The 288,358-nt window shown below is 38.6% G+C and overlaps 5 protein-coding genes across 11 annotated transcripts; 2 read left to right on the top strand and 3 right to left on the bottom strand.

Annotated features, from left to right (window-relative positions):
• Positions 1–3,555: 3,555 nt before the first annotated feature.
• Positions 3,556–17,725, bottom strand: wdr43 (WD repeat domain 43). Its single transcript, XM_067479631.1, has 18 exons — positions 17,465–17,725; positions 16,444–16,578; positions 16,019–16,140; positions 13,206–13,326; positions 12,874–12,992; positions 12,661–12,763; positions 12,401–12,465; positions 11,733–11,892; positions 11,432–11,518; positions 11,155–11,280; positions 10,610–10,759; positions 10,196–10,282; positions 10,026–10,057; positions 9,773–9,836; positions 9,198–9,311; positions 7,662–7,731; positions 4,454–4,512; positions 3,556–4,362 (listed from the first exon to the last, which is right to left on the bottom strand). The coding sequence occupies exons 1-18, from the start codon at positions 17,669–17,671 to the stop codon at positions 4,222–4,224; spliced, it is 1,962 nt and encodes a 653-aa protein (XP_067335732.1). The 5' UTR covers positions 17,672–17,725; the 3' UTR covers positions 3,556–4,221.
• Positions 16,590–22,270, top strand: trmt61b (tRNA methyltransferase 61B). 4 transcript variants are annotated; one of them, XM_067479634.1, is made up of 8 exons: positions 16,590–16,808; positions 19,088–19,865; positions 19,993–20,095; positions 20,913–21,103; positions 21,265–21,356; positions 21,681–21,886; positions 21,975–22,058; positions 22,139–22,270. In XM_067479634.1, the coding sequence occupies exons 2-8, from the start codon at positions 19,122–19,124 to the stop codon at positions 22,171–22,173; spliced, it is 1,455 nt and encodes a 484-aa protein (XP_067335735.1). In that variant the 5' UTR covers positions 16,590–16,808; positions 19,088–19,121; the 3' UTR covers positions 22,174–22,270. The 4 variants fall into 4 exon arrangements, with proteins under 4 accessions (XP_067335735.1, XP_067335733.1, XP_067335736.1 ...); XM_067479632.1 differs by having other exon boundaries at positions 18,738–19,865; XM_067479633.1 differs by lacking the exon at positions 16,590–16,808 and adding an exon at positions 18,397–18,948.
• Positions 22,271–22,290: 20 nt separating this feature from the next.
• Positions 22,291–27,018, bottom strand: spdya (speedy/RINGO cell cycle regulator family member A). Of its 2 annotated transcripts, XM_067479636.1 has the most exons (7): positions 26,849–27,018; positions 26,000–26,274; positions 25,846–25,907; positions 25,675–25,760; positions 25,396–25,567; positions 24,866–25,211; positions 22,293–22,885 (listed from the first exon to the last, which is right to left on the bottom strand). In XM_067479636.1, exons 2-7 carry the CDS (start codon positions 26,250–26,252, stop codon positions 22,827–22,829), a joined length of 978 nt encoding a protein of 325 aa, XP_067335737.1. In that variant the 5' UTR covers positions 26,253–26,274; positions 26,849–27,018; the 3' UTR covers positions 22,293–22,826. The 2 variants fall into 2 exon arrangements, with proteins under 2 accessions (XP_067335738.1, XP_067335737.1); XM_067479637.1 differs by lacking the exon at positions 26,849–27,018 and having other exon boundaries at positions 22,291–22,885; positions 26,043–26,182.
• Positions 27,019–31,447: 4,429 nt separating this feature from the next.
• Positions 31,448–35,198, top strand: pcare1 (photoreceptor cilium actin regulator 1). Its single transcript, XM_067478656.1, has 2 exons — positions 31,448–34,803; positions 35,075–35,198. The coding sequence occupies exons 1-2, from the start codon at positions 31,448–31,450 to the stop codon at positions 35,196–35,198; spliced, it is 3,480 nt and encodes a 1,159-aa protein (XP_067334757.1).
• Positions 35,199–136,144: 100,946 nt separating this feature from the next.
• On the bottom strand, positions 136,145–276,688 carry LOC137101787 (leucine-rich repeat and fibronectin type-III domain-containing protein 2). 3 transcript variants are annotated; one of them, XM_067480613.1, is made up of 6 exons: positions 275,670–276,688; positions 229,299–229,430; positions 203,674–203,810; positions 180,395–180,476; positions 144,586–145,981; positions 136,145–140,532 (listed from the first exon to the last, which is right to left on the bottom strand). In XM_067480613.1, exons 5-6 carry the CDS (start codon positions 145,959–145,961, stop codon positions 139,551–139,553), a joined length of 2,358 nt encoding a protein of 785 aa, XP_067336714.1. In that variant the 5' UTR covers positions 145,962–145,981; positions 180,395–180,476; positions 203,674–203,810; positions 229,299–229,430; positions 275,670–276,688; the 3' UTR covers positions 136,145–139,550. The 3 variants fall into 3 exon arrangements, with proteins under 3 accessions (XP_067336714.1, XP_067336715.1, XP_067336716.1); XM_067480614.1 differs by having other exon boundaries at positions 275,733–276,688; XM_067480615.1 differs by lacking the exon at positions 180,395–180,476.
• Positions 276,689–288,358: the final 11,670 nt, after the last annotated feature.

Raw genomic sequence — 288,358 nt, 5'->3', positions numbered from 1 at the left:
CGCATTTTCTCCAGGAAGAACACATACTAGAGTACGGTCTTTGCCTGGAAAAAACATCTCCTAGAACCCTGCAAAAGGGCAAGAAAGTAATGCTTGGGAATATCTGGAAGGAGTTAGTTAGTTAGTTAGTTAATTAATTAATTAATTAATTAATTATCTTTTTGGTAATATACTTCAAAAAGTGAAACTCACATGTTCTACATTCATCACACATGAAGAGGAATATTTTAAGCTTTTTATTTTAATAATTACAGCTCATGAAAATAAAAAAATCTAGGATCTCCAGTTAATAAAATGTTTACTAGTAATTCCTATTCGTACAGTATAATCTCGTTCTAGTTCAGTACACACAACCACAATCGTAGGAAGACTGCTGACTTGACAGTTGTCCAGGAGATGAGCACCGACACCTTCCACAAGGAGGTTCGGCCTCAGAAGGTCATCGCTAAAAGGACTGGCTGTTCTCAGAAAGCTGTAATGAAGCATGTTCTTGGAAAGTTTACAACTGCTGTAGTCCAACTAGCAAGCTACCATGAACACTACCAGAAGTGTCCTACCTGAGCCAAGGAGATAAAAGAACTGGGTCTTTGAGAGGCACAGAGTCCAAGTTGCTTAAAGTCCAGTGTGAAGTTTCCACATACTGATGATGATGGTTTGGGCTCATGTTATCTGCTCGTGTCGGTCCACTGTGTTTTATCCAGTTCAAAATCAAAGCAGCATCAACCAGGAGACTTTAGATGACTTCATGCTTCTGTCTGCTGACAGGCTTCCTGGAGATGCTGATTTCCTTTTTCCAGCAGCACGTAGGAGCTGCCCACAGTGACAAAACTCCCACTAACTGGTTTGCTGACTATGACATTACTGTGCCTGATTGTCCAGGCAACGATCTTTGACCATACAACACAGATGAGCTAAAGGCTGCTATCAAAGCAACCTGGACTCCATTAACACTTTATCAGCAGCGCAGGCTAATAACTTGGACATTTGTTGTATTGCAAATTCTTTTTTGAGCGATATTTCAATTTACAAGAAATAAACCTAGAATATGTGAGTTTCACCTTTTGAAATAAATTCCAAAAAAAAAAATCTATATTTTTTTACGATATTCAGATTCTTTGAGATGCACTAGGACATAAATTCAAGAGCTACTTCCCCTAAACAGGATGATATAAATACGCAACCCAACACATGGCTGCACAAGTGCTCTCATTACATGAGATGGGTGGCATTCAGCCTGAGCTCCTTCACAGAAGAACCAAACAACAACTCCAGGAGATTGCATGATAGATATTTGTCCTGTGCTGGAGAAAGCGAGCAAGATGAGAGAGGCACTCAAAGCATCCTGCCTGTCTTTTCAGCCTAAATCACAGAATGGTGCTGCAGCACAGCGGAGCGCCCTCCTCGCCTTTCATGCAGATAACATAAATTTCCTCCATTTGCCAAATGAAATTCTGATACTGATGCTGAAATTGGATTCACTTACAAGAAATAATCAGGTAAAATGTTGGGATAAAAAAAATAAAATGAAATAAAAACCTATGGCAAAAAGACAATTTATATATTAGATTCTGTACAAGCGTATTCATTAAAGTCAGTCTCCAAAATCCAAAAGATTTTTTCTGTGTACATTTGACATCAAATAAATACTTATGTCTTCACTCCTTGATTACTTGTCTGCATTTTACTCTTCTAATATAATAATACTTAAAGCTATAGTACAAGTTATGTACAGTATGGTCAATGCTGCAAACAGTAGAAAACGGAAGCCATGTTGCCCTCACCCACTCTTAACATGAATTTTGGACCAATTGTAGGAAATTGTACAATTTTTCAGATTAGGAAAAACCAAAATTGCTTTAAACACCTAAAAAATTGAGTTGTCACAGAAGGCATTTAATCTGTAACAACTGGAAAAATACAGAAGCCACAAAATGAAATGCTGAAACTATACTTGGTATTAGAAGGTCTGTGTTATCTAATGTGTTGTTTTTTTTTACGGGGGAGCATGAGTTATTCTGCCAGGGGTTTATTTAGCACTGTTTAGAAAGCAGGAAAGTGGCTGGTTGTTGATTATTTATTTTTTTATCGGGGTGTGTTAACCAGATGTTAATCAGACGGACATTTACTAATGCAACCGAAAGGAACATGAGAGACCGTTCACCAAAAAACAATATGCCACCAGCATATGATTCACATCATTTTAAACCATGGGGTGACCTCCTTGTGCCCCTGTGGATGTGGGGCACTGTCATCCTGCAAGAACCCACGACCATCATGATGGAAATGTTTCATTGCAGGATGCAGTGACCCTTCATTTTAAGGACACAAGGGGAACAAAACAAAGGCTGCACAATGCACTGGCATCACAAATGTGCACTGTTCATACAGATGTCACTTCAGTCACTTTTCCTATTGAAACATCAGCCGGTTGAGCAGTGTCTGTGACTGAAGCTGCCATCTGTGCCCCAACAATAACTTCTTTTCCAACATCGGAATCAGCCTGCTTTGTACCATGCAGGGCACCTGTGTGGAAGCATCAGCATTTATGTCTTTCCAATCATTTTACATATTCCTTTGCCACCTGTACATATCTGCCTCTGCTGTACAAATAACCTTTAACAAAGTCATTACAGTGAAGGTAGGAACAGTCACTAGTGCCCCTAGTGTCACATACATGACAATGTGTGCTGTTAGATTAATGTGCACACGTAATATTTATGCTTTAACTGAAGTGTTTTCAATCAGCATTTTCTTGATGTTAAATGACAGAAATGAGTATGTGGCATGTTCTTACAGCCTACAGTTCACTAGAAACTAAAATAGAAATGTCGGATTGTGTTCAAACCCCTTAAGTCTTGTGATCCTAGACAAGATAAAATGATCAAACAAGAGTTTTTTTTCCCACACTATTCATACTAAAATATCTCTAATATATACAACAGAGTTTAGTCAATGCAGCAAATCCCTGCACAGAACAGCTTTATGGGACTTTTTTTGGAGGGCGGACATTTGTTTTTTGCAATTGAATGCAATTCAGTATTTAATTTAGCATAACCAAAAATAGGCATTTATGAATCTCTTCTCAATTTCCCTAACAATATCTCACAACACCAAAATAATTAAAATTAAATATAGCATTTATATTTAGTATATTGTCCAATCTCCCCCCTCCCTTCTGGCCTAAAACAGAACACTTACTTTTTTAATTAATTGCCCAGAAGCCCTCAGGACATATGGTACAGATTTAGCCATCATGCCCAAATATGACAAAACTAACAAATGCAGCAGGTGGTTTCAGCATTTTGGTACCACAGAAAGTCTTCATTACCTTTCAACCCCAGCAAACACAGTAAATGCATTATGAAAACCCATTTATTCACCTGTTAGAGCAAAGTTAACATTTTCCTCTTCTCAGCTGCCCCTGTGACAATGAGTTTAATGCAAGGGACATGAGAATATGTCCAAAACCTAAATGCACAAAATGAACTGTTAAAAACAAAAAGGCTGCAAAAATACAGAAAAAAAAAAAATACAAAAACAAACCCACACATTCAGGAGACTTTACAGTTCATTTAATCCCATGGGTTTGAGGAGGGAAAGCTGTAGAAGGAAGAGCTCATACAAACACTTCACTGTACATACAGATTTACTCTGAGTGGGGACATGACGTGTGGCACTGAGCAATAATTGGTACAACCAGCCAGAGCCCCGCATCTAAACTCCACACTTATGTTGCGTCTGAGGTCTTTCCTGCTCGACAACCTGTTCCAGATGACCTACAGTGAACAATAGTCAACCAATCAAAAGGCAGAGTCCTGTTTTGTCTGCTGTCATGAGCAGACAAGATACTTTATTTCTTTGTATTTAAAAATGAGACTTTGGAATGCAGACTGTTGTGCACACAAAAGGGTGCACTAATTTTTGCTTGGATGCAAACTGGTCTAACAGCAGGAGAATCTTTTTTTTACTTTGCAGAATGTTTTTACTTCCTTCCCAAAATGTTGCCCATGTTCCTCTGAAGGGGAAAGTATGACATCACCGACGCCACGTGTGGCTCAAATATTGGCGAGACTGGGGGCAAGGAGCCCAAATTGAACATGTCCCTTTGACTTTGTAAAATCATACTTTGTTCTGATAATAAAATCAAAAGCATGAAAATAAAATGAAAGTATATATAAACTCTTTCAGGTCCATTTTGTGTGTGACATTTCTTATTTCTCCTTATTCCTCTTCACTCTCGTTTTCATGTTCAACATCATCCTCGCCATTAGTTTTTAATTCTGTTCTGTCGGGATTCTCATCTTCCTCCTGATCTTCTTCCATTGTCTCATCCACCAACTTCTCTTCCTCCTCGTCCCAATTCTAAGGAGAACACAACAGTGAGCAGTGCTCGATAGAGTATAAAAGACTACTGGTAGATCAGTGTCATCTTTCCAACAGTACAGTAACTTACATCAGAGTCATCATCATCAGGAAGCCCATCATCACCTGAGGCCTCATCTTCAGATGATTCTGTGAAAGGACAGTTAAGAAAAACAAATCCATTGGTGTTTTTCGGATGCTAAACTTTTTACTACATCAATTCTGGTAAAAATAAATAAATAAATTCTCTCGAACAGAAAACGTGATGAATAAAAACATTGGGGCGGGGGGGTCCATGCAGAAGGGTGGTATTTGCATTACAATACCACTGTGCTACAAAAACACACACTGCCAGACAATAGTACAATTACTACTTATTTTTGTATGTGTTCAATATAAACGTTTATATGCTGCAGAATAAGAATAAGCCTGTTACAATAATAAATGATCAAAACTAGAATTGGGCAACACTGAAAGGATTTATGCCTTTTTTTGCTATATCTGTTAATGGCCTTTTTATAGTTTTATCACAACAGAAAGCCTTAGTTTCAGCAAAGATTCACTTGGGACCATCTTTAAAAAGACATGAGAAATTAACAAATGTTATTCTAATGTTTGATTCTGTCATTATTGCTTAATATGGAATTTATTTTCAACGTGACATCTCACATGCATGTTGTATGACAGTAACATAAATAATTGAATTCATTTTTAGCATACTGATTTCAATACTCAATATTGAATTAATCCTAACCACTGTCTTTGATGCAGGTATAAATTTAGATTTCTCGAAAGGCTGGAACTTTGTGTAAAACAAACTCTTAAATGGCAAGTTTTTATTTTTTTGTCCACTGCTTATCCAGTGAGTTCAGGGTTGCCACAACGGATCACTGTCTGCATGTTGATTTGGCAGTTTTTACGCCAGATGCCCTTCCTGACGCAACCCTCCCCAATTTCTACGGGGCTTGGACCGGCACTGCACAGCTGGGGAGGGGAATGGGCTGTTGGGGGACCATGTGATCTGTGGATGACTGCCTTACAAACTGAGCTACAGCCGCCCCCTAAAGTTTTACATTGCAATGCGTTGGAAATAACTTTATTTCACGATCCTGTTTTCAGTGGTTGACGGGTCTGAAATGCAACTCTTACTACTGAGCTATGTTGTTATATAACATGCAGAATGAGGTTTGGTATTGTGTTGCTGAAATAAACACAGCCCTCACTAGGAAAGACCTCATCTGGATGGCAGCATATATATGTTGCTCTAAAATCTATGTATGCCGTATGCACGGAGGTGCAGTGGAACTCTCCCCTGCCACACACTCTGAAAATTATATTGGCGCAACACTGCCAGTACTGTTCAGTTTAGGTGATTCTTATTTATTGAAATTTGATAACTGTGACTAACTAAAGGACTGTGTAGAGCGCGGCCAAGCAAAACAAGTGAAGTAAAGCTGTCTCAGAGCAGGCTAAGAGACCTGGGCAGAGCAGAGGAGCGATACTTGTTAGCATTAGCTTAATTACACATTGTAGCTTTCATCTAAACAAAATTGACTTGAGTTTAAAAAAAGCTGAAATCCTACTTCAAACTCACCACTTGTGTGGCAAAAAGCAAACAAGCAACATCTTCTGTACTTTGTTTTAAAAGTTCTTGTAGCTGCTGACCGGGTGCTTTCTTCACCAACACTGTTTCTTCTGAGGAAAGACTTGTGGTGTTTGTGTGTAAATCTCCATCTACCTAGTGTAGATGGTATGTACACAATGCAATGCTCGCATTTTAGGAGAAAAAATGGCAGCTGTGTAGCTCAAACAACTGTTAGTGATGAAGGACAGCAAGTGTCCAAATGCCAATTTACTGCACAGTATTAAGTGAACTACTTAGTGCACTTTATATAGGGAGTAGGGAATGAGTGAGTGGGGGGGGTTTGGACACATCCTCAGACTGTCACCTTAGCTGTGACGCTGACAGCAATGAGCGGTCCATTCTCCAAGACCAGCACAGGATTTGTTAGAAGTTATTGCGTCATTTCTATGTGAATGCAAACCAATGTCCCTCAACACTTCCAAGTTTCACAGGTTTTTTGCATTTAAAGGACATTTTACTAACAATACAAGGTGGATAAAATGATGGGACTGTAACCTTCTTTTTAAAAAGGAGGAGAGCCAGGACCACACAAGTCAACCGAAAAGCATGTTACCATTATTACATGTATCCATCTACGGTATTCCTAAGTGAAATCATTGGGAATGAGATTTTATTTGTGTGCAGTAGGACGTTTAAAAAAAATAAAAACACCAGTGTATTTGTCTGGTAGTGCCATTATGTGTATTAACTCTGGGTGGTTGCTGCGCATTGATAGAGGCCTCAATCTGTCCTACATTCTGAAAGACAGTTGACATTTTTGCAGCTACTCTAATTAAACCAGCTCATGCAACAAAATAATTAATATGTAATAAATGTTACCCATACCAGCAACAACTAGCCTCCTTACGGCACACAACTGTTTAAAACTGACATATCAATTAATAGCACCCGTTTTAACTTCACAGCCTCCCCAGTCAACCTGACCAAACTATGATTCACTAACAAGCCTGACAACTGGGAAACCTATTTATAATAATATGCACAGGACAACAACCACCTCCTGCTCATCAGCTCACTTTGATTTATTTTTTTAAAATTGAACCTCCACATCCCAGAGCCCTGACAGGAGTCCTGGAAGTCAAGGCGCAGTTTAATTATTTCATGAAAGCCTATTTTTGACGTGGTTCAATAAAGTACCGTAATGAGAAATGAGAGGACAGAGCAGGGCCTTGTTGTTGTGCTCGAGAAGGGGAGGGTCTGAATGGTGCCGGTCAGGTTGCCAGGCAACAGGAGTCATGTTTGCGTGCGGTGCATTGTCAAGAGTGGCTGCATGATGGGAAGTGTTGCCTTCATCAATGTGAACCAATTGAGTGCAGTCTCCATTAAGAGTCCCATGTGACTGGCATTCAATAATGAATGCCAGTTAAAATAATTAGAAACAATATACTAGTATGGGAAAGGTGTCAACAGGGAAGCAGTGTTACCTGTATTACTCTTAGGGACTCTGAAGTCCCTCTAAATAGTTACGCATCTGATAAGTTGGAGGCTCACGCAACATTATATTCTTTTCAGCTGCCTATCAAACCTTACTGAATCATCATAGATAAACCAGAGCTGAGATGCTACTCATGAGAAGTGAAGGGCCCGAGTTATAACTAATAAGACAACAGCTTGGAAGCAGAAGGTTAGAAATACTAAACACACAAACACTTACCGTCCTCATATACCAGCTTAGCTGTGCGGTCCACATCTGCAACTACGTTACTGTTGTCACTGGTCGCCACCTAGTGAGAAAGAGAGGAATTGCATTGAAGAGGAAATTGAGCTGTGCATATTTGTTATTTGGTCGTTTATTTCAAACGAAATAGGGGGCATGTGTTACAAACCAGCCATGCACAGTTTGTCTTTAGGCCTACTGCCGAATACCTTATCCACTTAGAGACTATAGACATTACAGATCTAAATGTGTAAGAGCCAAAGTGAAAAAACTATTCTAGGAAAAAAAAAATACCTTGTGAGATCACATTCCTCAGTGACTTCATACAGATGGATACTGTAAATTACAATTCCCATCATTTAAAATCATTTAGAGCTGTAGTGTCATGCAAACGGTTAAAAGAAGCCTGTAGTGGCACCATTTCAAATCTGACAGAAAAAATCTTGTGGATGAAGTCTCACACAGAGGCTATCTGAGCCAAGCAGTCGGTAGACCATCAGCAGATCATCCCGACTTCCTAATCAATGTCAAAAATAAGCAAAGGGCCCATTTAAAAGAAGTTGCTAAGTGAGATGCTGAAGTCAGTAAACTCACTGCTCCATCTATGGTAATGTGAAGACAACTTTCTCCACAAGTATCGGCTTTGTATCTACAGAAATAAAAATGTTCCTTGTTGGACGACAATCAGCTAAGGGTTTTTGCTTTATTTAAACCTATAAAAATAGAAATCAAACCTAAAATACAAACCCATCTTTACATGTGTAGAATGTATCCATTCTGCAGATGCTCGGTAAACAGGGGCACAGACCCACTGAAGTGCAACAGGACTTTTTTCTTTATTTCAATTGGTTTTAATGTAATTTGTTTTTTTTTTAGTCATAGTATATTTTGTTTTTAGTTTTATTTCAGTTTATACATTTTGTAAATTGTTTCCAATATCCTCATCAGCCCCTCCCCAGTAGTACAGAGTACAGGCCGAATTTTCAGAAAAGTTGCTTGTACGAAAGTGGCCTCACTGAATTCACCTGAGCAGGCAGATTTTATGTTAGCTGCTAACATATTTAATCTTAAGACAATTTAGAGCCATGCCTGTATGAAAACATCAGAGAGCATGGCAACTCCATGGCTGCAACAGATATGACCTCACAAAATTCTTGCTGCGAGGAGACGCTGCTAAAAATAGATCCAAATGGTATAATGGTAAATTTATTCTATGCACAAACTACTAAATATTCAAAGTCTTCTCATTTTTGTCAACATTAAAGAACTGACTAACACTTTTCTGACACCAGCTACTCACTGCTCCCTGCTAATAAATGCATACTGATTATCTCACAAATGCTGTTTTCATAGTTGCCCTTATGTAGTCCATTTACAACCAGCAAGAGTGCACAAGGTCACTACGTTACCATCAGGAAAGTAATCTATAAAAAAAGGGTCTTTGTCCAGGTCATGGCTCCAACACCAGAGTCCAGACATTTACCAACACTGAGGCGAAGATATTGCATAGTCTTTGCACATGATGATACCTACCTGTGTCATTAGAAGATACAGTTTCCCATGCAGCTTTGTTAGCTTGTGGAACACCTTCACTCTGCTCTCAATCATGTGATAAAGTACACCAAGCTGGGCAACCAGGTCTGGCAGCTGGTGGAAACAGATTGATCATTTCAGCAGCAGAAAACACACAAGGCGACACGTAGTGATAAGCAGACTTTTGGAGAGGCTTAATCCCTTTTAACTGCTTTCAGAGAATATATACTTTCCGAAAGCCAGTTGTCGTAATGGATGGATGGGTAGTTACATATAGGGTCAAGCCCAAAAATTATTAGAGCTCTTAGAAAAATCAACATTTGCATAAGGAGGACATATCTTAATAGTCACACAAACAGATGGTCAAAGGCAATCGAAATCTTGGCTGTGTGGTGGAGGTAATCTAAAATTAAATAAAAGATCTAAACACAAATAGAAAGGAATAAACAAACGAGGCGATATGCACAGAAGGCTGCACAGCCACTGTGTGTGTGCCCCCACTCTTTAACAACTGGAGTCTGGTGGCTAAACATCATCAGCAGAGGCAGAACGCAATGTCAGAACAGCTGACTCACCGATGCCAGGTATGATGTGTGGTGCATTAGAACAGCTTTTAGCCACCGCACCATTAGAACAGCCCTGTAGGAAAGAACAAATAAATATCCTGTCAAGTGTGGAGCAAAACTGGCTGATCAGCATTTAAAAACAAAACTAATTACAAATCAAGTAAAAAGCAACAGTATCTAGCGTGTACAGCAAAATATGTTTACATCCACTAAGCTGAAGCCAATTTAACGCTCTGAATTCATGTGTCAAGCTTGCACTTACGTGAAAGGATGCCCTTGGAGCCTCTTTGTGATCTACAGAAGGTAAGACAAAATGCTGATTAAATGATAGGAAATCAGTTGATCAAAAGTAACTTTTGGAGGTAAACCTATGTGACAAGAACCAAAACCCGACACGTGGTAATGAAGAATATGTACAGAAAACAAACTCACCTCTTCCACCAAAGGTAAAACAGCAGGGAGTGGTAACCTAGCAACTGTCTTCTTAATCACCATCTCTTTGCGAGTCTGAAAAACTTTCTATCAGACACAAAAGGAAAAAGTGATTAGAATTTGACAAATTTAAAGCAAAGCTGTATATTTACACCTAAATGAGCTGAATATTCATGGCATTCACATCAATTTGCTTAGCTGTTAAAACTTTTACAATTTCCACTAAGACTAAGTTTTAAAGTTGTGGTGACTGGTGGAGAATTTAAAAATCAATTTATGTTTGGATATTACATTTTCCTCTTAACTTTCTAAATGAGACATGAGTAAGCAAAACAAACTTTAAAAATTCACCTTGTTTTTTTTTCATCTAACTAAAGTGAATAATTTATTTCAGACTCTGAGATGAGGACTTACATTTAGGATGCTGGCATCATTGCTCTCCAGGCCCTGCACCAGCAATACTGCAAAGTTGTCCGTTTGTAAAGAGGCCATTCCTTTAGCAGTCCCCTTCTCTGTGGAGACTGCAGACAAATTGATTTCACCCAGTCGCTCTGCTATCGACATCTAGAGAAGAACCCAGATATTTTAGGTAAACTGGAACTGGTTAACTGACAACACTGTGTTTAACATGTAGAATGAGTTTATTATTCAGGTTTACTCTAGCACATTCAACTGCTTCTAATCTCAAAATTAACTACACAAAATAATTAATATGCAAAAGTAAACTGGCAAGTAGATAAATCAGCTCTATTTAAAAAGGTAGTAGCGTTTTTGATCACATATCATTGAATCAGAACAACTTCTGGCTAATCAGTTTAAATCGTGGGCAATTGGCGCAAACTATTAATAAAAAGTAGTTTGGAGTGAGAGCCAAAAACTCGAGTACGAGTTTCCTCTCATTTAATCAGAATGAGAAACAGAATAATGCAGTGATCATCACAGTCAACATTGATCTTCACCTCTTTGGTGTCTGTGTCTTTTTTCCTCTTCTCTGATCCAAGTGACATTCCCTTGACTGGGGCTTGGTGACCAGGAAGGCCTGGGACAAGGACTCTGCTCTTGGCATTCACAATAGGAATTTTCACCTGGAATAAAAAAAAAAGTTTAGGTCCGTCTGTTTATAGTTTACATTCATCTCCATTGCGCTAAAATTGGCAAACAAAACCAGAAGCACATGCCCAGGACACATTAGTCTAGTCTAACAAGTGTTAAAGAAAATGAAAACAGGATGTTTACCTTGGAAACAGAAGTTTCCATGGAAAGGGACAAGCTCGTCTGTACATCCCGGGTCAAACAGACATGTCTCTCTGCTGTGTTGATCTCCTGCTCGGGTGGGACATAAAGAATTAAATATGAATCAAGACCCTAAGAGTCTTCATGTATCAAGACCTATTAACATAATTCTGTAACTTTTCTGTAAATTTTACAGACAGCTGTAAATCACATGGCTTTCCAATCTTATCTTCACAGTAGTCTGAAAACACACATGTACTTCAGTCTGTAAAAACAGACTCAACACTTCCTCTTGTGTACTCACCACTTTCTCCATCACTGGCTGTAAGTAGTTTCCATAGGCCACCAGCATGTTTCGAGTGTCAGCGCAGAGGCCTGCAGCCAGCAAGGGGATGGGTGCGGGGGAGTCCTTTGTATCCGTCATCTGCACTGTACACAAGGGTGACAGGGGCTTCCTACAGGGTCTGCAGGACAGTTAATAAAAAGATATGAGCACAGGAAGTATGCATCATTGACTAAAACGTACTTGGTCAGGGAGCAAAAAACATTATAATCATCTTTTTAATACAATACACTCCAGCACCCACCATGGCCTCAATAATAAGCACACAGTAGAATTAATCACTTTTCAGACAGTTCCAGCTTAGAAATCAGTATAAGTTGTGAAACAAAGCCGATTGCTGAGCTGCCATATTGGATTGTTTTAGAGGGTACAGGTTTACCTAACGAAGTGGCCAGTAAGTTTATTTCTTAATGTCTTAAGGCTGTGCAATTTCTAATATCAGCCAGTAGGGGGCAAAAACCAATTGTGAAAGATGCTGTCTCTTAATGTAAATCTAAATTTTTGTTTAGAGTTGTTGAAAAACTAGTGGACCACAAACTCAATGTAATCCCCTACCACGCCACCCCCACCCCAAAGAGCACTAATTTCATTACAGCCATGTTTCATGGTACAGTGTTTTAGGGACTTACCCATTTAAATAGTGCTCAAAGAGATGCAGCTGCCCATCCTTACACACCACTGCTAGCCTCACCGCCTGCGTAAACGAAAGTACATGTGAACATTTTCAGCTGGTAACAAGTGACAAAATCACAGTGGACAAACATTTTAGCAATCAATGTTACTCCTCTTTTTCGCCCTTTTCACGTGTTAAGGCAGTCTGCACTCATTTCAATCATGGGAAATAAAGGCTTCATTCCCAGCACAAGTTAAGGCATTTCTCCAATCTGACCTCTTCCTTGCTGTTAGAGGCGACAAGGTCAATGTTCTGGGGCTCGTCCGTCAGCGTAAAGGACACTACTGAGTTCTTATCTTTTCCATCTTCTCGCACTTGCCTACAGAAAGAAAATGTTGGGTCAGTACAATAGCATAGCTGATTTAAAAGAGCAGAAACCACGTTAGATAATGTGAAGTGATTCTCCAACAACTCAAGACAAGCGCTCACCAAACACTTAGCAATCGATCATGTGCAGCACCAGACAAGAAATAGAGGCCGTTGCTGTCAGGAGGACGCGTGGTGGCAAAGCGCAGGGTCGTCACTGCCGTGGAGTGGCCTGTGAATCTCTGAGAGCAAACAACAAAGTGCGAGACGGCTTATTTGACTGGGCTCTAAAAAAGTCAGAGCCACATTTGATTTCACAGTTTCTGTGATTAGGCTAACTGTGATTTAAATAATTCCCTTAATCAGGCTGGGTTTGAAGATATGAAGTTTATTAGTTGACTTTGTTGTAAAATTAGCACATAAATGTTAATGAGCAGATTAGAGCAGACACTCACTCTGTAAACCTCCTTGGTGGCCAAGTCCCACATCTTGATTATCTGTCCAGCTGACAGCAGCAGTTTGCCATCAGGGCTCACACACAAACTGGTCACTGCTGCACGGTCCGCCTTCCACTTACTGTATCAACAATGAATAAAGAGTGCATGCATTTATTCATCTAGTGGAGCATTTTCTCTTTTGACATTGTTGAATTATCTGCTTTGTTCTCCATTACCGTTGGATGCAAGAAGCACTTCCTTGGTTATTTTTTTCCCATCACTGAATCTTTTTTGTTACATTACTTTTACACCTACATCCTGCAGTGCACTTTAATCAATTCAGAGCTACACTACACCTGATGGCAGCAGGAATTGTTCAAAACACTCTTTCCACTCTCCAAATGCAGTGTGTAAACTATAAACGGGGCTTGGCGAGCATCAAGTGAGTGAGATTCTAGCACAGTAATATATAAAAGTGTGACAGAACAGAACCCTAAGACATTGCCACTGGCTTGTGAAAGTGACTAAGAACCACTTTCACAAGCCAGGGACATTCAGTCACATTTAAGCCAAATGCAGAGAATCTGACCCAGAAAGGCAATAACATGTAATTTAGGTGACAATCTGCTGTATGTAATAGAATGAACCTGTATGTAAACACAAGTGTGATGTGTTAAAGCAATTAAAACTTTGCAGCAATGATGACTGAAAAAAATGCCAAGCTGAGCGCTAGTATAAAAGTTGGTCAGTAAATAAATACGTAAACAAACCAGACATGCTTGTGTGAAAAATTAAGATAATGACAGAGGCGACTTTATTACTACAAACCTGACATAATGAAAATCAGTGCCTTAACAGGGACTTAAGCAGCCAGATTACAGTGATGTTTCTGGGCACAGCTAATTTCTTATCGGTCACGTAAATGTGAAAGTTGTTTTTAGAAATCTGGGTAGTGGATTAGGGAAACCTGGTTTCCCCAGGTAGATTTCTGAAAGAGAACGCAGATGGCTTTGCCATGTATACATGTAACCAGGTTTCCAATCAGCTTCCTCCAACTGTGCATTTGAGTAAAGAAAGACTGAAGACAGGAACACAACTGACTGAAAGGAGAGATTTACTGGGAGATGGCACCTATTGTTTAAAACAAAGTCTGCCTAATCCAACACAACTAACTAACTAACACTAAATGTTTCCCTTAACTCATTTTTTGGTAGACCTCTGGTCTTTGAACTTAACATATCAGATTGTTCTCCTGCACTTCTTAGTGGACACCACTAAAAGTGGTACTTTATCTTAAACAGACTTAAAGAGTTGGTTGAGAGACTTTCTAGACAGCCCATAGTCTCCATCCAACTAAGGTAAAACCATGCTGCAAAATAATCTAAAGGCTATATAGTTTTAAGTAATATTTACAATATAGAATTCATTATGTGATCTTTAGTTTCTTGTGATCTTTCTTCTTTTATCCTGCTCTCTGCAGCTCAGTATTCTGCCTGACTTCAGTCAGACTTAAGTATATGTATGAGAACATGTAACAGCACTTGATGTTTCTTAATTGCATTTCCCCTTAAATACATCTTTTTCACTGTCTTGAGGGCATCGTGGCTTTCCCTATGACCTCAGTTATTGTCTGAATACATTCCTGATGGTGGTTGAATTTTTATCAGTTTATTCTGATGCACATTTAATTTTTTTCTCTTTAACTTTGTCCATTTTTGTTTACTTCCTTTCCAGGTTTTATATCATGTGTGTGAGTACAGGTGTTAACAAATCTCTAAAATCAGCAGTTAAAACATTTTTAATAATTGTGCAGTTTTGAGATTCTTAAAAAAAATTGTTAAATTGTGATTCCCATCACCATCAGTAAGACTAAGAACAGTTCACACTATAAAAGTGAGTTAAGAGCTGCAGTACATTTAAAGTAAAAAAAAAAGACTCCAATAAAAGTTCAGAAAAACAATTCTCGATCCACATGTATTAGACAAAGCTATCCAAGTTTAGAGTTTCCTAACGAGGACTACACTGAGGGAACTAATAAAAAAATACAAACAAACAAATAATATTAGTGTTGGGGTAACCAAGTAAAGAAAGAAGGGCCACAAACTGAAGGAAATCTTTGACACATGTATTGGGATCAATCTAAATCACCTCACGACCTGACTGAAATGTCTTCTTACAACCCACTTACCACAGTTTTTACAGCGATTAGGACACTCATGTTTTGATGAGCACTTAGACAACTGACACGTGTGCTGGTCTATAAAGTTGATTAGAAATCTGGTTACATGTGTACATGGCAGTAAAATAGATCTTTCTGTGAGAAGCTTCCAGAGGGGAGGGAAAACATAAAATAGAAAAAAAAAAAACAGGTTTCCCTCATTTTCTAGCACAATTATGATCATGTTTCCCCATTATCCTGACAGTTAAGAACTCAGCTCTCCCAAGAAAAGTAAAGTGCACTTTACAAGCCAGTGTATGGCTGTAAAGACCTATAACTATGTCCTGACTGTGTTTTTGTAGTTTAACTTCATGGGAAAAAAAATAATGACATGTGATTTGTTGCTTCATAAATATAGCGGAATTTATTTTCATCTTCACAGTCTGAAACAGACTCAACTCTACATTTTAAGAGGGGTTTAACATAATAAAATGTGAAACTGAAACCACTAATAACATGTTATCTTACTAAATCTCAGAGAACTCCAATAAGGGCTATAGGAGGAAAAACCAACAACAACAAATAAAAAAACACTACTTCATGTGTTCTGCTTGGTCAGGTCTAGTCTCATACCAAAATCAAATCAAAGGGCACTGACATAGTTCATACTGACCTTCGCGTTTTTCCTGTCTGCAGGTCCCACTCCATAATGTTTGTATCATCTGAGCCACTGTATAATAAACTGTCTTCAGGGTGCCACTGGACACAATTCACTCCTCCACTATGGCCCCCATCCTGCCAGACACACACACACGCAAAAAAATCAAAGTTAGCAGTGGTAAATAAATAGTTATAGAGTGCTTTTTCTTAGGCCCAATAACTACAGCATGAATAATGACTGTTCACTTTAAGAAAAACAATGTTTCTTTATTAACAAACAGGCAAGTTACAGGCTCTACATACCAATAAAATATTTAAAGAATTGAATGAGATAACAAAAGAAGTTTACTCTTTGGTAACATGTGCATACATGTGCTTCAGTGCTGAGAGAAATACCAATGAAAATACACAACTCCGTGTAATAAGTGCCAAACTCACCAGGGTACAGTGCAGTGACCCCTTTGCTGTACTGTAGATCAGCACAGTTCCTGCTGCTGTGCCCATCGCCAACAGGTCAGCCTTTTCCTCCACCTGCACTGCCTCCGATTTCCTCTTCTTCCTCTGAGGACCCTCCTGAAACATGTATGTAATTTCAATCCACCTATACATCACACTTTTTAGCATTTGCTTTTAGTAGGAATTTAGTAGGAAGTGGACTTTGTCTTTGACGTTATCTATTGTACAACCTGTGCTCATTACTTGATATTCCTCACCAGCAACCTGACAGCTGATGAAAACAAACACTATCTGACTAATTTTTTCTACATGACATTTTAAATTGTTGCTTGCTGATCAACCTACAGGTAAGCAGTAACGTTACACGTCGCTATTATAAAAATATTGCGGACACATCCAGTGCAGAATGAGGAGGGTTAATCTTGTTCTAGCATTTGACGTTTTATCCTAAAATAATCCCTTTGAAATGTGTGGAAGTATTTACAGGCTGCCACTAGATCCACTCTGGCAAAACTTTTGAACCTCTCCATCTTAAAAGTGTCATGGTGGCTCTTAGCTTCGTTGTGCTAAAGCTAACCAACTAACCATGAAATGTATTTGCACAAAAACTGTTTAAACACTTTGGGGAATCCGTGGGTTTACTCCGTGTAAATATTTTAAGTATTCCTTAGACATAGTTCACCGTTAAACACAAAATTAAGACATTGTCTATGTTTTCTGGTACTAACGTTACCATGTGGGACTAACATGTGCGTCCTGCGCAGCTGTTCGCTAGCTAACGGTTAACGTGGCTAGGCTGCTTAAACTGTCAGATTACGTTATAGAAAAGAGTCCGCTTTTACACACAGTCGAAGGCACCGAGCTTTAAGCGTACTCTCATTCGTGAGCAACATTTTTATTTTAACTTGCGCGGCTCAATAATAAAGTTCATCTACATTGACTTACGCAGGCCTCGACAGTTCATGTAGCTAACAGTGAGGGATTTCAAAGCAGCCTCACGTACCTTCACTGTCCGGCATGGTCCCCATGCTATGCAGGTACAAGTGGCACTCAAATGGGCTGAAGGCACATATTCTTGATGAAGCGTTTTACTGTCTGTGTTCCAAATGCGAAGTCTGCCATCCTGAGCACACAGTGCTAAGTACTGTCGTGATTTGGGAGAAAAAACGCAGGGTAGCTGCAGCGAAAAACTGCCACCGTCGGCCGCCATTTCTGAAGCGCTGCTTGCGTCTGCGTAGCTCGTTTACACAAACCACGTGTTGCCCTGCCGAGGTCCTGCGCGTTGGCGCGGCAGGAGCACCGCCCTTATTCGTGATGCCTTCCATGTTCCTCGTAATAGCGGGCAATACCACACCAGGAGCCGTAAACGTCACATTTTAACAACCAGTCGACGCATTTACTGACCTTCGAAAATAACAAAAAACGGTCTTCACTGTGCGTTTACTTTTTAAAGTAGTGCCCACAATAATATCATTTAGCTCTGCATCACTTAGCTCAATATTCCATGGAACTATACATTTGCGCTCTGCTTGTAATTAAAACGTTTTACAGCGTCGGGATGCAGCAGCAGAAACACAGCTCTAAAGAAATCAGTACATCTTTTAGGTTCATTTTCTGATAACATATTTGCATTTAACACAACCTTAGAGCATCACGTTATTTGCAATTGTATGAAAGAAACGGTGTAAGGTGCACGTCAATCATGCGCAGCATCTGAATATATTATTCTACGGCTCTAATACTCTTAGCCTGATCTATACAAATGTAGAAGATGGCATTTTATATTCCTTCAACCCCCCCAATTATCTATATTACAAACTCTTTGTGTCAGCGTCAGGCCAAACATCACGCTGCAACAATATACATCCATTTATTCATATGATTTAATAAACAATACCTAAATAAATAAATAAATAAATAAATAAATAAATAAATAAATATTAATAAAAACGAAAAAATATAAAGAAAGAAAGCGGTCTAATCAGGCATCTACTGTATAAAATGAATATTTAATACATATTTAGAGTTTCTTTACATTTTATATTTCGTTTTGGTTTTTTTTTGTTTTGTTTTTTTTGTAATTCCTTTACAAAGACCAAAAATAATGGCTCGACATCTGTGAATATATTGTTTGGCCAAAATAGTTAAACACTTAGTTTAACAACAAGGTATCTTGGAACAGGTAACTTTGGGTCCTTTTAATACATGTTCCTATGTTTCAATATTAGTATCACAAAATACCCAGTTTCTTTCACATTAAAACGTTGTCTCAACAGTGCATGTGCAAATGTGTGGTGATGCCGGCAGACCTCGATCCTCTGCTGGTGGACTTACATTACTACATCTGTCGCTCACCTATGACGTTGTTCACATGTGTTGTCCCAGCATGGTGACCTTTTTCAGTGTAAAGGAGGTCTCCTTAATACATCCGTGGTATAAGCATCCGGCGGGTTTAGAGGAAATAAAAGATCAGTTACTGTTAACGGAGTAAGTGACATCAACGTTTCATTAAGGTTTACTGTTGTATACACTTTGGTTAACTGGCATACATATTGTTTTAATAAGTGCAGCTCTTATTTTCAAAATTTAGCGTGATTCTAATTGACAGTGTCATCCTTACGTTTAGGATATAAACGTGTGTTATGTTGTAAGCTCTAGAGATGGCTGTGCAAATGCCTTTTACTGGACTTCTGATGGTGCACAGACTGGTGCGGGTTTGCACACACAGTCAAAGACATCTCAGACACAGGGACGTGCTTTTAAAACTCACTAACTGTCGGAGGGAGAGGAGAACGTTTTCAACGTGTTCTATGAAATGTACAGAGAAAAAAGGAGATGACTCTGACTCGTCACTCGTGAGCACCGAGCTGACACCCGGACAAGAACTATCCAGGAGGAGGAGACCTCTGTCCCCTCTGGAGAGGATCAGCAGTCTGCTGCCTCTGGATGCCTTGAGCCCAGAGGTGATGCAGCTGAGAGACCAGGACCAGCAGGTACCTAAAGATGCCAATATCCAGGTATCAGTCACACACTGCACACAAGAGGATAGTGGAGGTATAGAAATACCTAAAGAGGACGATGCAGAGAGTCCTCTTGCATCTGATGCTGCAGTGAAGCCAGCCACTTCACCCATTCTCCCCGGGGAGAGCTTGCTTACATTTGGGGAACTGCTCATTGCTGAGTATCAAAGAAAGGGGCGGGCGGAGTTCAGGAAGATGTTCCAGCTTCAGGCGGGGACTCGTCTGCAGAGCAGCTGGGGGATCATTCTGCATGACAGCATAGCCGGCCAGCCTGCGGGTCAGTTCCTGAAAACGACCAGAGGGGTTCCCATATTTATACGTCGTGCCAGCCTGGAGGATTATGTACTGTTTATGAAGAGAGGGCCGGCTATCGCATACCCAAAGGTACATCATTTGTTTGACATAGTCCCTAATGAATTCCAGTTTCTGACTGTCTCATAGTTGTAATCATTATTTGTCCTTCTTACAGATGTTGTGTACTTTGTTTCTCTCTGCAACCTTTTTTTCTCAGGATGCAAGTACCATGCTGATGATGATGGACGTCACAGAGGGAGACTGTGTGTTGGAGTCGGGCTCTGGGTCAGGGGCCATGTCTCTGTTCCTTTCCAGAGCAGGTCTGCTGTCAAAACACTGTCATTTTCTTACTTTGGCTTTGTCTCTATAAATATTGAAGCCATTAAGTTTCAGTGCCTCAAAGATTCGACTCATCTGATCTTTAGATGCAGCAAAGCATCGCAAAGGAACGTTAAAGCTCCTTTCACAGTTTATAGTACCGTAGTTGTGTAGTCCACCTTCAGTGTTCTTTATCATCTTCCGTTTCACAGCACACACATTATTCTAGGTGAATTAAAGTTGATGAGAGATTTTATCAGCATGTTAGACCATATTAGACCACATTCAAGGATAGGTACATGTTCATTTCATGTCTCAAAACATATCCATGTGTACCTTTTAAAGGATAATTTCAGTCATTTTCAAAATTATTCATAATGTTCACAGTCACCCCACTGATGCTAAAACCAACAGTGAAGAATCTCTAATCATGTTTAGTTAGTTGTCAGCCTCTATCCTGGATTAGCTGTTCATCTGTGCCATAGATTTCCATTATTGTCCAATATATTACATTAAGAAATTGACTAAAGTTATTCCAAGTAGTTGCTGTAGTATTTACACTGGTTTCATTAAAGTGTGAATGTGAAAGGAAAAGTTGCCTAAATTGGGCTAAAGGCAGTCTGACAGTTAAATACTATACAAAAAACTTTCTCTGCTGTGGTGGAGCCATCATAAGGCAAACTGAGGATTACTACTCACATTAGAAGACTCCGATATGATTTTTCACTGGATTTCTGCCAACTAAAAACTGATCACACAAAAAATAAATCAAAAGACGTAGCTTTCAGATTTAACTGTGACAAATTTGGGTTTTTGCAGTGGGTTCTAAAGGCAGAGTTGTGAGCTTTGAGATCAGGGAGGACCACCACAGGAGAGCTGTGTTGAACTACAAGCGGTGGAGGACGTCGTGGAGCCTGAGACGAGGGGAGGAGTGGCCCGACAATGTCGAATTTCAAATCGCCGACCTCTCCGTGGCTTCGTCGCTTCTTGCCGGTCAGGGATTTAATGCGGTCAGTGTCTGGTTTAAAGATGGTGCTGCACAGGAACAATAAAATAGAAGCTGAGGTATCATTGAGACTAGTAACAGCATTTTACAAACATACTGTACACTAATGCTGTTGAAATCTCATGGCATCAACCTACTCATTAAGATGGATTGTATTTATTGCAGGTTGCACTTGACTTGATACACCCTCATCTGGTTTTACCCACCGTGGTTCCACATCTGCACCCTGGAGCTGTGTGTGCCGTGTACCTCGCCAAGTATGTACATTCAATATGAAACCGTGCGGTGAGTTTAAACAATATGTAGTTTTTTCCAAGTAAATAAAGAGATGGTTAACAAAATGACTTTCTTCCTTAGAGTTTGCCCAGAATCACCATTCTCCTGAGTTTGCAGCTAGTTAGTTGGAAAAACATGCCAGTGGTGTCAGTTGTATTTCCCATATTGGTCAACCTGTTTTAATGTGTCTTGACCATGGAATGATCTAACATGTCAAAATGTGTGTTTTTAATGATTAGAATATTATGTGCATAAACTGAACAGAGAACCTAACTGCTTCTTGACTCTCTTCCTGTCTCACTCAGTATAACCCAGGTCACTGACCTGCTGGAGGGTGTTCGGTGTTCGGCACTCCCTTTATTGTGTGAACGCATCATTGAGGTGCCAGTTCGAGAGTGGGTGGTGTCACCAGCCCTGCAGAAAGATGGGCAGTTCTGCACCAGAAAAGCTCCTATCCTGCATAAAGACAGCATGGTGGAGGAGGAGGAGATGTCGGATCAGTTAGACAAAGGTGATTCAAAATAACATCGTTGGCCTGCTTCATCACTGTCTGATGTGGATCCTGATATCGGAGTTTAAATTTAAATGAAATATTTTAGCAGAGCTGAGAAGAGAGGAACATCCACCTTTCGGGAGCATCCCCTACATCGCCAGACCTCACCCTGAACAAATGAGCCACACAGGTCAGATGTCACCACTATTTCCAGTACAATGTGTATATATGATATACAGCAGTAGTCATTGGCTACTTTTGCATTTTCAGCATTCCTGGTCAAACTGAGGAAGTGTGTGTCCTAGCTGCTGAAGAGCCCTAGATGATGAAGAAATGATGGACACAGCTCCATTACCATCGTACGTTAGATACCTTGGAAAATAAAAGTTGGGAGTCACCATTCATTTCTGTGCATTGTGATTGCATTCTAGTTTACAACACAAAAATGACTCAATTTTAACTTTTTATTGAAAACTCAAGCATCAGTGTTGGATCATTAAACAAGCACAATGGCAACAATACTAAAAGCACACCCAGTAGACTCCCAGTGACAGACCATGCCATGGACATATGTCTTTCATTCAGCCAGTATTTCAGAAACTCAGACATTTCTGTCTAGAAGTGGTTTTCAAAAACATTTCAAAAGTGCTCAAGTAAATAAATATATAAATAAATAAATAAATAGCAGGAACAAACCTTTACAATACTTTGATATCAATCTTTTTGGACGTTTCCATTGGAGTATGGCATGTAAATGACAAAGTTCATTCTTTCACACTAGAAAACATAACATTTTTTTCTGACCAGATAATGAAGGGAAACAGAAAGCAGAAAGTTACACATGTGACTCAGACCTTTTACTTCAGAGCACAAGTGACATTACAGAAGAGAGAAGATGACATAAGAACTCCTCCACAAAAAATTAAGCAGGAAAACTGATTGAGGTGGTTTTGAGGCTCTACTCTTCACTGATCCAGTCCATGGAGGTGTCATAGCAAACACAAGATGACTCATCCCCTACACAGAGAAAAGCAAGTTAGTGTCAGTCATGCAAAATTAAAATCAATCAATCAGTAATACTCTAGAAACTAACTCTCCTTTGCACCTCACATTCTAGTTTCCCTTCAAAGTCTCTCGACATTGTTACATTTTTTTTAAAAAACACTTTTTCCAATGCAGCACTTATACATTTATAATAAAAGAAATATGCGCTTTAAATAGCTTAGTATGAAAAAGTTTATGTGCATAACAACTGTTGATTTTACATTAATCAACAGAATGTAATTCTGAGTTTTTAGTTTGACCTACTGTTTACAAAAGTGGTAAAAAAGAAAACATTTGAAATATTAAACACATCCAGGGCCCCATTCTTTGTAAGTGGCTTAAGAGATCCAAGATCAGATAAGTAATACAGGATACTCTAATTGTAGAGGGGATCTTACTCATAATCCGGTGGTCCAACAATTATCCACTCCAGAGAGTGCTGCATGAACAACCCTGAACATTTATTGAATTCCACATTTTTCAACTTGATAACAGTAATTCTACAGTACATGTTTACTTATAGTAATTTCACAAACACGTTCAAAAATCAATTCCACCGAACAAGGTAAGCAACAGTGTGCCTCCACAGCTACACACTGAACCTTTCACTTTCACCTTTGTAGTCTGTTCCGTCAGCCTTAATAACTGACCTTAAATCTCTAATAGCTGGAACGTTGTAGCCCCAATAGCTGTGTTCTTTTCCAAAGGCTGAGCTGAACCATCTTTCATGTAACAAACTTTTTATAACATTGTTTCTACGACAACTAGCTAAACAAACTTAAAAGCTAAACTTCAAAGGCAAACTTCACAGGCTGCTATGTGACCTCATTAATGACACAATCAGTACACTTGTACATAAGCTTCTTAATCTAACCTTTCAATACAATAATTTAATATATCAGTTCTTTTCACATTAGAATTGGATCATATACGCTGGAATAAGTTGTGGTTGCTGACTAGATCCATGATCAGGTTTCCCATCGGCTATGTGGTAATGATAAAGACTCAGAGAGAAAGAGAGAGAGAGCAACAAAGCACATTTTTAACCTCAGCAGAATGGTTACTAAGAATTTATAGATGCTACAAAAATGTTTGAAACAGAAAATGTGAATGTAGCACCACAATGGCATGTCCACAGATCTGACTGAATCATTTGTAGAATCTATGCTAAATATTCAGAGCAAGTACAAGCACACCATAGACCTAGGATCAGATTAAAGTAAATTACAAGAATATTTGGCAAACTGCTGTCTGTTACTTTTACCACTATATTAGCATTGACTGTTGATTGTGGGTTAATTAAAAGGAGACATTTCTTTACTTGTTAAGTGTTATCTTGTTACACACATCCAAAAAGTGTGTGTGACCTATTCATACTTGGTAATACTATAGCTTTTTTCTGGTAAATGTCATCAGACTGCAGCCACTGAAGGAGGAGTGTATTGTGGCACAGCACAACACTTTATAATCTTCCTTTATATCATCACCCCAGTCTGAATTGTTTTAATCTCATCCACATAGTGGAATGAAACTCCTGGACCTACGCCATTCAAACCCGTAAATTTATATTGTTTATACTGACTAAGAATACACCTGCTCCTGGGTAGGTTTGAGATTGTAAATATGTTCTCAAGATAAAAAGATTTTGGAAGAACTAACTCACATCATGTCAAATCACAAACGATAAGTTCCTAACCTGCTAATTCATGTACCAAGAAATCGGGCTCAGATCAGGGTTACCAAGCACTATTTGTTACATTAGCATTCTGTGTAGCACGTGTTATTCAGTCACACCATTTTTCTTACACAAACTTTGTTTGGGTTTGTGGCATGGTGACCGAACAAATTATTGAGTAATGTACATGGTGCTGAGCTCAAAACTAAGGCTGGTTCAGCCTTTTGAACCAAAAGCTGTGACAGGAAGAGAAGCGATCCTGTAATAATGATACCTACTGGAAATCTCCTGAGCACAGCAGGAATTCTGCTCGTGGCTTTTAGTCTCCACTGCCTTCTTGCAAGAGAACGTAGCTCTGGGGGGTGTGCTCCCCACCGTCAGCAAGGAGGTTAAAGAGTGTGGATAGGTGGTGTTTGGGGTCTGTGCAGAAGAGCTTCTACAGGACAAGGATGAGCCCTGGGCCTGATCCAACCCACTGTCATGGTTACAAAGGCCACAGGAGACTGGAGAGGCAGAGGGCCCACGGGGATTACGTGCGTGGTCACTGTACTGTCTCTGGGCTCCACTGTGGTGCTCTGATCTCTCTCGTTGCCACACAGAGTGAGACGGCACAATGGCCATCACCTAAAATGTTGGAGAGTTAAATAAAGTACAGTTCAGAGAAAAACCCTAAAACACAATATAGAAAAACTTCAGGCTTTAAAACAAAGTAATAAAAACTGCTCTTTGCAGCAAAAACCAAGACCTTTAAATAAATTAAAATAAATTCCACAAAAACACCATTTATCAATCTCCTTAAGTAATTAACCTCTTCACAGCAGCGCCTGCTGACAGCAGCTCTATACTCAATGCGGTTCCACAGCTTGTCTCTTTGCTTGAGGAAGTGAGGAAACTGCTTCCTCCATTTCTTTCCCAGTGCCCATGGAAAAATCTCATACTTACTCTCCTCCTCATCCTCCTCCATGGTGTTTGCAAGGTACCTACAGACAGATAACAGGGGCTAAATTTGTTACGGCTGGCAAATCCACAGTGGTGGATTATATGAGATATAATCTTTTCTCTAAAAAAAAAAAAAAAAAAAACTTACAGTGCAATGAAAAAATTCTTCCTGGTGTATTCAGCAATAGTGAAACTGGCCCTTTTGAAGTACACAAAGGTCATGGCTAGAAGGTACTGGTGAATTAGGCAGAAAGGTTGGAGTCAGTTGTACACAGAATTCTTCAGAAAGTTTAAGCTTTCATATAACTAATTGCTTTACCTTGTCTGTAATTTTACGGCAACAGTCCATCCACAGAAAGTCTTGAATAAGGTCATCATTATCTGTAACCAAACATAATTTTAAATGAGCCTTTCAGCTAATCAAAGGTAAAAGTATAATGCAACTGACTAAAATCATTGGGGTATTTGTTGACCAAAAAGTCTGAAGTATGATGCCATTTCCTGCCGTTGGATTACAATAGTTGGAGGCAAAGTCATCCTGGAATAGAGCATTTTATCCTGCCGCTGGCTGGGCTGGCTCTTCCCCGGTGGGCCCTGGGTGTCTTGGGTGTTGGGTCTTTTTATCCTGAGACCTCTTCTGGTTTGGAGGGACTGAGCAGTGTTCGGTTTTCCCCGCACAGTAACCGAGGGGGGAGTCTGGCACCACCTGTGTGTGTGCTTCATCATGCTTCATCTGTGCTGAGGTGGTCTGTCGAGTGTTCCAAGGGGAAATAGACAAGAGGTTTAAAGTTGAAAAATGAACAACGGTTGAGTACTGAGATCCAAAATCTGAGCATGGATCATTCAGTGGCTGTACATTGGTTTAAATTGATTTAAAACAGGAGACCTTAATAAACTAAGGAACCTAACTTTTAATGGATTACATTGTTTAGAATGTTACTTTAGATCTAATGATACCTGGGGCACAATAAACTTGAGAAATTACTCTTAAAATTTAGAAAGTCTAGCTTAACGGTACTATAAAATAACAACGGACGTTACTACAGAGTAAAAGCTTACTTTGACCTAACGTGCAAATTGAACAAACTTTTTTTTTTTTAGCTTCGGTGAATGTAGCCGAGTTGAGCAACAAGCTAGCGGTGAGAAATTAGATTTTACAGTAAGTTTGCTAACGTAACTACGAGCATAAGCTAAACATATCATACCTAACTAGCTCTAAACGCTGTAGCTCAACAAAGTCCTCGAAACCAGGGAATAATATTCACAATTAGCACATTTAAAACTGTAAATGCGAAAATAATGCCGACATTTCAATTACTAACCCGAGAAGATGATTAAGGTGGGAACGTGCGTCTCTATCCGCGCCAATTGCTCAGTAACACCTGCACGCGGAAACACTCACGTCCCGCCCTTTCTTCTTCTTCTTCTTGCCTTTCAGTTGTTGTTTTTTTTTTAAATAAACTTTATTTATTGAAAGTGATACAAAGTCCATCTGGGTAAATGAATGTAAAAAAACATCCCCAACAAAAACGGCACCAAGAACAGCAAACAGCAAGAGTAAAATTAAGACTTTAATTTCTGTGATTACACAGTAATGTGTGAATCTTCTGTGAGGAGGAACAATGGGTCACTTATTCCTTAACTGTAAATATGAATTTCTGAGATATATCCATTACTGGTTATTTCCTAAGATGGCTGCAGGAGCCTGTGGACCACAACTTAAAGTGGTCATGGACGGAGTTGTCATACTGTGGATTTTTAACGGTTTCTTCCATTAAAGGGAGTTGTTCCTCTCCACTGTTTCCTAGGGCTTGCTCAATGGGGATTTGTTGGGTTGCCTCTACATACTTATATATTCTGGAATTTATTCTGTAAAGTTCCTTGAGATGACTTTGTTGTGAATTGGTGCTATGTAAAAACAGTTGAATTGAATTGGACATGCTGTTGGAGTATGATCTGACTCCAGATATGAAAAGAGAAGTCAGGGGCACTTTTTGATAAGAGTCAAGCTTGTGAGATTTCAATTGTAAACCTTTATACACATTTTTCAAAACATATTTATGATGGTCGGTGGTGGATGTACTTTAAAAGTATACCTAAGTAAAAGTGCAAGTACACAAACAAAAATATGCTATAGTGAAAGAACAAGTGCCCCATGACATTTCTAAAGTTAAAAGTATTATAAATAAAAGTACTTAAAAAAACTATTTATGTTGCAACATCACATATGACATAGTTTCAAGAATAAAACACAGATCACTGATAAAATGTCAAGAAAACTGAAAATAATGTCAGGATGCTGAGTATTAATGAGCCACAGAAACCATCTAAAATGAGTGTAAAGATATGTGGTTATCTTGTAGTATTATCTTGTTATTTGCACCTGATTTAACAGTGGTTGGTTATGCATAATCCTATGTGCTAGCACACGTGCCTTCAGAAGGAGAGAACAAAAATCATGTCGGTAAATCAGTCATACTAATAAACAGGAACTGCTCTGCCCGAGTTCTCAGTGCAGTAACAACAAGAACTTGATTTGCAACAGCAGCATGAGAGAAGTTCAAGGACACCAAAGACTAAAATTACTATGTATCAACCAACTTTGTCAAACAAGTCTGATAAGTAAGACCATGGAATGAGGGCTAACTGCCTGCGCCTCCTTTAGTGAAGTGATTCTTGTTTCGCTATTGATTCGGTTTTATAATAAAACTGGGAATTGGTACAATATGAAATGTGTGAATTAAATGTGATTGTAACATGTAACTCAGCTTTGATTAGAAATGTAGTGTAATAAAAAGTATAAAGTGATAAATATTAAACACAGAGATACAGAGAAATGTGGCTCACGTCTGAGTTGCTTTCCAGTAAACTGCTGTTTCTTCTAGAGAAAGAGAAAGACTTAAGGTGAGTCACATTGTCAGATGCCATGTGATATCTTTTGGAAAAGATTATGTCTGGTGTAGTGTTCAGGTACCAGATCAAATTGCCCTCCTGGCTTTTTAGAACTTTAAAACCTGAACAATAAACTGCAGGTGGTCATTTAGGCAGAGACTGATTTCTGACCCCAATATTAGGTTTTAAAAGAGTCATAATCATGTTTATCTTGGAAATTCATAAAAAACAAATAAACAGATCAGACTGTTTTCCCATTGTTTGTTTTTTATAGGCATCTGCAATGTTGTCTGTGTTTCTGTGTATTCATCATTATGTCTGTTTCTCTGTTAATTTGTTGTGTGTTGTCGAGCTAAGGTGATCCCACAATGCACCTGTGCAGACTGAACTGAAACTCTGCTTCTTCCCATGCAGGATACAGATACATGCAAGGAAATGTGTTTAAATCACTTTGTAATCCAAAACATTGGTTAAAAACTTATGAAAGAATACTGTTTCCATCATAACATACTGTTGCCTGTTTTGAAAAGATTTTGACAAATATGCCTAAAAACCTTAAGTAATTTAAATCCAATTTAGATTCGATTTTTTTAAGCACAATCTTTTAGACAATTTCCCCATGTTCTATGGTGCAGATTTGTATAACATGTAGTTATGTTATGAATAGTTTCATAACAGACATTCATCTTTTGTGTCTTTGTTGACTTTTTGACACGTTCACGTCCTACAGTGCCATCTAGTGGACACGGGTCGTCAAAGCAGCTTCATTAGTCATTATCTGTAAGAACCTTCTGCCCAGTACTTGTTCATCTTCACCTCACCTTCATCAGTGGTCAAAGGAGCAAGAAGGGGCAGATCCACTATTTGAATTTCACAAGGCAGTTGAGCCTCTGTAGGAATTATTTTAGGGTTAAAGTCTTCTAGGATAAAATAAATATTGTGATTAAATATACAAGTAAATGTCACAACTTTGCATCTCATCCGGATGTGTGACACTTTCCACACTGAAACCCAACCCAGGTGCTGTAGCCTACATATACAATTATGAGAAACGTAGGCTATACATGAATGTTACCTTACTCCACTACAATTCTAATTTTTAATACAACATCTAATGAACTAATTAGATATTGGATTAGCCGACTCCCAATACAGAAAGAACAGCACTTGCAGCAAAGCAGACATTCATTTCTAAACGTTTTTAAGTGAGGCTCACTCTTCTAACAATCAGGGATAATTTAGTTACCCCTACCTTTCAACGTTGAAAAAAAAATTAAAGGTCACAATTTCCAAGGCAGGTGGTTCTTTTCTGTATACACAATATTTATGTATGCGTGTATCTCTGTACACATATTTTTTTCATTTTATCAATTACTATAACTCTATTCTGTTGTGTGACACGTTTTACTAGTTTAACAATACACTAATAAACCTTGACTTGGTATAACATCTTATCTAATAAGGTAATTGGGCAAAGGATCAGTATATTGACTGGGTAAAAAAAAAAAGTCCAGGAGTTTACCAGTCATTGAAAGAATACATGTTTAGCACTTCAAGATAAATCTACAGTTCATAATATCATTAAAACAGAGAATCTGGAAAAATGTCTGCACAAGTGGAAAGGCCAAAAGACCCAACTTATTACTCCTTGCTGATTATGACATGTTTTAAGTTTGTATTTACATTTGCACTGTGTTTACATAAGGTAAAGTAAAATTATGAAGGCCCAGTTACTTCATATTTGTCAAATATCAGCTAAACACAATTTTTCCTGTATTTCACGGTCACATACAGTCAACTCCAGATGGGCAGACTGACTATATACTTTGTATGTAACTAGAAAAAGGTTTTTGCAAAATTATCAAGGGAGGATTTTACACACAAGATATTTTTAGTCATGTGAGTGATGTGCCACTGATTCAAATAAGAAAATTCCATAAAAGGAGAAAACTAATGCCCCAAACCATCCATCACCACTCATGCAAAAGCCTCCATCTACCTCTGCCCGTCTCGAACCTAAGAAGAGGTAGAGAAAACTAGAACTACTGTTCAGTGGCTGATCTTTAATATAGAAGAAGAACAGCAAATTACAAAAGATAACTTAATGCAGATTTTCAGGCAATTTGATCTGTCATCCATCACCTTTAACCCCCTTTCCTTATCAGGATCATTGGGGGGTTCGCGTTTATCCCAGCTGTCATTGGGCAAGAGGCAGGGTACACCCAGGGTGCAACCAATTAGCTTAACATGTACGCCTTTGGACTGTGGGAGGAAACACACCAACAGTCCTACATGCAAACTCTACACAGAAGGGCTGCAGCGGGGACCAGTGATCTTCTAGCTGTGAGGCAACAGCACTAACCACTTCACCACCGTGCTCCCCACATAGTGACATGATTAAAGTAATTATGTTGTGCTATAAGCCTATGATATAACCAATAATAGACTAGAACTGTTAGCGGTCACTTTCTAATGCATTTGAAAATAAAACAATTTTCTTTATTGAGTTGATTTCTTTTCCCCCTTTTTGCTGTGGAAATGGCCCAAAGCCTGATGAGGGAGATATTGTTTTCCAGGCTATAAAAAGCTACATGAGGCCAGCCCTCATTCCGTAAATGAGCTTATGGTGTTACAAGTAGGTGAGTTTTATATGGTTTAACGCGGCATATGCGCACATGGAGGAGTTCAGTGAGAGCCCCACTAATCCCCTCAGTTGCTTGTCCTTTATAAAGTAAGGACATACATGTTTTCAGAGCATGTTACTGGGATTTTTTTTCTAAACATGAAGACCACCCTGTGGATATATTTTGCCAATCACTGAGTGCTGGAAGAGATTTATACAAATGGATTTATCAATATTTTATCTTGGTAACATCCTTGTGGAAAACTATCTCAGAGAGAGCTACGTCAGCCAGCTGAAGATGACAGATACAGCAGGTGGCTAAGGACCTTGGCTATTCTTTGCATCATTCACTGAAGTGCGTCCATACATTTTTTGGTGTATCCGAGAAGTCATAACATCGTCTAAAATGGGTTGCTCCCCATCCAAAGGTAACAATTTTGGGATTCTGAGTCCCATGAGGCAGGGGAGAATGCTACCACCGGCAGCCCAAGAAAACCTGGAAGATAACTGCGAGTCAACTGGATCTACAGATGGGGATACAAAAGAAGGGAAGGCAGCTGGAAAAACCCAAGTATTTCCGAAAGAGAAACATGTGACACCTCAAAAAAAGACATCTGCGACTGAGCTTGGCCCAGATGCAGTAAAGGTGGATAAATTAGAGAGTCAAGAAATGTCCAAACCAACAGTGTCGCAAAAAAAGGAGAAACACGCTGACAAGCAGGATGTAACAGACAAAAGGTCTGGCAGAAAACCAAAGAAAAATACAAGAGGTACAAAAGTTCTTAAAAAGAAAGACAAGGATAAATTACCCGTTGAATCAAAAGTGGACTTCCCTGAACCCCTAGTTAAAGCTCACCAAGCCGCTTATGCCTTTTTGAATCCTAGTATAAACAAATATGATGTTTTACTCGAACTTTTGGAACAAGCAACCCAAACTCAGGTTTCTGTGCAGCCTATGGTTGCCTTTATGGCTCTACGCTATGAGGAAATAATTCAGGAACTGGAAGACATGGCAGATGAAGGGGAAAAAGTTTTAAAAGATAATGGGGAACATCTTGCTTGGCCCAGCCAAATGAAAAATCTCTCATCTTCCACCCCTCTGAAGTCTGGCTCTCATAATATTGAGCCCCCACCGGATTTGTTGCAGCAGCTGCTTCAGTACACCACACAGAGAATGCAAAATGTGTGTCAGACTGTTGGTGGATTTGGGGACTCTGCTTTAGAAGAGGCAGTGGAGTACTTTGCGTCAGTCTCAGAGCTTTTAGAAGAAAAACTGAAAGTCAAACGTGCAGTGGAGACTAGAGTAATGCAACTCTTATCTCAAATTGAAATGGCCTCTTTGCACAAGCCTAGGCCAGAGGACTCTGCTCTGTTTAGTGAGGATAGCGGTATTGGCGCTGAAAGTGAATCCCTCGCTGGATCTGAAACACGCCATCGACGAGAGAGTTGTGAGTCGACAGGGACAAATAGAACTACTCCTGTCAGTCCTAAGGGATGTGGCTCCATGAACATTAGACAAGGAGTGTCAAGGAAAAAGATTACAAGTCAAATAAGTCCAAGTGTTTCCCTCACTTCACTCAACTCACTAGGTTCTACGTGTACCGTAATGGCTAATGAACCAACAGACTCCTTGCTAGGATTGGTTTCCTTAGATGATGGTGAGGAAAACAACGATGATGATGGGGAGGAGATGGATAGAGGCATGGAACAAGTAGGGTTTAGAAAAAGATCAAATTCTTCTCCTGTAGCCCATCTACAACAAAACCCTGGTCGCCTACCCACAAAGCGCATAGAGAATCCCCAAAATGTAGAAATGACCCTCAAAATGAAAAACGCTATTAGTGACAGGATACAGTTTCTTCCTTCACAGAACTTGAGTACCAAAGTAAAGGTAGTGGGCAGCCCAAAAACCAGTAGACACCAGTGGACAGATGAGGATGAACGATCTCCAAGGAGACCTCAGACAGCAGCACCTACTCAGAAAGGAGTAGTTAAAAAAAACCCTGTGGCTAAAGGGCGACGTTCACAGTCTGCAGAATCTCTACGGAGCAAGGGTGAAGATCCTACTCTCCTTGAACTAGAAAGGACCCAGAAGGATTTAAACCAGAGGCTGCAAAAAATGAGCAAAAACAAGGCTGGGGGAAGCATAAGAACTGTTCCAGGAAAACAACATCAAGGAACCTCTCCAGCACAATCTCCAGCAATAAATCGCAAACATCTCTCAACACAGAGAAGCAGCAATCTCCAAGCAACTAAAGACAAAGCAGATGTGACAGGGAGCAACAACACAAAACAGATGAGAGCAAGTGATGTGAAAGAAGATAAACAGGACAAAAAAGCATCCAAGGGTCCCATAAAAGCCACCCCACCACCTAGCCCTCCTTCATCACCACGACCATCTGCGGGTTTTTGCAGAGGCAGAAATTCAGTTAAAAAACTGATAGATACCTTCAGTCAAGGAATAGAGGAGCTAGAACGGCCTAAGGTTCTGGGGCCTCTCAGAGGAGTACGTAAGTGTGGAGTTCCTGTGTTACCTGGTTTAGGAAATGTAGAAGCTGTACTTAGTACTGGAGTAACTAGCTGTAGACCTGAATCAATGTCATCTGTGAAAACTGAGGATTTAGATTTGGATACTCTTCCTCCGCCTCCACTGGAAGTATTATTGGACAATTCCTTTGAAGGGGCTCAGTGTCTTTCAACTGGTTTAGACGATGGGCCTACAAAAGTTGGCAAATCGCCTGTGTTAAAGAGGGCTGTAGTATCGCAACGTCTGAGGGCCTCAGTTCAGTCAGTAACAGTGTTGCCGAGCAAAGGAGGTATGCCACAGGCTTCCAAGTTTATTTCTATTGCCAGAGCAGATAAACAAGACACATCTGCTCTGTCAAAGGCCACTCAATCAGATGTCCAAATCCAGACATCCACAGATCCTGGAAAGGAAAAGGAGTCTTTGTACCAGCAAGCAAGAAAGGTCTTACAACTAGGGCACTCTTCAGATTCGCAGTCAGACAATTTGTCATCAAGTTTTGTAGCAGCAAATTCACCTGAGAGTCAAGAAGAATCAGGAGATATACAAGACTGTGGCAACCTTTCAGTGCCTGGACCTAATGCTTTAATATCTACAGTGCCTCCTTCTTCAGTAGTCAATAACCAATCACCTCCCACCCTCCCTATGTCTAGAGGTCGAATGTTACCCTCCACACCATCTACACCAAGCAGCTTACATCGAAGACTTCCCAGTCCGCACAACCTCAGAAGACAACCTACCCCACCATCTTCAGCTACTCCCCCTGCTAACAGGACACTTCCCACTCCACCAACAGTTCAGAGGAAGCTTCCTAGCACACCTATTGCAAAGCAGACCATCCTAAACTCAAAATCAGCCTCTTCATACCCTTTTAAGGCACCGTCTCCACCAGCCTCACCAAAAGTGCAACGTTGGTCAAGAGAGAACAGCAGTGAAGACTCATCCAGCCCTCGGACAATGAGTAATGCACGTTCCGTCTTCTGCCCTGCATCCCCATCCCTGTTTGAATCCCAGTCCTGTTCAGTTCCCCAACCTCCTCAAGCATGGACCTCTACTGGAGTGTCCTTTTCACATCCTTTGGGGAGTAGAGGAAGGTTTCCTGTATCTCTTCAAGGACCTCGACCATTCATCCGACGTAGTCATTCAGACCGAAGGCCAAGTCTGACTCTGCCACCAAGATCACCAGGCATCTCAGTGTCTGAGACTTGTGGGAGTGAGCCAACAATATGTTCAAAGGGGTGAGCACTTTTTCAGTGTTTTTATGTCACACACTGTAAACTGTCTTTAATATGTCTAGATTTTCCATCTTTGATAATTTCAACAATACATTTTGAATCTTTCATACTTGCATACTTGCATATGTTCTAGTAAAAAAATCAATAATTGGCCTTCGTTGGCCTTACATGATTTGTTCCAGAGTAACTGAATAAACTTCACAAGTGATGCATCATTTCTGTTTATATAGTAAGTGACACACAACTGGACAACATTCTCTTTTCATTTCTATAGGTTGGACAATGACAAAAATGGGGATGATGAACTTTGGGATAACCAATCAGACCTCAGTGTTACACCTCGTTCTGTATCACACCCGGACCTGTGTATTGTTGGTCATGCCTTGTACAGAGACTAAACGGCCCAGTGAAGGGCCAGTGGGATTATAGCTTAGTAGGGTTTACCAAGGATTAACATTAATGATGTTTATTCCACAGGGAAGAGAGGATGAGCTAATTTTAGCCACTTGCTACAATTGGACACCTCCCCACCGTTTATTTTTAAGGGTGTTTTCATTGCTACTATTTAGAGCATGTGTGCCTGGTTTCACATAATTATGTTCTTTGACTGCATAAAAAAATGTAATGACACAAAGTTATGTTTACAAAATGCGGAACTCATCACCCCGGGACACAACTGACACATAATAGATAGGATTGCATATTGTTTTTATGTATTTATTTACTTCAGTGGGATATCAGTTCTCCATTTTTCTACATTTCTGACACAAGCTAAATGTCACTGTTGGTCAGTATTTTTAAAGAAAAAAGTTCTAAATCAAATGTGATTTTTCTGTGTTTTTTTTTATAAAATCCTTTCAACCTCTTATTTAATAGAACTTTATACATCTACTCCATGTCTAGAGGGTAAGTTACATTTTACATTTAATAGATTTTGTTAAAACTCAGAGGGCAGCTGTTAGGCTATTTGGCTGAAGCTTGATATTTTTAGCATTTTGTTCTTCCTTTAACATTAGACCTTAAACACATCCACACAGAAACAAAGCACAGTGGCCTTTAACAGCAACCTGTTAAATTACTGTGACTGTTACAGAGAAACGATGAATGTGTGAGTCATCTAATAGTACTACGCAAAACAATAACTGAACTGAGGTCTAAAGGCCGACTTGGTGATAACTGTGGTGTAGTCCTTTAGCACACTAGAAAACCATAAACTCAAATGCAAGATGTGTAGTTGAAACATGGAAGATGCTTTAAAGCTGGAAATTGGTTATTTTAAAGTGTCATGTGGACTTTAGGCTGCTGCGTTCACTTCACACACATTGAAGCTTAGCTACAGTATGCCTCAATTTACTCAACTCCTGAGATTTATTTTATACCACCTCAGACATGCAAACCGCTTATGGATTGGACAGTCTGGCAATAATGTCTGCATTTTGCTTCCCGATGAGCCCATGGTGTAGCTACTTCCTGTCCAGCACCTGTGACTGAGGACTGGGCTGTAAATATTTTCTGCTTTGCCCTTTTATAACCCTGCAGTAATTGAGTAAACAAACTGAAAGGGCACAATATAAAGTATGTACTTGTTTATCACCAGGGTTGGTAATTTTGTTTTTATTATTATATTACAAACAAATGGAACCCCGAGATATGTATTTATGAAAAACTCACCTATATCTAATATTAAAAAAGGCACCATTGATCATTGTCTTTCTTCAGAGAAGGCAACAAACATGACCTGCTGAAAACAATCCTGTTTTTGAAATTAAAGCTGTCAGATGCTGTCACCGACACGACGAACATGCTCTGCCTCCAACGTCCCTGCTCTGCCTCCAACGCAGCAAAGCTGCTGTACAGTTTAATTATGATTTTCAAGTCAATATTGAGATCTTTAATTCCTCATTCTAAGCATTTTATCTATGTATTGTCCATACTCTTGTAATTTTAAATTTTCTCATTTTCACACATAAGGTTTGCAAAAAGTATATATTATAAAATCAAATGTGAAATGTTTTCAAGACCCTTCACTCAGGTCAGCTTAGAACAACAGGTCTCCTCACAACCAAAATAGAACCTTACACAATATGTGCTCTGAATATAGTAATTTGTCCTCTTAATTTATCATCTTCAAGCTCTGTAACTTTGGGCCTGCAGCTACAGCCCATTTTTATTAAGTAGTAGCTTTGTTTGACGTGTAAGTGAGGATGAGTCAGAGGTTACAAGCAGCTCTACGGTGCTAAAAACAGAAGACAACAAATTAAGAGCACACATTAGATCATTTGGGAGCTTACTAATCTGTTTGCATGGTTGGCATGGCACCTCCTGGGCTCCTCTCTACTGGCTTTGATTTAGCACAAACCAAGGATCCTACACGGAATGAACCATCATACCATTTCTTACATCCTGTCTTCGGTCTTCGTGCTTTAATTCTGTGTGTCCCTACTTGTTTGTTTGTTGTTTTCTTCTGCTGCTATCATGTACAGTATGGTCAATGCATCATTGTTAAAAGTGTTGCCACTGATCAGATATCAATTATCTTTGTGGTCATGATTGTACTGAATTAGCAGATCTTGCACCAAGCCACTGGAAAGCTGCTCCTATATTAGGTTTTCCAATAAATTGCTTGCTTTTTCTTCCACTTCCATCATTTCCCCTGCTACTACTTCTTCTTTTCCTTTGGGCTGTTCCCTTTCAGGGTTCGCCACAGCGAATCATGTGCCTCCATCTAACCCTGTCCTCTGCATCCTCTTCTCTCACACCAACTAACTTCATGTCCCCTCTCACTACATCCATAAATCTCCTCTTTGGTCTTCCTCTAGACCTCCCACCTGGCAGCTCCAACTTCAGCATCCTTTTACCGATATATTCGTAGTCTCTTCTCTGAACATGTCCAAACCACCTCAATCTGGCCTCTCTGACTTCATCTCCTAAACATCTAACATGAGCTGTCCCTCTGATGTCCTCATTCCTGATCCTGTCCATCCTCGTCACTCCCAAAGAGAACCTCAACATCTTAATCTCAATGTTGTATCTCCAGCTCTGCCTCCTGGTACCCTGTAAGTCAACAGCACCGTTGGCGGTCGTCACTGGCTTGTGTCCCCATGCGCTTGGATACCTCTTCCCATCTTAATTAAATTTGAAACACTTTAAAATATATTTTTGTCAAACAAAACCACTGTAGCGGGCGCAGGTAAAATGCATAGATCATAAGATGGCGCTTGCATCCCACAACAGTTCACACAGTGTGACATAACTTTACAACTCTATACACCAAGAAATGTGTCCTTTAAGCATTTCTGATCCATTCAGTCTTGTGCAGATTCGTCTGGATAACCAGCACTTATTGTGTTCAACAAAAACATCTGACAACTCATGTGACAGAGAGAATCCTTTTTTAGAAAGATAGAGTGGAATGGAAAGTGACAATAAACTGAGAAGAACAAGAAACATTCTTATATCTTGACAGATATCAAAATGTATTTATTTCCTTTATCCAAACTATATAAAAATAAAACGATTTGATGTTACTACAGCAACACTCTACAGTAAAGGAGCTGCAGTAATCTGATTTTAACTATCAGGGCAAGTTGCATGAAGCCATGCCTGCAATGAAATCTGTTCTCCACCAGAGGAGTATCACAGCTCACAACTGATATCCCATCATCCCTTTGCAGCCGAATGGAACCTGATTTGGATCGAAAGACACACTAGAATATAAATGTATGACAATCTAATGTAATTTCTTTTCATTTAATATATATAGGATATGACATAAACATATTCCAGCAGGAAATTCTCTGTGTCAGACAATAATTCTGCATCTGATTCTGAAGCCAATTATCAGATAAAAAAATGATGACATGATGGAATGTGATAAATCTGCTGCATCTGAATGCTTTTCTGATGTGCATCAATCAAATAATAATTCAAGATTCAAACTAATATATTAATCCCAGAGGGAAATTGCTTTGCCTTGTTACAAACACCTTTTTGTTAAAAATAACAAAAAGAACACAAAGCAAAAACCTTCTACATCCAAAACTGAAAAAAATATGTTTGGAATAAATGATCTTCACATAGATTTCTGCACAGTAATAATAATGCAGTTTGTATGATTAATATATATATATCTCTATATATAGATATATAGAGATATATTATATATTATAATAATATTATATACGTGTGTGAATTTATTCTCACACATCTTAAGTTTATCTTGATTTGTTGTGAAGTGTGAATGGCCTCACAAGTACTGTGCTGTGATAAATCTATTGATCTATCTATCTATCTATCTGTATGTTCACTTATGACTGACTGCCCTGAGGAATGGATATGGCATTTAATTTCCGATGCACAGCAATAAGCCAGTACAAAGTATGATTGTTATTCTGAAGGGTAAAGGCTTGTCAGCAGCTGCAGGACTACATCCAACCTGCTGTGAAAGCCACACAGTCTGAGAACTAACTTTTTTCACCTCCTGGGAAATATAATAGCCTAGTGTTTGCACCCTCTGCATTATACTAAACAATTTTCTACTTATCATAGCAATCAAAGGACATTTTGGACCTCAGCTTGAAAGCATCATGGTTTTTGGCTTAAAGATTACAACACACATTTAGAGTGTTAAAACGGCTGTAAGATGCACTGAATTATGCCTTTATGGTCCGTTTTAGGGAGTTTAGAATTGTCATCCCACAATGTGCCAATATGAGAGGACGTCCCTCTTCCCATAATTTTTTAGGAAGCCTTAAACATTTGCCTAGTGCATCAGATCTACTTATAATTGTAATATACTGCATTACATTTCCGATTGCGTATACATTTCTAAGCAGATGTGTAACAATAAGTATCGGGGTGGTTTATGTATGTACTCACCTTTTTTAGCGAGGCTAAAAAGCTAAGATTAATGAAAGTGTAGCTTTGTGACATGACAAACAGCATGCTTACATAAACAGAAAGTTGGGGAAGAAAGTATATTTATATGTATATGAGTATATGTACACATGGGCACCTTTACCCATCTGAGAAAATGAAGAAGAGCATTTAACTTTTTGGCACTTAGGCCAGTCTATAGAAAGTTTAGCAATCACCATCACACAATAAATGCAATAAAATTGTGGAAATGTAGCAAGTTAATCATTGAAGGTACAGTAAATGATGAGTTAAATGATGTATTAATGTTGTTCATTATTGTGGTTTATTTCACTGTTAATGAGATGGAGCTAAAGTGATATTTACTGAATGACTTCCTCTTATAATTGCCTACTCCACATTGTTATTGCATGTTTGCACAGTCTGTCAGGAGGTGAAATCAACATTTGCCTTCCTCTCTAGCTCTTCAGTAGATGTCACAGTTCCAACAACTGCATTTATTGTGTGGATCTGCCTGCTAACACCAGTTCACATAAAACTGCAGCCACTTTGGCAAAATAAAGTAGGCACACAGACAGCATGGGCACATGGAAAAACACATAAATAATGGCATAACTGCTGGTTAATTATAGTGATTGTAAAACTAAAGACACAGTATACAGGCCGCCAGGTGATTTTTGGCTAACGTGATGAAATGGTAAATGATGGATGATTTTAAACTAATTCCCAACAAAAACAAGCTTTGCAGCCTGAAAAAGTACCTTATTAAGCTTATTATGATCTTATTTAATATATATGCAGGGCCATATATATTTTCGAAACATATTATTAGTATGTTCCCAAACATTATCGGGTATTGAAAGCTACATATTGCAACTCTAAGTAACCAAAACAAACAAACAAACAAACAAATTGCAAGTTTCAAAGCTGTGACTGTTCCACATGCTGACAGAAGAGTCATTATTTTTACCTGGTATGCCTGCTGCTGGTACGTCTATACAGACAGTATATCTATACATCCATGTAGGTAAAAGGACAAAACAATATTTGAGTATTTTCTGATCTGATCTGATCTAAATGTATTACATTACAACTGCTCGGTTAATTGTACTGCATGTTCAAGATTCAAACAGAGTCTATTATCAAATTTGGAAGCTTTAAAACATTTTGTGGCACTAACAACATCATTATTTGTGAAGGCATGTAAATGAAATGAATTGAGTACGTGACCAGAATGACTTCTGCCGATTATTAGTTAACAATATCTTATTGTTGGCAACTTTGAGGCTACATGTAACAATTATTTTAGAAAAGATCACTGACTTTGGGTAAGGTGAAAAAAGTCAAACATAGTGATCACTTACAGAAAAGAATTAGCTGTAGTTCACCTTAGCTATACCAGCAGTTGTTGCATATTTTGGGCGTATTGCTTTTCTTTTTCAGCGTAAACATTAGTTTTGTTTTACAATTGAAAAAAAAAAAAATCTAATTTTGCTACGTGATGCTAGATGCAAGTGCTTTTAATATAATTTTGCTTGTTAATAAAATAAATGTTAATAAGAAAAATAAAACAATAATTTAGCTCCATATTAAACAATCTGCATCCTGGTTTTTACAGGTGGGGCTAAAGCATTTTTAATCCTTATTATCCATTTTGTGTTCAGTGTTATCATTTATTTTTTCTTACAAAAAGGTGCTAAAGCTTTACAAATATGACTTTTACCAAATGCTTTTATGACTGTTGGTGATGTTAAACAAAAATCTAAACGCCTTCAAACTGTAATACTTTTAGAAACTAATTAACAATGTTGTGTTTGTGCCCAAGACTGGATTAGATTTTTATTTGGACTCAATGAGCAGAAAATCTTTAGGATGACACGACTCTTCAGGACACCATGATAAGATTTCTTTGGCAACAGACACCCTCTGTGACTCAAATGTAACGGTAAGACACGCAACCTGGGGCAACCATGGGTGGAACATGGAGTTCTATATTAAAGAGACAAACTAAAATGTTTGGAATTCACACCCCAATGAGACCTTGAAGATGGCACCAGATGTCATTACAGGATATATCTCAAACAACAGTAAACCAAACTATCATTATTTAGGACTCTAAACATATTTCCAAGCTGGCCCAGATCGTACTCATTACACAAAATCCAAGACCAAAGCAAACACATAACTCCACATTGTCCCTCTTTATCCCATTTACACAGCCTCCATCCTCCGGCCGGCTTCCAGCTATTGAACTCTGTGGTCCGGCGAGGCTGAGGAAAAACATGACCCACCAGCTGCCATGGCTGCTTCTTATCAGGCCCTGTGTGTGCCCAGTGCTGCTCTGGACATGGCAGCTTCCAGATAATACTCTCTGATAACCGTCTGTGTTAAATGGCCTTAACCTGAAGGTGAGCTCTAGTGAGGCTGCACTGATGCCGATGCAGACATGCAGAAAACATGGCCTGATGGAAAGTGCAAGTGCGACAAGCATGCGCATGTGTATACATGTGCTGTATATTCACATAGTGAGATACATGTCTACAACTGGTGATGCAACTAGAAATAGAGTTTGGAAGTTTATTGAGTTTATACAGTGGCTGTTTTCTGTTGTTATCACTACGATAGGTGTGGGTCAGTAGGTACCTGCTTCACATGCTAGTAGGCTCAGTGGGTCATAACCATGTTTTCAAATGTGCCCCAGTGTCATTTAGTTTTGACACAGAATTCATGCCTTTGGTATTAGGCACAAAGTGTTTAGTACAATTCCATTTTGTCTCATGAAACAGCCAGAGCTTTTATTTCTAAGCTGTTGTGCTAAGGTACAATGCCATTAGCTATATAAACAGCAGGTATATTAGTCTATCTGAAGAGAGAACACTTGTGAAAAACGCTTCATTTATGTTGAGCCGGTCTGGTTGCATAATTATAAAAACAACAAAACAAACCCTTCTGCTGTCTTTTTTTGGGGAAAGAACACATTGAGGAACATAAGCCATTTTTGCAATTGTGCTGTGGTTAACGATATAATTAAATAATGAAACAAAAATTACGAAAGCAAGAGCCAAATTTAATCAGGATTTAATGAATTTCCCTGAAGTACTTGGCAGATACATATGCAAGCTCTGCTGAAACCTGCACATGAAACCAAACCTGCATATCTGAATCCTATGGTGGGAAATGAGGATATATTAAACGCCCCTGTTAATAAATATGTGCAAATGATACTTTCTTCATACATAGAGAGAGGGCAGAATGGTAATGTGATGCAGACTGCAGTGATGTGTAACATAAGAGGAACCGGTTAAAATCCAAGCCAATAAATTTCTCATTCTGTCAAAACATCACTGACAGTATTTATTTAATCGTTACAGAAATTAGGAGTGAAACTGATTCATGGAGCATATGAATTCACAAATGTCAATTGAGTTTAAGTGAAACACAGAAGAACCTTAGTTAACAAGAGTAGAATAAAAGTCACAACACCAACAATCTTAATTTTATTAATAAGCTTTACACTAATGTATTCACTACAGGCCTCTTCACACTTGCATAGAGAGAACCACCGTCTTTCATCTACAAGATCAGCTGCTTCTTGTTCTGCTCTCTGTGTGCCCTCAGGCCCAGACACTCTTTCATATCTTAACAATGTTGCTCACACTGAGTCTTTGTGCTGATTGTTTGCTTAAGGACTTTCAAACTGGTTGGACCATGTGTTGATATTCATGTAAATGACTTCAGATAATTAGAATGTTTTCCTGCAAGTGACAGGTAGCAGACGCAGGGAGAGTAAATGAGTGTTAGGGGCCAGACACAAGTTATTATGGGTGGAGTGGAGGTTTGAAGAAAGGGACCAATTTTCCTTTTTTTTATTTCTAAAGGAATGTAGACTGCTTGGAAACAAATTTTGCTTACAGTACTGATATATTCAAGCCTTTTGGAAGAAAATATAAAATAGTTTAAGTAAATAAAATGGCCCCTTCCATCACAATTTAATATTTTAGAACAGGCAAACAAAGAAACGTTTAAACCCAGTAACCAGAAACAGATTTTTCAGTCATGGTTTGAAATAGTTCAGTTAATTCAGGACTATGCTAAGTCTAGGACTCACTTCCTAAAGGGAAGAGACTAACTACACCAGGACTGAATCGGATCTGGACCTGTGAATTAAAATGACCAAAATGATACCTTAAACCTTAATCCAATTCATTTTTAGCTAAATGTAGTAGAGTTTCTATTAACTGACCATATTGTGATTCCAAACATTTTAAACACAAAAAGCTCAAATATTAAAGTGTAATTTCCTTGTAGATTTTACTGAGCCCATCATGTGATTTCATGTGGGGCATTTACATGCTGTGCTGTGATTTGTAGTGTATGTGCACTCCGATAGCCCTGGGTATCATAAAGCTTCAAGCAGGGGAAGCAAGGCTGTGCACATTCAGCAGCTAGGCAACTGTAAACACACATTTTGGCTGTGGCTGAGAAGTATTATTGCAGTTATGCAAGGCTGCTGCAAATATAAAAACAATCTAACCCCACAAAGCTCCTTTATAACTTATTGAATATGTGACTTGTTTTTTGAATAGGTAATTTTAAGTTTTACAGTTTTGTTGGCACATTGTTCACAACGAAAGTCTGCTGCTTTATAGTGAGTCGATGCTGAATTACATGGGTCATTTGCATATAGATAGTACAATCAAAAATCCTGAAATGACGAGATTTATTTGGGATTGCGCAAGTGTCAAAGTAATGACTGGATGAACGCTGATGATCAACAGAAACAGGTTGCCTGTATGCTAACGAGTATTAATGAAAATAAACGATAGAAACATGAAAGGGACGGGCAAACGGGTTAGTGTTATTAGAATTCAGGGCCGGGAGGACGAGGAATCGGCATATCGATGCAAAAGCTTACAGACGAACCAACATCCTTAAAGACAAATAGTGTCTTTGTACTGTATAGACTGAACTATTAGTTCAGAGCGTGCGCATACATCTCTGGGCTTTGTACTCGCTCACTGCATGAAGGCTGGGGTCCCAGCACAGTGTTGACATGCTCTGCATATCAATAATACCATTAGCATTTAAGGTCTGTGGACCGTGCAGGACATACTAATAGCGTGTCTGAATACATAAATGGATTTAAAATACTTGTTTCTCTGTCTGTTTTTTTCTTTGGATAATGTCTGTCGTTACTTGTATATATGCATTGTGTGTTTTTCTATTGCCAATTTAGTACTGAAAAGTGGTATTACCATGCAAGAAAATGAGGTGTAACAATTCTCTGGTGCACTGGGTGGCACTGTTAGAAAAGGGATTCTAGTCACGGTGCCTTACACTTTAATGTTGGTGATTATCTCCAGGATTTTGCAATTCCTTTTACTTACTCATGCTACAACTAAATGCACACGTTAACCTGCTCCCTGTGACGGGATAGAACCAAGATGAACATTTTAACAGGTGTAACACACAAGAAGCTGCTTTAAAGATTCTTAGTTACAATAGTGTCATTCATCCGACTACTGTAGCTCATGTTTGGTTTCAATTTGACTATGTACAGACAGGCAGTAGTTCCATGTTCAACATCATTACACTGTTTAATTGGGATCACAAATTGACGTCTTGTTAGAAATCACCATGTCCACAAATAAAGCTGGGAGCAACTCTGCAGTTCCTCCAAAGCACTGTTGCAGAAGCTTCTGTAAAAGGTCAGGTAAGCAGCTGTGACATTGTTCTACTCATCAAATGTCACGATGGCCCAGGGGTCAATGTGACTGACAGGGGACCTTATCTGGTGGGATAACACCTCTGCTGGTGAAGGGGCCTTGCAAGGGTCACTGGAAGTGAAGTGGAAGATACTGTAACAGGTGCTGGAGTGGGAAGAAGTCAACATGGACAGCAGTTTTATGGTTAAATCACCACTTTTTGGGTAAACTCTAATCATGCTGCAGGCATTTATGCATAGTTTCACTTTATTCAAATTATATCTCTTAACAGCTTCAGGCTCTGAATGTGCGTTTCCAAGTGGCAACAGACAACCCACATCTTACAGCCCCACAGCCTAAAGCGATTCTGTCAGTGTCTGAGGCTGTAAACTGCATTTACAGTAGCCTAATGGCAACAAGGCCCTTTCTTTTAGCAAACCTACATAGCTCGGACGTTTCACCAGTAGTTACTTAAGCCATTTGTCCGTTTATCACTGTAAACAATGAGCACCTACTGTTTATTAACACTAATCTAGACTAATTTGGCTGAATGATTCCCAGCAAAATGGTACCCTAAGCTTACTTCATCGTCATGTTCTTTCAACACCTGCTGAGTCACACTTAGTATCGCAGATACTACATATAGATTATCTTCTTTATATGAGAAGCACCTGGCTGCAGATTGGAGATTGGAGAGTGCTGACAAAATGGAAAACCTTTTTTAAATTCGTCAACTTTAAAAAGAGTAGTAAGCTATTTGTAGACAAACACAATCAAGAGATATGTATTAATACATCTAGTGCTTTGAACGTTTATCTGGAGGAGGCTTGGGTGGGGTAGGGGCCTTCTTCACAGCACTTTCTCACAGGAGCCCAAAGTTTGAGTCTAGTGTGACATTTAAGCTGATATTTAGGGCAAATCATAACGTTTTTTGAACACCAAACATTGGAAGTTAGTGCCTAACCCTAACCAAACTGCTGTGTTTGTACAGTTTGTATCCCACAGTTTAGAGCATTAAACAAGTGTGAAAGTGACCACCGTTTGGCTCCATTTTAAGGCATTCACCATTTTGTTGCCCAACTCACAACAGGTTGAGGAATCAACAGATGCCTGCCACTCTATATGGCAGCACTGTTTTAACTTTTAAAGGTGCAGGGGGTCGTATGAGAAGCTGGGGAACAATCCCCTTTATGAACATCAAGGTTTGAGGACAAGTTATTTTAAAAGATTTTATGGGGGTTAGTGCCTTGACTGTTGGCTTTCTCTAATCATAATAATGTTTGTCTTTAGGGGTATCTTTCACAGATGTGGTAATCCACCATCTTTGTAACCAGATACTCCTACATTTTATCCAGTTGGGGTGACAGCAAATGGCCAGACTAACCAAGGATATTAGGCTACCTGTACCTAGCCCCCTTTTTGATTATTTATGTACAGTTCTCAATAACAAAAAAAAAAAAAAAAAAAAAACCTGTAGCCTACTGATTTTCTAGCAGTACTTAAAGTAGACTTATAAAAATATACAGTATATGATATAAACAGTCAAATATATCCACAGTCAAAATCGATTTCTACAGCATAGAAACGAGCTGTGAAAGTTGCAGTAACATTTGATTTTTAGAAAATAATTGTTTTTTATTATGTAATGTGATGCAATACAAACAATTTGTCCTTAGGGGACTGCTCATTCAAGAATTCCATTATTTTGGGTTGGAATTGAAAGCTTTAAAGCTCTTTGGTTGAACAATTTTAATTCTTAAAGGTCTGTTCAGTTCTGGGGACCTCTGTAACCCCTGAAAGATGTTGTGTTATGAAAATGCTAGAATTAAAAAAAAAGATCCTCATACTAGCAAATTATAAGATCTACTGGCAGCTTCAATAAAAGATAAGCAGCAACTGTACTGGTCCTTGATTGAACCCAGAAACGCATTAATGAACAGGGATTGATCACCAGCGTGTCCTCTCCCTCCTTCGGTTTGTCTCGTCTACTTTGCAGTAGCTGTCCAACATTTGTGTTAGTTCTGTTTCCTCTCACTTGCAGCGGAGCTAATAAAACAATGTACTACGTCTTCTTCAATTATTCTGTCTTCCGTTTGACACAGTTATTCAAGCTTTAACTGTATGGCTTCCCACTACCCTTTGGGCATATAATTAATACAAAGTTGTTGGGAGGTACACAGCATTTTAAGGTTTTATGTCCCCTCTGTGTGATATTAATGAGACTAGCTGCAGGGCACGCAGGGCTTTCTGCTAATCTGGCTGGTAGATGACTGTTATTTCACTCATCATATAAAAAAGACTGAATGTGTTGGTGTGATCAAAATTTTATAAAATGCCTATAGGAAACTTGTGGGGCTAAAATAGAAACGTTGTGGACCACAAAGCCAATCTTTGTGTTCTCCACTACAAGTCACCGCTTAAACATTAAACGCAGTAACATGACCAAATGTTACTATGATCAAAGAGCTTTAATATGTAAACAATGTTCACCTGATACCCTTATAAGGAGCTATGCTTCATTAGGTCACATTTGGTGGGAAGATATCATGCATGCAGATTTTGCAGTCTATTTTTACAACAAGTGCTGCTGCATTCGAACTGTTTTCACTCACTCACTCTTTTATTTTCAGCTTTGTGAATCTGAAATGCATCATGAGAGGAGTTAGTGAGGATACCTGTCCCTGCCAACTTCAGATGGATCCATTATCTTTGCAAAAACTTTTAATTAGAATTGGCTTACTGTTCCTTGTATCACCCATGCTTCCATACTACACCTTAACCATTCTCCATGGAAATCATTTTTCATTTTTCATCAATCGTTGTGGCAGCATTTCCACACTTGAATAGAATGTGGTCATGTCTTAATTCTACACATGCAAGCAAACACTGAAATATTTGATCTCTGTAAAATCTAAGACATAAAAAAAAAAAGAAAATATGATATTAAACGCCCACTATCAGATTTTCATATGTATGAATTAAGTCTTTAAAAATGATTCCCATAAAGATCAACAATCCATTACTACACCCAGTTCTGCAGGTAAATGTTAAATATATTATGAGGCTATGGAATATTAATAAATGTGCTGAACACATTAAATTAAAACAGTGCCATTAACAGAGAAAGACAACCACATTTTCTTCTGACACATAATGATTCTGAAAACCCTCCTCTGTGTTCAGCTCCTTGTTTTATGTCAACAGACTTTTCTCTTTAAAAAAAAAAAAAATCCCTTTATAACAAATTAACCTCATTAGACATGATTAACATTTTACACAACAGGATTTCTGGGTCCTGTTTAGCATGCACGTCTTGTGACCTGTGATCCACCTACAATCCCTCCACTTGATACAAACTCCCTGGACAGTATCTCTAGATATCTTCAACTAATTAGTACTTGCCACTAAACCAATGCCGTCTATTCTACTCTCTCAATGCCAAGCTCATTAGGGAGCTCCTTTACAACAGTAAGGCCCCCTCTGTTCACTCCTTTTAATACTCGCCTCTACTCTGGGATTGTGCCCTCTGCATTTTTAAGAAGCAAAGATTAAAACCCTGCTCATTCTTGTTCCCCAAATCCCTAGCAATTGCAGGTCTCCTTCATCTGTAAAGTCTCGGTATATACTTGCTTAACTGATGATCTATCCAGCAGTACAAGGTCTTCCAAAGACAAGGCGATTAAGGTGTTGGTGGCTGTACAAAGTTTACAGGAAATTGTAGAGAACATGTCAAGTTGCTGCTTTATAAAAGATTATAGTGAAGACATGAAAGGCTTTTATTTAATAAGTGGCGCTTTAAATTAATTTTTCCTAACATGACCCATTCACATTCATTGAATGTTTTGGGCCAGTCAGAGACCAGTTGAATAAACTGGTGAAAAGGTTGCCTAAAAGGAACTCCACCTCATCCTTATATCAGTATCTATCAAGTCACAGTTCATTTTAGCCTTAGGACTGATTATAGCAGGGAGATAGCACTCAGCACATTAAAAACAATTGCTTCATCCTATGTAGGAACACATATTAGATCCTAACAATTAAAATAATGATTTAGAGCTGTGTTTCTACAAGGCTCTGTCGGATTATTAACCTAGGTTTACCACAAGGCTCAATATTGGGCCCAACGTTATTGTTGTATTTATGGTAATTAGTCTGCACTTTGCTGCCTTACTGGTACCCAAGGCACTTCACACTACTTTTCATTCACCCATTCGCACTGACACACCCAATTGCCAAAGTTTTATGATTGGTCCAAACTGTTTCCCAAATATCAGTAACAATTTAGGAAGAGAAGAGAAGAAGAACAACAAGGTGTTCTTTTTTTTTTTTTTTTTTTTTACATTTGACATTTTTTACAGTCTGGAAAACACATTTCATTAGCAATCACCCATAGGTTTGCTACACTGCTACGGCAGCTGGATTATACTGTATATGCCGGCATGGCAGCTTATACATTATAATGAGCACGAACACTGTTCTACACTGAAATAGTCTACTTTCTTTCTCTTGTTCAATAGAAGCAATTGAGAGGGAAAGCACAGCTGCAGTCTCTCAAAGCACGGAAAGTGACAGAAAGGCAGGGTTCAGATTCTTGCACAGACTTTTCTCACATGAAAGAGTCAATCTGTTGTCATCCTGGGACTCTGACTTGGTTTTACTGATGACTTGGATGGTGAACACCAGTGCATTCTCGTATTAGTAGACTATACTCTTACTGTTGTTGTGAATGTCAAGCACTACCTCACACCTAACTTCAACTCACTTTACCAGTCCCATTAAGGCAACAGCTACCTTCCCAGAATCTAATACACCCACGTTAGGGTGCCATTCATTCTCATATGCAGACAATAATGCACTTAATTGCATTCTCTGCCCTCAGGGTTCAGCCTCCAGGCAGTGTTTTCTAATGTTCTTCCACATTCGGGAGGTAAAAAAGCTTGAGAGTTTGACTGTTAACCAAAGTGAGTTTTTACCAGCATGTCCTCAGCAGCCAAACAATCATGAATAATAGAGGATGACGTAGCCTTCCCCAGGACACTAATCTGTACAGCACATATACACACAAAAACAACTTTAAGTTTTGAGCCTCTACTTGGCTCCAAGCTTTAACTTAGATGTGTTTTTAAATAAATTGACACCCACTGATCTACAGTTTTGTCAACCACATCCCTGGAAGATATGACTGTTTGCTGTTTGTTTTGTGTCCATGGAGATATTACTTCTTTTGTTGGAGCTGACTCTGAGCAAGTGGTTACTCACGTACAAATAAATGCTTCAAATCTGCTATGAAATGATGAATTAATGCATGAGCGAGTCTTTGGAGAATTCTGCTTTTAATCAATATGAGTCAATATGAGTAAATCAGTCAGTTGATTAAACTATCAAGCAAGTTTACTTTAGCTTTATGGCTCATGTTGGTGTAGCAGGTTACCAATATTTCAAACTGTGGATGGAACACAGCAGAAAGCCCAGTCTGAGATGCCAGATAATCCTGCCGCAGAGATGGACTGTATTAGTTACAGATAGCATGTTTCATTTCTCACTTTGGCACTGTATACGAATGGCTGAGAAAAAGACTGGCAAGCTCTTGTGGCAGGAGCTGCCAAAATGACTCCCTGTGTGACCTCACCGTGCGAGACAGACATCCACTGCCAAATCTAGAGGTAGAGTCCTGAAAGAGATGACAGCAAGCAGCAATAGAGGCATCAGCAGGAAGACATAACTATTACACATTTGGAGATGACACTGTTTAGTGAGAATATGAATTTATTTTATTTTAGAGACATTTAAACATTTTTGATAAAATTCAAAGTCAAAAAATATAATATTACACTCAACTTTTAAGAGTCAATCACTTATGCTTCTGTCATATTTACTATGGCTGCTTGTTGGATGCTAGATGCCTCATTATCAGAGCTCTGGAGGGTAGAAGGTCACATATTGTAGCACAAATATGAGCTGATAAGAACTGATAATAGTATGTAATTAATAAACGTGTAACATGGTTACAGTGCACAAATTCAACTACAGTGAAGAGACATTATGGAAAGAGCCCAACATCATAATACTAACTACCTAAAGGATATTAATTAAGGTAAAGATAAAGTTAGTTAGATGATAGTGGATTCAATAGATACAAATAGATGATTGTTAAGATGTGATATATATACAGATATAGAGTTTGTTTCTGGGAGAGAGTTTCATGGTTTTCTGAGCTGTAATCTCCATTTTAACCTCTTTAAGTGTTGCCATGGGTTATGTGTATGAAAGTGGACATTAACTGTTTTCAATCAGGGATAATTAGGGCTGAGTCTGGCCCCTTGTGGCTAACCTTTCAAATCCTCCTGATACACAGAAAGTATGCAAGGTAGTATGGTAACAATGATGCTGATGATGCTGGATTTGTCTATGCCTATGCGTTGGTACACAGGAACCAAATCTCAGGCCTTAGAATGCTAACTTGTTTCTCTTTGGTTAGCAGTTCCTATTGACTGACATCTGTGTAAGAACAGTGGAAGTAGTATTTATTGCCTTGTGAAAGGCAAAAGCTGTGGCTTCTCTTTAGTGACAAGCACAACAGAGTAAACTATCACCAGAAGGAACTAGTAACAGCAGTGATTTCAGATAGAGAACTGGTGATGATGATGCGGATGTTAAATCCGATCTCTAGACAACATTTTCTCTTACCTGCCATACCAGTCTTAGCTGTCAGATAACTGTTTCCTCCCTCTACAGTGTAAAAGAAAAAAAGTGTTTTTTTAACGGAAAGAAACTGGCAGGTGTGTTTGCAGAAACAATTCTGTAAAAAAAACACCTTTGTAAACACCTTTACAGGAAAAAAACTCTACTTTTTACAGTTTAAAACATTAAATTCTGCCTAAAATTTACAGCCCTTATCTGCTGCTTTATCATGACCATGCTGTAAAAACTACAAATTCTTTCAGGAAGATTAACATGCAGTTGTCCCTTATTTTACACCACAGCAGCAACTTTACATAAATGGCCATTTACATTGTGCTTTTATCCAAAGTAGAATATTGCTTCTCATTCACCCATTTACACACACCAATAGCAGTTGCCATGGTCGGCCAGGGATGTGAACCCACAACCTTGTAGCTGTGAGATGACAGTGCCAGCAAGTCATACTGCTGCGGTTCGCTACCCACTCAGACGTCGTGCTGCCTATTGTGCCTAATGTAACACTCAAATGTTTAAAAATATATTAGTTATAGCTACTTGTGAGAGCCATTTTTAGGAAGTATAATATATCTTAAAGGTTATATAATGCAATCTTTTACATACTTGTACTGTAATTTTTCATATTCGTATCTGTAAATTTTGTAAAATGTAATACAGTTTCTTTCAGAAACAAAAATCCTTACTTTACATCGTCTTGTTGTAATTTTACCTGTATTGTGTTGGTTTTAATGTTACAGTTCTTATGTGTTTAAGGTACAGTATTCTGTCAATTATGTTAGAAATATGATAATTTTTACATGTTTACTTTAAAAGTAATAGCTGTGTTATGTTCACTAAGTTTTATTGTAAATTAAACATTGCATTAGTGTTTTCCTATTTACAGTTTTTGATGTATTGAGTGTACAGCAATTTACTGTTAATTTCACAGACATTTCTTAACGTGTACGTGTATGCAGCTCCAGTCCATGGCCATCAGCAGACTAATAAACACGGTGGAGGACATCACCCCAAAATTTCATCCTACCAGCTGATAAATTATGGCAACTTTTACAATTACATCATAAATGTCCTAGAAACCCATGGCTGGCATCATCACTGAAGTCCATATCTGCTTTCTGAAGTCTTGTCAAAATGCATTCACATCAATTTGTTTTTTGCATTGTAAACATCTGCTGTTTATTAAAATCCCAAAACTAAATTATTTATTTTACAGGAGTATTTAAACCCTTTGCTGTTGTTTTTGCTTCTTTAATTGGTTCTTTTTTTTTTTTGCTTCTTTAATATTTAGAAAGTTCAACATGTATACATACAGTACAGTAAGATCCTACAGTTCACTATGCCTTTCAGGACAAAAGCCAAGCCATGAAATCCCAGGAACCATGTGATAAACTTGTGGTCAGTCTTGATTCAGAGTGTGAGTTTTCCCAGAAGCACAGTGTCCCCAATAATTTAGAGGATCTAAGACTTATCCTAAAGCCAGATAACAGGATAAAAATAAACAGGTTACTGGGGAAGAGATGACTTTGTCGTGCTGAAAGGTCAACAATATTTTAAGCAAACAAGCAAGAAAACACTGGAGTGGCCTTTGAGACAGTTCTCTGACTATCCCTGAGTGGACCAGCCAATGCCCACATTAAGGAGCTGGGCACGTTTTATGGGAGGTTAAAAGCCCCATCTCGGTACCATGTGATAGGTGAATACCGTTAGCTAGTTAGGGGGCCTTGATTGCCATCTTTGCACGGGGACCCCAGAGTCTAGGATCACCACTGCCAAAACAGAAACAAATACCTACGACATCTGTGGATCCAATCTAACAGAATAAACAGGCCCAATCAAGTTGAACCAAGCTTGTAGACACTTCACAGAGAGCTCACAATGTAGTAATTGCTGCCAACGAGGCTTCTACACAGTAGTGAATTCGTTTGTGAATACTGCAAATTGGATTTGTTTGGACAGATGTTGTAAAATGTCTAAAACCATTTCTTCATTGTGGGTTATTAAGTGTGGATTGATAGGAAAATGTCAGTTTTATTCATTTAAAGTAAAACATTTCTTTTGCATGTAATGAAGCTTGTTAAAGTGGTTTGTGCACATGATTAGGATTCCTCCTGGACACCTCCCTGAATGTGGCTGCAGGTTATTCCGGGCATGAACAAACTGGCAAAGAAACCAAGGCAAACTCAGAAGCTGAAAAGATTAAATTTGCCTTCTGGTGTGGGATTTAGAATCTCACAGGTGGACCACGAGTACATGTGTGGGAAGAACCACATCTGGACTGGTGGGGATTCCAAAATCACTTGAAATTACTAAATTGTACAATTTGTACTAGTAACACAGTCACTTTTTCCTGAAGCTGGAAGGTCCAAAACAGTGGCCAGTGAGTGCTTTTAAGTCACTCGAATAATCTTTTCCATATGCACTGCTGCACTCATCAGCATCATAACCACTGAAGTGGAAAAGGTTCTCACTGTAGAGCAAAACAAAAAGTGCAGTCGTATTTTTCTCATGGTTGTTCTTTTTTTTGTCTTTGTCCTTCTATCTTTCTGGCTCATTTTGTGTTTCTAAAGACATCTTGATTGTGCAGACTATTTAAAAATGGATGTATGCAGCCAAATAGTCACAGCAAAACATAAACGTTAGGTGCCACACATCTTAATATTTAACATGTGACTTAAAAATGTAATGTAATTTGACATTAAAAACACATCTGCCCTTACGACCCTGCCATTTATACTACACATGTAATAACAGCTTTAAATAAACAACCAAACACAATATAGTTTTATTAATTATTTGTTGTCTTTTAATACCAAACAATTTTAAAATGAAATTCACAGCAGCCAAATAAACCAAAATAAATACATTATTGTCAGTGTCTGAATTTATAGTCTGTGCCTGTTCACTACTGATACACTGTCCAATAACTCTGAGAGAAGGGTGGGCTTTGACCAGGATAATGTAGTCATGAGTTATGGAAATTGTATGAGGTTTTGAAGCGAGATGAAGAGAATGACAATTGAAGCAGAGAAAGCTGGAAAGGTTTAGAAAGGAAACTAAAGTTTCTTTAGGAGCACCAACAACCAGGAAGTCAAGAGCTACATCCAATCAGGGTCGAAAAAAAATAATCCTTTCAGCCCCCTCTGGGGATCACCACACTTAAGTTCCAGACTGCAGATATTCAGAAATGTACAGGAAATTCAGCCAGTTCACAGAACAGCTGCCACCATTTCTCTTTTCTTCATGAGGGTCAGTCCCAGAAAGTGACGTTTTTAATCATCTCATCTCTGTCTTCTCCTCCTCCAGCCCACAGGTGTGTGTGCTATACCTCCTTACACCTTGTCAAGGTAGTACGGGTTTCTTCTCCATGTTTTCCAGTTCACCTTTCTGCCAAAAACCCTCCTCCTCCTCTGCTGGGCTCAGCTACACCATTAGACTCAATGAAATACAATTAAAAAGAAGCTACAAAACTTCTTCCTCAAGCAGAAATAAGTGGTGTTCACTGATTGGTTAGACTTGAAAGGCTCAGAAGCGACTATCTCTGCTGCCAGAAGCCTTTGACAGCAACTTATAACAATATGATTTACAGCATATTTCTATTAAGAAAGAAATATTAGAAAATTTTTCTGAAAAGTACCGGACTTTTCATAGAATATGAATAGATTAAGATGCAAGCAAAGGAATTCAGGAAGATGATGGTAGTGTAAATTAGGGATACCATGACTTCCAAAAACCCCAAGGAATGAGGAAGGAATAGGAAGACGCAGTAGAAAAGTAGTAGAAGTATAAGAAGAAGAAAAAGAAAGAAGCAGCTTTTGCTCTGGCCCAACAAGATTCAGTATAGCAGCATTTTCCAAACTGAAAACGTATCACATCCACATTAATACAACATAGAGAAAACTCAAACTAAATGTGTCTGTGCAAATGTTTGCTACAAATAGACCTACAGTTCTGTCAACCTTATCAATGAAACGTACCCCATAAAACAAAGCCTGTGTGGTTTATTATCAACTAAAATGTAGTGTCCAAAACTTAAGGGCATTTATTTAAATGGTGTTAAACTTCCTTTTACGTTGTAAAGCTGAACATTTCCTACAGATGACATCTACAGGAGCTCTTTTTTAGTTTTGGTTGCTCATACCGTACTACGGCCTTCATCAGCCTCCTCCTCCAGATGACATCATGAACTGAAAACTCTTCTGTACCGAACTAAGAGGATCTTAGGTAAATAAAGTATCCACCTACTCCCCTTCCAGCCCAGTCAGTCACATAGTGGTGCTATTGACACTTCTTTACCTTTTGTTCTCCTTCAGTAAATGTTTACTTCATTCTGGGATGCCAGCTTCAAGAAGTGTAATTAATAAAGCTAATTCTAAGAGCAATTATACCACTGACGTACTGTAGTAACTGTGAGATTGGGCTAAACGGGAACAATGGGTGAAGGGTGTATTGACTTTGCATCAGCAATAGCATGCTGGAGTATCTTTAAGTGGGTAATAGGTGAGCGGGATTAAGTGTGTGATATAATGGAAAGTGGGCAAGTGTGTGCGGGCCTCTTTACACCTGCAAGATCCAATCACAGACACGGGCACATTTAATGGGCCTGAACCCTCTAAACCAGAGGGATGATGAGATAAGTGATGGAGTACAGAACAATCATATTCACATTAACTGACTTTGAGCCTGTGACTTTTTGGGTAAAGTATAAAGTAATGTTATGCATCCACATCTGTCAAACCAAACATCCCTAATCTTTAATAATCCTTGATAAAAAAAAAATAATCTGACATTTATTACATTAAACATTGTTACATATAAGCCGTTTAGATTTTTCCTTTTCTCCTGACATCCAGTATATATTATTAAATAGATTGCTGTTACGCTGTGCCCCTTTATAGTCCCCAGAGGCTGAACCCTGCTGACATTGGTAATGTTCTGACAACTACTGGATGAGTCACCCTGAATATTGATATAAAGAGTCATAGTTCTCAGAGCATAGCTCTGGAAGCCTTTGATGTTCCACCGACATTTACTTATATCAGAAGCCTGTAAACTATTCAGTAATTGATTTCAAATTAAATGATTCAGGTCATTTTCTAAATTTTCTTATTGTGTTTTTCATATTTTTTGAATGACAATGCAGGTCTATGGCACTAACCAAAGATCAGTGGAAGAGATTCAGTGTAGATTAAGTTTTTGGTGATTTTTGGTTATTGTGATTAAGATTATGGTCATTGTGGACATTATGATTATTTAGAAAATGACTGGAGTTATTCTTTGAAAATGTTTACCACTAAACCAATCATACTTTAACTTGCTGCATGTTTATATTCATGTCTCCATACTGTGGTGAACCGTATTTAATCCTTTTAAATAAAAAGTAAATTATCAGTATTTTCAGCACAACATGGGCTAAATATGAAATATGTTTTTTGTTGCATTACCTTATAAAACAATACAGGACTAAGTGTGGAAGAAAAAGGTAACTTAAAGCAACTTGTCTTTTTGTTGGTAATTGCTTCTATTAGGAGAAAAAAATAGACATCACTAGTCTCAGATACACAACTGTGAATGTGAAACACACACCAGAGAGTCAATGACAGTTACTGTATATGTATTTTTAATAAGAATTATTATTATTATTAACTTGCGATATTGGTTCAAAATGGTTCAGAATAGTTTATAGACGACAGTTTAGAATTCAAACATCTCTCCTTGAGGAAGACCAAGCACATCCCTGGTATTCAGATAGCCGGCCTGCTTTGTGTCAGGCTTTTGGTTAAGGGATGGATCCAAGAGACGAGACAGTGCGAGGGATGAACGAAAAAAGGGTTTAACAGATACTAAAATGGTGAACAGAAGTCGCTTCTAACAGGAAAATACTAGAGCCCGGATTCAGAACAGAATTAACTAAAAATATAGCTAAGACTCGGGCACAAGTTAGACAAGGAAATTACTGAACAAACAAAGGCTACTAAATGAATAAGGGACAGATAAACGTTAAACTACTAAAGCATATAAACACAAGGGTAAGGCTAAGGAGACCAACAGAAATATAAAAAGACAAACTACTGAACAAAGGAACACACGTAATAATGATTCAAGTAAAACAAGGCACAACTTAAATCACACTGGAAGGGTAAGATACCAAAGTAACAGAGGCGGGGGAGCACATAAACACACGAACTAAGGGGAGGCAGACATGAACAAACTAAGCATAGAGTTCTGGCAAACTAAGAACACACAAGCAAACCTAAACGTGAAAAAACCAGGTCCAAAACTAGGGGAGAAAACTAGAGACTAGGCAAAACACTGAATTAAACAAATGCAACCCTAAAACACAAAAACCCGGGAGCAACTGGCGGGGAAAACAGGACTAAAACAAGAAACACTGATTGAGAACTAAAAGCAAACCAAAGACCAAATGACACAGATGCACAGAGTCCAAGAAAAATGTCCAAGAAACTAGAGTCCTGAATGCAAGGGTCCATGAAACATACATACAGATGTGGGGTTGACGAGGGTAATAATGACGACGGTAACAACAGCGACACTGAAGACAGGAACCATGATGGCAGTGACCACGTTAACAACGACAAGGATCTGGCAGAGGAGTGAAGGGAACTGAGCTAAAATATAGGAGGGAACAGGTGCAAACAATGAGGGACAACGAGGGTAAAGCTGGGTAAACAGAACCAGGGACAGGAAGTAAGGAGAAGGGGCCACAAAATTAAAGTCCATAGACAGAAAGTGCAGCGAGACCCTGACACTTTGAACACTAACAGTTTTTAAAAATTACTGATTCGGACCATGTGGGACACTGAGGGGGTGAAGAGAAGCAGGGGGAACCACCAATACACAGCATTCTTCACAATCCTCTGATCCGAGTAGCCCTCATTGAGGGCTAGTAGGGGCATCAATACTCATTGAGGGCTAGGTGGGGCAACATCAGGGGATTTCACATTGTCTGGTAGTTTGTTTCAACTCAAAACCTGTTCTTCTGCTGATTGTCATGTTTGAGTGTCTGCAAACTTAGCTTTGCTTAATTAACATAGTAGTTTTCTATCAAAACACTTAAAGGTGGAGAGTGATGTCAGTCTTCACTTCAGAAGTACAAATGATACAAACGATATTATTTTCAAAGAATCTTTTTAAGTGCAACCAATCTGAAGATAGTGTATATGCCAAAGTCTCCAGAGAACATAAAAGGGGAAATGTAAAAACAGGTATGACTCACAAATTTGAAAAAAAAAAAAAGAAAATTAAAAATCTGTTTGTGACAGCTGTTGCTGGGCATTTTCTGACAACCTGCAACAAGTGCCTTTTTTTAGCTTTGGTTAAAAATGCAGCGAGAATATTAACAGCACTATTTTGTGGAAGCTCACTGAAAGTTGTTAAATAAGTTGTCATTGTAACTGTCTACAATTAAAGTTGACAGAAAGAGAAAATTATGGCTGGAGGCAAAGGACTTCATATCAAACCTGATGTCTCACCAAAAACTTTAAAAAGTGTCTGAATCTGTAGCAACTTTTAGGAAGCAGGTAAGAAGAACATCACAGACTTCTATGACTCACCTCCAGCTGCTTTATTATTTAGGAATATTTTTAGAAAAAACAAAGCTCATATTCTTATCTTATCTTATCTCATCTTATCTTATCTTATTCTTAACTTTTGTTTGCCAGTGGCTCAGGTCCTGACTTAAAGACTACATGCAAAGTCTGTGTGCAAGCCTATTTTTACCTCCTTTCTACTTGTTAAAAGTCAGTTTTTTTTTCTGAGGTATTTCAGGAAAGATGTCTGGAACACACACTGATGTCACAGCACCGTCTTTAATCCAGTGCCTTCAAAACCTCTCGCTTCTCGTTGTTTTGCCTCACAGTAAGACTCGTTCCTGGGAAACAATTCAGATCTTTGTCCAAAAAAGTAGAAAACAGTTGTTTTATCTAAAAATGCTTTGAGTTCTGTGAAGCTTATGACTCGTCCTTTTTCATTGTGTCTGTCTGCTGTTATGTGGGCGACCTACACTCCCACTTTACAGATTTAGAAATGTAGTTTGCTGGTTTTTGCTTGTTTTGTTTCCTAAAATAATGCTAGACACAGCACCTGTCTGCAAGTAAACAACTTCTATCTGGATGAGTAGATGATAGAGTATGTATCCAACCCACATATACATTGTTAATTGCTGTCTCTCTACTATACTCACCATTATGGTCTGCAAAGATTACTTAGATTTGTGCTTTTGGAAATTAACCATTAAATGTGTTATGTGATGTACAAATTGAAGTGTAAGTTTTGTGACTGATAATAAGAGCATCTATTCTATCCTTGTAGTAATTCACTAAATCTGTAACTGCATTAGTGCTTTTTACTGACAGAGCCAGAAAGATATGAGTTATGAATATCACAATTTCTTCTTTATAGGGCACCAGATTACCACTTTGTTAAAACCAGTTTAACCATTGATTGTTAATCATCGATTAACCATCCGTTAATCGATGATTAACTTAAGTTAAGCTTAAGTTATATCTGCTCTCTTGTTGTTAAAGGGCTTCAGAGAAGGGAAAACAGAAACTTGACTCTCCATCCCCACTGAAGATTTTTGGGGAAATATATATAATATATATAATATAATATAATAGCTCCCTCGATATTATCAGCAGAGGTTGTAGTGAGAGTTATTTACTGTTGACTGAGTTAAACAGCCGCCATTTGCAGTGTTAACCCATATTATAAGGAGTATAATATAAATATAAATATAAATAAATATAACTGTAAGAAAGAATATTATTATTAGAAAATGTATTCTTAGAAAATAACAAAAACAATATGAAAGGAAAATGGAGTATACTAAACACCATTATAAGAAACAACACTAAAGAAACTAGATTTTCAAATTACTTTATTATTAAAGATAATAAAAATTACAAGATGGAGGATGTGGCAAAGAGCTTCAATCAATTCTTTGGATCCCAGTTCCAGGGACATATGGAGAAAATAAAGAAACCCTGAGAGAAAGAAATCCCAGTTCAATTTTTCTTACAACTGTCACTGAAAAAGAAATATTAGATATTGTTAAAAAATGCAAAAATAAACATTCTACATTCAACACTGTTAAAGAGGGCAATTGAGGGGATTTCAAAACCACTGTCATATATTTGTAATTTATCATTCCAGACAGGCTCATTTCCAAACCAAATAAAAATAGCGAAAGTTATAATTCTGTATAAATCTGGGGACAGATGTTACTTCACAAACTACAGACCAGTTTTCCTATTCCACAATTTTCTAAAATACCAGAAAAGCTCTTTGACAACAGATTGAACACAACTATAGTAAATTACAAAATATTTATTGATAGTCAATATGGATTCAGATCAAACAGATGGCAATAATAGATAGAATCAAGGAAATTGCAAATGACAGAAAATATGCAGTTGGAGTATTCACTGATTTAAAAAAAGCTTTTCATAAAATTAATTATGACATATTATTTAATGAATTAGAATGATATGTTATCGGGGGAATAGTATTGGACTGGATACAAAGCTTTTTAAACAAGAGAAAACAGATTCAGACCATATTTGGACATTGCTTGTTCTGTACATTAATGATACGTAAAGTATCTGATGTGCTCAAACTAGTTCTGTTTGCTGATGATACAAATATTTTCTGTTGCTGGGCAGGACTTCAACTAATGGAGGATATAACAAAAAAAATGGGAAAACTTAAAATATGGTTAAATAACAACAAATTATATAATTTAAACAAAACTAAAATAACTAAGTGCGGAAAAAACACAAAAGTATGTATTAAGATAGATGCGGCATAAATTGAAAGAATAAATGAGAACAAAGTTCTTGCTGTAATAATAGATGACAAAATTATTTGGAAATCACATTTTAAACATGTACAATCTAAACTGTCAAGAAGCATCTCAGTATTAAATAGAGCACGTTTTGGACCACAAATCACTTTGCACTCTTTTATTCACTAGTTCTACTGTGTTTAAATTACTGTGCAGAGGCTGGGGCATTTTTGAAAAAGAGCAATATGGATCATTCATAAAGCTGAATGTCTATATCACACTAACACATTATTCCTAGAGTCAAAATTGTTTAATAGATCTGATGGAATTTCATACAGCACAAATAACGTTTAAGGCAAAAACAAACTTATTACCAGGTGGCATTCTATTTTCAAAATCAAGCAATTGCATCACTAGAAGATAATTTTGTGTCTTCATATGTGAAGTAAAACTATAGAACAGTTTGGAAATTGATGTACAAAAGAGCCAAAATATCTATCTATCAGTTTAAATTTTTTCAAGAGGTACAGAGATTAAGAAGGAGTTGACAATCCCAGGGTGTTTTGAAGAGGTTTCATTTTCTTTTCCTGATTTGGATATGAGGGAATATGTATGTGTGTGTGTACATTTACAAATTTTTCAAAAATAATATATATATATTTGCAAATTTTGATAATTTTAACCAGACTTGGATCAAATGTTATAAAATCGCTTATGGGGACTTATTATTTTAGTTTCATGAAGCTAACAAAATAGTTAGCTTCAAAGTTCATCCAGAAATTGGACTTAAAATAATGTCAATCTTATTTGGTCATTAATGTTGTTTTATAATGTAGCTGTGCAGTGCTGGTCCAAGCCCTGGAGAAATTAAGGAGGGCTGCGTCAGGAAGGGCATGCGGCGTAAAAACTGTGCCAAATCAACATGGGATAAACCGAAAGGACAAAAAAAATTATAATAAAATGTTGTTGTTTACAATGTCTCCGTCTCGCATAGAGGTAGAAGAGAGTCTTTCATCCAAGTCAGGATCCCTGAGTTAATCTTGATAAGGAGTACGCAGTGTGGTTGATGATCGACCCCGTGTGCCTGTTTCTGTCAGGAAGTGCACTCGCCTTCCTCACAGAAACAGGTTTAGGGTCAGGAAGGTATCTCTGCAACCTTGTGTGTGCTATGCATATTATACACAGTTTATGAAAGCATGTGTTCCAGGTTTACATGAGTACATCCAAAAAAACTTTGAGCGACATCTACTGGCTGTAGAGGACATGACACTCCTGCATAATGTTAATAGTTTAGGAGCTTTGTTGTCATCAATGAGCACATTTACAGCAAACAATGAAATTCTTTCTCTGCATTTAAACCATCCCCCTTAGGAAGCGGTGTTTCACTAACGAACACATCTGGAGCTTGGGCCTGGATTTGATATTTCAGACTTCTGTATCCCAGACCGACACTCTACCCATTGAAATACACACATCAGAGTTTGACTCCACCATGAAAAAACTTTCTGTTGTTATCAACAGGTCCTTCAACCTAAATGACCATCGTTTCCTCTCATCTCATCGCATTACCCACAGAAGCACTGGGTTGTGAGAGAGTGCCCCACTGTCAGCAGGTTGAAATTGCACACCTATGGCACATGCCGTCTCTTACAATAGCAGCAAAGTGGTGATTGGCATCAAAAATTTTTCCCCCCAAATTGTCAAAAACACTCAATTACAACTGTGCAATCACAGCACTTTGATGGGATTTAGAAAAAAAAAACAAAACATCAAGGTTAAATTTTGGCAAAAAAACATGTCACTGGTTGCCACTGGAAAAAAAAAAAATCACTGCTTCATTAACATTTTGTGTACATGTATGTAATGTCTTGTTTATCAGGTGTGGTGCCAGAGAGATGCAATTTGAACAGACAACTGCTGGCTGGGGGCACTTCAATGAGAGAATAGAGACGAATAATGTATGTGGACATTTAGGTTAGAGGACTTGTTGATGCGCAAACATGTATTACAGATTACTGTAGTGGCCGTTATCCAGACACGTATAGCTTAGTTACAAGAACAAATATGGAAGAATGCATGGTATCAAACAAGTTATTCATTTCGAATCAGGAAATTACTGGCTCTTGGCCTTTTCATTATTAAAAACATAGTTGGAGAACAATGAGTATAATATGTCCTTGTACCAGCATTTGTCTGTATAGAGTAAAAACTGGCAGAGTTCTCCATTCAGGGTGGTAAAATATGAATTTGGCCTGAGTGGAAAAGACACGTGACCATGCAAAGCATTTGCCCATGAACATAATTTTGATGGAAGCACGGCCTTTTCTCACTGTGCTGGTGTTGGCTGTTTCTTTTCATTTTAATGAAATTTTCAATCCTCCCGTTCTCTCCCCAGAAGCTTTCAATCTGTGCTGCTGTTTGTATGAAGCCCTGTGCCACAGAGTGTTTTTTTTTTTTTTTTCCTTTTTGTTTTTGTCAGGTAGCATCTGGCTATCTGTGCTGTTTCATGGCCGAAACCAGCCTGTGCATCTGCCTCCGTGTTGCTTTTCCTCAGCAAAAAAATATGCTTTACCCCCGACTTGTAATAAAATGTAAAATAATTCTTAATATCATCTGAACACACGCTGACCAAAATGCCCATCTTAACCCTCACTGTTGAGCAGGTAAGTGCATCACTCTGACATCAAAAGAAATGAGGAGACATTGGAGAAAACGTGGATTTCCCATCACCTCTTCCTGAAAGACACTGACTGGCACTGATTTTATTATTATTTTTTTTTTGAGATTTATTAAAATTCTGCTTGCACATATGCTGCCCCATGTAACGCCAGGCATCCGCTTGTCAGCTGGAGTTTACAACTTAAAAACACTGATGCCTGTAAATACAGAAAACTGGGATCAGTGCCAGCTCTCAGCAGGGATTTCAGCTTATTGTTATGTTGCTATGAGCCCCTGGCTATATGAGCACTGCATACAAGAGGAGAAATGTGGTCTTTATGAAGTCTGCTGGGCATGTTTGGTCAGAGGACGGTATTGATGGCCGTCATGTCTCGCTTAATTGACAATTTATATAAACTTTTTGAAATTCATGTTCAGTGCACAGACAAAAATTCATATTAGCAAAAGAGTGCAGTTAAATATGAAGGAATAATGGATGATAATGTGATTATTGATGAATGGATCAATATAAAAAACGAAACACAAATTCATACAACTGGGCACTAACAGTACAGTCGCTTACTTTGTGATAACGATTTTCCCATCCATCTACACTATATAATGATTCATAATGACAAAGTGAAAAACATTTTTTCATTTCCAGAAAGTTTAAAGTCAGCATGCCCTATAAAAACTGTTTGTGAACTGCTGCATAAGTAAACCATGAAGAAGTTTTTATTCTTTTTGAGAAGGGTCAGTCTAAGCAAAGATGAGGAGGTGAGACTGACATATCACACCTGTTGAAAAAAAGAAGAAGAATTCTTAACCTACAATATATGATAGGTACTGACACTATTTTTCTGACCAAAGAGGGAAGGTCATTTTACCACTGGGGAGCCATTATGCCACAAAGTAGAGACCAAGTGTAGGAGGGAGAACCTGTGCTGGCTGGAGCAGAGCTATGGTTATGTTTTAACTTTTGAGTAATTCTGTGTATCAACAGGACCATGTTTAAATGGACAGGCTATAGGACAATGGGCCCCTGGGCACTGACGGGTAAAAGGACCCCATCCCTCCTAAATAAAAGCCCAGACTGATGGAGTTGCACCACAGCTAAGGCTGTCTTTGCTCATCGTTTTATGTCCCTCCTGGGTCAATGGTTTGTCTTTTTTTTTTGGATGTCTTGTATCTCTTTAGGATAATAGTCTCTTTTTGGTCTGTTATTTGGTCATTTTTGTGTCACTGTGGTTACTTTGTGCCTTTTCAACACTCAAACAAGAAATATTAACACTTCACAAAGAGGCTCTGGCCCACGGGGCCCCGAACCTTCTGACCAGATGAATAATACATCTAAACCTGCAAACATTATGTCGTTGCTTGTAAGAGAAACTCTTTACAGTTTAAACAAGGTGTAACTTCTGCCAGAAATAGCAGATTTTTTTTAGGGAAACATGCACCTTTGATGCTACGGTCTTACGTTGTTCAATTATTTAGTATGTTCTCCCTTTGTCCATTTTGGGGTAAATTTCTGCATTTGCCACACTTCTATTTTTCACAAGTTATGCAAGTACTGCTGACAAAAAGCAACTCAATGAATCAAAATCAGCTTCAACATTAACACCAACCGGTTGTGTTATTGTTGTATTGGACAAGAGTCATTATGTGAAAAATTAAACACTGCAATCACTTTAGTACAAATTTTCATCTCTGCTGAGTGTTCCCATTTAAACAATTCTTTTTTGTTACATTAAACAAGAGCACAACATTTCAAGCCTCAACTGGCCCTTCACCAGGTATAAATGGCATCACATTCACAGGTGTGTCAAATAGCTTAAATACTCCTGTGGGTGTAACTTCCAACACAGGAATAAAGACTTGAACCCATTTTTCAAAATTAAACACCTGAATAATTTGTTCTCCAATTATCCTATATAATCAGTAATTAAATACATTATCAAAAGCACAGCGTCAGTATACAACTTTCTTATATCCAGCTTAAAATGTCAAAATACAACCATCAGCAGACAACTGTAAACACAGTAAAGGCAATTATCAAATATGAAACATTTTGTTACATTTCAGTTTAAAAAACCCTGCTGTCAGTATCAGCCTATGATTCAGTAGGTAGGTTAAAGGACATGGTTTGAAAATCGCACGTACCTCATGGCCGACACACACTTGAGTGCAAAGTATGGTTTGGAGTGACTTCGGCAGAGTTTGCTCTGGCATGTTTGTGGCCTTGCGAGAACTCACAATTGAGGTTTCCTGTGCCCAGTCATTCTAGTATTTCAGGAGTAATTCCTGGTGTCTGCTCTTGTAAATTTGGGTATTTATGTGACCCATCAAATACCAAGTTTCCATGCAAAGACATACTAGTCTTTTTTTATATTCCAAAGGTAACCTAGTTATGAAGGCCATCCCACCCTGTGGGTAAACTTTGTATTCATACTTACATCTTGCATGTATACTTACTGTCCAAACCATGAAAAATTGTACCATTGGTAAAAAAAATTAAAGGTTTCTAGTTGCTGCCATGTCGGTTTTCTCTCATCAACATGCAGGAATGTCCCATTCTCACAGAATCTATCTCCATTACATCCAGTTCATAAGCAAGGACCACACACCAATAAATGTGATATGAAGGAAGATTTTATTGAAGATGAAATTTTTAAGTAGCATCAGCCGAATGGGGAGGATGGAATGGGATGACGGGCATCCAGCACCAAAACTCTGCCAAATCAACAAGCAGACAAATGATCCGCTGTGGCAACCCTGAACGTACAGGATAAGCCGAAAGGACAAAAAAAAAAAAAGACCTGCTCCCGAACTTCAATCTCAAACCATTTTAATCTCTATTCAATCCCAACCAGCCTTCATGTGTGTTGTCCACAGTTTACTCAGTCGTCTTCATGCGTGAACTGTCTGAAAGTCTTGGGTAGTCTTCAGGCGCATCCCCAGCTTTAGTTGTTCTAGTATTAAACAGCCATAGACCAACTGAACAAGGTCTAGTTGTGCCAGTTGGCTTTTATCTGGTTAACAGGCTGCTACCATGAAGGGGAACAATGCAACAGAGTTGAAGTACCCTAGAGATATTGAAATGTGGAAGGTGCAAATCCTTTTACAGAGTTGCATATTCTCACCTGGGATTTAGAATTAAGCAGCCACAGGTTCTGATTTGAGGGAATAGAAAAATATGAGTGAGATAGTGTGTGGAGAAGGAAGTGTAGGTAGCCTTCAAAATTAGCTGTAGGTGAGTGGTTCAGGTGACAATTCCATTTCAAACTGAACATAGCAAAAATATGGGTGAACTTGGATTTTGGATGGGCAACATTTCAAGCTTTGCCTGGTAGCATTGTAGACATAATGATTTAGGGATAACACTACGTGGGGATATGCTGCTGTGTGGGATCCAGTTAACCAACAGCAGAGGGAGTTTAAAGCAGGACGGAACATGGAAAGCATGAGCAGAGAAATGAAACTCATATGTCAGCATATTAATTTAGGAGCCCAGAGTAGTGACATCAGGATTTGCTATCATCAATCTGTGAAACCATTACAGAGCAGTCACCTGATGCTACAAGGCTGAGTGCCTGAATGTACTCACATTCACATTCTGAAGACCCCTATGAAATACTCATTTCATAGGGGTCTTCAGACATTTCAGTTTCAGATTTAGATCAATGGTGTCTCCACTGTTGGCATGTGTTTTCTGGGAGGAGTGGATAATGAGTCAAGAGGTGGAGCAGGAGTTATGGGCTGAGGACTGTTAACAGCTCTGACGGTTTCAGGAAATCGGAAGTTTGTATTATATTCTGTGTGTATGAACACAATGCACTTTAGGCAAAATCATGTAACCTACAATGTCAAATGGGCTCTGGAGGATGTTAAAAAGGGAAGTTACTGTTATCATGTTGTTAAAATATGATGATAATTACTGACAGAAATTCCTAATGCAGAAGCCTTTCATAATACTGTAGCTCAAAAGGTTAGAGGGTAAATTAGCTAAGAGAGGCAGGTTTCAATGTGACCAGGCTTCTTCACAAATTAAGTGGGGACAGATGGAAAGGTCTTTACGACCGGGGGGAGGTGGAAAGGGGCAAACTGCTCCGCCCTATTGGGATGGCACAAAGGTAGACAGCCAGGAAGAGTTATTAGCAAAGAAAGTGGGGAAAGAAATCAACTGCTAGGTGGTAAACTGAAAGGCAAACAGCTGGAACACCTGTTACACACACACATTTCTCTACTCTGACACACTCTGTCAGGGCAGATTATTTCTTGCTCGGCGCAAAGCACAGTCATTATTTCGTTTATTTTAGAGTTTCACAATAGCTGTGTTTTCACTCAGACATGACAGAAATTGGTTTTGTTCCCAAACAAAATAATGTACTCATTTGTTTTTGATTGCTCACTTTGCCAAGATGAAAAATCACATCTCTTTGCAAGTTGCTTTGTGATTATTTGAGGATTATTTGTGCGAGGAATTTGATTTGATAAAGATTCTTTGTCATTTTACTTTTAACAATGTAAATTAATAGGATAATGTTAGTACAAATAAGACCTTAAACAGCAATGAAGACCTGGACTGAGATTTTTTAAAGGTCTAAGATTCCATCATATGAACAGTTTGTTTTTTTTTTTTCCTGACATCCCTGACATCTTTCTGACATCTCTGCTTGAAAACATCTCAGCTCAACCTCTCTGAGACTGAAGTTGTAGTCTTCCCTGCCCGTCCCTCAACACAGCACTATATTAACATCAACATTGGGTCTGCAGTGATTTTTCCCACTAAATCAACCAGAAATCTGAGGATCGTGATCAATGATCAACCGAGCTTCATAAACCACATTCAGTCTCAAGAGCAGGCAGATTTGCCGTCTACAACATCAGAAATATCAGACCCTGCCTCATGGCATAGACAACCCAACTCATTGTGCAGGCACTGGTCATAACTCGGCTCGATTACTGCAATGCCCTTTGGACATTGCTACCAGCAGCACAATCAAACACCTCAAGATGATCCAAAATGCAGCAGCATGTCACTTCTTCTTGTTGCTGCCCAAATTTGGTTGAAAGCTCTGTCTGGAGGAACGGAGGTGTGGTGGAACGAGCTACCAATCTCTGCACACTTAGCAGCATCACTCCCATTATTACGAAAAAAAAAATAAAATTCAGCACCTTCCTACACACTTAATTCTTTCAAGAAAAACAAAAAAAATATGTGTTCATTCTTGCACTTGCATCTGACGAAACAGAGACCGTTCTCACAGCACTTTACTTTGATATTTTCTCCTTTACTTAGATTTTTGCTTGCCTTGTACCTGACTTGTAAGTCGCTTTGAATAAAAGCGTCTGCCAATGACTTAAATGTTCCAATATCTTTTAAACATCATGTTTATGTGTGGAGGTTGCCAACAGGACAGGACAGCAGCTTGGTGTGAGTATGCATGCAGAATTCTAGGAAAGCCATGTAATTTTTATGACCAGAATCTGGAAGCTTAAAGATTTTCTGAGTGTATGTGCAACTTTCACAGGACTGAATTGCCTCTTTTAGATGTTATCACTCCATTCATTCGCTGTCAACTGCTGTCATTACCTTCATAGCTATGTGCCAGTAGGTACCTGCTTCACATGCTGGCAGGCTCAGGAGGCTATTATGTTGTGATGATACTGTATTTGTTGTTTGGTTTAGTTACAAAAAATACACGGTTGAGGTTTTGTTGTGGCACCATGTGGCATGGGGGACTTCTCAGCAGAAGGAACCGGAAGACTGGTCAGAACTGAGAGAAATAAAAATGCAGCCAAATACACAGAGACCACTGAAGAAAACACAGTGTGAGATCTGAGAGGACAACATAGTTCACATCAGCATTAGAATGATCTCAAGGAAGCAGTCAAGATGAAGCTGGAGTAGCTTTGGGACACGTCTGGTTGTATTTGAGTGGTCCAGCCAAAGCCCAGACATCTGTAGAGAGACCAATTCCCAGACACTTCCCATCCACTCTGTTGGAGCTTGAGTGGATCTGTCAGAAAGAATAGGATAAACTGCCCACAGTCCAGGTGTGAGAAGCTTGCAGAGACTTAATCCAAAAAGATTCAGAGCTGTATTGCCAAAGGAGCTTCTAAAAGTTACTGAATGAAGAGCATGAATACTATAAAATTGACAGGTTTCAGCATTTTCATTTTTAGAGAATGCTCTGTTTAGTGTGCAGGGTCAAATATGGTGATAGCATCTATAAAATCAAAATCTGTGATACAAAGAAGTGAAAATGAAGCAGCCGTATCTACTGACATTGTTTAGGATCAATTCTGTTATTTGCAATAATAATCCACCTCATTGAAAACTGCATTAGAGCAACTTAACAGGTGTGTCTCCACTGAGAATATATATATTTTTTATCATAACCATGACTCCTGTCATGTGCTTGCGTGGGCATGGGTTACCGCCTTCATTTTTAGCTACCAAGTGCTGGATATAATTTTAGATTTCTAAGATAAACCTTTTCTAATGTTTTAAGTGTAGTTTTTCCAGTCAGTGCCTGATAAACATGATTTAATGACAATTATTGTTCCAATTCAATTTCTATTATGATCGCACATAGCCTGAAACTGAGCACCATACAATCAAATTGCACCTCCATGTATGGTGCACAGTCAAGCTCACATATACAGTAAAAGCCTCAATCAGAGCTGAAGCCTCTATACAATCAGTCATTTCCAACCAGGGAATATTCACCTACTAGCTTTATTTCTGCTGAAGCACTTCTTTTTGACAGCACATTTTAATAAAAACCTGAGGATAATTCAAAGCCTTGGGAGTGAATCACCACCATGACAAAATAAAGAAATCCCACTAGAAATGTCCTGGTTTTATGTGCATGCTCAGATTTGCTTCTAATACAACAAGCCAGTTGGGTGGAGGGTTGGAGGGAAGAACAGGAACGCTTGCCGAGATGGCTGAGTCACAAGGGACGGCCAAAACATCTTCCGCTCACCATTAGTGGGCAGATAGATTGAGTTGGAGCACAGGCTCAGGGGGGATGTGGGATGATGTGTGAAGGAATGGAAAGGTGTTTAACCCATTTGCCTACGAGGGATTTGTTCCTGCTGGGTGAAATGAAGGAAGTATACATCATAATGTTGTTCTTGACCCGTGTAGGAAATATAGCCTCTTAAAATGCTGGCTCATAGCCTGAAACTAGTGTGTGTGTGTGTGTGTGTGTGTGTGGTTGTGATGGGCAGGGGGGGTTAATATCTTGTGTCCCTGGGTGCACGTCTCTGCCCACAAGCCCCTGAACCACCCTGCTGCTTCCCCTACCACACACACACACACACACACACACACACACACACACACACACACACACACACACACACAACACACTAACTGGGATTAACTAACACTTCTCCTGCTCTGGAGGCTTGTCACCTAAAGAAGTCACCGAAGGGGAACCGTGAGCGCCGTCTCCAATTTGCTCTGCTCCTTTTTTTTTTTTTTTTCCACAGTTGCCACATGCTGGCTGCAGTAAAAAAAAAAAACTGAGGAAGATCTTGGAAAAAAATGTCAGGAGAAAAATACATCTGCTTCTCCCCATTCGCTCCCTCGTTTTTTTCATCCCATGTTCCATACTTGAGCTTGGACAAATCCATCACATGTCCAGCCATCACTCTTCATCTCTTAGTGTCCTCAAGTGACTGTATCACTGCACAGTGTTAGCTTAGGAACCAAAGTGAAATAAATACCTAAGGCTTGTAGTGGTAGAGCAGAATCTGCAGGTGGTTGGAGTCATAGTGGATTGCAGAATTGGATAGATGCACAGGTGCCAGACATAGAAATCACAGCTTTTTTTTTTTTTTTATTATTATTTTTTTTTCTTTAGCAAGCCTTCTGTCAGAAAGCATGAAGGATTAGAGCTGTGCAAATGATGCAGAAAAGTAATTTGGTGAAGAAACAGACAGCCAGGGTGTGATAAAGAAGAAAAAAAAAATCTGTTAGCACCTCATATTTCAGTGCGCAAATCAAGACTGGAGAAGTAACTCAGCCAATACTTTTTCCTAATGTATAAATATTGTAAACAAAACCAGATGATTCCCAACTGCAGGCTTAGCAGGGGCTCACATACACAAGCCAACCAAGACCACACAACATGTACAATAAACACTGTTACAATAAGCACTTTTCTCCCCGACTGCTCACACCTTCAGCCCCTGTTCCAGGTGTTAAACAATATCATGTTATTAATGTATACTATATTAAACCTACTATTTATAATCATGTAACTGTGCACAGAAATATAGAGAGGAGAGTACAAGCACTGGCCACTACAATCTGATACAATCCAACACAGCAGCTCTGCCATGAGTTCTACTATTACAAGGTTCTAATTTCTTAGCTTTTAATTTAAAACTGCAAGAAATGTGATAATTCTACTTTGTTATTATTACTGAGGTCTCAGTGGGTGGTGGATTCGTCCTGGAGTGCACTATATTAAGGAGTGGTTCAATTGCTTTGGCCTCCTTATTTATTTTAAATCGGGTGAAAGTAGATCATTCATAATTCCAAACGTTCCTTATTACTCTGGGCCTTTACGCAGTACATTTTCTTGTTCCAAATGCTTTGTTTTAGCTCCTGTCTCTTTAAGGGTCCACTCTGAGTCCACTCTGTTCTGACTGGCTAACCTGAGTAAACCTACCAACTGTTGGAAAAACACTAGTGAGTGAAATACTCAAAAACTGTACTTAGGTAAAAATACAAATATACGCACCAGTGATTACTAGTAGGCTGACAAAATGACCCTTTAACCATGGTGGTAATAGACATAAATATTATTATTTGGCTTATTTTGGCTTTATGATCTGATCCTTTGTTTGTTGTGCATCACGCAGTGGCAGTAACAGCCTACAGCAGGATCTACAATGTAGTTTCAAGAATAAAAGACAAACCAATGATAAAACGTCAAGAGAGCAGGAAATAAGGTCAGGATGCAGAGAATTATTAATCCACAGAAATCATGTAGAAATGAGAAAACATTAGTGTAAAAGTATGTGGTTATCTTGTAGTATTATGTTGCACCTGATTTAATCCAGGTAAACATGGTAGATGGTTGTGTAGAAATCTCACTGTGCACTAGCTCATGTGCCCTGATGCCTCCAGAAGGCGAAGAGAAGACTAAATCAATCATATTAATTCATAAATTAGCAGCAATGCACTTTAGGTTAGAAAATAGACAATTAATCCAGAGGTTTTAACTTCAGCCGTTAGGATTAGCACTGTCCTTTTGTGTAGTGAATGCAGATCATGACAAGCAGGTCAAACCTTGATATATCACCAGCGCCTTGTGAGAAGGGCCAGTACATTAACGAGTACATTTGCTGTGTACCGGTCCACTTTGAGCTCTGTTAAATGTCAAATAAGTCATTTAAATATGGCCATGCAAGGAAGGACTATCACTATACCTGACTGCGCCAGTTTAAGTGAGGTGATTCTTGTCTTGCTATAGATTTGTTTTCAGAAAAAATGGAAAGTGTTATATTATAAAATGTAAAAAGTAATGTCATTGTAACATGTAATGCAAATTTGATCCAAAATGTAGAAAAGAAAAGGTTTAAATATTTGGAAGTAGATGTAAAGGAATAATGTAATAGATAGGCTAATTTGGCTTAATTGTACTCATCACACACACACACACACACACACACACACAAAACAACAACAAAACAGCACTGGAACAAGCCTAGTAAGTAAAGCATTGCAGCCAACACTGCATTAGAAAGTGGTTATACACCCTGGACCTTTTGAACAGAAAATGTATCTAGATATACGTCTTGTTTATGGTCGAACCAAAGTGAATTGAAGGATAACTTCTCACAGTTCACAGCTCATGGCTGATCTACACTGAGCTCATCTATTCGATCAGAATGTAAAAAGGAAAAAAAAAGATTCATAATTAGATACTTTGGCTCCCTGTGTTAACACAGGAACTCGGCAGGTCCTGTGTTGAAGATTTAATTAATTTAGAAACAATTTGAGTGCAGGGGGGAATCGTCAGGTACTCACAGGGGAAATTTCATTTCACCGGCTCACCTGGCTGAATCCTGCACATTCCTGTATCATAAATGATTTGATGATGATTATCAAGGCTTGACTTTGGGATTATTATTCATGAATCAGCGAAGTAACATTTTGAAACAATTGAAAAAAATTGAAAGCACATTAATTTCATTTATTTAAAATTCCTTTGATATACCCATAGAATGAAAAAAAAAACATGACATGACTTCAAGTCACTAAACAAATCCTTATCTAAACCATTTTGATAATCCGGGACGTATTGATTAAATTACAGTCTCCAGGTTGTTGCTATAGAGATGATGAGTCAGTGATTTTATCTTCTGCTAAGCCAGAAAATTTTGTACTTTATAAATGTGGACTGTGCTGCACAACTTAGCACTTGTTTTTGTGAGGTGTCATGTCTGCAGGAACAGATGTAGGCATTTAAAGTATCACCTTCTGCACTGATAACTGGCCACTTTTACCTTGAGTGCTCATCAGTGGAGCCACAGCGTCACATGTGATTACAGAACAAAGACTGTAGGTGGCATCTGCTTGCACAACGTCAGAGCTGACCTTGAATCTCTGAAATGAAAATAAGGCTCTTCATTCATTCCATAAATACGTGGCAGTGGGATATAATCCAAACATCAAATATGTTCCCTACAAAACAAATTTGTTCTTGCAGTTCAGTGGACACTTAGACAGGGCAACTCAACAAGTATGAAAGGGTAATATAATCTTATTAAAACCAATAAAGTTTGAGACACACAATATGTCTTTCACATCATCTGACAAAGTCCACTTTTACACAGGGTTATGGCTGCAACTGTGTGATATATCAGATTTAACATTAGTGTTTATAAAGAAGTTAAATTAATTATAAAATACTATAGCCTACATGGTGTTTTCTATTTCAGTGACTTACAGTGCTGTGTTAACAAGGCAAAGATAAGAATTCCAATGTAATAGATTACAGTTATTCATCTGGTGGAGTACCTGTGTAATAAGAATATGGTCAGACAATTCACAGACATTCACACAAAGTAGTAGGCTGTAGGACAGAAGTACTATGGAGTGAGGATGAAAAAGCAACGTTGCGATGCTGAAAGGAAAAAGGCAGGTTTGGTTTTATGAGCCCGCTTTAGGGTTAAAACACTCATTCCTACATTCCTGATGTAACCAGTTGGGTGCTGTATTCTACACCTGTACAATCCTCTGAAAGAGCACTAGGATTTTAATATCAGGAGAAAACCATGTAAACCTCTCAGTGAAAATGAGGTTGCATCTCAATGAGACACCTTTGTGCGATTTCGATTGTAGATGGGTTACTGTGTAATGAAATTCCCTTTGATTGGGTCCTGATGATTATCTCACAGATTGGCAACATTATTGGCTGGAAGGGCTTCAATTTGATTACATTATTTATTCTGCAACAACTCACACAACCTTTTACCAAACTGACAATAAATGATAAAAAATGAAAATTACAGCAGCAAAAGATATAAGAAGAAACCAGTAGAGATTACAGTTGATAAGCAAACTAAGGGGCCACTGAGATCATTACTTCTTTTGGGGGACAACAACTTGTCTCATCAAAGCCATTTTCAATCTAAAAGCGATGGAAAAGCTGGTAATTACAATTATCTCATCTTCAGAGAGTCTTGGCTAATCAGGCTGAAAAGAGCTCTGAGTGGACTCCCCAAGTCCAACCACAACAGCGGCTAAATGAGCCAGAGGTTCAACTGTAGAAGCACATCTGCCTGTATGTTATAGATGTACTAATGGTGGAGAGGGGCTGGCATAGAGCAGACTGCAGACTGGATTTTAATTCACCCACTTTACTCCTATGCAGCTGCTGCACGGGCTAAAATAACTTAAAAATTCAGACAGAAATTATCCGCTACGACCATAAACAAAGCACCAGAGAGAGGAAGGTTCATTACAAGTTCACTGACCTGACAGAAGCTCACGCCATTACATGTTCCCCTAATAAAAATACAATATGGAAGTGAAGAAAACTCCAGAAAAAGATGCACATTTGGCTGTGTCTCAGGTGGTATCTTGTAATAGCTGCTTAATATGAAATAAAATAGTGTAGAATATAAGTGTGGTAATGTAAGTAAAACCAGTAATAGGATAGGTGAATGTATAATATTGTGAAGAGTATAATTTAGAAGTAAGAGAGTCACTTTTGAATGTTAATTTGTTAAACCTTGATGCTGCCTGGGTTGGGAATAATTAAAAGGTGAATTAACAGCAGGCAGGCTGTACAAATTTACTGCCAGTCCTTCGGTGTTAATAAACAGGTAATGGAGGCCAGAGGGGATGGAAATCTTTAAAGGTCACTAAGTCTAATGTGTATGGTAAAGTCAAGAAGTACAACTGAAATCTAAATGTACAACCGTGTGTGTGTATCAGAGTTATTATCATCAACAAAAATGAAAACTTACTGGGAAATGAATGACTTTAAAACCCTTTTTTAAAAGCGAAATTAAATAATTTACCCACAAAAAATTAAAAACTAAAACAAAAAAAATATGTTTTAATATAATATGTTTTTGCTAGAAGACTAACAAATAAAGTAATAAAAGAAAAAACAACTGTTGTTATTTTTTTGTATATTGTTCCATTCAAGACAGTAGAGCGGCCAAGTGCATTCCTTCCACTCCGGATGTGAGATGTTCTGTGTAGCTCTTTACTACAGGCTCTGCTAGAAGCTACAGGGTAACATAATGCATCGGGGTCTAAACTCAGGCCTCAACACGTAAAGAAGTGAGGTCAGGATGTCAGGGAGAAAACATGGGGGACCTGTGAGGGACTAGTTGAAATCAGTCACGGAAAAAAATGTAATGTCATGTGTGGTTTGTGTAGCAGAATCAACTGTTCATTTCAGGTAACAGCATCTGTAGCATAGAAATCAAAGAAAAACCCTGACAAATGTTAAAAAAAATTAATTTTTAAAGTCATCATCCAAGGGAACATACGTCGTTGATGGGAAATGTACGGTGGCCCTGAGAGCTCAAAGCACTGCAGTTCGACAAAACACATGAAAATAGACAAAACACAAGCAAATACACAAAAACTATTTCACCAACTTGACAACACAGGTGCAGCATTAAGAAACACACTGAAAAACGCCACAACACAACAGAAATGGCTCTGGGAGCAACTCAAAATGCAAATCTAGATGTCCGTCACTTTTTAGTGTCCCTCATTGCTATGACGGTAACTGCAACGGTTCCACCTTCTTATTTAATTTGCCAATTGTATCACGCTTTGCTTTTACCAGCTTGTTTACTACACTAGGCAGATTAATTATATACATGCTCTGTAAATCACACATACGCATAGAAAAGCTCAAAGCATCGTAGTAGAATAGGGAACAGCAGCACTGCATTTTACCATGTATGTGAAACAAATAAAATGCTGCTTTATTGGTTTGTTATTTGCTATTCATAGCTAAATATGTGGATTTTTAAACTTCCATGTAAGACAAAAACGTGATACAGTCAACAGTGACCAGTACCATCACTCCACTGTGTTCACACACACAGCTAAAAGTGCCAGATGCTACCACACAGCGAGTGAACTGCTTGTGAGCAGGTGTCCAGCATGGCATTCCTAAAGAGGTAGATTCCAAGGTGAAAGGTCAAGGTTTGTTATGTCATATGCCCGACATAATACACCAGGCAAAAAGCATGATCCAGTTTTTTTCCTTTTAAGACGCTGTAGTAGTGTGACTGTAAAGATTATAATGTTGTCAGTCAGTAGGTCAGTTAATCTACCATTTAGGTCCAGACTAAATTATTGCTGCAATTATTAGATCGATTGTCAGTTCACTTGGGCAAAAATATCTGTAAAAATAGCTCTTCTGCCTCTTAAGCTAACATTTGTAGTAGTGCTGAACATTTGTGGCAAAACAAAACAACAAGGTAAATCGTAAACCACTGTAGACATAATACGCTACATGTCAGACATCAACATTGCCATTATGATGATGTAAATGTTCCTTCTACCAAAAAAAATAAAATAAAAAATTATTTGTTCATATAATATCCCATTCAAACATTCCTAACCTGTTTGTGCCTAAATGTACCAAAGCTGTAGATCTGTGTTTAACCATGACAACAAAAATCTGGTGAATGTTAAAGACTACTGTGCCAATTGGCAGGTAGAGTGGGGACATGCTAAGACTTAAGTATGGGCTGATAACAACAGATAATGGGCTAGATACCTCTGTATAACACCAGCTTTTGATGTACGTATTCTATAATTTTTAATAATGTGGTTAGTTTTTTTAATTATTGTTGCCTTTTGCTTTACATGCATATTTTGTTAATTACAAAAAACAATTAACCTTTTAAATAACTTTACATTTATTTGTAAAACAGTACTATACGTTGTACCACGGAGGATCTGGTTACAATATTGTTATTCACCCAAATGTTAGACTCTTTGCTGTTATTATCTTATCACTGGTTACCACACTGTACTGCACCCGGACTTTTGTCGGGATTTGGCTCCAGTTATGACCTTGGCAATTCTGCTCCGCATTTAAGCTGTTAAAAATGAGTGCAAAACTCGAAAGGCAGCACATTGCACTGGAGGTTATGGCTCTTCAAAACTGCCCTTATGAATGATCATAAACATAACCTCCATCTGAACAAACAAGCCTTGCTGGGGGCTACAGCAGAGCAGCCATTAGGCAGGAGACCTCTGTTGAGCAGATCTTTTTCTTGTGCGGTCAGTCTGCCAAGAATAAAACTCAGCAGTCCATATAGCAGAGGGCTATAACAACCCTGAACCAAATGACTCCCCTTGGTCTTTAATGGAAGCCATGGTGAATAGAGTATGAATCAGGAGACTAACATGCAAGTCGGGAAGAGCGGCGCGGACAGGGATACCACTAGGGCTGGCTCAGACAGCAGCAATAATGCAGCCCTCCAAATCCTATTATCATTGTAATGGAACGGATGGCGTGGGAGGAGAGAAGATGGGTGTGTGGGAGAGAGATGAGGTGGAAGGGTGCTTCGTCTTTCTTTCTGCCTCCATCCCCTTGTCTCAAGAAAAATGTGTGAGCACACACACATATATTCCTCTATCTCATTGCCAATGTAACAGAAAGCTCTGAGGTGACACCTGCATGTTAAATAAATGTGTCCCATGATAGGAAAAAATGCCTGAGGATGTGAGGATTTCTGATACAATGCCAAGCTTTAACTGAAAACATCTTTCAAGACTCAGATAGGTGCAATTCAGCAAAAATTTGCACCTATCAACAGCAGACAAGATATGTATAGCATAAAAACGATTATAGCAGTAATAAATCAGAGACTTTTAAAAAAATCTTAAGTATCCATTCACGACAATACTGCAGACGTTACATCATAGAGGAAAAGTTCATCACATCTTATTTGATCTAATCCATCAGAAAGCTGAATACTGCACACAATAGGATGTTGTCTGTAATACGCATCAAAAGTACTGTCTGATGTGAGTGATATGTTAGAATGGATCAGAGAGGCATGAAAATCCCATCGACTGTAGCTCTAGTCCTCATTAGGTGCTTTAATAAAAGCAATTCATTTTGAAAAAGTAATGGAGGTGGTCAAAGGTCCAGTAAATGACTTGTAGGGTTCACTGTCTCATAAAACACACAATACTTGCAGAAATAAACCCTGGGACCTGTTTAGATAGGTACAGTATGCAAACAGCTTGGACACCACACCCACAAAGTGCTTAGTCCAATAATGCTAATGCTAATGCTAATTACACTTGGTATTTTTTGATACCAGATCTGCCAGATAATAAACATAAGAGCTTCAGTGAAGGGTAATCGGGGAAGGGAAATAGTGTGTTTGCACCTGGAACCAATCGGTGCAGTCAGTGCCGGTTAATATGAAAGGTGTTGTATTGGCTGTCAGGAGTGGTTAACCTTAATGTTTTACAGTGATCAAAGAAATATGTTGGCTTAAGAGTTGCTATTTCATCAAGTTGACATAAGTTGGCCAAAGATCACACAGAGGTCCCGTGGTAAGGGAGCACCCTGAAGAGGTGGGCACATGGTGATGCATGGTATAGTGCCTTTAGGAGACGTTTAAGAGATTTATATTTGTTAGTAAAATTTAACAATACTAGTGGCAATTTTTGGCCCATGTTCCCATTTTTCTGGGGGGTGGGGCCAAAAATTTGATTGCCTCTCGTGATGGTCCTCTTTTGTTTACTAGCACTTCGCTGTAGCTGAGTGAGTTAGGTATTAGATAAGGTAATCAGATTTTACCCATGTGTTACATTTCTGTCTACTCGTCCATCTACTTTCAGCAGCTTATCTGAGGTCAGGTCACAGTGGTAAAATGGGTGCTGCAAAGTAATTCAGATGTCCCTCTTCCCAGCAATGTTTTCCTCCTGGGGAATCCCAAGATGTTCCCAGGTCAGTTGAGATGTCATCCCTCCAGTGTGTTCTTAGTCTTCCCAGGAATCTACTACCAGTTATGCCCAGAAAACCTCTAATGTGAGGAGCCCAGGAGCCTTTCTGATTAGATGCCCAAACCCTCTCAACTACCAAACTCAGTCTGAGGTTCAGTAAACCTAGGAAACCCAATTTGGCTGCTTGAATTCATGATCTCAATCCTGTCCTGCACCTGTCAATCTCACGCTCCCTTCTCACATCCAAGCATATTTCTGTAGGGACTAAAATGGTGGATTGCAAGTGGTGTCACAGACAGGGGAACAAGGGGACTAAGCTACTGTATGTTGGCCCAATTATGGACAAACTTTTACATCTACTATTTTTAAATAAAGCTTCTTGGCCACCCTAACATGACATTGTGCAATGCAGACAACAATAAAACATTTTTTTTGTGCTTACCAGTAAGACAATATTCAAATGTGAGTTGGATGTGGCACTTGGTAGAACCTCTCCTAACAGTTTCCAGAGCAAATATGAAAGGCATTTGTTTACGTGGGAAGCAAGAAACAAATAGCTGAAGTCCCAGAGGTAACATTCTGTTTTCTCCACAGTTTTCTCTACAGTTAATTGTGTTGTGGAGAAAACTGGAGAAACTGTTTTCAGTATAAGTGGTGCTGCTTTCTGCTGTACAATTGTCGCTGAAAATGGTGATGACAGCGCAAACACTTGTTGTTCTTGTGATAACAGGGATGCTGTTTACTCCAGAACCTGTGAAACTTCCATCATGCTATACAACACAGTGCATATATACTACATTTTTACCCAAAATGCCATATAGGGAAAAGTTCATGTCAAGTTCAAGTCAAGAAAGGTATATGCAACCTGTGCCTGGGAAGTTTAGGATTGCTAAGCGGATGATGCCTTCATTCAGAAGATGCATGGCCAGAGCACACACAGCATTTCCCTTTCTCACAGATGAGATATGGGAAATCCACCAGACAGTATGTGTCTTGGAAAGCTTTGCAGCAGATCATCAATTCAACAGTGCAGGTCTCCGTGTCTCCGTGAAAATATGTGATACAAGCAGGTCTGATTGTGAAGACAAATAGGGATAGAGGAGGGCAAGAATATAGGATTAGGAAAAGCGGTGGGCTGAAGAGTGTTAGTCCCTCAGGTCAGTGTATAAATAAAAGACAGGACAGAAAGACTGAGGTGGCAAAGGTTGGAGATAGAGACTGATTATTTCCATTTGACAAAAGGACACAGAGTGGACTGGAAAGGTTAGGAAACAATGGAATAGGGTAAGGAAGAAGAGAATTAAGATCTCCTGTCAGTGAGCTTTTTGGAAATCACAGCAAAGAACAGTAAAACCTATTGGTGTAAAGTAACAAAACGCTTTTTGGGAATAGAGCAGGCATAAGATTTCCTCACTATCTTTTGTAGCAGTCGTGTCAGTCTGGGTAGAATAAAGAATCCCACTGAGAATATAAAGACATGTCCTAACCATTAAATACTATATCACAGCAGTGATTGAAGCAAGTGAGAGTGGAAAGCACCTAAATTATTAAGGTGAACTCTGAGGATGAAACATTTCCCACAGGATAAACAACACACAACAGTAGTCACCTGTTCGGTTTTAGCAGACGTCTCTCACTGCATGTAGAAATCCACTGTATTTATACAGCTTAAATCCCTGTATACAGTTATACAGTACAAACATATTCTATGTAATAAATCCAGATGCTCATAGCTGTGGGTTAGATCTACGCAATGTTCAGGGGAAATTTTGGATCATTCTTTTTTACAAAACTCTTTCAGCTCAGCCATATTATTAGGGTGTCAGGTGTGAACGGCTCTCTCGAGGTCCTTCCACAACATCTCTGTTTGGTTGAGGTTGGGTTCTGACTTGGCCTCTCCGAAAGTCCACACTGATCTGCTCTGAGTTGCTCTACACTCATTCACATTAGGATGAGAAGGGACCGACTGTGTCTGTCGATTTATGCCTCATTTATACACAGTTCTGAAAGAAATATCACAACTGACAGATGTAATACATAGTTTAAACGCTGTGTATTAGGCACACAACAAATTAAATATTCTTCAATCGACGTGACAATTATTGCAGACGGGTTCATTTGGCAAACACTATAATTAAGGTATGACCTTAGTGGCATCCATTTTTTTTTTACTACCTATACATAACATATAAAAGAAAACTGAGGTTACTGTTGCTCTCTGGTAATTAACGAGATGAGCAGCACCCAGCAGCTCCACCAACGAGTTTTTCTTCATTATGTCATCCAAGCAAAACATCACTCCCATTTGTAAAGCAATGCATTTCAGGAAAGCTAAACATTGCAGGAGGGAACATCCATCAACTCTCAACAGAGGGCCGAGGGGTCATAACCAAGGACAAATCCAGCAGTGCATGAAATTGCAGTAATACACACTGTTAAATTAAAAATGTCTGTTATCAGAATGACAGGTTCAAAGTAGCTCTACTCCGTTTTATTAAACAGTAAATTGAGCACAGGTGCATTAATTGACACTTGAGATGACAGGAAATTTGCCTGTTGATGCAGGTGTTACATTATTTCTCACACATTAACACACTGGAAAGAACTCTTGCTTCTGTGGGAAAGTCCTCTGCTTTGTTGACACATCCATCCACCACAACCACTTGCTTCCAAACTTTCTGAACTGTCTAAATACTAGGTGACAGTGTTTTATTCCTCACAGCGGCTAAGAGTTGGCCTCACTGTAACATATTTAAGTTGGTCTTTTATTTTTTGCTTGTACAAAAGGTACTTTACTAGTGGTACTTTACAGGAGGACAGTCTCATAAATGCCACACCAAGTACAACTTGAAGCTAATTAAAGGATTTAAGTCTTCAGACTCCTGCCTCCAAATCTACAATCTTAAGCCTGTCCATTTTAAGAGGATGTCTATTGATCACTGCTATCATTGTCAGGTGTGGAGCCACCCTGCAGATGCAATCAATTCTGATATAATGGGACCATGTATTTAATTGGGCTTGGCCTCTATATTGATTAAAGTCTCTGGACTAAACTCCTAATCAAGCTCCACCATCAGTCACACTATCACTCCATGACAATGGCATATAAGGGGATTTTTATGACAATCCTCTCATAACAAGGGAACTACTTCAAGGTCTTAAAGGTCAACTTATTTGTTGGTATTTTTTGAGCTCTATTTATTGACATCTGTAAGAATCAATACAAATATACTTTTGAAGTATAATGATTAAAGCACGGGAGGGTTAAACTAGAAGGTAAATGAAAAAGCACTGAACTACAACACTGTGCTGTGTAGTATTAAAAAGATGGAAAGTTGGGAAATGGGTTAAACACAATACAAACTACTTTTAAACTTGCTACTCGACATGGTCCTAGTTTGTGTCTATGATGTATTATATTACATTCAAGTCAAAGAGAAAACCAAACAGTTACCACCAAAATCAATAGATCAATTCTAAATCGATTGTTTCAAAATGCTCAGGTTTAAAGGTTTTGTGTCTGTTTGGATTGAAAAATAACCTGCTTTGGATAAGAAACACATTTTTAATCTGTTTCTCAGCTACTGCAAATTTTGAAATTGCCTGGCACATTTTAAAAATCGAGCAGTGGTCGTAATTGAAACACTGGCTTTTTGGATGCTATTTTGCCATTCAGAGGCTGTTATCTCTTTTTGTCACCACCATAGATATGGGCCAATAGGTTCCCGGTTCAAATGCTAGCCAACTAAATAGATTGATACCATGCAATATTATGTGCCAATATGTTGTTTAGTTTAGACACACACAAAAAAAAACCACACATATGATAAAGTTTAGGCACAAACACGAAATCATTAAAAAGATCATTGTTTGGGTTAAAATCATTTAAGTTACAAATTTTAGTTTCAAATAGGAAAGTGTTTTGTCATGCATGCATAAAAAACCCTGACGTCCTTAGAAAATTACAAAAAATTTAAATTGTGTCTTTGACCGCCAGTTTTGCACCTATCATATTTATTACGGCTGTTAGATGTCACTATTTTACCACACATCTGGGTGATCATAACAATACTGATAAGTAGTAGGTGGCCTACTGAACCATATCTGTGTCTGTCATAATCAATGATAACTCAGCATTTACTGATATGATATCAATCGATTTGACTGATCGGAAGAAACGAAAGACAAAAGGTATTGTTTTTGTGAAGCTTTAGCTTTTTTTTTCACCATTATCCTTAGATGCGAATTTTGTCAAAGTCAAAACTAAAATGAAAAGAATATATGGGTAAAACTACCATGCCAACAGAAAGAAACCACTGCAGTAACCAAGTGACAACTAAACAAGAACCTTTAGGGCCCAGAGGCTGGTTGACAATGACTTCTTGAGGTGGAAGAACCTCCAGGTAGAAAACTTTGTGAGGTTTGCTGACTACAGTACTTCTTCCAAAGTTTCCATTCAGATAGAATACCAAACATATATGATTATTGATCTTTTCTCTTCCTCTGGGATTTAGGTGGACTCTTAATAGAATCAAAACCAATTTAGCTGTGGCCATTTTCAAAGCCTTTATCTTGATTGTTTTTTTGTTTTTTTTAAAAAACAACTATCACATCTCATCCTCCAGGGAAGCATCATTGTCCAGTGTGAACCTCTGAAGAGCAGAGCAGATACAACATAATTGCTTGCAGTGCACAAACTCATAATGTGCACTTTAACAAAAATAAAAGTCAGGTAGTTTATTGAGCATAGAAAACAATTACACCACAGTTGCCCGCAAGCATGCTATATGAGTGGAATTTGCTTTGAATTCACAGAAAGTGTATCTATTTTTCATTAAGTACAGGCTTTCACAGGTTTATTTAGTCATTACTCTGCGTATGCTGTTTTTGCTTGGGGCACACTAATGGAACGTTTTAATAGTCTAAGTAAATCACAATGAAAATCTTCTATATGTACTGTTTGTTTGCTACTGCATTTGGAGTGACTAGAAAGTAAATTAGCCTGGTGCTGGGAACTGTTAAAAAGCAATATCAAAAATATGACACATGGAGGTTGGAAGCAGCATAAACAAGTATGAATATTTTTGTACTCTACTCTGGACACTCACAACAGGCGGAAGCAACTGTGTTGTGCTTTTACATCAATTATTTATCAGTACATTGATGTAAATAATCCTAAGTGACTTCTTTGAAGCAGGATTTGAAGAACATTACATTTATTTGTTGGATGAGCCATTTTATAAACCTTTTTGATATTTTTCAGAGATGTCATGACTTGATCTGGGTACTGCAGAGAATTTATCTTTAGAAATATTCATCTGGCTGAAGATCAAGCACAATATGATTTCATGTCTCACGCCATTTCTCCTCATGCTGGCTTCACAGAACACTGATGCAATCATGGTTTCTGTGGTTACAATATTTATCTTTCAGCAAGACGCCATTTTAAAATTGAGTAACAAAATCAATACTTCGATAAATCAAGAGCTATTGCTTGGTGCACCTGGTGATTATTTTTGTCATGCAGGAGGGCTACTCTCAGGTCAGCATTTTATTGTCCACCATACATTCTGAAGACAGGCTCGAGAGAATCATTTGTTATCATGGTTGCATCTCAAAAATGTATTAAGGTCAGCATTCTTTCCTCTTTAACTGGGTTGACACCTCACATTAGTCATCTTGAATTAAAGTGATTTAGGAAACTGTCAAACTTCTAAAATGTTATGTGTTCTGCTAGTCCCCAAAAGTTGTAAAAGTGCTAAAAGTGAAAATATTGTGGCATTTTACATTAACATTCAATAATAACCAAGTATTGTGGTGTTATATTTTTTTACTGTAATAAAACGGGGAGGGGGGTGGTGGGGGGTTTCTTTTATGTAATAACAAGGTAATTGGGGAGGTAATGTTCTATAATAATATATAGTAATAATATCGTAATATTTAGTCAAAAATAATATTATAGAGAGTAAAGTTTTGTAATAATATGTAATAATGTGACAAGGCTAATATTTCAGTAATAACGTGGTAATGGGAATGGCTCCCATCTGCTAACATGGAGGGGTTGGGGGATTATGCGTTCATCAGATAATGATCGTTGCTTCTTTACTTCCTGTGGTGTATCATATTGATGCCACAGCTACCCTTTGGTGATACTATTGGATGTTGCAAGAGCGACGCCATTTGACGCCATGAACTGTGTTACGGTTAGAGAAAACAACTTTAGAGTAACGTTACATTAGAAGATAAATTACATAAAAACACAACGCTGCAAACCGTGACAAAGGGACACATACTTCCTTACTTTAGTAACCATGTGGGCTCGTACTAGTGTTGAACCCCAGTCTCCTGGAATTTTAAAATGTATATTATACTTCATTGCTTTAGGTGTAAAATATTGAAGTGTCTGGGTTTTCACTGTGCTGCACTGAAAGCTCCGAGCATTGAATACAAACACAGATGAGTACCCTAAGCGTCATCATGTAACCCAGAAGAGACTGGGGCTTTTTGACGCCTCAGTAATGAGAACGGGCAGGTGTGTGCTGTGTGGCTTCACTTCTGGGTAATTGTTGTGTTGTCCATTTTTACATAGCATTTGTGGCTCTTACACACAGTCTACAAAGTGTGTTCTCGGTTAATTACTGTAGCTATTGGTGTTTAGCCCTTACGAGGTCCTTTAAAATCCTAACACTTTTGAAAATTTATTATATTAACATTTTTTTTCCACTTTAAATGACTGTCTTTTAAAACTATTTCAGCCTGAAATATATATCGTATAGTAATTCAAATTTTGGGGTTTGTAGCCCCTCAAAACCATTATGTTTAACGTAACTCCATAGCTTTTTTATTTAATTATTTTTTCTATAAAATGTATTTGAAGGAGTGTTTGATTATTTAATATTATTATTATTAATATTATTAGGCCCAGCAAAATTTATTTTAATGCATTGTTTTTTTTTTCCGTGTCAGATAAAAAAAAATCACATTTGTCCCTAATGACAAGGCCAAAATGAAATCCTAACCTGAGGGTATGCTTTAGTTTATGTTATAAATCTGGGATCAAAATGACAATTTTTAATGTGACAATCTTTGTCGCTGGGATCAAATCTGACAGTTTTTGTGTAGCTTAACCATTTCTGCCAAATTTGATTCATATTCATTCAACACAGCCAAAATGGCTTGAGAATAAAAAAACTGAATGGCAAAACATGTCTCTTAAGGGTTAGTTTGATTAATACCATGAAATTAAGTCAAAACTGTTAATTTAACATTTTCTTGCTTTGTTTTATGTATATGCATAGAAACGAGCAGGTGTGTTCCCAGGCAACTAAAAATATAGATATATTCAGATTTAACACCCAGCTGGTAATTACAAAAACTACTTTATTATTACATCATTAATTTCTAACCTCCCCAATTGTCTTGCACTTTACAGAGCCCTAATGTAAAGTGCCCTATTACAACCCAGAAAAAAGTAAAGTCTCAGTATCCAGTCTGTTGTATAACTGCAAAGAAAAGCAGGAAAAATTGAAATTCACAACAAAACTGTGTAGAGCACGAAAATGCAATAACATTAAATGCTATCAAAGTATGGCAGACTTTGCTTTGAAGTCACCATTGAACTAACTAACATCTCAGCACAGACCACTTCTATGATGTTTACTGGCAAATATTACTGTCAAATCCAATAGAAGGACAAAAAAAATAAAAATAAATAAATAATCTTTTGGTGGAAGAGGATTTTCTGTTTGCAGGGACTAAAAGGATCTTCCCCAGTCTTTCTATGGGATATTTTTAACTATGAGAGTAAAAGCAGCACACACCTTTCCGTGGTAAAAAAAAAATCCTGCTGCTTATTGACTAAATCTGTCGAAGGCTGTATACTTACCTGTGTTTACTACCTGTCATTTTTATTGTTAGGAATAGAAATTTAATGTTGTTGGCTTTACATTATTGTTGTTTTTGAAGCATTTTATTGATTTTTTCTCTATGTTGCGCTTCTCTCTAGTGCTTGAATTGTGTTATTTCTGTGACCTGCACTGACATCTTGCTCTCATACTGACATATTCCTGTTTAACATATTCCCTAAGTGTGGAAGAGCACCTTGAACCTTTCATCCCAGCTGACTCATACATGCCTCTGACATAGCTGTCACCCCCGTTGACACGCTGTCTTCAAACAAAGTGTGCCAATTGACCACGTGTGTCTGCAGAAGCTGCTCTTTAAAATAAATTATAAATTATAAATTTGAGATCAGGGAGGTCGCCTCGTTTTTGCTTCCTCTATGCAATCTATGCCGGAGAATGACACTGGACTTTAAGCCAATGGACACAAATAGGAATGTATGGCTTGTGTGCTGCCTGGATCTAAGGATGTTTTCATTTTCTAAAGAGATCTGCCTAATTTCCCTTGGTGACATGGATCTGCCATTTTGATGCAATTTGAATCTGTGACTTTCTTACAGCAACATGCATGTTAGGTTAGTTGGTCACTCCCCCAACTCCGACAGTAAAATTTACAAAAGATAAATATATTTGACATGGGATTTAACCACTTATAGTAAAACAAACAAACACAAGTTATATGGCTGCAAATGTTAAATCTATTTCAATTTTGTTTTCAACTATTCCTAAAATGACACTAATACTAACAATGAATTACCTCTGTTCACATGTAATATTTCTGTCAATCTTCAACCCTAACCTACAGAAGAAGGGTTTTTAACTTGGCCTTTACTGATATCATGTGTCGTGAAAAAAACTGTAAGGCAAGTTAAGGGTCAAAAAACAGCTCACAAGTGATGTTTATGGTGAGTTTAATCAGCAAAATGGAGAAGCGGCAGCAGAGCAGTTCACTCAGAGTGTGCCATCAGATTGAGGTTATTTGTGCCTTTTAACCACTCAGCTCAGCAGCTGAACTCACACAAAAGGACAAAGGAATGACTCAATGCAAATCAACCATACAGACAAACAGGTGAATACGCAGTGGTCAGGAATCTATTTAGCAAGTCTCTGAGGCAACTCATCTTCTATGTGTTTCCTGCTGGGACAGCTTCCTGATGAAGCTCTGGTCTAAAGATACTGCAGACAGAAGGTCTGCTGACGTGCAAAAGCAGCATTTGGTCACCATAAACAGACATTTTGCATTTGTAGGAACATTTCTTTCACATCATGTTTTCACTGAATAACAATAGAATGAATTAATAATTGTAATTTAATTGGTTATGTACAAAAAGAATACATGTGTGTGAATGAGAGGGGCCCAGGTGGAACGGTGAGGTTATAGGGAGCAGAGATGCATCATGATGGGAGGGAGCATGAGATGTATCAGCGAGAATGAAAGGAAAGGTGAGACCAGCAATGTTGTTCGGCTTAGAGACAGTGGTACTGAAGAAAAGACAGGAGGCAGAGCTGGAGGTAGCAGAGCTTAAGATGTTGAGGTTCTTTTTGGGAGTGACGAGGATGGACAGGATGAGAAATGAGGACATCAGAGATACAGCTCATGTTAGATTTGATGGAGATAAAGTCAGAGAGGCCAGATTGAGGTGGTTTGGACATGTTCAGAGGAAAGACTCTGAATATATCAGTAGAAGGATGCTGAGGTTGGAGCTGCCAGGCAGGAGGTCTAGAGGAAGACCAAACAGGAGATTTATGGATGTAGTGAGGGAGGACATGAAGTTAGTTGGTGGAGGCACATGATTCACTTTGGAGACCCCTGAAAGGGAACAGCTCAAAGAAAAAGAAGACGAAGTACAAACACTGTAATATACCTAAATTACATATGACTCACTAATCATAAGAACTTAATATTTACGAACCTTATTTCTAACTAATACTGAAACTGCATAAAAGGACCAGGAGCTTATTGTTTTTAGGTTCACCTTACTATTGTATGACATTTGTGATTCTTCTGACTAGGTCCAGATGTTGTTGTTTGGAAGATGATCTTACGCTTAGTGCAGTATTTTTCAGGGCACTCACATTTAGACAACCAGATAAAGTGATGGACAGTAAATCTAGTGCACTATATAGTAATAAAGAGTCATTTTCACTGTGGGCAATGATGCTTTCTAGGCTGGAAGGGGCAATAGTGGTGGAGAAACAGGCAGAGATTATGACAGAGCATGTTTAGGAGGATTGGAAATGGAAACACCGTTCTGTTCTACTGTCTTTAAAACCTCCTTCATCTAAGCCATATGTCCTCAATGAAGGACATAACAAGCACACTTCTTCCAAAGAGGAACAGTTTATTATGTATGATTTAATTTAACTATTTATATAGTGCCAGCTCACAAAAAAATCACCTCAAAACACTTTGAAGAAAAAAATGAATTGAGGTTCTTAGACGAGGTTCTCGTCTAAGAACCTCTAAGTCGTACAAAGTGGAAATTTTACTACCTGCATTTAATCTTACAAGTCAGATCTTAATCTTCAAGTTACATGACTGAACAAAAGTCCTTGTACTTTGCTAATGGCACACAAACCATCATGTTCACCCATATTTGAATACATCATTCAAACATACACAGTACGGGATGAAAAATGTTCCCATTAGCTAATGATCAACAACTCATGTGATGCAAGACTGCACTTGACTTATGATCAGGTTTACAGAATAATCTCAGAGCCTTTAGTTGTTGATCATTCTACAGTAAGACAAACTATCTATAAATAGACCACTTAGCACTGTGGCTACTCTCCCTAGAGCGGGCTGACTCTAAAAGCCCAAAGCAGAATGCTCAGCGAAGACAGAATCTCAGAGTAACAGTGAAAGGTGTAAAAGAATCATTGCAGTTCACCATATGCAAAGCATGGTGCACCATAAGGTCACCGAGTGCCAGAAAAGCACCTCGGCCCACCACACTACTATTGTGAAAGTGTTTGTGGACTAATGATTTCAAAGATGTATTGTTTGAACACACAACACTATGTGTGGCGTAACACAAAAACCTCTTTCCACCAGTGAAGAACAGTGGAGGCGGCGTTGCTCGACAATCGATTCAGAGCTGCTTTGCTGCATCTGGGCCAGGACAGTGTGCCTTCAAATAGGAAAAAGGTTTACAAAAGAGTCTACAATTAGTTATTTTTTAATGATAAAGTCAACCTGGCTTTCTGCTGCATGAGGCTCACGAGAAGCTCAGTGAGGCAGCATGACAATCACCACTGTGTGTATGTAGACAGTGACATCATTTTTAGGGTTTTGGCTTCACAGTGGATTTGAAATGAAACAATCAAGACATGCTTAAAGTGTTGCTGTCAGCTTTAATTTAAAGGCTTTGTCGTCAGTTTGAATTCCTTGTGGACTTAAAGTCTAGAACCCAGAGACATCTGCAGATCCTTCTTCCCTGGTCCTGCTCTGACAGGCCTTTACTGCAGCTTTCTTCCGTTTCAGTTTATTTAAATGAAATTCAGCTCAAACTTATTCAGAATTGTTGTTTTCACCGTATGCTTCGGTTCATTGTCCTTCGGCACAGTAAAGCCCCCGTCCAATGATCAGAATCTGAGAAAATGCCGCGCCTATCTGTACTTTTGCTTTATAATATACATGCAAAATATACATGGCAGCCATACATGGCGACACCGTAACATCCACCATAATGTCAGGTAGTGAAGTCTTGATCTTCGTGTCATCTGTCCACAGGATGTTGTTCCAAACCTCTACATTCTTTTTTACGTTTTCTGCCCCTTATCTGCTCTTTGAAATTGAAAATGTTTTACCTTTGATACACTGCCTATTTACTATGAGGTGATGTCTTACGGTAAGTTGACACCGATAGGCCAGCTTCATGGAGGGTTGTCTTTATCTGACCAGCTGTTGTAAAGAGGTTTTTTTCTTACCATAACATCCATAGCAGTTGTTTTCTGTGCTCTTCCAGTCCTGAGCTCCCCAAAGGGTTTTTTTTTTTTTTTTAAATTGAAGAATGTTCCTGATTTAGCTAATGTGCTTGCCATCTCTGATGGATTTGTTTTGATTCTTTAGAGTAGACTTTATATCTGCTTACTTCTCAGTTAACAAGAGAACAGCACAAATCCAGCCACGGCTGAGACAGCCGAGTAGCCAGCAGTAAGAGAATGTCCAATATTTTTTCACCAAACTCTTAAACTAAAGCAGGCAGCCTCACTTAAAGCAAAAATACATCAGGCGATTAATGTATAAAAAGGTCATTTCAGTTTTTCTACATTTTTCCCATAAACATTGAATTGATTTCCTCTCTTAAAGATTGCTGTAGCATTAATTCATGTCCTAAAATCACTACAGTGGACACAGTAACTGTGACTGGCATACTGTACTTCAAATTCACACTTTTGCTGTAAGGGTTGTCACGTCCCAACCATTTGTCCTCTATTCTTCAATGTCTGTGTTTTCTCTCGTAGCTGCACTTAATCGGAGGAGACAGGTTAATAGTTAGTGGCCTGTGGTCACACTAATAGCTTCACATACATGAAGAGCCATTGTAATGATTGCAGCTTCACGCCTATCAGGTTCGTACACTTTACTAATAACCTCCCCCTTGGAATTGCTTGATCCTTCCTGCTTGATGCTTTAGGGGATTCACAGTGGTTCCACTGTATATAAAGAGGCCATCAATGTGGAGATATATGTTCTGCATCTTCTTAAATGATATTCAATGAGGTCAGGCTCAGTCAAGTAAGTGCTCTGCTCATCTATAGTGAATGCAAGTGAACCAAATGCACTGTAGTTGAATAATGAAGATGAGATGTGTTTCTGAGGTGATCAAGACCCAAAGGAAAAATTCATTTGTTTCTGTTGAAACTTTTTTCTTCTCAGGTCATGCAGCTGGAATCGGGTTACAGCGACATCCTGTTAGGTTGAAGCAAACAGCAGAGAGTTTAGGAATAACAGCCGGCAACAGCACGTGCTGATACTTCAAGTTCGATGAAACTATCCTAGGAATATTATTGACTGGTCCAGGTAATCAACAGCGGGTGGCACAAGCGGGAGGAGGGGGCCATGGGGACCGGGGGTTGGGGACCCCTGATCTATTGTATTATATGCTGCTGTATGCTCTACTCTGTTTCACTGTTGCAGTAAAACGCTCAGAACATATTATTTGCCAAAGAGCCATCAGTGGGCCATTTATTAGATCATACAGGGTGCAGAATAAATGTCTTGCTGGGATGGTGATGGAGGGTCCTGAGCAGAGTGGAGGCACCTGTGGTATAGAAAGAAAAAACACAGAGAGGCAGGTGGGGAAGCATTTCTGGTGGCCTCAGTTTTCTTCAGCATCACAACCGGTGTATGGATGGAGAGTAATGACAGGGAGCAGTTGAGACACTAATTTATCAAACTACCACTGCAGTCTTTCTTTCCTCTTATGCTCAGAGTGACTTTGAAGCCAGACTCAGAATCATATCAACTGATGATTTTCATTCAAGTGGGCATTGTTATTTTATTGTAACATGTTGTGTGGAGTATTATTATATTTATTACAGTGTCATACAGAAATAAATCATTTGGTATCATATTATATATTGTAATTAACCATCTGTTTGAAGCTTTTAATTTCTCTTCATACCAAGGCAGCACCGAGCCTCGGTATTTGGTGCCTCGACAGTATACAGTGGGGTTCCTTTTTTTATTTGTTTCTAAAACTATAAACAAGTGCATGGAAACTATTAATGAATTACAATTACACTCAGTCATTTAGCAGATGCTTTAATCCAAAGCAATTTACAACCAAGCAACAGCCAGAAGGTCTCTGGTTCGAATCTCCATGGATTTGAATCTGGGTTTCCTCCGGGTTTTCTTCCCACAGTCCAAAGACATGCATGTCAGGTTAATTGGTGACTTAAATTGTCCATAGGTGTGTGTGTGAATGGTCAAATTGTAGAAATAGTATTTTTTTTTAAATTTCATTTACATTTACTCCTTTAGCCGTGTTTTTTCTTACTTTTTGATGAGTAGTTTCTACTTGTATTTGTTTATCGTCTTTGGTTAGTTTTTTCCTTTCTTTTCTACATTTAACACGGACAGCCGCTGTATCAAGGCTGCATCCGTTATCGGTTCATAGATTCCTATGGGATCATAAAGTTATTAAAATCTTGTTTGATGCGTGACTTAATTTTTTTTGTCTTGTTTTATGTGTTATTATTGTAATCAGTTTTTCACCGTAACATTAGTCCATAGTCCAAGTACTGCATGGTAACGGCTTAGCTGGAATAATACAGTAAACCTGAGCAGGTGAGGATATTGTAAACTCCCCTCACTGCTGCGGTGCAGAAATGCATTATGTAGATGTTACCATTTCCCCAGCTTAAAGGTATGGAGAAAACAAAGACATAGACAGATCATGCTATCAGCACCACCTCTGGTTCCTCAGTGAGCAATATCCCCTGGTAGAGAAAAACAAATGAGTCTGCATCATTGACAGTGGCAGTGTGTCCATAAGAGCAGGTGGTGATAAGGAAGACGCTGAGGCTGGTTGGCTGAGAGGCATTGTCTGGGAAAACAACTGAGAAATCGCTCAATACCCAAAGCCCAGATTCTAAGCGAGCGCCTAATAATGAACGTTCTCCTGATAATACTCTGCAATGCTTACACTCATTTTATGAGAGCAGAGAGGTTTCAGCAAATTACACGGGCCTGTATTATGCATGCGAAGCAACAAAGTCTGATGACTAAACAAATGAACACAGAAGTTTGTAGTCTCTCTCGCTCACACACCAAACTGCTGTCTTTCTTTCCTTCTTTGACCTCTGTTCTCCCAGATACACCTGTGTCCTCTGTTACCTTAATCGCTTCCACTGTTATTTTGTCCAGATTCAGTACAGCTCGGGGACATATTGCAATACTACAGCACCATCGGTGTTTTAAATCGAGCCGCTAACTTAATCAAAGTCAGAGCCATCTATTGTACTTTAAGCTGAATATCACGGCGTAAAAGTGTGTCAAAAGCAAGTAACACCTAGACAGGTTCTCAGTCCATCATAAATACAAGTACAAAGACACACACACACACCCCCATTCTCTATGGGCTCTTTAAAGCTGCAATACAATAGAAATGAAATGGTTGACGTGTAGACCACTGAGCCACTTGTCTCCCCTTATCCATCTGCTGCTCAGAAAAGACTTTATATGATATATACTGTATATTAGTCTCTCTAGGAAGGTGGGTAAATTGTGTTCATAAAGGGATGGACATGGTCAGCAACAACACTAAGGTAAACTTTAGCATTTAAATGATGTTCAATAAGTAGTAGAGGGTCCAAAAAGTGTGCCAAGAAATTTCCCTCCACAGAATCACAGCACCAGCAGCAGCCTTTACAGAAGATACAAGGCAAGATGGAGCCATGCTTTTAGGTTGTTTATGCCAAATTCTGACTCTATTCGAATGCTGCGGCACAAATCAAGACTGGATAAGACTAGACAACACTTTCCAGTGTTTTTTGTCCAATTTTGGTCACTTACTTCCTTGTATCCTCAGTTTCCGGTTCTTAGCTGACAGAAGTGGCTCACTGTGTGATCTTCTGCTGCTGTAGCCCATCTGCTTCAAGGTTTGATGTGTTGTGCGTTCAAAGATGCTCTTCTTTATAAGTGGTTATTTGAACCAGTCAGGCCATTTTCCTCTGACCTCTGTTATCAACAAGGCATCAAGGCAAGACCTTCCACTCACTGGATATTTTCTCTTTTTCTCTTTCTCTGTCAACCCTAGAGATGGTTGTGTAAAAATCCCAGTAGAACAGCTCCGTCTCCTGTCTTTTCTTCAGTGCCACTGTCTCTAAGCCAAACAACATCGCTGGTCTCACCACCGTCCTAAACACCTTTCCTTTCATTCTCGCTGATACTCTTTTATCACACAACACACCTGACACTTTTCTCCACCCGTTCCAACCTGCTTGCACTCGCCTCTTCACCTCTTTTCAACACTCTCTGTTGCTCTGAACCGTTGATCCTAAGTACTTAAAGTCCTGCACCTTCTTCAACCTCTTAGCTAACCTCTTTCTCTGTATACACTTCTGAACTTCCTTGTTCCACTTTCCTCTTTCCCGATGACACACCGAGTAGCCTCCTACCTGTCTCCCTGATCACATTAGCTGTAGTTGTGCAATAATCTGGACGCACTTCCTGACCACCCAGAGCCTGTCTGACCTCCTCCCTGAAAGCTTCACAACATTCTTTTAACTTCCACCCCTTTGTCCTCTTCATCTTCCTCACCGCCAGAGTTATTTTACACACCTCCATCCTGTGTTGTCTGTCTACACTCTCCCCTGCCAACACTTTACAGTCACTGATCTCTTTCAGATTGTAACATTGACACAAGATGTCGTCCACCTGAGTGCTTCTACCTCCGCTCTTATACGTCACCCTATGTTCCTGCTTCTTCTGGAAGAAAGTTTTTACTACAGCCATTTCCATCCTCTTTGCCAAGTCTACCACCATCTGTCGTTCCTGTCCTGAAGACCAAACCTGCCCATCACATTCTCATCACCTCTGTTCCCTTCACCTACATGTCCATTGGAATCTGCACCAATCACCGCTCTCTCACCTCTGGGGATGCTCTGCATCACTTCATCTAACTCACTCCAGAATTTCTACTTCTCACCCTGTAAGTCAACAGCACTGGAGGTTGTCGCTCTTAACCCGGGCCCCAACCGATCTGGTTTGGAAGACAGATTGGGTGTGAAACTCATAATTTGCATGTTTAATTTTGCATGTGTCTTACATTGGATGCCGTTTCTGACACAACCCTCTGCATTTATCTAAACTTGGGACTAGCAAAGGAAGACACTGGCTCGTGGACCCATGTGGTTGAATTAGTATACGTGTAATTAAATCCCTGTTGGAGTTGTTTCAACCTCCATTTCTCTCACTTTCCTCACCCATACATAAGTGTATATGTATAAGTGTGTGTGTGTGTGTGTGTGTGTGTGTATATATATATATATATATATATATATATATATATATATATATATATATATATATATATAAAATCAACCAAAAAACTGAAGCTGGATGGTAAATAAAGAAGCATGATGAATGGATAAGTCCTAGAGTTAATAGTCTAGTTATTAGGAAATGATACCTTAAATTATACTCACTGATTAAAATCATTACACATTGCTCAATAAACATATTTTTCTGTGCTCTACATGCTTTCCAAAAACAGACCTAAACAAGAAAAATAAATACATCTACAAAACCCACAGTCATTGAAGAACAAGTTCTTAAAAAGGTATTTAGTGCAGAAACAGCACTGTACATTTGGTTGTTGGATGTTATGAAATATTAAATCTTTAAAAAGCTGTGCTTCAAAACAGGGTTTAGTATTCGTAAATGTAGTTTTGTGAGCTTTAAAAAATGTTTTTTTGAGTGTTTTTATTCCATACACTGACATTTATATAAATGACATACACCAGTTTCACTGCTAGATGTAGCATGACATCCAGGGCATCAAATTCTGAAACTGTGATTGGTTAGGAAGTGCTTCTAGTGCTTTTCTGTCTGTGTCAACAGCACCTTTCCAGACTAAGGTCAGTTATGCACATTACCACTAAATGTATTTTTTTTTTAAGTTATATACTGTAACTTTAATCCCACAGTACCTCATTAAAGCCACTATAATAGTTTTTTGCTAGACATTCATTACCCCCTGTTAAAGCAAGTATTAGCGATCAACCAGAGGATGAATTGGGCAACATATTTCTGTTCGAATCCAACCTGAGTCCGCCAGTGTGAAGCCGAACCCAACGAGCATATTATAATCATCTGAGCTCTCCAGCTGTGTATTTGTTTGTTATAATCATATTTTTAAATGGCCAAACACATTATGATATTCATCAGCCTGGAGCAATTAGAACATTTCTAAATTTCTTTCCAACCCAAGCCTCTGGGTCCCAAGGGTCCCATTAGGTTCAATTTCCATCATCTAGAGGTAGAATTAGTATTAGAGTTAGAAGTTTTAATGGTCGTCATTGAGCACCTTCAGGCATGTGGAAATTGTATCCAAGGTTGAACCAGACTTGTTGAGCTGCCCATTTCTGTTCCTGATATTTTGGCTGTCACAAAAGGAAGCACGGTGTTTGAGGTGTGCCCTAAAAATACAGCCACAGGTGAGCCTCCAATTAACTCAAATGTTGTTAATTAACTTTCAGAAGCTTCCAAAGTTATGACATCATCATCTGGACTAGATAGTAATCTTTGTGTATGTAAACTTCTGACTTTGAAGAAAGTAATAAAACATTCTGTAAAAAAAAAATATCTCTCATTATTCTGGCATTTAGCAAATAGAAATAATTCTAATTATAATTATAATAATAGTAATTCTTTTAAAATTTTAACTGACCTAAAACAGTAAAGGTGTTGTCTAATTCAATGTCAGCCAGTTAGAAAAAAAAAAAGGTTATCTATCTTTTTACATAGTGTATGAAAACATCTGGTTTCAACTGTACATTTGACAATGAAAGTGGTTCTCTGCGTTTAACCCATCCCCTTGGAGAGACCAGTGGGCAGCCAAAGGTGGCGCCTGGGGAGCTAGAGCTGAATGTCTCCTTCATGGACTCATCTGGTGCGTGGGCTGGACTTTGATACTGAAGCCTTCTGTATTCCAGCCTGATGCTCTACTCATTGAGCCACAAGGTCGCCTTTAACCAACAGTCTTCTCAACAGAGAAGAAACAATAAAAAGGCTTCACAATAAAAAAATGTTCAACAGGCTTCCCACAGAAGGCAAACCATAGTTGTTGAACCTCTTCACATAACAAGTGGACAGTTTCTTCAGATTAACTTTAGACAGGAGATACAATGTGTATTATTCAGCCTTAAAGGTGCTGTTTGTCTTTTTTCCCACACACAGCCAGTTTAGCTGTTTCCCCCGTTTACCCCCAAGTCTTTTTGCTACAGTTAAGTTACCTGGCTGTTGGATTTATTTTCATATTTAGCCTACATATCGGGCAGTAGATCTTTTTACATAACAAAAGCCAATACTCATTTTACAAGCTGTTTTACAAAAAAAATGTTTGGCAGATGAAAAAAATTGTAAAAATCTTAATACAATTTTTTAATTGTAAAGGCATATTCATATGAAGCTTGTCTTACAGAGAAACATGGTTTAATATAACTATTAAATTACATTTGCATACATTTATAAAATGTTATTCCTACATTTAAGCTGGTATCCTTATATTTATACAGTTCCTGATCAAACTACAAATATTCCTAAAAGTACTTGTTTTCTCTTTGCACATACAATATAAGCTACAGTATGTATGAAAACCGCTTGACTTCCCTCGGTTCATAGCCTTTAGACCCCTGGGAGGCAATTAGAAATGGTAAGACTTCACCTGATTGCTCTTTAATTAGCTCCCCTGAGTCTGTTCCTTGTTAAATGAGCCGAAAGCAGACACAGTCACCACACAGGACTTTAGTGGCCATTCTCAGTGGCAGCACAGGACAATAGAGGCCTGACTCACAGGTTGGCAGCATTAACTTGTGATGCCTCATCCATATCACATGGGTCTAAGTGGAGCATTTTAACCGTCACTTCTCCCTATGGAGTTCTTCTTGAATATTTCTCAAGTAAACTCAGTCAGATTGAATTAGCAGTAATGAGGAAATATTCAATTGCCTGCGATGCTGGCATGGAAAACTTTTGGATGGAGCTCTTTTTTATGAACGTATACTAGACCAATTTTTGTGGTTGAGCTAAAAGGCCTAAAAAGGCTTCAGCTAAACAACTGAGACAAGTGGTAGAAAGAATAATTGCACAATACAGGTTAAAGCCAGCAGTCTGAAAATGATGGATGGTGTTTCTTTCTTGTTTCAAATAGTAGCAAGAGCCTACGGTTAAAAAATTCCTAATGAACAGTAGGAAAAAGCGAGTGCTGCATCAATCTGCTTTCAACCTCTGACCCTGTCATGCTAATCACTGTACTAACAGTGATGTCTTCCTTTTGCTCCCTTCTTCAACTTGCTTTGTGAAAGTTTGTAAATCTATTTCCGCCATGCAATTCAATATAGCATAGTCTGGCAGTTGATTAAGATAGATGTGTGAGAGGAAGGATGAGAGGGAAAACTAATAACCACCTCACTAGGGACATGCTGAGAAAATTATTAACTAAATATATATTTCTTTACGTTTCCAGCAACTTAAATGAGACATGCGCTATATTTGTCTTTAAAGCCATGTACCCATATCAAAAACATTTTCTTCATTTTACAGGGATGAATCTGTCTTTTTAACTTAACATCAACTGAGCAGGTTTTTATATATATCATGCAAATGTTGCTCACTTGAATGGAAGCTGTACGAGTGAGGAATTCTTTATTTTTGACTGCATCCTGCCAAGAATGAATGACACACTAATCCTTACTAGATTTGCTGTCAACAGTTACAGCTTGAACATCAGCGAAGTATCTGAGCTGTCATTTAATGCCTGCATTTGGTTTCAATTCACAATTTATTAGAGTTTACTTACAGCAATATTTCATTTATATATAATAATTTCATTCTATGTCAAAATATAGTGCTTCCACAGTAACACAAAAACAACAAAAATATTAATTTTGACATGGACAAGTATATAATGGTCATCTGTATATAGATATGTATCACCTTTTAGCAACAGCTGTAGTAAACATACTGTAATACATCACCTAGTATCACCATTCATTTTCCAAAGGAGACCAGTAACCATGTAACATTAAGCAGGCAGTGAGTAGGCAAACTGCAGCTTTTACACTAACCCTAACCAAGTAAACTTAGTAACTAAAACTAACCGAATGTCTCAATTGGAATCCATTGTTTTGGACAGTATAGGGTGAAAATTTTTGGTGCCATTTTGGTGCTGTTTTAACTTATGGCAAATGCCATTATGGTGACTAGTGTTAAAAGGCATGGGGGTGATCTTTCAACAAACTGACGTCTTGCTCATATGAAAGGGTAGGGACAAACGATCTGAGCTATGATAGCCTCTTGGTTCAGCCGTACTTGGTGAATTAAATGATTGGACAAATGCCACTTGATGATGGTGTTATTGCAAGCCATCGTATTAGAAACATAAATGTCTGGTCATGACATGGCAATAATTATCCAGACATTTCATTCCAAACCAAAAAAGTCAACTTACTGGTGGTGCTAAAGGTTCCCACCCCCTGTAACCTGAACCAGTACCAGGTCAAAGGTCATTCCCTACCGGGCCCACAAAACTTACATTGGGGAATTGTGACTGTCTGCAGTATCATTTATGACTTTTTCTGAAAACCTTTATGTGTTTACAAGAAATTCTGCATTGATAATTTCATTAAAAATGTCTAAAAGGTCCTTTTTAAAAAAATGAAAAAATGCAATTTTATCTCATTAAAATGCATGCATTCATGTTGCAGAAGCCTCTGAAATCTACCACTGCAGGGAAGGCAGGCTGTTGCATGCGTGATAAATAGAAAGATTAAAAATGAATAAACTGTCTACATTAGTAAGTGTTTTGACTGGGGTGGCTAAAAAAGGCCAAATAAAGATAACGATGGCAAAAACCAGCAAAAAAGACAGCAAAACCACAAAAACATCTCTGAACCCAAAATATTACATAATATATGCATTTGTTGCCACCAGGGAAACGGGGCATGTTTCAAAGATATGTCGACCATCTGAGAAAAGGAATACCCACATTTGACCGCCTTCATGTGGGACTCCCTGTATGTGCTCTTGGAGGAGTTTGAGAAGTATTTCCTGGTTGTGACATACGCAAGTTACCACAGGGAATGAATATGTGATCCCTGTATTGCCGAACAGACAACTGGATCTAAAACACTTTGGGGAATTAAAGTTAAGGTTTAAAACATTCCACCGCAACATTGAGGGAACTGCTGCCTTTTTTAGTTACATAATTGTGCTGGATTTTCAACATTAACCACCACCAAAACAAGGCTCTGCAACAGACTGGATGATATAAATCTAACTGCACTTGTCACTCACAGATATAACATCATAGGGTCAAAGTAATTATGCCATGTGAGATAGCCTCTGATTCACTAGTTTTAGAAAGTCAGTGCGATATCCATGTATTTCAGCATGTTTTATTGTTCTTAATGAAAAAACAACCACTTCTTTTCATAATTTCAACTTTTAAACCATTCACCACAACACAGTTGAAAACATCCAAAGTTTAGGAAAATCAACTAAAAACTTCCATGAAATAAAGGTAAAGTGGGTACTTACTTAATCGTTCTTCCATCCAGATCCAAAAAAACCTCTAAATGCTCTCTTTTAAACTCATTTTTTTTATATCTAACCTGCAAACACTAACAAATTTTCTAACAAACTAAATAAACTAGGGCAGGTTTCAAAATTGTACCATAATTATCTTACAGCACTAAGTTATACAACTTACTGTCCAAAAAGGCTGCATTCCAAAGCCGGATTGTCGGTCATTGGGTTATGTTAGAAATCTCTAAGGGATTTTCTAAATTAAGTTTTGAAATTTCTGTTTATGCTGCCGCCTCACAGCCGGAAGGTCCTCGTCTTTGAATCCGCGTCCATCTGCAGCGTTTCTGTGTGAAGTTTGCATGCTCTCCCCGTGCTTGCGTGCGATTTCTCTGGTGTCCTCCCACAGTTCAAGACATGCATGTTAGATTAACTGATGACTCTAAATTGTCTGTATGTGGGAATGTGAGTGTGAATATTTGTCTGTCTGTGTATGTCTCGCTGTGTTGGCCCTAAGATAGACTGGAGACCCACCCAGGGTGAACCCTGCCTAATAAGCAATTACAGATAATGGATGGACTGATGTTCCGTTTATGGACTGATGAGGTAGAGACCATCTTGAATGTGAGCCACTGAAAACCTCAAGAAAGTTTTACAACAGAGTCAATAGAGCAGACAGAGACTTTCTGCTTTCATTCAGCTCACAATTTGGAACTTGAGTGTTTTTTTTTTAAATATTGATTATCACAAAAAATATGTTACAAATAAAGATGCAATAAAAAAAACCCAAGATGTCATCTTTGCCGCCTGTGGGTGTGTAGGATCCGTCCCAGAGGTTTGAAGTTTGAAACCTGAGAACCTGGAAACCTATGCAGGCACAGAAGGAACATTCAAGCCCCACACAGAAAATATCCCACCTAACCACTTCACCAATCTGCTGATGGACAGTGGTAAAAGATGAAAATTCCCAGTGATACCACGACCCAAATCATGTCAGCCTTGCAGCTCACTGTCGTTTCCAATTAGTCCCCATCACTGCATTGGACACCCCATCTGCTCCTCTGCTCACGTAATATGGCTCCTGTCTTCACATTACTGTTCGGACAGTAGTGAAAAGTACTGCCAGCGTGGCCAGTCAAAGACAGGAGCAGCTGGTATTTTTATCTGTTTCCAATAGAAAAACGGGTCTGAATTGAGTGACACAATGGCAGCGCCACCCTTCTGTTGAATGTCAGCATACCTACTGTCGATCAATAATTTGGTGATAATTATATTAGGTTTGAAAATTAAATTAGAGCGTTAAGAGAGATGTGGATGTCAGGTAAACCTTTTAGAGCTAATTAACAGCTGCTGTGTGCACCTTCCAATCAGTACAGTAATCCACTAGCATACAGTCCATTATTGGCTGGATTAATTGGTTCGCTGAAGTCCTGAGGCATGAAGGGTTCAGATGAAATTCACAGAGAGAGAGAGAGAGAGAATAATTTGATTCAAGATTAACTGTTTAAACTTCACTCACACACTTCAAGAAAGATGAAGTGTGGCTTCTTTTCACTTATAATTCAGGAAGTATTTGTACATGCATTCATACCCCCATGGCTTCCTATGGACACTCACTATAGTCGCTGATGAATATATTGTCACACAGACTGCTTATAGTTTTTTATGTGGAAGCTGCCTCATATGACAAGCACACACTCAAAATTAATTTCACTGCTAAACTGCTCAAATCAGCAAGAGCCAAGTCTCTAACTACTGTAGATGTTCAGAGCTCTAATGCTGCTCTCAACTGAGTGTATCTAACAACACTGAATGAAGTTTATTATGTAACTGAGGCTAGTGCTAGACTTAAAAACCATTCCACTCTTCTCCCCTTCATGCTCCAGTCAGGTTTAATAAATATTAACAGTAAAACACATTTTGTTTGAGAGACAAATAGTGTTTTTTTGTTATTAGAGCATCAATCTGCTATGTTAACTTAGCATTACTTTAATAGTTACAGTAGATTTCAGGCTTGAAATTACTTGATTATATTCCTGCCAGTATGGGATGCATTTGTTTGCCTTAATGTTAAAAACACATTGGTCAGTTGCTTTTTGTAACATTCCCTGAACGCATCCCATACTGACACATTGACTGAATCATGGCAGGGAGATAGGATGAGTGACAAGTCAAGTGAACGGAGCATTTGCTGCAAACGTTCACTCTGCATTAAAACAACGCTCACATTCCTGCTCTTCAGTTGCAAAAATGAGTCTAAAATTCGGCACATTTATTTTATCATCATCATGAATGACATTGAATATTACTACATATTACTGGAGCACAAATATCGTGAAATTCCAGGTGAAACAATATTTTTATATTTGCCGAAATAAAAATGCAGCAGCTTTAATGCTTATAGACTCATGCTGCACATAACATAATGCCAGTGTACATGGCACTGCTATGCAGAAAGGCACTGACTTTGCTTCTCAAAACATATATGGTTTAAAAATGAGTGTAGTTACCATTGTGCCACGTGTAAATGTACTGTGTATACTAACATCAAAGAAAGATGCTCCATTCTATTGTTCTATTGTTAGTCAGTGGGTGAAAACCAGGATGTTTAAGACAATAGTGTTTGGATGTCAGAAACCTGTGCAATTTAGACAAAAAATTTAAAAAAACTGAGAACAAACAACAACAAAAGAGACACTATTGTGTGGCTCCTCGCGTCCTTTTGCAGGCAACTGTAGATTTCACCTATGTCAAAAGCCGACTCTGTAGCTTGAAAAGCACAAAGAGGTAACGTTCTACTAAAAATACCTCAACTGGAATACAACCCCAGTTAAAAAAAAGTTAGGACGACATGTAAAGAAACTGAGAAATTTCACCCTTTCATGGAAAATATTTGCTCATTTTGAATTTGATGACAGCAACACATGTCAAAAAAGTTGGAACGGGGTGATGTTTACCATTGTGTAGCATCCCAGCTTCTTTTAACAACTGTCTGTAAATGTCTGGGAAGTGAGGAAACCAGTTGCAGGAGTTCTAGGAGATGAATGTTGTCCCATTCTTGTCTGATGCAAGATTCCTGCTGCTCAGCAGTCTTGGGCCTTTGTTTTTTTCTTTTGTTTGTTTGTTTTCTGATGCACCAAATGTTTTCTATTGGTGAAAAGTCTGGACTGGAGGCAGGTCAGTTCAGCACCCAGACTCTTCTCCTGCAAAGCCATGCTGTTGTGATGGATGCAGTATGTGCTATAGCATTGTCTTGCTGAAATATGCAAGTCCTTCCCTGAAAGAGACCTTGTCTGGATGGGAAAATATGTTGCTCTTCTTCTTTCATGATACAGCTTTAACTTACCTTTTTGGAAAACGATTTCTGGAAGTGTTCCTGAGCCCATGCAGTGATGCCCAGTAGAGAATCATGCCTGTTTTTAATGCAGTGTATAATATATATATATATATATATATATATATAAATGTAATGCACATCCAGTTTTGACCTTTGGCCTTGTCCCTTGTGTACAGAAATTCCTCCTGAAGTCTTTTGATGATATTATATACTTTAGATGGTGGGATCTTCAACGCCTTCACAATTTTACACTGACAAACACTTCTGAAATTGTTGCACAATTTTAAGATGTACACTGATTGGTGAACCTCTGCCCATCTTTAAATTAAACAGGCTCTGTCTCTCTGAAATGCTACTTTTATACCAAGTCATGTTACTGACCTGTTTTTTAGTTGTCAATTTTTTGAGATGTGTTGCTGCCATCAAATTCAATATAAGCTAATATTTTCCGTGAAATGGTAAAGTGTCTCAGTTTCAACATGCTATATGTTGTGTTGTGAACAAAATATGGGTTGATGAGATTTGCAAATCATTGCATTCTGTTTTTATTTATGTTGTACACATTATCCCAACATTTTTGGAACTGAGGTTGTAATTAACTCAGCTTTAGAGTAGGTACACATTGAAATCCTTTTGGCATAGGACTGCGGATTTTGTCCCTAGTGATTTACATTGACAACTGCTTTATCACTACCTCCTTCCTAATTTGCTGCTCGAACTCTTTTGCCATTTTCTGGCACTGCAGGTCATTTTAACCCTGCTCTCTGCATCTACCCAAGGAGGGTGAGTTAAACATGCTGTGTTTCCAGCAGTAGAATCCATTTCCAAGGTGCCTTTCATTAAAACTCTGTTCAGCATTATGAAGGATCTTGAGTGCAGTACAAATGAGTGTCATTCCACTTCTGTTATATCATTTCTAGTGCTCATTCTCTGTAACAGAGATAATACAAAAGAAAATGTAACAAAAGTAATTGTAATTGGAAAGCTCTGTCTATTCTCTTGCTGTATTGTTGAATTAGATTAGGTAAACAACCCCGAATAGAACGAATAGCAGTGACGGGGGAGATTGGACTTTTAATGACCTGCTGATAGGGACTGTGGCTTGCCGATGACAAAGAGCTAATTACATTTCCCATGGCAACAACGTGAAGCTGCGTAATGATGGAAAAGAGGAAAATTGAAAAATTAACTAATGGCACCTTGTAACACTGCAAGATTCCTTGAAAGTAATTATGGGAGTACATAAGGAGGTCTCAAACTGCTGGGCTTGTCTCTCTCATACATGGCTACAGCCTTCCATTGTACCAATTGTCATGCAACAAGAAGGGTTTGCGTGGAACAAATTGCTTTTTCCAATTCAGACCTTCCTCAAGCTCTGTTCCCTGCAAGGTCCTCATAAGCTTGAGGTCACTTATTGCATATCTTTCTTTTCTCTAAAAAGAATTACAATGACTATGCTCTCTTTGTTTGGCTCCTTATAATTTATCCAGAAATCCAACTTTTATTTGTATTTGAGGGAGTGTGTGCTTGAATATGTGTATGTTCTCTTCTGCTGTCCTTATGTGCTTCTTAATAACTGTTTTAATTCCACATAAACCAGATAAAGATCACACAGTAAGATGTCAGCTTCAGAAACAATAACACGGAGAGTTTTTCCAATCATTCTTTCTCTTGTGCTTTGATAATCATTTAACCTTGTGGCTTTTTATGGCTTTCATGATATTTTTGTATTAAAGAAGATTCCCCAGTAATCATTTATGGTCAGATTACCTGAATTATCTCTGTCTTACTGTCTGCTTTCTTGGTTTCCATCTCTTCTATTACACGACTGCAGTATATACAGTGAATGAGTGTTTGGGAAAAAGACCTATAATTTGCCGATTTGCTTCGGGTACTCTATAATTTGTTATGCACGGAAATCATTTATGGTTAAAGTGTATAATACAAGATATTATGTTTGACCATGTAAGAACTACAGCAGTATTTATCTTTTTCAAAACACCTCAGAGTTGTCATGTTCTATACGCTGTTGCATATCCTTGACGTGCACTTACCCATTAAAGAATGTAATTCATAGACACAGACATTGTGGAGGTCCCTTCATTGGTTTACCTCTTTGTGCATATCTAACACTTTCCACAATGTTATACCGCATTTTGGGTCCAACTTTAGTGTTTTATTTAGTTTTTGCTCCATCTCTGGGATTTAATTTACTCAAAACACACAGCTCAGCAAAAGTTCTCTGTGTGTCATGCTGACCCTACAATCTTAGCCATGATGCCCTTCTCTTTCAAACACAGTCAGGAGTGAAATCTGAAGCTCCAGCTAAAGAAACTGCAAGCTGAAAAGCCACTCTGGGCTGTTCCCCTTAAGGCATAATTACAAAAGAGGAAAAAGAAAAGTAGCTGTGCGTACAAGGGCCTTGGATGATGCTCAGTTCTGACCATCTGTTCCCTCTCCAGGAGCGTCTTGATCCATTACCTTAGAGAGTGAAAATAATGGAGCCTGAGGGAGGGTCAGTGGCCCCATTGGAGGGCAGGTCTAAAATGAGGAGAGGGTCGTTGGTGTTATACCGTTGTCTCCTGACTCTGCAGGACTCAGTTGACCTCTGCTTGGCTTGGTGTTATAATGCAGTCTAAAGCAAGAATCACAACCTCTCAAAGATTTTCCTGGAGAGCGTCGAGTGTTGTTTGTGTGATACGCAGTGCAGGCAAAATAAAGTAAGCCCATCTTGTCCTTGTGAGGGCAAGTTATAAATTCTAAACCCCATAGTCAATTCACTGCTGTATTTGCATCCTATAAGAAGTATGGAGCAACAGACTGACTACAGAGATCTGTCTAAAAGTTAGTCTGGATCAAATAATGGCCCAGCCAAGTGATTTTGCCATATATAGAAACCCATGCTGCTTTTGATCAGGTGTGTGAGTTGTCATCAGCCAATAAGTATAGTGCAGTGGGCGGCCTACTACCTAGCACAATCTATCTATTTTAGTATATATGAAATAAACAGGAGTGACTGTTGATGACCTATTTTAAAGGTAGAGAAAGTGTAGAGAGGAGGACAGAATGGATTGATGATCTTTCAAACTAAGATGTTCAAGTAGGACACAGTAGTTAGACACAGTAGTCCTACATCTGAGAGTAGATGCTCCAACAACAGTTGCAGTTTAAAATTTGCAGTGCATTAAAGTGGATGAAAAACTCAGTTTCAAATGTATTCCACAAAAAAAAAAAAAAAAAAATAGCTAAGGCTGTAGATATACGTGTTTTTAAGTGCATGTTGGCAACTTCTCGTATCCTATGTTCAATTAGAGCATGAGTTGTGCACATGGTCAGGAATCAATTTGCAAGATGCACTTCCGCACATGATCTGTGAGGCAGTATCACATATTTACAGATAATCATATCAAGCTTGTCCACACCCACTTTCATTTACTTAACTACTATTTATGTCATCATTGCTTGCATGGAATTTTCTAATGATCTCAACATTGAGCTTTTCTATGTCTGGCTATGTTGGGGTTCACAAGGAAGAAATTCAGTTTTTGGTCAGGGATTATTGGGGTAGTCTATGGCCTCACATTTTACCTTAAAGAAAGTGACTCATTTTATCCAGAGGGAGTATCACACAGGTGAAACATTCCATACAAGTGAAGCTTTCTTGGTGTTGTGCATAAACAATCATGACAGCATATACAAAAGCAGGATTTAATGCCAAGTAAAATGATTTGCACCAGAAGATTTTCACAGCACAAGGAACCTAAAACACACACACACACACACACACACACACAAACAACCTTGTCATTGTGTTTCTTGACAACTGCAGACAAAGTTATGGCCCTGTCTAACTTGATTCTTCTCTGTATTGTTGAATAATCTCTCACTTGAACATGTGCCTAAAGGGAAGGTCACAGAGAGTACTGCAAAGGTCTGGAGCTGTGCCTGGCTGTAACGTCCTGGCCACTGGAGTCAGCACAGGAGCCTAGTGGTCGGTCAGATTATCCTCCTTCTGTTAAGGACTGGAGATTTTGGCCTTGAGAGTGACTTGGGAGCAGTCAGACAAGATTTATTAAAGCATGTTTGATGTGGTAACTCCACTCTGGCCCAGTATGTGTGGTACAAAATAGTCCATCATTCACTAAAATCTAGGTTAGTGTGCAATTCTCGGAGAAACACACACAACTATTATTTAGTTATAAGCTGTAGTTGATGTATTTAATGCAAAGTAGGAGGAAAGCAAAATCCTATAAATGACCTGTAACATCAATACATGTATTTTTAGTACGAGCTTATATGAAATAAAATATGAATTCATTTGTAAAAATCAAATATTTAATACTTCTTCCCCATTTATGATGTTTGTATGAACACATTCTTAATAGCAGCATTAGATGATTGGCCTTTAAATGCCCTGCCTGAGCTCATTATGCCTTTGGATTATTTTGTTGTCCCAAACAATTGACTACTGATTTATTCTTGCAATAGTAAGCTACTGAAAGAAACAGGTCCATTTGGTGTTGACAGCTGCCTCAGAACTAGAATCAGAGAGACAAAAATATGTTAAAGTTCAAGCAAACATCGGATGAAGCTGTTCTTATTTTCCAGTCGGCTAGACAAGGATTAGCATTAATATAATTCTATTGCAGTCATGAATAAAAAGATATTACTGTATGGAATACCGTCCAAGCATGTGTCCATAAACTCAATTGGGTAATGATTTTCTCATATAACCTACACCGGTATAGCTTTGATCATCTTTCCCGTGTGCAGCATAAAATATTAGAAATGCTGTATATTTTCCAATCATGTATTGCCCAATGTATATCACAATCTTTTTCTTCCTCTGCTTGCCAACAAGGGTAAAATCTAATGCCATCAGGGCTTTTGGAAGCTCATAACTGGACTGCTGGTGGTGGCCTCCCAGGTTTCAAGCAATATAGAGTAATCTTCTTTGCAATGCAATAAGCAAATTCTCTCCAGTCCTCACACATTCTAATGAAAAACGGATATTGATTTCATGGAGGCAAGGAAACTAAAATAAGGTCATTGCCAAAATGCAACACACTCTACCTGCTACTCATATTTAGAGTATAAGATGCTAATATGCTAGGGCAGAGAAATCATTGTAATATTCAAATGGCATAATGGACATTTATACTGTAGCATATGCTCTCACATGTGAAATCTAGTCTGTCTGCATAAATAACATGCATGAGCTCTCAGGGTTAAATTAAGAGGCGGTAAAAGAGAAAAATAAAGTTTGATTGATGATTAATAGATGTTGTCAAAACTGATCTCCTGAGGTGCACATCACCCTGCAGAGTTCCACCAGTTTGACTGACAGCATGGGCCTTCATTAGTACACAAGATAAACACACTGCACGAAGCCGACACCAGCAATCTGCCATTCCTGTGAGCGCATACACACATGCACACACATGCGCGGACACACACACACACATACATAGATTTCCTGCTAACAAAGCATGTGCCATGTTTTAAGGGGAGAACGTCTTAAAGCTGTCCATATACCCATAGCATCATGTCCTAGAGCAAATTAACATGATCCTCAGAGCTTTGTCACCTGGTTCAGTCCCCATCATTATGACAGCTATGAGCTGTGGCCTCCCCTTAATGGGATTATCCCACATGTTCACTACACGGGATGTGTAGGCCGCTGGGAATTATCTGTGCACTCTGCTACCACATCTGTTGGCATCATCACCGTACAGGCTGCGTTTGCTGACAAACTGCACTGAAAAGAGTGCAGTTTGAGAATGTGTCTACCTATATAACTGGACCAGTAGCCTGAGGAGTTATGTTTATATTGGATAGTTTGATGGCTCGTTATTTATGACAAATGCCAATCTTTGGTACCAAGGCAGAAAAAAAGCACCGCATCATACATTTTCACTTTGCAGAGCGAGTCAGACAGGCTCTTATTAAAGACAATTCCTTTGATTGCCTGATTCATTCTGATCATAACATATTTCTCCTTTCTTCTTTCTGAAAAAGCAAACCAAACACTGTGTGTGGGCAGCCTGTGGCTCAGAAGGTAGTGTGTTAGTGTGGTATAGTGTTGTTCCATGTGTCAAAGTGTATCTTATTGACTACAGCTGCTGAATGTCACCAAATTGGACATAATACAACTTTTTCACTCACTGGTAGGTGGCCTACTTGACCATAACTATAGCTTGATAAATTAGCCTAGCCTTGTCCCCACAGCCATTTACATGATAAGCTGTATAGATAATTGATAAATGGATATAGCCTATTTTTCCTTCTTGATAAGGAAATCCCATAAAAAGATCAAAACTATCAATGTGTTTGTCCGTCTTTCAATACTTTCCTTCTCTGTATCCGGATTCTTATCGAAGGTATAAATGTTCCATATTTCAATCAAAAAAACTAAACAAAAAAAACACCCAGTTACTAGTATTATTTTGCAAAGTACATTTCTAGCAGTTGTTAAACAGGAAGTAAAAAGTTTTACAATAAGTCCATGCATCCATTATATGTACTGCAACCACTTATCCTGTCACCCCTGAGGTCAAAGTGGGGTTGGAGCCCATCCCAGCTGTCATGAGGTGAGAGGCAAAACACAGCATGGACGGGTCACCAGTCTATTTCAAGGCAGTACGACAATGTAAGCATTTAAAAATGCATATGACCTGCCAGGTGAAAGAGAGAAAGCTCAGCACTTGTAATTTGCAATTTCATTGATATTGATCAACAACCCCATCTGCTCCTGCAGATATTTTATGGTCATTTGTTGCTGCGGGGCAAACCCCTTTTAATACATGATTCCCTCAGAAGATTTATTATATGAAATTATCTAAACATCCTGCAGCCACACATCCAAAAAAAACCACAGGAGTTTTCCCCCTGATGTCTGAAGGGCCCCAGGGCGTTGTTTGTATTCTCATCACACAGTGTTGAACCTTGTCTCTTTTGTACGTGGAAAGTGACACTGCTGTCTCCATTCACTCTTATTTAGTATTCCAGTGGTCATCCGGGCAGCAAGAGCTCGTCTGCAACTTCTTGTCTTTGGCAGCAACAGAGGAGGTTTTAATGCCAAGGGATGGAGCAGGCAGTGACACAGTCTCCCCAATGACTCTTTATGGAGTCTTCCTGAAAAATAAAGTCAATAGGACTTGGGATGCTGAGCCACAGATATTGATTATCTGTCTGTGACTATGAGGCGGGGGGTGATTTGGCAAGGACGGCCGGGAAAAGGGAGCGAGAGAGAACGGGGAAAACAGATAGGAAGGATGTTTTGATGTTTTTGGGATTTCACAGACAACAGTGAGATGTAGATGCTTGAGGGGGGAGGCGTGCTGCTGTTTTCAGTTATGATCGTGGGAGAAGCAGAAAGGAGGCAGGCTGCAGCAAACCAGAGCACAGCGATATACTGTACACAGAGTGAAAAAAGAAAAACCCAGCATATCACAGCAATGACTCAACCCAAAACCAGCTAATTGATGTTTTGCATTTGCTGCTCTTTCTCTGCCATCTTCTAAACGCCCTCTAAAATTGCTTCTAAGGCTGCCTGTTCTGCTCTGTTTGTGAAAAAGTTTCTTGCATAAATGTCAACAGTGAAAACAAAACTTTCACACTTTGGAGCTTGCTCTCTGCGGTGGGTGGAAGAAACATTTAGCACTGTCAATAGTACAACCGGTGACACTGCTAAATCAAAGCAGCGCTGTACTCTAACAGAAATAAAGTGGAGATAAGCTCTATGATGGGTGGTCAATTTGACGATGATGGAGAGAGAGCGTCCTCCAATAAGTACTGCTAGGACTAAATGTGCTCACCTAAATATAGACCTCACCTTCTCTCAAGTCCCTCCTGTGTCAGAAGAACTTGTACAAGTGGCTCTTATTAGAGAACCACTTTGTCAATGTGGACCATCAACTGTAAGCTACATCATGCAAACTCATGCCCCAAACTCATTTTAAATGATCTGAGGCAAAATGTAAAACTATTCTGTGGTCTGACCAATTGAAACTTAAAATTGTTTTAGGAAACCATGAACGCCCTGTTCTGCAGACTAAAGAGGAGAGGGACCATCCAGCTTGTTATCAGTGGACAGTTCAAAAGCCTGCTTCTCTGATATTATGGGGGGGCATTAGTGCCTGTGGTGTGGGCAGCTTACACATCTGGAAAGGCGCCATCAATGCTGAAAAGTAAATAGTGGTTTTAGAGCAACATATGTTCCAACCAGACAACGTCTCTTTCAGGGTCTTGCATATTCCAGCAAGACAATGCTAAACCACATACTCCATCCTTTACAACAGCATGGCTTCAGAGGAGAAGAGTCTGGGTGCTGAACTGGCCTGCGTGTAGTCCAGGCCTTTCATCAATAGAAAGGATTTGGTGCATCATAAAAGGAAAATCCGTCAACAAAGGCCCAGAACTATTGAGCAGCTAGAATCCTGCATCTGACAAGAATGGGACAGCATTCCTCTCCTAAAACTCCAGGAAATGGTCTCCACACTTCCCTGACATTTACAGACAGTTGTGAAAAGGAGAAGGGATTCTACACAATGGTAAACATCACCCCGTTCAAACTTTTGTGTTGCATTCCTGCTATCAAATTCAGAATGAGCTAATATTTTCCATGTAATTCCATGAAAGTGTTTCAGTTCCAACATCTGATATGTTGTTTATGTTCTATTGTGAAAAAATAATACAGGTTGATGAGATTTGCAAATCATTGCATTCTAACTTGATTAACATTTTACACATCATCCCAACTTTTTGGAATTGGGGTTGTTCTAACACCAGACTAGGGACATTGCTGGCATAGTCTCTTTGGTCAAAATAGGGCCTCTATCAATGGCCCATAATCTGTTTCTATCAGATTATACATATGACTTGGTAGGTCCAGATTCTACCAGCCAGTAGGCACTTTTGTACTTTTAGGCACAAAAACAAGATTTATAATTAGGCCCTAAATGTTTTGTTAAAATAGTGGAGCAAAATTCACTGTTGCTTTTAAACAGGAAATATACTGATGTCTTTAAATAAAGTTATCTGTTGCTACTCGTGTACCTGTCATATAGCCACAACATGTTGCAAATTATTTGGTTGCCTAAATAGGCACAATAATGACAAATAACTGACCATCGGCTAGCATGACAACAGTCAGTTGGATTTATTTTTTAGCATTTCATCAATGCTGGACATTTTCTTTTGAGGAAAGTCTTCAATAGCCACAATCCATTTGATTGACAGGTTATCTTTTGAATGTCCCATGCAGACACATGACAGGGGGAAGAGGTGAGCCGTAAACAGCACGTTTTTCTCGGAAAAAGAGAAAATCAGACATAAGAAGCAGAAGAGGAGTTGCAGTGTGTTCTTGGTGAAGAAGCTGACACTTACAGGCTCATATTTTTCATTTTGGAGGAGCTTTTTAAAAAAATCAGTGTTTGTTCTAAGCGTAATTTAAAATTTGGATAAACCCAATTTTTTAAAACAAATACTCTGCAGCCTGGTGCATAGTTAGCAGCTCCTTTGCAATTCCCTGCACATTTTTGCCTTATTTTTCACATCACCTCAGGCGTTTTATGAGCTGTGCTCATTTACTGTGAACTGTGGTGATCAGCAACAGGAAAATACAAGATTGTGGATGTATGGGAATATTGAAATGATCATATATTTAAACCTTACTCCCTTTAAAAATGTGGATATTTTTTCAGTGAGCATTGGTGAAAGCTACAAAAAAGCACTCACCTTCTTGTCTTTGTCCTGAGTTGTGTTAAACTGTAGTACTACTGCAACAACAATGAAATATAATACCAAATAGTCTTAAATAAATACTGCAACTTGTTTACTTAGCTAGCAGGCTCCAAATAATCAGTTGATTCAGACAATACTTTTTCCTATGGTAAACTGGTGAAAGCTGTGTTCAACTAAGCTAACTCTCAATCTATGAATGCTGTTATGAAATTTATGAAATTAAAAGAAAAGTGTAGTATAAATCCCTACAGCGTATTACTGTAAGTTATTGTGCGGTGTGGTGTGTATTTTATTGTATTTTCCATATATTAAGGATGGTGATGCATCAATCTTTGCTTAGGGCCCCAAACAGAAACTTCAGGATGTCTCCTCTAAGTGTTGAAAACCTCACCATGCAGGACATTTCTATCTAAATCACGATAACGAGCTGAAGTTGTTTTCTCTGTGCTGTGAAAAAAATCTCATAGATTGAGAGAAGCTGCACAAGAAACACAAAAACACAAACCAGTCATTGATGCTCAAGCCCCAGTGCAGCTCCAATCCACCGGAAGTCTAACAAGACCCTGATTAAAAAGCAGACTTCCTGTCATCCCTGGAGATGTGAAAGTGGAAATAAAACGCTTCTACTGCCCATGAGGTGTGAAATAAGAGTCAGGTGAGATCAGAAAAGTGAGCTGATGTGAAAACGATGGGGAGGGGAAAGGGGGTGGGATGAAACCTTTATCCTTGTCGATTCCCCGCAAGATTAATCTGTAGTGCTCAGCAACTCGGCAACTTTATGTGTCTCGGTGTGATTTAATAAGACTCAGGCTTCTCACACTGAAAGGCTCCAATCCAAAGTTTTCAGAGGAAAACATGGACATCTGCTGTACAACAGAGTTTATGAATGTTTTGAAGAATTATATGATTCAAATGAAACAAACTCTAAGTTGATTTTATAATAATACACTATCTAGCTAGAAATCCACAGGAATTATAAAATGGTACACAAACCTGCGTTACTGTAAAACAAATCTGGAGCCCTATAATAATCACTTTGAGCTTGATACTTATGTAATAATTCACTTTGATTTTTTTTCAGCCATTAATATTTAATTTCTAGACAATTATTTTTCTGTATGCTGGGGGTCTATCTCAATGTAAGCCAGTTGTGCTTGGACTGCCCCCTTCCAACACAGGTCATCAAACCTTTAAGCTTTCTCACCCTATTTATTAGTATTATTACAGAACAACACTTGGATGAAAATGTTGAAGCCACAATAAACCTAAAGCACTAACATGAAATTCCAGTTCCCTTTACACTCTGCACAACTCATTATTATCAAATTACAGTAGATTAGAGTTATAGACAATTTACTTAGCAAGCAGAAATTATTGCTCTGATTGGTCAGTAGAATGAGCCTTTAGAACCGAGTCTCTCATTTGACAGGATTTCTCCAAGTTATGGAGCATGTTTTTATGCTGCAAACGTTTTGCAAATGTTGCATACTACAGCTTTAATATATATAGATTTATATATAGTCTCGATGATAAACGAATATCATTGTTCTTTTTACAATACATTAGTTTCTGGTTTGTTATTAGGGAACTTTGAAGTAAAGTTCAGAAACTAAAGTGCCTTGAGATGACGTTGTTATGATTTGGCATTATGTTAATTAAATTGAATAGAATTGAACTACTTATGTATTCCACTGCAAAACCTCATTTTAACTTGTCATAATTGATGAGTAATGAGGAACTACTTGTATTTGTGCAACTTTAATCAAGGGTACACAAAAAGCAACTAATGATTAAGTATCAAATGAGTTGTTTCTTCTTTGTGCCAACAAGCAGCAGATTCAAAGTTAATCAAGAACGACTTGATGTATGAAGGAATTTATTGTTACTCAATTTCACAGATAGACCCACAAAGGAGGAGGTTGGGGTTGATAGATGGGTTAACAAAGATCAGAACTTTCCCACAGTAGACTGCAGTTTTAGTCTAGTGTGAAACTATTTTTATTGTTGATATCGAGCCACATGAAACATGTGACATTAAGGAAGCAGTGATTTTATTTTTATTTAGCGCATAAACCCAAAGCCTTATGTTTTCATGTCTACACTTAATTAAACTGCAATCTTTGCACAGTAATCCGGTGTTTATTGTAGAAATTACTGTTAATCCAGTTGTCATTTTGGTGCCTGGTGCTAAAAAGGTGCAATTTCAACTCACGCCTGCTTCCTTACATACTCTTTTAACAAATGGTTGTTTGAGAGAAAAGAGACAAATGGTGTAATGGGGGTAAAGGCTGGAGGACTTGTCTGTTAAGTAGCTGCCTTGCATCATATGTTATAATTTCACATCAATCCTGAGTTGTGGTTGTTTCATAAGAATCTAAATGTGTGCTTACAATGAGTTTACAGGAGAAAATCACAACCCTATAGCTTTAAGTTCTCTTGCTCTCTTTTATTCTTACCATTACTGAGCAACCATTGAATCAGTGTCCTTAGCCCCAAGCCAACGTGAAGACCGCTAGTTAGCTATACATCTCTAATTGTGTGTATATATATATATATATATATATATATATATATATATATGGATACACAAGTCAGAAAGAGGAGGGATCATGGGGAGTAGCTCATCCAGGAGATTTGCTTCCTGGCTTAGTTTAGCATGAGTCAGGATAGTTTGGTGCTTAGTCATTGAAGATACTGTGCTGGTATAAAGTATGATTACATAAAGTAAACAACAAACACAAGGCTCGATTCAATTGATTTTATTGTGGGGCGGTGGCTCTACAATGACCTTATGGGTTACTATTAAGCTCTGCTTTGTCCTTTTGTTTATGCCTCAATTCCTGTGCAACATTTGCAATTCAATTTGATAATGCTATATAGAAAAATGGAAACATGCAGGAAATATAATTTAATATGAAGGTCTTAGATCTGCCTTTGACCCTTTTCAAATGGGCCTCCAGACTGAGTAATAAAGTAGCGCCCATCCTAAGGCAGCACATGCTGTGGTGCAAGCAAATGTTCATTTCAAATAGCAGCAACCAGTTGACACATAGTAAGCCCGGAGCTCTCTTTTCTATTACCACTCCCTGCTGTGCCAAGCTTGTTGGGAGTGACAAAGTCAGAGCTTAGACAGCAAATATCTGCACTGCACAAATTCTGCTTTCACACAGAGACTCATTCTACAAGGAGTTGACTGACTGAAATGTGTTTATAATATTTTTAATACTGGGAACTCTATTGGCAAGGTTACTTTTCAAAATTAATGTTTTAAATAAAAGGGAGATTTGTGGCTATCTCCATGGAAACCCATGTCCGTGTTAACTCCAACCAAACTGCTACAGCTAAATAGTGTGGTGTCAGTATTTTTGCCATTTTGGATGCATTTAAAATCAAAAGAAAACACATGGACCACATTTATTTAAAGTTTATTTTTACAAACCTATTTCAAATGAAATTGTTTTGAAAGTTTGTCATAGAATATGAAGATGGTTCTAGTCAATTTCTTTTCTAATATGTCTCTGGAACTAAATTTATATAATTTAACAATAGTTTTAATTTAATTTATGATGCTATTATGATGTTATTAACCAAGATGGATGCGGAATATTTGCAATTAAACTGGTTCCATCTCAAACCACAGGGCATTTTTATGTTTACACTGGTAAGCATGTTCTCATTGACATTCATTGAAAACCTTCTATCTTTGCTCTCCTATCCTGCTCTTGCAAGACCTGACCTTTTGCAACAAGTTAAGTAATACACCAAGGAGTTACAGTATATGGAGAAAGCAATATTTTTCCCCCACTGCACCATTACTGGGCATGGCTTTGAAAGGGCTTTAGCCTGCGGTTCAATTTAATCTTATTTGATAAAGAGCAGTGGTGGAGGAGAGCCTCTGAGGATGAAACAACACGCACACTGCTTGATCTGGGGTTTCTGCACTGTGGGGATCATGGACAGAGATGCTGAGACACTCAGGAAGGAATGTTACTGTTTGATGCATGTTGGTACACTAGATTCAGCAGCAGGTAGCTCAGTCATTGGACGCCAATATTAAACAGTAATCACACTGTTGAATTCTGCTCGAAGCCTCATGTAGCACTTACGTAACCATTCTGCAGAAAGCAGAAAGCTGCTGGACCCGTTCAAGGCTCAGAGGAGTAGTTAAAGTAGATAAAATGTGCAGACCATAGCCCACAGTTTACTACTGTAGCAGCAAAGCACACAACAAACAAGTTTTTGTAGTGATCGTTAATAGTTTTATTAACCAGTTTTCTTTAATGCAAATAGTTTTAGTTTAGTAGTTTGAGATGTTATTTTATTCATTAATTCATTCCTTTATCCCGGTTTTCAAACAGTCCTTGCTTTGAATGAAAAGATAAGTATTATCGAAGGAAGTTTTTGGTGATGTTCCATTTTATTCCTGTCTCAAACAAGGCCAGTGGAAGCTGCTGCTGCAAGTGAACATGTTCAGCGATTGGCTGTTGCTGGTCACAATTACAATTTGACATTGGGGAGACTCTGAAAATGCCAGGAGCATTAAGACTGTGTTGGAACTCCCCTCACACTACATTATGAGTACATTTGGACGATAATTGATTCCGACTAGCCTCAAGTCAGGAACAGTGGCCAGTTTCACTCGGTTTTCTTTTGCAATAATACTGAAAACAGTGGGAATAAAACTGTTCAATCCCAGCAGTTTAGTTGGGGTAAGTTAGGTTATAGAGTCCAGCACTAAATAAAATTGTTAGGGTTGGAAGAAAGTTGTGCTCTGTCTTCGAAGTTGATCATTTCAGGCGGCCAGTAAAAACACATACTTTGTCACATTTCAGAGGAGAACGGTGTCTGTGTTTTACAACTGCTGATTGCCTGGGTCAGGTGTATTCAATCAATTATTGGGAGACACCATCCTAGATGAGGGTGAGGTGGGGTAAAAAAAGTTGGTTTCTTTCAGCTGGGTAGGTCGTAGTAGTTTCTAATTTGCACGCTCGGTGGAATTTTTCCTTAAGTCTTTACAGTTTTGATGCGAGTGTTTTTGGTTTTGAAAGTCCTAATAAAAATCGCTAATCCACTAAATATTCAGTCATCAACCCCATCATGTGAAAACTGCAAAGCCTGACAGGCCTGCATGCCAATCACTGTTCAGGTGAGGGTTTAGTGAGGAATCAGATACATTTTATGATTTTGTCTTTTTGATGCCAGACATAATCTTATTAAACCTCATAGTCACAAAGGAGTCATGTGACTCCAAATTAACTCTTAATAACTAAATTAACATCAGCATTTTGTAGATTCCTTTTCATACTCTATAATCGCCCATTCCCATCGCGCTGTTTACTTACATATTAATTTAGCAAATACACATACATAGGCTCAGCCAGGGATTTCTCATCGACTTTTAAATTCTTTGCTCATTAGTGTTTCCTATTTGCCATTTTAAGACCACTCCAACTGCTTTATTGAGAAATTGATTGTTTTCTTCAACAAGCTCAAATATATGGTAATTTGTCATTGATTTTTTTTAAACACCCCTCAGAAGAATGTCTGGATTGACCTTTTGATAAATGACCTAGCTGACAGAGCTAAGTAGCATCATTTAGGATATAGATTTAAGTTGATCCTTCCAGGCCTTTTGTCATTTTTTGAGGAGGGGGGTCTGTAAATAGCACCCACTCACTGTAGCATTAATTTAGTTTCCTGGATTGCTCACACTATGCCAAATACATAATACTTTTCTCTCTGTTTGTCCCAGTTCTGTCAGGAAACGCTGAACTTCTACTTGAGAACATAATGCCTGGTTTTAGAATCCAGAATGTGACCTGCTCTTTTCAGTTTGGAGAAAAAGTTATCTGAAATACCCCACTATTTTATGCATCACTGAAAACTGGTGGAAAGAAAAGTTGCTTTGTAGAACATAAAGGCACCGCAAGTACATCCACAAAACCAAGCTATACGCTGCACACTGCTGTGGGAAAAAACTTCACAATAAAGGCATTCGCTGTCCCGCAGCCCCCCTGTGGTTTCAGCCCTGTGCAGTTTTTCCCAGCATGTGCTGTTAAGGCTCATCTGCTGGGGACCAGTGTCTACTGGTTCCAGAGGAAACGAGATTAAAGCCAGATGTGTGGTGCCCACTCTAATGTAAGCCATTAGTGCTGTCAATCAATAATTTAATATCAGAGTTTCAGACAGAAAAAAAACCATGAACAGCTGGATTCCCAGGTTCAAGTCAAGTTTATGAAAGAGGCTGGAGAATAGAGTTTTTGTTCTCTCTCACATACTTGTTACACACAGTCAAACTTTGCGTAGACACACTGCAAATATTACATATTTAATACTGAACTTTGCTGTGTTCAGTATTTCCTACAATATTTGCAGGAGTGTGGTTTTTGCTGCTGAAGTGTTGCTATAGACAACTTAGTGCAAAGGTGGATGAGGGAATAACAATGCTACAGTAACAGTACTCTTTTATCCTAGTGGCAGTGCTCAGATCCTTTACTTAAGTAAAAGTATAAATACAACTATATAGATGTTTTCAAAGCAACAGGAATATCAGCAAAGTGTGTATAGTGATAACAAACATAGCTGTTATAGCACCTGTGTGAGTGCCACACTTGACATTTTGGGAATAAAACACTACACTACTATAAAACACAAAACATCGTGCTAAGACCTGACATGATGCTGATATCCATCTATATATTACCATTTAGTGACTTAAGACAACTGTATTAAAGGTCGAATCATTAAGTAGTATTTCGATCATAAGTTCATCGGTAGGACTTTGGGATTGTGGATGGGTCAGAAAAAAGCCCAGGACTTTCTCAAAGGAGAATGGAGTCGGAGTTTAGCGTGAAGGAACGAGCATTATCTTTGAGTTGTATGAGAGAGAGGACACAAACATCCTATTTGGGGGTTAAGGTTGAAGAACTGGTTATTTGGAAACCAGTGAAGATGATTCAGAGAACCTTGGATTTTTTTTTTATTAGGAAATAGTACAAATCTTGACCATCTATAAAACTGTACAATACTTATTTAAGTTAAAGGAAGTTGGGTTAGTAAAATAGTAATTTTTTACAAGGTTTATTTCAATTTTACAAAAACAAGTATTACAAGGAACTGTTTCCAAAGCTAAACAGAGCTTTGTAAATGTAAAGCATGTGTAGCTGTTCATGCATGTTTATAACCACAGTACCGAGTGATTCCATAAAACTGAAAGCAAATCACTCACATAAATTGAAAACAAAAGCAGCACTAAACAACTTCCCTGAGGCACACCACACTTTATTACTCTCACCTCAGAAGAACTCCCTATAACAGAATGTATCGTATATTTCCTTACAGTATTATAACTTTCTATCCATGTATTTCTAAATGGTTAAAAGCAAAAATAATTGAACTTCTTCAATAGCATCTTGTGATCCACTGATATGAAATGCTCCACTTAAATCTAACAATAAAACTCTAACCATCTGTTTCTCATTATTCTCTTTCATCTAGTAAACAGCAGAGATGTTAATTAACACTAACAATAATAATAAGTTATCATGGAAAGATCTTGATCATAGCTCATTTAAAAGAGATGATGATGATGGAAGAGGTAGAAAATAATTTCAACGTATCCAGGCTATTACACTTACTTGCTTGAACAAACTCCAGAATAAGATGACCCTGAACTCCAATTAGCATGCATAGAAAATGAATGAATAAGCATTTAAGGGGGGGCTTATTTATAAAAGTACTATCATATGTCCTTGACGTCCTCAATGATGCACAAAAACGTAGGAAGCTTCCCACAGTGAATCTCTGAAGATGATTAAGCATCTCCCTGCCATGCAGTCCAAGTTACACCATGTCCGCTTTCTGTCATTTATCCTCCGTGTTTGTAAGCATATTCTATGAGTAGTCCAAAGGGATTTGAGACATGGCCAGAGGGTAAACCTAAAGGACAAAGGAAGTACAACTTTACTCTAAACCTAGCTGCAAATCTCCGCAACTGTATCAGGGGGCTGGTCGATCTGGCGGCTGGTGGTGGGTTGATAGTGGATAAACACTGGCCAGGCAGATGCAGAGCTAATTTTTATTTTTTATTTCAATTTGTTAAAGTCATGTCTCTAGCTCTTTTCTGTATGCAAAACTTTGTAGGTCTTGGGGGAGACAGTTTTAGCTCCTGGAAATTTGCCCCACGTGTGTTCTGGAAATCACAGTATTTTGTATGCTGAATGCTCTATTTTTGGAATGATTATTCATGTATACCCTACTGATATGCTCATTACCCCATGCACCAAGACTTCCTCTATGCTACTGTATCTCTAAACAGTTGAGGGTGAAAAAAATGGGAGTTTTCTGGTGTGCTTATCTAAAAATACTGTCTGTACATGAGAACGTATACTTATTCATATTGTGAAGTTTACATATATAATGTGATGCACTGTGACTTGAAAATGAGCAAATATAAGCCTGCTAATTACCTTTACATACAGTTTAGATGCCTGCTGCAGCTAAATGCTGCAGGTTAATGACGTGAAGAACAATACTAAACAATGGCCATATGGAGCTACAGTGTGTGTTAATATCCTTCTGTCTTTTATCTTTTCCAATGTGAAACAAACTGTGTTATTGCTGCTCGGTAAATTTTTCATTTTACTGCGTACAAAAATGGCTCGTTAGGTATTGTTTGTGTTCCTAACATGATCTCTCAGTATGGTTTGCCCCAAGGATGCAAATAGCTGCATTAAGTAAACATTTTAACTCGTTAGACTGAAAGCAAATGTGTCTGATTTGAAGATGTAGAAAGGCAACATTATTACATGGTATAATGGACTTTGGCTATCGTGGCAGAGAACAGTAATTACTGAATTTGAACGAGATTCCTTTATTCCTCAGGCCATCTGGCTAAGAGCTTACCACATGAAAAAGTTGTAATAACTTTATGTCTTGGCATAGACCACACATATAATTCACAAAAACATAATAATAATAATAATACTAGTAGTAGTAGTATTAATAATAATACAAAAGCTAGGTGCAAAAGTTTGCATCTCCTTATTTTGAAATAACAAGTAATTGCACAATAAAGTTTATTTTTTTCCACAAGTTAATATTTAATGAATAAATGCTTCATCAGGAATTACACCTAATTAACATTAAAGGGGATGCAAGCATAACTCTGAAGCATAACATTATTTTGTGGAGTTTATTTAAGCACTGACCCTTTACTGGATGCGGTCTCGGCCCAGTTCCAATTAAGTCTGAAGTGGTTATTTTTGAGAGAATGTGATTCAATCTCAATCAGGCCCAAAAAAGCACATTTTTCTTAAAAAGGTTTGTGAAGGTAAATTTTCTGTAAAATTTGAAGGGGTGTTGGATTTTCAAGATCTTGTGACTACATTTAGTTTCTGCCTTTTTTAGTCATGTTGGAAAATACACTGAATTATTAGGATTTCGATTTGGAAATTACTTACTAACTTTCTCTGGATAAATAAGAACGGCACCAACATATTTCTCCTGTTTAGTCATCAACATTCCTATAGATTCTTATAAGGGGGTAAAAACGCCTATGACCAGCAGGGACATTTGAGCAAAGTTGTTTGCATAATCTTTCATGTGAAGCAACCTCATCAATGGAAGCCCCATGTCGGACCCCCAAATCAGCCACAACTTTTGAAGCTACATATGTACAGTTAATACAAACAACCCCCATTCGACTGTTCTGCGATTTAACTGAATGAATGGCAGAAAAATTTGTGATGTTATGTTTGAAGCAAACTATTGCACAGAGTCAAGCTTTTGAAGTACATGTATAGTTGGAAGATGTTTTGAAGCATCAGTGCACTAAGGGAAGAAATCATGTGACTATTTCAAATGAAGCTTGGGTGAGAGGTGAAGTTTCCTGGAGTGAAGATCAAAAAATGAAAAAGAGTATTCAACAAAATTTCGAGCTTTTATTTGCTAATTTTGTGTCTTTTATTAAACACCACCTTTTTTACTACATCACCCAAGAATTACTATAATATATGACTGACAGGTAGCCCCAGACCGTTCTCATTCCGAAGATGTCAAAAAGTGCTGCTTTGTCCAGTCCGTTCTGCTTTGCATGCTGATGCTCAGGATACCTGTTTGGATCAGCGATCGATGCTCTGAGTTTTCATTTTACTGGAAACCCCAATGCTTCAAAGTGTGACACCTAAAATAATGATGTAGAATATAAAGTGAAAAAGTCTCAGGTAGGTTGGACGTGGTGGTGAATGGTACGAGAAGACATAGGCCTTTTTCCACAGAAGACACAGGGTTTGACTCTAGTTCGAGACGTTGTGCGCTTTAAAGATGATCGTAACACAACGTTGTGCATGTAATTTATCGAGTAACTGAACCTTACTCCAAAGTTTTTGTGTGTCACCCTAACCCATTTCCCTCCTAAAGTAACCACGCATTTCTTGTTTTTCCTAACCCTAACACAGTTTTTGTCTGTATATAAAGTCATTCCCAGAGCAAAAAAAAGTCGGCAGTGTCCCTGTGGTGTCAATGCCAGATGTGATTGTGTCCAGGGTGCCAAATAGTGGTGCTCCTGGATTATCCAACTAAAAATTTCAGAGTATAATAAGTCTCTGAATTTATTCTTTTAATAGCGTTGTTATACTAAAATACTTCTTATCATTAACGCGACTTATCTTATCTTTATCCAAAGTCGGCAAAAAGTTTCTCGGCCACATCAAGCATGAATGTTTTGGCATTTTCCCCATCTGTGAATGGCTTTCCATTCCTCACTATTGGCAAAGAACCAGCAAAGCTACCGAATTCCAGTCACCTTGTCGGGCCCATACACGGAGTTGCTGCTGACTAGTTTGCACTCTGCATATTAGCGCTTGGCATACGTTCTTCCTGCTGTCTCCCGCCGGATATTTCGATGTAAATGTAGCCTGGCGTGTGTCGAAGTGTCGCTTTATATTTGACTATTTCATCTGTGAAATTTTATCAGTGCATATTAGACACGGCGCAGAACCTGCTGTCTACACAAAGGCGAATTCCTCTGTCCATTCATGCTGAAATGTACGGTACTACTCATCTTTTTTTCTTTTCGCCATCTTCTTTGTCAAAATGGCTTGCTTTGCATAAAATAGCTAGCTGACCATTTGATTAAGAGGAGGGAAGTTTACTTCTTGACCTCACAACGACCCATACAGGCTTCCTCATTATCCAATAAAAATAGAGCTTTGGCGTAGGACCCTCCTGTAAGGACAGCTGGGATTGGCTCCAGCCACCCGCAAACATGAACAGGTGCGGTAGAAAATGGATGTATGGATTAAAAATCATTATTTTTTTTTTTTTTAAGGGTTATTTTTAACACTGTGATTTCTGTTCTGTTTTAATTTAGAATATCAGCGGAAATATTAATTACTTACCGTGTTAAGAAATGTCAGCTAAGATTTATCTGCGAGCCAGATGCAGTCATGGCTCGCGAGACATAGTTTCCCGACCCCTGGCTTAGCTTCATTATCTGATGCTGTGAGATGAGGATGTGTTGGTTACCCAGGTATCTCCTGTGAGCTCTAAATGACTACACTTGGATTTAACCTTACTTTTTACTAATGAAGGCTGTGTTTGTTCTTGAAAAGCATAGAAATAAAAAAAAGGATAATTTAACATGACTTATCTTTTTACATGTGACCAGGGAGCTGTCTGTGGAACAAATCGAAGAAAAATGGAATCCAAGGCACAAACTACACAATCTTTGGCCATTGGCCTTCTAAAATGGTAAAGCCAGTTTGTGAAATTGGGGTAGGGGGATTAGCGAAACCCAATTTCCTCAGGTAACTTTCACCTGCTGATTTCTCCGCCGATTAGGTGCATGTAAACTTTGTTCCAAGTGTACCAGAGAAAGTTGTTTGCCACAGATTCCCCCTGAGAGGTCCTGCAAGGAGCAGGTTGTGGCTAATAGTGATCAGAATGTACATAAATACACTGTTTGCAGACAAGTACATTTATATACTATTTCTCAGAGGATGGTGCTGTGAGGAAAAAGTCCTGTAACACTACCAAGTAAAAACAGCTGACAAAGGGGAAGGAGAGAGAGAAAAATGTGGTCTGTTGTTTTTTGCTGAAGCTTTATATGAGTCTCGGGTGAACTTTGAAGTGCATTTTTAGATGGAATGAGGGTTGTAAACTGTGGCCCTCATATCTTTCTTCGGAAGGAAACATTTGCCCTGTGGAAAGAAGGAAACTTTTAATGACCAACAGTCGGTTTCATTTGCATAAATAGCACTCAAATTTCTATTAAGATCACCTTAAAAGATCTCAAACTATTCCTTTCACATGCATTTGACCTGCTTAAAAACAGACTGAAAGGAGAAACTCACCAAAAGAAACTGAACCCCTGATGGAAGCCGTTGTGCGTCACATGCCGACCCTTAGGCTACCCGTTTGGGTTGGTGGTCGACGCTCAGCGTGTTCAGTGTAGTACAATGGAAACCCTGACGCTTCAATGTTTGATGCCTAAAGCATTATATAGTACACAAAGTGTAAAAATCTCATAAGTAGGTGGATGGTACAAGAAGACTTTTCCACAGGAGACCAGGTTTCCACTCTAGTGTGAGATGTCGTGCACTTTAATGATGATCGTGACCCAACGTGGCGCACGTAGTTACTGTAGTAAGGAAGCAAATGTTTTGGTTTTTTTATGTGATTTTTCTTCCAACGTAAGTTTACCCTAAAGTTTTAGTGCCTAACCCTAATGCAGTTTTTGTGTGTAGATAAAGCTGTATATAAACCTGTCGCATCAAAAAGTGAGACCTATGGGTGTCAAGACCAGACGGTATTGTTCCCTGGGTGTCAAATAGTGGTGCTGCTGGACTAATAGTAACACCAAAGGGTACCTGTAGCGTCAATATGATACATCAAAGAATGTACAAATTGGCACAATTTGACTCTTTAGGAAGCATCAATGTATGACGCTGTGGGGTGAGGATGTGTTGCTTAAGGTTTGGGAGATTCAAGACAAAAAGATGATATGCTCTAGATGTAAATACCAGGAAATAAAAGCTGAATTTCTGAACTTTTATGAGTAAAATAAGCTGATGCTGTCGTTCCAACTACTGTAGCTTTTACTTGGGATGGCAGCAACTCTCCTATGTTAGCAGTTTTGTTGGCTGGCTGTTTAAGTACAGAGTATAACAACTTGCATCGTAGCTATGTTTTGTACTTATCCGCAGAGATGATATTCTCCTGTGGCTAATTTATAAGCTAAAGAGACACGTCAGTTCAGACAGAGTAATAATTAGTACGATTTGGTTTTACTATGCTATAAATCAACACAGTATGCTTATTAATAACAGCCTATAGAGCAACACAAATAAGGAAAATTACAGAGACAGAGAAACAGAGCAGTATATTTGGGGCTCATCTCACCTGAGCACAACAAACACACTGGCTCAAATTCATTTTCCTGCTCGTTTTCCTCTTTGGGGAATATCTGAAAACACGAGAATAAATCTGAATTGTCGTTGCTCTCAGTCCAATTTCCACAGTGGCGAAGGCAAACAAAATAGATATAACCTGAGGATAAGTGCTTACCTGGCAGATAGGCCTGAAAATAAATAAATAAATAAATAAAAATTCAGTTATTATAATTTGTAGATGGAGCTTATTTCCTAGAGCATTTACAACTTGAAAGTGTGCTATAAAATATTCATAACCAGAAAGAAAAATCTCTCTCTTCAATTACAGAAGCTATTTTTATGCAAACATATATACAGCACCTGCTACATGTAGTTGGAATGATTTAGTCACATTTATTATCCAAACCAGACGGATGACACACGGTTGGATGGCCTGGTGTTGGGGATGGGAGCCACTGAGAGAAATGGCTCAAGGTTACACACACTTCCTCTGCTCTATATACTGAGTGATATTTAAGTTCTACCAAGAGGTGAGCTGAGGAGATGCATCATGCTGTGCTTCAGAGGTCACACTGAGATATGTTACAGTGGACTCACAGTTTGAGGTGCAGCCCAGACATGAATCAATACATAACACTGCATTTCCCTTCCAAATAAAACTGCACAGAATATTAATTTGTGTCACTAGTCTGTCACATATCAGCCTGCTACTAGAATCAACTACTAATATTGCTAATACCTGGTCACATACTTGAAAAGAGTGGCTGTATCTGAAATCACCCTCTGCTCACTATATAGTGTTTTTGCCATTTTATAGTGGTGCTCAAATGTTGAGCCTGTGAATCTATTCACTATATCGTTCCCTAAAAATATCCCACAATGCAATGCTAAATAGTCCTTAGTATTATATAGGGAGTAGGAAATGAATGAGTAGGGGGTTATTTTGGACACAGCCAGTGGGTTTTTTTTTAATTTTATTTATCTCTTTTTCATTTATTTATTTTAACAAAACAAGCTGACAAAATTCTGATATGCAGTATTATCAAATTACCACAAGTATTCATTTGGATACATGTTTTTGCTCATTTGAAGACTTTAACAATTTAACAACCTGTGCTGCAAAATCAGGTGCCAGTTCACTGTGGAATTGTCACTATGAGTGGCTCCTCTGTCATTATGTCTAGGTTTTCATCTCTAGACAATATAAATATACTGGTTAGTGGAGCTTTAAGTAAAATATTAAAAATATATATTTTTTGCCATTAGGGCTAAAATTGCTTTAAATTACACATTTTACATTTTAATGTCCATCAAGTCAAACTTTCAAACATGCTTGAACGATTCTTTATCACTACCTCTATCAAACATGATGAAACAAGGCTTCGCCGCCTTTACTCTAACTTTAGTTCTTTTTTTTCCCTTCAAAATGAAACATTCAATTAAATTGTGTCCAAATGCTGTTTCACTGGGACTCAGACCTTTCAACCCTGCACGGCAAAAAATAGATTTTGACTTTGACTTTATCACCCCCTGGGTACCTTCAGTAAACACTTTTAGTCAGATTGTTTTGATCAGCTTTCAAGTTAATGATGTTTTAGGAAAGAATTTATCAGTTGATTTGGCAGGAGCATAACTGCAACAAGGTAAAGTTTCAAACCCTATACACAAACAGACATAAATGTATTGAAATGTGTGTTTCTTGATAAGGATATTTATGTTTCAGCTTTATGAAGATACAAGTTTTGCCAGTTGCTTATAAGTGACCTTTACTGGGTAGTATTGACCTGCTCAGTGGAAAGAGCTATCTGTAGCAAACAGGGGCCATTTCAGTGCCAAATCTCTCATCACATATAGGGTGAACATGAGGTCAAACTCAAAATGTTGCAGGAGTCCTTGAGCATGGACATACTTTTAGGAGAGGAGATGAGAAGCTGGAAGTGGTGAAAGAAGAATCAGTCAAGGTAGAGAGGTGTTGATGCAACGCGAGGCACACCACTGGCTATTCGAGAAGTGAACATCTCCCTGCAGGGAAAGTTGCTGAAATGGAGCTGCATCCCAGGAGGGAAAATGGATAAGTCACGAGCATGAACCGTCTCGTCCTGATGCTCCAAACTCACTCACTCTACGTAGCTAAACACGATAGTTAAAAGGACAGAGTGTTATATACAAATAATTCTTTCTAACATAAAGGGAATGCAGTGCAAAACAATGCAGTTTGATTAAAATTTAATAAAACAGTGGGCAACATAATACAGTTACATTAACTGTTAGTTTCCTCAAAATAATTGTGATTGGACGGCTAAAGGAAAAACATACTGTATTAGGAGCTTATAAATATCATTCACTACAGAATATTATAGGAAATAGCCACTTAGTATCTACTATATTAGTGAAGTAGATATTGTAGTGGTACAGTGTATCCCCACATGTTGTTATTATAAAAGTGTTTTATATAGATTCTTAAAACTACAGTATGTAACCCCCTTTTTTCGGGGGGAGGGGGGAAATTCGAAATATGCTCTTAAACTTCTGACATTGTGGAAAGGGGCTGTCAACTCTTCTCTAAAGTCAAACTTGGCTTCAGCAGCAGTACAGATATATTCACTTCCAAGTGTCTCAGCCTGCTAACTGATCAGAAATTTTTAGTAATGTTTGTTTTGCAGCATTCTTATTTACTGTAATTTAATAATGACTGACTTAAAAAATGCAAATAAAGCCCATTACACTCATAGGCAGATCCAGGCGCAGCCAGACTGTGGCATAAACCCAATAGGGTGACAACTGGAGTAACTAAAACCTTTTTTGAAATTAAAAATTGTACTTTAATAGGCTAAAATTGTGTTTAGAAAGTGTTCAGTGTCAGAAATGTCAAATACCAAACGTATCCACCAGTTGGCGAGAGGTAAATTCCTCCTTTTGCAGAATTTATCTGCCTGGTTGCACTTACTACAAAACTCTGTAAAAACATCCATCAAACCACCTTAAACTTAAATAATAATAAAACAATATTTATTTACATTGATAATAAACTACTTCAGTTCAGTTTTCAGTTTGTCTGTAATTGTGGGGCAACTGGGGCAGCTAATCGGAGTTTTGGGAGTGGCCAAGGCCACAGTTGGCCGCCCGTCTGGCCTGATTGTACCGTCAGAAAAATGAGAAAAATGCTGAATAAGCTCCGGCCAAAACGCTGCTAGAAGCAAGTTGTCATGAAGTTAGCAAACAGTCCCCAGTTTATTCCTCCAGAAGCCCAGAGCTACTTATGCATTTATTTGAAAGCTAATCTCTTACCACCTGACATCAGCTATTTCTTCTCATTTTCACACTGATCTACTCTCCAACGAACCCTGAGAAATATTCAGCTGATCATCCAACAGCTAGTTATTGATGTTATCTGCGGTGGATTGTCTACTGCTGGAGACAATACTGTTGAAAGTGATGGGACTGTAGAGCGGAAAGACATTAAAACCCCCCAGAAGGAATTAGAATATTTACCGAGTTCTTTCCCTTTTATATAATTATGTGTCTGCTGTTGATGTAAAAACATTGAGTAGAGCAGCTTAAATTTAAATACCGAATACTTAGCAGAGATTTTCATTTTAACATTAGAAATCAAATCAATCAAATACAGGATACAAAAATTACTAATATTGCAATGCTATTTATTCATAAAACCAGACATAAATATGCCAGGATCAGAATTACTGCAAATCATCAGTTAGAAAATGAAGAAATTTGATAAATGAGAGTTAATGTAATAATGTGGTGATGTGATTGCATTTTCTAGCCATCCAGAGGAGCATTTAATTGCATTCTGACATGTTAATATGCTATGGAGCAGATATCAACTAATTCCTTGTTACATTAAGAGAGAGACAGAATGACAGCAGATGAAATACAAATTAAGACTGAGTGAAAGGAAACCAACTCTGAGATAAGACGGAAGCAACTCTGGCAGGTTCAGATGTCACTCACCAATCTGGATGTAGAATTTTCTCCCCACAGACAAGTTTGTCTGAGAAATAAACAAACCCAGTCAGCTTCTCTACTGCTTTAATATTAAGGTTATTATGATAGGTTTCAGGAAATAAAAAAATACCCACTATCTGCACTTATATTATTTGCTTTCAGAGAGTTCTTTGCGGAGGACCGTCAAATTTCAGGGGATATGGGAGTTCTACATGCAAACATTTAGTCAAGACCCCAAATGTTGTCTGCTTTGCTTCCATAAAATGATAGAATCCACATCTGTAGGCTGTATTCCGGCATAAAAGATGATGGATATATGTGATTTTTATAAAACCTAAAAGGGGTCACTGCCCTGCAAAACAAAACTTTGATGCAGTGTTTTGGAATAAAACAACAACAGAGAAGGTCAGAAATAAGAGAGGAGTGAAATAATTAGTATTAACACTCAGTAAATCAGCAGTGATACTCATCAAATCTACTGTTTCTTTTCTCCGCGTGTATCAAACGTCTGCTGTAAACAAAGAAGTACCTGCAGTCTTTCTTTTTGTCCATGCAGACAGGACATCAAACCAGTGATTCGAAACAAGAGACAACACTGACTCTGTATTTGCATCTACAAGAGTCCTGTCACTTTATGCCAGAAATAGTTGAGGGTTTGTTTTTTCTTGTGCACTATATTAAACTTAAAAGAATTTCCATGTTTTCTGTTGTGCTAACTGCATGGATAGGCTCTCAGGATGGGCTGTCTGTCCCAGGGGCAGATATACAGGAGACCAGTTTGACACAGCTGCCCCATGGGATGTAACTTAGAAAAAATGGTGATCTCCTGACTTTTCTTCTACCTTAAACATGCAATTGATTGTGTTGTTTATAGAGATATATCTCAAGAACTACTGCATGAATTGCCATAAAATCTATATTCAGTGACATCAGTTACCTTCTAGCGCTGCTATCATGTCAAAGTTTTGTATATCCTGTAAAACGTCGCAACATCTATGGATTGTTAGGATTAGTGGCCCTTTTATGGTTGCAAGGGTCAAATTGTTCTCACCCTTACTTACCAAAGTAGCAAGGCTTTTTTTCTGTGTAATACAGCTCTACAGTTCATTTGTACCAGTAACATTACATACAGTAAGTTAAATGACTTAGTGTTGTCACCTGACGTGTGTGACATAAGAAAACTGTGAAGCCAATACTTAACATTTTCCTAAATCATCTATGAAAACTGTCCAAACCATATGTCATTGTGCTTAAACCTAAACAAACTGTTTGTCACAGTTGTAATCCAGTGTGTTTGAATGTTTATATTAAAAAAATCTGTAAGGATACAATGATTTTGGAGCCACTGTACAATATGACAGCTGCCATTTTGAACAGGGTACAATTTTAATAGGCGCTTGCTGACCTGTGGGCGATCTTTCAACGCATGCTCCTGTGGTTTGAAAACTAAGGCAGGGACAAACAATAGTACAAACAAAAAGTATATAGGTGTTGTTTGGAAGACTTGTTGAAATTTATGAATTCAGTGTTTGTGCTGGTGAGGGAAAAAAAGTAAAGCAGCTGTGCTAACATGTCCAATATCTTCTCCACTATGACAGCACAAATCCTTTCTTAGGTTTAGGCTATACTAGCCGTTTATGCAAGTGTATGTGTAGATAACGGCAGCGTCACTGGCACAGCATCGCTAATCGATGTACACATAATTCCTTACATAGTTTGTGTATGTCTGAAGAGTTTAAAAGCTTAGCCCCAAGGGACATTTCTTCCTCACTAAAAGAGCTTAATTTTGAGAGAAAAAGCAACAACATAAATGGCAGGTATGTAGATGCAGGTATTTGTGGACAGTCTCATTACGTTTTTTCCAAAAACCTTCCACAGTTGGTGTTGTGATTTGATGCTGCTGAAATCGTGCGATACTGCCCTTCCTGTATGGGGGGGGGGGGGGGGGGGGGGGGTTGTATCTCAAATACAGCACTTATCATTAATCCCTGAGGACTTGCACAACTGATGCTCCAAATCAACACAGGCTACGGAGGGCTTCATTTTGCATGTGTGTACGTATAGTTAACAGTATGCTTCAACCCTTATTACATCCAGTGGTCATGTTCGTCCTGCATCTCAGCAGGTGCATATCTCTGTCTTATCATGGAATGCTCAGCCCTTGTAGCGATTATATTTACTCTGTGCTGCCGTAAGCACCTTTCCTGACAGATTATATGAATTAAGACCTTATTATGGGTGCTGACCAGGAGCAGGATGTACCGGCCATTTGTAATAAGGGCAGAGCTGGGGTGAGTCAGCAGCTACTGGCCTGATTACAGCAGCTGGACCTCAGAGGAAAACCCATCGCTCATCAATGGTAAACAAAGAAAGAAAAGGGTGAAGGAAACTCCATCAACTACTTTCTAGGTATCAGTAAGGCAACGCTCACCACTCTTTCAGGATGAGCACCAAAAATGTAATTGCAATTGTAATCCAGGGCACATAAAATAATTGTGAGGTGTTGTAAGAGAAAACACAGAAGAGTCAAGCTCAAGGGAATTAATCAATATTTTGTATTTTTTGTACCAAAATGTTTTCACACAGAAACAGATTTTTATTCTTGTTTTTGTCTTAGAACCTCGGGTGAGAATCAGGACTATGTCAAGTCAAGTACACACTTAAATTGGATTCTTAGTTAGCAGAGTAGAAGGGGATGTTACATAATAGCACAATTGGAAACAGCAGATTAAAGGGTCAGTTCCCCCAATTAACTCTAGTAGCATTTAGGTATGCAGATAGGTTTGGTTTTGTGTGTTCAGTTTTTGAGACATCCACTTTTAGGTTTTTTGCCTCCACTTTAGTGCAAACAAAGCTCAGCATTATGGAAAGTCGTATAATGTACAGTGCTGAACCAAAAAGAAAAAGTTGTGTTTAGCCCTCTTGTGACTGAAAGTCTGTCAGAACTGCTCGTACAATACTAATTTCTCAGTTGACTTCTTTTTCACTCAGTTTTACCATTTTGTATGATCATCACAAAGATTGTACATATAATAGTTTTAATTAAACTGCAAATGATCTATTAGAAAGGTACCAATCATCAAATTCAACCAGCCCTCATGAATTCAGTGCAACTTTGTAATTTAGTCCAGCCACCGCATCTTTTGTTAAGGAAAATTTGACCTACACTCTGTGCAGTCCCTGAATGCCTCACATGTACTGTGCACCAGAGAGCATCTGATCAGGGCTTGCTAATGCTTTGTGATTTTACTTTATAAAAGTAAAACTCATGCACATGACACATGAGACAAATAACAGGCCTAGTTATGACAATGAGAGATGAATTATTAGATTTGTGGGCATCAGGGAGTCACTATTAATGTGCAAAGGACTCAAGAAGCTTCTAGGAGAAATGGGATGTCGCCAGAAAGTACTGCAAAAGACAATTCTCAGATGTTGTGGACTAAAGTGGAGTAAACTGTTCAAAAGTCACAAAGTCATCAGCATTCAGCAGGTACTGAACAGTTTACCGCTGTTATTTGATGCAAGTTAGATGCAATACTGAGGTTTTCCAGGAACCTTCCTATGAATTTATAGTTACAAATTAGTTGATGGCAATTAACAAAATTAACAGCAAACTATAGATTAAGTTATATTGATATTCATAAAACCACCAACATATTTTATGGATTTTGTGAAGAATTCAAGTTATTAAATAAACCACTATTAAGTAAACCAATGCAGTACCTGTATTTGCCATAATCACAAATCTTTCTCTACCTTAATCATAGTGCAGTGCACATATAGTGTAATACAAAAATGGGATATAATTCAGGATTTTACAGAAATATTCATAGTAGATATGGGACAAAAGTGTTACACACTAATAGAGAAATGATAAACAAACCAATACTGCAACGAAGCAGTTCTAGTCATTGATTTGCATCATTGGTTACAATGGGCTAATACACCAGAGATGTTAAAGAGAGTGGACAGCATAATCTAAAGCAGTCAAAGTCTTTTAATCCTCAAACTGCTGAGTCCAAACTCATGATACTGGAGTTAAGGCAAAAAGATCAAAACCTGCCCAAATAAAAGCTGAACCTGGTGAGATACCACTAGAGGTAAGTCGGGTTGGGTTATTTGAGTGAGCTGACCTTTTAAGAACAGCCAGTCCTCTATTTCCCTCTTGCATGAAACACATAACATCCCCTTCCAGTGACCCAGCTAACAATGACCGAGTCAGTACACCACGGTAAAGCACCTTCTCACTGTTTGCTTCACATGAAAATAAAAGTACTACTGCACAACTTCCCCCCGTTACATTCTCACCCAGTTATTGTACAAAAGAATGCCAATATACAGAACAGTACACCTACTGTAGGGAACAAAACAACAAAAAAAGAGATGATCATCCAACATCTTGAAATGCAACAGAGACCCACGAGATGTCTTGGTTGACCACTAATCTGATTAGCCACTGATTCAAAGTATATAACTGTAATGCACAGCCCGGTATGAAGATACGACCATTTTAATGATTGCTTTAAGGAACCAACAAAGGTTATGTATCATGCAATTTGGTAAAATAGATTTCCAGGGAGTTTATCAGCCATGTGACCCATAATAAGTCATTCTTCTCCTCCATTCCTCCACTTAATACCCTCTTCTAAGCAGCATAATGACCTTTATCAGGATAATAAATGTCGATTTGGACTCATTCCACCATTTAACCTGGCTAAACGAGTAACTCTTATAGTCTAATGTTTGTGTTGCCTAAAGAGAATTACAGCCAAGTAATACATCCCACTGTGGCTTTAAGCAAATGATTAAGTGAGCCTGATGGATTTTAAAGACCTTTAATATGTGCTGATAGCATCTGAAACTCGTACCCTGAGGCAAACACTCTGTTTACATCAATGGTCTTTTATCCTACAGGGACCTCTGTCACCAAAGTATTCAAAAGGACAGTTTGTCACAGCAGGATTTCAACCTGAGCTGGAAACGCTTTGAGTCTCCACACTATTAAATGGTGGCAATTAGCATTTGTACCCTTTGCAAAGAAGCACAGGCTGTTTGCAACCATCTTGTGCATTTGGTTTTGTTGTGTTTCTTTTCACTGTAATATCGAACTAACCTCATATGATACATAACCTGAGGGAAAAATACAAGACTGGCTGTTTGGGGCACTGATATCTAGAACACTGTTATAATCACTGTTAAAAAAAAAAAAAAAAATCAGATCATGTTTTTTAAAACTTGACTGAACATACTGTTAGATGATATGATAGGGCTGTATATGAAGGGTATCGTGTAGCTTCTGTATGTGCACTTAATCAAAACTGAGGACGATGACCTAATTACTGAGTTCTTCCTCTGCCCTGCCGATGAATCATCTCAAATAATAAATAGTAAAAATGATAGAAAAACTCAAAATAAAATAAAAATGACTGTGTTTTAATTTTCTGTTCACTCTTCGGGTCTTTCACTCTACTTTTGCAGTAGTCCCATTTCATACTGAGGATTGACAACATTGTGATGCATATCCATTTCACCACAGTCGAAGCAAATCCTCTTGGCATTTTGTTTCTTTTTTGTTTTGTTCTGTTTTTGTGATAAAGACATACAGTAGTAAATCCATTTTGAATTTCTCATCTTTCTTTCCCTCCTTTTTTCTTGGAGCCCTCTCGATTGGGAAATATTTCATACAGGTCGTGTTTCTGCACAGCCGTTACAATAGGGACACTTTTTCACATACAGTTGAAGGCTGTCAGAAAGTTGAGAACATGGTCCAGGAATATGTCAATTTTACTTTCTTTTTGCACGCAAGTATTCACATGGATGAACTTCATGCCATACCCGAAGGCAGTTTCCCTGCCTGTGTGCTCACGTTCCTTTAGTTCCTGATATACTCTAGATTTATGTTTGGCCATGGAGCTCACAGTTAGGTGCACTGTACTCAAACTGTGCTCTCCATCACCCACTCAGAGCTCTCGCAAGTGGGCTTCTCGTCCTCACTGTCATCGTACTGCAGCAGCATGCCGTTAACAGACAGACTGCGTTTAGTCCAGATGTTACTGATCCTGCGAGGTTGGCTGCTGCGACACTGTGTGGCACCCACATGGCCCATGTCAAACGAATGGCTCCTTTTGGGCTTCACCTCCTGTGGCAGCCCTAGGAGACGACCCAGCATGGTGGTGGACTCGGCCCTTCCCAGCAGGGGTTCTTTATCGGACAGGGGTGCCGTAGCCACCATAGCACTGGAAGAAGTGGAGGGACCAGAAGTCCCTTGGTGGTCCCTCGCTACCCCTCGCAACTCCAGTGAGGTGAAGGCCCCTAAAAGATGGTCCAGGTTGGGCCGTGCTTTGGCTCCATGCCCATGCCTCCTGAACTTACTGCTTGGCAGGGTGCTGCATTCACTGCTCTGAATGCTGTAACGGTCGCCAGCCGCTTTTCCTGTGTGGCTATCTAATGAGTTAGAGGAGGAAGAGGAGGAGAGACTGCTTTGGAGAGATCCACACTTGAACTCTACCATTTCCTCACGCATTACCACCACGGTGGATTTGACCTGTGGCGGAGCGCCGTTGAACCTGTTCAAACCCCCATTGGTCTGCGAGTATGTGTTGCTCACAGTGGGCAATTTATTAGTATGGATGCTGCTGGTCACCTTATAACGCACCATGAGGATGATGATGAAGACCAGGAGCGTGGCCACAATGATGCCTCCAATGACCAAGATCATGGTGCCACCAAGGAAGCCACTGTGAAGAGACTGGCATTGCGCGAAGTCCTCCCTGGTAATGAACTGGACACAGCCGACAATATTGGTGGCAGTGAGGGTGGTGGCAGTATCATCCCAAATGGCCAGGACACACAGGTCATACTGCATCCCTGGAACAAGATTTGTGACTACAAATGCTCTGCTGGCTGTTGGAATCATCCTGAAAAGACACACAGAGAGAAACAGCATCAAACATAAAGACCTCTTTATATGTGAGTTAAACACAAAAGACCTTTAGTGTTAAAATTATCTGTGATCTGGCCCAGCATAACAGATTGAGTCAAAGAAATAGTCAAAAAGAAGCATGTTAAGTCACTGGTTACATGTATAAAATAATTCATAAAAATGACCAAAATCCCATTTGATATGCATGAAGCAATAGTAACGGGATAAGCGTTCAATGACCACTTTTTGAATATTGTTTTGGCTACAGTAAATGAAAATGTCTTGCACATTCCATTAAACACACATTAATGTTAAGTCACTCCTTAAAATTAACAAAGCCTCACTGCTTTGGACAATGAGGCTGTATGTTAGTTGTTCGAGATGTATTGCCAATCAATAAAATGCTGAAAAAACCCTCTGTTCTTGTTCTATAAACAGGCAGTCGAGCTTTTATCCAACAAACTTATCCGTCTATATGAAGAGACAAGTAATTGGAACTGGAGCTGTAATGCAATGTAGGTTTTGGCAACTGTCAATAATAAATTACAATAAATATTTAGCATGCTGATCCGTGTCGGACGTTTTCTGAATGTCAACCACATGTTTTGGAATGAATACATATGTCTGGATGAAGTGCTTTCAAATAATACTGGAACAAGCTAATCTATGCTGCAGACTGGCTATAAGCTATAAAACATGAGAAAATTCAATATTGGTTTAAATGTCTGTATGGTAACTGTAGACAATACAATCAATTCAAACAGACCAAAGTTATCATTAGTTATCCCTCACTGTATAACATATGGGTAGAATTAACATTGAAAACTGATGATTGTTCAGTCATCATGTTATTGATGCCTTGCTTTTCTCCCACAGGAAAGTTTTGTTCCTATACTAAAGTGCTTTTCACCAGAGAACCCAGACACCAGTGGGGCTGCAGGTCATTGCTCATCTTTAGTTGCTCTTTTTTCCACATAAAAATGCAGCATAGTCTCATGTTTTTCGGGGGGCTAATGCATTCTTTATTCTTCCTTATGTGGCTCTGATGATTTGGAAACGTGTCTTCGCTTGAGTGTGGACAGTGCCCTAGGAAACCGTGTTGGCAAACCAGACAATAATGTCAAGTCAATATCAATTTAAAACCAGTAGTTTGTCTGTGCATGTCATTTTTGCCTCCTAGTTAGTCATTTGTTTTCTGACATGCAACCGACTGCACAGGTATTAAATAAGTATTGTGTTATTTTTCTCAGGTTTGAGTGATTACGAAGCATCGATTAGTAAATAGCTATCGGCTAAGCAGTGAGGTTAGACTAAGAAAATCATTATAACCATATTTTCAAAAATATCCCCAATATCCTGTGAATCCCCACAGTGTCACCTGTGATCGTGTGCATGTAGACTTGACTGATTTACTTACTACTGCTACTAACTACAGACTATTGTACACAGCCATGGCAATTTAGAGCATTAAGGGCAATTTGCATTTCATAAAAATATGTTGACCAAATGTTTTACAATTAATAAATATGTCACCAGTGGCTTTGTATGTCTGAGTAGTGTATTTCTAATACATTTTGGACAACAGCACAAACAAATAACATAATCCACTTTACAGACTGACACATTCACGTGAGACAGGGATTTTTGAAAACACAATAAAATATAAAAATGACCAAAGACTCTTGGTTCTCTTGCATAGTAATATTCCAATAACTCCCTATTCTCATTTCTTGTCCATGAATGTCTGGTTCTTGTTCTAGTAGCCCATTTCTCATCGGGTTCCCCGGGTTCCCCAACATCCAAGCCTAAGTGTCCACACGGGATATTGACCACACACTAACCAGGAATCAAACCCGCAACCTACACAAAGTCAGTGCCGTGAACCACGAAGCTATCCAACTATATGGAGTATTCCTTCCTTCAAGCCCGGGTCCTCTGCACAGTATCTTAGCTGTTCCTAGGACTGCACACTTCTGGACAAAGGTCTCAGATGTTGTCCCTCGAATCTGCTGGTGCCACTTTCCCAGTCTTGGGGTCACAGACCTCAATGTGTAAAATGTAAAGTAAATGATAAATGTGTATACTTTATTTTAAATATTCTGAATTTCCACAGTATCAGGCTTTTCAATAAAAATAACCGTTTTTTAAGGGAAAATAATTTTTTGCTCAAAGTTAGTGAAAGGAGTTTAAGTACACACCAATGTTACATTTGGATTTCATAGACAGAGAAAAATCATAGAACATTTTTCAGGAACACAGGTTGGTTCATCCAGTTTTTCTATCACCAGGAAGAAAAAAAGATATTGAAAATTCATATTGTTCTCCTTTTCTCTGGCATGACAAACTGGCACAGAGTGCGCAAGCAGGGAAAGCAGATAAACACCTTATTATTGACTTCACAAGATGATGAGTTGCATTCACAGTGTTTGAATAAAGTAATATCTTTCTTCAATACTCTGTACAGTTCTAATCTCATATTCTCAACTAATAATCAATCTTTGTTCTTCCCGTATTCTGTCAATTCTCTTTCATTTAACACTTTGCTGGAATGCACAGTACAGGTATGACGTGTAGGACCACTGTGCACACAAACAATTACTGGATAAGGTGCTGCTGAAGCACTGGACCACCAGTTGTCAGTGTTGGAGGAAAAATAAAACTACATGGTATTGGAAACCAGCCAAGTCAGCAATTTTCACACTCTTTTGATACTGTACTGTAAATACAGTAATTTTAGGGATAGCCACTCTCTGGAGCCATCCATAAATTAATTTACAGTATACAACCAAACTGAGAACTCCCTTGTGATATACCACTAATTGTTTACAATACTTGTATTATTTTAGAGCTGAAGTGTAAAGTAAAACTGTAGATTTTCTGTATAGTTAAAAACAAAAGCGAGTGAGTAAAAGCTTAATTGCAGGTAGAAAGTTTAAGTAACCTGTAACCATGACAGCTATCCCAGTTTTGGTCTCGGTCACAGCAAGAAAAAAACTGTGGAATGGGTACAAGAGGGTGCACAACTACTGAACATAAGCCATGCTTAATTAACCATCTATGCCCCCTTACAATGAAAAACAAATAATTGCTGCAGACTTGGCACACGGAGTGACTGATCAGACACTGGGAAGGATGCTGTATTAGCTAAACTATTTGGATGGCATAAAAAGAAAATGGGTTTGGCAAAAATGTGCATAGAAACCTCCTTATACATTTGGCTGCACAATCTTCTGTCAGACGAAACCAATATTAATTTGGCTTGGATCAGATGACATCCAGAGTGTTTGCAGTGGACCTGGCCAGGACGACCGTAGCTTAGTGTCAACAATGTAACATGGGAGGTGGGAGTGTGCTGATAAGAGACTCTATGAGTGCAGAAAGTGCTGGGGGAGGAATTTTCCAACGTTGGATTAATAAAAGAAGAGAATCTCTGATATACGGTGATATGATCCATTAAGTTATGGTTCAAATATTAAAAAGCTGTCAGACAAAACAGATTCCCATACGTAAATTATAAAAAAACAATCTTACATCACATACCAGTATATTTAGCGATTTTTCATTGTCTTCCCCAAAACAATTTAGTGTGTTTTTTTCTATGTCCAGCTCAATTATCTTGGTTGAATGTCACGGCTGTCACTGCCTCATTTAATATATAAAATTGATTTCACAGAGCCCAAAGATTTCCAGCTGCTGTCCCCAAGTTTACAAAAAAAAAAATAAAAAAATTCTAATTAATGCTTCAGGGCAAAAATTTCTCTTTGGTTTCCCTGAAAATATGAATGCAGGATGCCCACCAATTTCCAATTAAGGGAAATAAGACAAAAAAGAAGGATTAGGAAAAAAATTAATGTTGATCTTCAAGCAACACTTGAACGAAATTGAGTGTCTCAAATACTCACCCAGCAAACAATTAGCAATCGACTCAAGAAGCTGAGCTGTGAGCTTTCTGAAGTGAAAGATTATTCCTCTGGCTTAATTTACCACCTCGTTCAGAAAGGTCTCAGCTCCTACTTTGATGTAATCGAGTTTCATTAATCATTCTTACCTGTAAATGAGGACTTCATCCTCGGAACAGTTGTACTGAAGCTGATACATTTTGACCTTTGGAGTTGACTTGCTAACTGTCCACTTGATCAGAGCAGAGACAGCAGTCACTTCTGATACAGATACCACTTTCTCTGGCAGAGGTTTAGGCTCCCCTTTGCTGATCTTCGTAGAGCTAGTTATGTCTGAAAGCCCTGATTTGGACTGTGTGGTACGATTTGTACCATTACTCAGATGGGGGAGTTGAATGATTGACAGCTCAATGGAGGCCGTAGATTCCCCAGCAGCATTAGCAGCTATGCAAGTAAAGGTCCCATAATCCTTGGATGTGGCAACGGTTATATCCAGGGTGCCATTTTCATATACCGTTGCTCGAGAGGAGTTGCTAATCAAACGGTCATCAGGAGCAACCCAATGCACAGTGGGCATTGGATCACCAACAGCCTTGCAGCGCAAGCTAGCCGTTTGCCCCTCTAGCACTAGGAGCTTGTGCGTATGTTGCGTGATCAAAGGGGGCTCACACACAAACTCCTCCTCACGAACTGACCAAAAGTAGCGCCCCTTTAGACTTGCAGGAGATGCACAAGTTTCCATATCATCCTCACGTTCGAGCCTTCGAAGCCAAAGCACTTCACAGTTGCAATGCAATGGGTTTCCACCAAAGCTTAAAGAGAGTGGAGGGGCATACGGAGTGCTCATCACTACATTGCTCTGGGAACGTGCAAAGATTGGGTCGGGAGGGAGCTTCTGCAGACGGTTAGAGGTGAGGTCCAAGCGAGCCAGTTTATCCAGATCTATAAATGTCCCTTCAGCAATGAAGAAGATCAGGTTATGGTCCAGACTCATTTGATGAAGGTTGACCATCTTGCGGATGGCCTCCCAAGGCACACTGCGCAAGTTATTATAGGACAAATCCAAATCTTCCAGCGTCAGTAACAAGTCATCAAAGGCTTCTTTTGAGATCCGATTTAGCTGATTGTTGTTTAGTATCAGGTGCTGCAGGTTGACCAGTCCCCGGAGATCATCTGGCCCTAGTTCGGTCAACCGGTTACTGTCCAGATGCAGGGATCTCAGAGTCTCCAGGTCAATGAAGGAAAAAGGCTGGATGGTGCTGATGGTGTTGCGAGACAAAGTTAGATCCACCAGACCTGTCATGTTGGCAAAGTCCTGAGTGGTAATCTTGAGGATGAAGTTGCCACCCAACCGAAGCTCCACAGTTCGTCGGTCAATGTCTGGTGGTACGAAGAGCAGGCCTTTGGAGGGGCACAGAGTTCCCAGAGACTCTGAGAGGTTCTGACAGACACAGTATTTGGGACATGCATGGACCATCGTAACTGTGGTTCCCAGAAGTAGGAGACTGATGACCACTTTGTCCATGTTAGTTTATGCAAGGGGACCTATAAAAAACAGAAAACATGGAATCAGTTTAAACCGGGTATGATTGCACATTGATTTTAACACTTATTTGCAGCTTGGTGTTTGATGCTTCATGTTTGTTTAGTCATGCTAGATAAACATGAAACCATCCTGGCATGCAATACACTTTTTGTTCCTAATCAATCTTCATACGAAAAATAAAAATGGCTATCTGCAAAAACCCTCTAACACAGGTCAGAGAAATTCTTCAATGGTGCTTAGACCAAAGGAGTAGAAATTGCACAGTTGATGAGCTGGTCTGATTATCATCCTTGAGAATTTTTCACATCAATTAATTTTCACATATTCTCCAAGATTCATATGCATGTATTTTGCAATGCAAAGCAGGAGTGAGAAATCACATGAGAATTGTCTGAATGAAACCCACGATTAAACTGTGCTAAGAAGTTATTTTTATATAAGCTCCTCTTATTGATGTACTTACATGCATGCAGCAAAAACTACTTCAAGTTTGCGACATCCATGCATGTTTAGGAAGTAATAGATGAGTTCCTAATTGAAAGGAGTGTTGGAGTTGACTACATTTTGAAGAGTTCTTGACACTGCCTTCCTGCTTCTGCATTTCTTTGTTTGTCTTTTGACTTTAGTCTGATTCTTTCCTTTTGCCCATCATCTCTGCACTGGCTATTGGGAAAAGATAATACAATTTAGAAAAAAAAAAAAATTCAAGCCGCAGGTGACTCAGACTCACTCCTCTAAATGGATGGACACATTTACCCCCATCCAAATAGCTATTACTTCCCTGAAACTTATCATTAATTTCTAAAAAAACAAAACAAAAACACAAACTAATAATTTCAATTATTTTTGTTGGTGCTTTCATGAGCAAAATATATTAATGGAAAACTGCCTCAGAGACTGAAGTTTTAATTGCTATCAGAGATGTTTGTAAGGTTCTAATGTTAGTTAAATGTTTATGCTACTATTTATTAGTATGCATAAAAGTGTGAGATGACAGCCGCAGCATGAGGCTGTTTGGCAATGTGTAGACCTAGCACTTTAATAACTCATACTTATAAAAGGATATGTGTATAAAGAGAGGAAAGACAAGACAACAAAAGGAAAATGTTACATTTTCAGAAAATGAGCCAAATTTACAAGTGGGAGCAAAAAGTGTATGCAGTAACGTAGAACTGTTTAGCCACAGAAATGCAAAACTAAGTAACTCAAGGCCAAATACAAAACTAAATGAAACATATCTAAGCCAAAAAAGAACAAGCAGAATGTGTGACAAAGATAAAAGCATGAAAGTAAAAAGGGTATCAAAGTTTTTTTGAGGCAGTGCAACAAACCGTGTTTAATCTAATAGTTTTTTGGCTGAATTACCTTCCAAAACTCCCAACTTGAAACTTTTTGAAATGTAATTGCGTACCGGGTAAAGAAGAGTGATAAAACCAACCTCAGTAAAGTCCACCACAAATGTTAGAATGTATTGAATTTAGCAAGGCTGCATATGAGGTCATCTTTGAGGTCAAAGGTCCCCCCCCCCTCATGCCATGAACTTGTTTGAATAGCTTCTCACTGGTGAGCTAAATAGCCCAACCTGACATGAGTAATGATACTTTAGACCTTTTTGCTTGGATTTTATGTCAACATTTTATAAGCAATCATTAGTTTTTGCACACTAAATATTAAACATATCAGAAATTATTCTAGCCAGTTGTTAAAGGTGTCTCTTTAATGGCCCCAGTGTAGTGATGGCAGAGACTCAGGGCACCAAGTCGTCTTTTATCCGCTGTGAGGAGTACGTAAGGAATGCAAATGACAAAACAGCAGATTATAAGGTGTGATAAAAAACTTTAAACTGCAAACATTCTACACTCAAATATTATTTTCCTCTCAGCTGTCATGTTTCTGAGTAGCATATCATATTAAAATTCAATCAGCACTGCAGAAAAGGATATGAAACTCAATGTGAAAAAAAAGGTGTTTATTTCTGCTGAATAATTGCAGACTTGATGCATGTTGTTCTGACCCTCTCAGCACTCTGGAGCTAATCCCCACAAGGCCTCGTGGTGAGAGCTGTCAGTGATGACAGACAGTTTCTCTCACGGACACGTTTTAATGGATCGCATGTAGAAACAGAAAAAAAAAAAAGGCAGCTTCTTTTAGGTTTGCGGGGCTGTTCAGTTTGTTTTGATCTTCTTTTCCCTCCGAAAAAAGGCACAATTGTGGCAAAGTAAGCGTTTTCAAAAACTGGGGAAAGATATTTGCAGAAATGCACATCTGCTGCCTGGATTCAGCTGAAAAGTTCAGTATAATTTCCAATCCTGCAACATTTCTCCAGTAAATGGTTTGGTATTTGTGGGGAGTATTGTGGTTGCTGGGCAGACAGAACGAGGCCAAGGAGTTGCAGCAGTGACCTTTTAGGGATAGAAGGTTCAGTCACAGATGGGGTTTAAGGTCCACATCCATTTACTCATGGCCTTTACCAAGCCTGCAACACCATCGACAATTCAATGCAAGGGACAAAGATGCTGCTAAAATACCAACTGGTATAGAGTTGCACACTGCATTAGTCGTGATGACATACAGAATTTATTTATTTTGAAATTATTTTATTTTGATTATGATTTTTACTCAGTTTTTTCCTCGTTGCAATTGGGCTTTTATATTTTATTCTTAGCATTTAATGTAGCACAGCTTACATCTTATTTTGATAAAATGCTATGTATATTTAACATATACTATACAATATAGATGTTATTCACTTGTTCTGTTCCTGCTGAGTTTATCACTGTGGTTGACCGAGCACTAAGTGCATTATTGATGCTCAACTAAAGAGTGTTAGTTTTCTTTTTAACTGATTCCAAATCACAAGAGGAATAAACTTTAATGTATTAAACTGTGGCTAACTAGTGTGCTACCTACATGTAAAATGCCCAAGTATTAGAAAAGTACATCTTATGTGTTTGTATGGGCTGACAGGTTTGACCTGGAAGTTGAATTTTACACTAGGAACTCCAGTTAGACTGACCAAAACATCCATCCATCCATTCATTTTCTGTAACTGCCTTTCCTGTTCAAGGTCGTGGGGAGCTGAAGCCCATCTCAGCTGTCACTGGGTGAAAGGCGTACACAGACAGACAACCATTCACACCTACAGGCAATTTAGAGTCACCAATTAACTTAACGTGCATGTCTTTGGACTGTGGGAGAAAAGGTCATCGAAGCACGGGGAGAACAATCTGAATCGTGTCTTCTACGTGGATCATCAGCTGGTGAACATGTTGACATTTCTCATTGGAGCTATCGGCTCCTGCAGCCTGATATCATTTACAATAAGCTAGGGCAGAGGCACACATGCTCAGTGATACATTTAGTCACACAGTCGCACAATGAAAACTATAGTGGCTGTAAAATTGTAAAATCCATTTTTTTTTTAAATGGTTTGTTTCTTTTCTGTTGGCCTTTTTCCATTTTGATAACAATTCTAGTGAGTCAATGCACTATGTGCACCAGTGCTTTGTTCCAACAAGAGACTTAAAGCCTGATTTTTTTTCTGCCTCAGCTACTGTACATGTTAATTGTTTTAATTACAGTCATTGACAGTACATCATGCTGCAGTGCTGTTGTATGCTGTTGTGTACAATGCATATTTTCATATTCTTAATTTACAAAATGTACATGTGGTTTAATTTTGGTGTTATGAACATTTTGCCAAAAGATTGTAGGAATGCTAGACTTGCTTTTCCATTGCTATGGTGGTTTCTCTCACTGGAACTTGGAAAATGCAATGATACAAGATAGATTTGGCATCAAAGTCTTTAAACACTTTTAGTGAGAAAAACATATTTAATACAGTCTATGGGTAACACAATAATCTACCACAATCACTGTCATAATGCTGAGCTGCTGCTGCTGCTGCTGCTGCTGCTGCTGCTGCTGCTGCTGCTGCTGCTGCTGCTGCTGCTGCTGCTGCCAAGAACCCTGCTGTTCCAATTGCAAACTATCTTCAACTCCTCTTCTAATGGACATCTGCTGGCTGAGGGCTTACATAAAGTCGTTGATGAGCTGATGCAGAGCAGGTGAGTGAATGGGCGGAGTTACGTGTGCATGGAGGGAAAATTGAACAAAGACATGGGGAGGACCTGACTAAGTGGGTGACAGGTCACTGAAAGAGCAAGATGAAGGCTGGTGATTGGGAGAAAGAAGAACCCAGGAACCTGGGAGCAGAGCTGTGACAGCTGAAGTCAAAGAAGTAGTGGCCATAAAGACCAACTTTGCCTCACATCGGCTTTGTGGTTGACACTGATACTAAGCAACAAGTGAATGCCGGTTTAATATGTCAAGACCCCAAGAGAACAGGTGGTGCATAATTAAGATGCTTACTACACAGTTGTCATTTTAAAATAAGTAAGCTAGAGGCGTCACATTCAAGCAAGTCAAAAACCTAGTATTAATTAGAAATGCATAAAATATGTAAGACTTTCTAAGGTACAGTAACTAATATTTTTATTACCATGGTGGAAAACTTGACAGAAAATTAAAGTTAAAATCTAAGAGGAAACCTCTATCATAGTTCATTGGTATTTCTTTTTATGTTAAGGAAAAACAGTGGTGCTACCGCTCAAGTCACTTTTTAAATGCATGAATTCACTTACTTTTGCATTAATAGAGGTGATTCGAAAAGAGGTTTTCCATGCTGCAAACCTTGACTAAAAAGGAGCATTCCTTACTTTGGAGTTTTCTACTTCACTGTGCCGAAACGAATAATACATCCAGTACATAGTGCACATTGTTAAATATCTTCTGCTTCCTTGCACTCATCATTTGAGCAGAACAGTAAATGAAAACACCTCATTAGGTAGAAAACTCTAAATCACCTGTCGTAGTAGCAAGACGAAAGGCATTTAGTTATTGTACTGGTCTATGGCTTATTTCTTCAACCAAGTACTCTGTTTCCAAAATAACAAAATCCTTCAAATGCAGATATTATTCAACAAGGATAACAGTATAAAATTCCTTCATTCATCACTGTGTTTTTCTAGGTACTAGAAGTAAGAGGTCAAGCTTTCTTTGCAGGTTTTTGCTCATGACTACTTAGAGTAGGAATTCCATCAGGTTACATAGATTTCCTGTCAGTAAAACCTGAACAGGCATAGCTAACTGCCTGTTGATGGACAGTGACTAGTAAGGTGCTTTAAGTCAAATATTCAGTTTGGCAGAATGATGTGCATTATATTAGAGTATATGAGTGTTGTTTGGTGCTGAACGAAACAATCATTTTCTGAAATAATCTAAAGATGAATGATAGTTAAATACACACATTTAGTAATACAACACACCACTTATTACCTACTTAAAATCCCTTTTACAGTTACTTTCACAGCCAATCATATTTGACTTGTGAGACCCGAACAACACATGCAATGTTCGGATGGGACAACAATCTACATGTGACCTCAGGGACCCTCAGGATATGAATGATGTAATGAATCCATCCATTTTGAGATACTTAAAAAATCTTAACCACAAATGAGACCCCCTTTAACCTGTTTACCGCCATACATCAAGTGATCGATGCAGTACAATATTATAGGGGGGTGGTGGGACTTTCCCTGAATCACACAGGGCCACTTTCTGATAAAATACAGATGACCTACACTTGAGTGTTCTTAAACGCACCTCACCTGCAGACCTGTGATTTTTCACAGAAGCAGATTCTTTCTTAATGTTTCTCCAATGCAAAGATCATACACAGAAGGAAAAGATCCAGTTACAACAACAAAACAGGAAATGTCCACTCCATCCAAATACCACCCAGTGTTCACAGATACATCTTCAATAAGCTGTTTGATAACCTTGTTGATTGGCATCTCTCACGAAGCATTCGGTTTAAGTCACTCAGCAAAAACAATCTCAAGAACAGCAAAAATGATTAAAGTCATGTCCATTTATCCTATGAAAAGTCAATAACGTAATTATTGTGACAGTTCTATGTTGAGCTCAGGGTTGGTGAAGTTCATTTGTCCTTGAAATGAAATCGGATTTTACCGGCTTATTCCAGTTGAAATTTCTTGCTGGGATCTTGAAAAGTTAAACCTCCCAGTTAAGAAGGACTGGACCATTATAACTGAGGAAGCCTTTTTGACATTTTCATGAACCTCCATTTATCACGGAGCAGCACCCTTGGGACTATGATTACACTGTTATACCCAAGACGAGGATTCAGATTCTTAGTCATTTTTCACATAGTAGTTACACATAGTTTCTTTATTACATATATGCTCTTATCTGCTCGAGTTTTACTTAACAGCACTAGCAATGCTCACTTGCAAAAAGTATTTTTAGCGAGGCTCGCCTTTCTGACCAATCAGAGAAAAGAAATGATTTCTGCTTAATTAATATGTTTTTCAGCTTTTTTACTTATTGCAATTTGATAACTACCTAAAGGGTGAAGCAAACTTTTTCAGAGCAATGAGAGGGAGATTTGAGGACTAAGTCCGTTTCTGTAGTTTTCACAGTTTAGCTTTAAGATTTTTACAATAGAAGCACAGAATCTTTGTCATGGTAGTAAAAGACTGTGGTGCTATTTAAAGTTATTAAAATGATTGTGTATTATGCATCAAGTAAGGGTTGAATTTATCTACATTCAACCGCAATCTCCTTAACATACTGCTGTGAAAGATCACCATAAATACAAAAATGCCCGTTTTCAGTGTCTATGAGTTGCTATTAACAGCTACTGTGGGGAAAACAAATGAAATAACATTTCCTCATTATGTTGATATAAATGTAATCCAGGCACCATTACACTGCTTTCACAATATGTTTGTTGTTGAAAATTGCAGTAGTACTTTCTAAATGTAATTTCTGGGAGACAGGGTAAGATGCGAAGACAGAAATAGAATTATGTTTTCTTGCTGCAAAACTGTGTTTGATTCTGTAAAACTGCAGTCCTCCCAACAATTCATTTTGATTTACTATAACTGTGATCACAGGAATTTCCTAACTTGCCTAGGTGATCAGAACACACTCACATTAAACATTTTTGTAACTGTCTTTACATTCTGAAAGGACATGACATGCTGTCTTTTTTGTAGCTTAGGTATTTGTGGTGGAAAGGAAACAGAGAGAGACAGACAGCCATGGCAGTCAAGATTGTGAGAGTCTGTCAAAAACAGGTTTTTTGGGGTTTTTTTGGTGTGAGTGGGAGTTTGTTGTACAAGGGCAACCTTCACATGAACATGCCTGCACAGCTGTGTAGCCATCTGTTAGACAAAAATCCAAGTGTACTGTAGTTAGTGTGAATCCTGCAGGGACAGGACGGTCATTTTGACGGCTTCATCCTCTCTTGGCACCGGTAAATCAGCACCATTCAGAACCATTAATCAGTCTCAGGTTAGAGTAAAAATGCCAGGTTAAAGGTGCAGTGTTGTTAACAGAAGTCAGATGTAGAAATTAGAATTATGATTTAATTAGTGTGTAATCACCTGAAAGTAAGAACTGTCACATTGTCTTTGGAACGAGCATTTCATGATCATACAGGGAGGGGTTCCCATCGTGTTGCACCACCGTATTTCTACAGTGAGCACCAAACAATGGATCTAAGAGAGGGAAATTTGCATTTTAATTTAAAGTAGCAGTTTGTATTTGGGGATGCTACAGCACTGCTTGGAAGACGAAGATGGACACGAAGAACTACAGACTATGTGTTTTTTTACATGCAGACCGTAGTTACAAATATAAACATCAGCTAGTAACAATAACCTTATATGGGGGTTGGACCTATAGTTTTACAGACTAGATTGATTAAATTACATTTTTAAATATTTCTCAGTAACCTCATCATTTGGCATTTTGCCAAACTTAATGGAGTTGGAGATGATGACAGGCACCTCATGGTCAGATATGGTTTTCTTTGGAAAGGAAGATGCCATTGAATCCTACACACTGCACCTTTAAGTAGACTCCAGAGAACACTTTATATTTTTCAAAGTCAAAAAACATAAACTGCCTCTGTAACAATAAGGGCATCATGAACCCTCCTGACTGAGTCCATCCTATGTGAGTTATGCCCTATTACGCGCCATGATATTTTCAGATGTCAGCTCTATTCAGTGCCATAATCTTCAAACACACACACACACAAGCACTGGAGGGAGCATGAGATATACTACAGCTGTCTCCTAAACAACATCGAGTGAGCGCTGAGAAAGAGAGCTGGACAGACTAACATTACATTTTTGTCTTTCTTCTTTCAGTCTGCTTTGTGTGTCACACGAAAACACCTAGAAACCTGTGTCTGTTAAGTGCAGCCCACTGATGTCATGTTGTATCATTTACCAGTGCTGACGCTCAAAGTGGAGACAACAGTTATCTCTCACTTGCTGTAGGAAGCAGTTGGCACTCATACATTTGTTTTGTGGAGCTTTAAAGCGACAAACTAACAGTTCTGTTTTGCTTCACCTGCAATGTGGAATCTTTGCGTCTTTTATGAAATTATATGCAAAAGTAGCTGAAGATTTTCGACAGGGTTCCTAAGCTGAATCTTGCCAACAGGGAAAATCTTGCCAAAAGATAGTGATTATCAGAGTGGAAAATAGAAGCAGCACATTGTGGCTGAGGCCTTACGCTTCTCTGGATGATAACCAGAGTAATCTTTCTGTTCAATCAAATATACTCACACACACATTGTACAGAATCACTTATATGTCTGCTGGATAAGGAAAAGACTACCTGAATGGCTCCAGCTTTCTAGAACAGCGACAGCCAACTGTAGAGGATTACATCAACCAGCTGCAAGCTTGTTTTTTTGCCACCTTTCCTGACAGGCGTCTCAAAAAGGGCTCTATGAAATAGATGCAGACATTTATCAGTCTGGGGCCTGTAGGATAACCCAGCTTTAGTCTGTTAAAGCAGATTTGAACAAAGGATAGACTGTGCGCTCAGATGCTTTTACAGAGAATCTGGAATTTGAAAGACTTGCTCTGAGAAACTGGTGTTACCATGTTTGGGACTTTGTTACTTTTTTGGTTAGATTCTGAATCTAACCAAACGGTAAACTGTATACTTTGGTTAGTATACAGGCTGGTCATTAAGATCTTTAAACCTACCCTAGAGATGTCCAAACGTTTAAACCTGCACCACCTGAAAGCCATTCATTTTTTTTAAAAAAGGGAGCCTCAATCCAAGGGGAGCTGAGAACAGCATACAACAGCACTGCAGCATGATGTACTGTCAATTACTGTAATTAAAACAATTAACATGTACAGTAGCTGAGGCAGAAAAAAAATCAGGCTTTAAGTCTCTTGTTGGAACAAAGCACTGGTGAAGTAAACAGCTCTTATTCTCTCACACATGACGTGACACCTTTCAAAGGCCTTTATCTGCTGTTACTACTGCTATAGATATGAGCCAGTAGGTACCTGCTCCACATGCTAGTAGGCTCAGTAGGTTATTATTTCAATGTTGTTTATCCACTTAAACTATAAAAATTGGTTTGGGTTCAAATTCACCATCAACATTGATTAACCACTTCAAAAAGGAAATGAGATGTCGTCTCATTTGCTGCGCTTTACCACCAATCTAAACCTCATCCAGTCTTGCTCTTTTCATATTTGCTACATCCTTTAAAAGCTCTAGCTTTTGCTAATTGACCACATTACTGGTAGGTAGTAGGCAGCTTACCGAACTTTAACTTGGGCTGCAATAACAACTCATAACCAGTGTTGTGCATGAGAGTTGCTTTCATTAGATGCACACATTTTTCGGTGAACTGAATGGATCATTTTGAACAGACACACACATACACACACCCTCATGCACACGCACACACAGTAAATGTGAGCTGCAAAGGTTTCACTCACTCGATATGTCCCTACACTCTGAGCTGACAGCTTTCCCTCATTTTTTTTTCTCTGCCATGGTTCACTTCATGTCTCTGTGAGATGCTTAGGGACCACACAGAGAGTAGGTCAGTTTCAAAAGCCACTAACCCTCCCTCCACAAAGTATGGTATCTTTCTACAGTGTGACATAAGAGAAATTGGAAATATTAGGAATATTGGTTCACAGACCCAAGACCCGTGGTAGTAAACTACATCTGGCACGACACACTTCTAGTGATCAGAATTTGTACTTAAACCAATGCTGTTCCATACTGTGGAAACTATGAGGTGACTAAGTGTTGGAGGACTTCCAGGGATTCAAGGACAACATGAAGCTCTCCTATCTGAATCATGGCCCAACCAGTTAAGTTAGAAAACACATAAATAGTCAAAGGGACAAATTGTTGCTTTTCAGCATTAAATGCAGAATCACATGGCTTTACTCTTTGCACAGTTTACACTTTGTAGAAATCAGACAAAACATTTTTGTTTCCATTTAGACATTTTAAGCATTTTGATTACTGCTTCACATTGCCGCCTTCTCCATAGCAACAGCAGTTGCGAGATTAGTTTGAGGACATATACTTAGTATTTTGACAGGAAATTTTAGGCTGTCAGCCTGCCTATTGTAGGACTTTGATTCGCTTGTTATTATTATTTCCTGCCTACGGCCCTTGGCTTCACCAACACAGAAGTGTCAGAAAACATATGGTTTTCGGAGACAAAGCTGAAAATATTATTGTTGTGTGGAAAAATAATCCAGGATACACCTATATGTTTCTTACCAGAGGAAAATCAAACAATAGCATTAAAGGACGCCTCCAAAGCAGGAATTTACAGTGCAGAAATGTACAAGTCTCTAGTCACCTCACTTGTCATATACAGACAGTTTAATGTTTGTATAGTGTAATTGAGGCTGCCAGCTATTCAGCACAGAACACATTATTAGCTGTGGGTGGGTGACGGTTGCAGTTTTTTTCTATTTGTCTTTGTTTGCTCTGTATTCCTTCAGATGTGTCATTGTAAACGAAATCATTTGTGTTTGATGTAATTTCACTGAAAAAGCCAAAATGTCCAAACTGTTTAAGTAGCAAAGAAAACCTCAGAAAATACTCTTGTTTTTTCAGACTATCAAATGCTGTAAAATCAGACCTGAGTTTTCGGCTAAATATATGTTGTCTTTGACCATCTTACAGCCTCTGCATCCCAATTGCCAGATCCATGACATGGCTGAGCAGGGCTGTGCAAGTTGCAGTTGTCATGTGTCTGTACTCGGACAAAAAGAACTTAATGAAACGGAGGCCACAGTAATATTCTTTGTGAAAGCATCTTTTCCTAAAAAACAAAACTTTTAGTTACAGTCTCAGTATAAAACTTTCTTAATTTTCTTTTCTACTGTGGCACAAATGTCATTACACCTGGCACAACTGAAAGGAGCAGGTTGATGAACTGATTCACCCGTGAGTCTAAAAGGTCCTGCATGTTGGGTGCAACTTGACTTGTTGGTTGAGGGACACTATCGTGGGGCAGTGTTTCTAGTGCAATCCTGCATTTGTTTAGACTTTGGCAAATTAGCACCACTGAAAGTATGTTGTATGTTGTATGTAATTTTATGCAATCTATGAATAAAAAACCCCTTTTTGCTATGTAACCATGGATGTACAAGCAACTGACACAAAATAACCTTTAACCGTAAGACATTTTAAACTCGGACAACTGGTAGAAAGTGTTTTTGTATAATTTTCTAAAACAAATAATCATTACAGAGATAATAATATACTCAAATGCATCAAACCCTAAGTAAATATACACATTTCATTTGTATGTAGATAGGAGTTATATTTCAAAGGAGTGCCTATTGAAAAATATGGTGACTTACCTAATTGTTTTTTGTGCACATTTTATTTTATTTTATTAATATTTTTTTAAATTACAACCGTAAAGATGTTTGAATTTCTATATATTACAATTCATGGTAAGCGAACAGACCTTTTCGCATTTTTTTAAAATAATCACTCATCTGCGCACCCACCTGCACAGACTGCTGTGTCAGGATCTTTTTAGTATCACGACAATCGTGAAGGACAATTAAAAATGATGTGTGAATTAATGATTAACACTTTTTAGGCAAAAACCCTGTGATATTCCCATTCATAAAAGACACAGCTGTTTCTTTAACAAGCTATCATGTTGGGAAAAGGTCAGACATATTGAGACAATACACCCTCTTTCTTGTGCTAATTGCACACTTGCCTCTAACATCCAACAGCAAACACATATTGTCACACACGCTGTTTAATCAAACCACACTTGGTAATTGCTAAAAGTCTCCTTTGCACAATAATTAGTTTCGGTGCAGAGGGATGTCTCGGTAACCCAAAACAGGATCAAATTAATTGATGAATTTAATTATCCTTTTTTTTTGTTTTGTTTTGTTATTGTTTTTACTAATGCCAACCTAATTAACCTTTGTCATATTGGATTGTGTCTATTTATCTCTGTTTTGTCTGGTATAACATTTAACTCATTAAATTATGTCCCTGAACGCAGCAATTTTTCTTAAATATCTCCAATGTGTCATCAATTTCCTAGCAAAAGGACATGGACTGCTTGTGACTTTGAAAAGAAAATGGGCATGTTTCCTAAAAATATTAAAAAGTTAAACATGAACAAATTAAGATACACGAGTTCGCAAAATCTAGGGTTAAACATAAAGTAAGATAAATCTTAATCATGACAACATTGGAATGTGCTTTGCCGTCTGGGACGTCTGAACTTAATTCATACTGAGTAGGAAATGTTCCAGTGGAGGTAAGCTGAATCATCTGAGTGGAGCAGGTTGCACAAAACCGTCAGGGATATTGTGCAGTAAAGATGTGCCAGAAGCGTGATTAAGACATGGATTCTTCAGACGGAAAATCAGACTGTGACAGGGTTTTACTTTCGTTTCAACCACTATCATGATGTAGGTTGCTGAAACCATCTGGAGATTGTTGCACATTGACAGACCATTTGATTTTACTCTACCACAGGAATGTAATTAGTTGGAATTATATTTGAAATCATTGATGACCACTGACATTTCAGTGCGGTCAAACTAGAGTTTGACATGCTTTAATCAGTCAGATCATTCCACTAAATGCTGCAACTTCACTGTTACCAGGTGTTAATGATTGCAGACTGATATCAAATTATAGCACTGAAGTGGCTGTGAACACATGGTACTAACAGCAGTTACAGAAAAGGCAAAGAAAAATGATTGTTGCAACTCCTACTGTCTCAGGACATACTACTGTGTAACTGTTGCAGAGGCTGAGGTATTACTGTTCTCAACAAAAGCTATATATTCCAAACATAATCATACAGCAATTTATCTTTGTTTGTCTATTGTTACAAGTAAGCAGTGATGGGATGGTGAAAAAAAAGAGTTAGACTATCAACTGGGCAAAGTGAGCAAGTGCCCCTGTTTCCCAGATATCTAGGGGCCACAAAATCGTAAACTTCTGAATTTGATAAGTTGGAAATTTGAGTTTCCACAACAAAAAGTACAATCTTGATTAAAGCCGGTGCTGTAATATTACATATTTTTATACATTGTTCACATCTAATTTAAAATAACTGCATGAAATCTGTATGAAAAAACCTTCTTATCCATTAGAATGAGGTACTGCATTATATCACAGGAACTGTTTGGGGTCACCAGAGCTACGGGCATAGACATTCATGAAGCAGGACATTTATCCAGGTTGCTGTATTTCATCAATGTGTTAGAATAATTTCATGGGACAAGCTTGATAAACATCTAATCTAATGGGTCAGGTCCAAATGTTTCTTCAACATAATGTCATCAAGGAAGATGCTCCATTGACTAATCATGCATATTCATGTGCTGGGGAATTACTTTTGTAAGCTGTTTAACTGCTTTTAACATTTAAATTGTCACCACCAAAACAAACCAATTGGTTTCTCCCATTACATTTTTGGGGGGAGTGGAGTGGGGGGGGGGTCCTTTTTTCCTTAGCAAATCAGTGTATGTACTAACAATGCCAGGGCTTTTTATATGCTCTGTCTGACATTTTCTCACCTGTAAAATGTAGAGTGAAAATAGTAAGCAAAGGCTGCTCTGTTTACAGAGTGTAATGTACATCTGCAGTAGTAGTAGTAGTAGTAGTAGTAGTAGTAGTAGTAGTAGTAGTAAATCTTCAACTTTCCCTTTGTTTAGAAATGCAGAATGCACAGTAAGTTAAAGTACCACCTGTTGGCCAGGACACAAGGAGGCCTCTTTATGTGTCCCAGTTGTACAGAATGAGCCAGAAAGCCCTTTCAGGTGAATTGGGATCAGTAATTTTAGGTTAATCTAATTTTAAATTTTGCCACCAGAATGAGTTTACAGAGTTATAAAACCTTGTCTGTGAGTATTACAAATGACAATGCTGCATTTTGGTGTTTAAGAAGCTTCAAACACACACCTATATCCTTTTTACACAAATGTATATACTTACCTTCCATCTATTTGGTTGTGTCACTTATAATTAAAACAGTGGACCATTTACCATTGAACCGATGCTGCCCTAGCAATGAAGCTGTTTGCATTGCTTTCACACTGGGTAAATGTATGTGTGAATACAGTGTTAAGTCTACAGCCTTGATAATAAAATGAAATTAGCTGATTTCATCAAAGCAAAGTTTCTGCATGACGTTTTTGGTCTTTATAGTTTACAAAATTAGCTAAGTTTCCAAAAAACGATTCCCAGCACAAAAAAAAAAAAGCTTTGCAGAAGTTTTAGGGTGTTTCAGACGGACTGTGATCTTCATAGTAAGCTGAGCTCCTTGTGAGGTCCCACAATTCATACAGAGCTGCTAAAATGATTTCTGTGTTCTGATGAGGTTTCGTGAATTTCTGAAAGAGCTTTCAGGCCATTACATATATAGTTTATTATGCCACAGCTCAAAGTGTCACAGAATGACTTTAAAGCGTCTGATATGTAACCTACATATGGTTTGGCGAATGTAGTGTATGATGAAGAAATATGTAGGAATGAGTCAGTTTGCTTTACGGTTACAGACAGCTCCCACACAAACCGAGTTTAACCACATACATACTTCCAGTAACACCCCACACACCTCTTCAGGCAAGCCACTGGTTCTGCACTATATCACCCATAAATGGGTAATTGACAAGTCATTGCCTACGCCTTATGCTTTCGCTCTCTTTATCCAGCCAAAGCATCTCACTTTTGCCGCTTATTCATTTAATATTTGGTTGGCTCCCTGCCTGGCACATCACTTCACTCCTGACTGCTGAACTTTCCGGCCAGAGCCTCTGAACCTTTCAAGCGTGAGATGGAGCAAAGGGTGAGATACGCTGGGTCAGGAATTGTGTATGTGCTCTTGTGCGCTCCGTGATGTGTTTGATCTCATGTCTAACTGCAGAATCAAGATTCCAAAACAGAGAAGCCCTGAGGAGGAGAAATGGATACAGATCCTGGATGTTTAGGGAGGTCATAGTCCATTTTATGGTGATTTAACTGAAAATGAATTGGAAGTGCAAAAGTCTAACAATAGAGAAAACATCACATCGTTCTGCAAAATTGTATACAATGGAGAATTGTGTTTTGGGTTATATCTTAAAGCTATTATGCAGCTTGATTATAGAGTCTCATATTACTTATTGATAAGAACTTGGCGTTTTTGTATACATGTGTCCAAGATTTATTCAGTGTTTTTCCCCTTTTCAGTCATTGATATTGTTACTGTGTAATTACTGGTTTTCAATTTAAAATCACAATTTAACAGAAAGAGCTTTTTAAACACATTAGCACCGAACTTGACACAAACCAGCAACCACAGACTTTTATTTCCGACAAGCCGATAAAATGCTATGCTGTATACACTAGATGTGGTCACAGAGCAGAGGTATCCATTCAATTTAGTTTTCGATTCCACCGCTCGCAAAGCCACAGACAATCTGTGGCCTATAGTACCTCACATGTCCTTGTGTCCTTGAGTAATATTTTTGCAATAAGGTGTATTTGGATCTTTCCCTGGAATCATACTTCCAATTAATTACAGAATCACAAATGACTTTGGCTCCAAACCTCCAGTTCAAACACTGAATTACTGTAAGACAGTCAAAAAGTGTAATACTGAAGATATTTCCATTTAGAACAGGCATGTTTCCCATTTAACAAAGTAGGCCTAGGAGTCAAATTAATATACAGATGTTGAAGCGTTTATCTACTGAGCAATTAATTCTAAAACTTCCTGGAAAGAGATTTCATTTGTGATAAACTGCAGCCTTTGGCTGAGATTATCTATTCATATTCAGCAAGGGAAGACCAGGCTCTGCCCAGAGCGCCTTTCAACTGGACGTAAATTGTCAGGAGAAATAGAATCTCAAAGATCTCGATTCTACAAGGACACCATCAAAGTCAATGTCTTTGTAACAATAAAGTCTAGCAATGTATTTGTTTCACCTCTGAGACATTTGCTGATAAATATGGCAATCTTAAAGCTGATGACTGATCATGTGAATTAAAGTTGCTGTATAATATAAAGGATTTATTCATTCATGTTTTTTTCCCTTTAAAGATGCAGTAATCAACATTATTTATTTAATTGTTCTTTTGCAACTAGCTATGTCTGCTGAAATATCCTCATTTCCAAAATCAAAGCTATAAAAGAGTGACTATTAAAAATGTATGCGAATGTGAAAAGAAATGTTGCTCAGTGTCCGCTGGATGTGTTAGCCACATAGCGACGAATCAGTTACTGCAGCTTTAAAATTTGGTGCAGCATGTGAGGAAGATGTTACGGTAGAATAAATAATAACAACGTCTACCATTAAAAGTGCATTTTTACTCACGCACATATGGTCACTATTGACTTTGTAGTTTATTGTATAGTAATTTAGTTCTACGTCCTTGGTACGCAGTCCTTTATATGTAGTAAAGAACCTCCCTGGATAACCAAAAAAAAAAATTACTAATAATTAAAACATCTCAGAAGGAATAACACCAGCTCACTTGCTCTCTTATCAGAGGCTGCCAGATGCCAGCCCACAACACCATCCTACACACAGCCTGAAGGTGCACTGCAACACGAAGACATCACATTGGAAAGGGAGAGCGAAGGGAAAGAGGGAGATACAGTACAGAGGGAGCAGAGAAAGACGTATAGCCCGGGAACATTCGGAAGGAAAAGTGGATCACTGTGCGGAGGAGGGTCGATTGGAGAAGAGAGAGCACTGGAAAAAGTGGATCGGTAGAGTCAAAGACCAATCGCTTTCCCCCCACCACCATGCCCAAGAGGCTAAAGAGGAAAGAAAGGAGATATACCTTTAGATGGGTTCTGACAGACTGTGATCTGTTTCTCCTCGTGAAAAAGGAGAAAAAGATGCATTTTATGATGGTTACCAAGGCAGCTTTGTTGCAAATTATGTGTGATGCAAATTATGTGTGAGTAACAAGCTCCATCCATCACCCTTGTTACGGCTCCAACGTACAGCACAGGCCCAGAGGCAAAGCCACTCATACACACACTGTATGCAAAAGCCTGGAGGCTGTCTTACACTGTGGGTGGAAGCTTTCTAAAATTTGCATTTCAGAATGCAGAAACCCCTGATACACTGATCAGCCACAACATTAATACCACCTAGTAGTGTTAATGTAGTGACAGGGGTCAGCATAGGAAAATGCAATGCTGGGCATGATTGACAGGTGTCATAGCTGCAGAGCAGGCAGAGTACCCATGCTGAGCCCCAGCAAAACATTAAAACCCTCAGGTGGTAATAATGCTGTGGCTGATCTGTGTAAACTGTCTGATCAAACCATCTGTGATAAGATTTCGACAGGCTGCTGAAAGCGCGCTGGTTGACAGCCTCAAAATTCAATTTCATTTCACTTTCTCATGCGATCCGCTTAAAGACAACTATCTGCGATGACATTCAGATGTACACACACTTGACAGATGCCCTAGCATAGACAATCCTACACACATGATGGCTGGCAGCTGCTCGCTGCCTTAACTTCTTTTTCGGGCTGCCAGTCGAAAACTGATTACCAGCTCCAGTCACCCCCCAAACAAATAGCAGAGAGCTAGCAGACATATAAACATAAAATTTGAGTTTAAGAGATAGATAAAGAGAGACAGGAACATACAGGAAGCTGTTGTAAAAAGCACTGAAGCTTCTATTAAAACATAATTTGATCATGAAAAGTCAAAGAAAAAGAGAGAGCGTCACATGGGTGATTTAAGTTGTTGTAGCAACAGGAAGAAAAATAAATGGAAATGGTTAAACAATCAGCCCAGACTGAAGAATTATTGTTAGTTTAACAATCGTAAGGTGATTGATTCATTTTTTTTTTTTTTTCAGTAAAATAGATATCACCAAAAAAGCTAGAACATTATGAGTGGCTTAAAAATAATTCCTCAAAAATAAATTTGCCTTGAGTGAATTTCCATTACCATTTAGATCTTAATGTTGAGTTTGAGCTCAAAGTAGATTTGGGCCCCATAACCTACAAAGCACATTAAGTCAGTCAGCTCTGGTGAAATGCCAAAATGTAAAAACATGACTTGGCTAGATGTGGAATGAGGATTTTGTGTGAGCTGACTGCCTGAGTGAGCTTGCAGGCTTCACTTCATTAGCTCTTTAGCTATCAGTGAAACTGTGACGTGTTGAGATGGAATGCAAAGTGACTTTTTTGTCATGGTTTGAAGTGGAAGCACGGCAGACAGAATTTTCAGGTAGTGTTAAATGAGGTAAAGATATGTATGCTTGCGGATACCTACATTATATTAATTTTTTTTTTACATATTAATTTTCACATTAAAAAAAGCATAAAAGTGGAAAAAAGCCACAAAAACACAGACTAAATGTGGCTGTCAAAGTTAACATGATAATAATACATTAATGCAGGTCCTGTTACAGTGATCTGTTGCTTATCCTGTGCAGAGCTTGACAGAAGCAGCATTTATGCATATCCCAGTTAAGGTGAGACCCTTAGGTGGATAATTCTACAGTATTGTTGCAAATACAACTTAACTGAGTAAAAAGCCTAAAAACAGTAGTTCATTAAAATACCGGTCAAACAACCAGAAACATAAAATGGTAATATCAGCTCTACCCATGGTGATAACACATTTGTGTTAGTCACAGTGATTTTTTTTCCAATCACTAATTGCTATGAATATGCTAAAACAACAGGTGTCTGTATGTGGTGCTAACCATTTAGTCTGATTTGTCACGTAACCTAATAACAGAGCAATGTCTAATAGAATCTATTAGCAGGGTCCACACTCAACCAGCCCCACTCCATATAGTGATAGTGATAATGATTAATTTCAGTACCATCAGAACCATGTGTCCATTGCCATGTTGATAATATTGTTAAAACTAGCAAGTTATGAGCAGGTAAAACATGTGTGATTAATTTGTGATTAATTGTGATTAACTACAAACAGTCTGCAATTAATCACAATTAAAGATTTTAATTGATTGATGGCCTTGGGCTGAAGAGGTCAAAACCTTCTGAAACACTGACTTGCAAACAACTTTCAATGAATGTTTCAGTGAAAAGAAAATACAAATATTCATCATTTAGAAAAACACAACAATAAAACGAAACAAAAAAGCTTGAGCATGATATCTGCAGTATAATAGTCCAAAGTATTCAAAGACAAAAAAGAAAAAATAAACTGAAATATAAAAATAACCAACTACACATCATGAACCAAATATCATGAGCTTCTTTTTCAAGCTCCCTAACAATAATGAGCTTTTGGCCATATTTACTTTGGCATGCCAGACCTGTCCACCGCAGTATTTGAGGAGATGCTAGCAATGGATGGTTTTAGAAAAAAGGAAGATAAAGATAGTGGTGTCTAGTATTATCAACATGAGAATTTCATTTAAAAAAGTAAGAAAAAAGTAAGTCTGAACGAGGACTTAAATACAGTATCTGAAATATGTAACAAAAACCTCAGGGTATGATTAAATGATGCCTTCACTGATACAGAACTTGCTTCTTTTTGGTTCTACTTTGAGTAGTACAGTATATGTAACTGAATGCCATAAATGTGCCCTATGATTCCCCTACATTAAAATATTTCTCTACTTGCAGCTGAAAAACGCTTCCAGATAATATCGCTTGTAGGAACCTTCAGTTCAGATTATGTCATCTTGTTGCTCATACTACGGAGTTTACAATCATGGTAGAAGATATCATCTGAACTGCTAATGATGAAAAACTCCTTCAGGTGATGTCATCTGGAGGAGTTTTTCTGCTAGAAGCAGAGAAATTTTTTAAAATAGGGAAGTCATGGGAAATTTAAAAATATTAATGTAGATTTACACCCTAAACTAAAGCCATACATAGAAAGCAAGTTAAAATGGGTGACGCTGCCCTTTAAGTAACAGTTAATACATTTACTTCAGGATCATATTGTTCATTATAGTCTTACTGGCCACTTTATTAGCCATAGCTATTCAATCTAAAACAATCCAGTACAGCAGCTCTCCCGTGAATTGTGCTTTCACAAGGTTATAATTTTTGGTGTCGGAAATTACTTTTGCTTTCCCTTTTTTTCCCTCTTCAGAGAATTTCCTCCTTGTCGTCAATTCTGAAAGGCTTCAACATGATTGATTGTGGCCTGTTGCTTTGCTCTTCAAATTTTTCCTTGTGATGGATTTCAGTTTCAATCAATTTGGGATCAAGTTCTAATTTATCAACATGTAGCTGGTTAAACTTTGCTTCAATGACTCACCATGGCTCACTTCACCTTTTTTCAGCCACTCCATCAATAATAATGGTATTTCTCTTTGACTAAGTCTACAGATCTAGATAGTTTTCCAGAACATCTTCCATATTATTGTGCTCAATTAAGTCTTTGAAGCAAGATTTCTGCAGGTAAAGAAGCTTATGGTGAATGTAAAGTAATCTTCCTGAATCAGAGGGATATATATATAATTTAAATTTAACTAAAAGAAATTTCAACTCCAGGTAGTTATCCAGCAATTTTTTGTCTTAGGTCGTGGCTTTAACGTGGCTTTAACGTGGTGTTATGTGGCTTACAGTATTCAAGCACCTATGCAGATGTCGACCTGCAAGTCAGCAAACAAGAAGTGAGTAGACTGAAGATGAGCAAGATGCCATGATGTCATGATGTCATGCTCCTTTGCAACAGCTGCAAGCTCTCGGTCTGATGCTTTGTATGGATGATTGTTTTGTTGTTATGTTTTTTTTTTCCTTCCAACCATAGTTGGCAGGATCTTCTGGAAATCCGATTATCCATTTTGCTGAAAGCAGTAGAAAAGTTTTTACTGGTAATAGTTTAGACCTTGACTGGAAAGGACATCAAGCAACTGGACCTTCTAGATCTTTGGTTGAATAACTCTGATGTAGACAATCACAAGCGAAATGATGGTTAGAGGAAGTAGCACAGGCCGCTGTAATTTAAACTTCACGCAGCATTAAAAATATAAAACTCACCCCAAACCCCAACAATTTTTGGCAAATGTAAAATTGACCTGGGTCTGTCCTCAAAAAGCTAACAGAGCTAACAGAGGCGGTGTCAAACAGGATGCTGGGTGATTGGTTTCCATTTGCTGTGCGAACGCTCACAGGAGCAAAATGTGCGTGTTCAAGTCCATATGGGCTGATTTTATATAATTCATACAGCAGGTGTTAAACAGCTGAAGTGTCATAAATGAGATACAACTAGCTTTAAATAGGGCGTCACATATACAGAGTGTGTGCGTGTTCACAAAGTGGCTTAGAAGAAGTCATTAACAATAAATACACAGTTGGGTGCATAAGTTTGCACCCCCATGTTTTGAAATGCCAAAATGTGTAAAACAGATTTTTTTTTTCAATAATATGAACGCACAATTAGCTAATACAAATGTTCCTTTATCAGAATTTCATTAAGTTGATTTGTACTTAACTTATCAAGGAGGAGGCAACGTCTTGCTGAATGTTTATTATTAATATGTTGGCGTACATTTTTATTACCCTACATGCAGTTTCACTACAAAGGGATGCAAACTATGACCTAAAACTAATATTATGAAATGGCACAATTAGCTAATACAAATGTTCTTTTATAGTAACATATAGTAAAATGGGCAAAGGGTGTATATAAAAAAGTAAATATTTGAAATTTACATTACTGCAAAAGTTAATTAATTTATTAAAACTAATTAATTCAAATGTAATAAATAAATTTTTATGACTGTAGTTTATTGTGCATTAAATATTATGTTGAAGAAAATGTTTTTTGTTTTTTTTAATGAACAATTTTAACAGGTCCCATTACCCCAAAATAAGGAGGTGCAAGCGTTTGTGCCCAACTTTACCCAGGACAAGTGGACACAATGGGAAGGAAGTATAAACACAAAACAAATCTCTAAGCTGTCAGGGACCCTTTTTGTCCAACAGAAACATGTCTGATGTGAGATTTCCATGCATAGAACACAGTGGATTTCCAATTTGTTTGAAGATGAGCTACTAGGGAAGATTCAAATCAAAAATAATCTGCATGTGACTCAGTCAGCCAATATTCCGGTTCCAATAATAGGATTATCTTTTGTTTCCTACTCAATGCGTGGTTTGCTTCCAAAGCCTGATAAGGGTGCATTTTAATGAGTTTCCAAATTCTGATTCAAAAGAGAACTCAGAGTGATGTATGATTAAAGCAGGCAGTGATGCAGAGATACTGAACCTTCCCTTTGATGTGAGATGCACTTTGCTGCATATTCTGTACAGTAAACATCCCTGTCACAGAGCAGACGCTGCTGCCGCTGCTGCTGCCGCCTTTTTGTCATACTACGGGCCCAAAGACAAGAAAAAAGATCTCCCATCAACAGATACTTGTAGAACAAAGGCAGCGTGTAGTTTGTAGAGCACAGAGAATCTTTTTAAAGCATGTTGGGGCCACTCAAGAAGCTCAGCAGTTGAGGAGTGCCTTCCTGTGATCTCGGTGGGCTTCCATCACACACTGGTGATACTGGAAACAGCAACAACAGGATGGCAATTAGTTTGTCTTTTTCTTTTTTTCTTTTTTGCTGCATTACTTGGAAATTGCCTGTCTGTTAGTCTTTCTGTGGGTGTTTTCAGATCAGCTAAAGATGAACATGGATGTGAGACTAGCTCGGCCTTATACCAAATGTTGTGAATGTTAGTACTTTACAACTTGGTGTTGTGCTTTCTTGGAACTGAGTTTTTCTTGATGCAGATTTCACTGGTCTGGGCTATTACAATCTTTAGTCTTAACTGAATTGATCTTTCACAGACCTATTTCACATGTAAAACACAATCTGTTTATTTGCACTACTCTGCTGGATGTTTGTGGAACTACACAACTACACTTGTGATACAGTACAGTGGTATTATAGAGTTCTATCTCTCTTAACATTTAGAGGTTGTTTACAAAAACCTTTATAAAATGCAAAAAGCTAAAAAGTTGCTTCCAATATATAAGTTAATATGGCAGAAAATGTACCCAATTACACAGAAGGTATATTGATTGGAAATGTAGATGCTGTTTATCATCATATGTTGCTTCTACAAACCAATCAAACTTTTGAGCAACAATATAGGACAGTGTTTGGCCCGTGGCTCTATGTCATTGATTCAGTTTCATACAATGTCAGACATAAAAATTCTATTTTAGGATCATTGCTGCAGTGCGGGCAATGCACACAGCAATGTGATAGGCTCTGTGGTCACTGGGATGGCTGTGCTGACCAGAAACACCCAGTCACTGGAGTCCATTGATTGAAACAACTGTCAAGAGGAGTGTGAGAGAACGAAATGCGTGTACTGTCAAACTCAGCCAGTCGGTCTGCAAGACTCCTACAATCTATTTATTGATCCTCGCTGGCTGCTCACTGCTTCCTTTGACAAGGTGAGATCTTCAGAAGGACATCTCTAATGCACTGTACTTTGAAAATCCTATACTTTGCACTCACTCCACTTCTGGATGAAATACAAAAGGTTAAGCTGTTTTGGTCTCTACCTGTTAATTTGTCTGACATTTAAAATGTTTAGTCTTTGGGAAACAAATAGAATATTGTAAGGCCAATGCCTGCAATGTTACGATGTATCATAAGTCCACAGTGTATAATAAGTCTGTTGTAAATTTGACGTTTCTATACTTAAAGATTCGGATCTCTCTCTTCACAACAATATTTTGCTCCGAAAATCTGTCTGCGTCCTGTTGAGAAAACCTTTGTGTAGTCCTGACAGATTTTGCTTGAGGCAGTGGAAACTAAACATAGATAAATCATTATGCACTGTGTTTCTGTTTCTCTAATTGTATATGTTGTTTCCCACAGCAACAGACACAAAGCAGATGCTTTAGGGCCAATAATGGCAGTAACCCAGCAGTTTCTTTGCCTTGTGTTTTAAAGATATGATTTTTGTTCAGAAGAGGTCTTGACCGGGGGCCAGTTGCAGAAAACTCTGGATAACATTGACTAAGCAAGTGGCTTAGTGCACACATAGGTGAAGATTTAATAAATAACCAAGCTCAGAAAATTACTAAAACAGCAGCTTAAGCTGCATAACTGTCAAAGTGCTTCTGTCTTTTTGCCAGTAGTTTTGCTTGTTTGCTGACTATAGTTATCAGGACTGGTTAACACACATAAAAAAACAACAGGGATGGCTGCTCGACTGCACTTCTCATGTGCTAAGTTTGCCAAGGCCTGAAACCCATCCTAGCTGTCATTGAGTGACCTCTGATTCAACCATAATCCTGGAACATAGAGACAGACATTTTACACTCACATTCACACCTATGGTTAATTTTACATTTGCCAATTACCCTGCAGGTCTCTAAGATGAGGAAACCACAGAGAAAAACTAGACAGACCAGGAAGAACATCCAAACTCTACAGACAAAAGTCCCATCTGGCTGGCAGTTTCAAACCCCAAAACGTCTCAGTGTGAGGCAGAAGTGCTTACCACTGTCTGGGGTTTTTTGGGGTGATTTTTTTTACCAGGCCAGTAGTTATTTAGCCAGAATGCAAGAACCTCCCCGAATATTTGTTAAGAAACAATCTTTATGCCACCTAATATATTTAAAATATCTAAAGAGGCCATAATATGCATTAAGACATGAAAATCATTAAAGGCTTTGCTGAAATAGGCCTGTATGATTTTTATTCCCAAAAAAGTGCTTATTTATCTTATTCAGACTTAATATGAAACAGTTCATCTGGCCAAGTTACTGAAATGGAGTGTTTCAGTTCCTGTGTCTATAAGGCCCTCCCCAGAGCTCCCATTGTTTTGAATGGCCAGAAGTATAACATGACCTTTGACATATTGACAACTATACAGATGTATACGCTACATATTGCATCAGATCACGAAACTCAAGAGACGGCCTCTTTAAGTTGAGTTGAACCAATTAGAATTTAAAATATAAACTAACATCAAACTATAACCAAATATATTTCACTGGTGAGTTAAAAACCCGGCCTCCTGGAAAAAACCCTGAAACCTAAACTGTCCCAATTATAACAATGCTGGTCTGGTCTTTGAAAATATATTTAAATTGGAGTTATAGTTATTGGCCTGTCGTCTTACTCAAAGGTTTTGTAACATTTAATGCTTTCAATCTAAACAACTACTAAATATTTTTCAATGTTCAAGTTTCGGGAAATTCGTAGCAAAAACAAAAAACATTCTATTCCAACGTTCCTTTTGTTTTATGACCCCAGAGATTTTAGAGTTTTAGACATTAAGTAAAGTACATGGATTTTATAATGAACTAGACTATAATATGCTTCTACTACCAAGAAGAAATAAATCCTAGTAAAATCAGCACAAACGACCCAAACAACCAATGTTTCATCTTTCCATCTCGCACCTTTTCTGCCTGCATTTACACTTTGAAATAACATGTTCTTCCTTGTCTAGATGAAGCAGCCACATGAGGCAGATTGCATGTTGATGCCGGGTTTAAATGGCTTAACATCCTAAAGTGGAAGGAAGTGCAATGACAACGTTGATTGTCCACATGTAATAAGAAGCTTCTATTACTGTAGCTTCAAATCTGAGCCATTTTAAATAATTAAAACCCAGCTCTTCTTTCTTTTATCATCCCTTTCTTTTTCTCCGTCTATTACTTCAATCACAGGCTTTTCAAGTGTTCAGGATCCTACTCAATACTTGTGAATAACACATAATATCTGTATGATAACAGAAAACCTTGTACTGATGAATTCTTCTAAAAACATTTCTGAGGCATGATAATAATGCTAATGTCATGATGCAATGGAAGGCAATGTAACAAGTTCAACTAGCAGATTCCTTTACTCGTGCTTGTCCACAAAAGCTTTCCCCTTGATGTTGTAATGAAAGTGAAACAGCTAATCGCAGGAGGGAGACAGGTGAGGAAAAAGATGTAAAATAAAACAGATGTTAACTTCACTACACAAAAGTACACAAAAAATTGATTTGCTCTTACAGGTGAGTTTTTAAAAAAATGGCATCATAAAAGAGACACACAAGTGCTTTCTTGGTAAGGTTGTGTTCTGCTGCTTTTTGACTCAGCTCTGCATTCACATTTTCTCTTCCCTGCTGCAGGAGCAGCAAGCAAGCAAAACAAAAGCAGATAAAAGCAGACGGCAGCTGGTGCAGCTTTTTAACAGCATTAGTTCAGCTCTAGTGGGTTTGTCACACCAAATTGGGTGGGGATAGAAAACTTGCACCGATTTATTGCAGATCAATGCTCTCCATTCTCAGGAAAGATGCATTGTGTGCAACGCTAAGAAGCGCCAGAGGTGGCCTAGATTGCAATGCAATCCTAAATTGACGGGCTTAATTGTGGAGTACTTTGCTTTTGACTAAACGTTATTAATTATTATGTTAAATTATCAAAAACAACACAAAGTAGTTCCAAGTAATAAGCAATTCAACCAGGAGCAGATATTTGTTGTTATTCTCTTTAATTGTAAGAATGATAATTATCAGTGCATTCATGTCAACTTGCAACATAAAATATCTCAATACACAAAGAACTGCTGTTTAGGAGTATTCACAAAATAACTGCATGATTTTAGCACCTCCAGATATTAAAGTCGCATTGAAGAAACCTCAGTGCAAGCCACACCCACTGTCTTACAGTCCATGTGATTCTTTTCGGTCTTGCAGAGGCTTAAAGACTTATTTTGTAGCACTTTGCATGGGTAATGCTGAAGGCTGCAGCACAACTTCAAATAATATAGTAGTGAGAGAGAAGCACTCACTCACAGTTTTCAGCAATTTTGTTTGTAGTCATCTTCATAGTCCAAAAGACAAGTGCTGTGTGGGTTTGCTGAGAGTTGTATCTCAATAATTAGATCTTTGAAAAAAAAAAAATCACTTAGTCAATTAATCAAGTACTGATTTTTAAAATGTTCAACGATGCAGTATCTGCAAGTGGGGTAAGTTTTCGATTGCTTCCAAAGCAAATCAATGTCTCTCCTTTAAAGATAATAACACACCCCAACAAGCAACTTATGTTAGCAAAAAATGCAATATCGGAGAAAAAATGGTCTGCTAAAGAGGACATTTTAACAGTGAATATGCTCCAAATATCTATATGGAGCTCCATATCTCCTCTAGAAATTATAAAGCGGAACATGGTACAGATCAGAAAATAGTCTATGGCGGCAGTGAAGTGGAAACACCCTCTAAGCCTGAAATAGATACTGTAATTGGTTGATCTTTGGTGTGTAACAAGACGGTGGAAATTCTCTAACCTTACAGCAGAGAGAAGAAAAAAGCTAGAAAAGATGGTGCAGCCAATCAGCAGCAAGCTGTCTGAATGAGAGAAATATATCAAAGAGTAATTGAAAGAGGAGAAGCTTGGGACTTGTTCTGTGTTTTAATATGCATGATGGATGCTTTTCTAGATTTTGTCCATATTGAGTTGGAGCCTGCATGATGCACTCTTACAGAAAGTGTACATTTGTACCGTCAAGAGGAAGACGCACTGTAATGGATATGATCCTTTCAGGGGTTTTATAGGAGTTAAGGGTAAAAAGGAAGGGAAAAAAAAACTACAGTAGAACAATTAAAGGACACCAGAGAGAGATAAAGACTATGGGGCCTATCTATCTATTAACATTTAAAGCCAGTTCCATAATAATCTCATGGCTTTGAAAGCTTCTGGTTAATTTCAAAAGCATCAGGTTTAGTGACTAATGTAAAAACAACAATAGATTATGTCTAAGAGGTGATTTGGCTTGGGATAGACACAATGTCTGTGTGGTTGATGGAACTCTGATGAGGCAGAAAATGACTTTTCTGAGAGAGTTTCTGTCATAATCACTGTCACCACATTTCTTCAGCTAATGTAAGCTAGGTACAGACAGATCCAATGAAGTAGACCAAAGGAAAAGCAAATATCTTCAGCTTCATGTGAATAGTCTGATACTAAATTTACATTTTGATTTTGTTACATCCTTGTTTTAATGATTTAGATCTCTGATATATACCCACTTTTTAAGTCCCCACGGGTGAATTCAGGAAATATAAATGCCGGAATACATGTCATTTCAGTGCCATTCCAGGAAAACATTGTAACACCATAGGAGGAGCCACTTTGAGGTTTACAGCTTCTCTAAAGTACACGGTTTCTTAAAACACATCGCTGCATTGATCAGTACCTGTGTTTAGTGTTATAGGTGCAACTTCATTGTCCTGAGATGTACCAAGATGTCCCCATTTGATATCAAGTATTAGTGCTGGTGCTGGGCATATTTCAAAAGATTGGTATTTGAATTAAGTTACACTGTGAGTGCTTCCGAGCTGAAGCTTACATGGAACAGCAGTTACTATACCGGCGGAGGTACATTGCTGATTGCACAAAATCCCCACGAGTTTCTGCATCTTTTGGGTTAATTGATGTTTGCCGATATACATGAACACTACTTTATATACCCCTAGCGTACGCAGAGCAATAATGGTTTAATTGCTTTTGGGGTTTCACACACTCGTTCAGCTCTAACACTACATTGTGATTCAGTGTATTGCACTTAGAGCAATGACTATAACTACAGATACATATAGTTCCAGACAAGGGGACATGCTAAATGTTGAGTTCTACTGATTGTTTACTTCACTTGAGAAGTATCTTCTTTGACTATGAGGGTTGCTGGTTAAGTAATTTGTGTTTACAATATTCCTGCCTAAGATACTACCACACCATTTAGTGTCTGCTACATATCTGTTGTTATCAACACCATAGATATGGGATAGTTGGTACTTGCTCCAGAAGCTCAGAAGCAATAATAATAATACTTTACGGATCCCTAGAAGGAAATTGTAGTTTGACACTTTCACATAGTTTATGATATGATGTGTTTAAGGACACTTACATGTGCGAGCAGGAGGCAATGAGGATCAGACCACTAACTCTGGAGTAGGTCATTATCAAGTTTCAAGTCTCGGCTATAAAATGGAGAGTCAGGTCCCAAGTCAAGACTAATGAGCCTTAAGCCAACTCAAAGTCCTATACTTGGTTTTTAAAGTCCTAAATAATGTAAGTCTTTCTTCGTCTATCATCCAATTAGTTGCTATTGCTATGTCATTCCAAAATGTTGCTCCTGTTAGTTTAGACACCACACACTAGAAAAACATGTTTTAGGGAGATTATTAACTGTAATTAATGCCAAAAGGATGGATCTGGCACACTGATCAACTCTTACAACCACTGTACACAATTTAATGACATTCACACTTGAGTGGGAGAATTTGCAATTTTAAAAAGTTAGTGTGGATTCAGAATTACTGTCACCTCCACATGTTTATTCATGACAAACAAATACTACAGTTGCCTGTTGTCTTAGATGTTTGAAGTTAGTTGTCCTATGCTGCAAACCAACAGTGACAGTATACTGGATGACTATTTCAACAGAGTTTATATTGTTCTCAGTGGAGATGGATCCCAGCAGCTGACTTCTCTCTCTGTATCTTTGATCGCAATTCTTTCATCTTTTGTGAGCCTGAGAGTGGCACAAAATTGCTGCATAGCGTGATATATGACATTCCATCTCAGCAGCGTATGAAAAATAAATTAGATTTCCCTACACCATTTCCTGATCAGCCCCCACGACCACCAGCCCTCCCTCTTTTCATCACACCTGCCTTTCTCTTCCTGCTCATATACTGTACGTGGCACCCTGGCTGTAAAACGCAAACACTGAGGGTGTGTTCACACCAACCGTGTTACAGAGGGTTTGTTCAAACTACAGTACACACTGTTTACCTCAATTTTGCCTTTTTTTTTTTTTTTTTTTTTTTGAAATGCCATTCAAATGATCCAAAATAATACCGAAATAGTACAACAGAATGAAGCAAACAAATGAGTGTGCTTAGCCTGCTACAGTTATAGTGGATTACATGTATTTATTTGGTTTTGTTTAAAAGTAGTTTCGAGGGAAAGGTAAGGCAGCATTTCTCTACTGACCTATTGTGGCTACATTTTTCAGAATCACCACAGAAAGTCAGAACACAGACTCAGCAAGGCAGGGGGATCCTCATAAGAGGGTGCACACACACACACACACACACACACACACACACACACACACACACACATAAACACACACAAAAATGTCCACTTTACATTTTCTTCATTTGTCCTATAGCCTTATCCTGTAAGTTCAGGGTTGCCACAGATCGTTAGTCCGCATGTTGATTTGGCACATTTTTATGCCAAATGCCCTTCCTGATGCAACCCTCCCCCCTCCCCAATGGAGATGAGGATGGGCTGTTGGGGGTTCAGTGTCTTGCCCAGGGACACCTTGACATGTGGTGAAAGAGCAGGGCGCGAATAATGAAAGTGTCAAATTCTAAGTATGTCAACTTCACATACTTTCTATTACAATTACACACTTTCTTTTTTTAATTAGCAGTACATTTAGATGCACATTAATTAGACAGCAAATCGAACAAGTTATTGCTAATGATCAGCTAGATGGAACATGTCAAAGTGTTCCTGGGCAAGCCAACCGTCCATCCCCTTCCCCAGCCATGCAGTGCCAAGTACCAGTCCCAAACCCAGTAGAAATAGGAAAGTGCATCCGGCATAAAACTGTGCCAAATCCAACATGCTGATTAATGATCCGCTGTGGCAACCCTGAAAGTACAGGAGTAGCTGAAAGGTCTTGTGACATGTCAGTATGTCATAACAATTTACATATATACAACTTGTTGTTGACCTATTTTACATTGAAAATACACTATCTGAATATTTATTGAACATTTGTTCGTACGCCTGGATGTTGTAGAGAATAAAATTACCAAAGATTTAAAAAAATGCAATAAAAAGAAAAGGTATAGCTGTTATCTGACTGTAACACAGGGCCCTGTCCCACTAAACACGCCCAGTAATTTGAAAGTTACCATCTAGAGTGTATCTGAAAAGTGTTTTCATTAAGATATCAGACTTGCAGAATCATGGGATGAAGGGGGAACTAATTGAAACAATGCATGATGGATTTCTCGAGATATTCCTGAGAGTAAAGCAACTTCTTTATTCAGTGTGAGCTTGTCAGGCACTTACTGCAGGTAGAAAATGATTTATTAAGCTTTCATTCATTGCGGTCAAACATATATATCTTAACCTAACGATTTGATCTTTTCAGACCCACTTCAGCCTTTTATCAACATCAGATTGTAATAATTATATGTGACACACCTTCTCCACACCATGTTTATATGATCTAGGAGACAGTTCAAAGTAAACAAATACATTACATATTAATATATCCAGTATACAGCACAGCAATCATGCAGCGGTATTGAATTAATCCTATCCGAGCAAGCATTCTACTAAAACGATGACTCTTACTAAAACGACGCATCCTGTCAAAATTGCAACATGAAATTGATTTTATTCTTTATATTCTTTTTATTACCATTCTTTTTTTATTTATTGTCTTATGAAGCCAGGCACCAGTTTACTCTTTTCAAATTCTGCATTCTTTAAACTAGACCTACGTTGTATCAAAATACATCCCAAGAGCTAAGTACCGTTTTCCTTCCGTACAGGGTTTACACAGACTAATGCCAAACTGCTGAAATAAATCTACAAAAGAGGAACAAAGGAGTTGTGTCAGTTGCATAATCGTCACGTAGCTCCTCAAAATATTGTCTGTGTTTTTTTATTTATTTTTTAAGAACCTTCACAAACATCAAATTTAAAAGCAATGCTTTGATTGTGGTAAATCTTATGCAGGAGATCCAAAGTGTGTGTTTCAAGAATGTAGGGCAGCTTCCACTGAGTTTCCAAACTGACACTCACTTCACAGTAGTGACATCATCTCTAACAGCTGATGCTTCATTTTGAAGCCGTTAACAGCCAAGTGTGATCTGCAATGATCAGTTGGAAACCAATTCACTATCATCATCATCACCATCATCATCATCATCATCATCATCATTTTCACAAGCTGTTACACTTTTAGGATCTCTGTGTGACCGAGTCAAATACTTCAAGAGTGGAAGATGAACCCTCATGGACGACATTTTGCCCTTAGTATTGCTTTGACAACAGGCTGAAGAAAAAATCAGTGTCAGAAGTACAGGAAAGACACATGCCTATGTGACTAAAAGAAGTGGGCTTTTAACAGGGGCCAATAATTTATCAGGACTAAAAAGTAGCTTGGAAGAAGGTGAAGGGTGCAGTAATTAGTATTTCTCAAGAACTCAAACCAATCTGCAAAATCATGCGAAATTAAGTAAGAGGCAGCTGGCCACAGGGTATCAGCACCTCCGACACTGAAAAGCACCAAATGACAGAGCCAGGAGATTGGTGAGAGTACCTGTCCCTGGCAAGAGAAGACAGGTATTTTAGATCTGATGACTGTATGAGAACAGCATAAGTATCAAACAGCCTGCATGATTTTAACTTGAATAAGGGCCAAGCCTTTGACCCATGAGCTTTTCAAATGACAGGTTTTAGAAAGATGTAGTTTGATCTATACTGCTACAATGGTTGTGGCCACTGACAGTGTGTGATGCATCTGTCTAATAGGTAGAGGAGCTAAAGGAAATGTTAAGTTACTACATTTGAACGTGGCTGGGAGCCTCATGCTGCCTCAGCAGAGTAGCCTTGTTGGAAAAGGGACTTTGGAGCTCTCCGTAACCAGTTTTACAGAGGAGTTAAGAGTGCAACGGCAAAGCTGAAGATGATAGAGTCTGGGGATATAGCAGCACATAATACAGCTCCAACCATTTCAGCAGGGAAGAAGTGGAATGCAGGGGAGGAGGTTTTACAGGCTCACACAGCACTTAGCCTGGATGGGAGGGGGTTTGATGTAAGGATGACACAGCTGACTTCAAGCCAACTAGGTTATGTAGGCAAATGTGAAAAAATATGTACCATTCATACAGTAAGTAAATATGTTGTAATGCTGCAAATTAATAGTTAGAGTCAACAGTATTCACACCATTAGAACACATGTAGAACACAACAAAGCTATTATTACCAGAAAAGCTGCAGCTAAGGGGAAGGCACTGAAACTTCCCTCTTCTTCCTCCTCTTCCTCCAAACACAGTAATCATACTACTAACAGCACCTGCTGTTTGACTAGTGTCTCTTAAGTTATTTTGTGAGATGCCTGCGGGATCCCAGGTAAGCTTATGCATAATCTAACTTTCTGACCATGTATCTACATAGATGAATTATACTTTTACAATGTTATAATTTCTCAGTTTTTAAGTTGAAACTGTCAGAAAGTCTATTCACTGTTTATTGTTGAGGTCAAAGTATTTCCATCCTGTTCCAACCAGCCTCCACCTTCTGATTAAAAAGCACAACTAAATACACCAAAAATAACCAAAAATGTACTATTGATTTTCAAGCTTATATATGAATTAGCTTATGAATATCACTAAGATTTTAGATCATCAGTAGTATATAAACATTGAGTATTTAACTGAAGTGAATCCCCTTTTTAACCGGTAAAGAAACAGGTGTGTGCACACTGTGCAAGTGCAAATACCTTGTAAATACAGTGACAAAGTAAATATGTAGAGTTTAATATGCAAGCTTATTATATGAGTGGGAGGCACTATTAGCCTATTTGATTTGTTTGTGTTCTCCACTGTGATAAGGATTTAACTGAAGGGAGAGAAAAAACAAACTGCAAGCAGGCAGAGGGGAAAATTGTAGAGGTGAAACACGGACCTGACTGATGTCATTATGTCAGTTTGGCAGAATTATTAAGTCCATGCAAACACTACACCGTGTTTAATCTTCCAGACATTAAGCTTAACTCCTTGGTGGAAGATAAAGACAGTTAGAAGAATTCCCAAAGCAAATCCACAAATCTGGTGTTAAAGGCTCAAATTTATCACATCCCCATGAGGTTTCTGTCACTTTTATCACATTGAAAGTCTGCTGAACAGCGAATCTCCTGCCAAGGCCTGAGGATTCCTTCATAAAGAAAGGTCAAGGACTTTCAGGGGTAACTTCAAACCTTAAATTTCTATTTAAAAATCAATAGAATTTTTTTTAATGAAGAAAAAAAGACATTCCTTACCTATATCATCAGGTTTTGTGCCATATGGTCCCTCAGAAACAACTTAAGGCCACACATTCACACCCAAAGAGTGAGAATTAACCTATAGAAGAAACATTTTTAAAAGAACACATTACACACTATATTCTTGTTGATGCTAAGGTACAGAAAACTCAATGATGAGCTCATACAAAGTGACATACAGCAGAGTGTACCCATATTTGACTTCTGAAGGCATTAAAGGAAATGAAGAATAACACTATTGTGCAGACACACAGATTGAACATACAGTTTCTAATCTCCATAAGAACACGAATCCTCTGTAAGTCTCTGTATTGTGACACAGTGTGAAACAAGGCCATCTGAGGTACATCCTAACAGTCCTTAGGTGCTGCTACACACAGTACATATTTGCTTTGAGCAATCATGCCGCTAAGCTGTGAAACCGGTGCTATTGTGATTTATAAGGAATTATCTGCTTCTCAAACAAAAGCATATAAAGGATCTCCTTAAAGCGCAGTGTAGGAGGGAGTGGAGATTAGATGATTGAAATGCAGAGCAGCGGGGGTATTTGCGACACAATCTCAAGCTATGACATATTATTCGGCTCTTTCTTTTCTGTTAACGTTTGTGGCCAGTCATCCCCACATCCCCACAAGCAGTTTGTCTTTCTGAACACACAGTCAGTAAGCTGTTTTCCTTTATTTTTGATTTTTTTTTTTTTTTTTTGTGGATTTTTTTTGCAAATATGTGTGGGAGTGAGAGCGTGGGTGTGCATGTGTAGATGCCCGTGAATATGCTTGGGCTCAGTCTTGAAGCATGAGCAACTGAAAAGGATGTTTAATTTAAAAAGTCTGTTCACAAAGGAAGAGAAAACATATGGTCCTTCAGAGTGGGAAAAAAAAAAAAAGGACAGTGAGGATGAAAATGTGCTCTTGCTGTATCCAGTGTTAAGGTAATAAAGGACTTCCTTCAACGATATGAAATATCTTTTCATTGCTCTCAGTGCTCGTCCTTTTAGGTGTTACACGCTGCCTCCCTGGCGTGTGTGCCCTCTAGTGCAATAACTAAATGATGCAACCTTTCTACTCGATGCAGACGTTGACTCGCTCACCTCCATGCCTCTCTCCAGGGGCTGGAACATCTCATTCTCTAGGTTCCGAGTCATTTCTGTATCTTCCTATACTGGCCTCCTTTCCCCATCCCTTGTGATCTCACCAAGGATGTTGGTCTGATGATTGTAAGACTCACTCCAACTTTGATTTCTGGGGCAGATCCTTCCCATCAGCAGTTTACTGTCGACCATGGGACCCTAGGAACTATGAAAGCCTTTACTTCTAGTGGCTGTGCTTAGCCTGTCAATCACGAAGCCAACACAGGATGCACTTCACTCGCCTAAGGGAATTTATCTCTAGTCAAACCTTTCCTGACTGGAATAAGTAAGGTGAAATGACCTGACAGGTTGGATGGCGGGTGATGTTGATCACCTGAGATTTGCCCATTCATGAAACCATGATTAGTTTTCAAAGCACGGCAGCCAGAGAATCCAAACAGCAGATTATTGACTCACTGTAATTAGCTGTCTTCATTCAGATTCCATTTAAAGACACTGCTTCCAGCAATAACCTGCTGTAGAGCACTTTCAAGCTAAAGAAAATGACTAAGGGAATTGAGACTTTAAAAGATGCCAAGAGATGGCAGTTTCATTATGACAACACAACAAGCCTATTAATAATGTTCATAATGCATTAGTAATCACTTTGTTCTCCTTTCTTTCTGAAAGGCTGGAGCAATGATTCTCAAGTGTTTCATTTGCAAATATACACTTAATCTACACGTCGATGCATTTTTTTATCCATGTATACTTATTCAATGTTTTTTAAATGTAATTTCATTGTGAGGAAATTATGGTTTTATGTTTGTGCAGCAATTTCTCTTACATAAGAAGTTTTATAGGGGGAAATGAGTTTTAATCTTTTCATCCCTTTCCTTTAAAAATAAGTCAATGACTTAGTTCAGTTGCCATTTAATGCAATGTATTTGTTTTTTTCAAGAAATATGGCTGGTTTTATTGGACAACCAAAAGTATGACAATGCAGAGTTGAGCCTAGGATGCAGAGATTCCAGTCCTACACGCCTCTCTGTGTCTGTTCCCTAACCGAATAAATTACAAAAAACAAAAATGTTAAGTTAAGACTCCTATAGAACCCCAAAACTATTAAATGTGGATTATTAAATATCAGATCTCTCTCTTCTAAATCTTAAATTAGTAAATGACTTAATAAGCGATCATCAATTCGATTTATTTTGTCTCACTGAAACTTGGTTGCAGCAGGAAGAATATGTCAGTTTAAATGAGTCAACCCCCCCAAGTCATATTAATTATCATGTTCCTAGAAGCACAGGGCGAGGTGGAGGAGTAGCAGCAATCTTTCACTCAAGCTTACCAATAAATCCTAGACCTAAACCTAGTTATAATTCATTTGAGAGCCTTACTCTTAACCTTTCACACCCAAATTGGAAAACTCACAAACCCCTATTATTTGTTATCGTGTACCATCCTCCAGTCCCTTATTCAGAGTTTTTGATTGAATTTTCTGATTTTCTATCTGATTTAGTGCTTAGTACAGATAAACTCATTATATTGAGTGACTTTAACATTCATGTAGATGCTGACAGTAACTGACTCAACACTGCGTTTAATTCATTATTCGATTCAATTGGTTTTTCCCAAAATGTAAATTAACCCACTCACTGTTTTAGTCACAGCTTAGACCTTGTCCTTACGTATGGAATTGAAATGGATAATTTAAAAATATTTCCTCACAACTCTCTTCAAAGAACTCTCTTAGAAGAAAACAAGAACTACCCCCGGTTTCTGTTCAACACTGTAGCCAGGCTGACTAAGAGCCATAGTTCTGTTGAGCCTAGTTTTCCCTTAACTCTGAGCAGCAATGACTTCATGACTTTCTTTATGAATAAAATTGTAGCTATTAGAGAAAGAATTCAACAGATCTTCCCCTCAAATATTACAGACAGATCTTCACGTACAACAGTGCTAGAATCATTAGTAAGGCCCCAATCCCTGTTAGACTGCTTTTTACCCATAGATCTCATTGAGCTAACTTCAACTGCTCAACGAAGCTTTACCCTTAATAGATACATTCGGATTAGATATCATCAATCTATCTTTAGAAGCAGGATATGTACCACAGGCCTATAAGGTAACTGCAATTAAACCAATACTTAAAAAACCCTGTCTTGATCCAGGTGTTTTAGACAATTACAGACCAATATCTAATCTCCCCTTTATTTCTAAAATCCTTGAAATCCTCCTGACCACCGGTACAGGAATAGTTTACAGGAATAATTTGTAAGAGTTTCAGTCAGGATTTAAAGTTCATCATAGTACAGAAACAGCACTGGTAAAAGTCACCAACTATCTTCTCATGGCCTCAGATAATGGACTAATTTCTATACTTGTTCTGTTAGATCTTAGTGCTGAATTTGATACCATTGATCACAACATTTTATTACAGAGACTAGAACATGAAATTGGGATTAAAGGAACTGCACTATGTTGGTTTAAATCTTATCTAACTGATAGATTTCAATTTGTTCATGTTAATGCACACATGTACACAAAGGTTAGCTATGGAGTTCCACAAGGCTCTGTGTTAGGACCAATACTTTTTGCTTTATATATGTCTCCTTTAGGCAACATTATTAGAAAACACTCCATAAATTCCAATTGCTATGCTGATGATACCCAGCTGTATCCATCTATAGAACTGGTTCTGCTTGAGGTTTATTCCGTTCTCCATTGTTGCCTAGGGCTTGCTCGAGGGGGAATTTTTGGGTTCTCTCTATACATCTTTAAAGTCTTGACTCTATTCTGTCAAGTGCCTTGAGATGACTTTGTTGTGAATTGGTGCTATATAAATAAAGTTGAATTGAATTGAATTGTATTTCAAAATGTATCTCCACTTACGTCGGTGCCTCAGTCTGACATCGACAAAACTAGCTTGCCCACATTTGTTGACTAAAAGGTTTTGTTTCTATGCACCTAAACTGCAAAAGAATTTATGTATGTGATTATAACGTAATCAGTAGACAAATTTATTTGCTAGAAATCTTTTGTTAACAAATTGAGTGCTACCTTTGGAAAAAAATGACAAGAAGGTGGTTGGGCTGGGCGTCATGCTACAAACCTGAACTTGTCTCTAGAATGCCATGTGTGGTTAGGTGTAGGGTAACAAAAACACTTTGGTTAAGGTGAGAAAAAGTTTGTAATTTACTTTGAGTGCCTAAAAACAAATACAGAAAAGACTAATAGTCAGACAAGATGCTGTGCTGCGAAACTGGATATTTTGGCTGACAGAAATATTTTTGTGATATGTTAAGTATTACAGTATTTGCGATTTGACATTTGATGAGGTCAACATTTACCACATCTGTTTTAAATAAAATAAGTTTGCATCTAATTTGAGATGAGTAGGTCTGTGATTAAATGTGCAGATGTGTGGAAGTTTTATATTTCTCTGGAACATAGATTCCTGAATTTATTGCTAAATATTGCATCATATTAAAACCAATTTACTATAAATCCAATTACTTTTGATTCTCTCATTCACTTAGTTGAGCGCTGGCAGAGTGAGTTTCTGTGAGTGAGAAAATAAGCTGAGGATTTTAATCAAACGTTCTGCTTGTGTTAAACTCCCATCACGCACCTCTGATTGGTAAGAAAATAGAAAACACAGGGAGTCCTATGTGATGTTAGCATGCTGTCATGAAGATATTGGGACATCTAACAGTACGGTTTTATTTGTTTATATGTACATATGAGCACTGGAATAATGTTTTCTTGCTGTAACAATTTCACCTGTTAATACTGTTTCTGAGGAAATTGCTTCCTAAACCCCTTCGCCTGAAGTGATGGGCCCAACAACAGCAATCCATATTTGCTAAAATCCATTAAATGTGTATTCAAAGCCCACATGATTCTTAAGTGCTGTGGTTTTATTAAATTCAGATGTTTTATTTTGGACTGGCTTTTATTAAAAAGTCCGGTTTCTAAACTGATCTGCTTTTCACCAATGGCTCATCGAAACACAAAAGAATCTGTCAATAAAGGCCGAGGACTGATGGACAGCTAGAGTCCTACATCATACAAGATTTGGGATAACAATCCTCTCCTAAAATCCAGCAACCGGTCTCCTCACTTCCCAGACGTTCACAGACAATTGTTAAAAGATGAGGGGATGCTACACAATGGTAAACATGGGCCCCTTCCAACTTTTTTTGATGTGTTGCTGCCATCAAATTAAAAATAAGCTAATAATTGCCAGGAAATGTTAAAATGTCTCAGTCTCAACATATGAACAACATATGAATAAAATATAGGTTGATGAGATTTGCAAATCATTGCATTCTGTTTTTATTTACCCTTTTTTTTCACACTGTCCCAACTATTTTGGAATTGGGGTTTTACTACAGCTGCTAGATGTTGCTGATTTACACCACACAACACTGCTGGCAGGTAGTGAGTAGCCTACTAAACCATAACTATAGGCTGATAACAACTTATCACAATTATTGGCAAGAAAAGTACAAGAAATTGTAGAAAGTTTTTTTAATCACAAGACTTGTTAAATACAATAAATATATAATGTAAAGCCAGTATTTTATTTTTACCAAACATCAACTCAGACAACATTGAGATTATATGACTTCCTGCGGGTGTTAGAGCCATGTGATTAAGTAAGGTCAACATACTGTACTTCAGCAAAATGAGCACAAAATAAAGGAATAAATTGTAAAAACATTGATCTACCATAAAGATATGTTTATCAGTAGAATACCAATGTTTGTTAAAAGCATGGATCTATTCTGCCAAAGAAAATCCTGACTAGTTTATTTTGCTTCTCTATGGTAACAGTGCCAAAGCTACAACCTGTCAGATATAGTAGAGTCTTCTATTCTTTTTCCCTTTCAGCTGTTCCCTTTCAGGGGTCTCCACAGCGAATCATGTGCATCCATCTAACTCTGTCCTCTGCATCCTCTTCACTCACACCAACTAACTTCATGTCCTCCCTCACTACATCCATAAATCTCCTCTTTGGTCTTCCTCTAGACCTCCTGCCTGGCAGCACCAACCTCAGCATCCTTCTACCGATATATTCACAGTTTCTCCTTTGAACATGTCCAAACCACCTCAATCTGACTCTGACTTTATCTCCGAAACATCTAACATGAGCTGTCCCTCTGATGTCCTCATTCCTGATCCTGTCCATCCTCGTCACTCCCAAAGAGAACTTCAACATCTTAAGCTCTGCTACCTCCAGCTCTGCCTCCTGTCTTTTCTTCAGTGCCACTGTCTCTAAGCCGAACAACATCGCTGGTCTCACCACCGTCTTGAACACCTTTCCTTTCATTCTTGCTGATACTCTTTTATCACACAACACACCTGACACTTTTCTCCACCCGTTCCAACCTGCCTGCACTCGCCTCTTCACCTCTTTTCCCCAGTCTGCGTTGCTCTGAACTATTGACCCCGAGTACTTAAAGTTCTGCACTTCATTTACGTCTGTTCCTTGTAACCTCACCGTACCATGTCATCCGGACAAACTGCCTTCCCACTCTTCATCCTCTTCAACGTCCTCCTCACTTCACTCTTACTAATCTTTGTTACTTCCTCCTCCACACCAGTCACCTCTTCTACTCTTCGTTCCCTTTCATTTTCCTCATTCATCAACACTTCAAAGTTCTCCTTCATCACACTAACCTGCTGCACATCCTTCCCATCTCTATCTCTTTGTCTGGCCAAGGTGTACAATCCACATCTCCATCCTTAGGGTCCACCCTAGCATACCTAGCTCTTTGTTTGGACTTTGCCACCTCTACCTTCACCTTACGCTGTATCTCCCTGTACTCCTGTCTACTCTCTTCAGTCCTCTCAGTGTCCCACTTCTTCTTAGCAAACCTCTTTCTCTGTATACACTCCTGAACTTCCTCGTTCCACCACCAAGTCCCCTTGTTCCACTTTCCTTTTTCACGATGACACACCGAGAACCCCCCTACCTGTCTCCCTGATCACATTAGCTGTAGTGGTCCAGTCATCTGGAAGCACCTCCTGACCACCCAGAGCCTGTCTCATCACCTCCCTGAAAACTACACAACATTCTTCCTTTTTCAACTTCCACCACTTCGTCCTCTGCTCTGCCTTTGTCCTCTTCATCTTCCTCACCGCCAGAGTTATTTTACACACCACCATCCTGTGTTGTCTGGCTACACTCTCCCCTGCCAATACTTTACAGTCACTGATCTCTTTCATATTACAACGTCTACACAAGATGTAGTCTACCTGAGTGCTTCTACCTCTGGTCTTATACGTCACCCTATGTTCCTGCCTCTTCTGGAAGAAAGTGTTCACGACAGCCATTTCCATCCTCTTTGCAAAGTCTACCACCATCTGTCCTTCTGTGTTCCTGTCCTGAAGACCAAACCTGCCCATCACATTCTCATCACCTCTGTTCCCTTCACCTGCACCAATAACCACTCTCTCCCCTCTGGGGATGCTCTGCATCACTTCATCTAACTCGGTCCAGAATTTCTCCTTCTCTTTTAACTCACATCCTATCTGTGGGTCATAACCAATCACAACATTGAACATCACGCCTTCAATTTCCAGCTTCAGACTTTTCAAACTGTCTGATACTCTTTTTGGCCTTTGCCACCTCTAGAACATTCCTTACAAACTCCTCTTTCAGGATAACTCCTTCTCCATTTCTCTTCCTGTCCGACCCATAATAAAACAACTTGAACCCTGCTCCTAATCTTCTAGCTTTGCTACCTTTCCACCTGGTCTCCTGGACAACCAGTGTATCTACCTTCCTTCTCTGCATCATGTCACCCAACTCTATAGCCTTCCCTGTCATAGTCCCAACATTCAAAGTCCTACTGTCAGTCCTACACTCTTGGCTTTCCCCTTCTCTCTCTTCCTACGAACACACCTTCCTCCTCTTCTGCTTCAACCAACAGTAGCTCAATTTTCACCGGCACCCTGTAGGTAAACAGGAATGGTGGTGGTCGTTGTTCACCCGGGCCACGACTAATCCGGTAGGGAAGTCAGGTTTTGGTGTGGAACTCATGATTCACATTTTTAAGTTGGCATGTGTTTTACCTCGAATGCCCTGCTTGACACAACCCTCTGCATTTATCCACACTTGGAACTGCTTGCATTAGATATAGTAGAGTATGGGAAAATACATTTCAATTTTAGCCAGTAGGTGCCATAGTAACAATTCAGAAGTCAGAAATCACAGGATGTATAGAGTATATGTCTACTTTTTGGGATGCACTGAGTAAATCCACATGCTTTTCTTGTAATATGAATGTCAGCCATGGAGTGGTAAACAGCTCCCGCTTTGCAGTTGGCAAGCATTTTGCATTTTGACTCAAAGTGATAAAGCCTTCACCCTCTCGCCAACATATGGTGGTATTGTATTAATTCTGTGTTTCAATTTCCTTCAACTTCATAGTCACTTTACACCAAAGAGGCTACAACACATGCTGTCATGCAAATGACCCATTGTGCCATCATTAGCAACTGCCTCATGCTCAGCAGGCACCTACAGTACAATAACCAAAGACATTTCTTGTTGTTGTTAGTATGAGGCCTGATACAGACTGGGCTATCAATGACAAGTCAAATTGAATTTTAATTTTTGTTTTGTCTTATGTATTATTGAACATGCAATATGTCTAATGTTGAATTTTTGAAGTAATATTTTGAAGTAATATATTATCTCAACAAAAGCATTTTGCACATGGTAAATATTCATGAATGATAGAAATGATTTTTTTGAACTTTTGAACTTTGTTTAGCCTGACCTGAGTCATTATTGTCACATGCTGTTACCAATGTCTAAAGCACTTAACAGTATGGCTTTAAACCATATTACAACAGTATTATTGCAATAAATGGTTATGGGAACCATAAGCAAATGCACATTTTGCTAAATGCATTTTGCTGAACATAACACAATACTTATGCATAAGAGTGGCAATTGGCAAAGGTCTTCAAAACAGTGCCAACCCGATCAGTTTTCAATATATATTTCCTCAGACCAGTCCAGCATAGCCAATCCTTTGCCAGTGAGTTCAATGCACCCTGGGCTTTTGTATAGGTCATGTGAAAGACAATGTAATCTAATCAGTTTATTAGTAAACAATACACAACCTGTAGAAATTGTTGTTAATTTATGTAGAAATTAATTATAGACGCATACATGTAAAATCAGTTACATTATCAGCTTTCAAAACTTGAGGATGATGAAAGGGATTTACACATTTTCCAAAATGGTTTTATATTTTGAGAAATATTTTTGTAGCATGTCATACTGTATGTATACTAACACTTTATCAGTGAATAATTATCATTTAATCTGCAAAGAGGGTGTTGCCTACTGTGTAAGTGCAATTTTTATTTCACAAGTTACAAGTAAATGCAAATTTCATGTGCATTGTCTCTCTGTAACACACAAGATATCCGATATCATGCTCAATTTAACCTTACAAATTTGCCTGTGTTGCTTGTTTTATCTGTTTCATCTATACAAAGAGTTTGGTATAGACAATCTGTTTACAATGTGGCTAACTCAGTGTAGCATGATGATTATACCTAAACTGTGACTGTCCAAAAATGTCAGAATTAAACCTATATCTCACTGCCTTGTGGAAACCAAACAGTGTGGTAGTTTTTGAATCTTATACACAACTTCAATACACATTTATGTAGCGCAATGACCAATGCAGGTTGGTTTTAGGTATAGTGTATGGTAATTCCGACATACCATAACAAAAATGGGAGAACAATGTGAGTATTATGTACTCTTTTTAGACAGCACTCATAATTTCCATTCTTTTGGTTTTCAAGGCTTAATTGTTACCACAGAAATACAAATTTAAGTGTTTATGCTGTGAAGAAACTGAAGACATACATCTCTGAGCTAGTGTGCAAGAAAGAATTACGTAGATTATACTGGCCTCTAGGAAGAGGAAGAGAACTCTCCAGCTTGGTTACTGCCTGAAGCTTGGTAACTTGTTGGAATGACAATAAAGTGCTGGGGTTCAGATGAACTCCACTGATGTATGGATGATGTTGCTTCTCCTCATCTCCTACCAGTTCTACTCAGCTGATGTCCTCCTCTACATCAGCCTGGGCTGTTCAAGCTCAATAAACCTGTATCCTAACATTGTGTAATAATGTTCTGTGCTGTGATTGTTATTTGTATCATTTATACAATGTCTTACACTGATAAAAATGATTTATAGTTTAGTTATGTTTTTAATCTAGTACTGCTTGTATTTTTTCATATATATATATATATATATAAATATATATATATATATATATGGGTAGTATTTCGTGCAATAAACTATCTTCTAACTACTATGTGGCACTTTCAACTTAACAAAAAATCTATGATTGCATGTGATGCCAAGTAAACAGAATAATATCAGGTGTTAAAAGCCTTATTAAAATGAATAGAATTTGCTTTTACAAGCCTAGATACACAAACTGTTTACAGATAGAAAACATAAAATGGGTCTCACACATTAATTAGAAATCTATAACAACCCACAGTGGTGTGTAATGCTGTCTGCTGGAGAAGAGCATAAACAGTGCCAAATTTGTCTCTGGATTATCTGTCTCCAGGTACGTATAAAAAAAAAAAATGCCTTTCTGTCTATAACTGCCTCCACAGTACAGACTCTGCCGACATTATCACCTCCTGTCCTTATAACAACTCATTTTAGTTACAAGTGTTACCTCCTGTACCCACATTGCTTTTTCATAATGAAAAGCTAAATTAAGCTTAGCTGCAACAGTCCTCATCAAAAATCATAACAATTAAGCAGCCTTTAAAATCACCATTGGTAATACAAAATGTGTTAAAAATTGATAATGTGTAAATGTCAGTTTAGTAATTTAGTTTATTTTTGGACCAGTGTCTGCATTACAAAGTTTGTCACAACCATGCACCTGTAACTAGAATGGGAGGTACAAGGAAAGGTATGGAGAGGTCTAAGCTGAAGTTACATAGTGTATCGTCACACTAGATGCTGTAGCGCTTAAAAACCAAATAAATATTTGATGTCATCTTATCAGTGGGTTCTTGATTCTCAGTGTGTGCAAAGCAAAGAGACAGATTTTGCTTCAGAAGCAAGCAAGACTTCTGCAAAAAAAAAAAAGAAAGAAAGAAAAAAGTTAAAAGTTTGGGAGACGAATGTGGTTCCCCGAAGGTGAGGCAGTGGCGGTGCTTTTTCTTGATCAAACATAGTCTGCATTATTTTTATGTCACCCTACTAACCATTTTTGGTTAGTAGGGTTAGTTGCAGTGGACACTGCACATAATAAAGCGACAAGGCTACAGTGAGAGCAACAGCACTATGTCAAATAATTGCAACCTCGCCATTCAAACCCATTCAAACATAAACAGGTAAGATACCCTCCAGCTTGTACCTTTATCTATCTCAACAAAATCAAGACAGGAGATCAAACATGCAACTTCGCCTCAAAGGAAGCCAAACTGCTGTGCACTGTTTACTAGGCTTGTTGATTTTGTATTTCATCTTCTAACTGCTATCTGCAGAAACGCACCCACACCGATGCAGCCCCCTTCCATGTTTTTTTTTTTTATATTGAGCTATTGATGTGAACTTGAACTAAAAAAAGGAGCAGGATTTCAAACTCCCCATGTGCTCATGGGTGGATGATCCACTATATAACTTCATATCAGATCCAAATCTCATAAAACTCAATTTGTCTATAGGAAAAATAAAGGCAGTGAAAACAAAGTAAAGAGCCTCTTTTTGCACACTGTTTTGTCTTGTATACTTGTACATAGAATAAGGGATAAATGAGTGAATGTGCATATCCTATGGCATTTACAAAATGTTACAATTTGTGTGCAGTATGAATGCAGAGGTCACTAGAGTCTCAAAAAGGAGAAAAGCTTACTTCTTAAATGAGACATTTTGGGGCGTGTAAACTGCATCCTTGTGTCCTTTCAGAACGTTTTCTCTAGTCTGTCACCTTCTTCTTTGTTGTTGGCTCCACAAATGATGCCAAGAAAGCCTTCTGTATTGATCTGTGAGATATGCGTCTATTTTTACTCACAACTGCACTCTTCATTTGAATACTAACTGGGATTTGTAGCGGGAAGATGCTGGGAAAATGACAGAATGAAGTATGCTTAAAAATAAGCAGTGTGAATGTGAAATGAGTTGATTTCTCAATGGAGCATTTTGGCGAGAAGACACCTGTCATTTGTTGGCATCAAGTACAAAATTCACTGTGTATGTCTGTAGGGTGATTGTGCTTTTACTCATGCACCTAGGCGTGGGTATGGAAAGATACTGATACACAGAATTTTAATTATACCGTTGAGTTGTAATTCAGATTCACTGAATGAGCAAGGTTTTTTATTCGTTAATGACAGTCATCATGATGTGACATTTATTAGGTAGTGATAATGAAAAAAAACTGGTTTACACATTTAAGTTACAAAACTATCTCAGTAAGGTTGGAGCCACCAACACACTGTTCAGGTCATTCCACACACGACCGCCACACATGACTTGCAACCAGACAATCCAACACGTTTCCCCTCGCAATGGCAGTCGTGCTGACAGGAAGTGCATTTGTAAATTTGTAATTCGATTTAGTACAATTAGTCCAAAAGCCTTTCTTTTTACAGTGACCCAGGGCCTTTTTTAAGACATGGAAAACCTCACAAAAAGCACAAATCTCTTGAACTTGTGTTATCCACAGACCTTATATCAGGCACAGAAGTAAAATCCAATTCGCAAAAACCTACAGACTTTAGGACAAGGGAACCAAAAGTTTCTGGGGGGCCATAGGAACCGTTCTAAAACTGCGGATGATTTTTATGACCCCCACCAAGAGCATTTTGGGTCCTTCTCCCTATGTTAATATTATTATTATTAATAATAATAATAATAATAATAATAATAATAATAATAATAATAATAATAATAATAATAATAATAATAATAATAATTCATTTTATTTATTGTGTTATGAAACTGGAGAGTTGCTCAGGAAGCAATGTTGTAAGTCCATTATATAAAGTAGATAGTAAATAAGCACATATCTTGTTAAAGTACGTATAAATAAATACTTGTAAAACGGTTATCAGCCAATATCGACCACTGTGTTCTCATATGTACTGCAAGGTAATATTAGCATGCATAAAGCCACGACTATGATACTGTAACGTGTTCCTGGAAAAGCAAAAAATTAGTCTTTGATTTTCTTTACCCAGTTTTAGGGCAAATAAATAATGTGCATCCCTCTATTGGTGTACTTTAACTTGACTGTGAATGTAAGCATACTATTTTAGCTGGTCTTCAAAACTTCAAAGGGCTGTGTGAGGGTAAAGACTTGGATTTAATGTTAAAATTTGATTTTAGTCAGAATAAAATGGTCAGTGGTCTACTTATATAGTGATTTTATTCAAAGTACGGTACAATTTTGCTTCACACTTACGTAGACTCACACATGGTGATGCCAGCTGCCATTTCAGGTGCCCACCTGATGCTGCAGGAGCAAATTGGGGTTCAGTGTCTTGCCCAAGGGCAGTTTGACATGTAGACTGAAAGAAACAGGAGTATAACCACTGACTGTGTGTGTGTGTGTGTGTGTGGGTGTGTGTGAAAACAGTTACATGATGTCACTAGCTGTTATCACTTTAACCACACCTGGTTCTTCAGTTTAATACTGTGTCAGACAAAAAAAAAAAAAAACCTCATTATCACAAATATTCCAACCCCACCACCACCGGGATAAAGAAACCTCCTTCCCCAAAGTCACTTAAAAATAGAACACCCCATCACTCAGAGCATTTTTCTGATAGAGCGCCAAAGCTGCTCAACTTTGTGATTCAGTCTCTCAGCAGGTGAACTTCATTCTTCAAACCCATTTTCCTCTGGCTGTCAGTGGAGTTTTAGCACCATTTGTCAGAGGACGTTATACGACTGGATGGGCATGCTGCATCCTCAGGATTTTCAGATCCAGGTCGGCCCTGACAGCGCAGCTTTCAATTGCTTTCAGTTGTTTTTGAGATGAATCGGTAATATTTTTAATAAGGAAATCCAAAGAGCTCATGGGCTATGCAGAGAACTTCAAAGGGAGGTTAATATTAGATCCCTTGAGCATTTGCCTCTCTGCTATAATGTTTGCAAAAGCTAAAGAACGGACAGAATTAGACTCTGTGAAGAAAACTCACTTTTTTAGACTATAAGAGGTATATTAGTTTTTTCCCCCCATTCTCACTACCCTGGGGCAAGTTTGATACAGGAACAGTGCAATAAGACAAAACATAAAGAATTACACCAATAAATGGAGAGATGGATGCTGCCCTGAAGCCTAACCTGAAGTCTCAAACCCCATATGCACACATACGGTAATACCATAACTATCCCTGTGACTTGTACTGATCCTGAAAAGCTTACAAAGCGAGTGAAAAAACAACAATTTCAACTCCAGTGTAGATAAACGCAGTGCATGCTCACAGTTAGCTTTGCTGTGCGACCCATGCAATTTTCACAAGCTGCCTTCCCCCATGTTTTCTCTTCCTGCAACTGACAGAGACATCAAAATCCCACTCTGCACACGGAACAACATTGTGACATCTGCACATGCTACCAAAAATGGAAGCCACACATCTGCTACAAGACATGCAGAGATAGATCTACAGTAAAGAGAGCCTCAGGGTCTGACACGATGAGAAGAATTAGTGAAGCATGATAGGGCTCTCCTATGCACCTGTAAGAGTGGGGGCGAGTTTGGTGGTGGCAAGGACAGGATGGATGAGGGAGCATGAGTTTGTCAGGTAGAGGACGACTTCACCTCAGCTCTCAGAGAACTCGTAAATGAGGCTGAGGGAATGCAGACCAGTAGATGAAGCCAGATTGTAAAACCTGACAAGTGTAATCAATAGATATTAGCCTGCTATCATCTTTTTGATTACTGGCTGTAATGGGAAAGAAGAGCATAGCAATTCCCTGCTTCAAGGAATGTGATTTGTAGTCTTTTTGCAAATGTTACATTTTCAGGACAAACATTATGTGACCTTAGAGAACTTTGTGAATCTTTTTTTTACATTGCGAATATTATGCTATCAAGAGACTTTATTACTACTTCACTGTTCCCATCAATGGGGCTGACAGGTGCAGATATTTTTCAGAGATATAGTTCTCTTTTAAAATCCACTAATGTTCACATATTTGTCTGGTTTATAAGCTTTGGTCACTGCTTTGAGTTCCATTTACCCAGTCAGTTCTCAGACATGAGTTGATGATAGAAGCCTTACATGCTATAAGCCTTATAATAAAGACAATGATAGAAGCCTGGTGACACATTACATGCTGACTAGATAACAACATGCTTGTGCTAGTTCACAACAGGCTTTCCCCAAAATCTCTCCTCCGCTTTTGCCTATGTGATGGACACTAGTGATCTCAAAAGTTGAAATTATAATTATATTTTAGTTAATGATTTGATGGTATTGTTGATAATGCAACCGCAAGGGGGCACAAGCCAGTGTCTTCTTGTGCCAGTCCCAAGTCTGGATAAATGCAGAGGGTTGTGGCAGGAAGGGCATCCGACGTAAAACACATGCCAAATCAAACATGCGAATCGTGACAAAGGCTTCCATACCGGATCGGTCGGGGCCCGGGTTAACAACGACCGCCACCGGTGCTGTTGACCTACAGGGTACCGGTGGAAATTGGACTACTGTTGGTCGAAGACGAAGAAGAAGAGGAGGAAGGTGTGTTCGTAGGCAGAGAGAGAAGAGGAAAGCTAAGAATGTAGGACTGACAGTAGGGACTTTGAATGTTGGTACTATGACAGGGAAGGCTAGGGAGTTGATCGACATGATGCAGAGAAGGAAGGTGGACATACTGTGTGTCCAGGAGACCAGGTGGAAAGGTAGCAAGGCTAGAAGCTTAGGAGCAGGGTTCAAGTTGTTTTACCATGGGTCAGATAGGAAGAGAAATGGAGTAGGAGTTATATTGAAAGAGGATTTTGTGAGGAATGTTCTAGAGGTGAAAAGAGTATCAGACAGGTTGATGAGCCTGAAGCTGGAAGTTGAAGGGGTGATGTTCAATGTTGTGAGTGGTTATGCCCCACAGGTAGGATGTGAGTTAGAAGAGAAGGAGAAATTCTATGAGTTAGATGAAGTGATACAGAGCATCTCCAGGGGTGAGAGAGTGGTGATTGGTGCAGATTTCAATGGACATGTAGGTGAAGGGAACAGAGGTAATGAGACTGTTATGGGCAGATTTGGTCTTCAGGACAGGAACACAGAAGGACAGATGGTGGTAGACTTTGCAAAGAGGATGGAAATCTCTGTAGTGAACACTTTCTTCCAGAAGAGGCAGGAACATAGGGTGACGTACAAGAGCGGAGAGAGAAGCACTCAGGTAGACTACATCTTATGTAGACGTTGTAATCTGAAAGAGATCAGTGACTGTAAAGCATTGGTAGGGGAGAGTGTAGCCAGACAACACAGGATGGTGGTGTGCAAAATGATGCTGGTGGTGAGGAAGATAAGGAGGACTAAGGCAGAGCAGAGGACGAAGTGGTGGAAGTTGAAAAAGGAAGAATGTCGTTTAGTTTTCAGGGAGGAGCTGAGACAGACTCTGGGTGGTTTGGAGGTGCTTCCAGATGACTGGACTACTACAGCTAATTTGATCAGGGAGACAGGTAGGAGGGTACTCGGTGTGTCATCTGGAAAGAGGAAAGCGGACAAGGAGACTTGGTGGTGGAACGAGGCAGTTCAGGAGTGTATACAGAGAAAGAGGTTAGCTAAGAAGAAGTGGGACACTGAGAGGACTGAAGAGAGTAGACAGGAGTACAGGGAGATACAGCGTAAGGTGAAGATAGAGGTGGCAAAGGCCAAACAAAGAGCATATGAGGACTTGTATGCTAGGTTGGACACTAAAGAGGGAGAGGTGGATTTGTACAGGTTGGCCAGACAAAGAGATAAAGATGTGAAGGATGTGCAGCAGGTTAGGGTGATTAAAGATAAGGATGGAAATGTATTGACAGGTGCCAGTAGTGTGATGGGAAGATGGAAGGAGTACTTTGAAGAGTTGATGAACGAGGAAAATGAAAGGGAACGAAGAGTAGAAGAGGTGACTGTTGTGAAGCAGGAAGTAGCAAAGATTAGTAAGAGTGAAGTGAGGAGGACATTGAAGAGGATGAAGAGTGGAAAGGCAGTTGGTCCTGATGACATACCTGTGGAGGTATGGAAGTGTCTAGGAGAGGTGGCAGTAGAGTTTTTGACTAGTTTGTTTAACACGATCTTGGAGAGTGAGAGGATGCCAGAGGACTGGAGGAAAAGTGTACTGGTACCAATTTTTAAGAACAAGGGAGATGCGCAGAGCTGTGGCAACTACAGAGGAATAAAGCTGATGAGTCACACAATGAAGTTGTGGGAAAGAGTAGTGGAAGCTCGGCTAAGGGCAGAGGTGAACATTTGTGAGCAGCAATATGGTTTCATGCCTAGAAAGAGTACAAAAGATGCAGTATTTGCTTTGAGGACGCTGATGGAGAAGTACAGAGAGGGTCATAGGGAGTTGCATTGTGTCTTCGTAGATTTAGAAAAAGCGTATGACAGGGTGCCGAGAGAGGAGCTGTGGTATTGTATGAGGACGTCTGGAGTGGCAGAGAAGTATGTTAGAGTGGTGCAGGACATGTATGAGAGCTGTAAGACAGTGGTGAGGTGTGCTGTAGGTGTGACAGAGGAGTTCAAGGTGGAGGTGGGTCTGCATCAAGGATCGGCTTTGAGCCACTTCTTGTTTGCTCTGGTGATGGACAGACTGACAGATGAGGTTAGACAAGAATCTCCCTGGACTATGATGTTTGCAGATGACATTGTTATTTGTAGTGAGAGCAGGGAGCAGGTGGAGGAAAATCTAGAGAGGTGGAGGTCTGCTCTGGAAAACAGAGGAATGAAGCTTAGCCGCAGCAAGACAGAATACATGTGTGTGAATGAGAGGGACCCAGGTGGAACGGTGAGGTTACAGGGAGCAGAGGTGAAGAAGGTGCAGGACTTTAAGTATTTAGGGTCAACGGTTCAGAGCAACGGTGAGTGTGGAAAAGAGGTGAAGAGGCGAGTGCAGGCAGGTTGGAACGGGTGGAGAAAAGTGTCAGGTGTGTTGTGTGATAAAAGAGTATCAGCGAGAATGAAAGGAAAGGTGTTCAAGACGGTGGTGAGACCAGCAATGTTGTTCGGCTTAGAGACTGTTGCACTGAAGAAAAGACAGGAGGCAGAGCTGGAGGTAGCAGAGCTTAAGATGTTGAGGTTCTCTTTGGGAGTGACGAGGATGGACAGGATCAGGAATGAGGACATTAGAGGGACAGCTCATATTAGATGTTTTGGAGATAAAGTCAGAGAGGCCAGATTGAGGTGGTTTGGACATGTTCAGAGGAGAAACTGTGAATATATCGGTAGAAGGATGCTGAGGTTGGAGCTGCCAGGCAGGAGGTCTAGAGGAAGACCAAAGAGGAGATTTATGGATGTAGTGAGGGAGGACATGAAGTTAGTTGGTGTGAGTGAAGAGGATGCAGAGGACAGAGTTAGATGGAGGCACATGATTCGCTGTGGCGACCCCTGAAAGGGAGCAGCCGAAAGGAAAAGAAGAAGAAGATTTGATGGTATTGTTGATAGCTGTACAGTAGATGTGGGAAATTGTAATTCTTCATTCGTTTTTTTTTTAGATTCTTAATTTTTTTAAAGTTTCTTCAGTATATATGTAGCTACAAATACACAGTCAGACTCTGGATAATCAAATAAAATGAGTGCACTGTACAACTGTGTACGACTGTGGCGGAGGAAGGTGGAGCGGTTGTCCACCAATCTCACAGTTGTTGATTCAATCCCCGGCTCCTCCGGTCACATGTTGAAGTGTCCTTGAACAAGACACTCAACCCCAACTTAGTTGCTCCCAGTGAGTGTTGGCCAGCTGCATAGCAGCTCCCTCATCAGTGTGTGAGTGTGAGTGTGATTGTGAGTGTGATTGTGAGTGTGAATGGGTGAATGAGAAGCAGCGTAAAGAGCTTTGAGTGCTAATAGGTAGAAAAGTGCTATATAAGTGCAGAACATTTACGTAAATAAAAGACTGATACTAATTTAGATTTTTTCCTTATCCCTAACTGTTGTTGGTTCTTAACGTAACGTTACCCTAAAGTTGTTTTCTCTAACCCTAATGTACCTTTATTGTGTATATGAAGTCGTTCCTGTCGTGTAAAAAGGTGACGCTCCTTGAGCGTCCAATACTGATTGTGAAGTGTACCTGCAGTGTCAATACCAGATGCAATTGTTCCCAGAGCGTCAAATAGAGCACTTGTGGTGTCAATATAATGCGCCAAAGGACGTACATGGCGGTAGAATTTTACGCCTTAGGAAGCATCAACATCTGACGCTGTGAGATGAAAGAGAGAGATGTGTTTTTAATCGTTTTCGGACAACGATGGAGGTGAGTTCATTCAGGCTGCAGGATGATAAATAATCAAATATGAGAAAAGAAGATTCAATTTTGATATTAAGATTTAAATTATTTGATGGTTTTGGGCAAAACGATATATTTAACTGACCGAAATTAAATAAAATAATTAATTTATTTCTGACATATTAATAGTACAGGACTTTATTTAATTTTCTTCGCATTTTACAAACACGAGAAAGCCAGAATATTAGAAACACCTCTAATTAGAATGTAGAGTACAACATAACCACTAACTGACCTCAGCATCACAACATAATGTGTTATTGCAGTACCATCGTATGATAATGGATTAGACATAGGTGCATATAAAAAAGTGGGTACTGAGTGTACTGCACTCTTTCTATTGTCTGCATACTCTGTACCCCCTTCGGTAATGCCTATCTCTCACTCCTAGATAATTCCAGGCTCATCACATTCTCTAGATGTATAGTATGAAGAAATCTTAATCTAAGTTCAGTAGGTTTCTATAATTAGGCTTCTAGGAAAACATAAAACTTGATATTTTACTTTTCGGTGGAAAAGCCAGTAACGACACATGGCTTATTAATGATGTTGCTTCCTGTATTTTCTAGTCCAAGTTCTAGTTGCAGCGTTTTATCTTATACGTCGCAAGGTGATGATGATTGTGAGGATGTGGGGAGAAATTCTTTGCATTCACTAGTTTCCTTGCTGTAGTTTTCCTACATTGTTGGTTTTTGTTTAAATGTAGTTTCGAGAGTCTGGCATTCTTAGTCTTGTCTAGAAGAGCATCACAGGAATCCCAGAGAAACCAACAAACCAAAAGCTATGCCACACACATATCTGGCATTTTTGAGGAAATCAACACAAATTGTCTGGCAGATTGCAGTTTATACTTTTCTTGCCCACCCACCAATCACTGTAGTCTCTTTTTTTCCGCTGTACTATGGTGCCTCTTTGCCATCACTTACCTGAACTCCTTATCTGTTTTCCTCCCTCCAAAAGCAAAATTGAAACAAGCACGGATTAACTCAATGTCACAGCAGCTTTGTCCCTGGGATAATGGGGGACAATGAGCTCTGCAGTGACAGCAGTAAATGATGCCAATTTCCTCAAAGAAAGAAACTGATAGAAAGAGAACAGTTTGGGGAGATAGCTTAAGACTCTAATCCAACTTTGTAAATCACGACGCTCCAGGTTTTGCTGAGTGTTTGTCCTGTTGAAGTGATTTATATCATCCAATCGTTGTGGTGCAGGCAGCATGAATGCTGACTGAAGATATGTGACAGAGTGGTTTTAGGAAGATTAGGTGAAGAATGTCATATTTGTGTGAAAAGAGAATTTGACGTGTTTTGGGTGAGTTTTTCTCTTAACTATGAAGACACTCTCCATCCATGCAGCCTTAGTAAACAGTGTACACTAATCAGCCACAACATTAACACCACCTAATGCTTTTGATATATTTATTCATACAAATGTTAAGAACTAATAAATGCTGAAGTATCATCATGGCCTAACCTGTCCTCTACGATCTGGAGTCAACAAGGTAAATGTTGTGGTTGAATCGTGTATGTACACTATGTGCAATATATTTTCGATATAGGTCTGGGTTACTGGGTTAATCGTAGACACTTCTCACTCAAAATATTGAGCTACTTTAACTGCCAGAGTTACATTGTTATTCATGAATTAGTTATTCATTAATTAGCCTTTATAAGCCCTTCTAAGTTTTGACAAATTACATTAAATATTTTAAAAATTACACATGTTTGGAACATTTGTGGTCATTATCATCACAAACACTAATGATCTGATGGTAGATTACTTTACATGCACATAACTAATGCCTAGTGCACACTGGAGGGTTTTCAAATATTAAATGATTTTATAAACATGGGAGACTAAATACATAAAGACACATTTAGCCTATTTTTAGAATTTTAATGATGAATAGGCACATGCCACACAATCCACTCAAGGAAACACGTCCACATATTTGGCATCAATGCTAAACTTTTATGATCGAATGTGACTTTAGAGCAAAACCAAAATGGCATCATGGTGACTGAGCAAGTCGCATCAAGCGTGTCTGTAAACTTGTTACAGGATCGTTTTGAAAAATATAGATCTCTTTGAAAAGCATTTGTTCTGCTCATTATAGCTAATGTTTCTGAGTGTAAAATCACTAGTAATTGAAGGATTTCACCATCTACAGTTCATGATATCATTAAGGAATTTAAACAATGAAGAGAAAACTCTATAGGAAAGGGAAAAAACTTAAAAAGCAGTACTCAGTGGCAGTAATCTCCAGGCTCTGAATCAAGAACAGACACGATTCTGTAGTGAAAATATCGCAAAGGTTCAGGAAATCCTCTAAAAACCAAAAGTGTATAAACAGATTCTGAAGCAGCAAATGCTACCATCCAGATGCCATATCTTGCAGGGAAAACCTTGATTTTTTTCATCAACACAGGGCCAAACCACATTTTACACATATTACAACAGCAACTTGACTATGTGTTTCTACCTATTTGGGTATATCATCCGCCAGCAAACTAAACACAACACACAAAGGACTTGCACACCTAAATCAATCGAATGATTCCTTTGATTGTGCTCAAATCATAGCTGGGGGGAAAAATGCACAGATACTGACTTTGCCTTCTGTGAAGGCACCAAAGTCATGCCAAAAGCACCAAAGGCGTAGCTGAACAAAGGTCTATCCCTCCCCTTCTGCTGTTGTGTGAGAATTAAAACCAAGTCAAAGAAAGCTTTACATTGATTTGGTTGTGCAAATCCTCTGTTTTGTGCTTTATAAACAGTTATCATAAATGCATTGATCAATACATTTAGTATATCTATTTAATGCATTGATAAATATATTGAGACGCACTAATGGCTAAGTTACTCTAAAAGCAAGAAGGATAAATAAATATAAATTGTGAAATTAATGTTGATCACAGATTGTAACAGAAGGTTCTGTGATTTGGGCCCAGCCCACTGGGCTTTCATTCTATTGGATCTCATCTCTTCTTGCACCAGCAAGCTGAAGAGAACACTGCCGATGCCCCTCATCTGTCCAAACTCTCTAGACTTTCTTTCAGCCAGCTAAGGGAACCGGGGGATTGCGGACTGAAGCACTTCGGAAGGCAAACATACACAGAAATCGCAATAAGCTCTCAGCCTCAGCACCACGCCAGCAAGCTCCTCCTCCATGCAACCCATGCAGCATGAGGAAAGATCATACCTGAAAGCTCATACTGAAGTCTGGCCAAATGCGAGTTGTGTTGTTCTGTCATTGTGAAGATATCGCCGGAATCTTGCTGATCATATTCTCATAGTGTTGGTATGGATGGTATGGAAGGAAACAAAGGGAAGATGATATCCGAACCGTAGGCTGAGTATGAGCTGAGCTGCTGCGAGGAAGGATGAAACCCAATATAATGAAAGCCCAGGGCCTGAACACCATTGAAACATAATGTGTCAGATATTATAGGACAATTGCATAACTTATATGTGCTATAACTATGAGTGTAAACTGAGCGCCACCTACAAACCATAAGACTGTAATCGCATGGCACGCTTTGGCACAAAAGACCAGCATCTGCCGTAAGAGAGACAAATTTACGCACTTTGAAGGTCTTCATCTGTATGTAAACATGACATGTGAGCATGCACACGCCAATATGAGTAAATCACCTTTTTTTCAAAATGTGTGTATTACATTTGGTACTCACAGTAATAGGAGCAAGTTTCTTGGTCAGGTTAAGTATCCAAACACATCTTGATTCATGTCGAGAAGCCGGGGTCCAGTTTTGCACTTCACTTCTTCTTGGCTGTTGTCACATTTTTTTTACTAGATCTCGCAGATCACCTACAACAACAAAGGACACAGTGCAACACGCAAATTAGTGGAAGAAAGTTGCAGTATGGGTGATTTTTGTGGGCACAGCAATAACCTGCGAGCTCCAGAGCTCTGTGAACAAATGAAAAATCTTAGGAAATTGGAATTTCTATCATGAGTGATTTTAAATGGTGTAGATTTTCTGCAAAACAAACTCAGACTCTTTGCAATTTCAAGGTATTAAACACAGAAAGGCGTGACATTAAAGGCACAAAATATATATATATTTATTGAGCTTGTGATGAGATGTATCTAGCACTAAGACCCACGGTCAGCCATGACCACAGTGGAATTAAAACATCAAACATTCAAGCTGCACTTTAGTGCCTGAGAGAGCAGAAAAACTGTGCGTTGGCTTTCGGTTTGGTAATTACAGCCCTCTGAGACTTTGATTTCAGTCTGTAGAATTAAGGGATGGGTAAGTCTGTTTGCAGGGGCCTATAAAGATAAGGACATCAGGGTCATGCGGTGACAGATCTAAACCATGATTTTTTTCAGACAAGGTTTCAAAGTACTCTTCGAAAAATTCTGTTTCTATGTGTGCGTTATTTTTATTTTTTTTTAAAGAAGGGAAAAAGCTGCTGTCTAATAATACAGCATTAATACATCTCCTCATTAAAATTCTGCGGCCCTGTCAGAGTACATGTCCTCCCACAACCCACTGCAGCTTCTCATCCTAATGGGAGAAGATAAAAGTAAGACAGTGAAAAAAAAAAAAAAAAGGTAGCCACACAACAAGGCTTCACTGTGTTGTTTTTGGTCAAAACTGCCGTTCTGGCTCCAGGCTGCACCGGATTTAGGTGAATAAACATAAGCAATTTTCAGGTCTCATTGCAATTAATGCTCTCTTCATAGAACAATCACTCTATCTGCTCCAACAAGACTCTTCTTAAGGTCTACATCTGCCAGATGTCTGTCTTTGCCAAATCAGATCACGGGGGTACGACACAAAATGACACGGACTCCCACTGTCTGATAGAGAAGAAGCTGCAGACTTATGACAACAGACAAGAGACACCAAATTAAATGGTGTCAGTGCAATGCGGAATAATAAACACTGCGTCTCAGGGCTCTAGCATAACTAAAAATGTTTGCAGATTGCTTGATCCCTGAAAATAATTATCCTTTGCGTTTTCTCCATTAAAAGCCACCCGTTTCTCCAGAGCTGTGCAGCATATTTAAAGAGTCCATTCATCCATATTATAAAAAAAAACAAATGCATACTCTCACTTTCAGCTACTGGTATCCAGGCATGCAGATGATCTTGTTTTTCTGCTTGTACTCGTAATCTACATAACATTTCTGCCAAAAAAGGTGAATATAACAGTGTTTGTTATGCTGCAGAAGGATTTAAACTTTTGCAGTGCTGTCAGCAGAGGGGGGGCGGAATCATGATGCAATGGCTGCAGCAGTTCCTCCTTCCTGATGGCGCCTAAAATATGCGTCGCAAAAAGGCAAAAAATTTGAATGGGGGCCTGGGCCACTCTAATCTCTATTTAAACATTAAGCTAAGTCACAGTTAACCCAGATGGACTGAGACATTTGTCTAAGTAGAACAGTTTAGATTCTAAAAATGCTTTTCACTGCTGGTAGGACCATAACACATGGCCTATTAACAGAAAGAGACAATAATCACAAAGATTCACATTGTTAAACCTGGGAAGTTAAGCAAAACTGTTTACTGTACGTGGCCACGTACCACTAGGCTCAGTTTGAATTGCCACTGGGTTTCCATTGTTCAGTCCTGCCCTCTTCTTGCATGATATGACAACAATAAAACAATGTCTCAAAAAGCAAAAATGTATCTTTATTAAGTCAAGTTGTCTAATTGAGTCTAAAATTGAAATATTAAGTACTGCAATACTGCAGTCACATAAGGGACAGTTCAGTGATTGGATTGGCTACATTTGTTTCAACCTTTGGATAAAAAACAAATACATAAAAAAAAATTAAAAAAAATCCTCTCAGTTTTTTAACTAACTTAGTTACTTTTATTAATATAGTTGTTACTATAAGCAAAGTAATAGAAAAAAGCACTGTAAATATTGAGAGCTTACAAAGTCTTTTTTAGAAAAGTTTATCGTTCTGACACAGGAGGACTATGTGTTCTCTTTAAAGCCTGGATGTAAACACCAACTGTTTTTGATTATTTAGATTTAGATTCAAAGTGTTTATTGTCATGTGCACAGACAGAAAGCATGTTTCCCTGCACAATGAAATTCATACTTTGCCGTCCACAATAAATGCCGTATAGTAAAGTAAAATTAAAATAGAAACGAAAAATAAGAACAATAAAAAGTGAGTTAGTGCAGTTCTGAAAGTAACGAATGTGCAAAAGCAAAAATGTAAACAGTTGCAAACTCCTGTCAGCTGTTTAGGAGTCTGATAGCAGAGAAGAAAGAGTTCTTCAGTCTTAAAGTCCTGCATTTCACACCTCTGTACCTCCGTCCTGAGGGTAGAAGTGTGAACAGTCTGTGCTGGTGGTAGGGGTCTTTGAGGATGGACTGTGAAATCTGCAGTGGTAGATGCTCTGCAGAGAGGGCAGATCAACGGCCCTTCAGGGATTGCCACAGCGAAATGCGTTCCACACCTGGTGGGGTGGGATTCAAACCCGCGGCCTTCTGTATCCCAACCCAATGCTCTACCCCTAAGCCATCAGGCTTACATAACATTATGTGATTGCGTCTGCATACACACACATATGGCAATGACCAAGCTTGCATCAAAAATTAACACAGATGTTTGAAGCTTGATTTTGATCAAAGCTCTTGGTCATTTAGGACACTTGTCCAACCGGGGCCAGAACTAATCACAACACCATGCTATGAGATTTTGGTTTTGTTTTGCAAAGGATCCTATAAGATAGCTGAGTACCACCTGTCGCTTATAGGAATACTTGGTGCAATACTTTGATATAAGAACTAGATGTCACATATTGGTGCTTTTTCAAGCATCATTTTATTTTTCTGCTTCTGTCACAGTGACAAGCTGTAGAATGTTCTCCCAAAATCCCATTGACAAGCTCTTTCTGCAGTGTGAGGTGTTACTAAGAGATTTCCTTACTTCCTTGGTTGTAACGGTTAGCTGTTGCCAAATACACCATTGCTTTAATTCTGGCGACACAATGTGCTTAATGAGATTCCAGAGCCTGCAAGCAGTGTTCTCCATCTCTCCGTAAACCCACCTACAGCAGCCCGAGTGCCCGTAATGCCTTGCGGTGGGCTCAACATTGTTTGAGTGCAAACAGCCATGAAGCTGTAAAAGTTCAACCAGAATTCAGGGAGTTACAATTTCACGCTGTGTGACTGAGACACTGCTGTTGTCATATGTGTCACGTAGGTCATCAACAGTTGTCACTCTAGATTATGGTTGATGTAACACAGTGAAACATGGCACTGTGGAAAAATAAGGCTTCTTTAACTTTGTGCACACACTCTCCCTGATCCATTTTTAGTTGCAGTGTAGCTTAAGTAAGTAGTTATGTTTATTGTACATTGAGAAGCAATAAAGCTGATATACGTTCTAGGTTTATGATGCACAACCCCTTTTTTTCTATAAACCCAAAGTTTTTCAATGGTGTGATTATTTATTCAATATTTAAAAAATCGTTTAACCTCTGCCACTACTCTTGGAAAGAATTAAACAATAATATGTGAAATATTAAATTAGGCAGTTAAAACTTATAAATTACTACACTAAATTAATGATTAAAGAATCAAAGGCATTTTTTCTATGACTTTTTTTTTTAAAACGTCACATTTATTATGTCACTATTTATTTAATTAAATTATTCCTGGTACCACTAATAGTTAGCGGGTTCAACTACCACTTCCAAATCCCAGTAACCTATCGAAAACTTGCTGCATTCACAGGTTAACCACCTGTGGCTTTTCTTTTAAACCTTTAATGCACCTTTAATTTTTCATATATTGTTTCATATGTTGGAAAAGTGTAGTGTTACATTAAAGACTTATTGTAGATAACTAGAGGTGACAAAGGTACACACATTCTTTACTCGGGTTAGAGGAAAGGAGGCATTACTGTCCTGTACCTATGAGAGACCACCATATAAAAGATGTCAGGTCGTTAAAATGGGTATTTTAGTGCCGAAAATGTAAATTAGTCGGCAGTAACAGTTTTAAATTTTGAGCAAAACATCTTTGCTTTGTACTTTTTCTCTTTGGCACGTTTAAAACAGTGAAGAGCTCCACCTTTGTGGTGAACCTTTTGAGCCACTTAGATTTTTGAAACAAGAAGTTAATTGCAAAGATCAGTCAGTCAAGTATACGTATTTTGTCTGGAAGCTTCTGCTAATGTTTATAAAGTGACAGATCTACAAACACTTCAGACTTAGAAAAAACACAATTTACAGCACTGTCTTCAGTGCTGTAAATTGTGTGTCTACACTCCTAAACTCTCCGATCTGCCCGTCATGGTCAGTTCTCTAGTTTTACTTCCTGCCCCTGGCTTTTATTTTGTTATCTCTTAGCACCACTTCCTATTGTTAGTTTCTTTAGCATCTTTTTTCTCCTTGTGCCCCTGTGTATACGTGTATAGCCAGATTATCTCTCCCCCTCTGTGAACAGTGAACATTACTATGGACACCATGCTTTTGGACATCGTTTTCCCTGTTGTGTGGACTCCTTCCACGCTCGGCCTGATCCCCATGTCTGGACTCTCTCCCCTTAGCTTTTGGTCGGAGGTTTGGTTTCCTATTTGTTTTTTCCTGTTTGTTTCATTCTGTTTCAGTATTTAGGTTTAGTGTTTTGTTGACCCCGCTTGTTTGGTCCTGGTTTTGTGTTTGGGTATTTATTTGTCCCCGTCTGTCGGTCTGCGTCTTATGCCTAGTTTGTTCGTTTGTTTTTCCCTGTTTGCTTCCCCTTAGTTACTTAGCTCCCTTGCTTCCCCGCCACAGTTATTATTTAGTTTATCTTCCCCGTCCAGAGTATTTTAGTTCATGTTCTGTTTTACTTGGGTTATTTAGTTATTAGTATTACTGCGTGGGTTTTTCCTGCTCTCCTCATGGAGTGTTTTTCTCTTGTTTGCCTTTTTGTTAATAAAGAACCTCATTTAATGGAAAACCTTCCCTCGCCGTCTCCTCTTTTGGTTCCCAATACAAATTTAAATATACACAATAGTGTGACACTGACTATTCATTATTTAGTTTCCTCTGCTCGTCCTCTCATTTAATCTGATCCCTGTTCTACCTTCCTGTCCCAGGCAATAGACAACAGCTTTTACAGTAAATGTCCCATTAGTATGTTCCCCAGAAGCTGATCCACTAACCAGAATTAGCCACACAAGCCTGCAAGTCCCCCCGCCCCAAAACTCATGTTCAAATGTTTATATGCTGTATTTACTCAGTTCTTATCTTTCTTGCTGGAAATGCTAGTTTTGTTTTGAATGCAGTTAACTTTTAGCTGTATCTCTAAGGAAAATTTGGGGGTGCATTTCCCATCCTAGCAACATTGTAGATCTGTGCACAGCAAAATAAAAGTAGCTTATTATTGGAAAATGCCATTACAAAATTAAAAAAATCAAAATCAAAATTATTTCTAAATAATCTGCCAAATGCTTCTGTATTGTTGTCGAAGAACACATCAAAATAATGAGTTGCTCTTAAAACAAATTACTGTACTTCTAATATCGCTGGCTGCCAAATAAATCAAACCAACAAGCCCAAAACTGTCTAAAAGAAAAATAAGTTGTGTGATCAATTTATTCAAAATAAGTTGCGTCAAAGTAATTAATCCAAATGTGTCATGTCACTGAACACCAAAAAACTCAATTTAAAATGTGTGTTTCAGCTCCACATCCAGTGTTTACTGTTGGATTAATTATGAGCATGTCCATTCTGTGGGGGTCTGAAGGATTCATTCACAGGAATTTAGCAATATGAGCACATCAGGAGTCACAGTAATACTGTGAATAACACTTCTGCATGCCAATAAAATACTGTAGACCAAACACACCCACACAGTCCACAGTAAATGATTTAATTTACCTCATGAGATAAGAGGCACACACTCATTAAACAATGTCCTGTTATAATCTGGTCGCAATGAACATACCTGATCCCAAATCTTATGACTTCTCCAAGGGAAAAGGAGACTTCATTTTTCATATTATATCCTGAATGCAACCAGCATTTACATTAATTAAAGAAATGAAAAGCGGTTAGTTAAACTCAGATCCAAATGGAGCCTGTAAACTGTTCTATTTTAGGGAATCTGTTTTCATTGTGAGGAAGTATCCAGGCCAGATAGACTACTACAGTATATGCACAATACAATGACCACTTCACACACAATCACACAAAACCATAACTAATACTATGAATAATTTAGCAGACTAAAATGTCTATATCAAATCTGCTAAGTGCAACATGAATAAGTCGGAGGACCCAATAGACTTGATACTTTTATAATTGAGCACACTCCAAAAAAGTAATTAGTTTTCGAAAAGAGTTTGAAAAGTCTGTTTTCATAGATAATGATTACATTGCTTGTTATTATTACATATTGTATGTATTGCATTCGGAATGATTGCGCTGCCTATTTTTTTTTGCTAAAAGCTTCTCATTCGCTACTAATTTCCTGACCTTCTTAGTTTTGGTTATTCTGGCTTTTCAAAAGTCAGTTTATTTGACTCTCCCTATCTGGCCAACACCCACGTTTGTAATGCAGACTAGAATACAAAAATATCTCAAAGCAAAAAATACCCAGGTGATGAAACCTGAGTAATTTCCTCAGAATTGACAAAGCTCCTCCAGAACCACAGTATACACAGATTACTGTTTTCCCAGGCTGAGATGTACTATCCATGACTGCTAAATTGACTTTGACATGTAAAATCCTTGGGGATACTCTTTAACATAAAAGAGAGAGAGTTCTCAAAGTGATTCATGCGACTTCTTATAAGGCTGTGTTACACTTGTACAACTTAAAGTTTGGTGAGAAAATCCATAAGTCCCATAAGAGTATCCACTGACTTTGTCCTGTCTTTCACAACTCTTACACTTTCTTAGCCTTATTATAACAGATCTGGAATATCAAAGAGCAGGTGAACTGTCTGTCCAAATCAGATTCATCTGTCTCTGCAAACACAGCTGTCATAATAACATGACAGGTTACTGAGTATAAAATGACATTATCTTTCTGGGGCGATATGCACATCACGTGGGCTGGAATGCAGGCGTCTGATAAACTGGAGGTCAGACAAAATGCTACGCAGGACCTTTTGTCCTGCTTTTGGTATTTTTTTTTTTCTTTATCCAAGCGCTGGGTGGTTGGACAGCGGACTGTCCCTTTGAATGCTAATGATTGATGTCTTCAAAGCAGCAACAACCCCTAAAGTCACCTTATAATATTGGATCGACTTCCCGTCAAGAGTTAAGGAGTGTGGAGACATCAAAGTACTTTGCCTTATGCAAGAAGTACATTTTGCAAAATGTAGCAAAATATGTATTCTCACAACTCAGCGAGTCACTATGCAGAACCCATCTCACATTTATAAAACTGAAACTCACTTGGTTTGAACTGAACATCTGGTTAAGCTCAGTGGTGCAGACTTGAGGGATGTACAACTGGATGGAAAAAGAAGGAGTTTGCAAGAATGTAGAAATATACTTTGGAGCAAACTTCCAATACTTGACCAGAACTGTGTGACAAAGCTTTTGTTTTGGTTTCTTTCCTCTCTTGAGTTAAATCATTCACTCACACTCCAGTGCACAAGCTAACACACTGTCTCACCCACTTTCTATGTTCCTAGTTTCCTAGTTCTTGCAGATGTACTCACACACAAATCACGTGTTCCCCAACAGTGTTAATATGCTGTTAGGGCTTCTTAAACCTTGTCCGCAAACATTCTGCCTATTAGTATTAGTAACATTTACCACTGTTTAGTAGTTAGCACTGTTTTGTCATATGATAATTTTTGTCTGTATTTGATGTGTTAAGTATTTTTTCCTGTCCTGTCTCCATACTTCCCCTTCCGGGTGTGACGAAAGAGGTGGCTAAAGCTGGAGCCTAGTTAAAGAAGCCAAGGACCAGACCAAGAACTCAGAAACTTTTATATTTGTAATATTTTTGTTTTGACTTGGAAATTAGGTTGTGTAAACTGTATTTATACTTTAATTAGTAATATTTTGTCTTTGCAATCTATAATCCCGAAATGGCCTCATACGGCAGTATGTTTCCCCTTTGTGTTGAGCTCATTAGGCCAGTTTTTACTCTGTCGTGCCAGTTTCGGCCTACTCTTTAGGGCAGCAGAACCTGGGAACAGCTGCGTGTGTGTGTGTGTGTGTGTGTGCCTAGTCTACTGACTTTCTTTGCCTATTACCTGGGTCTTACAGTGCACAAATCTAGGAGAGAGTGAAGAGTTGCACCAATCATTTTTCTTACTGCCCGCTGCAATTTCTCTTGTCCAGTTTGGTGGCAGCTCCTGACCAGATTGTAATAGAGCGGGATTAACAGCTCCTGCGGTGGGTTAACCTCAATTGCCACAGAAAGTATATATCCTTTGCTAGACTAGAATGGAGCAACTGTCTTCCCACTTTTTTACAGGTGACACAAGACGGGTGAACATGGTGAAGCGAGGCAGGTCATCCTGATTGTTTTATTTATCCATTTGATGTGCTGGGGTGGTGGCTTTGGAAAAAGCCTCTGACTCTTCTCCTTTTAAACCCTATAAAGAAGCTTGTAGAGAGATACCCAAGAATTCTGCCGAAGGGGCCTCTACAGAGAAGTCAATTAACTAATAAATGTGCATGGTTTTCTAACGGCATAGAAAAATGCCCAATGTTTAAACTTGAAATTTTAATCTGATACACAATAAACTGTGCAATAAGTGAATAGTTTCTGAAGTGCAGTTGCTTCAGACATTATTCAGACCCTTTGTGTGTCACAGCACAGTCTTTAACACCCCGACAGGGTGATGCATCTGAGAGATGATTTGGTGTATTTATAGTCTCATTTACATGCAAAATATATGATGAAGCTGCATAGAGTAATTGACTGTGTAAGTTGGGCCCTCCAGTGCTGTACACAAGACAGAATATTTTAGCTGATGACAAGTGCACATGGGGAGTGGGGTGGGGGTGGGCATTATGTATGCAAGAGTAATAACACATTTTAAATTCCAAAATTCTTTGTTGTTTTAAAATGTGTTTTAGAAGAATAGAGAGATGTGGCTTACATAAAGAGCCTGAGCCCAAAGCTCATGTTTGTCTTCTGTCAGGTTGTAATGTACAGTGCTTGCTTATGCATGCAGTATGTAAATGGTAAACTGGATTACATCCAAAACAGACTTTGAAAACAAGCTTAATATGACATCACTTTATCTCCCATCATACAGCCATGCAAAGCTGCTGTGTATTATCTTCCTGTTTACACGAAGCAATATTCATTTGCATGCAACTGACAGTGGATTAGTTATACACCATTTCTTCTCACTCCACTGAAAACATGAACAGTATTTATTTAACAATAATATTTCTGCCTATTTCTGGTTAAACCATTAGTTCCCAATAAAGCTTACAGTCTTGTGAGCCTCAGCAGAAGGACAATTTTGATACGTAGGTGGTGCTGCAGGGGTCAGTCCTTGACAACAAAGCCTGGCATTTTAAAAGGTCAGGCAATACAGTATGAATACAAGGTAACCCCACTATCTCATAACCCCTACTCATGGCACACAGTCGGTTTTCTTCTCTTTTCTTTTGGCAAATAACCAGAGGGGTCAAAACTGTACAAATAAATATAATATGCGCTGATAAACAACCACATTATTGTGGTTTTATTTTGACCTCGTTTCATATTTCATATTTAGAGAGCACGTCTGAACAGATATCCAACAATAATCCATTGGCATAATAATACTCTAAAAGCTTCACTTGACAGGTTCTTAAAAAAAAGGACGATTTGTTCGATTGTTTCCGAGACCCCTTCAGTCAGAAAGCCAACACATTTGTCATCAAGAATAATTTTAATTAACATCAAGCCACTTTTATTACCATCTGAAGCCTATTAATTCAAAGGCCATTTATCTTTGATTAATAAAAAACATAATTAAGGGTACGTCCTATCACATTTATAGAGTGTTAGGTGAATAATGCATGGATTCACTGAATGTTTGTTAACCAGGGTACCAGAGTTCAAGAGCCTTAGTGTGACAGCCAGACACTAAACTCTGCTTCCTTTCACAGCCAATCAATGATCATTGAGGAAGGCTGTCACATTTTGATGCTAAACATGTGCAGTTTCACAGAGTCCTGCAAAGGCAAATAATATTCCCCATCTTCTATTCTCATATTTGTGGCTTTTAAATGTTTCCTATGGGCTAAGACAGAAACTAAATACTAACTAAAACCCAATTGTAAATCTTGATTTTGCAGATCTCTTAGGTCCAGTGATATAGTGTATTCATAATAAACCATAAACCACAAAATAAACCACACTCAAACTTGATCACAACCTGTGTTTCATTTGGCCATAGGGGAGTGCAGCTTGTTACATTACACAAAAGGAATACATTAAGGATTTAAATTTTATATTCAATCGTCCCAAAGAGATGCCACATAGATTCCAGGCACCCACCAACTCCAATGTGATATTATACCTAAGGTGAAATTTAAGTCACACTGCGTTAACTTTTGGGGGCTGCACCATCTTGTGATGCTTTTCTGGTAGTAAGGTGGAGTCTGTGTCCTCATTTTCTGTCATGATTCTCAAAACCCTCATCTCAGAAGGTCAGTGCTGCTGCCACAGCAGGTCAGTAAAGGAGTGCTGCTGCACCTTTGTGACTAAGACTGTACTTGAATTAGCACAAAGCCCCTTGGAAACTGTATTGTAATGTATTTATTGTTATTTCCATAATACAGTGCTTACTTCTCCAGTTAGGGTCTATTTTCTTCCTCTTCATTTCCTCCCACATTCATCAAATTTGAACAATTTAAACAACATTTTAGCCAAACAATAATTTTGGAGGTTAGCCATTCTAAGCACTGTAGCAGGCACAGATAAAAAGGCTGCATACTGTAAACCACATGATAGTGCCCACATCCACCAACAGTTAACATCGTGTCTGACACTGTCTAAATTTAAAAGAAAAAGAAACCGAGCTGAATTTAAAAGAAAGGATCTGTCATTTTTTAAATCACTTAAAATAAAAAAAATAAATAAGAAATTACTGCAGCTTATTATTCTAATTTAGCTATATATTCACATTATTTGCAGCTCAACAAGCATATTTTTTCACATTTCACATTTTCCCAGTTGTGTCACAGTTTTATAACTTTATAATACTTCATTTATGGTTATGCTGGTGTCTTTTATAATAAACAGCTTGGCCTCTTTCAGAAGCTTCCCAGAAGTTGATAAGTTAAATAACCAGATTTGTGGTGCCGGTTATGCAGGACAACCAAAGTTAGGCTAGGTTCCAAAAGAGCCACATTAAGCTGAACTTGTTAAAAAGGTTTTTCAGTATAAGCAGAAATATTTATTTTCTCGTACTACCCAAACTAAAACCAGATAAAGGAAGTTGAAAAAAAAATTAAAAATCACAGTTTTAAAGAGACTAAATTAAAACTTTTCTGTAAAATTGGCTGTCAATATGCCACATAGTCAAAGGCTCAAAGCTTAAGGTGAATCTATAGTTATGAGAAAAGCCCAGCTTCTAGTCTGCCCTGCCCTGGTGTGATCTGATTTTTTTTTACATCCCCAACAGTATGCTGGCATACAGCTGTCATGAAAGTCTATAAAAAGAAATCAGTGTGGGGTTTCCATGCCCACTAATTTTACCAACAGGAATTCTGCAAGCTGGCCAATCAGAACACAGTTGGCTTGAGGAGCAAGGAGCTGAAAGGAACGATTTCACTCATTTGAACTGATGAGCTTTTGGATAAAGGGTCATAATAAGATATTTAACAACTTTTTTTAAATTGTAAATCATCACCTTAAACCCCCTCCTCGCATTCAGGTGCTGTAGTGTGCTTGCAAAACTTCTGGTCTTCGAGCTCTGCACTCCCACTCCGATTTTTTGGTGGATAAACACAGATGACACAGTGAAAATCCACAAACCAATAGGATTTGTGCCGCATACACCATTCATGTAACTGGGGGTGGGACAGAACGCCAACCTGAAGACGAATCTTGCAGGGGATTAGCGTGTTCTGTAGCACTTTGCTGTCTTTGTACAATGAGTGAACATGGAGGAAGAAGCTCCCAGTTTTATATTCTGGGAGTTGTACAACCTGCTATGAAGAAGTACAAACATAAATCACTGCGCAGAAGACTGTCTACAAGTCATTATCTCAGGTTAGAAACATTATTTTCCATTTGTTTTTACACTGAGAGTGTGCAGCAGCACCTGAGAGCGAGGAGCATGGTTTGACGTAGAGCAGAGGAAAAGTGCTGAGAACACGCAGACAGTTTTGAGTGCGAGCAGAGTAAACCTGAGAGTGTGCAGGAACATTGTGACTGTGGGTAAAGGGTTTGGAGAGAGAGCATTAAAAAACCTGAACATAAAATCATTAAAGTATGCTCTAAAACTGAAAAAAAAAAAAAAAAGCTCTTGATACAAGATAGAAGAATCACTCCTTATAAGACCTTAGGTTTATTTTTGTAGAAGTGCAGTCATTTTAACATTACCTGCACTGTTCAATGATTTTATTCCACTTTAAGGCACATAAACGTCCTATAATAATGGCAGCTGAAATTACCTACTGGTTCTCAGATGAGTTTCTGCAGAAAGAGATGTTTCTGTCAATTTCTTTTATCACCTCAATGTGAAACCTGACTTATTTGTAAAAACTACATATGTCAAAACATAGATTCAACAGTCTGAGAGATATAAGTTAGGCCTGGTGGTTTCACACTGTTTTTCCTATGGATGCACAACTATTATTTGGTTTCACGTATATTCTGATTGTTCTCAGGTAATGTATGAAGCATCCGTTGGCCATAATTTCTTAGTAAATTTATGACCATACAGTCACACTGAATAATTAAAATATGTGTTTCATTTCTAAGTGTAAAAATTTAAATGGGTTATCACTTGAGTATCACTCTGAGGCAGTTTCTGCCCACTGAATTAGTCTCCTTGTGGAGGCTTTGTCCTGCTGAGTGTTTAGGTGTATCACATATTCTATCACGTTTATATTTCATCTCTCTCTGTTTAATTTATGATGATGTGAAAATCTAGACGCATAATCATAACATTTACTTTATTATTCAGTTTTAATTCCTCTCCCAAGTCGTCTCACAACTCAACTTTGCACATGTCTCACGACCCACTGTGGATGTGGTAACACCCAGGTTGGAAACCACATTTCTAGAAGATATAATTGCATTTGTCGTTACATAATATGTATTATGCGACTGACAAATCAATCATGAATTCAATAACTGTAAATTCAAAATAAAAATGTTTTTTTTGCGCTCAACACAAAACAAACTATTCAACTTTTTAATAAAAATGTGCCAGTCAATGGACTTTCAATGTGTTTATACTGTAGGCTGAAGAGTCTTTTTAATTAAATCAAAGTGAACTGAAATAGCTGATCGATGTCTGTAACAGATCACCTTGTTCAAGTGCTGCTCTGTCTGCCACATCTGACTAACCCTTTTCTGCATAATCATGACCTAAAATGTGACCATATCTCAATGCTAGGCCTAAAAGCCCGAACAGTAGAGTAGAAAGATTTTGGCCCATTCTTCCTTGCAGAAAAACTTATATTTCTTGGCTTCCTTGCATCACTTCAGGTGCTTCCAGCATTCTATGGGATTAAGGTCAGAGCTTTGACTTGGTCATTCTAAAACGTTACATTTCTTGTGCTTTTAAGATCCTTTGGTAGAGCAACTTGTGTGGTTAGGTTTCTTTTCTTGCTGCATGAGTCACATTTTGAGCTGCTGGTCAAACATTTTTTATGTAGAATTTCCCTGTTGAACTTAAAATATATGACGGGGGCCTGGTGGCTCAGTGGTAGAGCACTGGGTTGGGATGGAGAAGGTGTGGGCTCAAATCCCACCCCACCAGGTGCAGCCCCGCCCGGCCACTAAGCGTCCCGAGCCCCATGGTCCCAAGGTTTGCATCAGGAAGGGCATTGGTGTAAATACTTTTGCCGAATCAATGTGCAGAACATGTACCGCAGTGGCGACCCCTGAACGGACAAGCCGTTATATCCCACAATAAATAAATAAAAAAGTACTGTTTTTCTCTCATCTGTTTAGCTGGGATACCTTTTAGTTAAGTTTTAAAAATTGCTTGAACATCTAATAATGTTTTGGTTTATGTTTGTACAGACGTAGAGAATTCTTAGGGGTTCATAAACTTTCAAGCACCAATGTAAAAGATTTATGCAACATCCCCAGCACTGGCAGTCAGTTAAATACGACCAAATTGTTCTCACTTTGCTGTGATGAAACAGTTGTGTTTGTTTAAGAACACGTTGCATTTTGCAAACTGGATACTGTGTGTAATGACAAGATGCTGAAGCATAAAAATACCAGAAACAACCTAGAGAGACATGAATGGAAAAAACACTAAACGCACTGCCTCTAAATTTAGCAGCAGAATGGAGTGAGCTCTTGTTCTAAGCCAAATTAAAGATGTTGTTCCACATTTGCATGATGGGGGATTCTGTTGTCTTACTCTCACAATGGAGTATATGTAATCAGGTAATTAGATGTAGAAAAAAGTTTGTATTAATAAGACCTTTAATAAATGAGACTTACAGTAAAAGCCTTGTCAGCAGTCACTCAGTCGCATTTCAAAATAAGACCACTTTTCTCCCTTGTTGTCATTCGCATTTCAAATCCTTAGTTCTCCAACAGAGTTACTACTTGTGGTGTAATTAAGACTAATCCAAATGGACACCTGTTGTGTTCTGTAGTGTTTAAAAAATGTGTTGTTAAGAAATAGTGTGCATCATTAGAGACAGGTACAGATTTGTAGATAACACTGCATGGTATCGGTCCGTAATTAATTTTATAAAAAAATAATCCTCACAAATAGTTTGGTTAACCCGACTGAGAGGGAAATTAGGGGAAGACAAAAGAGGTTATGTTGTTCCCATTATAGTAGTTAGTCTAATGCAAACTCCCATGAAGCTATTTATTCTGAAATTTCCACAAGGTGGTGTGTAAGGTCAGTGCAAACCCACTTGTTATACTGATTGTCTTCTACAGTACAAGGGGCTTAATTCATTAATTCATTCATTTATTCAGATCCATTAAAGACCAACAGCTCAAATCAAAGGGTTTGTATGAATGGAGTTTCATTGTTCTGGCGGTGAGAAACCCCAAGAAGAAAAAGAACAAAACAAGCCCACAACAACTCACTCATTTTTAAATGTTACTGCAATCAGACCATTACATTTTAATCCTCTCAAGTCCTACATTTGGCCTGAAGGTGATGCTAGAGAGAAAGTCAATGGGGACCATTGGGGTTTTATCCTCTGGGATCACACTCACTACAAATGTCATGTTATTCTGTCCATTGGTTTTGAAGTTGTAGTCATAAACCAGTCCAATGTCTGTTGGTTATCACATTCATATATATTGTTCCTTTTATCTTGTGTTGCACAGAGGAGGGATAAGATGCCAGTATGCTTCTTCAGAAATACTTGGCGGATGGTTAAACATCTTTGAAAACCTCCCGCCCCAAATTTTGTGTTCAAAACCCCCAACAATTCAACATTCACACCTACTTCATGCAGTCAGTGATTGTGTAATTGGACAGCAGGGAATAATGGTTTGAAGTACTATCTCCAGTTTTATTATTCTTTAAACAACAATTTCTGTCACTTCACACATGAACAAAAAAGTACAGCACTGTAGATGTCTTTCATAAGGGGCCTTCACAAATGTTCCATCTTTATGATGGCTGGACTTCAATGTGCCTTTCAGTGTGTTGATAAGTTGTTCATTGTGCTTGGACAACATACTGAATCTAGCATAACCTGATTCTTTTTCCAGGGTTTGCATTCTGTCATGGACCTACAGCTAATAATCATAGTTTAATAAATGTAACAATGATCTTTCCCTAACCCCCTCCACGTGTATTAAAGTACTTGCCGGTAACATGCCTTAACTGGTATTAACCACATCCCGAACCTTATGCTAACCTTAACTATGCCTTAATTGTCATGGTTATTATTGTAGAAAGCAAACATTTTGAAACTGTTGTCAAACGAAGTGCCATATCATGTTATTTAGTAGTCAGTCATAATCATGCCCATAGTTATGGTTCAGTAAGCCACTTATTGTAGAAGCGGTAGGTAATTTATTACATGTGATAGTTTGGCAGCATCTAGCCACAGTAGTAAATCTGACAGGATTATTAGCGGCAGTCAGTTACATCATTTAAAGTGACTACGTTTTCATAGGATGAGTGGTTGGTGACAAAACACAGACTTTAAACTAAATAAGGTTTGTTGCTTCTCATTGTGACCATGGCAGCAAATCTAGGCCACAATAATGAACTAGTGTATCTACTGAGAGTAAAGTAGGGACCTACAAGGCCATATTTATAGGCTGATGACAACACATGTGCCATTAAATAGATTGATGACACTAGAACCAGGTGTAGTTATGTAACATTGTCATTTAGTGTTTTTTGCTAAATGGTTTAATATCCATGTTTTCCTCTGGCAACAAGGCTGCATGCTGTTTCTGGCAGATCTTGTTCTGCACCAAGTGCTAAATAGACAGCCAGAGAAATAACCAGACCAACAAACCAACACACATGGCTTTTATTCAGCTGAAGGAAAGCAATCTAAATAGCTGCCTAAATGGATATCTGCTCATAATTCAATTTGCAATCCATAAAGTTACGTTAGATTTCTTAATATTACTGGGTCAGTTGTAGATGGAAGATGATAGCACATATCAGTTCTAACACATCAGAAGCATTTAGCACATTCGATAAATGTAAAGCCATGAGTCATATTGGCACACAGAGAGCAAACAGATGTTCAGCCATCACACAGAGTAAGTGTTATTCAAAATTCCGCTTAGGAGGCTGTGTAGGCTGCAGAAGGCACAATGTTCATTCCAACTGCATGGACCCATATACGGTAAAGTGTTTACTTATGCTATTGTGTCTTTACTTGAGCAACAGATTTGAAAATAAATAAATTCCACGTTAGATCAGCAGACAAAGTGTTCAAGATACATACAAAAGCTTGTGTTAAACAAATTTCCATTCAATTATCTTCACAGTAAGAATCATAGATGTCACTCTTTGAGAGACAGTCAACCAAGTCTAGTTCACAGGGCCTTTGTTTTCCAGAAACTACAGGTCATGAAACCATGTAAAGATGAGAGTTTGAGGAACTCTTTTGTTTTTTTCTAGAAAATAGCTACAGGGCTTTCAATTCTCAGTTGGTACTTTTTTAATCAAGTCAGGCTTTTTTCTTCGTTCCACGCAGCTACCATCTTTTTAAGGACTGTATACATACATCTGACTGTCTGACACTTTTGAATAAGGCTCAACACTGAGATGTTTGAGAAAAGATTTCACATTCCTTTCGAATCTTTGAATGGATGATGGGTCAGGGTTGATTATGAGCTGATATACATTTATGACTCAGTGAGATCCATCTGGGTTGTCTGGGATTCTGTTACCTGATCTTCCAGTTAATGATAAATGATGGGTTTAGTTTCATTGTTATGATTTCTGCAACTGCAAGTTGATCAAAGTTGCAAAAAATATATAAGCACAAATGAAATATTTAAAAAATAAATTCTTGGAGTACTTCTCCATAACAACCCATGTCTAAAGCTTTTATGTGAGAGGATTAACCACGACACTGAGCCTAATTATAGAGCAACCAGGAAATGTAGCACATTGCTGTGAACTGACTTGGCTGCTATCTAAAGTTTGTAGTGCTCTAAACATTTTGGCAGCCTGCATCCTTCTCTGGCTAAGGTTGATGAGAGGACAAAACCAATGTTTGATGATAATTACTGTTCATAAGTTTGATGTGCAATTATGCCAGTGTAATTGTTTGGATTTCTCTTGTTCGTCCCCTCACTTTGTCCTGTCTTCTCACATTATGTACTCTTTGGGTGCATTAAAATCATTTTATACAACATCCCTGTAACAATGATTTCACACTCCAAATCAACTAATAAATATTAGGTAAATATATTATAATGGTATTATAAGATTGCGTTCTTGGCACAGGTGGTAGTAACATCAAATAAAATGCAGCATTAACCCAAATTCAATATATTAAGCTAATTTATCTAATTAATTTATCTACTAATTTAAAATGAGTGAATGAGCAAATGAGTGTGTAGGCAGTAAAAGGCTAGAGACAGGTGTAACTGTCCTAGAGTATGACGCGAATGCTCTTAAGCTGTGACAACATTGGGTTTCTGCTGTTCTTACCATTCTGAACCACGGTGAATCCCACACCATTCTCTTAGTTGGACTTGCAAGTTTTTTGTTTTTTTTGTGAATTGTTTAGGATGAGTTTTATTTTTCATGATCTTTGCCATGTGAATCTTTGATGCTAATTATTCGCAAACAATCTTGACAGTGCTGATCTTTGACAGAACGGAGAATCGGAAACTGCAAAATGAAATAATTTTCACAGCTAATTAGATGAGTTGCACCATTTACATTTATTGAAACCATTTCTGCCAGAGTTTCACAAAAATGTAAGGTTTTTAAAAATAAATGATAATGCCCCTATTCAAAGGGCATTAAGGGTCACTGACTGTTTTGAGAACATGATCATGTAAATCATATGCTACAGCTCACATGCACCAGATCCAGACCTCATTGAGATATTTTGGACTGACATGTCAGACAGTGCTCTCCACGACCACTATCAAAACACCAAATGATGCAATAGCTTTCGAGGGAATAATGTTCCATCACTCCAGCAGAGTTCGAGAGACTTATGGAATCAATGTCAAGGCTTAATGCAGCTGTTTTGGTGATTTATGGTGACCCAAGTACTTACTCAGACGCATGGTTGTTTTTTCCCTTTAATGTGTTGCCCTCTGTATGAGCCTGATATTGGATAACTAGTCTAACTAACTCAACTCACTGCAGCACAATGTCTGTCATCTATTTCGGAGGATATGTGGGATAGTTTTTGACGTTTATGACATCAACATGCTGTAACTTCACAAACTAACTAGTACAACTAGACAGGGACTGAAAGCATCAAAAATTCTTGTTACCTTGTCGCCTACTCAGCAGTGTACCACATATGAGCACCAAATAAAAACTGTTGAGTAACATTTGGTGAAACTCTAGGCACCGTCTAACATCCCAGTGCTTCATTGTCTCAGTTGTAATGACGAAAGCAAGAGAAACAGCCCCCCTAATTAGGACTGACATACAGTTACCTCTACACATGTGAGAACAGGACTATTTGGGCCATCGAAAGATTTTTCACTGGGGGGCTAATGCACTCAAACCTTTGTCCCTGGGGTTTGTACTACTGTTCATCAACTATGGTGACAGTTTTGGGACAAGTTCATAAACAGCTGCTGTGGGAGGCTGAGCTATTCAAGGATCTCACCATCCAGGCATTTTCTGATCAAAGCTCAGTCAATGGATGCAACACAAAAATGCTGCACAGAAGACTTGCTGCTACAGTTTCATAAGACAGTTTATATATAATTTGAAAGACTTTGAGATGTAGCAGATTTTGTTGGACTGTGAAGTTTGCTTCAATTTCCTGAACTATATTTGTTTGAGCAAAGTATAAAGTATATAATACATTTCCACGTTCCTTTCACAGATCTCTTATGAGGCCTTCCAAGCACAGCCCATGCTACACAGATCTGTAGAGGAAACAATGCATCACTGCTTTATTCAAAACTGGTAGCACATTACTTTCATTGAAGTCATGTGCCCAACAGTTTTATTTATTTCCTATTACAGGAGAGAGGACTTTTCATATCGTTACAATGCACAGTTTAATTAGGTGCTGAAATTCACACTACCATCGCCTATGTAGAGTATGAGTTAAAGGTATTTGTGTTGTGAGCACAGAGAAGTTCTATAACTTCTTGTGGGTCAGTAATTCTTGGACTAATCTTCATATCAAATTTGCATGCACTATTTTACCTTCAGTCATGAAGGTCGTCATGTAGGAAGCAGTGTACCAGGTTTTCGCTCCATTACCTAACCTGAACTTTACCTTAGCAATAGTTCAGTCAGCCCCAACTCGCATGAAGTGTATTTATATGGAAATGCTGAGTGTGTACAACTTCGGCATCTAAACTCTGACCTCGTCATCCCCCACAGTGAAAAAAAAAAATGTAGCATAGAAGCAACAGTAACAACTTCCCTCTCAGAGAAGTCAGCAGCAACACTGATTGCTAATGCAGAACATACTGTAGTGTGCTCTTTGGGGAGTACAGCATAATGTCAGGGTGTGGGAGTCAGGTGAGGTGAAGCCAGATGATGTTGTACACCTGGCACGTCCCATCTCACTCACAGCTCATTTTTTTATTTACTTTATCATGCAATAACCACAGATCCCATGAAATGTAAACACATAATATGTACAATATTCAGATTTGGACTCTATGCTCTGACCTTGTCAGTCTTAATGGAAAAATATTATGTTCAGCATAGCATGGAGTGGAGAATGATGATAATTCTTCACTACAGAAAAACCAGTGGAAAAACATGTAGTAATACAAGACATGCTGTGCCCCCTAATGGTTCAGTCAGCCCACTCACTGAAATGTACTGTTATCTGAATGTACAGTATGTACGCAATTGATGTGTGTCAGTCTGAAATGACCAATGACTCTACAGGCAGATGCTGGGATCGAAGTGATGGTTCAGTACATGGTTCAATATATTCACATCACCTGTAGCAGCAAGCGACCAACATTTTTCAAGTGTGCGGTGTGGCCGATTAAATAATTAAAAGGGTGTGATATATATGTATACTTTATCAAATTGTAAATGTTGTTGCTATCTTCTAAAGTCCCTCAACATTAACATAGTTGCTGTATATTATTTCTTAGAAGAAAATATGGTGGGTTTTGTTGGTCAATCTTTTTAATCGAATCCGGGGCATTGCAAAATTGCCTAATATTAACATATTGTATGGCCACGGGGGCCTGGTGGCTCAATGGGTAGAGCATCGGGTTAGGATGCAGGAAGCCACCCCATCATGTGTGTGGCCCCTTCCAGCCACCAAGGGCCACCATGGTGCCGGTCCCAAGCCCGAATAAAACGGGAGGGTTATGGCAGGAAGGGCATCCAGTGTAAAAAGCTCATACCAAATCAACGTGTCAAACACATTCTGGTATGGTGACCCCGTTGATATTAACATATTGTATGGCCAGTGTTGCACAGCATATTATGTGACACTACTCTGTACTATAGTCAAACACTTACAGAGACACAATTCAATATAAAATTAGTGATGTGCAACCTTAGAAAATCAACTGCACACTGATATAATTAGATGCCAAGCAGCTGTCTATTTATGTTACATTGTCTATCATTCAAAAACAAGAGATGTCAAAACGTGTTCGTTGCCGATCCGTGTCTAACAAAGTCGTGACTTCAAAAGTAGGAACTTGAATTGAGTAAAAAAAAATCAAATAGCCTCTAATCAAATAGCCTCATTGCAATATAATACAATCAGTCCACTGAGAGCTGCATTTCACTTACTCAGTATGTTGAGGAGTGACATATTGAGATCACATCAATATTCTATTGGCTATTATTAAAATTCATATTATGGAAGATGGAGTGCGTGTGTGCAGGGGGGTGGGGAGGGTGTGTGTGTGTGTGTGAGTGAGTGGTGAGGGGAGGGGCACTCTAGGAAAATCTTTATTTGGCATATCAATTAGTCTGTGTTTAATGTGACAGAGTGAATATTGCTGGTCCTCTAGGCAAGGAGCCTGTTTCTGGAGACAAAAAGCGGCAGGTGAATTGGACAAAATTTTGCGCACTGAATATTTGATTTAGGGATATGCTTAAGAAGAAACATTTGTATTGCTGAGTTTTAAAAGTGTTTACCTTTGATTGGTACCGTACACACACACATTAAAAGGCTTAGCCAGAGGGATGGATTTTAGGTTTACACCCCCTGAAAGATTTTAAAATATTACTGTACAACGTATCGCTTGCAGTTCAAACTCAAGTTATTCATGAAAAAATAATCATTAACCATTGTTTTCCATGCCAAAGGTGGTGCATTCAGTCAATGTTAAGAATAAATAACAATGCTCAGTGCAGCAGTGGCAGAGGGTTAACATACTAGCAGCATTGTATTGCAGCTCGTGCATGTTCACAATTGCAAATGCTGCAACAACTGCTAAATCATGAGAGACTACATCAGAAAAAGAGAGAGCTGTAAAAGTGGTCCCCACCTGAGCTGAATCTATGCAGAATATTTACTAGAAAATACTGTAGATGCAAAAAAAAACAAAAAAAAAAAAACACATGAAAGCAGCTTATGATACAAAACGAAACAAAACAGCACATATGCACTAATCAATCATGTTAACAGACATTATTGGACAGTAGCTAAAGTCACAAGCACTGACCAGGGCAGAGGTTTATATTCATAGTAAGTAAGGATGGGATGTGAGATCTTAATTAGATTAATTAATTTTATGAATTTGTTTTGTCATTTATTGAACTGTATTTTGCCATTTTTAATAATTGTCAGTTTTTGAAACCTCTTCCTCCAAACTTAAGATTTAGTTGCTTCTTAGGGCGCTCATGTCTTTGTAGGGGAAGCTGAGCTCTCCCCAAGATTACAGGAGATCCAAATGCTAAAACAGGCCTAATGTCAAGTGCTTATCAACCAGCAATCACTAACGTTACCTGTCATAGCCAACTTACCTGAAAACTTAATTGCCCACACATTCACCCAGCCACCTACAAAGGAGCACAGGGATGCAACTACAGTGAATTTAATGTTTTTATTACTTTGTATTTGTCAGAAAAGCCACAGGAAGTCTGACTAATATTTCAATCATTTATGTTGCATTGCATTTGTAATTTATGTAGACACCAGCTACTTTAAGTCACTGTGAGTTCAGTAGGCAAATATTTTCTTGTGAGTCACCCAAACCTTAAAAAACAGACGAAATACACTTTACATTATAAGGAAGTAATGTTTCCCAATAGGGTAAATTTTGCACAAAGTGAGCCAGCAGGCTGGTAAGTGTATTTTTATGGAGTACTCTGTGTCTTTTTTACATCCTGGATAGATGCTCTACATACAGGATAATGTGATGTGGACTATTAAGTGCAGAATTTACTGAGTATAAGTTGCCCTGACTTATTAGAGATCATATTTAAGTCTAGCATCATAACACAAATATGTATTGCAATATACAATATCATATAGTATAGTTAATGTTAAATAAGGCCATTTGATTTCTAAATGAGACTAGTTAAAGGTGTGGAAGAGGTTTTTTTTCTAAATGTTTCATGATAGACTCCAGGAGACTTACTGTATAATCAGGTTCATTAAGTGTGATTTAATGTAGAGACTGATCTCATTGGCAACCTGAAGCATTATTGTTGGGAAACTGTTTATTTCTGAAGGTTCACATTAGCCATTTACATGGCTACACATCAAGTAGCTCATTATTTTTAATTATTCCTGCCTTATTTTGTCCATTAGCACAGGCTTTAACGGTACCGCTGCCCCGTGTCAACAACAGTTTGTGCTGTCAATAATGTTTAACACAACTGTCGTCAAACTAGAGGCCACGCTTAATTTTCATTTCTGAAGGGAAAACAAAGGCACTTGACAGCTAAATGGCTGTATATTTCATTTCTCATGCACTGTATCCTCTTTCAATCCTGAGCTACTCAATACTACATCCTGGTGAATAATTCTGTAATCTGAAAAGAGAGCAAGGCCCAGTTTTGAATGAATCCAAAGATATCTGCTTTTACTGGGAGTATTCAGGAAGATATGTAAGCATGATAAAATGTAATTAAATCCCCTGTGAGTCCAATGTCGACGGAATTCACACAGACCATTTCAATGGATCCCACAACTCGCCAGCAACAAAACACAATTTAAAGTCTGTATGTGTTTTTAGCTGACCCTGCTTGTCTTTCACAGTGCCTTGGGATTCTCAACCTATAAAACAGGTATTATTATCCTCAGCTAGTAACGTTATTAGGTGGAATATTCTACAAGGACTCTGTCCCAGGCATCAGCCCTAAGGGGAATGTCATGGCCCCAACTTCATCTCCTGCTGGTTCTGTAAGAGCTGTTCACATTCCCCAGGAAGCACAGCAGCAAGGAGAAAACTCATGAGGAAATCTGCAGGCTGCAGCCAGGAAGAAAGAAGAGAACAGAGAAAGAAAGAATGAAACAAAGGAAGGAATGAAGGAAGGAAAGGGGGAAGTAAGTGAAGTAAGCGAGAAGGAAAAAAGGGAAGGTTAGAAGAAAAGGTACCAAGACAGAGGAAGGAAGGAAGAAATGAAAAAAAATAAAAATACAGGAAAGAACAGAACACTTAAAATTAAGCACCTGAGTTCATGCAGCTCTCATAGCTTCTTGCTCTCTGTGCTAAACCTCTTCTATCTACCACAGCTTGAATATATACAGGATGACTTACAAACAAGGAAGTAAGAAATGACAGTAAAAAGTGAAGTAGAAATATTGATCCACATAACATCCGAGACACTTTATTCCTTTGACATTCCATTTCACCTCACAGCAATTTTGATAAATCTAATCAAGCTGCAGTTCAATCCTAACACTGAGCAGCAGCGTATGGCTAACGGCCTGACGTTGACACAATGTAGGCCAGGGAGCAACACAGTAAACACAATCCTGTCAGGACAGCTTTGCAAGACTGACGCTTTAAAAGCTTTTTGAAAATCGATGTCAACATTCATATGTATAAAAAAAAAAAACAACAGAAAAATGCACAGGTTGGCACCTTTTATTTCTCCTAGCTGTGGCTAAATAACCTGCAGCACCTGCAGCCTGCAGTATTCGCACACTGCAGTCACTGCAGTTGGCAACATTCATTGAAGGTCACAAGTGGCTCTCACTTCTAAAGCAATTAACCCAGTTTCTCAACAAGGCAGCAATCTGTGGGGAAGCAATTAAAATCTGAATTTTTCCCAGTGTGTGGGCTTCACAGGGGGAAATAAACCTTGGGAAGCCCAATGTTTGTTTGGAAGCATTGATTAGTGATTTTATTTGAATATATGAAAGTTGGACGGAAGGACGAATGTAGCAAAGTGAGAAAAAACAAAGGGAAGGAAGAAGACAGCCGAACCATAAACTGATTATTTAGAGTTCAACATAACATATTTTTCTTTAATTCTCCAAGTGTTCGTTCAAGGGGGTGATGCAGATCATGCATCTATCAGCTTTCTTAACTCCACTTATTGCAAACACGGCCATTAGAAACGAAGGCACTCCTTCCATCCATTCATTTGTTCTCAGGCCTGCTGCTGTTACTGAGTGCACCGTGTACTGACCTTGAATTCGTCCTGCGGGCAACAAACAATCCCAAGTTTTTCTCCTCCTCCCACGGTTGAATGCTGTGAGGTGAAGGTCTGAGTGTGTGCGCTGAGGAAGAAGTGGTCCACTTCATCCGTTCACGCTCTCACCTGCAGGAAAAACGATGAGGAGAAGCAGAGTGCAGGAGAGGATGAGAAATAGCACCGACCTTAGACATCTGTATGGCTTATCATCCTTTTATTTCAGAAGACAGAACGCAGGGCCTGCATGCCCACACCCTGGCTAAGGTCAGAGCAGAGGGATTCATTCTCTTAGGCTATTACTTTGAGGAAAGTCTTTGGAGCGCATAACAAAGAAAACCAACATAGCAACAGTAGTGCTCCATTTTCTGTGGTTATTACAGCTACAAATTTTGGTATGTGCAATGGAAAATCCCTAAGCCACAATATTTGTTATGATATATTAGGGCTTAAACAAGCTATTCTAAATTGGCTCCAAAAAATGCATTAAGAGTGCACGGAGAATTTATCTTAAATAAATGTTTTGCAGGTTCATGCAGAATTCACCAAATTCATACAGCTTTGCTCTTAAAACTGTGGGAAGAGAGTCAAATAAACCTTGATGCAAACAGAATTAAAAAGGCTAAGACAATGTAGCCATTTGTCCGTTTTCTGTCAGATAGCACACGTTTGAAACTACTCTAGTGGTTTTACACAGAAATCTTTTATTCTGCCATCAGTCAATGCACTTAAATCAGGAAAATGCTGCCAGGCAGTGTATTTTATTCTCATTCATCTTCTGGGCCAATGACCAAACCACCATCTGAAAAGAGGATAAAGTCACAATTATGTGGAACTAATAATAGGACTGAGTCTTTGTTTAGTGAGGCACCACCAGTTTGTAGGTCGGTCTATAAAAACATTTGTGAATCAAGTGCAGCTTCAAGTCATCTCAGAAGGACCCTCCAACGTCATGCTGCCCTACAGCGCACGGACTGAGGTTGAAAGCTTTGGGTCAACATAGTAACTTGGTGGCACCTCTTTGTGTCACGCCCACTTTGTAAATCACTTCAATGTGTCTTCTGGGCAGGTGCCTGAGGCATACGTCACTCAGCCCCTATCCAGCTTCACTTGGAGCCAAGTGCTGTGCCAATTATTGCATGACACTGCCATCCATATCTGTTCTCATGGAAATTTATAATTTATGATACATCCTGAATTCTGCCTCCAGGGAACTCAATGCTATTATCCTGCTAAAGTGAGATCTGATTGGGCAGCTGCTATCGCAGTCACTTCTTTAAAGTCTCATTTCTTCAAGTGCCCTTCTATAGTCTCTGTAATGTGTCACTGTCCAGCAAAGGAGACATCCTGGGAGCTAGAGCAGTGCCAGCCATCCTTCTCTCAAATGGCAGCTGTAAAGCTTTGGCTGGGAATAAATGCTTTTAGGGTGTGAGAGTTAGAGATATTTGAAACCATATATTTGTTTGTGGACTGACAGCACTTTTTTTTTTATGTATAAATCCAATACTGCTGCTTCCAATGTAACAACATTGTAGCTTAACTGTTCAGCGTTACATTTTCAATAATTAGTTCTACCTTTCAACCCACTGTAAAATGTAGCATGAGCTCTGATTATCCACACTGTCCACTTAGCTAGTGCTAATTTCCAGTATGTCATCATGGCTGTAGGCTGTCTACAGCACAGGATAATAGGTTGACAAGTACCGCTATATGTTTGAATGCACCATTAAGTAACATATAACATATGTAACATATACATGCAATTTTCTGTAATATAATAATTCATCCTGTGGAGACAGTTTTTAAACATGCTACACATTAGCTCGTCCTCATAGAGTTTCATACAGCTTCCTCGGTGGGAGCTCTTACTTTGCACACAGTCTTTTCTCCTGTCGAATAATAGTTTCCATTGTACTCTATTAGCATCTTCTCAATGTCTTTGATCAACATGTTGAAAATTGAATAGCCTATTAGAGTTTGATATCTTGTGTGATTTCTTTTTCACTGTTAATTGCCTCGTCTGATTTGTAGCAATGGTGGCGTTTGTGAAGCTGTCAATCCTGATTCTGTGCTGACACCTGACAAAGAACTGTGCTTGCCTTTAGTGTACTTTCTACCTCAATCAACGGCTGTCAAATCCACTCAGTGGCGTACACAATTAAACTGGAAATGTTGTCTATCACGGGGACTCTTAAAAACAGGGATCTGAGCCCAACTGCCATTACTCGTGAACATGGCTCAGCGTGTGTGTGTTTAGACAGATGGATATGAAGCTTAACATGATTTCTTTAGAAAAATTGGAAATCACATTAGTTTTTTAAGTCCAAACTTTCCTCTGAAGCCGTGTATGAACTTCACAGACCAGCAACATCTCAGATTGTTTGATCTCTCTAGATTTTTATGGTCGGAGACAGGCTGAGTCTACTTTTTTATGCATTGGGGACTTAAAATGCATTTCCTCACCACGATTTCTGCTGGGCACCTGCAGTGGCGAATAAACACATCAGCTTGAGTCCATCCCACTCTCTCTTTCTCATATTTTCCAGTCTATTGCCCGTCATTCCACTGCCTCTTTTGAGCGACTCTCGCCTTTTGGGGGGGACAGGTCTGGTGTAACTCTATTAGCAAAAAGCTTCAGAAAAAAACTTAAATTGTAAAATTTAGGTTTAGCAGTCGCACAGATGACAAAATGTAAAAAACATTAATTACTCAGAATTACTAAGCATGTAGCCCTCTGCCCCCTACAAGGCCTCAAACTAGGTCATACAATCTGTTGTCCAGTCATGAGTGATGGCAAACATGTTTTTACCTGGTCTGAATGGCACCATGGTGGAGCAACGCAGCCCCTTCTATCCGACCCAGAGGAAAGACAAATTCTAAAACTGAACTTTAGAATCGAAGATGATTTAGCACAAACATAACCCGAACCAACAGGTAATCTACCTCTCAGGTGGATGTGATCTGCATGAGTGACAAACTACTCTCAGACTGGACCAATCAGAAATGAGCTAGTTTACACTGTCTGTTTTTTCCACATGGGCACAAGTAAAAATCGAAACATACAACAAACATATTATACGAAAGCTTGGCAAATCTGCATACTGTGTCTCCATATGGGAGGATAATATTTCATCATTATACACCACATGTCTGTACCCGTCTCCCGAATGCAGCGTTGGCAGATTGTTTCCTGGTCCTTCCTATTTACACGATAAATTGTCTTCGGGAGAGAAATTGAACCTCTAGTTTTTTGCCAGTGGACAGACCAGCGACCAGGTTCAAGCACATATCATTTTTATTTGTATTTCATGTTGCTCATTCAAGAGAAACCACAAAGCACTAAATAAAACTCCACCACTTCTCTTGCTTCTCCACTTTCAAGACTAATTCCCCTGCTTCATATTTCTCTTATAGCGGATTCAGGAGGAGAAACAGTTCACTTCAGTGAGTGTACACTTCAGTACACTCAAAAAAGGAATGTGATTTACTTCTCTGGAGACAAATGAAAGGCAACTGTGAGCAGCACAGTTTTCCTCTGGGCAACTACGCTGTCACCGTGACCTGCCTTGAAGAACTCTTGTCTTTCTGTGTCTCTATAGATGCAGTGATCTGGGGATCAAGGGTGCATTTTGGACATTGTCTCTTTTTCGATTTTTGTGTAGACAAGAGAAAATGACAAAAGTAATTTTGTGAAGAATGGAAAAAGAGAGCCTGAAAGAGAAGTTTTCATGCTGCCTGCCTTTTCACAAGCTCTGGGATAACTAATTACCTTCTCCTCCCATTATGCTCTATGACTAACACTTAATAGTACCTTGGTGTATTAGAGCAAGTCTTTTAAGGAAAACTGTACAAATGAAGTAAGTTCAGGAGCAAGTGGCACTTGTATCCACTAACTGGCTTTTGTTGTTTCTGATGACAGCACATTGCACAAGCATTGCCTCAATTTGCAGCTGTGTGGCTAGTTACATCCAATCATATCCAAATATCACATCCAAGCCTCACACTTGTGACTGTTATGCTTACTGATTACACACTTACTGTATGTAGCTGTCTGCCAATGTCGAGCCATCTGTGAGTGCCTGTTGCCATTGTTTTCGCGGGGTGTCCAGCCCCATTAACTCTAGCCGGGCCCCTGTCAGTGGCTTTTTCAGCTGAGTCAGCATGTTAAATAGGCGGTAGACTCCACTGGAGATAGAGACTCCACTGATTAACTGTTCAGATTAGTGAATCACTGCGTGATCAAGGGCCCACAATGCCAGTTCTGTCTGCAACTTCTTATGAAACATCTTGAATCAGAAGTAGCTATAAATCATCTGTGGTGGGTGTAAAATTGATTGTGTGTAAATGCTTTTTTTTTCAGTTTGTATCTGCATTTTCCACTTATCAGTTTTGAATGACAAATAGACTATTGCCACCTGCTGGTAGGAAGTTATTTCCTCTCACACAGGAGCAGAATGTATGTGTTAGATGTGTTAGTTTTTTTTTTTTTTTGCTCAGACAAAGGTGATGTAAGGTGAAGGAACAGCTAGCCTTGATGTGGGATTGCAGTGTCTCTACCCTTAAGACTTTTTGGTATTGCTGAGTTAAGCAAGCTTCCTCGTATATTTATTGTGATGATAATCTCTCCAGCAGGGTCATTACCGCTGCTCAGATTCATGGAGAGCTTGACTGTCTCCGACTGAGCTTGACATTTTTCTCAGTTTCTTTAAGTTTATTCAGTCCACCGTAGCTTCATCCATATTGGTATTCTGTTCAAAGTGCCTATCAGACAGTGCCTACATCCACCAACAGCAAAGCCTCACAAGAACCAGGATAGCCAGTGAGCGTGTTTACCTGGCAGATAAGCTCCTTATCACATCTGCCTGCACTTGTTATTGTCTGACAAATGTGTGAACGTCAAAGATACTGAATGCACTGTTATAATAATGGGATAATGGCTAATTGTGAGCAGGTGGAAAACACAAGGGAAACATTCTCGTATTGGCTAAGGGGACATAACAGCTATCTAGCTTTAGCTATTACGTCTCCACCAAATTATATTTTATGACACCGCTGCTAATACAGATACAATTTATCAGGTAACAAACCACTTGCTCCTTGTGCCATCACTCTAACTTTTCATTTCCCTTGCAGTGGTCTCAGCAATAGAAGCCAACTAAATTTAACAGGCTGTGCTGCAAGTGTTATGTACTGAAGCATCAGACCTCAGGTGTAAAGAAACATATGTCAGCAATGTTCTTTGTTCTCCAACAGTCCACTGACGTCAAAATAAATCTGTGAAGCCGGCAAAACCAGTCTGTTACAGTGAATGACAGAAACTATGGGAAAGGGTGAATCCTAAAAAAAATAAAAACTTCTCAATTATTCAATTAAATCATGAAAGAAGGAGACAAATTAAAGAATCAATCATACAATCATATACAGTATATGCAGTATAATGGTTGGTTTTAAGGGTCAGGGGTGAGCATGGGCACTGAGAGGCTACGCTGTCCTGAATGCAGGAAACTGTGATACACCTGCCAATCATGACCAGCATTTGTTGTTTTCACGATGTAGTTGTTGTGATTCATTGAAATGGAAGCCCAGCAACTATCTCAAAGAATTTTGCATGACAGTATAACCAGGCACATACCGAAGGGAGGGCCTGGGTTTGCCACTGCTTCTTTCTGAAGTCATTCAAAAGGACTCCTCTCAACATTAATTACCCTTTAGGGTCTTGACTACCGACTACTCGACTCTCAATCCGCTCTCAACACTTTGGTATTGAAACATTAGAAAAATTCAGTTGTACTGTGAAGAGACCAGCAATTATTGTCCATTTTTGCAGCACAGCATATGTTATTTAAATGTGTTTCCTGTAGGATGTCACAGAACTTTACAAAATCATTATCACACAGAAAAACTCAATTTTCAACTAAATTACGGACTTTACAGTGTATTACATGCAACCAGTCATGGCTGTGTGTAAATGAGTGTAAAGGTTTTTAAAAGGTTTTTATTTCCTACTGTTTGAATATTCCATTACATACCCTCTTGAACTCGATTAATTTCTTACTTTGTTGCTTAAGCATAATTGTCTTTTTGTTGCCTATTGATTACATGTACATATATAAATAAAAAATACATATTTTAATTTATTTACTATGCATTATTGTAATAATGAAAAATACTTCTAATTAACTCTGTTCTAGGCTAGAAAAGGCAGATCGATTCCATGTTATTAAACCCTGCCTCTGAGATACTCTTTCTACTTCAATCCTTTTGGTTTTTGGCTGAAACAAAAACACTTGCTTATTGATTGACTGCATTTCTGGACTTTTCTCAGAATCAATTCAATTCAATTCAGTTCAACTTTATTTATATAACTTAGTCATCTCAAGGCACTTTACATAATAAAGTCAAGACTAGACAGATATGTAGAGAAAACCCAACAGTTCTCCCTTGGGCAAGCCCTAGGCAACACTGAAGAGGAAAAACTCCCTTTAAAGGAAGAATCCTCCAGCAGAGGGTGGGTGGCCATCTCCCTTGACTGGTTGGAGTGAGTAGAAAGCAGAGAGAGAAAAGAAAACAAAAGTATAATTTCCAGGCTGCTGCCAAAGAGAGGTTTTAATACAAAGCCAGCCATATATCGTATCATAATAGCCACGGTCCGTGCCTCTGCTCATCTATCTTTCACAGATTAACTGAGTCTAAAGTAGCAACACTGTGTAATGGCCTAACACAGTCTAACCAGCTTGACACTTTGGAAAGTCACTCAGCTCAGACCATGAAGTGACATTTCTATCCACAGGATGAAAAACACAGAGGGATAAAAAAAAAATAGAGAGAGAGAGTTGTGTGCTCTGGCAGTTGGTCATAACCTGCAATGAACTGTTAAGCCACAGGAAACTCTAACCTCTCTGCACTGACCCAGTGTCCCAGCGCACAGCCAGACAAACCAAGAAGGAAATAGCAGGAGAATAATCCAGAGGAAAAGTGAAGTGAAAACAAGTTTTGTTTTTTTTTCCCCTTGTTTGATCAAGAGCAGAGGTCAAAGAATTCATTTAAACATCTTTGCAGCACAGTAAACTAGAGAGCACACACTCCTGCAGATGCATGCACACAAACACACACATGTATGTGCATCGCTGCTGACTGCTACTCATTTGGCTGACATTTGTTGGAGACTACTGCAGTAAAACGAATTTCACTACTGCATCTGGTTGAAGCTGTCATCTACAGTTGTGACTAAATGACAATACAATACACTTTTCTACTTCCAGTAAGCATAGTTTGCATTTTGTACACTATGAAGAAATTTAAAAAAGAAAAAACCGGAAAGAAACCTTTTACAGGAGTCTTTGAAGTGGGACAGCCTTGTCGCAACAGTAAAATGCAATTGGTCTTTAAAATGAAGCCTTCAAATGATGAAGCCACTGAATTGAGACACAGCTTCAGCGTGTTCTACTAAATCCTGGTTTTATCCAACAGGGGAGAAAGCGATGGACGGTGTGAACGGAATCTTGTCTAGTGACTATTCATGTCAGCTTTGCACTGTTTATCTATAATGAAACATAAAAACACAGGCTGTCAACAATTTATTTGCCCTTCATTTTAATGGTATTGTTTAAAGACATGTTGCACATGCTGTTTAAGTGTGAAACTAACTGTGACATTCAAGCATAATTGTCCTAATTACCAGTTGTGAAAAAAGTGCTTTCATTATATAGAAATGCTGCTGAATATGTAAGTACTGAGCTGCAGTTCTGCTTTATCTGTTTTTAGCAATGGGTACAATTCTTGTATACTCAAAATAGTATGTTAACTATAGCTAACACACATTAATGAAAAAGACCGCCTCATTTCCTATATATATATATATTTTTTTAATTTCAATCATTTTCTCCAGAATTTTGGAAAATTACTAAAAACATGTTTGTTCTTCATTAAAAGTGTGATCTGAGGATTGTTGTAATTATCTCTAAACATTTCAAATGACCACAATTGTCTCACAGCCTCTGAAATATACTACCTCTTCTATTTTTCAGTTTCTCCAATTTTTTAGAAGTGATTCAAATGATTGCAATTATTGTATAAATATTGAAAATCAACACTAAGTTTTTCCCAGTGACATCAAACCTCACTGTTTAGTTCCAAGTAACACACGGACGCATGCCTCTATCACTCAGATTTATACTGCACTTACCACTCACCATGCTTATTTCATCTAACTCACCACGATTCCTTTAGCACCTGCAATAGATATGAATGCCGCAGCCTCTGTCACAGTGATTTGACTTAATGTCGTTCAGTGGCAGCAATTCTCCAAGTGTGTTTTTTACCGATGAGTTTAATTTGTGTTTCACCACAATGTTGCAAATGGTGCAAAACAGTCTAACCCCCCCCCCCCCCCCCCCCCAATGTTAATGCAGAACATCAGAGAATACACAGGGATTGGTTGAATTTGCTTTCACTGAATCCACAATATTGCAAATTCCTTGATTCTCTAACCAAAACAACCTTGCGAGAAGCTAGCGAAGGAAACAAAGCAGAGATAACGTGGATTTCACATAACGTTTACTCTCCCACCTCAGAGGCTGTATGAAATGAGGACATTTCATAGGTAAAACAGAACTGGCTGTGACTAGATAACATGAACTTCTGCTCTTACAGGTAGTTTGAATCATCAAAAGAAAGTGCTCTGTCATTTCTCTGTGATGGTCTTTGTTATTTGTCTTTACATAAATGCATCTGGGACAGTCTGTTCAATGTTGTCTGTGTTTTCTGAACAATGCTGCATCTTAGCTTACACCCACCAGAACTGAATAAAGCCAACAATACACAATTGAGATACGTTTTATGGTTGTGTGCCTTTCTCTGGCTTCATTGCTAAGACGCCAAGAATCCATTTGCCTGAGTCCTAATTATAGTTACATTAGCACACTCATCTACATCCAGCAGAAGCTTACACTGACACATGCATGCAAACACAATACACTCTCTTGCATCCTACAAAAACAAACCGAAGCCCAACCATCCCAGTGAGAGCAGCACACAGACATTCATATATCAGCTCTGAGTGCTTGCTCGGGCCTTTTTCTCTCCACGTGAGGTTTAAGTCATGTGCCTGGCTCTTCTCATTAAGCTAATTCAGGGCTTTAGACATTGGCCAGCTTTAAATCCCAAGCTTAAGAACACTATGTAGCACAAAGAGGCAATGAGGGGTGAATCTACTTTGTGATGCCACAAAAAATGCTGAGCTCTGCCAACATCTTAATAAGAGCAGCTTTTACTCACCTAGTGTTGCCAGTAAAAGGTGCCAGTACCCAGCAGCCACCTGTTAATGCCCATAGGTGGCTGTGGATGAGAGGAAGTGTGCAGTTTGCTCCCCCTGGTCGGAAGTCAACAGGCTCCCATCACTGTTAATCCCTCCTGTGGAAAGTTCTCTTAAATCCTCAAGTAGACTTTCTAGGGAGGCTTAGCCACATGGAGGCCTCATCTTCAATATTACAATTGTTTTTCATGCACTATCATATCGGACCCCTGAATGCTGCAGGTGAATAATGGCTCTTTCTTCCTTTTTTCTTTTCTCAAGTTTTTGCTTGGCTCTTCTTTTAGGCAACACAAATTGAGCCAAGCTTGGCAGTCAGAGAAGCAATTTGTTAAAGGACTGTGGAACGCTCTCGTCTAATGTTTCATTAAATGATCCCTTTTCACTTGCCTCTAGTCTGTAGTAAAGCCTCTTGTGGCTGCAGTGGGATTGTGAGCAGCAGGGCCATAGGTCAGTTGCAATCTGATATTTCTTTTCCGTTATGGAGCCACAACAGCTGGTATTGCAAGTGTCAAGGCTTTGTTTTTGCCATCACGAGTGACACTGTGTCCCTCCAGCTCCCCAGTAGAGGCTAACACAGACAATTAGGGAGCTGATGGCAACATGAGCCGCACAGCATGTCTTTGTTGTTTCATACATCAGTGTTTTGCTGCACATAATTATTTTCACGGTTGTTATTAGATTCCTCGTGTGAAGGAGCTCATTAATTTTTATATACAGTAGGGACATTAAACGCGCACACGGAGTCAGGAGATTGACCCACATTTCATTTGCACTTAAAGTGACCTATGGAGTATGTGGAGCCAATGGTTTTCAAAGCCACCATGTCATATTGTGTTGAAATGTAAGGTTAGCGACATCTGCCTGCTAAGGTAGATGTCGATGTAGGTGGATGTAGGTACTCTAAGTTGTTGACTGCTTTACATTTCCCTTAGTGCACTGCTTTTAGTTGGTGTAAAGGCTATAAAGCTGTTGCTGCTAACGTAGCTATAAGGTGTCGTCCTGCAGCTGTGTCAGGGACCGAGCAGCTAGACACAGGACACGGGAATAAAGTCACAAAAGAAAATGGGTTTTATTTACCCAAATGTAACATATCCAAAGAAATTTTAATTTATTAACAAAATGTGGGCCTTAAAAGAGGTCAACAAAAGCTCACTAAACTTCAAACTGAAACTACAACACAAGTTCTAACCACAACAGAGACAAACCTGGGTGACACACAAGGGGTAACGTATATACTGACTGGCCAAACCAATATGACACACAAGGGGTAGACATGACTGGAACTAGACAAATTATTAACAAACTCTAGACAAACAGATTAACAACATCATCCCATTAATCAAATATGCAAAAGCAATAACAAATAATGAACCAAATAAAGTTTAATAACCTATAACATTTAAAGAAACATGTTCCCCATATTTTCCCCTTCGTGCATCAAACGGGGTACTTGGTACAGTCCAGGCACATTAGGAAGTATTTAAAGTTGATAAGGGCCTCAATCCAATCTTCTATTTGGATGGCCAACACCCCCAGACCAGCAGAATGGTAACTCAAAAAAAGAGAAATTATATTAAAACAACTTAAACTTAATAATCAAGCAACTAAACTTAGGGTAAAAGGTAAGTGAAAACATTGCCAGACAAACTTAGGGTGTGGCCTTCACAAGCTGATAGCGCATGCTGCCATTTGATTGTCAAACACTGAAAACATTTTCAAAGCCTGAGGTAAACTGGTATCTTGGAGGACAAAAACACGTGATGTTCAACGTCCCAACAACATTACGCCTAGATGGTTTCTAATAAATTGGTGCTGCTAATTAGATACAATCTCGTGTGAGTTCTGATTATAGATGCTGTCATCGTGTTCAACCTGCTGTAATTCCTTCAAATGGCATCTTCAGATCTGAAAACTCCCTCAGAGTACGTCTTCATCATGCTCCGTGATCATAGGGGATTCTCTCGTTGGAAATGAATGAACTTTGTTGCCTTATTTCCAATCTTCTAATGTTTGTTAAATATATTTTAAAGGCATCTAAACTCTGGAGCTAAATTATTCTTCTTCCTTTGCATATTTGCCCTCTTCAGTAACATGAAGTTAATCAGCTAATTCACTACCACACACACTAAGCAGCTCAAGTGGGTTTCACTGCCACCCTAACCTGTCAGTCAGGAGGGCAGGTGTGGTGGCATTCCTCCCAGGATAGTGGCCTCTATTCTCTACTTACTGTAAACCCACATCATGATTTGTGTTTCAGTCAGAACATGTGTGCTGTGTTTAAAGACCAGACAATTCATGAGGACATTTACACTCTATTGTCATTTTGTTTCTTGCCGGACAATCACTTTCAGGATTTACCTTTTCATGCAAACAAAATGAGAGAGACAAAAAGATAATGTCTGAAACTATTTCAATGCAGTAAGAGCATATTGGCCCAGAGTCCACACATATACAGTATCTTAAGACATATTATATTAGTCACATAACTTGGAAACAGGCTGGTCCTTCCAGGAAACCCTGATCATCTGCTTAGGTCAACAAGATAAAAATGTTTTACCACACAAGCAATTGCCATTCTCAGATAACGTTTGATGATTCCCTTACAGTTAAATTTGTGCCAAGTGGCCAAATTATTAGTTATCAGGACATTTGACTACTTTTGACTATTTGACTATTCTAACAACATGGCTTGTTGGTTTAGACTTGTCCTAAATATCTTAACAACTAGAGAACTGACAATAAAATGAAGCATGAAATTATAACCAGAGGATAAACCCTATTGAGTTTGTTGATGCTCTGATTTTCACTTAATCAGAATATTATCACATCAGTCTACAGGCCATAGTCAGTCCTTAACAACCCATAGTTATGTTTCAGTAGGTGACCTTCTGCCTCCTAGTAGTTTGAGTATGTTCTTACCACACTCAGTGTTTCCCCTACATTGATACAAGCATGGCGGCCCACTACGACAACAAGACCCCTCGCCATGCCTACACGACAAGCAAAAAAAATAATTGTATTTATGTAAATATTATCTAGTGCTGTTTCTCTCAGGTAGGTGTGAAGGGATCGGAGAGACATTCTTGTTAACGTTGTGTCGAAATTTCACTGCCTGTCCTACATCCACTCCTTTTTCACTTGAAGAGAGATAAGAACCAGCCATTGCAGAGTGACAGACATTGTTAAGTTGCTGTCAATAAACAGACCATTTAATTAATAAATGTGCAACATGAAACTTTATGCATCTAGTGTTTAATATGCAGATTATATGACAAAATTATTTTGTGCTGTTAAACCATTCATTCCACATAAAGTTACCTTCTGAAACGTATTAATGGGCTGAATAGCTAAATGACTGATAAGAACCGATTATGCATCATTGAATGGTGTGACGACATTCAAATTGACTAGACTGTGCCACAAATCAATAGTCAGAAATCAATGTTTGTTGTTCAGATTTATTTGAATTTTGTTATAGATATTCTTTCTCTCCACAACATAAGTCAAAATGATTTTGCTCCTAACCATGACTTTATCCAGTGACATGGTCAGGTCAAAAAGTTTATTTGTAAAATAGTCTGCTATACCTGCCAAACATTCACAGGTGAATAAATATATGGTCAGCTGAGTTTAGCAGAGGGTGGGTGTGGTAATATACTTCTTTTGGAAAGTAAAACAAAGCTCTTGAGTATTGTAATAAGATAAAGAGGCATTCATTACAGTATCATGTTTCCCTTTGGAAGTCAGCCAAATCCAGCTTAAATTAGGAGTCATTGCCCTTTAGGTCAGACACCTGTAGACCTGTAGTTCCTTGTAAGTCTTGAACTTTTGTCAGTGCTGAAGTCATTTCCGTTGCATGGGCTTAGCAGGCTGGACACTTCAACAGTTTTTGTCATTCCGGTGAGTGATTGTATTACCGTACTGTCACTCACAACTCTGGAAACTCATGCACATCTGCTACGTGGGCATATTTATCCAAAACTGTTTTTTAAAAATGTTTTTTTTAAATTTTCCCTAGTATTATTTCATAACTAGAAAATACAAATGCTGCTGCACCATAAAAAAAAACAAAAAAACAAAAAACAAACAAACCAAAAGCAAATATCTCCCTAACAACCGAGATTATGAGCAGTGCAGCTGAAAACCATTCACATCCAACACTTCCTAAAGTTCCAGACATTCTCAAAATGACACTCTTGCCCATAAAGTTGAAATAAAATACTTTTTACCGCTTCTCATGAAATAATTGTGAGGATGTGATTGATTCTTGATAGATAAAGTGTATATCTTCTCAAAACCTTATTGAAAAATCTCTTCCAAACATATCACAGTGAAAATTAAACCACTAATAACCACTGCAAAAAAGAGGAATGTGACTGATAACAAATGTATTTAAACTTTATGGGAAACAGTTTACTACTACCAGTACAGTGAAAAATAATGCACTAGATCTTTTATTTAAACAGAAATTCTTGGCTTACAATTGCTTTTTAAAGCCTCTCAACACGACGCTTCCCCTCACTTCTCCCTCAGTGAAGTGTGCGATTATTTGGCAAATCATAAGTACACCACCCACATGAGCAGCATATGTTGCTACATTTCCCACAGTCACATTGTTTAGCCTCAACAGACATCCTGGGACTAGGGAAATTCAATTTGATCTATATCATTCTCAGAGTCAACTAATGTAAATTGACGATCAATGAGGATGATTTTTCTTCCTTTGGAAAGAGGTCCAAAAAGGAGCGAATATCATTTCAAGCTGTTCCTAGGAGACAGTCTGGATTGATACAGATACTTCAAACAGGTTTCTGCCTACTCAAAGCATAATGTTATGGTGTAATAGAAAATCCTATTTCAACGAAGAAATCATTCTGTATTTGTCTGGTTTTCTCTGAATAATCTGTGACAAGGGTGGGAACATAGCAGGTCGGTCTTATTGTCTTTTAAGGTTGTCTAGTGTGTTAGATAACAATTATCGAACAATTCTTCACAATCTTCTACAAGCTTCTATAACTTCATAATAATCAGTATATGTATCTCCTAAACTCACAAAGTCAAAACAAAGTACAGGAATTTAACAAGAAAACCAATAAAAAGAGGGGAGCTTTAATATGGATATGCTTGTTTCTAATCGTAGAGATCAGCTGCTTAAAAAAAACTCTAACAAACTGATAATATAAGTGTAGGACAGACAGATAAAACAATTAAATTTGTAGGAGATTTATGTTGTGTTTACAGGTTACTACAATTTGTAGAGCACCCTTCAAGTAGTCAAAATATTAATTGATGGAGCTTTAAGCTTCACCATTCACATTTCTTCACTACACAGGATAAATATCTGCTGCATAAATACATATGTGTCTTTTTTTTAGTGTGCAGGAAAAAAATGTGTTAAAATTGAGCACTAGCTTAATACATAATGAAAAATGAAACTGAAAAAAAAAAAACACGCCCACAGTCACTTTTATTTACCATTTGTCTGCAAAGACATAACAAAATGTAATGTGCAACAATGATGCATATAAAATGCAGCCCATTTTTCAACTCCTGCTGGCTAGTAGCAGGAGCCTTGACATTTGTGTGGATCTAGGATTAAATTTGAGGAAAGTTGGCCTTTACTCTTATTCACCCTTATAAATCTTCAAGTGTATTAAATCTAATGTGTTTAAGTTTCAAATGCATTACGAGAAACCCTGATGTTTCATGGCACCAGCATAGACCCTGTGGCTACAGTCTGAGCTGATATGTACAGTTTCCTACCTTTACATTTGAACTGGGGAAAAAAAAAAAAAAAAAAAAAAGAACATCAACGTCATCATCACCTTCTAAACCTTTCCACACAGTACCTACTTGACTTGCTGCAGCTTTGCTGACAAAAAGCAGTTCATGCACTGGTTCTCGATCTTCTACTATGAGTTTATTTCAAATCTATCAATTTCAAACACATTACTTGAGAAACTGGGCTGTGAACTATGAACTATAAGCAATTTTGAGAAAATGTTGAGTCTCCAGAGTACTGAAATTACTTTAATGAGTCTTTAATGACCCATTGTACCTCTCCTGTGAGTCATTCCTGACCTTAGTGCTTAATCACCTTAAAAATACGCCACTGCAGTCACAGCTTTCAAAGTCTGTTGGTTGAGACATTATTGACATATGTGTATATATTATAAGTAGAGTGTATGTGTAAAACTTAGCCTCTCTATTGTGATGTCTGGCACTTTACTTAATAGATTTAACTGGTCCACCACAGGGCTTACTGCTGGACAATCATCCAGCTTTCTCCATGACCGTTTCATCGTTTATGAGCCAAATTACAGCCTAAGGATTCTCAGGCAGGGTCCAGTTTGTAAATCCAGCCAGACAATGAAGATTGATTAGGCATCAATGTGTCAGTGGAGCACAATGCCTGAGGAGATCAAGCCTGCTTGTACACTCACTTCTTTCAAATTATTCCTGGAAACATCTATCCATTATGTAAACCCACTTATCCTGGGCAGGGTCACATGCATGTGGCTGGTGGCTGTGTCAGCAGGCACAAAGTGAGAGGTGCGTTACACCTGGGCCACATCAAGATGATGTTGCACATGGATTGCTCTGAAGTGATTTTATTCATTTGCAGATTCTATGTCAAATTTGTTTTTTTTTTATTGAGGCCAAGTTGTGCTTCATTTGCCAGCTTAGTTGGTCACAAGGACACAATATCAAGGAGGGTTGAGGGAGCTTGTCCAAAGAGTAAACCTTCCATAATTATATGGTTTAATCCCAAGTCCTCTACTCACAGTATGACCAAATGGCTGCAGAAAAGACAAATAAAATTCAGGAAACAATAAATACAGTAAATATTGTAATATTACTCAGATTTTGAATACTAAAACACAGGTGCAGTGCTCTTTCAGCATACATTAAGCAGAGAGAGGTTTTCAGGACCCTGGACAGTGACCCTTGCAGCAAGTGTGAAGCGGCTGCATGACAGCTCCTTTGTGTTCAGAAACATTAGCTGTTTCAGCTTTGAACTTCTCATTATGGTGTTGAACCACAGACCTACTTCTGCTCAGCAGAGAAGATTAGAGAATTAAAGGACCCAACTGATGACAGCTGAGTGTATTTGACTTTGCAGTTCAATAACTGGACAAGATGCTTCTTTTTAGTGATTAGTATTGGACTGTTGTGAATATATACTGACTTTGGCCGACTCTTAAACCACTGGATCCTACTTCAACTCAATAGTGTCTGTCTTTACAATCAGAGTGGATTCAGTGACATCATTTTTTGTTTTGTTTTTTTACCCAAGATGGAAGACGATAGAAACTTTAAATAGCTTCAAACACTGGGACCTAACAGCTGTCATACTACAGAACTGCAGCATTTGAACCCATTTTGCTATGGAAAGTTAAAATCAGTTGTGGTAATATCATCTGTCTTTTGTTCCACTGCTTGAAGGTCCCCGGTTAGAGTAGGTTTCCTCCCATAGTCCAAAGACATGCATGTTAATTTAATTAGTGACTTGCCCATAGGTGTGAATGTGAGTGTGAGTAGTTGTCTGCTTGTGTATGTTCCTGAGATAGACTACTAACCTGTCCAGGGTGGACTCTGCCACCTACCCTTGGACAGCTGGGATAGGCTCCAGGCCCACGTGACGTTGAACAGGATAAGTGGTTAAGATAATGAAATAATTTATAATGAGAAGAATAAGAAGAAGAAGAAAAAAAAAGGTGAAGAAGAATAAGAAGAAAAAGGAAAGAAGAAGAAGATAAAGGATCAAAAAAACAAGAAAAAAAGAAAACTAAGAAGAAGCAGAATCAGACGCAGGATCATTCAATATCCAAAAACGTAAAATATCTCAATCAATTATTGGTTAACAATTTATAGAACTGGTTTGCAGAGCTGTACAACTTATCGCAAGTAAACAATTTTCTATTGAATACTACTTTTCTCAATAGAAAATAATCAATCTAACTGACTCTTTTGGAAACCTGTGTTTAGATTTGATATCACTATTTCTAATAAACTCTTTAAAGGGCCCCCAAAGCTGTACCAAAATGTTTTCAATTATTTCTAAAAAAATCTAAATTCAATTTTCATCCTTACAATCTATTGAAGTACTCCTTGAGCCCTTCTCCCTAAATTATCTATTATGAAATGTCAGATTGTTACTAACTGATTTTCCAGAGTTTCTACAACACAGCAGTAGCTTTGTGTTAGCTGGGTGTAAGAGACGGATGTGCAGCTGTGAGGACGGAAGGCTTACTGTCACCATGTGGCAATTAAAGCATCAGAGTCACAGCCTGTCTTTTAGGTGTTTTGTTTGCCAGCATGGTGTTAAAAAAATCCAACTGTTTAACAGTATTTTCTTTGTTTATGTATCAGGCCTTTAATAAATACTAATGTGATATAAATAAATGGCAGTTTTAGACTAAGGTCATTCCTTTCTGTGTTGATGAGGTTTTTGTGGTTGGGCATAAATATTAGTTTTTTAATATAAGTTTTTTTTGTTTTTCTTTGGTGCTGAGATAACAGGTAGTAATCATCTGCTGAAAAAAGCAAGCAAAAACAAGTTAGCATTCGAGTAGAGGCTAGTTAGCCTATGCTCTGGCACTACTGGATCATACGTTTCAGGAGGAAGCAGCTAGGACTCAGTTGATAAAGTAATCATCCATCAATCGAAGGGTCAGAGCCCAGCTTTCTACTGGCCACATGCTTAAGTGCCTTTGATTAGAACCCAAACATAACAGCACCGCGGTTCGTCCTATGCAGAATATGTCAAAAATAACTAAAAAGGAGAAAAACGAAGACTCAAGCCTCTTTCTTTTCCCATATAAATCAAGCGTGCTCCTCTCAAAATGAATTAACCCTTTGGGGTCTTGGCCAATAACAGCTCAGTCGGTGCCAGAGATTGGCTTGATATTACATTTTGCCTTTGTATATACAAGCATTTGCCATACTTTGCAGGATGTTCTAAAGGATGCTAGTACCCTCTATGTTGTTCTGTATCACAGCTCCACCTTATTGCATGAGCAGCATCAGTCCTATTTTACTTCATCACGTGAACAGTTGTGTCCAGTGTGCAGAAGAGCGCTCGGTGAGACCCAACACATTTTGGAAGATGGAAAGAAATATATGGACATGCCAGTCTTCGTGTCAGGACGTCATTAGGTGTTACAGACAGAGCAGGAATTATACTATACCAGATACAACTCTCGAATGTCACGTCTCACACTGCTGCCCCAAACCCCTATGTTTACATTAGGATGTAATGGGGCTCACACTGTGTAATCTGAATTCAACATATCCTTTCTTTTCTATTTAAATGTTTGTCACGGTTATGTCATATTATGTTCAAATTCAAAAAAGAATTAAAGGAAAAGCAATGTATGTGCAACATGACTGTCTTCACATACTCCTCAGTGGCCCTGCAGTTTGTTTGTCTTTTTATCACCACAACAGGATCCACAAATAAAGTCAGATAAGACCAACCAAACTCCTTTGTCAATATACTGCAGTATCACTATCCTGTAGCTTCTACTTCCATTCAAAAGTGCAAGTACCAATTTCAGTTTAGCTTTACAAATGAAGCTTCTGATCAGCAGTGGTATCATTAGCAAGTGTTTTGATAAGCGGGTCCTCTTACTGTGTCTGTCTTATATTCAACCTGCATGCCATGCACTCCAGGATCACAGGGGGGGGATTCACAGTTTTGCTGACTCCAAAATGAGGTTATGCATGTCAACAGCTGCTGGTGGTGATGTGTTGCAAAGGGTAATGAGGTAAAGGATGAGCTGCAGGGAAAGGTGCTGTTTCTCAAACAACACACAAAGCTTTGGAAATGTTTGGAATTTGTTGAAGAATTTTTTTTTTAAATAAACAAACAAATCTTTGAGAATAACTGAACGTGAATAATGAATACTCGATACGGTACATTTAATTTGTAATAGGTCTGACTCACATTATAGGCTCACTTAGCATCCCTGTTTCTTACAAGCCCATTCCTGTTTTTTGCAGAAGCAAATGCTTCTTCAAACCTGCACAGCCTACTGTGGGAATCCTTCACTTGACCTCCAAGTTGGAAAAAAACTGGCAACAGAAAGCTTTTCGTTCACTGCTCACTTGCAATCCACAAGAACACGTTCGCATCCCTCTTGAATTTAACATACACCAGTGAGCTCTCACAGACATCCAGCAGAATACGCCTTGCAGACACATTCCAGTCCAGCGATGTTTATTTTCCCTCAAGGCTTGGTTTATTCATCCATAATTTCTTTAACCTCAATTAGACATCTGTTGGCTATAAGAGAGCACATTAACGACTCTAAAAGAAGCAGATTGTCTGCAGTAGTTGAATAAAATGCAGCGTATCTGCCCTTGAGGTCTCCTATTCACTATGGAAGACTGAAAAATAAAAAGCTGCATGGTGTCTGTGCTCTTAACCACCCGTAGAGGTTAGGTGGCTACATGGAGTCTAGACAGATAGAGACAATAGTAAGCAACACAGCAATGAAAAGATGAAGTCCTTGTATCATATGCTGGGAAGCAATAACCAAACCAATCACTTATTTCGAACAATCAAAGCTCTGACTGGGTTCAAATTCAATCCCTTTGTCTCAACTCCCATTCTCCTTCTTAACCTGTCTTAAATGGCCATGGTGTCTCAAACAGATTTGGACTCTTGTGTAACATTATCAATGAATGTTAAGCTGTTAAGCCAATAGTTAAACAACTGTGTCTAAAGTGACTCTTCAGAGTTTCTTATTTTTACTTTAATATCAGATGCTAATTATTACATCCTTGACCATGACTGTATGAACAACATTTCATTCACTAGCTGTTGAGAAACCCCGAAAATAACAGGGGTCTAACAAGAGAAGATGAAAGAAATGTATGTAAATGTCTTGATAGTTTTTAGGATGTCTATGCATAGCTTAAAATAACAGCTCAGGTAAAGTAAGAAGAATTGTCATCCATACAAAATTGTAAGGTTTCTTTCAAAATTGTATTAGTTATAATATTATAAAGGTGTCTTTAGAGAGTTTTTTACATGAATAGAGAAAAAACCAAACGATGATGCATCTATATGCTGAGAAAAGCAATAAAAACTCTTTTACATTTTATACAATTAATCTGCCTGAGGTCTATGTATGTTAAAACTTTACTCGTAACGTCAAACACATGTTACTAAATGCCAGAGGGATGCACTTTGATGCTTTGATCATCTATTGGAACGTAGTTCAGTAAGTCACGCAACTGAACAACCTGTTTTCTCTATTACAATATTTATTAGTAATTCATTTCTGAAGGATCAGAATATTAAACCGAATGCATTTGTTTATTTAATTTTATACATATTATGAAAAAAAGGACCCTTATTTTTGTAAGGAATATATAGGAGTATTTTTAATAATTTATTATTAGCCTGTTTTCTTCTGTTGTTTGTCAGTTATGTACTTGTTATAATAAAGTCTCAAAGCAAATTCGCTGTATTGCTTTTGTGTGAAAGCCACGTTGGGCAGGGTGAGTCATAGCAAGGCCTACGAGAATTAGACTGCATGTGAAGCCTGTGCTGTAATGTGAGTATTGTTTTAAGAATATAAATATAATCATTGCTTGAGCTTAAAACTTACCTTATACTAAGTAATACACCGGTATTACTTTTTCATTTAGATATGTGCCATTTAAACTCATCACCTCCAAATTTGTATGAGGAGAACGAGATAAAAATCAGCTATGTGCCCAAGCTGCCCCAAGGACAGAAGCCGAAATACATAAGTCCTTACATGGCTGCGAATGTTTTTGATACGGCAGCCTTCATACATTGGTGGAATATTTTCTGAAATCTGCGTGAAAAGAAATGATCAAGGCTTCTTCACAGAGCGCAAATCAATGCAGCATTCAGAGAAATGGAACATACCGTGTGTCTGTATGGAAATGGAATAACTTGATTCATTTGGATGTCAAGATGAGCTCAGAGCAAACACCTGAGGTCCATGTCTAATGAAAGGCTAACACACAGTACCTTTCTGGTTGCTAACATAATGTCTGAGCTGTGTTGACCAAGAGGCAAGGCAAACAGTCTGACAGAGCAGACGCAGCAAGTCAAATTCTGATTGATGCCGAGGCCTGATTCATTCAGAGAAAAGTTCCGTCTGTGACGACAATTCACTCCAAGGGAAAATATTGCTGTCTTCGGTATGCAAGGTGATCTAAAGTCATGCATTCCAAAACTTTCTAACACCGTGCTGTCTGTTGAATATTAGTCTAATTGAATTGTTTGTCTGTTGATTCCTTGGGATGATTATTCATATAGCTGTAATCTGTCTTCTCTTTGCAGCCATTTTGTGTGTATTTGTGTCTTTTTAAAAGATGATTCTTCTTGTTTTCTTTTTCGCCTCTCTGCGGTGGTTTTTCAGACAGTTTATCTTTTAATACATATTTCAATTCTATGCAATTGTTTGCTTCTTGTATTTGAACTGTTAACTGTTGTGATGTTGGGTGTCCATGTTAAACAAAGCTCAGAAACACAAGCTGAACATTGCCTGGTCAAAACAAAAGTCAGACACATTAATATTTTGTTGTCCTGCCTTTAGCTTGATTACGGAAAGCATTCACCATGGCAACTTTATGATGATTTCATGAAATGTCATGAAATCATTTGTTGCAGTCATTTTTTACCAAAATCTTGAACTGATGATAGGAGAGTCTGTGATATCTTCACCTGCACTACCCAAAAAGTCTTGGTGAGGTTAAGGCAAAAAATGATTTCTCATGCTCCTGAAACATTCTTTTACAATTTCAGCCTGATGAATCCATCTTGAAATATTGATAAATTTGGTGAAAACAAAAATGAAAAACCTGGTCATCCTGTATATTTAGGTGGTCACCTACTCATTGCATTGCATCAGTTAGGGTTGAAGAACTTGATGCCAGCTCAGACATTAATCACTGCAATTACCCAATGGAAGGCTCTACCCTGTTTGCTCAGTTACATCCAGGTAGTGAATTTTTTGGACATGCGGTCTATGTAGAAGAAATCACACAAAAACAATATATTGTCTACTGCACAAATGCCCAGAAAAATAATACATTTTTAAAACTGTGAAGTGTCATTATCTCAGTAGAATCCCAAAGTAAAATGCTGAAATTATGCATAGTAGGCATCTTAACAGTTCTGCTCAGGGATCACCCGGACCTTTCCTGTAAGCCGCCCATGATTTCCAAGTGGGCTATCCAAAATATTTTTCCGGTCAAATGGTATGACTAGAAGGGCCATAACACTAGCTATATCCACATAAAGGCCTCCGGAAAAGATTTAAAACTGGGACAAAACAACTAAAATGAAAAGGTAGGTGAGAGCCGTTTTATTATGTGCGAAGATTCTCTGCAAACTACATTAAAAAAATCAAAACAAACTATGGGTTTTTGGGAAAATAAACAAACACGATGACAACTGACACATCGTCTTCTCTAGCTAAGACTGAACTTGTGCATTATGTAAAGTCGAAAGACCATGCTATGGTAGAATGTTTTTGGATAATTTCCTTGGCTCTTCCATTCATATCTAGTTGAAAATAGACTTGAGGCAATGATTTCTCCACTGTAACAAGTTGTGACATTAAGAGAACACAATTCCAGCACACGGTCCTGTTTTTCCTCTCATACTTAAGAGCTGTTTTATTGTCATGCTTTGTTGTTTGCTCTTGGGACATCCCATAATTCCCCCAACACTCAAATGAAAAACAAAAGCAAGAACGGCTCACTCTTTGTTTACCAGATTGACAAGGTTGCCAACTTATATTATTTGACATCACTTGTAATGCTTCTGGATGTTTTGGAATAAAACCAGGCAGCCATAAATGTGCAGATTTAAGTTAAAATGAGGCTGCAGCACCAGTGGTGTGTAGGCTGTCACCTGTCAATCAGTGTCAACTAAGCCAGTATTTCAGTAGAGGGTGAAGGCATTTAACACAAGAAGGTAGTATAGTTGATATAGTGATACCAGTTTCCTCTTTGCATTTTTTTAGCTAGAATATGGAACAACACCTATAAGTAAGTACTATAAGAAGTTATTAATAGGTGTAAGTACTATATGCTAATTGTGGATGCAAGTCACAAAAAGGATTGAAACTGTGCTCTTTTTTTTTTTTTTTTACTTTGTGTACATTACTCAATAAGAACAATCCTTTGCAGTTTATTATTATTTTCCCACCATATTTCTAACCCTGTCCCCTATGAATTATATTCAACCAAACCTGTAAAAATGTAAGTTTGAGCAAATTGTGTTTTTGTTTTTTTCATAATGAACATGGAACAAGACTCTGCTGCCAATAATAAACATTAGTGCTTCATTCATTGAAAGTACAACATGCAATCCAGCCACTAATTATGTAAGAAAAGCAGTTCTATTGTGTATGAAAATACATGGTTGTATTTGTCAAATAACTACAGGGTTTTCCACACAAACCAATAACCATAATATTTTGTTCTGCGTAACAACAGTAACCAAATACTATTCCCACTAACACTACCGATAGTTTGGGATTAATATTTAGTAAATATAGATGTGTCGAGTCAAGTCCTCAAACCTAATATACATTGTTTCTTACAGTGCCACCAAACATTTGCCCTGGTACAAGCAACCTATAGAGCCATGTTTTACACGAGGACTTGGCATCTTTAATCAGTAGTTTTTGTGTTAATATAAAGGTCATAATGCAAACTTTTTGTTTATAAGAGATAAACACCTCTGACTTATTGTCATTAAATCTCTGATAAAGTGTCTAATGTAGACTGTTGACTTCTATAGACAAAAACTTGTTAATTTCCTTGCCCAGCAAAGTCACAAGACTAAAGCAGCATCTGTACCTGCAAACGCTCAGCTAGTTTCTTATAAAGTGGTGTACAGTATAACGCAGTGTAAAAATAAACGCGCCTTATAGCTGTGGAATCAATACTGCGTGTCGCTATTGATTTGGTTTCAATAGCCAACACATTAAGAAAATCTGTTGAAAAACTGTTCAATGTTCACAATGTGTTGCTAACTTCTACTTCATAAGTTTTCCTAAAAACTGGGGCCCAGCAGAAAACCACTGTCCTAATGTGAATCACACAACAGAACCTTTGCATTAGTATTGCGAATAACAACAGAATTATTTGCTAAATTCTTATCTAGGTATATGAATTTTCCCCATATTAGGTGGTTTTAAAATGTATAAATTCTAATATTCCACAAAGAAACAAAACAGCGGCTCAATACCACTCAAAAGGAGCTCTCCGTTCTCTAAATCGCTGCCTCTAAACAGCTGATGAACACTTAAATACTTTAAAAGTGGACCATTTTAGTCAAATTAAACTAAATGGTCACATGCTCTAACAAAGTCTTGATGTTACATCCAGTGATAAGACACTCATATACTATAATTCTCATTTGCAATGTGAACACATAACAGTCGCTATTTGGCACATTGTAATTACTGCACTCAAAGCTTAGGAATAACGTGCAGCCTACAATGACCATTGGACAGTTAGCCTTTTAATGGGTGTGTAATGATGGGCCAAACCAGAGGCGCCTGATCCATCACACATCAACTGTGTTCCAGAAGTTAAGGGGTGACTATAGGTCAACTAATTAGACTGAGAGATGACAAAACCTTGTACAATCATATAAATCTTTCTTCCCTGTTTTATAAAGTTGTGTTTCCAATCACAACTGTTGGTAATAAATGAAATCCTCATCTGCTTTCTGACAACCTGAAGTGCACTCTGAACTATATGTTTTCTATTCAAACCCAGACTTTAGCTCTAAATGATGAATGCCTGTAAGCTGACTCCTTTTACTGCAATATCAAGCACTTTCTGACGAAAGCTCCCGGTCATTTTTGGACTTTTGGAAAAATCTCCTCGCAGACAGCCCGTGTCAAGAACTCTGGCCAGTGCTCATAAAAAAATAAAACAGCTTTCAAAGAAAAAGAGTCGGTTATGAGCTCTGCTCCTCATTAATGTGTAATGACGTGATGTTAACTTGGCACAGCCAAAACAGTGCAGCTCCTCCGTTGTTTTGGGTACATGTATTCCCAAGCCACAAGGTTTTCTATTATTTATAACAGCCTACATTGAGGCTGCAGAAACTGGCAGTGGATTTGAGTGCTGGGCATGCTGGGAAACAGACACCACTCTGTTAATGTTATTGTTGTCAAGCCATCCACTGTGCAGTGTACTGTTGACATGCACTGGAGGAGGACGAGTGCTGAGAGACAGTACGCAGTGTGGTTCATGCACTAGGTTTAATGCATTGTTCCAGCTTAATTCCTTCCTCGCATCTGGAACATACCTTTGAAATGTCTTAGATTATTTTACCACCTCTGTGTGAAAGTGCCATAGCAATGCATACAGGAAGTGTAGATCAACAAACAGCCCATCGGACTTTTCTGAACTGGGAAATAGAATCTAAACAGCTCTTTTCACAATAATCAAAGGAATGTCTTCTATTAAACCCACCCCGATGGATACATGTCCTCAACTATTAAACCCCACACCCCAGTTTATTGTGACACAAAAAGTGTGTAATAAATTTGCAGCTGACCCAAACCTAAGTCAGAAATGACAATATTTATAGTTTTGCGCAATCTGATGCATATTCTTTATGACCAGTAAACTGTGTGTACTAGGTGCTACTACTAGGTACTACTGCGCCATTAGCAAGAAATCCGATCAGGGCAGGCCCCATTTTTCATGTTCTGATTTTTGTTACAGGTAGAAAATATAATAAGGTCGTCTATTAAGATGTTGTAATGAAGTATTTCCAGCTGCCACTGCCTTTCTAATTGTGGAATGTGAAACTTCCAAACTCCAGTTTGGTTGCGAGAAGGCTGCATTTAATCAGTCAAAGCTCCTGATTGCTGCTGAAATTTGTCTCTCAATTTCAATGTCTCTCTTTACTCCCTGATTGAACATCAGACACTTTGTTATTAATCAACCTGTCTAAAGACTTTTACCAAATGCACCCACACATCCCATTCAAAGGATGTGTGGGTGTCTCTCTCTATAGAAATCCACAGCCGGTGAAGATCATTTTGATGCTTACAGTATGTCTGACATTCGTCCACACTGAGAGGAAGCAGTCGAACTCAGGCAAGCACCCAAGTCGGTCAAGTCTTGTTATCCTAAAGGGAAAAAAAATCAACACTTTCCCTTCTGAGTAGGCATGCTGCTCTGCACAGCATGTCTCAGAAGTAGTGGGGCCCAGGCTGACTGACAAAAGTCTGATTAACAAACCTGCATCTACTGTACTTTAACTATTAATCAAACATATGGCAGATACCTTTATGCAAGCAGTTAACCTGTTTTTGTCAAATGAAATCCGGATTCAAACCATGGGACTGTATTCTAAATTTTCAGCTTGGTATTTGCAGCTCCAGCTATTTCCATATCCACCCTGCTGTCTTAACTGGTAGGATATTAAACTCAGATACAGAGGTCTGCAGGTTCAAATCCCAGCCCTATGCACCAGGTTTGTCCTTAAGTGAGAGAGTCAATGGTGGGCCCTCAAGTGCCGCCTGTAGCTGCCCAGTGCTCCACCCAGGGAGATGGATTAAAGGCAGTGAACAACTTTCATTGTAACGTGCATATGTGCTCCATGGTGACCAATAAAGCACCTCAGCAGGTCAGGTACATCCAAATGTCTCAGTGTGTGTGTGGTCATCACACTTACTACTAGGATGTTTTATTTTTGACCACTTAGTATTAGATTGAATGTAAAATACTGTATGAAAGTATTTTAGATGGACATTTTTGAACTTCAAGACCCAGGAACATAAATCTTTGTAATGTTATAGCTATAGAAAAAACAAGTAAAACACTCGCTCTTCAAGTAATAAGTACAGTACTTGTTTGGAACAACTTGTCTCGCCATTAATAACTAAGGCATTTATGAATTCCTGGCAAACATCATGTGATAATTTGCTGAAAAACAGAACATCCTTTTTTTGCTTATCCTAAAAAGACAAACTCAAAAAGATGGGGCCCTTTCTAACCCAATATTCGGCTACAGTTAAATCAACAGGTTATATGATGGCCAGCGCAAAAAATGTCAATGCGGTTTCACAAAGACAATGAATCCATGCAGCATAGTCATACTTCTTTCTACTTCTTCTAAATAGCAACTTAAGAGGACTTTATTTGTGTGCTACAGTATATTTTGATATTGTGTAACTGCTTGCAAGCAAAATAAGTGAGCCAAGAGTGTCTTGTTTTATGAGAGAATAAAGCTAAATGATGCCACATATGGGTTATGTTTAAATATGACTGACCCCCCCAGTGTTTTGAGGTTGTGGGTAGGTTGATCTAACCCAAAATGTCTTCAGCCTGACATAGAAACAGGCCTGCCCTGTCTCCATGAATCAAATGATTTAGGGAAAACAATTGAAAATGTCTGGGCAAAGGGGTTTTATCCTTGTACAAATTGATTTTCACCGAAATTTTGGTTACAGTGTGCTGCACTCAGCTTTGCTCCTTCTTTTAATCTATTTCTGTTGCTCTACACCACATCTAACCAGTCAGACATTTTGTCAGCCCATTGAATGCAGTCAAAGAAATACATTACTTGTATGAAAGCACAAGACATGAAGGTTGTGATAGGCCATCCAGTAATTCAGGTGGGTTTTAGTTGTGTATGGTAGCAATTTCAGTTTAACTGAACAACCACATAACATCCACAACGAATAGTATAACTGGTGAGTTTGCTTAGTCTGCTGAGAACATTCCGACGTGTCACAGTACGAAAAGCACAAGTGTAAGTTCTAAAGCACTTCCATTTTCAGAATTTGTGCCTTTATCACTGTTACTGTTAAGCTTTAAATTTTCAGATTTTCTAAAAATTAATCTCTAGGCCTTGATTTATGGTATGCGTCATTTTAAACTCGATAAAATGCACAGCAGACCTACTTGTATAAATCATGATCAAAAAGGGAGTTTGTGTATTTATCAGAATTGGATAAAACTATTCAGTTATATGTTGAAGCAAGACTCAGCGAAAATTAATGAACAAAACAGATTATTTTAGCCACCTTAATATAGTGTTATAAGCATGTTAACATCCGTGTTAGCTTGTCAGACTGACAGGACAGATGGCTTCACAGAATCCTGGGTCCTAATTCTGAGTTGTTAAGGTGTAGTATTAATTTTTAGGCATTGATACAAAAACCTTATTTTATTTTTTAACAGGACATTGTTAAAAAAAACATTTAACAAATAAAACTTTTCACTTATCTATCACCTAATTATACACAACACATACTCAGCTTCAGGCAAACAAAATGTATGAATTTTCTGATGAGCATATTTAGAGCATATTAAAACAGACAAGAGTTATGAAATATTTAAGACGTTTAGATGAGGCTTTTTAAAAATTGTAGCATGCAAAACTCAAATTATACAACATGTTTAAAGTAAAAAAAATTACTACCTTGTTCATAAAGAGTAGCTTAACACTAGAATTTTTTTTAAAAAAAGCTATGAACTGTTCTGCACCACTTCCAATTTTGAAAATAGTTTTAAATAATTGTGTGATTTCAGATTTTCATCCGTTTCATAACCAAAGTTACTGCACCTTTACCCTAACCTGAGAATCCACCCATTCATAATCATTGACCCTTACAGCAGATGCTGGTGTCAGATGATGTCACTGCTTCAGGTGTTATAGTGTCTTGTCCAAGAACACTTACACTTTGATACGGCACTAAGGATAAAACCATTATCCCAGGGCTTCATGGACGACTGCAATACCAACTGGGCTGCAGCTACACAACCAACTCTTGCACATAGACTGTGATAAACATGAACATTTTCCCACATTCTCATCTTCACAAACAGGACAAAGTGATCTATGCCTTGGGCACTACCCTTGAAAGAGATAATTTGTTTTGCACCTGCTAAAGGCCAACGTTAATCCATCTCCTTTTCATTTCCACAAATCACCAGTAAGTTCCATTAATGCAGGTAATTGAGCTCATTCTGTCCCTGTGAAAACTCATTTGACTTCTAATCATAATCTGGCTCCTAATTTGATGCAGCAGGAGATCCATGGGCTCTCTTTGTTTCGCCACCACTGATGCACGTGTTTGCTTGAAAGTGAGAAAAACTCATTTCTTTTTTCATTCTTTCCCTTCAACAAACAGCCATTATCAAGAACATGTCAAACCTGTTTCTTCTATCTTTAAATTATCACCCCAAGACAATGTTTACACCAGCAGAGCAGACTAATTGAGAGGAAATACACTTTTCCTGCTGCCATCTGTTGGCTGATGCTAAATACTGGTTGCAATTATGTAAAGCAGTGAGGCTGACACGATAATAAAGATTTGCATCTAGCACTAGGCTACTAATACTAATTTAATATACAAGTCATTTCTCGCCCATTGAAGAACTATAGAAAAATGTTGTTGAGATTGTAAACTGCAGCTCATATGTAAACCGTTTTGATTAGAACTCTAACCTTTAGATTGCCGTTCACATTTCCCCCCCCCAACAAACCTTTTCTGCTACTGAATAAACATAATGAAACATTTGCAACCCAGTCTAAAAGGTCATTCTAACCATTCATAAATGCCAGGGGTAATAAGCACGTTAAATGGTGTCATAGCAGCCGCTGGGGGAGAGTCAGGGAAAGAAAGGTGCCATTGAGATAGCTGAACATCAGCCTTGTCAGAAGTCAAACTACCACAGCTATCAATTCAAGCCCGGGCACAAAGATGCAGTGTGTTTGTGTAGCCGGCTCTGGCCGAGCTGGCACTCTGCAATGTTTATTAGTCAGTAACAGCTCTCTTTGCAATCTTGTCAGGGCTGAGAGACATGGTGGATGCAGCGGCAGTAGCCAACTAAGGCTGTCAGTGGCACAGCTTTATTGCTAGCAATCTTCAGCCATGTCACTGTCATCCATGGTGCTATCTGAGTCTGCTCACCACTTTGGGTAACATTTGGCCTTATCGGTCTGTTGTGGCTTCTGAAGAACACTGCTCTCTGGGAAAAGCTCTTCTAATGATTTTATCACCCCACTGAAACCTTCCATAAAAATGATGTAGGCTGTAATTTTCTCCTGCAATGAAACTGCGCCTGAAAACATGGTTCAGGCAGTGGTGAACAGTAAGTACATTTATGTAAGTACACGTACTTTACATTTTATTCTTGTAACATTTCTGTCACCACATATGACAACATGTACTGAGATAGCTCAGTTAAGTTAAACATTAAACTACCTAACAGTGTCATTTTAGTGTATAATTATATTAGGTAAAATTTATACTAATATTATACTGTATATAATAAAAAAAATTATGTGAGAGGGAAAACACTTTATCTCTGCTGGAGGGAACTTCATTAAATCTGGCACCAACATCCACTGGTACTCAAGAATAGATATAAAGGAAAATAAGTCTGGACTGATGTAAATGTGAACTGCAACTTGAGTGGTCATACTACTATAAGGTGATAATTCTAGTTTATCTCAACAAGTATTGTTTCTTAATATCAGAGCATCTTGTGAAGGAATAGGCTACTGTATGAGCTGTGACATTAAGTGGGAGGTATGATGGTATGATGCACCGTCCAGGCACTAAATTGGAGATATAATAAAAATGAGCACACTTTGTGAGTTGCTCACTGATGCGCTAACATATTTTGTTCTTTTGTAGCTGGTTGGGGTAATTGGATGGTACAATACTAGAGGCCTTTTCTACAGGAGACAGAGGGTTGAGCCCAGTGTTGAGACACTGTGTGCTTTTTTTACGCACAGGTTGATTATACAAAGAAAGTACGTATTTATCATTTTGACCGCATGCATATTATATTTTAACTTAACCTCGCCCTAAATAGTGCCAAACCCTAGCCCATATGTGTTTGTGCATAAAGTCAACCAAACCATGATGTTTCTAAGACGCTAACAGAGAATTCCATGATGAGGTCTGCCACGGGCGTCCAAACGTGAGGCCAAAGGGCTCCTGTAGCATCCAAACTGTATGTTATGCCAAAGGACATGATAAATGTCAATATTTGATTACATGGGGAGTGTCATTCTCTTATGCTGTGGAGTGAGAACGTGTTGGCAAAAATCTTTTTTTATTTCTTTTGTCTGGTGTGTATTAAATTAAAAGCTGCAGGCATCACAGAAGGAAACAAGAATTGATCACATCTGAATTACCTTTAAGCACATTAATGACTTGGGGCTTGACTAAGACCAGCAGGTACCTTTTTTTTGCAGACAGTAGTTGACACCAAGGGCCAGATCACACCGTGCAGACAAAAATCAAAAAGGCCACTGAAATGAGCTGCATGATAGATGGGAGACGAATAATGCGTGATGCATTTTTTTTTTTGTTTTGCCTGTATGCTGAGTCTCTATCAATGAGACAGCTATTGCTGCTAGCGAGAGGAGATGCAATTTACTCAACCAGAACAATGGAGCGACAGTTTCTGGGATAATTTTCCTTTCAATGAAGCTGAACAAAGCCGAGCTCCACTTGGGGGTCTGGCAGGGGCGTTGTTCATTGATTGCCTGCTCCTACGTTCACGGGGTTATTTCATAGAAAAAAGCTCAACACCACACAGTCGTGTCAAAATGTGAAGTATGATGAAACAGAGATTCTAAATCTACAGTATAATGCACGTTAAAAGGTGTGTGTTTAACAGCGGAATTACCATATTTACTCTACACTGCAATCATTCACACACAGTTACTTTTTAATGTCTTCATAGGAGTCTCAGAAATTGTATTTCAGCGTATCATTACCATTCATGAAAGCTCTCTGCTGACACTACAATTTGATGTTTCTCCACTGAGTAGTAAAGGACTTAAAATAAATAAGAATATAGTTTATTGCTTCTATGAAAGCATTTTAGTATCACCAGTATTTGCCAGATTTTTGACACCACTTCAGTACCTTCTCTTAATTCCTAAAGGGAAATTAGGGAAGAGAGACAGCAAAAGGAAAAATAGTGGATAGAAGAGCTTGGTCCCTTTGTTCAATAAGTTTGTATCATTTAGTATTGTGCATTGTGAGTGACAGGGATGCCTTTTTTTTTTTTTTTAACACTCTATTATGAGTTTTAGAGAACTGTTTTTCTACATTGGTGGAGGTCTCCTTTACCATGTCTCTCTCGGATTCTGCTATGGCCTCATGTCAGTTTTGGTCACTTTCAGATGTGGCTGTGTAAGAATTTACTGTCTCTTTCTGTGCCTCCCTCCCTGTGCCAGTTGTCCATGCGTGTCATGTGTAGCAAGCAGGTACAACAATACCCACAGGAAAAAGCAGCAGACAAGTGCAGCAACATTTCAGCTATGGATGAAAGAAAATAAAAACGTAACTTGGGCCAGGTACCAAGTTTGGTGCTGCTGATTGCAGTCAGAGCCTTGAAGGATACGTTCACAATATTTTAAGTTTGTCTTGAAACAATAGTTGCTGATGCTGATCAGTTTACCAGTTAATGTGTGTGATTGTATGTGCTCACCTGCATGTGTGTACACTTTGAAAATGGTAAAAGGTAGGGACAGAAACACAATAAATGAACACAGTTACCATCAAAGTTACAGGATTTCCTAAACAAACTGAACAATTAGTCAAACATGAGATATATGATGTACAGCCTTTTTTAATCAGCAGGGCATCTTCTGAAAATTCAGTTTTTAGTGTGAAATTCCTTCTTACTGGAAACACTGTGCAGGTAAACAAGAGGGACTTTCCTACTTAAATGGATGCCTTTTAAAATATATCCACCTAACATGACTAATTTATGGTTAAAGCCATATATTGACTTCAGGAAAACTTTTAAACCACCATTCCACAAATGGAGGTCTATGGATTTGAGCCCCCATCGCTTACACATAAAGCAGGTTTTGGAGGAATCTCTTGAAAGCCTGTATCAACAGGAGTAATCGTTAGACTAAGTAAAACCTGTTTCAGTGTTCATATGGGCACCTGTTTTAAGACACCTGTCCTTTAAAGACAGGGGTTCAGGATGAGAATTTAAGGACATGTATGCTGTGTGAGCAGCAATACAATAATAAGTCATAGTCAGTCCACTCCAACTAAGACGTGACCTTTCAGAAGTACACTGATGAGCACTTAGCACCAGAGATGTTAAAATATAGTGGTGAGGCTCTCAGGTAGCAGATATTGACTCAGCATAGCCTGCTGTGGGATTATATGGGCTCAACACACCTGAGGTGGTGTGGCTGTTTTCCTCTGTTCACTTTACCAACAAAAAGGACGAACATAATACTAAGTTGTTTTTCTTTTTTTCCCTGACAGACAGCGTCAGGAGGGAGAAGAACTCATCATCTCAATTCACAATAACCTTTTACTGCCATCCCTGCGTATACTGGCTGAGACACAACCGCTGGTTCATCAGATGGGATTAGCAGAGATGCAGTGGGCATTCAGTCATTCACGCATTCAGCTCTGGCACTGAATTATTTCTGCTGTGATATCTTTTTTTTTTTTTAACAGTGTCAGTGAAACCTTTCTGTTGGAATTTGCAGATGCACAAAATGATCATCACTGGCCACGGGTGCTTTTTTCCCCCCTTTTTTTTCCTTTAACTCTCACCTAATTTTCATATTTTTGGCAGTCTTCCCTACATCCAAGGATGTGCTTGCCAGCAGCTTATTATAACCATTTACAGCACAATTACTCCACTTCATATAATCATGTGGAGTACGAGTCATGCAGCGTAACACATCTTGGTTACAGTTAAAAAGGAGGAAGCCAAATGAATGACTGTATTTATGCTATGGGAACAATATGGACTAATATCTGACTGCTGTCTGTATGATTATAAACTTCTGTCAACACAAATTTGTATTGTAACTGCTTAGAAACAGGAATAAGTGAACATAATTTACATGGAGCAAAACAATAATTACCGTAAAAAAATAAAACGCTCAGCACAACAAGCACTTCATGCCCTTCAAATTCCCCTTATCTAATATGATGATATCTGTCCTAGGTAAAAAAACACAAGCTCTATTCCAAATCTATATAAAGTACTGCATTAATTATACACATTGTGCCATTTAATAGTTTTTACCTGTTATAGCAGAAAGTACCAAAAAATGTCTAAATACTTTTTATGCTAACAAAACAAGTGTGACATTTATTACAACTCCTGTCTTAGCACCAATTATTTTAAATAGTCTTCTTGTTTCTCACATCAGATGCCTTTGTACTTTCCATTTTCTTCCACCTGACTCCCATCTCACCTGTCTCTCGTTCCCTAATCAGTTCACACTTTGCACACTGATCTGCTTCAACATTACAATACAACTTTGTAACTTTTGGGAATCAAGCTACTGCGACTGCAGCATGAGACTTGAAATCAACCCCCCAAGGCGTCAAATACTGACACTGTGTCACAGGCTGTGAGCGGCTGATGCATAAGTGCAATGCAATTGTTTCGGAAACAAAAAGGAGGACGTTATGCAAAAACAGTTACTTTGTTGTACTTTCATTTTGAGCTATCAGATGTTTTAAACTGCTCTATTTCTGCCTCCAAAATCACTTAAGAAGAGTAGTCACAGTGCTCACTTGCTTGTGTGCTTGATGCACTGAAGTCAGCTGCATAGGCAAGTGCTGTGCATGGACACACTGCAAAAGTGCTGTTTTTTGGTGAACCATCGTTTTAACTTATCCATTCGCAACTAAAGAAAGTGAACATCAGTGTCTTTAACAGATATAGTGAACATGAAACAAGTGACTTACAGAAGCCAAGAACGGACATGGATGCAGATGCATCTTTTTCTATGCCATTATCTCATAACAGTGGGATAATTACCTCTTTATCTCAGGAAAACGTCATTTTCTCCTGATAATGAGATAATTTTGGGGGAAAACAAAGTTCCTTTACTCAGAGATTATTTTTCCTGTTATCTTGAGATAACAAAACTTAATGTCTTGTAAAAACAGATCATTTATCCAAATCCAAATACGTTTCTGGGCTTCTGTAGATCACAAGTAATGCATTATCTTTCAAAGTTTGTGTAGTAAAAATGTGATTTTGCTACGGTTCAGCAGTGAATAAGGGCCAGTTGATTTTATAGCAATGTTTTTACCATAGTAGCAGTTATTAGACTGCTGAGACAAACAACCCCCCCCCCCCCCCCCCCCGACCCCCACTTTTCCAAATTGCTAAAACGACATTTTTCATGTGTTTTGTTATTCTGACGTCTTTCATATTCTGAACTCCTGGAACAAGTTTGTCAAATAGACAGTTCATATTCTGCACCCCAGCATTTAATACTGTGGTTTTCTTCATCCATGTAAAACAGCTCTAGGACAGTGCAAGCTTCATCTTGTCAAAGGATGTGCAGTTGTGCCAAAGCACACCAAAACATGCTGCCAGTTGTCTTCTTCCAAGAGAGGAGAATATGCAACTGCCTGTTGATGAAGTGCCTCAATACCAGCCTCTTCATCAACAGCCCCAAAAGTTAACTATGTATTTGATAGACATTCAAGGCGTTTAGAAAAAGAAAGACTCAGAAAAAAGAAACCAGATTTTACAAATGCCCCTTCAGGTGGATCAGGTTCTCCCTCATCCTCCGTCCTTAGTGAGGTATTCAAGTGTGTGCAGAGAGTAGGTCAGTTGTGTTTCAACTACAAACATAACCCTAACCAGTAGAACCATTAGTTCGTGTGAAATTGAGCTATTCAAGTTATCTAGTGATAATTCTTATGTGTTTCAAACACAATATATATTTCAGTAGAAAAAAATATAGAAAAGCTTTTTCCAATATCTGGCAGCCCAAATATATTCAAAATATCCGCTACTACCATGTCTGCTGTTTAGGCACAAAGAAACAAAGGACAGGAGAAAGGGTTGAAATACCAGCCCGATCCCCCTGCTCCCTGCCAGATGTTGGGTTGTCTTGGTTGTCTTGGACTCTCAGTAAGCTTGATCAATCTTTTCATTAATACAAGCTCTTTACAACATCGGCCTGCGTTTTGTGTCTGAATTTGGATCCTACCATCTTGCTGCATTTTGCACCAAATATGACACAAAGGGGAAACTTTAAAAAGCTATCTACAATTAAACTTCACAAAAGCATCAACACAATTTTATACTTCACTTTCCAAGAGTTTTTTGGAGCTGATTCAGAACCGCCCACATTTAATTTCAGAGTGAAAGAGCAACGCCTGCATTTTCTCTCTCCATTGCATTGTGGGAAAATAATGTCCAATACTGGCAAAATCTAAAATAATTCATGTTTAGCCACCAATGGTTTGTTTCTGCTTTCTTTTGTCACTTGTGAAATGTGAACACAGTACATAAAAAAACTAGATTTGGGATGCTTTGACAGTCTCATTTGAATAAGACTTTCCGTGGTTTTTGTTTTTACCAGACAGACATGGACAGTGAATTCAAAATACGAAAATGTAAGAGTGCTACATAGAGCTAAATTAATCAACAACCACCCTAGTGGCTTAGTGAGACTCTAGTGCCAACTGTCAATTAAAAACCAAAGGGTAGGACATAAATTCAGCAGTGTGTTTGGTAACAGATATCCAAAAAGAATTATTAAGCGACATGTCTGACAGTAAGACGTGTATTCTTGTATGGAAGCGACAGTGTGTCCTCTGGGGACATGTACTGAATGTCTTAAATTTCATGACAATCAGTCCAACAGTTGTCAAGACACTTCTCTTGAGAAAAGTCAGGGTAACAAGTCATTAAGATAAGTCCTCAGGGGACCACAAACGCATCATGAAGGTAATTTTTGTCGAGATTTTTCTCAAAATTAAAGCGATGGATTGAACGCCTGACAACCATTAACCATTAAATACTAAAAAAATATGAAGGTTTTAAAAGGGGTTTAGACATATGAGGAGATTAACCATATGTTTCATATTGAGGACAAATTCGAACTTTTAGCCACAGTTGAAAAACCAAACCGCACCGTTGTCAGAACAACAACAGAGTTATAGAGTGAAAACTGCTTCACTGTCAACCGAATACTCAATAGACAAGCAAAAGAAAAGGTTGACGCTCAAAAGCGCCACCAAGGGAATAGTGGGTGCATACTATGAGCCCATGCTGACTAAGAGATGTAAACTGGCTGCCGTGAGACAAGGACAGTACTTTGCAAAGAAGCCATCAACACAGCAATCATCTGGGAGGACCTGAAAGGAGCACAGTGAGATTAAAAGACCTGCTATCAATTTATCAGAGATGCTGCTGAGAGGGAACTTCAACTTTAAAGCAGAATTGGGACGTTTTCTGCCTAATGACTGCAATTTATAACAGAGCATGGACAACCCAGAAACTGAATTCTTGAGAGCAATTATAATAAGCACTTAAAGTTGTCCCCTTGTGAATGTTACTTGTCGATGGTGCTAGTGAGTCTCCATCAAAACATACTAATATCTCCAGAGGATTCCAGTCAAAAGGACTATAAAAATCCATATTTTAGTGCTCAAGGACACAGCATTTGTCAAATAGAGTTTAAGTTGGATCTGAACAGGATAAAATCGATGGAGGCAGAAGGCCAACATCCAAAGCGTAATATTGCTCTTCAAATACAGTCGGGATGTGCAGCTTACAGATTTCCAGTGAGGCCAACAGCTTTGTCATGGGAAGACAAGAATATATCATTTTGTGTCCACTTTTTTAATTTCCTGCCGCAGCAAAGCCTGCAGCAGAATACAGACAGTTGCATATGTGGAGTAGCAATTGACCTTTTGGACCCAGTTTGGGTGTCTGTCGCTGTTTTAACATAAAATTTCATGAATAATAAGTGAGGCAGCTCTCATTTTAGCTACAGAACCATCATCCAGACAGTTTTACACCTATTTGCCAATGACAATGACTCATTGCTCCCGTTTTGTGTGTGTGTTTCCCTACTATTTCTTTATTTTTCTCAGGGGCTTAGGGAGATAAGCTTTCCCAACCCCTCTCTAAATTACAGCGTCTTCACCGTAGCGACATCGCCAACAGAGCCTGAATGTTATCACAAGAAGCTCTCCATTTTAGATCTCTGGAGCTAAACAGTTCTTGTTGCCAACTTTGGGGCCCACTGCACATCAGCGAATGAGGGGAGCAGGCCTAACTGAGCTGCTGTCATGTGTCATAATAACTTCAGCACTGGCTTTGTATTTTCTTTTCCCCCTAATCACAGTTAGGAAAAATGTTGGGATGCTAATGTGAGAGACTTTCTGAGAGTTTATTTTTGGAGAATAAGCTGCAAGATGTGTCACATTTACATACATTTTGATATATGTGTACATTAATGACTGCAGTGTGTAAAATAACAATATAGTTTTTCCTACAGAAATCTAAGTACAATATTTACTTTTTGTTAGTATAGAGTGTTAAATAATTTTTATAGCATTGGGTATGGTAAGGAAAAAACTGAGGTCACTCGGAACATTTTCAACCTGTTAACAAAACCTGAATCTTTTTCTAACTTTAACTAAGTTGCACTTCTGTTCTGTTTAAACTTAAAGACATGGGACTCAAATTTCAGGACTGTCCTGAATATCATTTTTTTGGTCCCCATAGGTGGAGTACTATATAGTTACTACTATACTACTAACAGTACTATATAGTTTTTTCAGGGGTGTGGGTTGGGTAATAAAAACAAGTACAAGACATATAAATAAAACGATTACTGGAAGAGCAGCATAATCTCACACATGAAAGGTGGGAGGTAGGAACAGGAATGACCTGCCAATCATCCTGTGTGAAAGATGCTCATTCCTATGCTAATCAATCAGCTAATTGGATACGTCTCTATACCTTTAAACTCTGGCTGGCAGTTGGGATGGATCTCTCCTCTGTTGTTGTCATCATTTGCCTTTGTGTGAGGGGTTTTGTGTTGAGTAGGTTACATAACGTTTAAAAAAGTAACATAGCATAGCATGTGCCTCTATAATTGCAGGTGTGTATAAATTTATTTTTGGGTTGCTACATTATATAACATTTTTTCTAGTCTTGCTGATGTACAGTAAGATGCTGGTAGCCCCTCTCCTCACACTGTATAATTTTAGTACAGTTTAACAAAATTAACCATCTATTTTTACTATTTGCTATGTGACTTGGCTGCACAAACACTGCAGTTTGCCTCAGGGATTAATCACACTTTTTTTTTTTAAACTAAGCTAAATTAAAGCAGCTATAATATATGCTTTCCTACTTAGTATCAAATGACAATGTGACACTGAAGGGAGTTTCGCACATTTCCATTTAGCTTTATAGTGAGGTTCTGCTCAAAGTCAAGCTTCCCAACCCCAGACCTTTCCAGCTGAAAATGTGGGGTGTTCATTTTAACAGTTTTAATTGGTTACAGCTGCAAAAGATAACCCAGCTGTCTACCCCACCCTTCAGTGGGGCTGCAGTCAAACACAGGTTCCAGCCTGGTTGGACTTTACTCTTTAACTTTGACATAGCGTTGGAAAGAACTTGGAGCAGCTACTCGAATTTGACGTGGGATTACTCAGCCAAACTGTGGAACTGTTGGAAGCCAGAGAATTTTTTTTTTTTTTTTTTTGCATAAGAAAAAAGTTAACAGACATTAGGAGCATTTGTGAGAAGACCATTAACACCAACACTGCTGCTGCTACCAGAAATTGTTTCCTGTATTGGGGCCTATCACAGCTAGTTAACATGTTGGCAGATGACATATCCCCTTTCTCCTCACAAGCCGGGAACCACGGAGACTGTGAGCTGTAAATTACTGCGGCAGGCGATGGTACATTACACCACAACTTTGGTAACAGCAAGCCAGGCACAGTCAAGCGGGGTGTGTGAACCGGACAGCACCGCACCGTGACAAAGACTAGCCAGCATGTCTACACAAAACTCACATTATTAGTTAAATAAGTGATGTTTCCTGTATAGTTATCATTTTCAAGGTAATAGTGTAACATGCAGGCAAACTGTGTATCTGTGAATAAAATAATTAGATGTGTCATCTCCTCTCCGTCAGCTGTACTGCACATTCTGTGAGAAGCAAAGAGCCTAGAGGATTTTCAAATGTAAACATTTGTTGAATTACAGTAGCTTGAGTGGGCCGGGACTGCTGACTATGATGAATGAACCCACGGTTAAAATGACGAGGGCCACTGTGTTTAAAAGTGCAACAACAAAAACAACAGAGAACTCATGTGGGAGAAGAGAACAGGGTCACAGCAAAATTAGAGTCCTAGCTCTCTGTGCTCACAGGCCTATTGAATTTAGAAATCAAACAAAGGGAGGAAAAAAAACATGAGGCATAAGGGGAGGAAATCAGATGAAGATAGCCTTTGTAATCTGACTCACACTATAATTTTTACTAATGTGTTTAAAGTGCTTGTTCGAGATAGTAATAAGAGTTTGAGTCATGCCTCAGACACGCTGTCGTCCACACTGGTTCCATAATTCTTGCATTAGAAAATATCTTCCCATTGACTCCGGTTGTTCTCAAGTTGCACATTCGTAGCTGCTCCTATCACTGTGTCCCCACGGTCATATTGGTCAGTGAGCAGTGACATCTTAATGTTCCGACTACTGTTTCACAAAGGAAGGGAGCTGCTGCCTTCGTAAATTCCCAGAGGCTCTCTCTGAAGCGCCACAATGGCCCTGCCCTCAGAGTCTGCAGCACACTTTGATATACTCCGGAGTCAAGTGCTTCCTGCAGAGACTACCAGGAAAAGCCACATCACAGCACAGCCTGAGCAGAATTCAGCAAAGCCAGGTGAACTAACTCCAGCCAAAATGGATCATTGGAAAAACTTAAAGCCATGCACAGATTTTTTTTCAAATGTCTTTAATAGAATTATGCTCTATGACTTATCCTATGACACAGGCTCACAGAAAAGCATGAACACCAGTGCAGAGATGTGTTCTTGTGAAAGTTTTCTGAGTGAGGCTCACCCTTGGAGCCAATCAGAAAAGGCCAAACCCGGTACATAACAAGCTAACACAAAAGGAAACCTTACACTCTCCTAAGAGATGCTATAGGCTTTGACACAGCAAACGGAGTCTGGACTTTGGAAAGCTTACGACCAAAGTGTGTGCTCCACATTTCTTATCATTCACTTTTGGGGACTCATGCAGGATTATAGATGAATACGGCAACCTATCAACCACAGCAGGCAGTGCCAGATAGTGACTCGAATTTGTTAATTTTCAATAGAAGATGGATGAAGATGGTTAGAAGTTGGGAGATAAAGTCGAGTGGTTAGGGCAGAAGAAAACCATTGGTATTAAGGTTTAAGTCCAAGAAAACATCTCGTCCAGAAAAGGTTGAAAACCATTGGCCAAGGTTAAAAGTAAACAATATTGTTACCAGCTCTCTCAATTCTTTGTCTGGACAATGATCAATTTATATGAAATATATATTGGTGGAACTGGAAATGTTTAAAATATTCTTGTAATACTGTGATGTGATTAACCATGTTGGATCAAAAAATTGTCACTTTTGAATAAAGCTCTGGCTTGAAGTGTGGAAGGGTTATTTCTTTTCACTGACAACAACAATAGCACAGCACCTGTGTGATGTGCACGTAACTATTTGTGCTCGTCACTGATCTTTGTCTTAAGCCAGGTGCCTTGCAATTCACATGACATCTTGCATTATGTTAGGTAATGAAATCTGTGGTGTTGTAAAGTGCCATGTGTCTAACTTTCCACCACCCACTGTTGCCCAGTCCTGATGTCTGACAGCATTTACTACCGGAAATAGTCCGTTTGTTTTTAATTCAGGTGGACCACCCCGAAACTCTGGGGCTGGGTTTTAAGAAGCTAAAAACCTCAAGATGCAACAAAGAGATACAAGATGCTGCATTGTTACATGAGCCACTAATGTTGAGAGCAATTTGTTCAGCCTAATGGGATTTTCTGGGGCAACAAAACAATTATACGCATTTTGCTTGTAATGGTCATTAGGATTGTGGTGTTTATCCTGGTTAGCTCTCACACTACCAATTAATCTCACATAATGTCCATATTGAATACATCTTGCAGTATGTACAGTAAGCCTATAAAGATTGCGTGGCTTCTCAAAATGATTAAAACCGTTTCACTTAGTTATTATTAATCTCAGTGAAAGTTGGCTTTATTCATTCATTTGTTTGTTTTTGTTGCTGTGATTTGTGATATAATACACACTAGTCAATACAAAGCTGTGGGGTTACTTCATTCAGGTTCAGCTGGAGGGAAGCTCCAAGTCCCACACGTGAGACTTGAAGTAGGGGGAGGCCGGCAAACGACAGCAACTTTTTCAGTTGTAAAGCTACTGAATTCTGAATAATCTGCAGCTTGATGTTATGTAATTGAAAGTTCCTAGCAGCACATAAATGCACCACGTGGAATGCCTACGCAAATGTCCATATGTCCCAAAACAATATGAAGTTAAGTATGGGCTAACAATTTTAGTATTCTTCCTTTAAAATAGACAGTTTATGGTAAAGTATGGCTTAAAGTCAGGGTGTCCTCCTTGAAATACTGAATGTTTTCTGAACAAACTCAAAGAATCTCTCTAGTGCTACAGGTCTCGATTATCTGTCAAAACCCCCCTTAACGTGAAGCCCATTCCTCCGAATCTCAGAGCTCCACCTGAGTGTCGGATTTCTCTAGACACTGCCTGATATTGTCAGCTTAGCTCTGCATATATGCTGTTCTTGAGCAGCTGGGCCATAGTCACCGGGCATGCACGCAAAACAAAAGACCAACTCGATGACAACAGGAGCGATGATTAAATTCATTAGGGAAATGTCTCCCTCTAATGTGTGGCAATTTGAGGTGAAGAAGCACATGAAAATGCCCTGCAGCTGTGCTCCTTTCCCAAGAGGAGCTATATGTATATTCATTATTTCTCAATGGATCAAACACATCTGACTGCCACATCTGACTCCTCCTAGCTTCTGCTCAGCATTTATTTATTTATTTGTGGCGTGTCTCCCACTGCACCAGCTCATTCTGCTGGTGAAGGTGAGTGAAAGGAGCCATAAGGGAGAGTTTTTTTTTTTTTTTTTTGAGGAACCAAGCTCTTGTTTTCTTCACCCAGCAGGAGTTGAAGATGAGACACAACAGAGGTTTTCAGGCTAAATCCCAAGTTATTTTCCACTTAATTTTAAATTCTGTTCCATCAAAGCTATTGCATGTGAAGCAGAACTAAAGAGGAACTGATCTCATTTCTATTATTTCTTTGTGGAACCGAATAAAATAGTCGTCCCATTCCGATTCCTCTCAACCTCTTTCTCATAATTTGCCTCAGAAAACAACAACCTTCTAACATTCTCTGGGAGTCTCCTGTGCATGTTCAACTACTCCCCAAGGTAAAACTGGCCTACTTCTGAGCGCATCCTTAGCATCCATCTGCCATACTCGTAAATTGCGCTTGCCTGCAACTGCAGGTTATCTCATCTGTCAAAGCAGGCCTATCAATTTCACCGAGCAGTCTCGACAGAAGGCATTAACCCTCAAGCATCATTCTGGCACCAACCATTGACAGAAAATAACTGCTAGTGATATCAACATATCAGATGAGCACTGTTGACAGTTCTGCTCTGACTGTTAGTGATGAGAATCTAAAGACCTGAATAACAATGAATGCCGCTAAAATAAAAATGAATAAAACAGTTCCAGTTCATGTTGCTCTGTGTCTAATGCAGTATGATTATCTACCTTAAAGACACAATAAGCAACATTGGAAATAAATGTCAATGTTAAAAGGGTCACTCATAGTGACTGTGGAATTCTGGGAAGTAAAGGTGCACGTTGCAGATTTTGTGTTACACTTACATAAAGCTGGCAGACTCACAAGTGACAGGTCAAAGGAAAAAAATCAAAAATCCAAGAAACAGAGCCTGAGATATTCTTCATTTTGATCTCAGTCAAGTCAAAATATTAAAATCTAAAATTTCCAGAATGCAACTCAGTAGCATTAGATCTCACTTTTTAGATCCTATCAGCAAATTTAAGAATACAAATTAAACACAATATATTGTCACCTGGGTTACTATTCGTCATGTTTTAAAGCTCAGAAGCTCCTGTACAGCCACAGTGTGTTTCACATAATGTGTTGCTTTGAGAAAATGGAACTTCATATTAAATACTTTTTTGATCAATTTAAAAGGTAATTAATTAATATTCAATCAGATCCTAATTATGTGTGATGTGCTCCTACAAAAAACATCAACAACAATTAGAGTTATTTCACAAGAAAGACTTCTGTTGGTGTATATTTCTCTGAACTCATTGATTTCCACTACAGCATTTCAAACCAAACTGTTTCCCAACACATCCAGCAGTTACTCGTGATTAGTGTTATTTATTTGAAATCTTGTTAGTGTCCACTTAGCTCTGTTTTGGGGCTCCTCCCAACCCTCTGAGGGACATGTCCGGCTCTTCAACTGTTAGTTGCTCCACACTATGTTCCACGGTATCAGTCTGTTTAATAATGCAGGTATAGTACATAGTTTTTAAAGCTTGTTAGTATGTGAGAGACGTGAAAGTAACTGGAACAGCCGAGGGCCAGACAGCTAAACAATGAGCTGAATCGCCATAAAGCAGAGGGAAGCAGCAGATTTGTGAGGTAATTCTCACCAGGTTCATCACTATGAGTGGTCCCTGCCACATTGTCAGTGTTTTATTGGTATTTCACAGACTGTGCTATTGTAATAACACTATCACTTACAGGTAACTGTATCACATCATTCTAATGTCAAAAGTAGGTTTATTGTTGTTGAGTCTGAAGTGTCTAGTTATGGAGAAAAAGAGCCTGTGATTCTTCAGAAGAGCTACTCTGTGCTATCCACAGACGTCCAGTTTAGAATACGAAAATGGTATTAACTGAAATTAAAGACAAGTGACCGTGGCGTTAAACAGTAAGACTTGGACATAGCACTGTAGACTGCACTTGTTAGTGAGTCATTTTGCGTCAGAGTAATTTGTTTTCATTAATAAAGCACTTCAGCAGAGAGCTGTGCTCAGAAAAAAAAAAAAAAAAAAAAAACGCTCCACACTCTAAATCCTTAAGACAAATGCTTCACAGCGTGCTTTTGGGGAGAATAACAGCCATTCAGATGTCGATAAAAGCTCCATTGTGGGAGTGAAACGTTCCCACCTACTGCAGCTTTGCACTTGCGGTGCGCTGGCCGTGGTGCTCAGCAGCCCCTCGCTGACAGAGCGAGCCCTCCACTCTGAGCCCTCCGGACTCCGATTTCTCACTGGGATCCCGCGACTGCCATGCTACCACTTGCAAATCCGCCAGAGGGTGGTGATTACAGTGGGTGGTGGCGTTACATTGCTGCCCACGGTGTCTCATGGCGGCCATCGATCCCTTAACCACACACACATATACACACACACACACACACAAACACGCGCACACAAAATATTTCCCAGGACTTGAAGGGTCTGCTAGTTTAATAGAATGATCGGCACACAGGGGTCATATGATGAAATCCTTAAACACAAGAGCACACACACACAAACCCTCAACTTAAACCGAGTTTAATAAACGTCCTAGCCGGCGCTAATCATAAGGGAACATTTTGGAATTTCTCCCCCCCCCCTCCTCTCCTCCGCCTTCTCCTCCTCTCGCTGTTAAGACAACACAAACATTGGCCCACAAAACGCTCACGTTTGTACACACTCAGGATTAGTATGCGCCGGGCATAACTATTCAACATCAGGTTTTTTTTTTTTCTTCCCTTCATTTTCATGCACCACAGCAACCTTCAACGCATATATACCATCACCAAACCATCTTAAAACACAGCAACAAACCCAAGTAACAAGCGCCGCACTGCTTTGAACAGATTTCCCACCCATCAGGTTACTTTCCGTGTGCAGGACCATGAACCAGCCTCTAACCCATTCACACACTCATGTTCATAATGCAAATCCGGAGCTTGGAAAACCGTCGGTGACAACATCAGAAACAATATTTGGCACGTCATTCAAAATCGGTACAGTGCATTTTGCTTCAAACCCACTTGAACTCATCACAAAAACGTCACATAAAAAGGTGAAAAAGCAGTATTATAAACTACAAACTGCAAATGGACTATTGGATTTTTAAGGTTATTTCTTACCAAGAGAGGCGGACAAGTATCCATTGTTTGCCACCGCAGGCTCTATTCAGGAGATTCTCTTACCCTGGTTGCAGGCTACAGTCGCTCCCTTCACATTCACGCACTAATTCCAGAAGACGAACTGTAAAACCAGCAGGCTGCCCAGCCTCATATCGCTTCTTCTTATTCCTTGACTATTTCTTCCTCCAGCAGATGCTCCGCGCTTTTGCCGGGAGCCAAGCTGCGACGAAGAGCTTCACAGAATATTTGTAGTTCCTCTTTCAAGTAAAAATAACCAGCTCGCTGGTGTGTGGGCTCATCTATATATTTCCAGGCGGGTGATTTTTTTAAAGAGAGTGTTGCTACATGGCACAGCCGTTTTTTCTATTTTCTCCCCGCGGTGCAGTTGTTAGCCTACTTGTCAGTGAAAACACATAATGTCCTTGTAATTGTTTCCTTCTCTTTGGGTCCGAAACACTTATCCAATTCGAAAGTTTTTTTTTTTTGAAAAAGGGGGGATACAAATAGCACATCCACATATAAGTTTTTGTTTGAATGATTCAGGAGTTCTCTCTTCGTTCAGGAGCGAGCAGATGGTGAGGTGCGATCCGAGGTGCGAAATCTCTGCGCTAGAAAGACTGCAATGGAGCGGCGGATAACCCTAGATGGCACAAACACCACGAAATATCACAGAGCCCACCGGGAGAAGAGGCAGAGGAAGTAGAGACAGGCAGATGAGTTAGAGCCATAGCGCATTTGCGCAAACAGTCGCTGGAGCGAAATCGTGGCTGTGATTATGCGTAAAGTGCCACTTTGGCACAGTCTGCAGCGAGCACCGCGTTGGCTGCAGGGGATTAAAGGACCAGCCTCGGATTAGTGTCCGCTTAGAGGTGTTTAGCGTTCACAGCGGCAAAGTAGCCTATCAGGGTTGTTGGTAATCTTGACCTTACATTGTTTGTCAGTCCTTTGGAAATAAAGTTGCAGTTTCACGCATCAGGAGTAAAAGCGTTCTAAAAATCTAAACGCTTTCTTGTTCTCCACCCTCCAAACTGTTGGGTGCAGATTCAGGAACGAGAAGGGTTCACTTCCGTGGTACATTGCACAGTATGGTGCACAGATCCACAGCAGCGATCGACTAAATAACAAATCAGGAAATAACTGAAGATTAACGAATAAGTAACTAATCTGAAGACATTAAGATCAATATGATCTCTTTTGTTGTAGTTTGTTTGTGTGATAGTTAGATCAGTCTTTTGTCATTGTACAGACTAATACTTTAAATAAATACTATATGTTTAAGCTATGGGCGGGGGATGTTTCAGTGTTAAGGGCAGTCCAAAGCAGTACCACAACAGTGGCTAAAAAGTAAAAGAAAGTGTTTTAGAAAAATGCAAACCCTGGAGTTAAGGTTAAATAAACATTTCTGTGTGGCAGAAACACTTAACCTGCTTTCGTGTCTAAAAACCTGGAGGAGCCTTGAAGTATGTCCTCAGTATTTACAAAATTCTGGCTGCACTTTCTTAATTAACGTTTCCTCATTAATTCTGAGTCACCCTGTAAATAGCCCACAACTAATCAGCAGCCACATATTAGTTACTATTTTTGTGTTCCCTTAAGAGCAGCAGAGCACTCATTAAACACGAATGGCAAAATCAGATTAAAAGGAGTCTCTGTAAAATTTTAAGTCATTTTGTTAGGTCAAATATACAGTAACTCCCCTTTTTTGGGTGCTAGATATACATGCATCATACACCTAAGTTATTCCAGCTTTTTATCGATGGGGCATTTGCTGTGGCTCAAAGGTGGATTTAAAATTCAGGATTAAGTAGTCAGAAGGATTAATTTGTTTTAAACTGACTGAAGTGATGCCCCAAGATTCATAAGCACTGCAAGGTTAATCCGAGTGGAGATTGTTCAGGGTTTTCTTTAGTTTAGTTTTTTAATACTGTGAGTTGGTCTGAACAGTGCCAAGACCCAGGAACTTTAAACCAGCTGTCATTTTCAATTTTAAATATTTATACTTCAACATCAAATACATCAAAATGTGATCAGTAAAAAAAAAAAGGTAAGACCAAGAAAATTGTCTGTGAACATTATGTGGATATGTTAAGATTAAGGCAAATGAATATAATGCTCCCAGACAATATACTTATCCACCAAAATATCTAATTTTACAGTGCAACATAGAGAACAAACTTCACGCACATGTTTATTCACTTCACTGGAAAAGTGCAATCATTGCCAAGTCCCAACCACACACATGATGCTCTCTGGTTTATACACCTAACATTCACCCTAACCACCTCCTTGCAGCTCACTTTCCACTACTAAATGTAGCACCTCATTCAAAAAAATATATTGCATCGTATTACAGTGCATCCAGAAAATATTCACAGCGCTTCGCTTTCTCCACATTTGTTATGTTACAGCCTTAGTCCACAATGAATCAAATTCATTATTGTCTAAAACAATACCCAATAATGACAAAGTGAAAATAGTTAAAAATCAAAAATGAAAAAAAAAATCACATGTACATAAGCATTTACCAACTTTTTTTAATACTTTGTTGAAGCACCTTTAGCACCAATTACAGCCTCACGTCCTTTTGAGTATGATGCTACAAGCTTAACACACCTTTTTGGGGGCAGTTTCTCTCATTCTTCTTTGCAGTACCTCTGAAGCTCCATCAGGTTGGATGGGGAGTGTCGGTACACAGCCATTTTCAGATCTCTCCACAGATGGTGAATCAGGTTCAAGTCTGGGCTCTGGCTGGGCCACTCAAGGACCTTCACAGAGTTGCCCCGTAGCCAGTCCTTAGTTATCTTGGCTTTGTGCTTAGGGTCGTTGTCCTGTTGAGGTCCTGAGAGCTCTGGAACAGCATTTTATCAAGGATGTCTCTGTACATTGCTGCATTCATCTTTCCCTCAATGCCGACTAATGTCCCAATTCCTGCTGCCGAAAAACATTCTCACAGCACAATGCTGCCACCACCCTGCTTCACTGTAACAATGGCATTGGTCAGGTGGTGAGCGGTGGCTGCCACTTGGCATTCAGGCCAAAGAGTTCAATCTTTGTTTCATCAGACCAGAGAATTTGGTTTCTCAGTGTCTGAAAGTCCTTCAGGCGGCTGTCATGTGCCTTTTACTGAGGACTGATTTCCCCCTGGCCACTCTACCATCCAGGCCTGATTGGTGGAGTGCTGCAGAGATGGTTGTTTTTCTGAAAGGTTTCCCTCTCTCCACAGAGAAACGCTGGAGCCCTTTCAGAGTGACCATTGGGTTTTTGGTCACCTCCCTGACTAAGGCCCTTCTCTCTCGATCGCTCAGTTTGGCCGCCCAGGCTGCTGTAGGAAGAGTCCTGGTGGCTCCAAACTTCTTCCATTTATGGATGATGGAGGTTATTGTGCTCATTAGGACCCAGATCTGCGTCTTGATACAATCCTGTGTCGGAGGTCCACAGACAATTAATTGGACTTCATGGCTTGGTTTGTGCTCTGACATACACTGTTACTGTGGAACCTTAAATAGACAGGTGCATGCTTTTCGAAATCATGTCTGATCAACTGAATGTCCCACAGGTGGACTCCAATCAAGTTGTAAAAACATCTCAAGGACGATCCGTGGACAGGATGCACCATAGCCCAATTTTCAGCAAACTACTTTCATGTTGTCATTATGGGGTTGTATTATTAGGATATATTTTGAAGAAAACAATGATCCATTTTGGAATAAGGCTGTAACAAAAAATGTGGAAAAAGTTATTTGCTGTGAATACTTTCTGGATGCATTGTATAATAATCCACAAATGTATTTATTTTTGTCCTTTCGGCTTATCCCTAGACCCTTAGTTCAGGTTTGCCACAGCGGATCATTGTCCGCATGTTGATTTGCAGAGTTTTTTCCTGTCACAACCCTCCCCAATTTTTACCGGGTACTGCACAGCTGGCGAGGGGAATGGGCTGTTAGGGGTTCAGTGTCTTTGCCCAGAGAGACTTTGACATATAGCCGGGACCGGGAATTGAATCACTGACCATGTGGTCCATGGACGACTGCCTTTACCAACTGAGCTACAGCCGCCACTATAATACTAATCCACAGATAATCTCACAAAAACATGAATGTGTTTGTGGTGTTGTTGCACAGGAATAGAACTTTTAGAAGACATGGTTGAATGGTGGTGCCCAGCAATTGAACAAATGGTGCTTGGATAGGTGGGATTACTGTGAAATCCAGACACACATCATCCGGCAACAGGAGATGGGAGCGACAGGAAGCCGATTGGAAACTAGCCAACTGGCTTTTGGCTGCGAGCAGCAGTGTATGGTGATGTGTAGCATTTACCAGAACTTTCAAACAGTCTTTTTTCTGTAGTCATGCACCCACGAACTTAAAGTTTTTTGTTAAACTAACTTTCATTAAAACTAGCCTCTTTAAATCCAAACTAGACTTTAATATTGCCAAATAGTCATCGCTTGCTTCCAGAAAAGGTAACAAATTTCTTTTTGTTAATACTGATTTCCATTAGCGCTAGTTGAAATAATGAATTGATGTGGTCTCAGGAGTTGAAAATAAGGCAAGATTTTCTTCCTGTTATTGTTCTTGATCCAAGATCCTTGGCAGCTGTTTTGTAGCTGCTGGACTTTGTGGGTGGAGTGGAAGTCTCTCCCTCCCCTTCTCTTTCCTTTTCTTTGCTTTCCCTCTGTTTTTTTATCGATGCAGACGGTGGGAGGCATGGCCGCTTTGTCTCTCTTGCCCACTGAGCCATTGATCCATCTTTAGATCTTTTCAAACCTATTCACATGGCTAAAATGTGTAATTACTTCAATTAGTTAAAATATCTGTAAAACGAATATTGAGAATTTTTATGTTCAATGTTATGTAGTGTGTAAAAGCTACAGCTGTTTTTATCACAGTCATGATGTAGGGGATAAGTTAACACATTGTGTCTTTGAACTTTGTTTTACTTGTCCAATTCCAGCTTCAGTAACAGTGCAGTAGAGGAACACAAGCTTCACATCATTTGTGTACACAGCACACAGGCAGTATTTCAGAATTCATGGTAATTTCAGAAAGCTTTATGAGACAAGTGAACGGCTAATAAACCAGACTCTCCTATTTCACTTTGGCACATAGCGGCTGTTGTTGTGACTCTTGTGCATAGTCTTTGAGCAATAGAGAAGTCATAATGATGATTCCAAACATGGCTTTTAGCTGCAGTAAAATTACAGCAAAAATGCTGAAAGTAGGCTCCACGTCTTCCTGTGTACATGGAACTCGAGACCAGGCCTGTTTCTTTTAGTCAAAGGACATTTCAGGACAAAACTGTCAAAATACAATCTGCACAAACACATGGTGGATCAAAATAAAGAGAAATTCTATTGTATTGTGAAGAAGAATGTTAGAGGACATGAAACGAGGTAAGACAGCACCAGTTTGTCATATGTTCTCGACAGCGAACATGACAAGACTATGGCACGGAAGGCAAGACAATAAACGGAAGGGGTAATGAGACAGACAAATGCAGTATAAGTATGTGGGCAGCAGAGATAGCGGTGATTATGAATAGTAGGCAGACAGAGATACAAATGTATGAAAAAGATGGAGAAGTCCAACCCCAGAGATGGAAGTAGTTCAGGGGGATTGAGTCTCTAAGCCTGGAATAAACCTGCATCTTACTGGAAACAAATTACATTAAAAAGACTTAAACCAGCAACAAATACTACAACTAAGAGTTTTGTGTGCATCTTGATGCATTTGTTGCACAGATGTACAAGAAAAACAATGCAGCAACGAGCTACACCATTGTTCTCGTTGACATGTTCCTTCATTGTGATAAACACAGCTTTTAATACATTGTGACTCAATCGCACGTACACATCAGACACCTCTAGCTGCTGTCAGTTCTCACTAATGGTTAAAATGTGACACAATGGGAGGATGGGCCAAATAATGTTTGAGTTTTCTAAGCAATTAATGATGCAATCAGGTTTGCTTTTTCCTTTTCTTGCCTTCCCTTTTATTTCCTTCTATTTAAGTGTATTAAAATTGGGGCATCATGGCGGTGGAGTGGCTAGTACTATGACCGAAGAGCATGAAGGTCCTGGGTTCATACCCACTGTCTAGGGTCTTTCTGTGTGACGGTTTGCTCCCTCCTGTGCCTAACTTTACAGCAGCACAGTCACAAGAAGTAATGCCACTGTTAGCAATGTTCTGGTTTTATGCAGAAATTGGTTATGACATGTGATCTGATCATCAACAAATGAGTCAACAAACTAAATATTTCTAAGCTGATAAAACACGGACAGATCTTCCATGTCTTTATTGAGCACAACTGTCAAACATACATATAAAAAAAAGTACTAGCAACATTGTTTCAGTAACTGGTTGTACGACTTTTAGCAGCAATAACCGTAAGCAAAGGTTCCTTTAACTGTGGGTTAGACTAGCACAATATTCAGGAGAACTTTTGGACCTTTGTTCCCAACAGAACAGCTCTGGCTCAGCCATATTCTATGGACGTCTGACGTGAACAGTCCCCTTGAGGTAATTCCACAGCATCTCTATTTTGTTGAAATTAGGACTCTGTTAAGTTACCACATGGCTACAGTCAGGTCAGCAGTAAAGCATTGGGTTGGGATGCAGAAAAATGGGGGGGCTGCGGCAGGAAGGGTATCCGGCGTAAAAACTCATGACAAATGCGAACAACATTCCGCTGTGGGGACCCCTGAAGGGACAAGCCAAAAGCTTTGATTGTAGAAACTATAGTCGTAGTGTAGGTTTGATCTTGTATATTAAAAAAAGACCAACTTAAGAATCCTTTAGAACAATCTTTACAAAGTGCTATCCTCAAAAATAGAATCCCCAAACTTTCTAACACTGGCAAACAGAATACAAAAAAATAAAATCGACAAACCTTATGGGAATTTTGTTATCTATTTATTGAAATGAGGAATTTAAAGCACCCCAATCCTGGACCCCTACAGAACACCACATTGTAGCTTTGCTTTTTTTGGAATATTTTAAGGATTTATTCCATTATATTTAATAGTGAAAAAATAAGTTGTGCTAATCTGAATGCTACAATTGGATAATCAAAATATGTTTTATTTAGAGGCATACACAATTTAAGTGGTAAAATCTCTGTCAGCATTGTACATCTAAAGGGGCTGAAATGTTTAGTGCTTAGTAGAGCAGCAGGCGGCAATATGAGATCTTCTACACCAGGACTGTGTTTTCTCACCTTTCTTTGTTCACTACAAGGTCAGAACAGACCTGCCTCCTACACCATAACCACAGTCCTCCACGATACTTATGTTGTTTTGTTTTGGATCCATTGCAACTGTGTGACAGGACATTTCTTGTTGCCATTATTCCAATTTTTTGATGGTTCCTATACTCAATTAACTTTCTATGTGAGGGGATTCACTGACGTTTTTTTACCCTTGAACCTTCGAAATTCTGCGAGAGAAAAACACAGCACCTGCTGTTTTATCTCCCTCTCGTTTGCAACTTGTTGTGGCCATTTGGTCATAATTTATAACTTATTCATAATAGTAACAATGATATGAGATTAACAATTAACTAAATTAATTCTACTCACATCAGGTAAGCTAGCGGAATAAAGTAGATATTAAAATAGTGTGATACAAGCAGTCGCACTGAATCAGACATGGCTGTAAATATCCCAAACCAGCAGATTTCCTTTAGTCTCTAGCACACAGAAAAAGGGTTTCATCTTGTTTATTGTTACTTGCCACCAGTCATACACTGATGATTTGCATCTCAATCCCCCCAGTATGTCAGTAGAAAATGGAATTTCCCTGTTTCAGCACTTGCCAGTTTTTGTCCTCAGTGTTTCAAGGCAGCTTGACAGTCTTATAGTGAAGACGCACAGCCCTTGCTCTGTTGCAGCCCTATCTGAAGTAAAGTACATAGAGTTCATTTTGACTGGCTGTCTGAGTATCATTGTCGATGACCTGCCCGTGACATACAGGCCTCTGTTGAGAAAGTGTGACCAAAAAAAAAAAAAAAAACCCACTTAACAGCATAGTTATAGAATGAAAATAGAATTAAAGGCGTAACTAATTTTCTGGTCACCACTGCAAATCTCATTACCTTCTCAATCAGTCAGATGACCTTTCTTGAAGTGTATAAAATTAGCTGCATGTGATTTATGTTCACTGTAAGCATATCATAATCACAAGGCCATGATTAAAGAGAAAATGATTGTTATCTATTTGAATCATGTAGGAACATACACCTAATTAACTTTTTGTTGGTTAGCTGGTATCTTCATTTCACACACTGACCTCTGTACATCTCATTATCTACAGTAGACTTTTTCCTTCTGATAAGTGAATTAAACATCGAACAGTTGATTCTACACTGTTTCAAAGAGAGAATTAAAAAGGTAATAGTTAGTATTAAACATGTAAATCCTTCAATTTTTTGAAATAGAGACGGATTTATTGTTTGAATTGTGATGAAAAAGCTATATTTATAATATAATGAGGTGCATCAAGGTGCATCAGAAAGATCACGTAAATCCCCTTCATAGCTATTAATCTGCAGGATGGAAGAAGAAAATTATCCCATTGTAATTAAGGACAAGATTAAGATATGTTTTGGAATCTATGCCTGATAAAAACTTTTTTCAAAAGTTACTTTTTTGTGATTTTAGGTATGAGTAGCAAAGTTTAATTACAATGAAAAGTAAAAGCACTCATACAGAATTGAAAAGTCATTAAGATTAGTCACTGTTAGTTAATAATTAATACTTTGAAACAATGGACACTTTATTTTGACAGGCCTAACTTATACATATATAAATGCGCTGAATACTGGGAGATTGGTCAAGACACCATTTAATATGGAAAGGACCTCATATCTATGTTGCATCTGCCTAAGTGGCTACGGCTGGTTCCCAGTGGCTTAAGTTATGATTTGTGGATGCAATGGCAAACTCAGTAGTCCAGCTGTTCTGGTGTCAAGATAAATATCAATCTGTTGGATTTTCTAGAACTATGGTACCACTCAGTTCACGTGAGGTTGTGCAGCAGTGTTTCAGAGCAGAACAGTTTTTCTCACAAATGATCTTTGGCTACAGACGCCAGCCCATGAGACTACTTTAAACAACAAGTTGCTCACAAAATTAACATTAATCAGTAACACAATAAATGACCTGTGACCAGCAACGTTTCTCATTTTAACGAGTAAATACAGTTGCACAAAAAAGCTTTGGCTAAAAATGCAAAAGCTGCAAGCTGAATGTTTTGCACATACGTATTTGTTCATCTCTCCGTCACACACTGGTGCGCTCAAGTTATTGTTCACGTTCACTGACACCAACTGTCACTCTACTATGCAGCAGAATGCTGAAAGATAAAATAAATTAGAGTTTAGTAAAGAAAAGATCAAATTTTGATAGACTGCATTTTATCCAATACAGATCCTTTAAAATAAGCCCTGATATGCGGCAATAGGCATCATCCAAATAGGTTTAATTCTCTTGGCTCCTGTCACTTAGTCTTCTAAACTGAGGCCACTGGCTGCAGTCTTTGCCATGTTTTTACTCTGAGTTCTGTGCACTTTTACTATACTCATACATTATTATTATTACAAACATATGCATTAACATGTCAGCAGCATTTTAATGCTGTCGATGTGAAGCAAATACACACCACAGATTATGTGGTATCAACTTACAGGGACGTGTGCTCATACAGCAATGAAAATAAAATATTGAAGAATGATACTGACCCAGTAAAAGAAAATTTTAGATGACACTTTTTTCAACCTTAATATAAAACTAACCTTTAGGTAAATTGAAATGTTATATTGTTGCAATAATCTAGTGCCAACAAGATTGGCAGCTGCACTTCTATTTACCATTTCACGTGAAGTAATGCCTCCACCTCATTTTCTCTCACCCCATCAATTTTATTATCTTATGCCAATAGTAAACCTTTCACACATCCTATTTCATCCATAGAAGCAATTACTGAAGCAATGCAGTCTGTGAAATTGACACAAAATGATGAATTAACCGACCAGATGACAGTCCCTGCTTAAAATAAGTCAGTCAGTCAATGTGCCACCCTGGGGAGACACAAAGACATCCATCTTCTGATGACAGTTGATTTATTTACCGATCACTGACCACTTGATCCATGGGGAAAATGTGTTCATTTACTTTAAAGCGTCAGAAGGATACCTAATGCAGAATACAAATTAGACTGTAAGAAACAGGTGGCTGAAGGGTTTCTAAGAATTTTCAGTTTGAGTTTGGTCATTGTAAATCCCCAAGTGGTGTGCATCCTCTGATATTATCTGCATTTCTCTCACTTCTCTCTAAAGGTCCTTGCCTTGTGATTGCTAGAGATGTAATATTGGAAATCAATATAGGATAGTAGCCTTTACCCGGGGCCACATTTTCATTACATCTTCATGAAATGGAATAATAAAGTTGTACTTGTGTTTTTCAGTGCACAAATCCTAGCGAGTGAGGTGAAACATCTTATTGTCACAGTGAAAGACTAAGTGTTCAACACCGAGCTACGCTGTCTCATGGCATATGTACAACACCGGTTGAAAAACTACACATTTACAAACCTGTAGGTGAGATGAATGTCGTCCAGCCCTTTAACAGCTTCTTTCAGAAGGTTGAGCCATGTCAGCTGGATTTCTTTGTTTTTGATTAGAAATGATTTGCTACCCATTCAAGCAGGGCTTGATGTTTAAGATCCACGAACCCAGCAAATGCTGGTAGATTTCAACAATAACGGGTGGGTCAATCCCACTAGCCTCATTGGCAGGTTGACTCATGACGGCCCTGTGATCATGAGCTGGCAGGTGAGGTGCATTCAGAGACACTGCAGTTTACAATGCCTTGCAAAAGTATTCAGACCCCTTGAACTTTTTACATTTTGTCATGTTACAACCTCAAATGAAAATATATTTTGTTGGGATTGTGATAGAGCAACACAAAGTGGCATATAACTTTGAAGTGAAAGGAAAATGATAAATGGTTTCAATTTATTATTATTTTTTTTTTTTTGCAGAAAGCTGCTCTGTGCAATGGCTGTTCAGGCACAAAGACCCAGCTAAAAACCACCAGCTATAGTGGCTGTTGAGCAAGTTAAGTAGTTTCTTCAGTCTACAGGAAAAGGTGACCCAGTTATATCCTCCAGGTTGATCTATTGCTTCTCCTCTGGCTTTAACAGGCTCTTTAGGTGAACGTTAGAGGTGTGGTGGAGTTGTGTAGATAGTTGATTGGATGTAAAATCATAACTCCTAACACGCCTAATCCTCCAAAAGACACCCTAAAAAGATACTGTATATCTGGGTATATCTGGGTCCCCTATAGCCAACATTTCCCTCCAACTGAAGAAGCTCCTTAAATGACTAGCAAAATGTTTCCAAATAAGAAAGAAGTCCAGTTGACATGACTCATCGTCCAGATAAATCACCCCTAAAAGACTGAGAACCTTCACCGACATATCACAGCTGATGTTTTGAACTTCCAGATTCAGACTGGAATGGCAGGTAAAAAGCACTGTAAAGCACAGAATGTCTTTTATATTTGTTCTCACTTGGCCAAACACTGGAGATGACAGACTCTCACTTAAGAGATGAATTGATGGGTGCAACCCCCCCTCACCCCCCTCAATGTGGGTGAAGTCCCTCACCCACATCAGTCCTATTTGAAATCAAATATGATTTCTAAATTTCTATTTGCTATAAGGATCTTAGCCATTCTGCCATTGGTTATAGACATTGTTTCATTGTTTTCCATTGTACAAAACAGCATATAGAACCATAAAAATAGCTTAATAATTTCTGGAAACATGTTCAAGTATCTGCGATGCTGATTGCTTAAGGCAATGTTCATTTTTATGAGTATTGTGGCAGAATAAAAAGCAACAGAGTAAATGCAATATCAGTGTTGTTTTTGAGAGAGTGTATGGATGTGTTTGAATTATCAGTTCATCTGCACCAAGTTTTCCAAACCACACATGTTTTTTAAGTAAAACTAGGGCTAAACAGTGTAATGTATTGCTTGTGCATGGGATTTCTGGTGTTCAGCATAAACACATTACAAGGCTTGAAAATACAGGAATATTACTTCATCAGTACCTTTTAACGTGAGTCATTGAGTGCTAGAATATTGAGACAGAGCCACAAACGTAACTGTGCCCCTAAATGCAGAGCTTGGAGATATTATGTGGAAGAAAAGTTTCTATGATTATCTTTTTTCTTCTCCATGAAAGCTACTTTTCAAACTGCTGTCAGATTATCACTTAGACATTTGTCCACATAAGCAGATTTTCAATAGCACTCGTGATTTGTAGGAATGTACAATAGAATGTTTTCAGCATCTTTTGGGAAAATTTCATTTGCTTTTTGCCATAGGCAATTACCTTCTCAGGTCTGAATGCTGACAGGGCATTATGCAATGACTGGACTGTGAACGGCAACTGCAGCCTTGTATATGAAATATGGTATAGGAGCATGTGGAAAATGTAAAGGCTGGTGCACAGCTGTGGTGCAAAATAGATAAACCTCATTATTCAAATGTGGATGTACTGTGGAAAACTAGTGAACCATTTTATCAGCAGTGCATCACATATATGAAAATATGTGGGAATGTGTTGTCATTTACATTACAGACCATCTGCAGTTATAGCGGCAGGTTGAATTAGTGTGTTTGTT

The sequence above is a fragment of the Channa argus genome, chromosome 16, assembly GCF_033026475.1.
Source record: "Channa argus isolate prfri chromosome 16, Channa argus male v1.0, whole genome shotgun sequence".
NCBI classification, from domain to species: domain Eukaryota; kingdom Metazoa; phylum Chordata; class Actinopteri; order Anabantiformes; family Channidae; genus Channa; species Channa argus.
The sequence above is the reverse complement of the archived record's forward strand: the minus strand, read 5'-3'. Positions and strand labels throughout refer to the sequence as shown.

What these genes read in the sequence shown, in the direction of transcription:
- wdr43 (XM_067479631.1), bottom strand. Translation starts at nt 17,671, where the DNA reads ATGGCGGCCGACGGTGGCAGTTTTTCGCTGCAGCTACCCTGCGTTTTT. An exon ending in GACCATGCCGGACAGTGAAG is followed by an intron (nt 16,579 to 17,464) that starts GTACGTGAGGCT and finishes TACATGTTTCAG; the next exon opens with GAGGGTCCTCAGAGGAAGAA. An exon ending in ACACATCATACCTGGCATCG is followed by an intron (nt 9,312 to 9,772) that starts GTGAGTCAGCTG and finishes TGTTTCCACCAG; the next exon opens with CTGCCAGACCTGGTTGCCCA.
- trmt61b (XM_067479634.1), top strand. Translation starts at nt 19,122, where the DNA reads ATGGCTGTGCAAATGCCTTTTACTGGACTTCTGATGGTGCACAGACTG. An exon ending in CGGCTATCGCATACCCAAAG is followed by an intron (nt 19,866 to 19,992) that starts GTACATCATTTG and finishes TTTTTTTCTCAG; the next exon opens with GATGCAAGTACCATGCTGAT. An exon ending in TCTGTTCCTTTCCAGAGCAG is followed by an intron (nt 20,096 to 20,912) that starts GTCTGCTGTCAA and finishes GGGTTTTTGCAG; the next exon opens with TGGGTTCTAAAGGCAGAGTT.
- spdya (XM_067479636.1), bottom strand. Translation starts at nt 26,252, where the DNA reads ATGATGAAGCACACACACAGGTGGTGCCAGACTCCCCCCTCGGTTACT. An exon ending in GCCGTAAAATTACAGACAAG is followed by an intron (nt 25,761 to 25,845) that starts GTAAAGCAATTA and finishes CTAATTCACCAG; the next exon opens with TACCTTCTAGCCATGACCTT. An exon ending in AAGAATTTTTTCATTGCACT is followed by an intron (nt 25,568 to 25,674) that starts GTAAGTTTTTTT and finishes ATCTGTCTGTAG; the next exon opens with GTACCTTGCAAACACCATGG.
- pcare1 (XM_067478656.1), top strand. Translation starts at nt 31,448, where the DNA reads ATGGGTTGCTCCCCATCCAAAGGTAACAATTTTGGGATTCTGAGTCCC. An exon ending in CCAACAATATGTTCAAAGGG is followed by an intron (nt 34,804 to 35,074) that starts GTGAGCACTTTT and finishes TCATTTCTATAG; the next exon opens with GTTGGACAATGACAAAAATG.
- LOC137101787 (XM_067480613.1), bottom strand. Translation starts at nt 145,961, where the DNA reads ATGGACAAAGTGGTCATCAGTCTCCTACTTCTGGGAACCACAGTTACG. An exon ending in GATGAAGTCCTCATTTACAG is followed by an intron (nt 140,533 to 144,585) that starts GTAAGAATGATT and finishes GTGTCTTTTCAG; the next exon opens with GATGATTCCAACAGCCAGCA.